The following is a 288358-nucleotide window of genomic DNA, read 5'->3' on the forward strand; positions in this document are numbered from 1 at the left end:
AATTCATTTCAATGTATGGCAAAAACAACTACAATATTGTAAAGTAATTAGCCTCCAACTAATAAAAATAAATGAAAAAAAAAAAGAAAAAAAATGTTTTGGACAAAAAAAATACTGCTACTCTTTTTGAAGGAGCTGGGTCGAAAGAGGAGGCTAGGGATGAATGCCACATCACTTGGGAGGAATACTATTAGCATCACGCTGCACTTCCCTGGACAGTCCCTCACAGCAAATAACTGTCCAGCCCAGCACTGTATGGCAAAAATGCCATTGTTGCAAAAACTTCATCTAGAGAACTGAAGGAACCTGGTGGAAAGATAAAAGGAGAACTGAAGGAACACAGTTGGAAATAAGTGAGTGTTTTTAGACTAGTAGGAAAAGCTACACAAAATGGTTTAAATCAATACTCAGCATGAAAAGGCAACAGAAACCCTCAGTCATTTCTTAGCATTAACTTTTAAATCATCTCCTTGTTACCATGAATGACCACAAGTTCTAAGGAACTTTGCTGACTTCAAACTTCAGCCTTAAGTTATTACAACAGTTTGCATATTCTTCAGGGACTACCTGTCATTCAGACAAGGAAGAAAAGAATTCAGTGTGTTTACTCCAACAAAGTAACTATCCTAGTCATTTTGCATATGCAATTCCAAGTGATTCTCACAATAATACTGTGAGGTAGATATTATCATGTATTTTTAAATGTGCGGACATTTTAGATAAGTAAAATGGAACTCAGAGGAAATAATTTCCTTTGGGTACAGATATATGATTGAAACTCCTGTCTGTCATGAATAACTCACATTGTAATTGAAAGTAATATTATACATAATGTATAGGGTATGACTATAGTTTGCAATTAATATTTATATGCCCTGCACTTAACACATGCCATTACAATATTCTGTGTGTTAGGTCTTATTATGATTTCCATTTTATATATAAGAAAATTGAAATTCAAAAATGTGAAATTAATTGTATAAGGATGTACAGTAATATGTGATGGTCTGTTAGATTCCAAAGTGCTTTTAACCACTACATTGTTAAATTAATTGATGTATGCATGTGAATGTAATTTATACTTTAGGAAGAAATATGAACACTCTTCAAAATTCAATCTGGAGGCAATTTAAAGAAATTATGTCTTTAGCACTGTAGATAATAAGAAGAGAGAGTAGTTTTCATATTTAATGTTAATATGTTTTAAACTTCTTACCAACAGGAAATATATGAATTCTTGTGGGATTTGTTTGTTCATAATGCAGCTTAAGCTTTTTAGAGATTCTCTAATCTGAAGTTGTGAAATCTCTTGGACTGAAAGCTTTCATTAACACAATTACTTTTATTAGCTAATCAAATAGAGTCATGCAAAACTACTTGGAATAACATATAAGTAATTTCTCTCAACTATCTAACTTTATTCCTCATAATAGAATCATGGAGTAACAGCCTTTCTTTGGAGGTTGTGACTGTCAGTATCTTCTCTAGACTTGAACTGTTTAGAGCAACAGCTTTCAAGTGTGGATTATTTGCATTTGACAGTAATTGTTCATGTTTTAGCAAAATTCTTTTGGGAGCAATAAGAAATTGCTTCTCTGATCTATTGGCAAGTAGAAATTTCCTTCAATTTACTTCCATCAGTACTTTTGAATCTTCAAAATTCTGTGCATAATTCTATGAACAAGAAAAATGTCAAATTTCATTTCAAGCACTCTATTATAGAGTACCAAAAAGATCAGTTTTTGCATTTCTGATGTACCATTGATTTACACAGCATACTGAGCACAGGTGAAAGATTTTTGTAGCTGTTTTAAAATTATTATATACATATTATCTAAAATTTAAACATTATGCATATATTACAGTGATATTTTAAAGATTTTAAAAATATTATATATATAATTCTTTTACTGAGGTCTAATTTACCCACCATAATATTCAGCCACTGTAAATGTTCAATTCAAAAATTTTTAGTAAGCTTACAGAGTTGTTCAATCATTAATACAATCTGTTCTAGAATATTTTTGTCACCTCACTTAGCCATTAATTTTCACTCCCACCTTCAGAAAATCACTGATCTTGTATCCGCTTCTATGGATTTGTTTTTTCTAAACATTTCATACAAATGAAATTATATACTATGTGTTTTTTTATGTTTGAATTATTTCACTAAGTGTAACATTTTCAAGGTTCAACCATGTTGTAGTAAGTTTCAGTACTTTATTTCTTTGTGTTTTTAGTCACTAAGTAGTTGTCCAATCTTTTGCGACCCTATGAACCGTAGCCCACCAAACTCCTCTGTTCATGGGGTTTTCCGGGCAAGAATACTAAAGTGGGTTGCCATTTCCTTCTTCATGGGCTCTTCCAGACCTAGGGATTAAACTTGAGACTCCTGCATTGCAGGCGGATTCTTTATTGCTAAGCCACCAGAGAAGCCCTCCATCTCTTTTCCCTCTATCTCTTTTTCTTTCTCTTCTGTGCTGTGTGGCTTATGGAGTCTTGATGCTACAGTAAGGGGTTGGGCCTGAACCTCCGAGGTGGGAGCCCCGACCAGATGTTGGACCACCAGAGAACTCCCAACCCCGTGGAACATTAATTAGTGAGAACTCTCCCACAGGCCTCCATCTCAACACTGAGCCCTGGCCCCACCCAAAGACTCAGTTCAGTTCAGTTCAGTTCAGTTCAGTCGCTCAGTCGTGTCTGACTCTTTGTGACCCCATGAATCGCAGCACGCCAGGCCTCCCTGTCCATCACCAACTCCCTAACCTATAGACACTCCAAAACACACTACTGGACATTGCACTGCCCTTCAGAGAGACAAGATCCAGCTCCACCCACCAGAACACAGGCACAAATCCTCCCAACCAGGAAACCTTCATAAGGCACTGGTCCAACTCCACAAATAAGAACTATGACCTTCTAGCCTGCAGAAAGGAGGCCTAAAATCAGACTTTATATGAAATGTGGGAATCGTCATTTCCTTTCTGTGAGAATTTTGCATAATGAAAAGGGGCAGTTCTAGTGTTAATATTATAAATGACAATAGATTAGTGTTTACTTTGAATATCAGAATTGATATGCTAACTTTTCATAATCTTAAAAGGGCTCATATTTCATTTGTCAAATAGATATGGTATATGGTTTCAGAAAAGATGCACGAGTGAGGATAAAATGTGACAGCATATAAACAAACATAAACACAATTATTTTAAAAAATGTATTTTTTTCTTCAATTATTAGCAGATTTTTATGCCTCCAGATTTTTTTGACATTTGCACATTAATTAAAAACAAACTTCAACATGACTTTAAAAAAATATATGGATTTTTAATCTAGGATATTAAAAGAGCTGAAATTGACAAAAGAAACCTAAACATATATAAAACTTAAAGAACAATTTACTTAGGGTTAAACAAAATTAAAAATTCAGCTTTCAATTCTACAGACAAATAATTCTTTTTAAAAATTCAATCATTCATAAAATCAAATAAGAATTTTGTTTTGAGGTACTTTGAAATTTAAAAATGAAATCCTGGTATTCATATATAGCACCTAAAATTTATAACTACTTTAGCATTCTCATTTTGGCCTAAACATTTTGTTTTAGCTAAAACATGTAACCAAATATAAGGACAGACAAATCTATTGTATTTGTTGTTATTTTTCCACCCAAGCAGCATCATGTTCAGGCTAAAATTGGTTCATTTAATTTAAAATATGATGTTTGGATAAAATCAACTGCATGTTTACTAAATCAACCATCAAAATTTTAGAGATAGATGAGTTAATTAGTTGAAGAAAAGGACTGATTTCTCACTTTCAATGAGAATAAATGTGTTTACTTTCCAGTAGCTCATTAACAAAGTTGGGAATTCAGAATATCTTCTCATTCAAGGGGAAAAAGCTTCCAATGAAATTTACTTCTTGGCTTTTGTAAATTTAAAAGGATGATATTAGGCAATGAAATTCATTTCATTCCCCACAGCATCATTTTATAAAAATGTATTTTCTGACAGAGAATGAGCAGACTTTCAAAATTTTGTAATTCATGCTGTAGACAGAAATGCTTCAATGAAAAGGCAACTAAACATTTTATGAGATAGACATATGAAGAAAAATGGTGATATCCCTTTTCTCTAATGCTACTCTGGAAATTGTGGCACAGGTTTTTATTATTTTTCTTCTTCTTCTCTGTTTCCTTCTCCTCCTCTTCCTTTTCTTCTTTTTCTTCTGTTGTTTTCACAAGCATTAGCTAAGATAAAACAGCAGTAGGCAAAAGACGTATTTTTATGTTTTATTACAAGATGAAAATTGCTGTATTATTTTATATGAAATATTTTGTACTTTAGTGTAAAGATAGTTAAGAAAATAAGAGATTGAAGCCTGGTCCAAGTGGCAACATAGAAGGCTCTTGAAATTACTTCCTTCACAAAAACACCAAATCTATAGCTACAAACAGAACAATTTCCTCTGAAAGAAATCCAGAAAACAGCTGAGTGACTTCTACATATCAAATGAGAATATACTCACTCTGATATGGGTGAGAAAAACTGAGACACACTCTGCCTATAAACCCTACTCCCAGAATAGCTATGTACAATCAGGAGGGAACTCTTAACTCCCAGCTTCTTCTTGAAGAGCAAGAGGTTTGGATCAAACATCTAGTGCCCCAACTTTTAAGAATTACACATGTGGAATAGATCCCCCAAAATACATTGCTCTGAAAACCAACAGGGCTTGCATACATAATAATCACAGTTCAGTTCAGTTCATTTCAGTCGCTCAGTCGTGTCCGACTCTTTGCGACCCCATGAACCGCAGCACGCCAGGCCTCCCTGTCCATCACCAACTTCCAGAGTTTACCCAAACTCATGTCCATCGAGTTGGTGATGCCATCCAACCATCTCATCCTCTGTCGTCCCCTTCTCCTCCTGCCCTCCATCTTTCCCAGCATCAGGGTCTTTTCAAATGAGTCAGCTCTTTGCATCAGGTGGCCAAAGTATTGGAGTTTCAGCTTCAACATCAGTCCTTCCAATGAACAGTCAGGACTGATCTCCTTTAGGATGGACTGGTTGGATCTCCTTGCAGTCCAAGGGACTCTCAAGGGTCTTCTCCAACACCACAGTTCAAAAGCATCCATTCTTTGGCACTCAGCTTTCTTTCTATTTTATTTTATTTAATTTTTTTTTTTTTGGAGAATTCAACATTTATTGAATATATTGTTGTGATACAAGATGGAGTTTCTGAATTCCCAATAAATAAATTTCACTTTGAACATTTGATCTGTTACTTTTTAGCACCAACAGGCTTGGTAACAGCCTGAAGTTAACCTAACAGAGGGCTGACAACCTTCCCCCACTGGCCCTTCAGTCTGCTTAATAAGTCCTTTGCTGCTTGTGTCATTCTTCCAGGGGATGGCTTACTGCCCTCCTTTCTGTACAATCTGGGCAAACCGACTGGTGATAGCAAGAGTAGTGTCAATGAAGCGGTCCACACAGCTAGACAGACAATTTTCAGTGCGAGAGTCTAAGCGATTCCCTGGCTTCTCCACACATTTATCCCAACATAGCTCCATGAAGTGATGCACCTGTGCAGCGAACTGCGCTTTCTGCTGTTCGGTCACCACCAGGCGTTGCAACTCGGCTTCGTCCACCTCACCCAGCTCTGCCATCTTCTGTGTCCAATTACTGACCTTCCGAAGAGTTGTCAGCTTTCTTTATAGTCCAACTCTCACATCCATACATGACCACTGGAAAAACCATAGCCTTGACTAGACAGACCTTTGTTGGCAAAGTAATGTCTCTGCTTTTTTTTTTTTCATTTATTTTTATTAGTTGGAGGCTAATTACTTTACAATTATTGTAGTGTTTTTTTGCTATACATTGACATGAATCAGCCATGGGTTTACATGTGTTCCCCATCCTGATCCCCCCTCCCACCTCTCTCCCCATCTCATCCCTCTGGGTCATCCCAGTGCACCAGCCCTGAGCACTTGTCTCATGCATCCAACCTGGGCTGGTGATCTGTTTCACACTTGATAATATACATGTTTCAATGCTATTCTCTCAGATCATCCCACCCTTGCCTTCTCCCACAGAGTCCAAAAGTCTGTTCTATACATCTGTGTCTCTTTTTCTGTCCTGCATGTGTCTCTGCTTTTTAATATGCTGTCTAGGTTGGTCATAACTTTCCTTTCAAGGAGTAAGCGTCTTTTAATTTCATGGCTGCAATCACCATCTGCAGTGATTTTGGAGCCCAGAAAAATAAAGTCAGCCACTGTTTCCACAAATGAAGAAACAATTCTTAGTGTGCTCACAAGGATTCCCTGTGACTATTCTTCAAGGTCTTAGCACAGAGGGTTCAAACAGAAACACCATCTCCTAGTCTTGCCTTGAAAAAGGCCTATTTGCATACTTCAAAAGCTGCTGCTTCAGGGTTACGACTGATTGAGACTTCTTAACCCAGGTATCAAAGTTTGTCACAAACTTTGAAAAGGTTACACTTTGTGTCTTTTCCTGTCTCAGTACTGCTCTGTCACCTTGAAGATTTGTGGCATCAGGTAAAACACTCTTGGCATTGATGTTGGCACTACCACGAAGGAGCACCATCAGAAATGGCAGATGTATAGTTTTATGTGACAACCTTGTAAATAAAAATAACAAACATTTGGTGAATGCTTACCGTTTTAGGTTATGCAGGGAGATCAAACCAGTCAATTCTAAAGGAAATCAATCCTGAATATTCACTGGAAGGACTGATGCTGAAGCTCCAATATTTTGGCCACCTGATGCAAAGAGATGACTCATTGGAAAAGAGTTGCAGATTCTGGGAAAGACTGAAGGCAGGAGGAGAAGGGGATGACAGAGGATGAGATGGTTGGATGGCATCACTGACTCAGTGGACATGAGTTTGAGCAAACTGGGAGATAGTGAAGGACAGGGAAGCCTGGCGTGCTGCAGTCCATGGGGTTGCAAAGAGTCAGACACAACTTAGCGACTGAAGAATATATATATATACTCAGATCTGTTAAGAAATAATAAAAACACCTTCCCTAATTAATAGTGGATTACCAAATAATAGCAATACTAAGAAGAAGATGTGCACTTAGTCATTCAGTCATGTCCAACTCTTTGCGACCCCATGGACTATAGCCTACCAGGCTTCTCTGTCCATGGGGATTCTCCAGGCAAGAATACTGGAGTGGGTTGCCATAACCTCCTCCAGGGATTTCCCAACCCAGGGATCGAACCCAGGTCTCCTGCATTGCAGGTGAATTCTTTACCTTCTGAGCCACCAGGGAAGACCACGAGAAGAAGATATTGACTACTAAATATTCAGCAGACATTTTATATGCATTACTTTATCTGATTTTATTTATTTTATTTATCTGATATTACTTTCTCTATCATCCTCATTTCCTTTCTTCCTTCTGTTTCTGTTCCAACAGATTCCCCTCTCCCCTCAGAACATCTTTCCATTGTGTACACAACACAATAAGCATGTTTTACCCTTTGTTCTTAAGCAGATGGCATCTTTCCCCTACTTAGCCCCATTTGCAGCTTTTGAAGTATGCAAATAGGCCTTTTTCAAGGCAAGACTAGGAGATGGTGTTTCTGTTTGCACCCTCTGTGCTAAGACCTTGAAGAATAGTCACAGGGAATCCTTGTGAGCACATTAAGAACAGTTTCTTCATTTGTTCCAGGCATAGAGAGGTTAAATTACTTGCTCTTTTATACAGTTAGGGAATAGTCAGGCTCATTTGACCCCAGGAATTAGGTTTCAGAGGTGTATACCCAATTATACTCCTGACTCTAAACTGCAGTAAATGGACATGTCAATCGATGGAAATTAGAGTAAATAGGATTGGGAAAGGTGTGGTCACTTAAAGCAGTCAGACTCATTTTAAATTTCCCGTGAGAAAAATTTTGTGGATTTTCAGAAGTAATTGGAGGATATATATTTTGAAGAAGAGTAGTTCCCTGCTTGACACATGCTTTATAATTTGTATACATGTAAAGTGAAGTCGCTCAGTCATGTCCGACTCTTTGCCACCCCATGGACTGTAGCCTACCAGGCTCCTCCGTCCATGGGATTTTCCAGGCAAGAACACTGGAATGGGTTGCCATTTCCTTCTCTAGATCTTCCCGACCCAGGGATTGAACCCAGGTCTCCAGCATTGTAGACAGGTGCTTTACCGTCTGAGCCAGAGAATCTCATCTCCATCTATAGGTTGTGGAGACCTGGGTTGGTTTGTATCAAAATGAATGGGTTTGGATAAGATGATTCCTAAATTTCCTATGTGAGCTAATTATTATTCTCCAATTCTCTGAACACTTAACCTGGCACCATAGACCTTTGGATGCAGTTGTTATCTTACTGTCTGATTGATGCAAATGAAAGAACAGATGATGTCCTGAAAACCAGATTCATCTTAGTTTCTAAAGTGATTTTCCTCCCAGTCTTATTGAGATATAATTGCTCTACAGAACCATGTAAATTTAAGGTGGACAGCACAATGATTTGACTTATATTTGCTGTGAAAAAATTTAGCTAACATTAGTTATTTCATATAGATACAGAAAAAAGAAAGTTTTTTTTTTTTTTCTTCTGACAAGAGCTCTTAGGATCTACTCTCCTAACAACTTTCTTTCTTTCTTTTCTTTTTTTTTGACTTATCCAAAATCACTTTCTCTTTTTTCATTTTTTAAAAAAATATTTATTTTAATTGGAGGCTAATTACTTTACAATATTGTAGTGGTTTTTGCCATACATTGACATGAAACAGCCATGGACCTACATGTATTCTCCATCCTGAAACCCCTCCCATCTCCCTCCCCGTCCCATCCCTCTGGATCATCCCAGTGCACCAGCCCTGAGCACCCTGTCTCATGCATCAAACCTGGACTGGCAATCTGTTTCACATATGATAATATACATGTTTCAATGCTATTCTCTCAGATCATCCCACCCTCGCCTTCTCCCACAGAGTCCAAAAGACTGTTCTATACATCTGTGTCTCTTTTGCTGTCTTGCATATAGGGTTATCGTTACCATCTTTCTAAATTCCATACATATGCATTAATATACTGTATTGGTGTTTTTCTTTCTGGCTTACTTCACTCTGTGTAATAGGCTCCAGTTTCATCCACCTCATTAGAACTGATTCAAATGTATTCTTTTTAATGGCTGAGTAATATTCCATGGTGTATATGTACCACAGCTTTCTTATCCATTCATCTGCTAATGGACATCTAGGTTGCTTCCATGTCCTGGCTATTATAAACAGTGCTGCAATGAACATTGGGGTACACGTGTCTCTTTCAATTCTGGTTTCTTTGGTGTGTATGCCCAGCAGTGAGATCGCTGGGTCGTATGGCAGTTCTATTTCCAGTTTTTTAAGGAATCTCCACACTGTTCTCCATAGTGGCTGTACTAGTTTGCATTCCCACCAACAGTGTAAGGGGGTTCCCTTTTCTCCACACCCTCTCCAGCATTTATTGCTTGTATACTTTTGGATAGCAGCCATCCTGACTGGCGTGTAATGGTAACTCATTGGGGTTTTGATTTGCATTTCTCTGACAATGAGTGATGTTGAGCATCTTTTCATGTGTTTGTTAGCCATCTGTATGTCTTCTTTGGAGAAATGTCTGTTTAGTTCTTTGACCCATTTTTTGATTGAGCTGTTTATTTTTCTGGAATAGAGCTGCAGGAGTTGCTTGTATATTCAAATATATCATGTAGCAGTGTTAACTGTAGTCATCATGGTATACTTTAAAAAAATATATTTATTTATTTATTTTTGGCTGTGCTGAGTCTTCATTGCTGTGCAGGCTTTTCTCTAGTTGCAATGAGAGGGGGCTATGCTCTAGTTATAGTGTGCAGGCTTTTTATTGCAGTGGCTTCTCTTATTGAGAATCATTAGCTTTAGCCATGCAGGCTTCAGTAGTTGAGCGCGTGGGTTCAGTAGTTGTAGTTTCCAGGCTCTAAAGCATAAGCTCAATAGTTGCAGTGCAGGGGCTTTTCATTGCTATGTCTTCTCCTGTTGCAGAGTAAGGCCTCTAGAGCACATTAGCTTTAATAGTTGTGGCATGTGGGCTCAGTAGTTGTGGTTCGCAGGCTCTAGGCACACACTCAGTAGTTGTGTTGTGGTGCATGGGCTTAGTTGCTCTGCAGCATGTGGGATCTTCCCGGATCAGGGATTGAACCCATATCTCCTGCATTGGCAGGCAGATTCTTTACCATTGAACCATCAGGGCAACCCTTCCAGTACTTGCTTATCCTATAATTGGAAATTTATACCTTTTGACCACTATCATCCAATTCCTGCAACTCCATGTATCCTCCATCTCTAGTAACCACAAATCTGATATCTTTTTCTATGAGAGTGTTCATTTGTTTTAGATTTCACATATAAGTGAAATCATACTGGGTTTGTCTTAGAATAAATGGTGTTTGGTTTTCGAGGATTCTCTTTTTGCATTTGGCGCCCCAAGACTGAGCAGAAGAGAATGTGTCACACAATATCATGCAATGGATATTTAAACATAATGCCTGGTTGTTGAGAGAATATGCTATGTGTTTCCAGAGAGTATGGGAAATCACTTTCATCAGAAAAAAAAGTGAAACTGTGCATTGAGTATTTGGCACAGTAATCAGGTTGTGATCTTTTGTTCTGGTTGATCCAAACAGCTGTGGAGGGAACTAGATTGGAACCTTGGAGAATGTACTTTCAGGCTGAATTACAGTTTACCGTCTGAGCCACCAGGGAAGTCCTAATGATACAGGGCAGAACTTGGCAAATCTAAGCCAAATGCAGGAGCTAAGAGACATTCAAAAAGAATATAATAGTATAACAAAATGATATTGAGTACTTTGCTATTTTCTATATACTTTGAGCTTTTGTATAAGATTGACACTTTCTCTAAGGTTGACAATGTCTCTTATTTAAATATATGGTGAAACACACCTATTATTAATCTGTATGGTCCTAGAGGAGGACTGTTGCTGAGTATACTTTTAAATTAGTGATTTAATTTCTTTCATGCTTATATGTACCTATAGGGTTTTTAAAAATATTGAAACCATTTTTGAAATATGTATTTTCTAGGAAATTGTTCATTTATTCTAAATTGTCAAATTTAGTAGTATAAGAGTGCACAGAGTTCTGCCTTATATTTAATCTGAAATCTATTTTTGCTTGCTGTCTTTTCCATTCTTAGTATTGCTTATTTATTTACTACATTTTGATATGTTTGTCCATTTTATTGTCTTTGCAAAGAACTAACCCTTGGTTTTTGTTTTGTTAAGTATATTTTGTTTAAGAAGTATCTGCTATACTTATCTTTATTTTATCTTTTCTTTTACTGATTTCTGCTTTTGTTGGTTCTTTCTGTAACTTCTTGAGTTAAACACTATAGCAGGTAAAGCTACCTTTCCACCAAAGGTTTCTTCTCTCCTTCTACAGTGTAGAGTTGTTGCTAATGTGTGTCTGCCCAACTAGGGACAACAGTAACCTGTCACTCATATGTAGTTTCCTCCAATGGAATGTCAGCAGAAATTAATCTTTTGGATCAAAAGGATTAATTATCAGGTGTAGGGTGCATTGGGCTTCCCTGGTGGCTCAGCAGTAAAGAATCTGTCTGCAATGCAGGAGACACAGGAGACCTGGGTTTGATCCCTGGGTTGGGAAGATCCCCTGGAGGAGGGCATGGCAACCCACTCCAGTATTCTTGCCTGGAGAATCCCATGGACAGAAGAGCCTGGCAGGCTACAGTCCATAGGGTCTCAAAGAGTCGGACATGACTGAAATGATTTAGTACGAATGGATGCATTATCGTGTATTCTTTGGTTAATAAAGTGTCTAGATATGGATTCTAAAATTTCAAATTTGTGCAAGCTTTAATTTTTAGGTACTTTTTTCTTCCTTGGTTTCTAATTATATTCCATGGTATTTAGAGAATATGGTCTGTATTATGTCAATAAGTTGTACCATGTTGAGATAGGTTTTTATCCCATATATGTTCAATTTTCATAATGTTCCATGTATGCTTGTATAGAAACTGTTTTCTAAATTTTATGTGTCAGATTCTGTGTATGGACATAGAAAAAAGCACTTTGTGTGTGGTATTCTAACATTATATATGCATACTAAATGTGTGTTAATTCTAACTTTTCTTATAATGTTATACAAATTTTCTCCTCTCGTTTTTTTTTTTTTTCCTCCTCTCAGTAATTTTTGCTTCACACTTGGGACTGTAATACACAGTCCAAATTTAATTTAATTTAATTATATTTAGAATTATAGGTAGAATTAAATTATAGATTGATGTTAATTTATTATCATCAGCCCCATTGCCTCAGTTTCTTTTAACTCTGTGTAAATGTCACCTTATCAGTGAGGTCTTCCTTACCACCACTCTATTTAAACCAGCATGTCTCCACCACACCCCCACAGTATTTCCTGTCTCCTTAACTAACATTTGCTATCAGCATCCTTTGTATTTCCTTATGAAAGGTTGCATGCAGCTGTGAGCCATGTGCTACACCAGGATTCATGACCTCTGGAGGAAAGGATCTATCCGCGACCAGAGACAAGGCTTAACCACTTGGAGCTTTTTGTGTAAAACAATTTTATTAAAGTATAAAAGAGATAGAGAAAGCTTCTGACATAGACATCAGAAGGGGGCAGAAAGAATGCCCCTTGCTAGTTTTTAGCAAGGCATTTTATGTCTGTTAATCAGATAAGAGAAACACCTCAAGGCTGAGGGAGTTTCACCAGGCCCCTCTCCCACAATATGCATTTTTGAGATAGAATGGCACAAGGTGTGTCATCCCCAGCCATAAAACAATTGACATGAATACTGGTTTGTTGAGCCATTATCAGCCCAAGGTTTGAGAAAAGAAAAAAAAAAAGTTAGTCTTAGCAGAACCGGTTTCATCAACAGAGAAGGAAAAAAAAGTCTGCCACTTGCAGTCTATTTCCTCCTGCCGCTTGGGGATCTCTGGCTTTCCACCCTGTTAACCTTCTCACTTATCCTATTTATTGTCTGTCTTCCCCCACTGGAATGTAAGTTCCAAGCAGACCTGTACTTCATCTATTTGGTTTACTTCTGCATCCCCGAAACCTAGAACAGTGCTGGGCACACAGGAGGAAATCAGTATACAGTTGATGGATGACCTCTGACATTCCTAGTTATTTCTGTTTCTTCTGAGCCCAACTATGTATTTAAGATAAGAATTTGTTATACTTAGCATTTCCGTATATTTGCAATGGAAAGCTTTTCAGTTAACTTCATTTAAAATATTGTCGATACAATAAGTTATCCTTTCATTCTTCAGCTCACTCTCATCTTCTCCCAGTAGTATCACTCCATTAAAATTGCTTTTACAAAGTGTAACCTGGAGAAGGGAATGGCTACCCACTCCAGTATTCTTGCCTGGAGAATTCCTTGGACAGAGGAGCCTGGCGGGCTACAGTCTATAGGGTTGCAAAGAGTCAGATACGACTTAAGCGACTAACACTTCCACTTTCACAACCATTGTCCTTCCAATGAACACTCAGGACTGATCTCCTTTAGGATGGACTGGTTGGATCTCCTTGTTGTCCAAGGGACTCTCAAGAGTCTTCTCCAACACCACAGTTCAAAAGCATCAATTCTTCGGCACTCAGCTTTCTTCACAGTCCAACTCTCACATCCATACATGACTACTGGAAAAACCATAGCCTTGACTAGACAGAACTTTGTTGGCAAAGTAATGTCTCTGCTTTTTAATATGCTGTCTAGGTTGGTCATAATTTTTCTTCTAAGGAGCAAGTGTCTTTTAATTTCATGGCTGCAGCCACCATCTGCAGTGATTTTGGAGCCCCCAAAAATAAAGTCTCTCACTGTTTCTCCATCTATTTGCCATGAAGTGATGGGACCAGATGCCATGATCTTAGTTTTCTGAATGTTGAGCTTTAAGCTAACTTTTTCACTCTCCTCTTTCACTTTCATCAAGAGGCTCTTTAGTTCCTCTTCACTTTCTGCCATAAGGGTGGTGTCATCTGCATATCTGACGGTTATTGATATTTCTCCCAGCAATCTTGATTCCAGCTTGTGCTTCATCCAGCCCAGTGTTTCTCATGATGTATTCTGCATATAAGTTAAATAAGCAGGGTGACAATATACAGCCTTGACATACTCCTTTTCCTATTTGGAACCAGTCTGTTGTTCCATGTCCAGTTCTAACTGTTGCTTCCTGACCTGTATATAGGTTTTTCAAGAGGCAGGTCAGGTGGTCTGGTATTCCCATCTCTTTCAGAATTTTCCACAGTTTATTGTGATCCACACAGTCAAAGGCTTTGGCATAGTCAATAAAGCAGAAATAGATGTTTTTCTGGAACTCTTGCTTTTTTGATGATCCAGTGGATGTTGGCAATTTGATCTCTGGTTCCTCTGCCTTTTCTAAAACCAGTTTGAACATCTGGAAGTTCATGGTTCACATATTGCTGGAGTCTTCCTTGGAGAACCTTGAGCATTACTTTACTAGCCTGTGAGATGAGAGCATTTGTGTAGTAGTTTGAGCCTTCTTTGGCATTGCCTTTCTTTGGGATTGGAATGAAAACTGACCTTTTCCAGTCTGTGGCCACTGCTGAGTTTTCTAAATTTGCTGGCATATTGAGTGCCTCACTTGCACAGCATCATCTTTCAGGATTTGAAATAGCTCAACTGGAATTCCATCACCTCCACTAGCTTTGTTCATAGTGATTCTTCCTAAGGCCCACTTGATTTCACATTCCAGGATGTCTGGCTCTAAGTGAGTGATCACACCATTGTGATTATCTGGGTCTTGAAGATCTTTTTTGTACAGTTCTTCTGTGTATTCTTGCCACCTCTTCTTAATATCTTCTGCTTCTGTTAGGTCCATACCATTTCTGTCCTTTATTGAGCCCATCTTTGCATGAAATGCTCCCTTGGTATCTCTAATTTTCTTGAAGAGATCTCTAGTCTTTCCCATTCTATTGTTTTCCTCTATTTCTTTGCATTGATCATGGAGGAAGGCTTTCTTATCTCTCCTTGCTATTCTTTGGAACTCTGCATTCAAATGGGTATATCTTTCCTTTTCTCCTTTGCTTTTTGCTTCTCTTCTTTTCACAGCTATTTTTAAGGCCTCCTCAGACAGCCATTTTGCTTTTTTGCATTTCTTTTTCTTGGGGATGGTCTTGATCCCTGTCTCCTGTACAATGTCATGAACCTCCATCCACAGTTCATCAGGCACTCTGTCTATCAGATCTAGTCCCTTAAATCTATTTCTCACTTCCACTGTATAATCGTAAGGGATTTGATTTAGGTCATACCTGAATGGTCTAGTTATTTTCCATAATTTCTTCAATTTAAGTCTGAATTTGGCAATAAGGAGTTTATGACCTGAACTACAGTCTCCTTCTAGTCTTGTTTTTGCTGACAGTGTAGAGCTTCTCCATCTTTGGCTGGGAAGAATATAATCAATCTGATTTTGGTGTTGGCCATCTGGTTATGTCCATGTGTAGAGTCTTCTCTTGTGTTGTTGGAAGAGGGTGTTTGTGTTCTCTTGCAAAACTCTATCAGCCTTTACCCTGCTTCATTCCGTACTCCAAGGCCAAATTTGCGTGTTACTCCAGGTGTTTCTTGACTACGTACTTTTGCATTCCAGTCCCCTTATAATGAAAAGGACATCTTTTTTGGGTGTTAGTTCTGAAAGGTCTTGTAGGTCTTCATAGAACCATTCAACTTCAGCTTCTTTCTTATATTAAAAAATCATAAACTTATCTTCGTCATTCTAAAGAAAACCACAGCCAATTATCTTTCAAGCGTTAGTGAGAATGATGTTATTAATACTGACTTTAACCTTGAGAAGAGGAACTTTTCAAGTGCTTAGCCCTATTGTTGTAGCCACGCGTTCCAGGAAACAAACTCACTCAGAAGGACAATGCAGATAGTGGAGTGCAGTTTATTACACTGGCGGGCCCAAGGCAGAGTCTCCTCTTAGCCAAGGACCCCAACCAGTTTTTGTGAAAACCTTATATACCCTAAGTGTATGTGCTCAAACCCACCTCCCCAAATTCTCTGAAACTAGTCTGAACAAAGGAAAAGAAAGATACAATCAAAGTTAACCCATGATTGTATGTCTTAAACCCGTGATTCATATGCCTTAGGCCTAGGTAGTTAACAGTGGACAATTATCAATAGGCCTGTGGTCATACCCCAATAAGCATAATAGAATTTATGATTCTATTTGGTTACACAGATAATTAGGGTATTCTTTTAGGTGACAGAGAGTCTAGGTATGAGCCCTGGGGCTCTTCCATCTGGGGGGTCTGGTTTTCCAGTTGGTATGTTGTTTCCATAGATACTGGGCATATAGCTCAAAGTCCACAGTCCAGCCCAAGATGGAGTCCTGCTTTCAAGATGGAGCCTGTTCTGTTTCCTCCTTCAATATGCTAAAAATTGTGTGAATAATCTTAACTGATTTCATTTGTCTTTTGAATTTAATGAGATTTTATGTTAATATTTGCAATCATCACTTAATGTGGTTTCTTCTACTCTTCCAGTAAGCATAAACTCAAGATGAGTTAAATAGCTTTATAAACATGAAAATAGCTTCGTAATAGTCAAAGCACTGGTTTATGTATTCTATCTGACAGGTGTACAATATAGTTCTTTCAGAATGCAATTGTGTAAAATCATGTAATTTGTCATGATTTAATCACATGATCACATATTTAAAACTTTTTATTTTGATGATGTTTTGTTAAATAAATAATCTGTTGCCAGAGATTCCGCATCTTAGAGAACTTTCTGCAATGTCAAGCAAATACTAGTTGATATTTGATGTTACGAATATTACTTCTTAGAAAAATATGGGCAAGTACCCATAGTCTTGACATCAAGATTACCACTATTGCCAACTAGAACTAGTTTTAGCTCCTCTCTTTTCTACTTTCCATATTCCTGAAATTAAAGAGTTGAGTGAGATGATCTACAAAGCCTTTTCCAACAGTTTCTGCTTTTACTTGCCACAAAAGTCCAATGGCTTTTATCATTACTTTTGTAAAGCTAATTCATATTTGGCAATGAATTTGACTATCATTCCTCACAGATTATATGTCCCAGATTTTCTCTTTCTTCAGTCATTCCTTGGTGGTCAAACTCCATGGGAACAGTATTATCACTGTGGCCTGAAAAGTCCTTTCAATTGCAAATTACAAATAATAACTTGACAGCAGAGAATGAAGCACTCTTTTCCTGAAGACCTTAGTTTTATGCATTTAAAAACCTTAAAGCATGATGCATCAGAAAGATGGAATGGTGTCATTAAGTAGGTATTGCACTCAATGTCAGGGGATTTAGTATTAGTTCTGCCACTGACTATTCTTGCCTCAATCAACTCAATAACTGACATTAAAATGGAAAATTCATTATTTAACTATTTTCAGTTCTGTAGTTCTCCATATTTATACACACAGAGGTTCCAATCTTTATGTGGGCAAAGTCAACAAAAAGTCAAAAAAGTTAAATTTAGTTCAGTTCAGTTCAGTCGCTCAGTCGTGTCCAACTCTCTGTGACCCCATGAACTGCAGCACTCCAGGCCTCCCTGTCCATCACCAACTGCCAGAGTCTACCCAAACCCATGTCCATTGAGTCGGTGATGCTATCCAACCATCTCATCCTCTGTTGTCCCCTTCTCCTGCCCTCAATCTTTCCCAGTATCAGGGTCTTTTCAAATGACTCAGCTCTTTGCATCAGGTGGCCAAAGTATTGGAAATTTAGTTAGAGACTTGGAAATTTTTAGACTTCCATGGCACCTATATCTCCAGCCTTCTGTAATTTTTGAGACACCGCCCCCCACCCCCCATGACACTTATGCTTATCTCATTTAATCCTCTGGCACTTTCAAGACATTTGGTATTTTTCTGTTTTGCCTAAGTCCCGTAATGACTCTATTCACTAGGAAAGACTTTTCATTTCAGATTTTTTATTGATTTTCATTCACTTAGGTCTTTTATTTTTGTTTTGATTTTATAATAAACTGGTTAGATCACTTTTGATTAGTATAATCCATAAATTTTATCTGAATCTGGCAAGCAAGTTTAGACCATCTGTGAACTGATTAGCTTTCAACATTCTGATTCTCTCACAGCTGCCTGTGACAGGGGCACAGCTATAATTATGATCAGCAATGAGGTTAAGGTAGAGAATTGTTACAGAAATCTTAGGCATTATGAGGATGCCTGATGAAGCTATTCCCTGCAGGAGCCTGAATATATAACATGTTAGGCAATGGAGTGATGAATGAATAGGATATATACATATGTAATTAAAAAAAATTTAAAAAATAGCAACACCTTTAAAGCCTACATCCAAATTACTAAGATGCTCACACTGGGAGAGGAAATATATTTTCACAGAGCAATACCTCTGCTTGGTGTAACTTCTAAAAAAGCTGTTTCAATTTTAAACTCAAGGAAATTACTACCACAGGACATTGCCCTTTCTTGCAATAAAAATGTATCAAGTTGTCATTACTGCCTTTAGTAAAATTCCAAATTGTTAAATTTTAGCTGGTAATTATTGAATTATTGTTTCCTTAATTCCAACTATCACTAAGTTATACAAGGTTTCTGTCTTTTAGAATTTGAAACATGTACGCAGGAAAAAAGCCACAGGGCAAGGTATACATTTATGTAAAACAAAAGGTTTCAGTGCCTCACTTTAGGGAAACAGCAACATATTCATAAGCATTTGATCTCTTAACAAAATCAGGAGGTGGTAATGCATGGCAGTGGTACTAGCTCTGATGGTGGGTTGCCTAGGTTCAAATTTTAGTTTCGTTGTTACTGGCAATGTGACCCTCACTAATTGCAAACTCCCTCCCCCATTCTCAGTTTTCCACTCTGTAAAATGGACATAGTAATTACTTAGTGGGATTGTTGGAAATAAATGAGATAAACACTTACAATGGACTTAGATGCTCTTGTGTTACAATTGGCTTGAGCCCATTGTTAAAATTCTTCATAGAACAAAATGCTTTCAAACAAGTACCATTGGTCTGCTTATTGGTGCATTATTTAATGCAGAAAAATTCGAGTAAGACAAAATAATTTAGGCAGACAGTATAAATAATCACACTTATGAAGTAAATACTTCTGTGATTTTAATTGAAAACACAATGTTTTACTGCAACCTTATTCTCTTTTGGGATGAAAAGATTTGACATTGTCACCTTTAAAATTAGAAATAAGTGTTGTTTTGGTTGTAGAGTGGGAGCAGGCAGAATTAAGAAACAAAGTTGAGCTCTGAATTCAAAAGAAGTGAAGGGAAGCAGAAAACTAATACTCAGAGTAGGGGCAAGTGAGGAAGGGTGATAAGTATGAAGACAAATTATAAGAGAATAATAATATGAAGTTAAAAAAAATCACTAAGAGGAAAATCTGGTTTTGAGTTTTATCTCAATCCGTTAAAAACCCATCTCCAGAGTATTTAGACTGTGGGAATTGCAAGTTTTGTGAATATAGCCAAATCTAGTTAATATTAATTCTATTTACACTACCATGACTGAACAAAGTCATTTTCTAATACATGATATAAATATGTCTGGTTTATACTAATTGGCAGAGAATTCTTTCCCTTGTATATATGTGTTCTGAAAGCACTTAGGTTAAATAATATATATTGTACAAATAGCAGTTCTTGTTTTAAGTCAAATGTTTAAATAAAAAGTGCATACACTTACATAGCTTTACATTTGAAGATACCCTCAATGGCAAAGCAATGTCACGGGTAGGCAGGAATAATGCTTTCAATTTGTAGCATTAAACCAACAATGGGAAAATGCCTCCAGTTGGTTGATTTCATTTTCAAGTTGTAGAAGATCAGACTACTTATAAGAAACTACTATTTAAAGTTTAAAAAAATCCCACTGTGAATAAATAGGTGTTGATGTTACCTCTTGATAGCATTACATGCAATATTGTGTCATAAAAATTCTCAAATGTATGGAGATTTCTAAGCAAGCAGAACAAACTGCCCCACAGAGAGTAAAGCAACAAAGGTATCCATATTCTGAAGCATTCACCTTCCCAAATGTTGACCCTTTTAGAAGTTTGATGTTCCTGGATTTAAAAATTGCAAGCTTATGTTGCCAGTGGAGAAGTTTAAAGCATAAAATAAATTTATGCTACATGATCATGAAAGTACACGTGTTTTAAATGTGCAAAGGAAGTGCTATAAAAGTCATGTGTTGTTTGTATTGGGGGCAATGGATAGCTGATAATCTTATAAATATATTGATTTATCACAGGTACTTTGACAGAATGAATGGTAGCCTAGGACTTTTCTTGTCATTTATTTTTATAAGACAATAGTTGAAAAATAGCTTTCCTCAGAGAACATGTTGACTAAATAAGACCATTAATGGAGACATACCACCATTTTCACCTCAACCACCATACTTAGCAACAGAATTATTTGAATTACAACTTTTAGACAGGCTTCCCAGGTGGCGCTAGTGGTAAAGAACCTGCCTGCCAATGCAGGAGAGACATAAGAGACATGGTTCAATCCCTGGGTCAGGAAGATTCCCTGGGGGAGGACGTGGCAACCCACTCCCAATATTCTTGCCTGGAGAATTCCATAGCCTGGCGGGCTATGGTCCATAGGGTTGCAGAGAGTCTGACACGACTAAAGTGAATTAGCATGTGTGCCACAATTTATCTGCCACAATATATGATTTGGAGTAATGGTTATTTCAAGTGTGAACCATATGTGTAAATTTTGCAAGTTAGCAGGTTGACCATAATTTGCCATTAGTTCAGTCAACAAGTATTTATTGAACAACTTCTATTTTTCTAGAAATTTACTGAGTTGTGAATTGTGGAAGAAAGAGTAGGAAAGAGAAAAAGAAACCTATGATTTGATTTTGGCCCTAAACAGCTTTCAACCTCCAAACAAATATATAAATATATGTAAAACCAAGTCTGGTAGGAAGAGTTCTAAGATGGCCCCCATCAGCTACCCCCCCTGCCCCTGTGTTACTCCCATGATTATGTTACATAGCAAAAGAGATTTTGAAGATGTAAATGAGTTTACATATTTTACATCCAGTCAATATAGCTGACTGTAAATAGGGCTACTATTCAGGTGGGCCTAACCTAATTACACGAATTTCTTTAAAGTGATGAGTTTTCTCTGCATAGTAGCAGAAATCAGGGATTTAAAGCACATGTAAGTTGATGGCACTGCTGCTTGCTTCAAGATGGAAGGATCCATATGGAAAGGACTTTAGAACAACTTCCAGTTGCTGAGAGTGACCCCCAGTTTATAGCCAATCAGAAAACAGGAACTTAGTCCTACATGCACAGGAATTGAATTATGGCAAGCACCTGAATGAGCTTGGAAGAGAAACCAGACCTTCATGCAAGAATGCAGCCCCAACTGACACCTTGATTTTTGCCATGTGGGGTCTTGAGTAGAGAACTTTGCCTAAAAGAAGGCCAGTGTGGCTACAGAACTGTGGACAAGGAGAGAAAAAATGGATCATGCCCTCAACCATTGTAAAATAGATTTTTTTTTTAAAGCAAAGGAGTAGCATAATGACATTTAAACAAAAATTCAGTTTGCTAGTATGCTAGTATGGATTGGATTGGGTGAGGGACAGAATCAAAAAAGTTAAATTACTTTGGAAACAATTGTAACAGACTAGGCAGTGGGTGGGAGTGGTTTGGACAAGGTGACAATTATTAGAGACCTATGGAAATTGTGTGATAATAAATTCATGTTAATTGATAAGTAGTAGAATATGCCTCAAAGAAAAGTATAAATAGTAACATGTTAGATACTATATTCTTGTAAGAATTTGAAGGTAGGTCTTTATGAGGAAACTGTTTGATGAGGGCCTAGAATAATTTGAATTTGATTTTAAAAACTAAGGTGAAGTCATAGTAGGCCAGTAGTGCTCAAATTTGGCAGCATATTAGATTACCTGGGTGGTGCTTTAAAGATGCTAATAGCAGGGTTTCTAATTGGTTTGGATGCTACTTAGGATTGTTAAAAAGTCTCAGGTGTTTGCAGTAGACAAAGTAAAGAAAATCAGCCTCACCAATGAGAATGCTTGCGTGCGTGCTCAGTCGTGTCTGCCTCTTTGCGGCCCCATGGACCGTAGCTCATCAGGCTCCTGGGTCTGTAGGATTGATTCTCTAGGCAGGAATACTGGAGTGGGTTGTCATTTCCTTTTCCAGGGGATCTTTCCCACCCAGAGATCGAACCAGCGTCTCTTTCATTGGCAGGCGGATTTTTTACCACTGAGCCCCCTGGGAAGCCCCCACCAACGAGGATGGGCGTGATCCAATTGATTGAGGGCCTGAGGAGAACAAAAAGATGGAGGGAGGAGGCATTTGCTTTCTCTGAGCTGAGACATTTCCTCCTGGCCTACTAGATCAGCACTCCTGCTTCTTGGGCTTTTGGACCCAGATTGTGAAATCAGCGCCCCAGTTCTCAGGGCTATGGATTCCGACTTAACTATGCCACCAGTTTTCCTGATTTTTCCAGCTTGCAGACGGCAGACCAGGGAACTTCTCAGCATCCATAACTACGTGAGTTAATTCCTATAATAAATTTTCTCTTAAACATATCTATATATATCCTACTGGTTCTGTTTCTCAGGAGAACTCCGATTAATTCAGGCACCAATGCTAGATTATAATTGCATGAAACAAGTAAGAACTTTTCTAATCCTGGAGGGGTCAGAGCTAGCGGATGAGGAGAAGGTAAGAACATGGGAAAATATAGAGGGTGCTAACCATGTCTCTTTTTCTCACTCCAGAATTCCCAGCTCGGTTAATTTTCTATTCCTGCTATAGTATTGCTGCCGGTGAATTAAGGTTTTTTTCTTCGTCGTGAAAGAGGTTAAGAAAGAAAAGTTTAGTTAAGCAAGGATCCACTCTCAGAGGGAGAGTGGGCAGACAGGTGAGGAGCTGCTGCCGCCCTTGGTTTCTTTGGCAAGCCAGCTCTGAGGGGTATACTGGGAAAGGAGGAGTGAATTTTTTTGTTTGTTTGTTTAATCCCAGCTCCAATTTCCCCAGAGGAGGGATTTTTGTCCTTATTTAGCTTAGATCAGAAGTGTCATGGCATCAGTGCATGATGGGTACTTCTTATCTGTAAGGCTATTTTTATGAGAGCATAATGAGCAACTGGTTACAATCTGAGGCAGGAGATTCCTTCCTTTCCCCACCTTTCTCTGTTTGCTACCAGGAGGACCTTTATCATCCAAGATGTGTGGTTTCCTGTCAGTCTGGAAGTTCCTGCTTTCCTTTGTCTGCCTATGGATCCCCGCTGTTTACAAGATGTGTGATTTCCTGTCATCTGGCCCCTGCCCCCCTTTCTCTGCTCCTACCTAGCTACCTGCCTGCTATAACAGTATCACAAACTTCAGGGCTTAAAACAAATTTATTATCTCACACTCTGTATATGGCTGAGATGGTTTCTCTGCTAAGGGGCTCAAAAGGCTGCGTAAGGGTCCGTGGTGCTGTATTCCTTCCTGGAGGCTCTAGGGGAGAATCCTCTAGGTTCATACTGGTTGAAAAGTGAGTTCATTTTCATTCATCTGTGGGACTAAGAGCCTCATTGCCTTGCTAGTTGTTAGCTGGTGGTTGTTCTCAGCTTCTTGAGGCCTTTGACATCCTCTTCACAGCAATGGAGAGAAGCCCTCTCAGCATTGAAATATCTTTGACTCTTCTATCTCCTGTCTTCTGAGGCATCTTTGTTACCGGTTATTGCAGTTTCATTTTCTAAGGGCCCCTGTGATTCCATTGGGCCCACTTGGACAATCTAGCCTAATCTTGCTATTTAAGGTCAATTGTAATTCTTAATTACAATTAAGACCTTAATTCTATCGGCAAGTCCCTTCACAGCAGGTGTTTTGAGTTGTGTTTAATTGAATAGCCAGAGGAGAAGAATCTTAGAACATCTTAAAAATTCTGTAAAACCCAATAGCCGAAGACTGAACAGAGCTCAATGTAAAAGGAAGTATAAAATGAATGGCAGATTTAAATGCCAAAAAATGAAATTATTTATTAGTATCTCAGATTAGCTGGAGAAGTTCTAATATCTGTCAGCTATTTCATCTAGGTTTGAGAAAATTAAGTCAACAAAGTTAAACAAGGTGGGCATTTTCTAAGTTTCTTTTCTGATTTTTGATCTCTTTCCAGTCTTCCTTAGAGAAATTACTTAGCCTCATGGCTTCAACAATCTCTGTATGAATTTCTTTTGTAAATACCATCTTTTTTTTGTGTGTGTGAGATATCCAAGTGTAGACATCTTAAAGTACAAATGTTTGGGGATTTATTATTTAAATAGCATATGGAAAATTTTGTAACTTTGTTTCATGAAGCTTGCCAGTCTAAGTCAGATTTTATAGAGATTTCGTTAAGGTTAAAAAATAATAAGCACTGGATTTGGGTTATGTACACATTCTGTTATAAATAGCTCAATAGTTTGAAAAAAGTCAGTTAAAACCTCAAACATGATAGTAATAATACTTTATTTGCATATTTTATGGGAATGTTTTAAAATCCAAATGAGATTAATGTATATCGAAGCAATTTGAAAAATATAAAGGACTATTCAAATGAGAAACGGGGATTTTTACCTGCACCAACAAAAAAAATTACTGGTTGAAAAAGATTTTAATTAAAATTTTTCAATGCAGATGAGTTCAAACAAATTGAATCATTGTTGTATATAAATTGCATTTTTGCAGTTGAGTGACATCTATTAATAGTGTTATTTATAGTTATGATAACTATTACATTTGCTTTGGATAATTCTTGTTTTTAAGAATCAGTTAATTCTTAAAATTAACTGATTCTTAAAATAGCATATTTTAAGATTCTTCTGAATTCTTCCGATTCTTCTGAATAGCATATAGATTTGAAGTTTAAGCAAAAAATAATTTTCATGGTAACACATGCAATGTCACTTCAGTGGTTTTTTGAACTATGCAAAATTTATCTTGATTAATTTTCCGATATTTTCAGTTCAGCAAACTATACATTGTAATCAAATATAAAAAAGGAATGTAAACCATGCATTTCTAATTAGTCTTTAGCACATCATATCAATATACAGTGTAAGCTCAAGAAATGAACAGACCTTTTCCAGTCTGTTTTTTCCCAAAAAGTTAAGTTGGTTTTATTTACTATGAAAATATAATGGGAATCATAAAACAATTTTAAAAACACGAATCTCTAAGCACAATAAATTTGTGTTGCCTATTCTTTTTAGAATGTCTATGGACATATTAACAGACTTAATGAAAAATCTATTATAATGGTTGACTGAGTAGTGGTCCCCAAAGATGTTCACATAAACACTAGAATCTGTGAATGTTGTAGTATATGGCAAACACTTTGCAAATATGATTAACTTTTCCCCATTTATATGGGGAAATTATTCTGGATTATCTGGGAAGAACTTAAATACAATAATCAATGTCCTTATAAAAAGGAAGCAAAGGGAAATTTGACTGATAGAAAAGAGGAAAACACAATGTGACCACCGAGACAGAGATAAGAATGATGTGGCCACAGGCCAAGAAATGCTGACAGTCATCAGAAGTTGTCATTTTTTTCAAAGGATCCTGAATAGGCAAAGCAATTTGAGAAATAATACAAAGCTGGAAGCTTCACACTTGCTGATTTCAAAGCATATTATACAGCTGAGATAATCACAAAGGTCTGACATTGAATAGACAGATGTTTACACCACTGGAACAGAATAGAGAGCCCAGAAATAAACTCTCACATATATGGTTAACGAGCCTTCAACAAAGACTACACAATGGTGAAAGGATAGTGTCTTCAACAGATGGTATTGGGGAAACAGATATTCATGTGCAAAAGAATGAAACTGGATGCTTATCTCACACTATATATAAAAATTCAAATGGATTAAAGACCTAAACATCAGACCTGAAAGTATCAAGTTTCTTTTCTGTATTCTTACTTGTCAGTGTGCTTTAAATAAATTTAATTATTTTATAGTCAGGTCTGCTTTAATTTGATGAAAGAAACAGATACTAGATTGACTTTTAAATATATTTCTATCACATCATGCCCTTTTCTTCTCTTAGAAGAAATTTTCCTTTTTACTAATTGCTAGGTGGAGCCTAATGCTATATATCACAACTTCAAATTTTAAGAATATTTCTTTTGTATGTTTTATTGAATTATAGGGCAGAGTCAGAAAGGCATAAATTGCAAGTGACTTACCATAATCTGAACATATCCAAATATCTATCATACAGGAGAAGTAAGATATTACCAGCACTGCAGAATTCCCTTTCATGACCCCTTCATTACCTGCCCTTCCTAAGGATAACCATTATTTTGACCTTTAATGTCATGATTAAGTTTCACAGTTTCTTGAACTTTATATAAGTTAAATCATACACTATATGCTCTTAGATATCTACCATATTTTGTTCAATATAGTGTGAAAATAAATTAGAGGACACATTTTAGTAAACTGAATCAAAGATCTATGTGAACTCTGCATGCCACTCCCCCCATGTCTGTTCTGAAGTGCTGTAGCTAGGAATGTGAAGCATAAATACAGCCTATTGAGAGAGAACTGTGGAGAGAGCACATTTTTTTGCATCACACATTCTGACATTTTTGAATTAGGGGGAAATTTCTGGATGAGGAGTTCTAATCGAAAGACATAGATCATGAGCAGTGGAGACTCCAATTGTCTTTTAATTATTGGACTACTCATAACAAAACTCAATAAATTCATTAGGAATGTTAGTCAAACATGAACAAAATATAGAAGAATACAGTCTTAAGCATTTTCAAGAGTCTATAATTTCAGGGACGGGTAGGTGTAGAAAAGCCAATCAATTTTTGCCCCTGGTTTTCAGTTCTTCAGAAACGTGTATATAAATTACAGAACTAGGTGATCAGAAATTTAAGATGGAAAAAATTTTAGCACTAAGTTTGAATGTTTACAACAAAGAAATAGAAACCAATTTTATTCAACAAAGCACCAAGTTTGTAACATGAGACATTTCTCATTTTTTGTCTGCAATGGACAAATTTTTAATCAGTAGTCTGAAACTACAAATAGAACAAAAAATATCTTTGGATTTCTACATGTTAATTCAGTACAAAAAAATGTTCAAGAAATGGTAAATAAGACTATTAATGTAACAAACTATAAATATATAGCTTCTTAAAAAATTATGTAAATAAATAATTATAGCAATGTATTGTTGGGTTTGTAATAAATATAGATTGTAATATGGAAAATAATAGTACATAAAGGGAAACAAGAAGAATTATATGTGTAACATTCCTATGTATCATGGGAATTAAGTTAGTATAAATCTGAAGCAGATTTTAATAAGATTTATATTAGGTAAGCCTCAGAGCAACCACTAAGAAAATAAGTTTTTAAAAAGGGAATATCATTAAAGGAATTAAAATGTTACACTAAAATATATTGATTTAATGCAAGAACAAGTCAACCACCTCTCTACCGAATCACTGGGTACCCTCACCCTTCGCAATGTTGGTGAAATCATTACACTTTGATTTCTGCCTCTATCTTCCTGCTTGCACTCCAGTTTTTCCTGGTATTTTAATAGCTTGTTCCAACAGACTTTCAAGCACAAGGTTGACTCTTTGGTTTACTAGGAAAGATGGGGGTAGACCATATACATTAGATTCTGTGGCCATAACCGAAGTACTGGCTGGAATCCAGTGAAGGAATTGATGTAATGCCTAGTAAAACAATGACAATAAACTCCCGACAATGTAGTTGTATGTCACTTCAGGTGAGAAACTATATCCATTTTATAAACTTGTCAAATGGTAGTTCTGATTCTCTTAAGTGGATAGCAGAAGTGATAAGACAGAACACACTCTTCCCATAGGAGAATAACACCCATTGAGAGAAGACCTAGAGATCTATTTCACTCATTATACTTATTCAGGGAAATCCTTTTTAAATCTTTACTATTTTCATGTATAGGCAATTATATTTACTATATCAGTGTTGAATACATGACACATGAAAATATATACATGTTGTTGTTCAGTCACTCAGTCATGTCCGACTCTTTGCAACCCCATGGACTGCAGCACGCCAGGCTTCCCTGTCCTTCACCATCTCCCAGAGCTTGCTCAAACTCATGTCCATTGAGTCGGTGATGCCATCCAACCATCTTGTCCTCTGTCACCCCCTTCTCCTGCCTTCAATCTTTCCCAGCATCAGGGTCTTTTTAATGAGTCGGCTTGTCGCATCAGGTGGCCAATGTATTGCAGCTTCACTTTCAGCATCAGTTCTTCCAATGAATATTCAGGACTGATTTCCTTTAGGAATTAGATTTCTCTCATAGCTCAGTTGGTAAAGAATTCACCTGCAATGCAGGAGACCCCGGTTCAATTCCTGGGTCAGGAAGATCCACTGGAGAAGGGATAGGCTACCCACTCCAGTATTCTTGGGCTTCCCTTGTAGCTCAGCTGGTAAAGAATCCACCTGCAGTGTGGGAGACCTGGGTTTGATCCCTGGGTTGGGAAGATCCCCTGGAGGAAGGATCCTTTAGGGACTGACTGGTTTGATCTCTTTGTGATCCTAGGGACTCTTAAGAGTCTTCTCCAATACCACAATTCAAAAGCATCAATTCTTAAGTGCTCCACTTTCTTTATACTCCAACTCTCACATCCATACATGACTACTGGAAAAACCGTAGCTTTATATACTAACTTTTGTCTTCAAAGTAATGTCTCTGCTTTTTAATATGCTGTCTAAATTTGTCATAGCTTTCCTTCCAAGGAGCAAGTGTCTTTTAATTTCATGGCTGCAGTCACCATCTGTGGTGATTTTGGAGCCCAAGAAAATAAAGTCTGTCACTGTTTCCATTGTTTCTCCATCTATTTGCCATGAAGTGATGGTGGTGTAGCCACGCGTTCTGGGAAACAAACTCACTCAGAAGGACAATGCAGATAGTGGAGTGCAGTTTATTACACCAGCAGGCCCAAGGCAGAGTCTCCTCTTAGCCAAGGACCCTGACCAGTTTTTGTGAAAACCTTATATACCCTAAGCATATGTGCCCAAACCCACCTCCCCAAATTCCCTGAAACTAGTCTGAACAAAGGAAAAAGAAAGATACATATGCCTGATTCATATGCCTTAAATGTAGGTAGTTAACAGTGGACAATTATCAATAGGCTTATGGTCATACCCTGATAAGCATAATAGAATGTATGATCCTATTCAGTTACACAGATAATTAGGGTATTCTTTTAGGCATGGAGAGCCCTGAGGCTCTTCCTTCTGGGGGCCTGGTTTTCCAGTTGGTATGTCATTTCCATAGATACTGGGCATATAGCTCAAAGTCCACAGTCCAGCCCAAGATGGAGTCCTGCTTTCAAGATAGAGCCTGTTCTGTTTCCTCCTTCAATGGGACCAGATGCCATCATCTTAGTTTTTTGAATGTTGAATTTTAAGCCAACTTTTTCATTCTCCTCTTTTACTTTCATCAAGAGGCTTTTCAATTCCTCTTCCATTTCTGACATAAACGTGGTACTATCTGCATATCTGAGGTTATTGATATTTCTCCTGGCAATCTTGATTCCAGCTTGTGCTTCATCCAGCCCGACATTTTGCATGATGTACTCTGCATCTAAGTTAAATAAGCAGGGTGACAATAGACAGCCTTGACGTACTCCTTTTCCTATTTGGAACCATTCTGTTGTTCAATGTCCAGTTCTAACTGTTGCTTCCTGATTTGATGTACTCCTTTCCCAATTTGGAACTGAAAGGTTGTTGCTGAACTACAAAAGATGCCAGGATTCTTGGCTGCCGGAGAAGAATTCAATCTGGGGCCAGAGACAAGGCTTGATCACTCAGAGCTTTTGTGTAATAAAGTTTTATTAAAGTATAAAAGAGATAGAGAAAGCTTCTGACATAGACATCAGAAGGGGGCAGAAAGAGTGCCCCCCTGCTAGTCTTTAGCTGGATGTTATATAGCTACTAGCAGTCTGCTAATTAAAGAAAGGAAATGTCTCAAAACTCAGAGAATGGCACCAGGCCCCTCACCCACAAGATGCATTTTGAGATAATCTTGGCACCAGGTGAGTCATCCTGGGCCATAAAACGATTGACATGAATCTTGAAGAAAGGCAGATTCCCATACAAATATATAGTTTCATTAACATAGATTAGGAGAACAATGTATGAGTATAACATACTGGTTTGTCAAGTAGGTTCTGAGCCTTTAGGCAGAACCAACTTGAAGACAGAGTCTGGGGTAAATACATAATACATTAACATAGCTTAAGACAAACATTTTCATAAGAAAAATGCCTTGGTTAGCTCAAGATTTGAGAAAAGTTAAGTTCAGGTGGAACCAGGTGTCATTATAGCAACACAGAATTTTAAGAGAAACCTCTTTTTAAATTTGTATAGAGAAGGGGAAAAAAATAACACTAGTTTGTTTCCTCCTGCCACTTAAGAGAGAGAGAAAAAATGTCTGACACTTGCAGCCTATTTCCTCCATTTGGAGACCCCTGGCCTTCCTGCCTGTTACCCTCTCAGAACCAGTCCCTTATTCCATGTCCAGTTCTAACTGTTGCTTCTTGACCTGCATACAGATTTCTCAGGAGACTGGTAAGGTGGTCTATTATTCTCATCTCTTTAAGAATGTTCAGGGGACGACAGAGGATGAGATGGTTGGACAGCATCAGTGACTCAGTGGACATGAGTTTGAGTAAACTCTGGGAGTTGGTGATGGACAGGGAGGCCTGGCATGCTGCAGTTCATGGGGTCACGGAGAGTTGGAAAGGACTGAGCAACTGAACTGAACAGTTTGTTGTGATCCACACAGTCACAAGTTTTAACATAGTTAGTGAAGTAGATGTTTTCCTGGAATTCTTTGCTTTTTCTATGATCCAATGGATGTTGCAATTTGATCTCTGATTCCTCTGCCTTTTCTAAATCCAGCTTGAACATCTGAAAGTTCTCAGTTCATGTACTGTTGAAGCCTAGCTTGGAGAATTTTGAGCATTACTTTGCTAGCATGTAAGATGAGTGCAATTGTGCAGTAGTCAGAGGAACTGGTTCATTGGAAAAGGCCCTGATGCTGGGAAAGATTGACAGTGGGAGGAGAAGGGGATGACAGAGGATGAGATGGTTGGATGGCATCACTGACTCTATGAACATGAGTTTGAGCAAGCTCCTGGAGTTGGTACAGGGAGGCGTGGTGTGATGCAGTCCATGGGGTCACAAAAAGTCAGACATGTTGAGTGAGTGAACTGAACTGTGCAGTAGTTTGAGCATTCTTTGGCATTGCCTTTTTTTGGGATTGGAATGAAAACTGATGTTTTCCAGTCCTGTGGCCACTGCTGAGTTTTCCAAATTTGCTGGCATATTGAGTGCAGCACTTTCACAGCATCATCTTTTAGGATTTGAAATAGCTCAGCTGGAATTCTATCACCTCCACTAGCTTTGTTTGTAGTGATGCTTCCTAAGGTCCACTTGACCTTTGCACTCCAGGATGTCTGGCTTTAGGTAAGTGATCACACCATCATGGTTGTCTGGGTCATTCAGATCTCTTTTCCTTCTAGTTCTTCTGTGTATTCTTGTCACCTCTTCTTAATATCTTCTGCTTCTGTTAGGTCCATACCGTTTCTGTCCTTTATTGAGCCCATCTTTGCATGAAATGTCCCCTTGGTATCTCTAATTTTCTTGAAGAGATCTCTAGTCTTTCCCATTCTATTGTTTTCCTCTATTTCTTTACATTGATCACTTAGGAAGGCTTTCTTATCTCTCCTTGCTATTCTTTGGAACTCTGCATTCAGATGGGTATATCTTTCCTTTTCTCCTTTGCCTTTCACTTCTCTTCTTTTCTCAGCTATTTGTAAGGCCTCCTCAGACAACCATTTTGCCTTTTTGCATTTCTTTTTCTTGGGGATGGTTTTGATCACCACCTCCTGTACAGTGTTATGAACCTCTGTCCATAGTTCTTCAGGCACTCTATCAGATCTAATCCCTTGAATCTATTTGTCACTTCCACTGTATAATTGTAAGGGATTTGATTTAGGTCATACCTGAATGGCCTAGCAGTTTTTTCTTGTTTCTTCAATTTAAGTCTGAATTTGGCAATAAGGAATCCTGATCTGAGCCACAGTCAGCTCTCGGTCTTGTTTTTGCTGACTGTATAGAGCTTCTCCATCTTCGTCTGCAAAGACTAACCAAACTGATTTTGGTATTGTCTGTCTGGTGATGTCCATGTGTAGTGTCCTCTCTTGTGTTGTTGGAAGAGGGTGTTTGCTATGACCAGTGCATTCTCTTGGCAAAACTCTATTAGCCTTTGCCCTGCTGAGTTTTGTATGTCAAGGCCAGATTTGCCTGTTACTCCAGCTATCTCTGGGCTTCCCACATAACTCAGTTGGTAAAGAATCTGCCTGCAGTGCAGGAGACCTGGATTCGATTCCTGGGTCGGGAAGATCCCTGGAGAAGGAAATGGCAACCCACTCCAGTATTCTTGCCTGGAGAATCCCATGGACAGAGGAGCCTGGCAGGCTACAGTCCATGGGGTCGCAAGAGTCAGACACAACTTAGCGACTAAACCACCACCACCAGATACTTCTTGACTTTCTACTTTTGCATTCCAGTCCCCTATGATGAAAAGGACATCTTTTTTTTGTGTGTGTTAGTTCTAGAAAGTTATGTAGGTCTTTAAAGAACCATTCAGTTCAGCTTCTTCAGCATTAGTGGTTGGGTCATAGACTTGGATTACTGTGATATTGAATGGTTTGCCTTGGAAATGAACAGAGATCATTCTGTCATCTTTGCAATTGCACTCAATACTACATTTTGGACTCTTGTTGACTATGAGGGCTACTCCATTTCTTCTAAAGGATTCTTGCCCACAGTAGTAGATATAATGATCATCTGAATTAAATTCTCCCATTCCAGTCCATTTTAGTTCACTGATTCCTAAAATGTTGATGTTCACTCTTGCCATCTCCTGCTTGACCAATTTACCTTGATTCATGGACCTAACATTCCAAGTTCCTATGTAATTTTCTTCTACAGCATTGGACTTTGCTTTCACCACCAGACACATCCACAACTGGGTGTTGTTTCCACTTTGGCTCAGCCTCTTCATTCCTTCTGGAGCTATTTCTCTGCTCTTCTTCAGTAGCATATTGGGCACCTACCAACCTGGGAAGTTCATCTTTCAGTGTCATATCTTTTTGCCTTTTCATACTGTTCATGGGGTTCTCAAGGCAAGAATGCTGAAGTGGTTTGCCATTCCCTTCTCCAGTGGACCACGTTTATCACAACTCTCCATCATGACCTGTCCATCTTGGGTGGCCCTACCCTACTATGTCATGGCTCATAGTTTCATTGTATTAGACAAGGCTGTGATATGTGTTATCAGTTTGGTTAGTTTTCTGTGATTGTAGTTTTCATGTTAATATTTATTCACAAGTTCCTGTTTGTAGTGGCCATTTTTTGTTCCCTCACCCTTCAATCTCCTCTCTCTGTTTAAGGAGTTGTCTGTCTTATGAATCTTGGTGGTTGACAAGCTAAGCCAACCTGATGCATATTCCTGGAATTTACAGTCAGAAACTAGTGACAGGAAGGATCAAAGAATGAGAAAATAAATAGTGATTGTAACAATAGCAACAATCTGTTTCCAGGGGCAGTAGCAAGAGTGGTACTCACACCAGTGCAAGTTTTGGTGGTCAGTGACAATGAGAAGGGTGTCCTCAGTACACAAGTCCCATGGTATAATAGACTTGGCCTGTGATTTCAGCCACATTTTTGTTTATATTCTAAGCTTGTTGCTTCAACATCTTTTTATTTTTTTAATGATCCTATGAACTACTCATTTTCTCTGGAAAATAATTTTTGAATTAAATCAGTGAGTCAGTTTCTATTGTTTTCTGCTCAGAACTCTAATTCATACAATGGTCATAAAATGTCAAGGCCTAGAGAGCAACTTGAATACATTTAATCTAGCCAGTCTGTTACATATGTGAAAATTGAGCTAATGATATAGCATTATATATTATACAGGCTTAAATGGGGCTTCATCTTAGAATGTACACTAGAAAGTCCAGAGAGGGAGATAATGATTTTACCTGAGGAGTTTTAAAAGTAATGGTGCTAAAAAGTCATTCCAGTTAATAACTCCAGATTGTTAAGAAAGCATAGAAGAATAATAACTTTTTGGGGGAAAATTTCATAGGAAAGATGGAAGTTTAAAATGCAATTTAATGGAAGAAAAGTAATAGATTTTATTTTTTTCTATTTTTATTTATTTATTTAGAAAGATGGTAATGATAACCCTGTATGTGAGACATCAAAAGAGACACAGATGTATAGAATAGTCTTTTGGACTCTGTGGGAGAGGGCAAGGGTGGGATGATTTGGGAGAATGGCATTGAAACATGTATATTATCATATGTGAAATGGATCGCCAGTCCAGGTTCGATGCATGATACAGGGTGCTCTGGGGCTGGTGCACTGGGATGACCCAGAGGGATGGGATGGGGAGGGAGGTGGGAAGGGGGTTCAGAATGGGGAACACATGTACACCCATGGTGGATTCATGTCAATGTATGGCAAAACCAATACAATATTGTAAAGTAAAAAATAAATAAATAAAAAATAAAATAAAATGCAATTTAATGGAAGAAAATAATAGATTTTGTTTTTTTTTTTTCTATTTTTATAGTCCATTCTCAATATCTTGGGTAAAGCATCTATGTTACTTAATGGTCAGTGGTCATCGCATGATGTCAGTTATTGGGTTGGCCAAAAAGGTCATTCGGGTTTCCCAAAAGGTGGACAAACTGTTGAAGGTGGACAAAGGTATAAGAAATAACATCATAGTAGTAAAAATTTTAACGTTTGAGTCTGATCAAAACAAATACTTTAAAATAACAAAAGAATTGATTTTGTGAGGAAAATTATGAGGCTTGAAAAACACACAAAAATCTCAGCCCTAAAAATAAACCTTAGGTCTTAAAGTAAGTTCCAAATGAATTGCAAATATTGTCTCATCTTTAATTTCTCATTGAGCATAAACCTAATAGAAAATCCCATATGGTTTAGCTTTTCTCCATCTGCTTCATTTAAACTATTTAAATATTTTAAATATAATGTTGATTTTGGGGATAGAGCTAATAACAGTTTTATAGATGATAGATATTTGGGGTTGCAAAGAGTCTGACACAACTGAGTGACTGAACTGAAGACTCAGAAATTATAACATTATTTATAAGAAATAAGGTTATAATATTTGTTCATACCATTTCTATTCACCAGTTCACTGTAGGTCCTAGTCAGTGAATTGAAGAAATAAAAGGCATACATTTTGGAAAGGAAAGGGGAAATTCTATATTTATTCATGGATGTCATAAACATTTTCATAGAAAATTCTGATTTATTACTCATGTTAATTCCAAGAAAAAGTGGATATAGGTATATGTATAACTGATTCCCTTTACCATACATCAGAAACTAACACAACATTGTAAATCAACTATATTCTCAGTTCAGTTCAGTCGCTCAGTCTTAGCAACTCTTAGCGACCCATGAACCGCAGCATGCCAGGCTTCCCTGTCCATCACCAACTGCCGGAGTCCACCCAAACCCATGTCCATTGAGTCAGTGATGCCATCCAACCATCTCATCCTCTGTCGTCCCCATCTCCTCCTGCCTTCAATCTTTCGCATCAGGGTCTTTTCAAACGAGTCAGCTCTTCGCATCAGATGGCCAAAGTATTGGAGTTTCAGCTTCAACATCAGTCCTTTCAATGAACACCCAGAACTGATTTCCTTTAGGATGGACTGGTTGGATCTCCTTGCAGTCCAAGGGACTCTCAAGAGTCTTCTCCAACACCACAGTTCAAAAGCATCAATTCTTTGGCACTCAGCTTTCTTTATAGTCCAACTCTCACATCCAAACATGACTACTGGAAAAACCATAGCCTTGACTAGATGGGCCTTTTGTTGGCAAAGTAATGTCTCTGCTTTTTAATATGCTGTCTAGGTTGGTCATAACTTTCCTTCCAAGGAGTAAGTGTCTTTTAATTTCATGGCTGCAATCACCATCTGCAGTGATTTTGGAGCCCCAAAAAATAAAGTCAGCCACTGTTTCCCCATCTATTTGCCATGAAGTGATGGGACCGGATGCCATGATCTTAGTTTTCTGAATGTTGAGCTTTAAGCCAACTTTTTCACTCTCCTCTTTCACTTTCATCAAGAGGCTCTTTAGTTCTTCATTTTTTGCCATAAGGATGGTGTCATCCGAATATCTGTGGTTATTGATATTTCTCTCAGCAATCTTGATTCCAGCTTATGCTTCATCCAGCCCAGCGTTTCTCATGATGCATTCTACATATAAGTTAAATAAGCAGGGTGACAATATATAGCTTTGACATACTCCTTTTCCTATTTGAAACCAGTCTGTTGTTCCATGTCCAGTTCTAACTGTTGCTTCCTGACCTGCATACAGCTTTCTCATGGGGCAAGTCAGGTGGTCTGGTATTCCTATCTCTTTCATAATTTTCCACAGTTTATTGTGATCCACACAGTTAAAGGCTTTGGCATAGTCAATAAAACAGTAATAGATGTTTTTCTGGAACTGTCTTGCTTTTTCGATGATCCAGCGGATGTTGGCAATTTGATCTCTGGTTTCTCTGCCTTTTCTAAAACCAGCTTGAACATCTGGAAGTTCACGGTTCACATATTGCTGAAGCCTGGCTTGGAGAATTTTAAGCATCACTTTGCTAGCATGTGAGATGAGTGCAATTGTGCAGTAGTTTGAGCATTCTTTGGCATTGCCTTTTTTTGGGATTGGAATGAAAACTGACCTTTTCCAGTCCTGTGGCCACTGCTGAGTTTTCCAAATTTGCTGGCATATTGAGTGCAGCACTTACACAGCATCATCTTTTAGCATTTGAAATAGCTCAACTGGAATTCTATCAACTCCACTAGCTTTGTTCGTAGTGATTCTTCTTCCCAAGGCCACTTGACTTCACATTCCAGGATATCTGGCTCTAGGTGAGTGATCACACCATTGTGGTTATCCGGGTCATTAAGATCTTTTTTATATAGTTCTTCTGTGTATTCTTGCCACCTCTTCTCAATATCTTCTGCTTCTGTTAGGTCCATATCATTTCTGTCCTCTGTTGTGCCCATCTTTGCATGAAATGTTCCCTTGGTGTCTCTAATTTTCTTGAAGAGATCTCTAGTGTTTCCTATTCTATTGTTTTCCTCTATTTCTTTGCATTGATCACTGAGGAAGGCTTTCTTATCTCTGCTTGCTATTCTTTGGAGCTCTGCATTCAAATGGGTATATCATTCCTTTTCTCCTTTGCTTTTTGTTTCTCTTCCTTTGAAAGGAAGCTATCTGTAAGGCCTCCTCAGACAGTCATTTTGCTTTTTTGCATTTCTTTTTCTTGGAAATGGTATTGATCCCGGTCTCCTGTACAATGTCAGGAACCTCCATAGTTCATCAGGCACTCTATCAGAACTATACTTCAGTAAAATATTTTTAAAAGTGAATGAATGTAGTTGCAGGATAGAAATCTAGAAAAGTGGAATTATGTTTATGTAAACTAATAAACAATTAGAGAATATACAGAATACATTTTCAACAACCTCAGAAGCATAGAATCGGGTTGAATTCAGCAAAGTATCAAAAAGACATGTATGGTGAAAATTATAAGACATTGATGAAATAAATGAAAGAAGATGTGAATGAAAAGAGAAATAAATGTTTATTAGATTGGAAAACTCAGCAAAGCTGAGGTGACAGTGTGCCTCAAATTGATCTATAGATTCAAGCAAAATCAAAATCAAGTCAAGCAAAAAATCAAGTCAAAAATCAATTGAATTTTCTTTTTTTTTTTTTTTTTTCTGTTGTTGCTTTGCTACTTCATATATGTGTTTAGATGCTCAGTTATGTCTGACTGTTTGTGACCCCATGGACTGTAGCCTGCCAGTCCCTTCTGTCCATGGAATTCTCCAGGCAAGAATACTGGAGTGGGTAGCCATTGCCTTCTCCAGGTGATCTTCCTGACCCAGGGATCGAACCCTGGTCTCTTGCATTGCAGGCAGATTCTTCACTGTTTGAGCCACCAGGAAGGTCCTTGCTACTTCATATAGAAAGGCAAGAAAGCTAGAATAGCAAAAACAATTTGACTTACTTGTCATTCACTGAGATACTAAAGACTTAAAAGACTTACTGTAAAGCTACAGTATAGAAGATGATATGGCATTGACATAAAATAGATATATAGCTCATTGTAATGGAAGAGTCAATAAATAATCCCAAACATACATAGTTAATTGATTTTTGAAAAGAAGTTCAGGTCATTCTGTAAAAAAAAAAAAAAAAAAAAAAATAGTTGTTGGAAGAACTGCATATGTGCGTAAGGATCTGGATGCACTTTACTCAATATTCACTCAGTAGCTTAAGTTAGACCATAAACTTGAGCATTTTGAGACTATAAACTTTATAGAAGATAGAAATAGTTGTGACTTTGGGGTAAGAAAAGCTCTATTATAACTGTTCTATAGGATGCAAAATGCACAAGCCAGAGACAATGATTAATACCTTGATCTTTATCAAATTTTATAACTTCTCTTTGAAGCGTAATTATTAAGGACATGAAAAGAGCAATCAAAGACTTTTGGAAAAACACATATCTGACAAAGAACTTTTATTTAGAATTTATGAAGAACCCTTACAATTCAGTAAGAAGAAGAAAAAAAACTTAAAAATGGGCAGAGGATCTGAACAAATACTTCACCAAAGAAGACATACAAATACTCAGAAAGTACATGAAATATGGTCTAATTCATTAGTCTGGAAAAGGCAAGTTAAAAATCACAATTGGATAACAGAATGCATTCAGTAGAATGATTAAAATTAAAAGACAGTGCCAAGTGTTAGGGAACATGTGGATCAACTGGAGCTTTCGTACATTGGATGGATGTTTAAAATGGTAGTATCACTTTGAAATGTGATCTTACAATTTCTTACAAAGAGATACATGCAATTATTATGTTACCTAGCCATACTGCTCCTAGCTATTCACCCATAGAAATAAAGACATATATTCCTACACATTTTTTTAAACAGATATTTATAGAAACTATTCATAATAGCTCAAAACTGAACTTAATCCAAATATTCATCAGTGGAGCAAACTCTCAAAAAGGAACAAGCTACTGATACACATGATGGCTTGTATACATAAGAAAGCATTATGTTGAGTAAAAAAAGCCTCAAATAAGACATTATTTACTTTATAATTTTACTTATAAGAAATTGTAAAGCAGGAACAACTAATCCAGAATGGTGGAAGGTAGATATCTAGTTATCTTTGACTGGAGTTTGGAAAGAGTGCAAGGGATCGTTTTAGAGTGAAAGAAATGTTTTATATTCAATTGTGCTAGTGGTTACATGGGTATCATTTTGTTGAAATTTTTTGAACTGTAGACTTAAAAAGGTGCATTTGGTGTAATATATCTCAATAGATTTTATTTAGAATGTTTAAAAATTGGTGTCATTAAGGTAAAGTAAGCTATAAACAAAACAAGTTGAAAATGCTAAAGCCAGTTCTGGTACTTAGCCATAGAAGCTAATGATGATTTTATATGTCATATACTACAATGGGCTATCTATGTATCTATTGTTGTTAGAAAGTGTCATCATTGAGACTGTAAAATCGGAAGACTTGATTTACCCTGGGGGTTTAGAGAAGACTTCCTAAGGAAGAGACATCTGTGATAAAATATGAATGATGAACAGAGGTTAACTGTATACAAATGGAATGAAGATGGTGCAGGTGAAGAATGTTCACAATTGTAAAAAGAGCATGCCCTGAAGCCTAGTGGTAAATAAAAGTCAACCCAAATGGGGCACAGACAACTGGCTGAAATCTGGTTGAGAGGAAAGAGGAGACATAGATAAGAAACAGGCCACGGAGGATTGTTTAGGATTTTAGTCTAATATTATAAGGTTATTAAAAGATTGTGAGTTGGAAATGTTCATGTGTGACATGGTCAGATTTGTATTTTCAAAAGATTGCTCTGACTGCTGTATTAGAGATTGATGGAGTGGGGCACAAAGAATGGATACAGGGAAAGTAGTATATATTGCTGTAATCCTCAAAAGAGATAATAATATATTAGATAAAAGTAAACAGATTTTAAAGATAGGAGGTAAAATCAAAGAAGTTTTGTTATATATTAGATATGGAGGAAGGTGCAAGGTTGCTTCCTACATTTTATTCTTATAGGACTAGACATATGATGATACCATTCACTGAAACACAAGGGAAAAAAGCAACTTGGTGGGAGAAAGTTCATGCATTCAGTTTTTATATATTATTAAAGTGGTTTTAAGAGAGCTAAATAGACTGGTGGGGTGCAGATATAAATTTAAATTTTGAGCAAATTGCACTTCCCATCTTTTCTCTTTGTTTCTAGCCCGTGACGATTTATTTCAGTTTTTGCAGGATATTCAGGTATTAAAAGGAAGGGGGGAAAAAGACAAAAAAAAAAAGTGTGATTTTTTTTTTTTCTCTTTGTTTCTAGTCGCCTTTCCATCTTTGAAAGATTTTTCTCCCTTTTTGAAAATCCAGGACATAAATGTTGTTTACTTAAGGCGATATGAGCAGTTTGATGGTGCATTTTCTTTAAAGGGCTATGCCACAATTCTGCATTTTGTCAGAAGCACATTATTTTATTTGTCAAAAGCTTATTTTCTCTCTGTTAGGAAAAGACAGGTAAAGGATTTCTCTCCTATATGCTCAACATGTGTGGCCTGTTGTGTTTTGTTTAGCTGTGTGGAGAGTTTGCAATGAGATTCTTTGAAACCATTGTTAATTGTACAATAAATTGGAGTAAAGGAGAGTCTATACCTCTGATCAGTGATATAATTGATGTAGGAAAACTTAAAATGGAGAATAAAGCAAAGAAAAAGTACTGAGACCTATACCAGATTTAGAAGCTCCTTTAAGCTTCCTTGGAACACCTGGTCTTTTAGTTTGAGGATAAGCACAGCGCATAATGTAAATTATCGTGGTGCATTTTGCAGAGTCGGTGCTGTGCTGTGGGAATAATGTCAACATGAAGGACATTGAGGTCAGAAATTAGCCTGGCTCAAGGACATTTTGCTACAAAAAAGATTTTTATTTGTAAAAAAATGAGCTGAGGGTTATTTGTAAACTCAATAATAATTTAGAGTCAACAAATATTTTCTGAGTATCTAGGAAGTGCTAACATGAGCTAGATACTGCCAGAGATATGAAACTAAACAGTTCATTATCTAATATGGATTTAAAAATGTAAAATAAAAATGAACCAAGACCAGCATGTCCTCTTGGAAACTGAGTTTGGTGTTAAAGTGACATTTTGTGCTGCTGGACTCAACAACTGTAGTTGGATTCACTGCTACTCTATCTACAGGATCCCCACCCCCCCATTCAAAAACCAAGATTCTGAGATACACTCAGGGTACCTAGAACATATCCAAAAGACACTTGTGAAAGCACAGTGGTGTTGTTCAGTCGCTCAGTCATGTCTGACTCTTTGTGACCCCATGGACTGCAGCATGCCAGGCTTCCCTGTCCTTCACTATCTTCCAGAGCTTGCTCAAACTCATGTCCATTGAGTTGGTGATGCCATCCAACCATTTTGTCCTCTGTTCCCTTCTCCTCCTGCCTTCAGTCTTTCCCAGCCTCAGAATCTTTTCTAATGAGTCGGCTCTTTGCATCAGGTATTGGAGCTTCAGCAGGAAGCACAGTAGCCTTGCTGTTTTATCTCAGAAAATGTGAGAGCACATTTTGCATTCTACTCTTCATTTATATGTGTTTATATATAAAATGTTTCCAATTAGTTAAGATAAAAAATTATTCACAAAAATGTTGTAAGTTTGTCCTGTGGCATCATGTATCTCCTAGTATAATTCAGGAAACTCTATGCATAATTTAGTTTGAAACATGTAATTCTTCAGTTAAACCTCAAATTATAGAGTAGACATGCTCACACACACACATAATCAGCTATACTTTGTTTTACAGCATACTATTTCCCTGTTATTTTTCATTATAGAATTTGAGATCACTTCATTTGAAATAACTGTAAAATCATAGCATATATCTTTAGCAGCCTAATAGAATAGAGAGGAACAATGAGCATGTTCATTGTATAGAGCTGTTTATGTTGTCAGTGGTAGCTACTTAAGAATGATCTGTTGCCTTGACTAGAAGTATGAACACATGAAAATATTCGCTAATCTGGTTCCTGGGTAAAGAATGTGAAACAACTTGCAAAAATTAAAAAAATATTTATGAAATGCAAACATTCTTATTGTTGTATATGATGGAAATAACAAAGTACTATTTCTTTGCTAATGACTTTGAAATAATGATGATATTTAATAGCCAACCCAGTTGAACTCACATGGAATTAATGTGAATACCCATCTGGTAGATGATGAATCACAATATTATATGGTTAAACCAATAAGGAAGTCCCCAAAACTCCTAATCAAAATAATCTGGGAACAATTACAAGAATACAGAACTTGAATGTGACTGTAATTTAAGCAACAGAAAACTGATCAACTTTATTATATACTATTTGGAAAAAAGACTGCATATAAAAGGGCATGAATTACCCTAGAAAAGTTATTCTAAAAAGTGGTTGACAACCTCCTGTCTGATTTCCAAGGAGTCCTAATGGGCCAAGAGATGATACATAATGAAATTTTGTTTTTCAGTTCTTATAGATCAATATCATGCAATTTCAAAAGCTTTATTTTTATATATGCTCTATATATTTTTATGTATTTTTTAAAGAATTCGATAATATGAGCTAGAATATCTGGACAAATTAGCATAGTACTAAAGTTGGGTATTTTAGTTAAGTATTGTGCTAAGATCTTAGAGTACATAAATATATCACATGGCCATTATGAAATGCTTGGCAATTGTGCAAAGCCTTCAGTGAAGTCCTTAAAAGTTTTAGGAAGGATGCTCCATTTCTCTGCATCAATCAGTGCTTTCTCATTTTAGTAATGGGGTTAAATTGCTATTATCATTAATTTTACATTTGTTTATCATTTTCTTCTTTGGTCATGGTTTTAATGTTATTGTCTTTCTAATTCCTTGTTATCACTGAAGTTACCTCCTCCCCTCCCCCCCAAAAAAAAATGAGAATGCATGCACCTTTGGATATGTTGGCCTAGGAGGACTTGATAAGTCAGCCTAGGGGGGCTGATTAAGAGTTGAAGTAACACTGGTCATAAGGACAGACAGGGGAGCCTAAAGAGCCAGTAAGTCAGCATTGTCCAGAGGTTAAATTTGCAGAGCATTGTTTATAGTCAGTAGAGAAATTCATTCTGTGTTGGAGCATGGATGATATACTGGACTTTGTTGTGGCCTATGTGAAGCAGTCCTCCATTTTACCAGGTTTCCCTGGTAGCTCAGTTGGTAAAAAAAAATCCACCTGCAATGCAGGAGACCCCAGTTTGATTCCTGGGTCGGGAAGATCCCCTGGAGAAGGGATAGGCTACCCACTCCAGTATTCTTGGGCTTCTCTTGGTGGCTCAGCTGGTAAAGAATCTGCCTGCAATGCAGGAGACTTGGGTTTGATCCCTGGGTTGGGAAGATCCCCTGGAGAAGGGAATGGCTACCCACTCCAGTATTCTGGCCTGGAGAATTCCATGGACTGTATAGTCCATGGGGTTGCAAAGAGTCGGACATGACTGAGCAACTTTCACTTTCACTTTGTTGTGATTCCATGTTTACTAAGTAACACCCTAATTACTCATTTAATTTCCTGGAGTTTTGAAATTCCAGGAAGGGGTATCCTGGTAGAGGCACAAGTATTACAGCAATTGGAAAAGATTGTCTATTGTTATAAATTGATAGTCTGCTTAATGAACATACTTTTCGTATGAATTTGACTACTAGTTTGACAGGGCTTCCCAAGTGGTGCTAGTGATAAAAAACCCACCTGCCAAAGCAGGAGATGCTAGAGATGCGAATTTGATCCCTGAGATCCCCTGGAGAAGGCATGGCAGCCCACTCCAGTATTCTTGCCTATAGAATCCCATGGACAGAGGAGCCTGGCTTGCTATAAAGTCTGTGGGGTTGCAAGAGTAGGACGTGACTGAAGTGAGTTAACATGTATGCACTGGTTTGACAAGGGTCAGATCCTAAACAGAAGTAAAGTCACTACAAATGGTGCCATTTGCCAAACAGTCATCTTAACAATTTCTGTTGATATCTGGACATATTGCCATCTATTATCAACTATTATCAACCTATAAGAATTTTCACTTACTATCAACCATGGTGAAATTATGAATGCTAATATAATTTTTTAAAATATTCTTATAAAAAGGAACTACCAGTGCAACAATCTTTCTTTGTATGTTCCCACTGATATCATTTAGTTTGCAAATTGTTCCTCAAAACTACTCCAGCCATTGATCTAAATCTACTCTAGAAATGCTAAATCCTGCCCTAAACACTAAACCGCCTGGAGTTTGTTCTGACTGCCTAATATAGTAGAGGTATCTGTTAAGGATTTCCTCTTTTTTTAATGTTTTCTCTTTCACCAAGAAGTCAGTTGAAAAAGTCAATGGTTCTTTCTGCTTTCTGGCAGCATTCACCAAAATACAATTCTAGCATTATTAGTATAAGTATTCTGATATTTCTTATGACTTAGCAGCAATATTTCATAACAAATCAATGTAGTCCCGAAGTTGTAAGAATTGACCACTCACCACAGGGTGACTGACTTCCAGTTTCAACTTTCTTATGATGGAGGCAGTTTCAGAATTTGAAAGTTGCTCACTCTCCATTTAACATTATAGCTAAGTAGAATTACAATCACCTTGAAATAAAGTCCTATCAGAGACAAGTTTTTTAATAGAGTACCTATCTTTTGGAATTATTGATCACATTGATTACATTCTCCTTAGGAATTCCTTCCATTTTGCATTTGTGGTCCTTCTTTTAGCAGTTTGGATAGCATTTTGGAAGATTAAATACAATAATAATAGAAGGGTTATTTTATAGAATGAGGTGGCATTTGTCCTGTTTTAGATTCATAAACCATAGCACCATTCATTTGTCATATTACCTATTTAAAAATGAACTCATTTCTTTACAGCTTTATGCCAAAGTTAAAATGTCAGCTACACATTAATATCTAAAAGTTTAAAATGAAATTTGGTGGTGGTGACAGGAATTCTAAAGATATTGGTTCTGCTCCGGTCATTCTTCAAATGTGTATTCCTTTAACTGCACTGAAAAAAACCATCTTCTAAGAGGATGGGGATTTAGTAATTCTAGTCTGTATGAAATTAGTTCACCACTCATGATTTATTACCTCAAATCTTTGTTTTCTACTCTTCTTTCACCTTTTATTCACACTGTAAGGCACTCTGGTCCTTTTCCAGGGCATGTTTTCTAAAAAAGTATTGAAATGTGTATAGTTTATTTAGGAAAGTGCTGTGTTCTCCCTTCTACTAATATCCTGAATGATTCATTTGAGGGCCTTCCAAGTTGACAAAAGAAACTGAAAGTTTTAAAAAAAGAGGATGTACAAGATTTGTCACAAAATTTGTACATCATTGAGAATAATCCTTTTTTTTTTTCTTCTTTTGGCTCTTCTCAGTGTGTATGTAAAGATTTGCACTAATTCATCAAACATTGGCTATCTTCTCTATTCATAGCACACAGTAAGGTGAACTAGATAGAAATAAGTTGCAAGGTGAAATAATAGTTTCAAGGTGAAATCTTCTTTTAAATAACAATTTGGTGAAGGCAGTAATTACTAAAAGAGTGTAGATATATGGAATGACATCAGATGGTGAGTAATAAAGGATATAGATGGCATTGAATTGGGCCTTGAAAGATGCGTGGACTTCAGATAGATGGAAAGATGATGGAGAGCATTTCAAATATGATTATATGAGCAATTATGCAGACAGAGGTGTAAGCACTCAATGGCCAGTGAGCACATCTGCCTGAATGCAGCAAGGAGTTCACTCTGGGAAGTAAAAAAAGAATAAAACTGGAGACAGAGACTGGATAATATAGAGGTATTTTTTAAATACAAAGATGAGGATGTCCTTACTAAGACTGGCTGGACCATGGGAGTTTTATGTCCTTAACAAGTGGGGAATGGAATTGGTGTTGCAACTTAAAATCTAGTAGAGCTTGTCTAAGAAAACCTGAGCCTCTACCTGCCTACTGAGCAGATTTGTGAAATCTTGGATACTGCCTTGGTTCTCTCATTTGATCTGTAATTTCTCTTGTTAGATTAGAGTTCTGTTGTTAATTATTGTCTCTTTGGCTGACCCCTTCCTTTTAGGTGGGCTTCCCTGATAGCTCAATTGGTAAAGAATCTGCCTGCAATGCAGGAGACCCCGGTTCGATTCCTGGGTCAGGAAGATCCCCTGGAGAAGGGATAGGCTACCCACTCCAGTATTCTGGCCTGGAGAATTCCATAGTCCACAGGGTTGCAAAGAGTCGGACATGACTGAGTGACTTTCACTTTCACTTTCCTTTTTATGGACTGTGTCTAGCATTTTGTGTTCCCAGACTAGTATATCATGTTCTAAACTTAGAACTATGGTAAGGAAACCCATCTGATTCTAAAAATCACCACTACTTTGAAATTACTGCTGCCATACCACAACCACTATATCAGATAATTCCTAAGTATCACTAATGCAGGTTACACCCAAGATTGCTTTGCCCCTTTTGTGTTGTAACTTTAGCATACTCCTCCCTCCAACGTCTATTTCCTCACAAAGCCTTATAGTCTGTTTCCTGCTCCTTCCTCTTCACTATGGGTTTGATGCTGTCCCAGTGTGTCTCACAACTGAAGCAAAACATGATCAAGTCCTCTGTCTTATAAAAACCTCTGGTTTAGAGACAACAGAACAAAGTCATAGAATGGCAGATCTGTGAAAAACCTTAGAGATAGGCCAGCAAGTCTAAACCCTTCATTTTACAGAGAAGGACATCTAAGACTCAGAAGAGTTTAATTGACTTGTCCACTTTCTGTTTATGTCTCCAGATGTTTTTAAAGAACAAATAAACAAAGGGGTTAGCAGAATATCCCTCTTATATGTCTTTGATACATGGAAGAAATTTGTCCCTATCTTCCACCAAAGGTGTTTCACATTTTTACCACTGTCCTCAACTACCTCCTTTCTAGCTGGTGATCATGTCTCCTACATCACAGAGAAAATATATGTGACTCAGTAAGTGTCAGAGGCCAATAAATGTCAGCTATGATTACTTCTCTTGTTTCTTCAGTCTTAGTAGCCAGGCCTTTGGATCTCTCAGATCTACATAATGTAAAACTCTTCAGTTCACTTCAGTTGAGAACTGAACTCTTTGAGAACCCATGGACTGTAGCACTCCAGGCTTCCCTGTAAATCACCAGTTCCTGGAGGCTGCTCAAACTGACTTTCATCGAGTTGGTGATGGCATCCAGTCATCTCATCCTCTGCTGTCCTATTCTCCTGCCCTCAATCTTCCCCAGCATCAGGGTCTTTCTAATGAGTCAGCTCTTTGCATCAGGTGGCCAAAGTATTGGAGTTTCAGCTTCAGCATCAGTCTTTCAAATGAATATTCAGGACTGATTTCCTTTAGGATGGACTGGTTGGATCTCCTTGCAGTCCAAGGGACTCTCAAGAGTCTTCTCCAACACCACAGTTCAAAAGCATCATTTCTTCAGTGCTCAGCTTTCTTTTTGGTCCAACTCCCACATCCATTGGAGAAAGAAATGGCAACCCACTCCAGTATTCTTGCCTGGAAAATCCCATGGGCAGAGGAGCCTGGTGGGCTGCTGTCTATGGGGTCGCACAGAGTCAGACACAACTGAAGCGACTTAGCAGCAGCAGCAGCCCACATCCAAACATGACTACTGGAAGAACCAACGCTTTGACTAGACAGACCTTTATCGGCAAAGTAATGTCTCTGCTTTTTAATATGCTGTCTAAATGTGTCATAGCTTTTCTTTCAAGGACCAAGTGTCTTTGAATTTCATGGCTGCAGTCACCACCTGCAGTGATTTTGGAGTCCAAGAAAATAAAGTCTGACTCTTTCCATTGTTTCCCCATCTATTTGCCATGAAATGATGGGGCCAGATGCCATGATCTTGGTTTTTTGAATGTTGAGTTTTAAGCCAACTTTTTCACTGTCCTCTTTCACTTTCATCAAGAGGCTCTTTAGTTCCTCTTCACTTTCTGCCATAAGGATGGTGTCATCTGCATATCTGAGTTTATTGATATTTCTCCTGGCAATCTTGATTCCAGCTTGTGCTTCATCCAGCCCAGCATTTCTCATGATGTACTCTGCATATAAGTTAAATAAGCAGGGTGACAAAATACAGCCTTGTCATACTCCTTTCCCAATTTGGAACTAGTCTGTTGTTCCATGTCCAGTTCTAACTGTTGCTTCTTGACTTGTATACAGATTTCTCAGGAGGCAGGTCATGTGGTCTGGTATTCCCATCTCTTTAAGAATGTTTCAGTTTGTTGTAATCTACATGTCAAAGGGTTTGGTGTAGTAAATAAAGCAGAAGTAGATGTTTTTCTAAAATTCTCTTGCTTTTTCTATGATCCAATGGATGTTGGCAATTTGATCTCTGGTTCCTCTGCCTTTTCTAAATCCAGTTTGAATATCTGGAAGTTCTCAGTTCACATACTATTTAAGCCTAGCTTGGAGAATTTTGAGGATCTCTTTGCTGGCATGTGAGATGAGAGCAATTGTGCAGTAGTTTGAACATTTTTTGGCATTGCCTTTCTTTGGGATTAGAAAGAAAACTGACCTTTTCCAGTCCTCTGGCCACTGCTGAGTTTTCCAAATTCACTGGCATATTGAGTGAAGCACTTTAACAGCATCATCTTTTAGGATTTGAAATAACTCAGCTGGAATTCCATCACCTCCACTAGCTTTGTTTGTAGTGATGCTTCCTAAGGTCCACTTGACTTTTCACATTCCAGGATGTCTGGCTCTAGGTGAGTGATCACACCACCATGGTTATCTGGGTCATTAAGATCTTTTTTGTATAGTTCTGTGTATTCTTGCCACCTCTTCTTAATGTCTTCTGCTTCTGTTAGGTCCATATCATTTCTGTCCTTTATTGTGCCCATCCTTGCATGAAATATTCCCTTGATATCTCCAATTTTCTTGAAGAGATCTCTAGTCTTTCCCATTCTATTGTTTTCTTTCTTTGCATTGTTCACTTAGGAAGGCTTTCTTATCTCTCCTTGCTATCCTTTGGAACTCTGCATTCAGATGGATGTATCTTTTCTCCTTTGCTTTTCATTTCTCTTCTTTTCTCAGCTATTTGTAAGGCCTCCTCAGACAATCATTTTGCCTTTTTGCATTTCTTTTTCTTGAGGATGGTTTTGATCACTGCCTCCTGTACATTGTCAGAAACCTCTGTTTATAGTTCTTCAGGTACTCTGTCTATCAGATCTAATCCCTTAAATCTATTTGTCACTTCCACTGTATAATCATAAGGAATTTGATTTAGATCATACCTGAATGGTCTAGTGGTTTTCCCTACTTTCTGCAATTTAAGTCTGAATTTTGCAATAAGGAGTTCATGATCTGAGCCACAGTCAGCTCTCTGTCTTGTTTTTGCTGACTGTATAGAGTTTCTCTAAAGCTGTGCCTATCCTTAAAATTGAGGAGAACACTTTCTTGTCACCAATCCATTTACGTCTTTTCTGGATTCTAGTCCTCATAGTTTCAGGGACCTCTACTCTTTTAATATATTTTAATATTTATTAAATGTAGCTACTCCATTTCCATTCTGGTCTTTTAGTATATATACATATACATATTCAAGCTGCTCTCATTTTTAAAAATTCCTATTATTCTGTCCCTTCTTCCCTTGGATGACAGCCTTCTAATAAGTATAGTCTAACATATCTGTTTTCATCTCTAATTTTTTCCATTACTTCTGTTTGGATTATATCTCCTGAACTCCACTGACTGTTCTTGCCAAGATTCCCGGTGGCTTCTTCATTGCTATGTTACAGTCCATGAAACTCTTCTCCCTTGACATTTTGATGTCAAATTCTACTACCTTTTGAAATGTTTCACTTTTTATCTCCTCTGTGATATGCCTTCCTGCCTCTCAATATAAATCTTACATGTTAGATTTGCCATATGCTATTTCAGTTCAGTTCAGTCACTCAGTCATGTCTGACTCTTTGCAACCCCATGGGCTGCAGCACATCAGGCCTCCCTGTCCATCACCAACTCCCAGAGCTTACTTCAAACTCATGTCCATTGAGTTGGTGATGCCATCCAACCATCTCATCCTCTGTCATCCCCTTCTCCTTCTGCTTTCAATCTTTCCTAGCATCAGAGTCTTTTCCAATGAGTCTGTTCTTTGTATCAGGTGGCCAAAGTATTGGAGTTTCAGCTTCAGCATCAGTCTTTCCAATGAATATTCAAGACTGATTTCCTTTAGGATGGACTGGTTGGATCTCCTTGCTGTCGAAGGGACTCTCAAGAGTCTTCTCCAACACCACACTTCAAAAGCATCATTTTTTTTTTGGTGCTCAGCTTTCTTTATAGTCCAACTCCCACATCCATACATGACTACTGGAAAAACCATAGCTTTGACTAGATGGATCTTTGTTGGCAAAGTAATATCTCTGCTTTTTAATATGCTGTCTAGGTTGACTATAGACTTAAATTTTCTTTTACTCTGTGCACTTTCTTTGGGTGATCTCATCAGTTACTATGGCTTCACATATCACAGTAAGTGGATGATTCCCACATGTTTCCTTTCATTGTGAAAATGTCACTTGGTCTTCAAAATTACCTATCATAACATCTACATGACTGGACTAAGTATATTGACTCAATATCTTAAAATTTTCCCTCCAAACCTTTTCATCATCACATGTTCCTTTTCTTATTATCTGCTACAATTCATCTATTTGCTGAAGACAAAAATCTAGAAGTTACCCCTAATTCTTGTCTATTAGTATACCTTTTATCCAATTACTCACCAGATTTCCTGTTTCTTCTACCATATTAATATAGTTTCTTTTTCTTTTCCCATTTTCACTGCCTTAGTTCTGTCCCGCATCATTTCATTCCTATATTATGAAGATATTTATTCAAAAAAAATGTTTACTGACAGTCTACTATGTGCCAGCCACTGTTTTAAGTGCTGGCAGTATAATAAACAGACTAATCCCCATTCTCATCAGACTTACTTTCTACTGGAAGACAATAAACAAGTGAATAAATAATTGAATTTTTGGCAAGTGTTATTAAGAAAGTAGGGGCTTCCCCAGTGGCTCAATGGTAAAGCATTACCTTGCTAATGCAGGAGACACAGGAGACGGGGGTTCAATCCCTGGGTTGGGACAATCCCCTGGAGAATGGAATGGCAGCACACTCCAGTATTCTTGCCTTGAGAATCACATGGACAGAGGATCCTGGTGGGCTACAGCCCATAGAGTTGCAAAGAGTTGCACATGACTGAAGCAACTTAGCATATACTCACATTAAGAAAGTAACGCAAGAGAATCAGGATTGGGTCAGCATGTGTGTGTGTATTTCAGACAGTTGTCAGGTGGGACACTTACTAGGAAATGTAATTTGAATGGAAATCTGAATGATGACAAGGAAGCAGTCAAGTGAATGGAGGAAGAACTCTCTTGAAAGAAACAAGTGTAACCCTGAATGAAGAATGATGTTAATGATTTCCACGTAGAACAAAAGGGTCACTGTGACAGAAGCTTAGTAGAGAAAAGTGAGAGGACATGAAGTTAGAAGCCCAGATAAGATCACATAGGCCCTTTTGGGCTGTGCTACTAAGCTTGTATTTCTAGTCTAGGTGTAATGGAAATACAAATCAAGGAATTTTTGTGATCTGATACATATTTTTGTTTCTGTGTAGGGAACAGACTAGTATAGAGGAGAAAATATAGATGTGGGGAGATTGGATAGGAAGCTAATGAAGGTGTCCAGGTGAAAGATGACTAGAATGATAGAAACTGGAATGGTAAGAAATAGACTTCAGATATATTTTAGAGTTGGAGCTGACAGAAGTTGCTGATGAAGAGATGAGGAAAAAAGAAATCAGAATGTTTCTTCATAACTGGCCTTTCTTCTTCCAGTTTTACCTCCTTAAAATCCATTCTCATAAATAGTGTCAGTGTTGTTTTTGTAATAGAATATTATGATAATGAAACTATCTGTGTGGTTATCAAACATCATGTGTGCTATTTGCCTCCAGGACATGTTTGGCCATGTCTGGAGACAGTTTATGGGCTTCCCTTGTGGTTCAGCTGGTAAAGAATCTGCCTGCAATGCGGGAGACCTGGGTTCAATCCCTGGATTGGGAAGATCCCCTGGAGAAGGGAATGGCTACCCACTCCAGTATTCTTGCCTGGAGAATTCCATGGACTATAGTCCATGGGCTGTTGCAACTTGGAAGAGGGGTTGTTACTGGAGGAGTGGGTAGAGAGAAGCCATGGATGCTGCTAAACATTTTTCAAAGCATAAATCAGCCCCCCACAACAAAGAATTATTTGGCTTAAAAGACCAAAAGTGATGAGGTTGATAAATCTTGCTCCACTCAATTAGTGCCACCTCTTCTGAAAAGCCTATCCCAGTTTAATATAGTAATAAAGGCTAACATTATTTGAACACATACTGTGCTTTCCTCTAGCATCAAGAGTACACATTAGTAAATCTGGAATTGTTATTACCCCCATAGGGAAACTGAGGCTTAGACTGATGGAAAATTTGCCTAAAAACACAATGGTAGACAATATTAGATAGAGCTGAGATTTGAACCCAGATGTATTTTTCTGAAAAGTTCTTAAAACTATACAATATTATCTCATTCCCAAGACTTAAGTGGAAGAATTCCTCCATGGTGAATGGTTTGATTTTAGAGCTGATTGCATTGTATTTTAACTGTTCGTTTGCCTGTCCCCGACCCTGTCCCAGACATTAAACAACATGTTCCTTGAGGGGAGGCATTATGCCTTTTGCCTATGTGTCCATGTTACTTAGAGCAGTGTCTGGCACACTATAAACCTTCAATAAATGTTTACTGAATGAATACTTACATTCTAGAAATGTGTGCACAGTTTATTATTTCCCCAGAGTGATTCCCCAGTTAAATTCACAGATTCATTTAACAAGTTTTACAGATGGGGATTAATCTCTAAGGGAGATATCAACTGGCGAAATTTACATTTGTAATCTCCATTGAGATTCTGTTGGTGGTAGGGTGGTGGGAGTAGAGGAGATACACAGTTGTTTTGCATTTTATAAGCTTTAAAGTGTGACTTCAGAGAACTGACAACTCCCTTTTTTTGTTGCAGAAATTTAGCAGCATTATATTTCCTAAATGGTTCTTTAAGAAAAAACTGACTTCCATCTTTGACCCAAGGTTCACTTAAATAAGAAAATACATGAAGGAGCAATTAGGACTAATTTCATGTTTTCAGAAGAATGATTTTGGCTTCATAAAATTAGAGACAGATATGGGAAGCTAGATATAGTTGATAGAAAACTACTATGCTAATCACAAGTATACAAAATTAAAGAATACTTTTGTGGGTTTATTTTAGAACTAGGTTTGTCGAATAGTGCACAACTGTGCTGATTAAATATGTCTGTTTTTCTAATCCTTGCCTAATTCTGTCCTGGCAGGTTCCAGAGATTGTTGATTTTAAGAAAGAAATGCAGAAGCTATTGTAACTTTTCTTCCTGGGCCATAGGCTCTCTGGACCCAGAGTATAATGCAGGTTGTCTTTCTTGGCTTGGTTACAGACAAAGACTGTATCCTTTGAACAAAGTTTGGGTAGACTCCTCTGAGGCCTCTTTATGACAAAGCTTCACCTTTGAACTTTGTCCTTGGCCTATTTATTTCAGTATTAGGAAAAACCCTGCTGGGTCAGTTTAATGAAATGCACCCAAGCTTGACAGAGCAAATTCCTCATTCTCCCATCCTCAATATGTTATCATACTGGTCAACTTTGAGCAAAAATCTTTTCTTGTCAGTTGAACCAAAATCCTCCTACCTCAGAGGCTTCCTCTCATTGATTTTCCGTCCACTGACTCCCCCCTACTCTTTGTCTATCAATTCCTACTTGCCCTTGTAGGAGGTGATCTCAATCTCTCTCCTCTGCTGTAAAAACCCCATCATAGTAGCCCCCCCCCCAATAAAAATCTGCCTTACCATTTTTAACATGTGTCATGAATAATTTTTTATTTAGCACTATGATACCCAATTTTGAGGATTTAGATGATTATGTGATCTTACTAAACAAGATTATAGATCCACAAATAAATAACCATTATTCTAGCTACCTAATGTAACTTTTCTAAATAGCTAGTAATAGTGATAACCTGGGATTTGTAAAGTAAGAAAACACTGCAGAGGAAGGAAAAGGGCAGATCTAGGACAGTAAGGAGAACTTTAGGGAGTGGCAGACAATTATGATCACAATCTCAGAGGTATAAACAACAATCATAGAGGAGAAAGTAAAGCCACTGTTGGAAATATCCAGGAAGAGGTGGCAGGGAAACAGTTTTGAAGGTTGAATTCAAGTAAGAAATTCCTAGGATAATTGGCAAAAAAAAGAAAAAATAGAAATGGGAAGGAACACGGGGTTTTGAGAATAAGGCAACAGAATTAGAGTGCAAATTTAGAGTGGTATCAATAAGTAGATTGACATGATCATGAATTCCTGAAGTAGTGGTTTAAAACACCCTTCTATTCACCCCGACCAGGAATAATACTGGCTCCAAAACCAAGAGAAAAAAGTGGCTAGTATCTGTCAGCTATAAATTTTAAAAGAATTTAGTGGGATGGGGAATACATGTAAATCCATGGCTAATTCATTTCAATGTATAACAAAAACTACTGTAATGATGTAAAGTAATTAGCCTCCAACTAATAAAAATAAATGGAAAAAAAAAATAAATAAAAAAAAGAAAAAAAAAGAAAAAAAAAAAAGGTAAAAGAATTTAGTGACAGAAAGCCCATTATATCGTTTTACACCCTTCTCTCCAAGGTACACAAAACAAATTGGATGACTGATCCCTTTACCCCGTGGGGTGACTCACTCTGGGGGATAAGAAGGTCTGGTGGCTTCCAGGTAGAAAGATTTTCGTTAGATCAATGCTTTATCTTCTGATTGATGTCCCTTAATACATTTTTCCTCTATGTAGAGCTCCAGATATCCTGTCCATTGGCTGTTCTCAGTGTCATAAGATCTTTCTTCTGACATAACTCCTAAGGTGTTAGGCCCATCGTATGTCTTCTTAGAATGATGTTTGGCATTTCCGAGGTTGCCTTCCTTTATGTACAGATGGCCAATATCCTATGTCCATTGACTGCATCTACAGGATGCTGGTCAGCATCACCAAAATCTCTTCCTGGTTGTGATGGTCTCCCAGCACCTTTCCAGGATAGCCAGTACCAATGCTTCTACTGAGCCCTCTAGTGGCAACTATCAAAATACTCAGATTTTTCAGGGGTTAGCTCACCTAAATTAACTCAGTACCCTTTGATTTAGCCCAGGCAATTAAATCTAAGCCAAAGCAGAGTGTAGACCTAGTGAACATTTCCTGGTCTCCCAATGAACCCTCAATGCCTTCAAATGTAGTTTTTCTGTGGTGTGACAGGGTAAAGTACATTATTTCTTCTCTCAAATTATCTAATAGATTTGATAACAGGCTCCAAAATATCTCCTGAAGACAAATGGTAGCTCTAGAAAAGATATCTCATTAACAGAAGCAAGTGACTTTAAAATGTCAGTTTTTTTTTTTTTTTTTTAAGTAAATCTGTGAGGTTATAAAGGTGTTAATTCAACTGAGGGGATCTTTTTCACAATAAATCAAATCATCATGTTGTATACTTTAAATATTTTGATTTTATCAACTATAGTAAAGCTGGAAAAAAGTCAGGTATTTATTAAAGCACTCTTTAGTAAAATGTCTCCAATAATAAGTCAGAAAGATCCTCCACATTTTCTATGAAATTTTTATTTAATATTTAAGTACAGTTGAGTTACAATGCTGTGTTTCAGGAGTACAGCAAAGTGATTCAGTAGTACATATATAGAACATATATAGAATATATATAGAAGATATATAGAAGATATCTATAGAAGATATATAGAATATATCTATTCTTTTTCAGATTCATTTCCCATATAAGTTATTATAGGATATTGAGTAGAGTTCCGTGTGCTATACAGTAGGTCCTTGTTCATTATCTATTTTATATATGTGCTGATGTGCTCAGTTGTGTCCGACTCTTTGTGACCCCATGGACTGTAGCCCACCAGGTTCCTCTGTCCATGGAATTTTCCAGGCAAGAATACTGGAGTGGGTTGCCATTTCCTTCTCCAATTTTATCTATAGTAAAGTGTATATGTTAAACCCAAACTCCTAATTTATCCCCCTCCCCTAGCCTTTCACCTTTGGCAACCATAAATTTGTTTTCAAAGTCTGTGAGTCTGTTTCATTTTGTAAATAAGTTCCTTTGTATCATTTTTTTAGATTCCACATGTAAGTGATATCATATGATATTTGTCTTTCTCTGACTTCACTTAGTATGATAATCTGTATGTCCATCCATATTGCTGCAAATGGAATTATTTTATTCTTTTTATGACTGAGTAATCTTCCACATCTTCAACAGCTACAGCCTTGTTTGTGATCACTGATGTTGAGAATGATAATTTGAGACTTTTTATGAGCTTCAATATTTAATGAAGTATTACTAAGCATGTTAAGGCAGAGGAGCTTCAGTGAGTTCAGCAGAGGCTTGCAGAAATTTTTCAGAGAGAGATTCAGAATGTGGTTGGTATGGTGGAAGCAGGAGCAATTACTCACAATTGGGGCCAGGCCTGGGGCAACTGGGAAGGCTCTGTGCAAGAACAGATAAGCAAGCTGAGTTTTGAAGTGTAAGTCATATTTTCGTGGGTGAAGGAAGTAGAGAGAACATTTGAGGTTGAGTGAATACCATGAGTAAAGTCACTGGAGGAGTGAAATTTCATGGTGAGTAATTTAATTTAGTTAGAACCTAAAAAACACATGAAGGGAAATATTATCTTAAAGGTATAAAGAAAAGTTGGGGCCAGATCACAGAGAATACCCATGGAATAGAGTAAAAAAATCTATCCAACATAACATTTTCAAAGAATTGAAATTGCCCTGATTTTAAGCCCCCACCCCTGCTGATAGGAAACTTGAACTTGGTCAAAGGCTATCTAAAGTCTTGTAAATATCAAGCCAATTCAATATGAAGCTTGCCTGTCAGTATATATCTTCTATTTCAAGGGATGTCTTTTTCTTCTCTTCCTTCTTAGGACAGTATCTGGATGCACAGGAAAGTCTATGTGTTCTTTTAGCATGGGGAAGAAAATGCAACTCTCCATTCTGTCTTCTGAGTCTTCTTTGACGTCTTAACGAAAATTCTCCTTATCATGTCCAGTCACTAGTGAGCCTTGGATGGTGCCTGCTGAAGTGTTACTTGTTAACATTTCCAGTCATGAAGTCTCTATCCTATGCATCTTCTTATCCAGACCCCACAACTTTGGCTTCTTCAGGAGTTCTGTAACCCTTCTCTAAGGTGTGTGGGGACTTCTGGATTTCCTGTATATGTCTACACCTCTATTAACACAATTCCATTGGGTTAGAGTAGAAGATAAATACCAGTTATTTTGAAAATAAAGTAAATAATACTTTATGGCTGAGGGGGAAGTTGATTTTTAGCCTCTTTGACTAGAGTAACTAAGATCATGGTGAAGCTTCCCAGGTGGCACTGGTGGTAAAGAACCCACCTACCAATGCAGGAGACATAAGAGATGTGGGTTTGATCCCTGGGTTGGGAAGATCCCCTGGAGAAGGAAATGGCAACCCACTCCAGTATTCTTGCCTAGAAAATCCCATGGACAGAGGAGCCTGGTAGGACTACAGTCCATAGCGGGGCAGAGAGTTGGACATGACTCAAGTGACTTAGCACAGGATGATGCTATTGGCCTGATCTAAGAAACACAGTTCAGGAGCAGGTAAAGGAGTGGAGAAAAGTGATATTGGATTGGACATGGTGTGATTTTTTTAGCCAGTCATGAGGAGTTACAGGGCAATTACTTGGAAATTAAATTGTGGCATTCAGGGGTAAGATTGGGGCTGGAGATAGAGTTATTAAAATTATAGAAGTAGGTCATGTTATGAGGCAGAGAATATGGGCCAAGCAGAACACGTGCATGCAAGCTCAGTTGTGTCTGATTCTTTGTGACCCCATGGACTATAGCCTGCTAGGTTCCTCTCTCCAGGCCAAGAATACTGGAGTGGGTTGCCATTTCCTCCTCCAGGGGATCTTCCCAACACAGGGATCAAATCCAAGTCTCTTGTGCTCCTGCATTGTAGTCAGACGTTTTACCACTGAGCCACCTGGGAATCCCAAGCAGAACACAGAACCAAGCAATAATAGAATTTTTAGAGATGCTTAATTTTTTAAAAATTTAATTTTTTTAACACCCAAAATGTTTTGTGAGAGATGCTTAAAGAATGGAAATAAGTTTAAAAGGATCCAGTTAAAGAGATTGAGGAAAAATTTAAATTAGAAGGAGAAACAGGAGATAAGGGTGCCACAGAGCTTAAAGAGGAGACAGATGGAAGAAGAAACCACAGAAGACTATTATTAATGGATATTACTGATCTTTGAGAGGGTTGGTTGTTTCATTGGCGTGACATCAAGATGTCAGTAAAATGGTTTTGAAGGATAGCTAGAGAGAGAGCTTCTCTGAAAGGATAACTGGAAAGGGAGAAATAAAGGGGAGTAAAGTTAAGGGAATTGCTTTTTGTTAGGGGCATAGACTTGATCTGCTTCAAAGTGCTTGTAGGTAGAGAGCAAGCTTGCATGGAATGTGAAAATTGAAGATAGAGGAGAGAAAAATGGACAGCTGATGATATGAGTTATCAGATAATATACTGGTAGGATGGGATAATAAGCTCTGGGGAAGAGGTTAGCTTTTTCAAGAAAGAGAGATCCTTTTATTTCTCTTTCTTTGAGACAAGAGCAGAAGAGTTTATTATCAGGAAGACATGGAAAGTTTTTCAACCATGGAAGAGCCATGTTATCTCAATCCTTAGTTAAGTATAATACATTTTAAAGTCTTTCTGCCTAGTCAAAGCTTTACAGTATTCAGTTTATTACCATAGAAGAGTAAGCATCTGAGTTGAGTACTTGGTAAGTGTATATATAGGAAATTTACAGATACATTCCTATTGAGAAAGACAGTTACTTATGTGTAGTCTTTTGACCTGTGTAGTTACATGTGAATATTCAGGCCTTTGGCCTGGAACATTTCTTTGCAAGGAGATAAAGAAGTCTTAACTGTAAGCTGGACATATCTCTTTATTTGGGAATATTTTTCCCCATTTCCTATTTAGGGCTTGATATGAATTTATTTGTTATCTTTAAGTACCTGTTGCATATGGTGCCTGGCCAGCCCACTGCTATATCTTTTAAGGGGAGGGACAGCATCCTTCCTTTTCAAGACGAAAGGAGTTTGTGTAAACCTATCTTTGGCTGTGGGGTTAGACCCACTGACCAGGGGAGACCAACACTCACTATTGAAGTTGATCTTGCTATGGCTCTTTATATAAGTGAAGCATTTTTCCATTCAGTGCCTATGTCATTCTTGTTTCTTGACCCTGACACCTACACACCATGCAATGAGTTGACATCCTGAGACTGCTGCTCCTGGTGGTGAGCAACAGGTGTCACTTGCTTGACAATTTCAACTTGGTCAGTCCTTTATAAATAAAGCAGATTATCAGCATTTGCTTTATGTGATAATAATTTCCTGAGAGCCAGGCACATTTTAGGACCTTGCTACAGTCTTCCTGGTCCAGATTTTTCTGCTGAAATTGCATTTCCCAAGATCAATTTCTTTTCTGGGTTACTCTTGTGATATGTGACATCTCTGAAATAATAGAAATGAATCTTTCCCTTTGAAAAGAGTAACGTGTGACTTGCACCAAGGCTTACGTGTAAGATACTGAAGTGCCCCAACGAAGTTCTAAATCAACATTGATAGTTTCCCTCATGCTGAAAAGTTACCTTTGCAGCCATTGAGAGGTTGTATGTGTGTTAGGGGTGTAAATAAAGCCAGGGTGGGGGGATGGGGAAGCATTACTGTCATCTGGGGCTGTGTATATCAAAAGATTTAACATGTTATTTTTTCCTGTATTTTCTAGGTTTTGTTGTTTGAATTCACAAATAGTCTCCATTTCTAGATTGGTCATTATTGTTAGACAATAGACTATGTAGATGTACATATATATTAATTCAGTTTCTCCTCAAATAATACTACAAGATAAGCATTATCTTCCTGAGGCAGACTGGTAAGGAATAGTCAAATTCTGAATGTAAATCTATGTGACTTCAAAGTTCATGCTCTTATCCATCCCATTCTTTCTAAGGCCTCATTAACCATCCGAATCACCTAGAAAGCTTTAGAAATGAAGATTCTCACATAAACCAAGTATGAAAACCTCTGTGCTCTATTAAGGAGGAAAGAAAGACCAACCATATACACCGTCCTTCTCCCACCTCCTGACTACCACACAACACTGCAATATTTTGCAACATCAAAGACATCAATAAAATCCTGTGGGTCATGGTTGAACACGTAGTCAAAAGAACAGTAATAACATTCTTGGACCCTGTTGTTCTAGTGGAATCCTAGCCAGATTTCTATTTGAACAGTTCTTTTTTCTACCATTTGTTATTGAGAAAATAAAGAGAGATCTTTCTGCTATATACACATATCAAGATGAGAGCACAAAAACAATAAGAAAATGAAGACCACTGTTTTAAGTAGGTTGAGAATCCTACTTAATAAGATATGATTAAGAATTTAAGTATGTCTGTGTTAAGACCTTGGATGGTGTTGTGGTGGCTAGAATACCATGGTTTTCATAGGTTCTGATAACTTTAGAGAGCCCAATTCATTCTGTGGAAACGGCATTTTCTCCTATTAAATTGTCCATGAAGCTATTCTGTGAAATAAACTGCAAGTTTCTATTCCAAAGTTAGTAATACTCTCTTAGCTCCATTGAGCTAAAATAATAAAATAGGTAGGTAGGTATAGATAAATATGTACATGGATGGATGATAAATCAGTTTTCAACAAAGCAAAGACAGCATTAATAACTTTTGAATAGAAAGTTGTAGTTTATATTTTATAGAATAATTATAGTGTGTCTATGATTTATATATTTTAAATAACCAGAAATTAAGTGGACATATAAATGGTGGTGTCCTCAGGCTACTATCATATTAAAATTAAGAACTGGACCTTGATTTGGCTTTATGTGTAGAGACAAAGAGCAATAGGATATGGCAAAGCACCTATTAAATGATTGATTTGTTCCCATTTTTTTCAAAGATTTGGATTATAACAGATATATAATTATATAACACTACCATTTGTACTTGACAAATCATTTAGAGACCATCACTTAAAATTTCTTGAGGGACTCTTTATTAAAGGGGTTTTTTTTTTTTCACCCACAGAGCAACATTGACATATCTCAGTCTATGATAGGTAAGAAAAGGAAATAAACAAATTGTGTATAAAAAAAGCTCTTGTTATCTCTAACATTGTAACAAAGAGTCATTCATTAATTACATATTTATTGAGATATTACTGTATTGCTGGTACTATTATAGGAACACTAGAGCCAATGCTTTTATTATTTTTTTAAAGTCTTTATTGAATTTGTTACAATATTGCTTCTGTTTTATGTTTTGTTTTTTTGGCTGCAAGGCATGTGGGATCTTAGCTCCCTGACCAGGGATTGAACCCACACCCCCTGCATTGGAAGGTGAAGTCTTAACCACTGGACCACCAGGGAAGTCCCAGAACTAGGGCTTTTAAATCACCTGGTGCCTAGTTACAATCTTTGCTGTACTCTTCAGTGGCATTTCCATTTTACCATTGTTGGGGTTATTCTACCCAAGCCTGACTTTACAGCTAATGCTGCGAGTCTGTTTTTTAATCTTTTTTCAAGCATGAACTCAGTTGCAGTTTGCCTGCATGAAGAGGAAAGAATTTTAAACCTTTCCTATAAGGTGTAGGAGAGAAATTAACAGAGACCTTCAGAGATAGAAGGTCACCGTGAGAAATCTTGTTGCCTTACAAAGTAAGGGGGAGAAAAAGGACATAAGCACTTTGTTTACTTTTATAAGCCATTTCTAAGGCAAGTATTGAATTTTGGGGCTGCTACACATACCTTCACAATTTGTTGTAGTTCTTTTGTCTGTTTCCTGAAAAAATAAGGAGGTTATGTTTTATTTGACAGGCCAGTGTTGTACTTTTTCTATATAAAATTGGAGGTAAATGCTAGTTATTGGTTTAATTTCTCCTAATTTTCCATTCTTTCTTGCTAGAAATTGTCAGACTTCTTGGATTGATCCTATAATTATTGTGTAGTTCTTTACCTTTTATTTCCTTTTCTCTAAGAAGGCAGTATAGTATTTGTATAAGCATTTACTCTGAAGCTAGACTGCCTGCATTCTATACCTATCTTCACTATTTACTAGGGTTTTACTTTGGACAAGTCACATATGCTCTCTGTGACTCATTTTTCTCATATGGGAAAGTAATAATGTCCATCTTATAGATTGTTTTGAAGAGAAAATGGATTAATACATGTAAAGTGCTCAAAACAGTGACTGACACATTATAAGAGCTGTATAGAATTTGCTATTATTATTGTAATTATTATTTTATCACTTGGAGTTTTCTGTTCTACTTTCTGTATATGTGTTCAATTTCTCTTTTCACTTCTTTTGATAAAATAAAAAGGATATTGTTTGATTTCTAAGATATTATTCTCATTCCTCTTTTTATATTGCACGCTTTTTTTTCATGGACATTAAATCTTCCGTCTGTCTAAGGTGTGAATTCAGTTCAGTTGTATGCGACTGACCCCATGGACTGCAGCATGCCTTGCCTCCCTGTCTCTTGTGACTGCTATTGCCCTCGTAGTCACAAGACAGCAGCAGCAGTTTCACATATCTCATGCAGATGTGACAATGTCCAGAGGGAGAAATGGGGCCATGCCATTGGTGTCTTCTGAGGAATAAGGGAATATTCCTCAGAAGCTCCCAACAAATCTTCACTTATGTCTCATTGGCCACAATTAGTGATTACCCTTAAACCAAACACTGGCAATGAGAATATAGGACCACATGGTTGTTCCTATGAATTGATCAAGGTTTATGCCTGAAGCTAAGCCTCTGAGTCATGTGGGGAAGGAGTGGAAACATAAATTGTGTCTTTGCAAGGGAAAAGAGGGAAGAGTGGATATTTGTATGCAACCAATTAGTACCTATAGCTTTGATGAGTATATCAGGAAAGAAAAAATTGATTTCCCCAATGATACTTTGTCTAGTAAGTATTCTGCTGTGTCTAATACAGGCTTATTGGCATTCAAATCAAATTTCTATTTCAACTAAAGGCTTGCTTATCACAGTTTTGCATGTAACCAGTTTCATAATTTGGGCCCAAATAAAAATGATACATCTCCCCAAATTAACTGCTTCCTTCCTCTTCAGGCATTATGTATGAGAGAAATTAAAATTGCATAAAAGAAATATAATCATATTTTACAATCAGAAGTGAATATCAGTTCAGTTTCTTGACTTCTACCAACACCCAAAGAGTATCCTAGTAAAAGTTCGTGAGTCCCCTTCCTGACTTCCTATCTTCCCGAGTCTTTAGAAAATGAATTATAATTCTTCAATTTGCCTTGTGTTCTTTAGTGAGCTAATTGCAACAGCACTTGATAATTAAGAGTGCTTAAAAATCAAACTGGAAGTTGTGATAAATAAGCCTATTGGCAATGAAGAGACAGCAAAATGGATTATCAGTTGCTCATAGGACTTCTTGAAATTTGAAGAGTCACATCCGTTTCTGCGATACTTCATATTTTTCCTTTCCTTGTGAGAGTGCTTTGTGTCCCTGTTGACTTGCAGATATGTAAATAAACCTTATCCAAGCATGCTTAGTTTCTGGGAAAGTTTTCAGGCAGATATACAGCAAAAAGTTATGGTATATTCACTTTCAGAGCCTGAAAAAATGTATTCTTAAGATTCATAAGCAAACTTTCAATTTTAGAGAGATACACTGAAAGCTTATGCTATGTTTCAGAGAGTTCTGAATTGGAAGGAGGTAAAAAAAAATGTTTCTAGTATGGAATGCACTGATGAGAATAAAAACTAATATCTCTTAAACAAGTTCAGTAAGACCTTGAATATTCTTTGAGTTTTCTACTTTTCCTTCATTCAAGTGTTCTAAAAATATTCATATAATTCAACACTAGAAGCACATAATCCAAAATACAATCTGTAGAGATATTCTTTGGCATAGATTCTTTTCAGCTTTAAAGATTAAAATGTTTTTTTTTTTATTAAATTTTTTTTTACCCACATGTCTGTGGTTATCAGTCATATTGACTTTACCATTTTAGATGGATTTGAATTAAAAGTCAGAGAAGTGATAAATAACTGTGGCATCAGAAGAACAACATAGTTATTTCTATAACTAAAATAAGTGAATCAACCAAATATATTCCTTCATATGTACTTGACATTCATCAACACTGTGTCAAACCTCCAAACCAACGGAAAATAGTTAATTCATTTTATCTCAAATACTACACACTTGACCCCATTTAAGTTCATTGACTAGAGCTTTGAATTTCACTACTTGTAGGAAATTTTAATTCTTTACTGTTGAAATTTATCACTTGAGATTATGATAGATGTTCAGTCCTAGATACATTAGTATAAGAAACTAAGCATATGCTGATTTATTATTCAGTTGTATGCACTGGAGAGCCGTATGCTTGTGTACAATCAGTTAACCAAAGCACATTTGCAAAGTGCTGTGTATCTAGTACAGTGTTAAGTGTGAAGCATGTTAGGGAAGAGTTAGAATACATGATCCCTATTGCTTATTCCAGGTTAGAGACATCTTTGAGAGAAGTGTAGTGTCTGGAATGAAATCAGTAGTTTGTTTCATCTACATGATGATTCACCTATACTAGGTTCATTTCTGGTAGTCATACTTGGAAATTCATCTAGGTGCTAGAACTGTGTATGTAGAATAAAGAGGACCTCAGAAGGTGAGAATTGTCATTGGCATGTATGGAAGAAAGATTGTACTTGTTTTGTGTGATAGAGAATAGAACTGGGACCAAAGAGTTGGTAGATGTTACACAGAAAATGAATTCACCTTATTTTAAGAACATTTTTTTCTTAACTGCATCTATTGTGGAGGATTGAGTTATTCATACTTCTCATTGATGGCACATTGACATCATTGCTGGTTGCAAGGCCCATACTTGTTTATTTTTACCTATTTCCATTTCTCAACCCCCCAAGTAATTGTTCTAATCTTTTAATGTTTAAGTCTGTGCTTATGCTCAGTCGTGTCTGACTCTTTGTGGCCCCATGGACTGTAGTCTGCCAGGCTCCTCTGTCCATGGAATTTTCTGGGCAAGAATACTGGAGTGGGTTGCCATTTCCTACTCCAGGGGATCTTCTCGACCCAGGGATCGACCTGCATCTCTTGCATCTCCTACATTGACAGGTGGATTCTTTACCACTGGTGCCAGCTGGGAAACCCAATGTTTAAGTGTACTTATAAAATGTGTTTTTTTTTTCTTCTGTTTTTGTTGTTTTGTCCTCATGTATTTTTAGTTTACATACATGGTATTGACATAAAGGTCTTCTATTTAAGGTTCTTTTTACCTATAGAACACCAAGTGATGCACATCCCAATCACCTTTAACAACATTGAAAATAATAAAACCCTTTTGTACTTACTTTTGTCAGAGCATATATTCTGGCTTACACAGTGTCTGTGTACTTAGTTTGACTAAGTAGTTCCAAATTGCCCTCAAGTATGGCTCCTTACATGAACAGTGTGTGACAGATCCTGGAGTGCAGGGGTTAGCAAACTTTTTCTGTAAAGGATCAGATAGTAAATAGTTTAGGCTTTTCAGGCCACATAAAGCATTTTTTAAAAATTGAGTTATAGTTGATTTGGAATACTTGAAATTATCCAAATAATTGTAGGAAATTTTAATTCTCTACCATTTGCTGAAATTTATCACTTGATATTATGATACATTGGTTTTATTTGATGTATTTTCAGTACAGCTAGTAAGCATCAGGTGTACAACATAGTGATTCACAATTTTTAAAGGTTATACTCCACTATAGTTAAAATGAAATACTGCTATATTCCTGTTCTGTACTGTCATGTGTTTATTTTATACATAAAAGTTTGTACTTCTTAATATGCTAACCCAATCTTGTGCCTCCCCCCTTCTCTATGCCCCCTGGTAACCACTAATTTGTTCTCTGTGAGTCTGTTTCCTTTTTGTTACATTAACTAGTCAATTTTGTTTTTTAGATTCCACATAAATGATATCATATAGTATGGTCTTTCTCTAACTGACTCATTTCACTAAACCTAACACACTCTATATTTTTCCATGTTGTTTCAAATGGCAAAATCTTATTCTTTTTTATGGCTGAGTGGTAGTCCATTGTATAAATGTACACATCTTCTTTATCCATTCATCTATTAATGGACACTTAGGTTGTTTCCATGTCTTGGCTATTGTAAATAAGTGCTATGAACATGAGAGTGCGTGTAACTTTTCAAAGTAGTGTTTTTGTTTCTTGGTTATACACCCAGGAGTGGAGCTGCTGGATCATATGGTAGTTCTATTTTTACTGTTTTAAGGAACCTTCATACTGATTTCCACAGTGGCTACATCATCTTACATTCCTACCAACAATATGCAAGGGTTCATATTCTCCACATCCTCTCCAACATTTGTGCTCTTTCATTAATAGCCATTCTGACAGGTGTGAGGCAATATCTCATGGTGGTTTTGATCTGCATTTCCCAGATGATTAGCAGTGTTGAGCATCTTGTCATATGCCTGCTGGCCATCTGTATGCCTTTGGAAAAAAGGTCTATCTGGGTCTTCTACCCAGTTTTCAATGAGGTTGTTCGTTTTATGTTGAGTTGTATGAACTGTTTATATATTTTGAATATTAACTCCTTATTGGTTATATCATTTGCAAATATCTTTTCCCAATCAGCAAATTATATTTTCATTGTGTTGATGGTTTCCTTTTCTATGCAAAAATCTTTAATTTTAATTAGGTCCATTTGTTTATTTTTGCTTTTGTTTCCTTTGCCTGAGGAGACAGATCCAAAAAAATATAGCTGTGATTTATGTCAGGCTATTTTGCCTGTGTTTTCTTCTTGGAATTTTACATTTTCAGGTCTTACATTTTGGTATCTAATCCACTTTGAGTTTATTTTTGTATACAGTATAATAAATGTTCTAATTTCATTCTTTTACATGTGGCTGTTCAGTTTTCCAACTGCACTTAATGAAGACACTGTCTTTTCTCCATCGTATATTCATATTTTTTTTTCTTAGATTAATTGACCATATAAGCATAGGCTTGGGCTTCCCTGGTGACTCAGACAGTAAAGAATCCGCCTGCAATGTGGGAGACCTGGGTTCAATCCCTGGGTTGGGAAGATCCCCTGGAGGAAGGCATGGCAACCCACTTCAGTATTCTTGCCTGGAGAATCCCTATGGACAGAGAAGTCTGGCAGGCTACAGTCCATGGGGTCGCAAAGAGTCAGGCATGACTGAGTGGCTAAGCACTAACATAAGCTAATTACTGAGCTCTTTACTCTGTTCCATTGATCAGTGTTTCTATTTTTGTGTCAGTAACATAATTAGCTCAGTTGATAAAGAATCTGCCTGCAGTGTAGGAGACCTGGGTTCGATCCCTGGGTTGGAAGATCCCCTGGAGAAGGAAATGGCAACCCACTCCAGTATCCTTGCCTGGGAAAATCTCATGGACAGAGGAGCCTGGTGAGCTGCAGTCCATGGGGTTGCAAAGAGTTGGGCATGACTAACTGACTAAGAGTAACATATTATTTGAATTATTGTAGCTTTGTAGTGTAGTCTGAAAACAGTGTGCATGATACCTCCAGCTTTGTTCTTTTTCAGTGTTTTGGCTCTTTGGGGTCTTCTGCATTTCCATACAAATTTTAAAACTATTGGTTCTAGTTCTATGAAAAATGCTACTAGTATTTTGATAAAGATTGCATCAAATCTACAGATTACTTTGGGTAGTGTGATCATATTAACAATATTCTTCCAATCCACACAGTATATCTTTTTATCTATTTGCATCATGTTCAATTTCTTTCATCATGTCTTATAGTTTTCCAAGTATAGGTTTTTTCTACCTCCTTAGGCAGATTTATTCCTAGGTATTTTATTATTTTGGTTTCAATGATAAATGGGATCTTTTCCTTAATTTGTCTTTTAGTTCATTGTTATTGTATATAGAATGCAACAGATTTCTGCATATTAATTTTATATCCTGCAACTTCACCAAAGTAGTTTTTGGATAGTGTTTTTAGAATTTTCTATGAATATATAGTATTATTAGTATTTTATATAGTATAATATATAGTATTATTTCATCAGCACACAGTGAGAATTTTACCTATTCCTTCCCAATTTGGGTTGCTTTTATTTCTTTTCTTGTCCAAATGCTGTAACTAGGACTTAACAATTCTTTTTTTTTTCTTTTTTTATTAACACCTGAAAGTGAAAGTGAAGTTGCTCTGTCGTGTCCGACTCTTTGCGACCCCATGGACTGTAGCCTACCAGGCTCCTCCCTCCATGGGATTCTCCAGCAAGAGTACTGGAGTGGGTTGCCATTTCCTTCTCCACTTACAATTCTATATTGAGTAAAAGTGGTGAAAATGGGCATCCTTGTCTTACTCCTGGTCTTAGAAGAAATGCTTTCAACTTTTAACCGTTGAGTATGATATTAATTGTGGACTTATCATGTATGACCTTTATTATAATATGTTGAAGTATGTTCCTTTTATACCCACCTTCTGGAAAGTTTTTGTTATAAATGGATGTTGAATTTTGTCAAAAGCTTTCTCTGCATCAGTTGAGATGGTCATATGGTTTTTATTCACTTTGTTAATGCAGTGTATCACATTTGTAGTTCTCTTTTATTCCTTCTTTTGTTTTCTTGTGATTCCATGACTATTTTTAGTCTTATGTTTGGATTCCTTTTTCTTTTGTGTTTGTATATCTATTATGTATTTTTGGTCTGTGGTTACCATGAGGTTTCTGTATAATAGTCTATGTATATATACATTATTTTTTAAGTTGCTAATCTCTTAATTTCAAATGCATTTTAACAAGCCTGCTTTTGTACTCTCCTTCATGATTACTGTTGACATCATATTTTTATATCTAATTGTGTTGTGTATTTCTTAACAGCTTATTGTAGGTATAGATAATTTTACTATTTTTAATTTTTTACTAAAATTTTACTAAATTTAATTTGTCTTTTAAACTTCTTACTAGCTTTGTGCATGGAAACTTTACTAATAACTTCACTGGTATATTTGCCTTTACTGAAGGGTTTTTTCCTTTCATAATTGTCATGTTTCTAGTAGTGGCTTTTTTTTTTTCCACTTAAAGAAGTCCCTTTAACATTTCTTGTAAAGCTGGTTTGTTGGTGTCAAAGTCTTGGCTTTTGTTTGTCTTAAAACTTATGCCCTCTCCATCAAATCTGAATAAAAACCTTACCTTGTAGAATACTCTTTTGCTGTAGTTTTTTTCCTTTTATCACTGTAAATATATTGTAAATATCACTGTAAATAGATTGTAAATCTTTTGGCTGCAGAATTTCTGCTGAAAAGTCAACTTATGGGAACCTTATGGGAGTTCCTTTGTATGTTATTTGTTCCTTTTTTTCTTGCTACCTTTAATAGTCTTTCTTTATCTTTAATTTATGCCATTTTAATTATAATGTGTCTTGGTATACTCCTCTTTGGATTCATCCTGTGTGGTATTCTGTACCTCCTGGACTTGGATGTCCAATTCTTTCCCCAGTTTAGGCAAGTTTTCAGCTATTATGTCTTCAAATATGTCCTCAGCCCCTTTGTCTCTCTCTTCTCCTTCTGGGACCCCTATAATAAGAATATTAACATACTTGATGTTGTCCCAGAAGTCTCTTAAACTGTCCTCATTTCTTTTCCTTCTTTTTTGTGTTCAGTGTCATTGATTTCGACTACTCTGTCTTCCAGCTCACAAATCCACTCTATCATGTAATCTATTGTTAATCCCTTCTAGTGTATTTTTCATTAAGTTATTGTATACATCTGTTTGGTTGTTCTTTATATTTTATAACTCTTTGTTAAACTTTCAATTTCTCCTTCTGTGCATCCATTCTTCTCCTGAGTTCTTTGACCACCTGTACAATAATTTTCCCGAGCTCTTTCTTGGGTAGACTGCCTATTTCCACTTCACTTATGTCCTGTTCTGGAGTTTTGTCCTTTGGACATGTTACTCTGTCACCTCATTTTGCCTAACTTGCTGCTTTTATTTCTTTACATTTCCTGAAACTGGAGAAGTGGCTTTTGTAGGAGACAACCTATGTGTTGCCTCTTTGAGGATTTCTAGGTCTTTTTGTTGTGGCATTGCAGACTACTGTGGGCAATCTGGTTGGCTTTTTTAGCTTCTAGTCCAGTTGGTTGCCAGGCCCTGCCTTGTGCAGAGGCTGCTGGTCACTGTTTAATGGGGCTGGGTCACCATACAGTTGGCTTCATAACCCTGGAGGACGTTGGGGCTAGTGCTGGATCACTGATGGATAGAGTCAGGGTCCAGGAGATCCTGGAGCTGGTGCCCACTCACTGGTAGATGAATCCAAGTCCTGGAGCTAGTGCCAGCCCATTAGTGGGCAGAGCCAGGTCCTGTGTTCTGGCTGCAGGATCCCAGAGCTGGTTCAGACCACTGGTGGGTGGGGTCAGTTCCTGACAGGTGGTTACGGGGTTCAGGCTGTTCTGAAGCTTGTTAGTCTGCTAGTGGTTGGGGCTAGGGCCCAGCAGGACCCAAGATATAAAGTTTCCGTTGCATGTATTTTTGTTCTTCTTGTTCTTTGCTGCTGCTGCTGCTAAGTCACTTCAGTTGTGTGCAACCCCATAGACTGCAGCCCATCAGGCTCCCCCATCCCTGGGATTCTCCAGGCAAGAACACTGGAGTGGGTTGCCGTTTCCTTCTCCAATGCATGAAAGTGAAAAGTGAAAGTGAAGTTGCTCAGTTGTGTCTGACTCTTAGCGACCCCATGGACTGCAGCCTACCAGGCTCCTCCGTCCATGGGATTCTCCAGGCAAGAGTACTGGAGTGGGGTGCCATTGCCTTCTCCCTGTTCTTTTCTATCACCCATCAAAAATTAAAAACCACTCTTGTTGATTGTTCGTAATTGGGCAAGGATTTCATTTGTCCCTCAGGCTATCCAGAGACCTAATCAACTCTCCCATCCCTGGCAACACATGGCAGATTATTCACTATTCTGACTTTGGTCAGTGTAATGGATGTAAACTGAGAACTTACCATTTTAATTTCACTTCTCTGATTATTAATCAGTTAGATAAACTCTTCAATTTTTTAATATTTTGATTTCCTCATCAGTATACTTCCTGTTTGAATAATTTGATGAGTTTCTGTTGTGATTTCTATAGTTTCCTTGCTTATGTTCAGTAGTTTCTTATATATTGGATATTAATAATTTTCAGGTTTAGGTGCTTTATCTTTTTCCAATGAGCTATCTGCTCATTAACACTATCCATACAGTCTTTCATTGAACATAAATACTTAATTTAGAGTATTTTAACAACTTTTTAATAGTCTGAAATATAAACCAATGGAAGGGACCACCATGAAAGATAGTGATTTTCTGAAAACTGAATTGTTTCTGAAAAGGCTGAATAGCCATTTGGCATCGATGTTATAGTGTAGTATTTCAAATATTGGATGTGTATGTTGACTAGATTATTAAGGCCTTTTCAACCCTAGGACTATTTGATACACATGAAGCAGTCTGAGAACAATATTTGGAAATAATAGGATTTGAGTGAGAGAGAGGATATTAAGTGATTCATTTAATCCATACTTCTCATTTTCCATGGTAAAACAAACAAACAAACAAAAAAACAGGTAGAATAGTGGAGGTGCTTGCTCAAATTCCCCATAGTTGATGGCAAGGGTGGATCAGAAATTCCTGCTTCATAGTCCACTGCTCTTTTCATTGCTGCTGCTGCTAGGTCGCTTCAGTCATGTCCGACTCTGTGCGACCCCATGGACGGCAGCCCACCAGGCTCTCTGGGATTCTCTAGGCAAGAACACTGGAGTGGGTTGCCATTTCCTTCTCCAATGCATGAAAGTACCTGAAGATAAATTCTAAATTGAATGATTCAACAGTAAACACTGTAGGTGGCTCCAGAGGTGGGAGGATGTCACAGAGGTAGAAAAAACTATGCAGAAAGGGATATCTACAAGTTTTCCTAGGACTGACTGGTTCATGGTAAATGATTTAAAAATGTATAATCTATTTAGTTGTCATTTATAGAAATTACTAAAGTCATTATCAAATTATGTGTCCTCCAAATTATAATCTTTCCCATATGCCCCCCCCCCCCCAACCACACAAACTATTCTCTCTCTTCTCTCTAGTATCAAATACTAAATACCACTGTGCCTTTCCAGTTCAGCTAGGACTGTGTAATGAACCAAAACATTGCTAAATCCTTGACATTATACCTTCTAGAGAGCTACTAGGCTGGGGTCCAGCTGTTGTTGCCTGATATGTATACATAAGAAAATCAGTCCCTCCCACAGTATTTGGTAACAAATCCTTTTAGCATCTGTGCCCCATTTCTATTCTAATGGAAAAGCTTGTGAGAAAAGACGGAGTTGTTTAAATGCTGTGCCACCCTAGGTAAAATCAGTTCATTTGTGTGCAGTCTTATTTAGATCCACCTCGGCACTGCTAAAGGGATAGTATCTTTAGACATAGTTTCTTTTCATTCCAAGGATTGCAGACTTTGGGAGTGTTATATATTGGTAGACCACAAAATAAGATATTGCTGTTTAGTCACAAAGTCATGTCTGCTCTTTGCAACCCATGGACTGAAACACCAGGGTCCTCTATGAGATTTCCCAGGCAAGAGGCAAGAATACTGGAGTGGGTAGCTGTTCCCTTCTCCAGGGGATCTTCCCGGCCCAGGGATTGAACCCGTGTCTCCTGCATTGTAGGCAGATTCTTTACCACTGAGCCACTAGGGAAGCCCCAAATAAGATGACAGGACCCTTATATAAGGCTGTATCAACTATGCCTAACAACGCTTACATTGTTCTAATGTTGATATTTTATGGCGTTAGAGACTTTTATATTGGTAGAGGATAAGGGGCAGGGGATTGATAGGCTGTCATTTATAGGCACACATACATATTAGTTTAGTTAAGATGCTCCAGATTTTTTTCCTCAATAAAAATATTCCCAGAGCTAGCATATTTCCTTTTTTGAGCATAGTGGGAGATTTCCAGTTTTCTCTGAGGCCTTTTCCAGTCTTGACAGCTAATAGAAGGGTACAAAGGCTACTTTCAAAATCTTTGCTCAGTTGTACTTCTTCCCTCTCATCTACCTCCCTGTGCAGTGTATCTCATACTCCTGTACAAAAGTATGTATTTGCTGCAACTTGAGTACCCTGACTGTCCTGACAAGATATCCAAAGGCTGGCAAAGTAGTGACAGAGAAGAGTTCTTTATACTGTGTATTGTCATTTCTTGGTGTTGTCTGCTTTTTAACTTAGGGACTGGCTGCCATGCTGTCGCTATTTCTATTCCCCATTTTCTTTCCCCACATAAAATACTATTCTGCATTAATAGCTGTCTCCCTCTGCTTCCCCTAGCACTATACCTGCTTCTGTTATAGTCTTTCTCTTTGCTTTTTAGCCTGGGGACACAATTTAAATACCCTGCTTATTTCTCTGCAAGAACATATTCCCTGCTTGAATGGAGAGGCGATGAGAAAAGGGAGGGTGGAAGAAGGAAAGGGTCTGTCTTCATTTTACCTTCCTCAGGCAGCAAATGGCCTATATGAGAAGTCCTGGTAGGAAAGCATTACAGATGTGTGCACTGTCATCTCCCTACAGTAGTTGAACAATTTTAATTCAGTTCCATTTCCCTTCCAGAAGCTCAATAAACTAATAAGTAGCCAGCAATCTTTGCAGTATGGTGAAGTTACACAAGCAAATGAACTCTTCAGGGTCACTCAGACCACTTCCGCTGCGGCACATGGTTGACCTAAAGCATCTCATTCTGCTCTCAAGGAGAGGGACACCAACCTGTCATAGTCCTCCATACTCTCCTTTAGGATTGGAACTCCCAGCTCTAGCTCATCACAGCATGGATGAAGCCTAGATAAAGATTGAGATGATGATCAGGGACACAATAACAGGTATTTCAAGAAAGGCAGAATAGGCTACCAAAGCATAACTTAATCACTTGCTAGTACTATAATAAATTAATATAAGATGTTAATTAGATGAGTAATAAAATATCAGTGGTGCTAAACATGACTCCTGCAGGTTACCCCTCTGTATACTTTTAAACTCTAACCTTAGGGGAAAACTAGAGAAGATAACACGTTTATTAAGGTACAGCATGTGTAATAACTAGAAATCCTGAATAAAACAGAAGAGATCCCTTTTACTTGTATTAAGATATTAAATTGGTATAAGAAACATAAAAAATATGGTCCTTCCCAACCAACCCTAGTAGGAATAAATACTATTTTTCCAGCAGTTCACAGTGCTTTTCTTATCAGTATCCAACTTGTGCAAAAAGTCTATGTCTCACTATTAGGCTTCCTCTCATCATAAGAACTTGCTTGCCTATACTGGCATGATTCTGCACACTCATTTATGAATATGAGAGCAGTTCTTCCCACATTGGAAAAGCTAAAAGTATTAGATGTAGTATCAGTTGACTATCAGGTAAGTTGACCCAGCTCTCAGTTTTAGAAGTCATTTATTACCCATGGGTCTTCTTCTCCCAGAGAAAAGTAATTTCTGTCTCTGAGGACAGTAAGGAGACAAATGGTATGAGGAGTCATTGTTGGGATTTCTTTTCATGAAGATATTAAATATAATCATGAACACCAGAGAAAGTAAATCAAACCTTGCTCTAGTATCTTTCTTCATGAAAGTAGTACAACACCCAGATCAGGATTTGTCAGTGGTAAAAATTGATGTTTCTGTTTGCCATTGGCTATTTCAGGGTATGAAGCATAGAGGTGGTGATTTTCTTCCCCTTTATGAATTCAAATGAAGTCTTAAAGTTCTATCCCTATCTATTTCAGTGGGCTAATGCTCTTTTTCGGATTCATTAACTCTAAGGTTGCCATTTTCAGTGACCACAGGCTGGAATTGGTCTAGAGATATTATCTTGAAATGTAGTACACATTGCTATCTGCTCATGGTGGATGAAAAGCCAATTGCAAATATTTTACTCAGCTAGGTCACTACGTGCCTTGGAAACTCATGGTTACAAAAAGCTAGATGACCTGTATCAGATGTTTGTCATTGTAATGTCATGCACATTAAGTATTTATTGGTCAGTTAGTGTGTATGTATGGATGTGAGAGTTGGACTATAAAGAAAGTTGGACGCCGAAAGAATTGATGCTTTTGAACTGTGGTGTTGGAGAAGACTCTTGAGAGTCCCTTGGACTGCAAGGAGATCCAACCAGTCCATCCTAAAGGAGATGAGTCCTGGGTGTTCATTGGAAGGACTGATGCTGAAGCTGAAACTCCAATACTTTGGCCACCTGATGCGAAGAGCTGACTCATTTGAAAAGACCCTGATGCTGAGAAAGATTGAGGGCAGGAGGAGAAGGGGATGACAGAGGATGAGATGGCTGGATGGCATCACTGACTCAATGGACATGGGTTTGGGTGGACTCTGGGAGTTGGTGATGGACAGGGAGGCCTGGCGTGCTGCGGTTCATGGGGTCGCAAAGAGTCGGACACGGCTGAGTGACTGAACTGAACTGAGTGTGTCTAGCATTGAAATCATGTTTTTGTTTGTTTGTTTGTTTTTTTTTAGCACATTTGATACAGCCAGAATAGATTACAAAGAAGTTTCTGTGCAGAATTATTTCTTTTAAAATGTTCCCTCCATTGGCCTGTTATTCTTCTATCGGATATTTTGATTTGGATTTAAAATGTTGTTTTTCAAATTCTCCGAAGGTATCAAGAAGCCCTGGCTATCACAGTTAGAGCAAGCATCTTAGTTGGAGTTGGTAGGAAACAAAAGCCAGAATTGGAATTGTGATCAACGTAGGAGAGAAAGTGTTGTAGTTGGACCAAGTTACACACTACATAGAAAGAGAGCAGAAGGAGAGGATGGCCACTGAGTAGCCTTCTTTCCCTCTTACTTTTGCTAATAACTTGCCTTTCCTGTGGGATAGGGAAGCTCCATGTAAATTGGTATAACATTGAGTTAAGGACTGTAAACTTACAGAAAGAAGCAGATTCAGTTACATTCAAGTTGAGGCAAAAAAGAAAAAAACACCACCAGATTTTACTGTCAAGCACTTGTTGTTTGATTTTCTATGCCACTGCTTTTCTCTTTTAACGTGGATGGTGTGAGAAAGTTCAGAATATAGTCAGTTCTTGAAATGTCACTTTGGAAAGACTATATGCCAAATAGTTCAGAGGCAGAATTAACAAAAATATCTATAATGCACTGATTGCACATTCTTAACTGATCTGTCCCTTTTCCTTTTCATTCCTTCAGGTAAGAATATGAATAAGTTAGAACACTGAAATTGCATGCAGATTTTAAAGACACCAATGCATAATTTAATAGCATCTCCTATTGTTTTTAAATACTAAGGCTCCACTACTAATTTTTTCATGGAGAAATCATTCCCATATTTGCCATTCACAGGGAAGGCACAAGGTAGCCTCCATTGCAGTGCTTTTCATGAGGAAATGAGGGAACATATTAAGGAGAAAAGTTCTCATGAGTTTTATTTGTACCAGTCTGTCTATCTGCCTGAACTCTCACAGTTGAAAACTCCATAAAAGATTGTGGAGAGAGAAAGCTATGAAATATAGAAATGATTTTTTTCAGTGTATACAATGTAGCCAGACTCTGAAAATTGGGAGTACTTGGAGTAGAGAGGGTCAGATAGCATATTCATGTGCTTTATGGTAGGCTTACAGTGTTGTCAAATATTTCATAACAGCATGTTACCACCTTCTAGGATGATGATGTCCTGGCTGTGACAGACCACTTCCCCTGTGTTAGTGTTGACCACTAACTAGTATTGTTTAAGTGTAAGGCTCCACCCACCCTAAGCCATTCAAAGTGGCTTGGAAATACAGATTAGCTGATATTTGAAAGTAGACTGGAATCATAACTTTCTTGTTTAAGAAAACTATGTCACCTTCTTGAAGGATTATTTTCACTTAAAAATTCTTTTTTTTTTCAATTTCTCTGTATAATTTAACATCATTATTCTTTTCTAATCTTGAAAGAACTAATCTTTATATGTAATGGTCATTACTTTGGGGTATTCCTTTGAAGGTACCTGTGTAATAATGATTGTACATTTTTAGATTTGTCGTCAAGGTTTGACATTTTAGAGCTATGTCAATTCTGATTTTATAATATATAGTACTCAGAAGAATGAACTCTCAGGAACACTATGCAGTTTGGATTATGAGACATTTACAGTCTTCCCTCAGTAGCATCTGTGAGTAGATTGCATCCAGGACCTCTGACAGATACCAAAGTCTGCAGATACTCAAGTTATATTAAATGACACAGTATTTGTATATGACCTGCACACATCCTCCTATATACTTTAAATCATTTCTAGATTACTTGCAGCATTTAATGCAGTGTACATGTTATATAAATAGTTGTAACTACAATGTAAGTGCTATGTAAGTATTTGCTGGCATGCAACAAATTCAAGTTTTGCTTTTTGGAACTTCCTGGAATTTTCTGAACATTAAAAAAATTGCTATTTAAATTTTTATTGGAGTGTAGTTGATTTAAAATGTTAGTTTCAGGTACACAGCACAGTGAATCAATTATACATATACATAAACATATATCCACTCGTTTAAGGTTCTTTTTTCTGAATATTTTTCTGTTGTGTTAGTCACTGAGTCATGTCCGACTCTTTCTGACCCATGAACTGTAGCCCACCAGACTCCTCTGTCCATGGAATTCTCCAGCCAAGAATACTGGAGTGGGTTGCCATTTCCTTCTCCAGGGGGTCTTCCCGACCCAGGGATCGAATCCAGGTCTCCTGCATTGCAGGCAGACTCTTTACTGACTGAGCCACCAGGGAAGTCCTTCTTGACCTGCAGTTAATTCTATGGATATAGAAATCACAGTTACAGAGGTCCATCTGTATATCCTATCTATTCTCAGAGTTTCTGTAAGAAAGTGCTTACTGTGCAGAAGCAACCAGAATAGCTTATAAGTGAGTACTTGAAAAGATCCCCAAGGTCTTTATCATTCATATTGTTGGATAACTGCCACCTTATTGTTGATAAGTAAAGGACAGTGTTCTTAGAGCAATGTTAGAAGTTTTCTTTACTTTAAAATTTAAGAGAACATTCTAGAAAATTAGTCATGAAACATGTATTTAGCTGTTACTACATGATGGAAACAAAAGATGGGTACACTTACATAATTAGGAGGGAAGATGTTTTTTAATTTGGAATGAAAACTACAAGTGGGAGAGATACCATACAGGGTATTTGTGCATCAGTGTTTGAAATGTAGAAAGGTTTTCATGAAGAATAGAAATTGGAAGGTCAGAATTAGGCTGTAAAAAGACTTGAATGTTGAACTAAGCAAAGTGTTTTATTCTGTAGGCTGTGGGGAGCCATAGAATACTGTCAGTAATTCATTTCCTTTTAGGAATGAAGCATTTCATCATTCCATTTACTATTATTTAATATGGAATGCAGACATTTATTTGGAAGTACAATATTAGGTTAACTATTAGCATGAGAACTCATGATGATACACAACATTAAATTCTCACTATATGAAACCACATACAAAGAATGAAATTGTTTCATGTTTCTTTATACTTGAGGATGGTAGTAAACATGTGATCTTGATCTTTAGAAGTTGATACTGCTCATTATCATTTACTAACTTTTATTAAATTCTAACAATGTGCCAAGGGAAGTGTAAAAAAAAATTTGGCAGGACAGTCCTTGGCATGTTTGATAACAATTGTATGTATTCTATGGTAAATTATAAAACTGTAAATGTCTTTGAGTTGTTTGTTCTTATTTTGGCTAGAATCATAAAAAGAACTTGTATCTGCGATTCAGAGCTTTTTGAGGGCAGAAACTATGACATATTTCTAGTACATAATTATGTGCCTGACACATACTGAAGGGCTCAAAATGAATGTACAGAATGAATAAATGAAGGAATGTATGAATGAATGGTATTCTGAACTTTTGTGATTCTCTCTAACGTGATTTCACCACCTTAGTCATCCACTGGCATTTATACATTGTTATCATTTAAAACAGCAGTCCCCAGTCTTTATGGCACTAGGGACTGGTTTTGTGAAAGACAGTTTTCCATGGACCAGGGGTGGTGGGGATGGTTTCAGGATGATTCAGGCACATTATGTTTATTGTGCACTTTGTTTCTATTACTATTACATCAGCTCCACTTCAGTCATCAGGTACTAGATCCCCAAGCCCCTGATTTAAGGCAATGCATGATCCTGGTATGGATCTTGATCAAGAAAGGGGACATTAGGAGGAAAATTGATGATACTGGAGTAATATCTTCAGATTAGACCATAGAATTGTATTCATTACTAGTTTTGTGACTTGGATCATTGTACTTTGATTACAAAAGATGTTAGCATTTACAAAATCTGGATAAGGGTACACAGGACTTATTTTTATTATTTTTTCAATGTTTGTTAAAGTCTCAAATTATTTCAAGATAATAGTTTAAACATTTAAAGCAAAAATTAAAAAGAATCCACTTTCGACCAGTCTTATTCCTCCTTACACCCTCATTATAATCATTTATACCTTGATCTCATGGTATTTTCCACATCTATAAGAACACTCTCTGATATCATTTACTTCCCTATCAGGCCTGCAAAAGCAAGTCAACCTTTAACTGAAATCTTTGCCTGGTTCCTAGAATTGACCAGATTTTGGACTTTTCACCAATACCATCATGCCAATCTGCAAACCTGAGTACCTGACTTCCACCTTCTGTTTTTAGAATGCTAAGAGCTATTAAGGAATTAACAAACTTCCGTGGTGAAATCTACCACTTACTACATTTAACTGAAGCTATTCTAAATGCTTTGTAACCCTTTTATGTATATTTTATTGGTTTTCAGCTACAGTCTACTTTTTCTACAATGCTCAAACACCCTTAATCCTGCCACATAGAGATAACGACAGTTAACCTTGTTCAGTTGCTCAGTCATGTCTGACTCTTTGTGACCCCATGGACTGCAGCATGCCAGGCTTCCCTGTCCTTCACCATTCCTGGAGCTTGCTCAAACTCATGTTCATCAAGTCGGTGATGCCATCCAACCATCTCATCCTCTGTCATCCCCCTTCTCCTCCCGCCTTCAATCTTTTCCAGCATCAGGGCTTTTCTAATGAGTCAGCTCTTCGCATCAGGTGGCCAAAGTATTGGAGCTTCAGCTTCAGCATCAGTCCTTCCAATGAATATTCAGGATTGATTTCCTTTAGGATGGACTGGTTTGATCTCCTTGCAGTCCAAGGGACTCTCAAGAGTCTTCTCCAACACCACAGTTCAAAAGCATCAATTCTTCAGTGCTCAGCCTTCTTTATGGTCCAACTCTCACATTCATACATGACTACTGGAAAAACCATAGCTTTGACTAGACGGACCTTTGTTGGCAAAGTAATGTCTCTGCTTGTTTAATATGCTGTCTAGGTTGGTCATAGCTTTTCTTCCAAAGAGTAAGCATCTTTTAATTTCATGGCTGCAGTCACCATCTGCAGTGATTTTGGAGCCCAAGAAAGTAAAGTCTGTCACTGTTTCCATTGTTTCCCCATCTATTTGCCATGAAGTGATGGGACCAGATGCCATGATCTTAGTTTTCTGAATGTTGAACTTTAAGCCAACTTTTTCACTCTCCTCTTTCACTTTCATCAAGAGGCTCTTTAGTTCCCCTTCACTTTCTGCCATAAGGGTGGTGTATTGTGTGTGGTGTATTGTATGTGTGTGTAATAGATTAATAGCAGAAACTTTCAAAATGAGTATAACATCAAACTTGATGTCTCTTTGTAGTTTAGTTTTCTCAATAATATAAATTGAGAATTTCTAATATTATCAAATATTACTGAGATGGTAATTTTAAATTATTATATTTCATGTCACAAATGGTGTTGCAGGGAATGTCTACATGTTTATGATACTTAATATAAATTCTCAGTAATGGAATAACTGGAATAAAGTTAAAAATGTTCATTTTTAAGATTTAATGATTTACTTTGCCAAATTCTTTAAATTTGGACAAATTTGCATTTTTGCCAGCAGTGTAAGAACACTCCTATTACAGAGAAAGTGCATTATTATTTTTTAATTTAACCTTCCCAAATTTAAAGAATGAACAACAATGATAATTAATATATTAAAAATTCATTCATTCCCTTGGTTGAAACTTTATTTCATATTCATTGGCTATTTGTCTTTCTATTTTACCTTTCCTTTCAACCTTTATTCTTTTTTGCATGAAATTGCCTTCTATGTCCATAGTTTACTTTGAGAGAGCTTAGATGTGGAATAAGATGAGCAATGTTCTAATACTTAATATGTTTCATATATATTTACTATGAAAGATAGTAACTTTTTGTCTACAATACATAAAGTATCTCTCCTAATATTTTAATTTGAGTTTATGATATTTCATATATAATTTTTAATGTTAGCATAGCTTTTAATATTTGATTTGTATCTCATATTTTTGTGTTTGAAATTAATATTTATGATTTGATATGACACACAAAGCATAATAGTATTTTTACAGATTTTTAAAAATATTTTTTCTCCACTGGTTAAAATGATACTATTGAATGAATTTTGATAGGTTTATAAACTTCTGTTTTCATGAATTTTTCCTCTTTAAGTCACATGCCATAGGCTCTGGTATAGACTATTTAATCAATTTTATTTTTTACATACTTTTAATATGTCATAGTGCAAATATCCACTCAGTAATTTTTAAAGCCTTTGACAAGTCTTACAAATGTAATCCTCCCTTGAAACATTTATAATTATTTTGAAAAGTTAAGGAAAAAATTCTTTTCATTAGTATGTTAACTTTGGAAAAGTTTCCATAGGTACGTTATAATACCATTCTCCTTCAGGAAAATGATGTCTTTCCATTAATTCTGTCTCATTTTATGCAACTCTGAATACAAAATTCAGAGTTTCTTCCACATAGGTTCTGTTAAGTTTTGTGCTAAAGATTTATTTTTTTTTATTTTGAATGTAGTTAATGATTTTGAGAAATTATCTCTATCCTTTAAATCTTTTTTTGGGTGGAGTTTGAATTTTCAATTGTATAAATTACTTTTCAGGCTTTTATCAAAGACATATGTGATGAATTATACTAATAGACTACCTCATATTGAAACTTCATGTTGAAATTTCATAGCATGCCTGGATTAAACCTGGTTTGGTATAATAAAATTTTAATTGTTTTTAAAAAATTTCCACACGTTAAAATTCACCCTTTTTAGTGATATAGTTCCTCTGATTTTTAGCAATCCACACATCCATGTAATCATTACCAAAATAAAAATATAGAATTTGGCTATCACACTAGAACATTTGCTCATATTTTTCAATCACCTTTCCCCACTCTCAACCTCTGACAAGTATTGATCTCTATCCTTCCTTGATAGTTTTGATTTTTCCAGAGTGACATATAAATGTAACCATACAGTATATAGCTTTACAGTCTGACACCTTTCACTTGAGCTTCCTTGTTGGCTTAGGCGGTAAAGAATCAGCCTGCAATGTGGGAGACCTGGGTTCAACCCCAGGGTTGGGAAGATTCTCTGAAGAAGGGAATGACTATCCTCTGGAGAAGGGAGATGGTACTCTACTTCAGTATTCTTGCCTGGAGAATTTCTTTCACTTGGCACATTTCATTTGAGATTCTGGCTGTTTCATGGAACCTTTCTGATTGGTTTAAATTATACAGATATACCACATTTTTTCTATTCATTAAGAGGGTAATGGACATTTGGGTAATGTCCTGATGTTTGAATTGTAAATAAAGCAACTAAAACATTTCTTATGCAGGTTTGTTTGGACTTACACTTTCATATCTGTTGCATAATACTTATAAATGAAATTGCTGACAAATGTGACAGGTAAATATTTGACTTATAAGGGATTGCCAAACTCCCAAAGTGGCTGTAATATTTTGCATTTTTCATAATAATGAACAAAAATTCCAGTTGCTTCACATCCTTGTCAATACTTTGTAATGTCAGAGTTTTTTAAAAATATATTCTAGTCATTCTTATGTTTTGGATGGCTTTATTGACTTACTGTTTTTGTGTTTTACATTTTTCTCTTTTTCTGTATATCTTATCATTTTAAGCTATGGAAGACATAAAAGTGAAAGTGAAGTCACTCAGTTGTGTCCGACTCTTTGCGACCCCGTGGACTGTAGCCCACCAGGCTCCTCCATCCATGGGATTCTCCAGGCAAGAATACTGGAGTGGGTTGCCATTTCCTTCTCCAGGGGATCTTCCTGACCCAGGGATCGAACCTGGGTCTCCCGCATTGCAGGCAGACACTTTAACCTCTGAGCCACCAGGGAAGCCTTAGTAGGTGATAAATTGTGAAAACCATGGACTCAGCTCTGTTCCTTGGAAGAGAGCTGTTTTTTTTCACAAACCATTGTTGTGACTGGATTCAAACTTCTAAACCTGTCTCATCTCTGATGGATACCAGATAAAATCATCATTTAGTTTGTCTTTAAGACTAGTTGTGCTAGAGCACTTGGGGCCTCCTGTACATAAGTATCCTTTTGTGTTTATCCAAGTTTGGGGCAGGTTTCATGCACTGATGGGGCTTCCCAGGTGGCACTAGTTGTAAAGAACCCACCTGCCAATGCAGGAGACATAAGACACATGGGTTTGATCCCTGGGTTGGGAAGATCCCCTGGAGAGGGCATGGCAACCCATTCCAATATTCTTGTCTGGAGAATCCCATGGACAGAGGAGCTTGGTGGGCTATAGTCCATAGGGTCGCAAAAGAGTCGGATACGACTGAAGTGAATTAGCACACATACACTGATGTGAGGACTCAGCCCTCTGTATTTTCCTTCTTCCCAGAATTAGTCACCTTAATTTTCCAGCTATTTTTCTATCACTAAACTCCTCATCTAACATCTTAACACAGTAAGAGTAAGGTTTTCTGCTACAACAAGCCACATGGTTCAGGAAGTATTGTTGCTGTTCAGTCACTAAGTCGTGTCCAACACATTGTGATGCCATGGACTGCAGCAAGCCAGGCTCCTCCATCCTCCACTATCTCCCTGGAGATTGCTCAAATTCATGTCCATTGAGTTGGTGGTGCTATCTAACCATCTCATCCTCTGCTGCCCCTTCTCCTTATGCCTTCAATCTTTCCCAGCATCAGGATTGTTCCCAATGAGCTGTCCCTTTGCATCACATGGCCAAAGTATTGCAGCTTCAGCTTCAGCATCAGTCCTTCCAATGAATATTCAGGACTGATTTCCTTTAGGATGGACTGGTTGGATCTCCTTGCAGTCCAAGGGACTCTTAAGAGTCTTCTCTAGCACCACAGTTCAAAAGCATCAATTCTTCAGTTCTCAGCCTTCTTTATGGTCCAACTCTCATGTCCATACATGACTACTGGAAAAACCATAGTTTTGACTATACAAACCTCTGTGGCAAAGAATGTCTCTCCTTTTTAATATGCTGTCTAGGTTTGTCATAGCTTTGCTATGAAGTGATGGGACCAGATGCCATGATCTTAATTTTCTGAATGTTGAGCTTTAAGACAACTTTTTCACTCTCCTCTTTCACTTTCATCAAGAGGCTTTTTAGTTCCTCTTCACTTTCTGCCATAAGGGTAGTGTCATCTGCATATCTGAGGTTGTTGACATTTCTCCTGGCAATCTTGATTCCAGCTTGTGATTCATCCAGCCTGGCATTTTGCATGATGTACTCTGCATATAAGTTAAATAAATAGGGTGACAATATACAACCTTGTCACACTCCTTTCCCAATGTGGAACCAGTCCATTGTTCTATGTCTGGTTCTAACTGTTAATTCTTGACCCACATACAGGCTTCTTGGGAGGCAGGTAAGATTGTCTAGTATTAACATCTTTTTAGGAATTTTCCAGTTTGTTATGATCCGCAAGTCATATGTTGACAATTTGATCACTGTCTACCTTGTACATCTGGAAATTCTTGGTTCACATGATTCTGAAGCCTAGCTTGAATGATTTTTGAACATTACCCTTGCTAGTGTGTGAAATGAGTGCAATTGTACAGTAGTTTTGAGAGCTCTTTGGCATTGCCTTTCTTTGGGATTGGAATGAAATTTGACATTTTCCAGTCCTGTGGCCACTGCTGAGTTTTCCAAATTTGCTGGCATACTGAGTGCAGCACTTTCAACAGCATCATCTTTTAGGATTTGAAATACCTCAGCTGGGATTCCATCCACTCCACTAGCTTTTTTCCTAGTAATGGTTCCTAAGGCCCACATGGAAGCGCCCTTAGACAAAAAGGTACAAAGACCCAAACAAGACTATGTGCAGTTTCTGTCTTTCAGTAGTTGAATTATGTTCAGTTTTTGCCTAGTTTTTTAAAAAATGTTTTATTAGTTTACTTTTGGCTGTGCTGGGTCTTCATTGCTGTGTGGTCTCATTTTCTCTAGTTGTGGTGAATGGAGCCTACTCTCTAGTTGTGGTGTGGGGCTTTTCATTGTGGTGGCTTCTCTTGTTGCAGAGCATGGGCTCTAGGGCATGCAGGTTTCAGTAGTTGCAGCTCCTGGGCTATAGAATACAGGCTCAGTAGTTGTGGTGCACAGGCGTAGTTGCTCCATGGTATGTGGCATCTTCCCAGACCAGGGATCCTATCCATGTCTCCTGCATTAGTAGGTAGATTCTTTACCACTGAATGGCCAGGGAAGCCCAGTTTCTGCCTTTCTGTTGCTTCCCACTGTATTTAAATAGTTGTATAAAATCGTTTTTAGTCTTGCTCCATATTTTTAAATTTTTGTATTCTATAGTGTTATTATGAATAAAGTGCTATGCCATTAATGGAAGCTAGGATTCTGTACATAGTTTTAAATTTCTTATACCTTTATTCCTAAGAAATTTTAATTGAATAGTTTTATATCTGTTGGTTTTTATCATCACTTATTCTGAATCCCAGGGACGGGGAAGCCTGGTGGGCTGCCGTCTATGGGGTCGCACAGAGTCGGACATGACTGAAGCGACTTAGTAGCAGCAGCATTCTGATACAGTTTAATTCTTTGATTCATTTCTTTAAATATTTTAGACACATGTTTCTGATATTAATATTTAAGTTGTTTCTGAATCTATTTCTTATATTTGTTTCACTCAAGGTGCCTTGTTTCTTTGTGTGTTCTATTATTTTTTACTATGAGCTCAAAACTGTCAGAACATTTGGGAAATTTTTGATACCTGGAAAAGGGAGTAGTCCATAATACCTACCATCTTTCCTTTTTGAGCACCTATGGAAGTTTATTCTTTCATTAATGAACTTATGTCATTTCACTGTACATTTGTTCTTTTACATATCTGTTTCAGTTAAGATTGAGGTTGCCTGTGCAGGACAGAAGACTCAAAATTAGCAGCTTAAACATTTGATCCTATTTCTATTGCCCAGATGAGGAAACCGAGGCTAAGAAAAGTTAAGAGGATGATGATAATTGAATGTAGAAGGTGCTAAAATAGATAAGTGCCATAGGAATACATCCTGCACTGGTAGGCAGATTCTTTCCCATATCTGTCACTTCCTGGAACTAATTAACATGAGAATACCTACCTCAAAAGAGGCTCAGAAATGCAGTTTTTATTCTGGAGGATGAGATGCTTACTAAAAATTGGTAGTATAGTATTAAATATGATGGACATAACCTATATTTGGAGAAAATTAATAATCCCTCTCACAATGCCTCACCTAAACTATTATATAATAGTTCTATTGATTGAAAGGACATCTTATTAATAATCTTATAGCTTAAAGAAGCAAGTATTCAATGCCTTCCATATAACTTGTGCTCAGTTACTTTTTGCTGAATGGATGACTGAAGATTGTTTTACAGGATCGAGTCCCTTAAGTTTTTCTGCCCCTGCTAGTATTTTTGTATGACTCTGCTTCAAATGAGTTGAGTTAACTTGTGAAACACTAAAACTCCCGCGGTAGGACTTGCCTGGTGGTCTAGTGGTAAACGTTCTGTGCTTCCACTGCTGGGGGCATGAGTTTGATCCCTGGTCAGGGAACTAAGATCCTGCATGCCATGTTATGTAGCCAAATTATAGTTACAAAATTAAAATTAAGAAATGAAGAGTAGGCTACAAAATATAAAAACCAACCCATCATATTGATGAACCCATGAATTGATATAATATGTTTGGCACATTTCTCTCAAGTCAGAGCTTTCTAAAATTGTTCTTCATGTATTGAGGGATTTGGAGGAGGAAAGAGAAATACAGAGGGGAGAGGTCAAGGATAGACAGCGAAATTGTAGGCAACTCCATCCTTGGAGGCTGAGTGGGTCTTCGGGACCTAGTATTTCCATTCCCTGGTTCAGAACATGCATAACAAGCTCTTCTAATCAAAGATTTATGGATTTACGTCAAAGATTTACATCATTGTTTCTTTCAGATTTTGGGAGTATCATTTCTTTTAGACCCTTTCAGCTAACAGAACAAAGAAATATTTGTATGTATACTCATGTGCCACCTCTTTAATTGTTCAATCCAGGCAGACATGTATAACAGTATCAGGATTGTTGACCTGTACCCTTCTGAGAAAGAACACTATCTCCTAGATTACAGTTCTTTTTTCTTTTGCTTTTAGTCTTGCAAACTCCGTTCCTTTTCCAAGTTACTTAAGTCAGGGGATCTTAATGAGATAGTTTCATACATTTGTAATGTAATTAGATTGTTTAGTCAAATTCTGCATTCCATTCTTGATGTCAAAATGTTTTTTTAATATGCATACATTGATTCACTTTTTGTGCTGTAAGGTTCTATGGGTTTTGACAAATATGTAGTATCATGTATTTACCATAACATCATACAGAATAGTTTCACTGCCCTAAAAAATCCTTTCTGCCTGGAGAAGGAAAGGCGACCCACTCCAGTATTCCTGCCTGGGAAATGCCATGGAACAGAGGAGCCTGGTGGGCTACAGTCCATGGTGTCAAAGAGTCAGACAGGACCTAGTGACTGAACACAGTCATTTCTAGGAACAGCATAACCACATAAAGCACATCAGTGGCTCCTAGTTTGTGGCCTCTGGTTTAATGTCTTTCTTGCCCTCTTGGCTCTCTGTTTCACAGGGACACATGTCCCTGGGTCTGTTCTGCTCACCACAGTGTCTGGATTCAACAAATGGAAAAATAAATATAGGAGATGGACCCGCCCTCCCAGTAGAGCACCAGGCTCAGAAAGAATACACTGACAAGGAGATGGCATTTTGTCACTCCCCACCTCTTTTTTGAATGCCCGCTGGAAATGTCGGCATTTCCCTTTAAACACTACTCCCAGTTGACCCCTACAGGCCTCCTTATCCTCTGCTCTGAAGTCATCACAGTGGCCAGATGGAGGCTGGCTGGGGTGCCCTCTATGATGTCATCAAAGGCCCAGCCATGCCTGGTCCTCAGTCTCCAAGTGCCAGGGCAGACCAGCACACCAGGAGTCACTTCCTCTCAGCTCACTATGCGGTCAGTCTGTAATATGATTCTTTCTCTGGCCTACATGTGTCTCCTTTTTGAGTGCCTATGTGTTTTATGTTCTGAGAGATGAAGCCATAGAGCTCCCGGGGAAGGTGCCCTGTGGAAGGCACTTTTGAATTTGGCAGAATCAACCAGAGCATGCCTGAGGCTGGCTTGGGAGCAAGTCAACACAGGCTTCTCTCCTCCTTGTGTTGTTGGTGATACTGAAGTTTCCAGGAAACAGTGACTAGAGTAAAGTTTGCATTCCTTGTGCCTGTCGGGGCTGTTTATTAGGCTCTATGGGAAAGAAAAAGAAAAAGGCTTCCCCCAACAAAAACTGTATGTTCAGTACCTTAACCCAGCTCGAGAGGGACCTTGTGAACTTTGTATCCAGGGTGTGGAATCTGAAACTCACCGCTGCCACCTGTTGTAACTGCAAACGTCCCAATCTCGAGGTTCCTGCAGACGCACACGATAACATTACAATATATGAGGTATGGGGCAAGGAAGACCCCGATCGAGTGGATTTGTGTGTCGAAGTGGAAGAGGCGTAGTTGTGTTGACAAACTGTATGCAAACTAATAAAAATATTCTGAAGCAAAAGAAAAAAGCCTGTGATATTTTTTATTTGCTCTATGATTTTACCTTTTCCAGAGTGTCGTGTAATTGGCATCATCCAGTGTATAACTTTTTCCAGACTACCTTATTTTACTTAATAGCATTCATTCAAGTTTCATCCATTTCTTTTTGTAATTTGATAGGTCACTTCTATTTATTCTTGAATAGTATTCTGTTATGTTGATGTATCATAGGTTTGTTTATCCACTCGTCTATTAAAGGACACTTTGATTCCTTTGTGTGTGTCTGTGTGAGAGAGAGTGTGAATTAAGCCATTATAAAATTTATGTGCATGTTTTTGCGTGGGCATTAGCTTCAAATCATTGGGTTAACTGTCTAGAAGAATAATTGCTAGATCATATGGTATGACTGTGTTTAGCTATGTAAGAAATTGCTTCTGAATTGACTGTACCATTTTGCATTGCCACTCAGGAACAAAGAATGAGAGTTCCTGTTGTTCCTCATCTTTGCAGTAATTGGTATTGTCACATTTTTGAGTTTGACCATTCCGATGAGTGTGTAATGGTATCACATTGTTTTAATTTCACCAGTCTACTTTAAATGATTATCTTATTTTCATATTTCCATTGTAGCATTTCCATTGTGTTTTATTACCATAGATTCTTCAGGTGCTTTATTTGCATTGTTTTATTACCATAAATTCCTCAGGTTTAGACAGATCTGCTGAGGTTTAAATAGATCTGCTGCTCATTGAAACTGCTACTGCTGTTTATACCATCACTGAATAGTTCAAATTTTACATAATCTCCTTCTCCTTCTGCCTCTGTAATTTAGCTTGCCCCTTGCAAAATCTAGATCACATAGGTCACATAGTTTCAGAAAGTGGGGACTTGCAATACTAGGAACTGGAGTTTATCTCACTCACCCTTGTCCTGCTCTTTGCAATTGCCCAGCCCCTGCAAACCTGCTTAATCATGCCTGTCCAGGTCAGGCATCCCCCTCCCCATCTTGACCACTGTTCCTGTGCACACAAAACCCCTTAGTTTAAACCAGCCTATTAACAGCTAGTGTTGCCCACTATAGTCTGTCTATAAAAACTCTGTAATCCCTTTGTTCAGGGCTCAGAGCTTGGAGTGTTAACTCCTCTGGGCCCGCCGGCATAATAAACCTGATTTCTCCAACTCTCTGAGTGTGGTGCTTGGTTTCTCGAGTACTGGTTTCTGCAACACTCTAATAATTTTTTCATGAAGATTTGATAACTTGAGATTGTGTATATTGGAAAATGTTTATCTTTAATTGAACAACACTGACCACATTTTCTTTTCCTAAGTATTGTTTTGTCCACGAATGTTTAGTGCCTCCACACAAAAGTTTGAGTTCAGCATGAACTTCTCCCCCCTTTTTTTTGTTTGTTTTGATTTTCTTATATACATACTAGATGTTAACCAAATCTGTATTTGTACCACTGGCAGTTGTACATTTACTCTGAAGTTTTACTTAGAAGCATCTATGTATTTTATCTGAATCTTGACTTTATTATGTGTCTTCTATGGTTTTGAAAAACTATATGCTCATTATTCTGTTGTTTTTATAGTCTGTGCCTCTTCTCCATCGAGATTCAAATGAATCCATTTATATAATGTTAGAAAGAAGGAACAATCATAAAATATGTTGATACAGTTGCTGAAGAAAATAAATTTTAAAAGGAACAATAACAGAATATTTGCTAGCAAAACTAATTTTCTCTGTGTATTTTGTAATTATGAATGTCCAAATGGTCCTGCATGTAGTCTATAAACAGACAAGATAAATTAGCAAGCAACTCAATCAAACAGTTTCCCCTGTAGCACAGTCTGTAAATAATCTGGCTGCAATGCAGGAGATGTGGGTTCAATCCCTCAGTTGGGAAGATCCCCTGGAGAAGGGAAAGGCAACACACTTCAGTATTCTTGCCTGGGAAATCCCAAGGACAGAGGAGCCAGGCAGGGTACAGTCCATGGGTTTGCAAGAGTCGGACATGACTTAGTGACTCAACCACCTACCACCAAAGAGAGGAAATAAGGCCATAAATTCCAACAACTATTTTCAAAGGGATGTTGGATATAATACTTTTATTAAACCTTTCCAATTATAAGAAACTCTTGCTTTTTTTCTTTCTTAATCATTTTTAATTTTATAATTTAAAATTTTTATAATTTTAATTATAAATTCACAGTAAGTTACAAAAAATATATAGGTAACTGCTGTCCATCTTTCCCTCCCTCTCCCAATGTTAACATCTATACACACCTATAGTACTTTCAACTGAAAGAAAAACACACAACCTAAAATTTGAGAGTTAAATTTTATTTGGGCAAGTTACTAAAGACTATATCCTGGGAGACCACTTCTCAGCTCTAAGGAGAGGGAAGGGAAGAGTCAGGATATATAGGAGGGTTTTTTTTGTTTTTTTTTAAATGGGAAAAAACATGGAAACATCCAAAGATTATTGCTAATCTTAAAGAAGGGGACGACAGAGGATGAGATGGCTAGATGGCATCACCAACTCTATGGACATGAGTTTGAGTAAGCTCTGGGAGTTGGTGATGGACAGGGAGGCCTGGCGTGCTGTGATTCATGGGGTTGCAAAGAGGCGGACATGACTGAATGACTGAACTGAACTGAATCTTAAAGAACAGACATCTCAAGTTAATAATTTTAGTGCTTCCTATATATGACAAGATGCAAGAATCTGAATTCATTGAAATTGTTCCTTAGATATAAATCTTCACTATCTAGAGCCATTATCCAAGGCATAGAATGCTTCCTGTTTTATGTTTGTTTTTTTCTGTCCTGAATTCCCCTCACAGTGTATTGATAGTGACTGACTGTGGTAACTAATGGCTTGATGCCTGTGGAATTGGAATGGCAGCAACACTCTGTGTTTACAGTAGAATATCAAAACGAGGAAACTGATACTGGTACAATCCTCATTTTTTTCAGATTTCATCAGTTATACATACACTGATGTACGTATGTATGTGCATACATGTATTCCCACAGCTCTCTGATATTTTGTCATATGTATAGCTTCACATAATCACTACCACAATCAAGTTACATATTTTATTATCACCACAAAACACCCTCATTCTACCTTTTTGTAGCTATATACCTCATCCTTAAATCATTGCAGCCACTAAACTATTCTTCATCTCTGTAATTGTTATTTCCCAAATCTTATAAAATAAGATCTTACTATATATTCTGAGATTATTATTATTTTATTTTTTTTTCATTCAGCATGATTCTCTTGAGGTTCATCCATTTGGTATATGTTGATGTACCAAAATTTATTTAACCATTCACCCATTGAAATGTATTTGGAGAGTTTCCAGGTTTTTACTGCTATGAATAAAGTTGAATATATGATTTTAACATTTCTTTTCCTTTGGAAGTAAAGTGCCACTTCCAACATGATCTTTGTGGCTTCAGACGTGAAATTTGCTGTCATTTTGAGTCAGTGTTCCTTTATAGGTAACATGTCATTTTTTTCTGATGTTTTGAGACTTCTTGTTTTTAGTTTTCAGAAGTCTAATTATGATGTCTCTTGGTATGTGTTCTTTAGGCTTATCCTATGTGTGTTTTGCTCAACTTCTAGAATCTAAAAGTATTTCACCAAATTTTGGTAATTTTCAGCCATTTTTCAAATATATTTCAACTCCATACTTTCTCTCTCCTTCTATGACTCCAATGATACAACTGTTAGATATTTCTTATTACCTCATATATCCCTGAAGCTCTATTCATTTTTAAAAGCCTGCTTTCTTCCTGTTACTCAGAATGTGTAAGCCCCATTAGTCCTCCAATTCACTGATTATATCTTCTACAATATCTACTCTACTATTGTGCTTGGCCAGTGAATTTTTTTAAAAAGAAATACAGCTATTTTATTTTTATGTTCTATAATTTCCAACTGGTTATTTTTTATGACCTCTATTTCTTTAGGCTTCCTATTTTTTATATTTGTTTCAACAGAATTTATAATTATTTATAGAAATGCATGTACAATGCCTGTTTAAAATCCCAGTCAATCTTAGCATCTCTTTCATCTCATTGTTGGTGTCAGTTATCATCTTTAGTAGTGTTTTTCATTGTTTTACATGATTAGTGATGCACAATTGTATCTTAGATATTTTATGTATAATGTTAGAAGTCTCTTGAGCCCATTTAAATCTCTTTCAGCAGGAAGTCATCCTACTTAGGCTTTGTATGTAGGACCATGCCTACTCCGGTGAGTTGTAGTTCCAACAATAATTTAATTTTCAGAACCTCTACATTTATTCTGATTGGCTTTCTATTTCTGGTTCCACTGGTGCTCCTGCCCCATTCCTGCGTGCTGCTGTGCTATGCTTAGTCACTCAGTCATGTCTGACTCTTTGTGACCCCATGGACTGTAGCCTGCCAGGCTCCTCTGTCCATGGGGATTCTCCAGGCAAGAATAACTGGAGTGGGTTGCCATGCCCTCCTCCAGGGGATCTTCCCAACCCAGGGATCGAACCCAGGTCTCCCGCATTGCAGGCGGATTCTTTACTGTCTGAGTATAGTAGACATTGCTATCATTACTACTGTAATTTTGTTTGAGCCTGCTGTTGCTCCATATGTGAAGTTATTGATGTCCATATTGGACCCTTCTGCTCCTACTGTTGCTCTTTGGATCTGGCCAATGCTGCCCTGGGTGTTTCACATGGATAACATTGATACTGCTGCTATGGTAGATTGGGCTGTGAACTGCCCTGAATGTAGGATATGGATGGATCTCTCTACTAGGTCTCTGCCGAGCTACCTGTTTTGGGTTCTTTGGCAACAGAAATCAGAATTTTCTTGTTGTCTTGTTTTTCTTCTGTGCTGATTGCTGTTCCAAATTGCAGCCCTCTCTAGAGCTCAGTTTACAATATGTGGGAAATAAAAAGTAAAACCTGTGAAACTCACTATCATGTCCTCAGGTTCTGAGATTTCTATACAGTTTGCCTTTTTCTTTCCAACTTTTAGGGTCCTTTTATGATTGTCTGTTGAATTATTTCCAGAGTATTTAGAGGGGAAGAATAGGGTAAAGTGAGTCTGTGTCATCTTTTCCTGGAACTGGAAGATCTATGCCTTTTTATGATGTTTAATGACAGGGGGATGAAGGCTTAAGTGTTTTGTAAGGTATATAACACTAACCTACTAGTAATCATGTTGAAACAAAATATTAAAAAATTAATTTCTGTGCTCCTTTCTCCCTTCAAATTTAATACTATAATTGTGAAGAGGATTAGAGATTTGACTTTTATCTCTTACTAAATGAGGTATCAATTATAAGCAATATGGAATCAAGCTCACTGGGTATATTAGCTCCCTCTCAAAGAGCTATACATCAGTTATCATTACTGTAAGAGAATGGGGCATTTCTTTTAATTTTGAGATTTTCTCATTCTTTTTTATAGAGAACCTTAATGATGTTTGCATTCTAGATTTTAATATTAAATTATGTGAAAAGAAAATATAATAATTCAGAAATTCCAGAAAAATTTGCCAGTGAATGCAGAGTGAACAATTATTTCAATGCCTAATGAGGTTTTTAACCCACTAAGTTTCTAATAAATTTTGCCTACCATTTTGATTAACATGAAACGATATAGGACTTAATTAAGCGTGGTATGTTTTGAAAGATTGTCGCTTCAGTAAGCTTTCATCTTAGCTCCAGACTTCCTTATCACTTATGATATAATAAGGCATATATCTGTATATATTTGTTCTTTGTTTCTGGTTTCCTACAGGGACCTACCACGTAAAACCCTTGGAATCTCCTGAGTGATAAAGGTGACAGGAACACCTTTTGTTATTCATAGCAAGCCCCATTCAACCCTGCCTGCGGTTATGCTAATGAAGTGACTCTTGTTGGGCCCCTAGATAGCTTTAGAATGGGGACTGTTTGCCAGAGAAACCAACGTTGTGATTAGAGGTTTGAAGTTTTCCACCCAAGTGCCTCCTTAGCGGTAAAGAATCCACTGGTCAATGCAGGAGACTCAGGTTCAATCCCTGGGTCTGAAAGACCCCTGGAGAAGGAAATGACTACCCACTCCAGTATTCTTGCCTGGGAAATCCCATGGACACAGGAGCCTGGTGGACTGCAGCCAGTGGGGTTGCAAGAGTCAGATATGACTGAGGACTAAACCACAACCACAACCACCACCTGACCCCTGGACTTCAGAGAGGGGACAAGAACTGATGGTTGAATTCAGTTTCCGATGGTCAATGATTTAAGCAATCTTGCTTGCATAATAGAACCTCTGCCTAAACCCCTAAATGATGGGATTCAGAGAGTTCCCAGGTTACTAAACATATCCTAATACTTGGAGGGTGGCACACCTCAACTCTGAATGACAGAATCTCCTGCTTTCAGGACCCTTGTGGATCTCTTCATCTAGCTGTTCGTTTCTATCCTTTCTAATATCTTTTATTGTAAGCTGATAATCGTAAGTAAAGTACTTTCCTGTGTTCTATAAGCCATTCTATCAATTTCTTTAACTTGATGAGAAGGTTGTGGAAAGCCCCAGCTTTATAGCTGTTAGGTCAGAAGTACAGGTGGTAACCCAGGACTATCAGCTGAATTTGGAGGAGTCTGATAGGACTGTACCCATAATCTGTGGGTTTTGCGCTTACTCCAGATAGTAACAGAATTAAATTGAATCACAGGACACCAGTTTGGTGTACAGAGAGTGGAGAATTGGTTGCCATGAGGGAAAAACTATTCATTTGGTGTCAGAAGTGGTGCTGGAAAACACTACAGGCCATAGACCCCCATGGTTTCCCTTAAATGGATGTAGATTCGAATTGCAGTTAGTGAAATATAGTAGAATAGTAAGAAGTGTTAAATAACTAGCTTTTATGTTATCTGGATTGTTTTGAATAGCATATGATCTTTTCTGGCCCTAAGACATCTTATTCAAATGGGAAGTCCACATTAAAAAAGAAAGAAAGAAAGAAAGAAAGAAACTTAAAGAATACATGCATTTTGAAAAGAATATATTCTAGGCTATGTTGTAAAGAGACTTCTCTCATGGGAAAAAATCATGTTTTATGCCTTTCTGTGTTCTAAGGCCTTAGCCCACTGCCCTCCACTATGAAGTGCTCAATAAATGTTTGCTCTTGATGATATAAATGAAATAATCATTCCTGCAAAGGACAACCTATACCCTCTGATATGGAACAAATATACCACCACTTTGAACTCTTTGCAGGAAGAATGCTTTTTACTTGACAATTACAAGTAGTAGCTATCTGAGTATTTGTTAACCTTTACCATGAAAATAGATTAAAACCCCCCAGAGTGTAATGAGTCCCTGTTCTACTTATTACAAATTTTCTTCATTTATATCATTACCTGAAATGACATTTAGCATCTTGCTCAGTTGGAATAATTTGATCTAATGCACATTATCTTTCTTATGAATGATGATGGTTCTAGGGAAAGATGAAAGCTCAGTTATAGCAACAGCATTTTTATCAAATGTGCACAATACTGCCAGAAATGTTGTAAACAATAATTTAAGGATAACGTTTTATCCATTTTGAACTACCATATTATTTTTTCCAGGCTCTTTTCACCTTGTTATCTCAAAAATGGTGTGCCTGTTTTTCTATATAATGAATATCTCGACTCTATTATCCATTTTTCTGACTTTTTAACTTTCCTGATAATACGATGCCTTATCTGCTATCTGAGCTGATGAGGTACAAGGTTGGCTATAAAGGAGGTAATGAAATTGAGGTCTGTCATGGGAATATGTCCAGTCATTATCACATCTTTAGTATTGTCTCTTGTCAAACCAGCTCCTTCTATTACATTCTGGATTCCATAATATGGTTTGATTATTTCTTCTAATGTTCTCTTTGAATTAAAACCCAGTTCTCTACATGCTTGATTCTAATTGGTTAACCACCAGATTTCTTGAATGGACCCTAATTGTGACAATATACTGGGCATTTGCAGCCACTACTTTCTATAAATTATTTGAAAAACACGTGCTTCACCTGGAGGAGGCATCCTCATTTCCTAGAGATCAGGTTCTAGAGATTTCCCAGGATTTTCAATGCTTGATTACCTTGGTTTTTCATTAACCATGTATCTTTTATATACAGCCAAGGAATGGTAATACCTCTAAAACCTAATGTAAGTAAATGGAAACATCTATTAACAGCCTAGATTTATCCTAGGAAATATGGAGTGCCTTCTCTCCATGTGATGGTTAGTTTAATGTGTCAACTTGACTTGATTATTGAACCCATATATTTGGTCAAACATTACTGTAGATGTTTCTTTGAAAGTATTTTAAAAAAGGGATTAACATACAAATCAGTAGACTTTGAGTAAAGCATATTCTCTTCCACTATGTTGGTAGACTTCATCCAATAAGTTGAAGGCCTTAATAACTAAAGCTCAGCCTCCCACAAAGAAGATGAAATTCTGCTACAGATTGATTTTAGACTCAAACTGCAACTCTTCTCTGGCCTATCCTATTCCAACCTTCTGGCCTATCCTGTGGATTTTGAACTTACCAACCTTAGTAATCAAAGGAGGCAATTCTTTAAAATAAATCTCCCTCTCTCTCTATTTGTGCATCTATCTAAGCTTTCTGAAATAATTGCTGAATTGTTGAGAAGGAAGAAACCACATTCTTTTATTTCCATTTCGATACTTCTAATGAAATGAATGATGATGAAACCATTTTTAAAACTTTATAATATGCCACTTTGCTTTTACAAGCACCAATCTTATGAGGTAAGGTATAATATCCCACTTTATAGATATAGAAAATGTATTTTAGTTGTTACATTATTTTTCTCATTGACACTCAGCTAGTGAATGCTGGATTCAGGTTTCAAACTCTGCTTTTTCTCAAAGCTCATGTTGTTCAATTTGACCCACTAATTGAACCCTGTATATTGCTATATACAATGATTAAATCACTTTGTCCCTTATACAGAGGTCTTGGAAAGTGATAGGGATTTTTTACCTAGAAACAGATTTTTGTTCATGTCATGAAAATTTCATCCTCTAAGGTTGGTCAAATTGTTACATATATATATTTCATGTAAAAATCATGGACTAATGCCTAACCATAGGAATTAGGCAAGCTTTGGCATGAGGTTTGCCTGAAATGGTCCTGGTTTTAGTACTGACAGCCTTATAGGCCAGGAAACCCATCGGTCCCTAGCAAACCTACAGAGTTGGTCACCTTAGGTTAATGAAAATAGTCCGACAGAAAATAGAACAGTCAATAGAGAAGAGGCTTCCTTTGCAGTAAATTAACTAAAATTTTATGTGTAATTTAAAACAAACCTTAGATACAAGTAAGTTACTTGTTTATTTCCTTAAAATTGGTCTATTAATATTTATTAAGATTTTGATGTCATATATGGCTCCTTGAATTTTTACTGCCCTGAATTTCAAATTTGTACAATTAAACATGTTTGCTATTATTAAATAACTGACAAGGAAAATCAACTTATCTCATATGTCTAATTTGTAATCAGTACATTCTTTTTTTCTGTAAAAGGTAAACTTTGTAACTTCTTTTAAAAAATGTACAGTCCAATGACCCTTGACCTTTCTAGAATTTTTAAAATCTCATTTTAATTTTAGCATTTAGGTTTCTCTGGGCTTGTTTACTATTTCCAGGTAATGGATTCCTTAAAAGCAAAATAGCATTAGGGGAGTCCAAAAGCATGAAATTCATTAGTCTGGTAAAGCATCAGACTATATACACAGGCATAACATCAGAACAGCTAGGTGAAAACTAAAACATTCAGTAAATAAATTGGTTGTTTTGGCAAAACACCAAGGAACAATGGATATTTTGGGTTTGAACATCTTCCCTCAGTTTAATCTGGCCAAAGACACAGAAAAAAATACATTTTAGGTAAATTGTGATTTTTATCGTAAAATTTCTTTACTATCACAACCTGAATTTCCTTAAAACTCTGGATATTATAACACAATGATGGGGGAATAAATTTGATCTGGAGGAAAGTGAAAATGAAGAAGAATAAAAATTTGCCTTGAAAAACTTTCTGAGTTCTTTCCATTTGTACTTGCACAACTCTTACCATATTGATTTATCCATGAGGAAGATCTCTGGATATGAGGAACTTTTTCTTTTTTGTCGAAGGCTTCCTTTTCCTGTGCTCTGCTGCCTCCTCCATGGTGTCCCTATGTTCCATCAAATACACTTATATGTAGTTTTTGTTGCTGTTCAGTCACTAAGTTGTGTCTGACTATTTACAACTCCATGGACTGTAGCACACTAGACTGCTTTGTCCTTCACCATTTGCTCAAATTCATATATCTTGAGTTGGTGATGCCTTCCAACTATCTCATCCTCTGTCCCCCCTTCTTTTGCCTTCAATCTTTCCCAGCATCAGGGTCTTTTCCAATGAGTCAGCTCTTCCCATCAGATGGCCAAAGTATTGGAGCTTCAGCTTCAGCATCAGTCCTTCCAATGAATATTCAGGACTGATTTCCTTTAGGATTGACTGGTTTGATCTCCTTGCAGTCCAAGGGACTCTCAAGAGTCTTCTCCAACACCACAGTTCAAAAGCATCAATTCTTTGGTGCTCAGTCTTCTTTATGGTCCAACTCTCACATCCATACATGACTACTGGAAAAACCATAGCTTTGACTATATGGACCTTTGTCAGCAAAGTGATGTCTCTGCTTTTTAATACACTGTCTAGGTTTGTCATAGCTTTTCTTCCAAGGAGCAAGTATCTTTTAATTTCATGGCTCCAGTCACTGTCCACATTGATTTTAGAGCCCAAGAAAATAAGATCTGTCCTGGCTTCCACTTTTCCCCCATCTATTTGCCAAGCAGTAATGGGACCAGGTGTCATTGTCTTAGTTTTTTTAATGTTGCGTTTTAAGCCAGCTTTTTCACTGTCTTCTTTCACCTTCATCAAGAGGCTCTTTCCTCTTCACTTTCTGACTCTGACGTATACTTACATACAGCCCCATAGCACCCCGAGACTCCTCTAATCCCAAAGTAACCCTTCCAGTGCCATGCCATATTATGCACCTTCCTCTGGCAAAGAGTTGTCAGCTCTATGTATTACAGCCAGTCCTATCTTCTAAACTATGCTAAACTCTTGAATTATCCTTTTGATGGTATTCTGTGCTCTGTCTGTGGATTATCACAAAAGAAGAGAATGCTTGAATATTTTGTAGGATTTGCTCAGGCCACAAAGCAGAGAGGATTCTAGGTAATGGAAACCACATACATAAGACAGTAGAAAGAACAGAGAAGGCTATCACTGGATCATAGACAGTGAGATGACAAGTGTCACAAGAAGAGTATGTAATTTTAATTGAAATCAGTGAGTAAAATGGACATTTCAAGAAATGTCTAATTTGGGAGATACTTAAGAGTCAAGGATCTTTTATTCATAGTTTTCCTTATCACATCTTTTGTGCCTATGAAAATAGAGAGCTCCATTCAAAACTTCTTTTATTCCCCAAAGAACTTTAAAAGACCCTTTCAATAAGTAACACTTTCTTTGGAGTGTGGATTTCTTCATCCATAAGGGCTATTGTTATATATTTTAAGGGCAGAAAATCCTGGAGGTTGTTTTTGAGCTTGCTTCCTTGAAAATACCTGGGTGCTGGAGATAGTGTATTTTGAAGGGAATAGTAAAGAGGAATTTTTTGTATATATTTCAGACCTCATTAAGAATCTAGATGCTACTTGAGCTGGTGTCAAGGATGCATGAAATTAAATTTAGGAAAGCTCAACTTTAAGAAATATGAATTTCTTCCTGCATCAAGTAGTTAGATGCTGGGTAGGAATTAAAAATGGGCATTTTCCCATGGAAACTAATGACACTGGTGAGAGTTTTTTCATAATTCTGTACATCAAATATGTACAGATGATTTAAGGAGCTGAGGTTAGATTCAAGGAATCTTATAAAAAGGAAAGTGGAATGTCTTTCATATGAGAAAACATCTAATGGGAATTTGTTACTTTCTGACTTAGGGGCAAATTCAGATTTTTAAGCATGTCTGCAAAAGTTATCCTCATAGAAACTATGTTTTCAACAGGGTGATAAAGCATATTTTTAAAACAGTATTCAACTAGGTATTTTAATTTAAAATAATAGAAAACTATATAGTATATTCTCTGAATAACCTGGAGTTTAAATACTTAAGTTTTCAAATCAAATTATATTTTATTGTTGAATTTAAAAATTTAGGTTTTAAAATAAAGATTATAGTGGTTTCCATATGTATTTTTATTCATATTTTATGTGATATATTAAACTATCTGAGGAAGATTATTATTCCATTTGATAAATATGTTGCAATGTGAGTTATAAAATGGAACAAATATCACCAGTACCTCCCAATATATTCTAAAATATGAAGTTGTTTTATGCAATGGGGATTGTATACAGAAGGTAAAACTATTTACTTTTTCCTATATTACAAAATATCTAAAGTTTAGATCAGACGGTCCTTTCATCAAATATTCTCTGCATTATAAAACAGTTTTTAAGTTGTTTGCACATCTCTTGTCATTTGACATTTTCAACAACCCTACAAAATAATTAGTATTGACATGGTTGATCACAGATGAGGAAATTCTGGAAGGAATTTCATTATCTAAAAGTATATGGAAGCAGACTAAGAGATAACCTTCAGATCTTGTCTGGTGAGCTCTCTGGATCTCACCTGATGAAACAACTTTTCTTTAAAAGTACAGAAAGAAACCAGAAAGTTGGTGACGGCTATTCTTACACTTTATAATATCCAGAGACAGTAATAACAAAAATATAACAGGGCAAGAACAAAGGCATATGTTTCCTAGGAATAAAGTTCTGTTGTGGAGAGAATCAAGGAAGGATAAGAAGGACAGAGAGAAGGAGTCCTGAGAGCAGTATAGTCAATTGGTGTGTGTCAAGAAACCAGGTGAAGTAGTAGAAAATTATTCCACTTCCAAATATCAGAATTGTACTAAGTGATTGCTGTTGAAAGTGAGTTTGGGATGGAAACTGTGCATATCAACCAACCACCAAAATTGATTTTGTAAAGTAATTTACCTATAAATCAAATGAGTAGAAGGCAGCCTTAAGGACATCTATGGTGGCTCAGATGGTAAAACGTCTGCCTACAATGTGGGAGACTTGGTTCAATCCCTGGGTCAGGAAGACCCTCTGGAGAAGGAAATGGCAACCCACTCCAGTACTCTTGCCTGAAAAATCCCATGGATGGAGGAGTGTGGTAGGCTACAGTCCATGGGGTCGCAAAGAGTCAGACATGACTGAGCGACTTCACTTTCTTTCTTTTCTTTATGGACTATCAAATGGATCCAAATAAAGCTTTACTTTAGGAAAGGAAAAGCAGAGATAAAATGTAATAACCACAACCACAAGCACTTCAGGTTTATGGGAAGAATATAGACAAAGAGAATGGGAACACAAACCTACAATTTCAAAGGAAGCATATATATTTTAAAAATAAATGGCCAACTAAATAATTATGAAGACATTTCTAAAGATGTTTAGCATTTTCAATAGATTGCAAGGAAGAATGTTCTTTTGAAAAAAGGTGTAGAAAATTATGGGAAGAAACAAGCTTAGATGTAAATGAAAGTGGCTGAAAAGGGAAGAATTGCAAGAAAACTATAGTGTAATGATCAAATTAACATCCACATCGAATTGAATAAAGAAATAATTAAGGCCATCAAAAATCATTTGTCCTATAAATGATCAGAATAAAACACTACCTCATACAACAGAAGAAAATGACAAAGACAAAAAAATAAAACAAGCTATAAGAAGATAATTACAGAGGAAAGGGAAAGATAATTGTGATATAATCTAAGAAGTGTTAGTATTCTTGAGGAAGAAGTAGAAACAGTACAAATAATGCCTTCATTTTTTAAAATACGAAATGAAAGAAATGTGTTTAAAGATTGAAGCTCTCACATTTTTTTTTTGCAAAATAAATGGAAGCTGAACTATGTTAATACACAGTCTTGGAAATTAATCACAAAGTAAAGAATATATCCTACGAGTATCCAAGAAAATGTCATAGTTTGCTATATTAAGAGCCATATATATGGTGACCTTAATGGATGCTGAAAACATTGATAAAATTCAATATCCATATTAATGTAAAAATTCTTAGCAATGCTACAAAATGCTATTGACAAAAATAAAGTATGAATATAGTTGTAAAAATCCTAAATAAAATATTAGATAATGGAATCTAGCATTATCTGTAAAGGACTAATGCAACATAACCAATATGGTTTATTCCAGGAGTTCAATAAGAATTCTAGGTAATGAAATCTATTAATAAAAATCTGAACAGAGATAGTCCTCATCTTTATCATGCAGAAGAGGTAGTTGATATAAGCCAACATTTATTCTTGAAAGAGAAAAAAACCTAGAAAACTAGGAATAGAAATTTTTCACAGTATATTAATATATGTCTCCAACTAACAGCCTGCATCATATATACTGTTGAAATTCTGATAATATAATCATAAGGTATTAGGCAAGTCTTCCTGCAAATATACTTAATATTTTTTATTATTATACCAATATTAATATATTAGAACATAAGTAGGAAAGTAAAATCATGGTTTTTGGAGTGAAGGAAACAAAAATATAATTATATGCAGATATGTTTAACTGAAAAACTCAGGGCAAAAATAACTGAAAAATAGGTATTGTACTGTTCCTGGAAATATATATACACATCAGTTTATAAAATTCAATAATCAGTACAAAAGTTAAAAATCATGTTTGCCATGATACATATGCAATATCTAGAAGTAAAAATATTTTATAGCATCTGTCTATATCTGTAGACATATATCTCTTAATACATACAGCTTTACTAAATAATTCAGTGGTGAATACAAAATCATATTTATAGATAAAATGATTCTGTATGGAAAATATATCCCTTCTCACCAAATTAATCTATGTAACTGGCTAAGCTGCTACTGCTAAATCGCTTCAGTCGTGTCCGACTCTGTGACCTCATAGACGGCAGCCCACCAGGCTCCCCCGTCCCTGGGATTCTCCAGGCAAGAACACTGGAGTGGGTTGCCATTTCCTTCTCCAGTGCATGAAAGTGAAAAGTGAAAGTGAAGTCGCTCAGTCGTGTCTGACTCCCAGCGACCCCATGGACTGCAGCCCACCAGGCTCCTCCGTCCGTGGGATTTTCCAGGCAAGAGTACTGGAGTGGGGTGCCATTGCCCTCTCCGAACGGGCTATAATTGCAGTCAAATTTCAATGGATGTTTTAATTGACAAAATTATTGTGATTCAAAAGGTCTGCATGATATAGTTCTCTCCTTCCTCTCCTACCTCATCTTGGCGTGCTCTCTAGGCACACTGCTTATTTGTCGCCTCAGGCCTTCATAAATTCTGTTTTTTCTGTCTGGAATATTCTCCTCTCAACTTTCTACATAGGGCTTTTATTCATTCTGCAGTTCACAACTTGAATCATACCTTTTCAATGAGAGATGTCTGTGATAGAAATATATATATACATACACACACATACATATACACACATATATGTATACACACACATATATATTGCAATTATCTGTATATAGATGGTTATTAAAGGCATGGGGTTGAATATTACTCAATGTTGTAGAGAAAGAAAGGAATGTAAGAGTATAAGCTCCTTGAAGGTAGGGCTTTTTTATTTTAATCACTTTCTCTTCAGTCCCTATAATAGTGCTTAGCATATGGAAGCATATTTCTTGAGTGCAGGAAAAAAGGGCTTAGGAAAAAAACTATAGTCAAAAGCATTGAAAGAAAGAGCAGAAGATGAGCCTATAATGGCTATTAGAAAATAGTGCCAAAATATATAGGAAGAAAACCATTCATGAATGATATCAGAGAAGCCCAGAGAAAGAATATTTAAAAAAAAATAAGATAATCCAAGCTAAATACTATTAAGATATCAAGATACAGACTCAGAAGCATCCATTAGGTTTAGTGGCACATAGGTCATTGTTATTCTCAGTAAAAGAATGTGATGTAATATAGGGGGCAGAAGCCAGACTGAAATGGGTATATAAATAGGAAGTAAGCAAATGAGGTTGAAGGACACAAATCATTCTGAAAGAAAATGTATAGTAGCTTAAGCAATAAGTGAACTGAGGATAGAGTAGAAGGTTATGTATGACAAAATAGGGAGGATCAGGGAAAGAGGATTCCAGTAGGGTTATAGAACATTGACAAAGTAGGACACTGTACAGTCTAAGCAAACTATTTAGGATTATGTATTAAAGAGAATGTTAGGAGAGAATGTTTTTTGTTTGTTTGAAAGGAATAAAGTTTTTAATGGAAAGAATATCTAACTCAGTAACAGATAACCTGGAGTTTAGTTCCAGACCACTAACCTAGGCCACTATTTTTCTAAATCTCAGTTTCTTCATCTGAAAACAATTGAATTTAATTCCTTTTAATAGCTATTTTAATTCTGAAGGTCTTTGGAGCTTATAGGGAGTGTTTCCTACAAGTGTTTAGGGCTTCCCAGGTGTCACTGCAGTTAAGAATGCACCTGCTGAAGCCAATGCAGGAGACACAAGAGATGTGAGTTCAATCCCTGGGTTGGGAAGATCCACTGGAGGAGGAAATGGCAACCCACTCCAGCGTTCTTTCCTTGGAAATCCCAACTTGACAGAGGAGTCTGTCAGGTTGCAGTCCATGGGTTCGAAAAGAGTCAGACATGATAAAGCACGTGTGCACACACGTTCATGGCTTGGTAATGTGGGTCACTGTACCAGAAGAGACCTAGGTTTGATACAATAATAAAGGGCTTTTGGTCACCTTAAGTAATGATCAGAAGGAACTGTAGCATGATTTGATGGGGTAAGATGTGAAGAAACCCAAATTTCTCGTATTCCACTATTAAATATTGGACACAAGTGGTGATGTGCTCTTATGGTTGATATCTCCCAATTTCTGTTTTGTAAAATTTATGTTCACTTGCAGAATATAGATTCATTTGTAAGAAATACTTAATAATAAGTAAGACAGTATGTTTGAAAATATTTAAGAAAGAGTTATAATAGTTTTTTGTAGTAATTACAAATTCCAAATTTCTGGTAACTAAAATATATATCATTACTATAAAATCATTACTATGGATTTGATATTATGGTTTTAGTCTTTTTATCATTTTCTTTAGAGTAAAAACTAAGAAATCATTGCAGTATATTTAAAGTTTACTTAAAATTATACAAGATAGAGACAAATTGCTTAATAATGTTACCAAAATTTTAATTGTAGAATTACAGTAAATATTTTTCCATGGGAATGGAGAGATTAATTTTGCTAAGAGAACTTGTAGGGTTTGCTTTATTAGTTAGCACAATGTTTATATTACAAATACTTTGCTAGATAATAAATAATGTGCCTTCTATTGTGGGTTCAAAGATATACTGACTTCATTGCATCTGAAAGTTAGTTGCAACTTATGAGGAAATACTAAAGAAATTACAAAACATTGTTTAACTACCTTCATATGGGCTTGATTATGTATATGGTTTTTATGGATTATTCAAATGGATTTTGAAGAAAAATTGATAATGTTACTGCTGCTAAGTTGCTTCAGTCGTGTCTGGCCCTGCGACCCCATAGACGGGAGCCCACCAGGCTCCGCCATCCCTGGGATTCTCCAGGCAAGAACACTGGAGTGGGTTGCATTTCCTTCTCCATAATGTTACTAAGATACCATTATTTATTTATTGTGTTAGCTTTTTTCTTTTTTTTAAACTTTTTATTTTGTATTGGAGTATAGCTGATTAACAATGTTGTGATAGTTTCAGGTGAACAGCAAAGGGACTCAGCCATACATACATGTATCCATTCTCCCCCAAACTCCCCTCCCATCCAGGCTGCCACATAACATTAAGCAGAGTTCCCTGTGCTATACAGTAGGTCCTTGTTGGTTATCCATTTTAAATATAGCAGTGTGTACATGTCAATCCCAAATTCCCTAACTATCCCTCCCCCCATCCTTCTCCCATGGTAACATAAGTTCATTCTCTGAGTCTGTTTCTGTTTTGTAAATAACTTCATTTGTATCATTTTTTAAAGATTCTGCATATAAGTGATATCATACAATATTTATCTTTAACTTCACTCAATCTCTAGGACGGACAATCTCTAGGTCCATCCATGTTGCAGCAAATGGCATTATTTCATTCTTTTTAATGACTGAATAATATTCCATTTTATATGTGTACCACATCTTTATCCATTCTTCTCTCCATAGACATTTAGGTTGCTCTCATGTCTTAGCTATTGTCAACAATGCTTCAATGAACATTGGGGTGCAATAGCTCAGTTTCATTCAATTTTTCACTATCTATGATTTGATATTCTTTACCCAGATTCTGTCTTCAGATATTCACTTATATTTGAAACTTACTTAGTCTTTGATTGGTGGCTTCCCTTGTAGCTCAGTTGGTAAAGAATCTGCCTGCAATGCAGGAGACCTGGGTTCGATTCCTGGGTTGGGAAGATTCCCTGGAGAAGGAAATGGCAACCCATTCCAGTATTCTTGCCTGGAGAATCCCATGGACAGAGGAACCTGGTGGGCTACAGTCCATGGGGTCGCAAGAGTCGGACACAACTTAGCAACTAAACCTAGTCTTTGATTAGAATTTATGTGACATAATAAAGTTTCTCTTCATGATGTGCTGAATGTAATATAGGCACCCAGAGTCATTAACTAAACTTGGTTATTTAGGGGACCTGATAATACTATGGGGATTTTAGGTTTTTGGTTTTTCTAGGTTTTGTGGTATTTTTATATTGGTTTCATCCGAATTTTATATGCATGTAGATTAGCAGACTCATGGTTTCTATAAGGATTTAGAATTGATAATCATGTTCCATATGATCATAAAATATTCTGATCTATTTGAGTAAAAAGTTCCAAAAACTTTAATTATTTTCTGTTTTTTTTTAAAATTATTTGTCTATAGACTCCTGTGTATAAGATAATTCTTAAAATAAGGATGTTCATTGCACTGGTTTAAATACTAGCTCAAATTGTTTAAAAAGAAAATCAAATAGAATTCTGTGTATTTTTACATATATTTTGATAAATTAGAATACAATGTGGTTGGTAAAAGGAATGAGGCATATATCTCTGTGTTGCTATTACATGATATAGTAAAGAGTTAAAAGAAGTATGACCAAAATAAACAAACACTGTGCTGTTATTCCCCATCTGAGCTCTGAGTCAGGCAAACTAAATACCCATCCCTCAGGCAGCCTCCAGACAGGGTAGAACATTGCAAATAATTAGTCTTCTCTGCTTCCTTTGCTTTAAGGGAGGGAATTATAAACTGGGCTCCTGCTTCCTACTGACTGTGTTTCTCTGTGCTGGGATAGAATAAGGCAAGGGCCAGTAAAAATGCCAGAAAGTTTCCCATCATCTTGAATATGGCTTTTACTTTTTAAAATTTGTTTTAAATTGAAATATAGTTGACTTACAGTATTATGTTAGTTTCAGATGTACAGCACACTAACTTGATATTTTTAGGTTACTTTCCATACCAAGTTGTTATAATAGTAACTATATTCCCTGTGCTTTACATTACATCTTTGTAACTTATTTTGTATCTAGTGGTTGGTTCTTCTTAATCCTCTTCATCTGTTTTGCCTCTCTGCCCTGCTAATCACTCATTTCTTCTCTGTATCTGTGAATCTGTTTCTTTTTTGTTACATTTGTTCATTTCCTTTGTTCTTTGGATTCTAGTATAAGTAAAAACATATAGAAAAACTTCACTTTTTCTTGATTGGGCATTTATTTTGTTGCAACTTATAGAACATTGACTATTTTCCAAAGCTTCTATAAGGTGATTTTAACCAACTTCTAGGGTTTTTTTTTTAATGCTTCCATGAGAGACTGAAGGCCTATAGCTTCCTAGTTCACTATCTTGCTAATGTAATACCTTTCTCCTTTAATATTTAAAGAGTTATTCTCTGATTCCCTTTTAATAATATACTTACAGCTTATACTTGATATACTTTAAAAGTATAAAATAAAGTGTTTGGTGAAGGTGATACAAATGCTGAAAATAGATACCAGGCTTGCTAATGTCAATACAATAAAAATAGAACATAAGGTAAAGATAGTATTCTATGCAGCATGAAAAAGTGGTTTGTTTCAGGTGGGAGAGGGGTAGAGAGGGACAGAAAGGGAATCAGGCAGTCCATAGTTAAAAAGGGATGTTTGACACTCTGTATTAATTCTTCCTGGAGACCAGCCCCACTCTTGAATTTTCTGTTGTTTCCTCACATGAATTAATCAATTCTAAATTTTTCTTAATCTATTTTAAGTTGGTTTGCAACTAGAGTCTTGGCTCTATATATTTAAGATAAACTAGTAATGTATGTGCAAATTCTATATAGAAAAAACAGCTTTTCTTAAACACATGTGAGTGGGCCTGAATAATGGACACACACAGATATGTTCCTGGATAGGAGATGCCAGTTCTTCCTAAATCTATAAATTCAATGCAATATCTCTCAATTTCTGGAGAAGTATATTTTCATCACATCTTTTACTAGGAAATCACTGGAAAAACATAACTTTGTTTTAAAATAAGCTCCAATCTGGTGTTAATTGTGTTGTGTTTGCCATATTTCTTATACACTTGGGATTTTAGAAAATATTATGATAAAAAGTATACATAATTCAACATCTTATCAAGTGACAAGCTTAGCATAAGCATTTTTTAATCTGTGGCTTATAGTATGACTTCATTGATTCATAGTTTACTATCTGTGAGTACATATAGATTTGTGTCTCTATAGTTTATTATCTGTTATTCTAGGTTGTAAGCATTATTTATGACTGCATTTTATACCGACTGAATTTTGGCTAGACTTCCACATGAATAATGGATATTTTAACTTATATGTATTTGCAGTTTCATAAGGCGTGATGTTGTTATGAAGAATTAGGATATTTCCAATGTGAAGAGAAAATGGACCTTTGCAAATTTGATTCAGCAGAATACTCTTCATATTTTATTGTATTTCTATTAGAAAAATGTGATTGGATAGAAAAGAAGCATGATCATTATCTCATGTCTGAGGCATTTCACAGTATGGGATCTGGCTGCCAGAGGATGCAATTCATGGCTACTCTTTGTATGAGAGCTGCTTCTGAGCAGCAAGCTATCCCTGGTAAGAACGTCATCAATCAAGATTGAAAAACTGCAGGGCTTCCTGACCGGCTTAGCTTCTACTTTTAGACTTTCAGGAGAATATGTTCGAGCCTTTATCAGAGTCAATTTTTTAGTCTTGGATGAATTACATAATCTATGTGGGTAAATATCAGGAGGAGTAAGGCAAAACAACATTCCTTCTCAGCATGCATCTGTTATTTCTGGATCACTGGTGACATTTTTATTGATTAAACATTCTCAAAATAAGCTGTGGAATTAGAATGCTATTAATTACTCTTTGAGAAGAAATCAATTTATATTATAAAATTGGGTGTTAAAGTGTTTGTCTGTTGAAACAGATAGATGTTAGAGAATTAATATGTAGGTCTCTTTAGGAATTTTCTGCTAATGGTTTAGACTTAGATTCACTCATCTTAGATCACAATCATCAAAATTCTTTGGTTTTCTGTCTTCATGTCACTCCTCTCAGGTGAGGAAAATGTACTAAATGTTTCAGCTGGAAGCTTATATCATAAGATCTGATAAAGCAAAGAATTCAGAGTTGACACCCAGAGATCAGTATTGTAGACAAGTGATTATATTATTTAATATAATCCTCTCATTATATTATTTATATTTTAATTTTATCTGACCAATATTTCTTTCTCCTCTGAATTACTTTTTACTTATCCATTGTATAAACTGAGATAGGTCACATCAAGTGACTATGAAGCTGTCCTGGATCCTCTCTGTGCTCAGGGATCAAAGAGATCAAAGCCTGGTATCCTCTTGGGGAGCCTAGTATCATGCTGTTTCTTTAGCTTTCCACACACTGTTTTGTTGTTATTCAATGCTCTATAATTTGTGCTATCATATAATAGTGAATGGGAGAATGATACTCCATGACACATGCATGCATTATAGAATAGCATAGAATTTTTACACTTTGATTCAGTTTAGTTGCATTTTCTACCCACATCTGGTTGTTTATGAAAATTAATTTTGCTTGAACACAATGCTTAGCTTGATACTTTGCCAACTTCTTGTTCTTATACAGTTATTATGTATTCAAACTAGAGGTTAGCTTTTCATCTATCACTTTAGTCACACTAATCTTAGAATCTCCCCTTTTGATAAGAAGGATTGCTAATTTCATGATGATGACAGGCTCTACAACCTGCAATCACAGTTCTTTCCACTCCATTTCAACACTGCTGTTAGAATTACTTATATTCTACAATACTATTGTTTAGCTTTTGAAGTTTTGAAACAAAATAACTAAATTGGGGTGTTTACCTTTGTTCAGTCTATAGCTTTTTGTCTCAGCAGTTTTGGACGGTTTTGATGACAGAATTCTAGTGTTCTGGATGTAGTGCTCTTTCTTCTGCAAGCCAAAAACCAGACTCTTTGATGATACACACTTTCATAACAACAAACGAGCCTATTCAAACTATGTTGCCTCATGCAATGCTTGCCTTCAATATTTACTTGAGTGATTGATTTAAGTGTGATTGTACGTTCATGAAATTGATATTGTGGAAAGCCTGGTTGCTGATGGACAACATTTGAGATTGGTTGCAGGCAAACATTCTCTGACTGTATCATCATTTCCTGTATTACTACCTGGCTGCTGGGCTAAGTCGATTACCACCTTCAAAGGTCAGCAGAAGCGATATTTCCCTTTCACAAATACCAAAATGTAGTGAATTACTCACAGCTGCCCCAGGACAAAGAGCAGGAATAACAAAAACCTGTACATATTATTTATTGATTGCTTCATTTGCTTGGGTTCTTGCCTCAGCCTAAATGCCTAAGTATATAACTTTTTTCTTTTATCTCATGCCTAGAAGAGAACTGTTGTGTTGTATAAATATCACTTAGTGGTGAAGAATATAGTTATTCCTCTGGAATGTGTTTGTAACAGACCAGTACACATTGTAATAAATTAGGTATGTCTTAGCCAAGTATTCCAATTATCTTGGGCTAAATCTAAAAAAAAAAATCAGGTGAGAGTTAGGAAATTAATTTCAAAAGCCATAAATTATTTCTTCTTTTTTTTTTGAGTTTTATGAAAAAATTACATTACAATGATTGTTTCCACTTCCCTGGTGTAGAAAAGTAGCTCAGGGAGTTTGAGAATTTAATGAGTCTGTAGTCAGCCATTCCTATTAGTTAATGTATATTCTTGTTTGTGAGGCAAGAGATAGATGGGCCCCCCAATGTAAAGCAATTGGAGATTCATTCCCTATGGACTGAAACTCCAAAATGAGAAAAGCAATTAAGGGAGGAGGCTGGGCCCTGCCCAGACCACATATTTCTCATTCCCAAAGTCAAGAGACCTCCCCAACCACACATGCACAGAGTGGTGCTAACTAATACCACCCTACCCAGATACCTTCGGTGGAATCCATCTAGGCTACTAGATGTGTGCACACATGTGGGAAGATCCAGAGACCTACCAAATATGGACTATGAACCAGGCAAATCAAAATGATTGGCTAAAGGAAAACTGGAAGAAATGCTTATATAAGTGATTTAAACTGCCCAGAAGGCACAACTCAGGGACTCTCCCTCTGAGTCTGCCTGTGTGTCTATCCACATGTACTGTACTCTTTTTCCTCTTAATAAATACTTTACTTGCTTCACTACTTTCTGTCTTTGTGGAAATTCTTTTCTGCAAAGCTGAAGGGCCAGGGCCCTTGTCACTGACCACTGGTCTAGTGGTTAGAATTTGGTGTTCTCACCCTCACGATACAGCTTCAATCTCTGGATGGGACCCCAAGCCCAGCTCCAAGTTGTTGTAGACCAAGGCCACCCGAGATCGTTTGCATTATTACAAAATGTGTAATTTAAATGTATACATTTAATGTTTAAGTAAGTGGTGCTTCATTATATATCATCTTCTTATATTTGCTACCTGGGATTATGTTTATGTGTCTGACCTGTTGTTCTAAATGATGCACAGTACTCCAGGGAATATCTCTACCATAATTTTACTCTAGCAATGATGAACTCTGATTCCTCCAATTCTCTGCCATTAATAACAATCTATCACAACTTAAGAGCATAAGTGATAATGTTTTTTAGGAATATACACTCAGTAATGAAATAGAGTCTTTGGAATACATCATTTATGACAACTTAACCCATAGAAACAAATTGGAAGTTAAAGTTTTGTCAAGGATCTGCTGCTATAAAACCCTGTCTTTTGATAGGGAATGGGGTAGGGGGGGCTTCCCAAGTGGCATTGTGCTATGTGCTGTGCTTAGGCATGCAGTTGTGTCCAACTCTGTGACCTCATGGACTGTAGCCCGCCAGGTTCCACTGTCCATGGGATTTCCCAGGCAAGAATACTGGAGTGGGTTTCCATGCCCTCCTCCAGGGAATCTTCCCAACCCAGGGATTGAACCCGGGTCTCCTGCATTGCAGGTGGATTCTTTACCATTTGAGCCACCAGGGAAGCCAAATATCTATGTGTACTTTTAATTTATTACTTCTAAGTTAGGTATCACATTTTTGGTGGACATTCATTACTTTGTTGACTCATTAAATAGTGAACATTCAGTTGCATCAAGCTCCCTAACACCACCGGTAACAAGACAAAGGATATACTAGTATGTCTTTTTATGAACCTATGTGACAATTTCTTTGTTATATACCCAGAAATCTAATTTCTGAGTCACAGGGTGTATATGTATATGCATATACATTTATATACATATTACATGTATGATTAAATAGTGCTAGATTGTTTTTTAAAATGTCTCCACCAGTGTACTCTCCCACTAGCAGTAATTTAGAATTTCAGTGTTCCTACATCTCTGCCAATATGTGCATATATTTGGCCTACTACATTTTTTCAGTCTAATAGTTATTAAGTTATATGCCAGTATCCTAATTGGCATTTCTTTGATTATTAATAACATTGAACATTACATAGTATTCTTGTTAGCCTTTTTGGAATTCATCCTCTCAATGTTCATAGCCTTTGCATTTTTATCTACTTATATTCCTGTCTTTTTATTGTTGAATTTTAGGAGAATCACATATATTCTAGATGTGAATCCCTTGGTACTTTTTAATATTGCAAATAAATTCTCCTGTTCTGCTATCTTACTATTTAACTTTTTTCATAGTTTCCTTCATTGAACAGAAATCAAATGATCAGTTTCATAAATTTGGCTCTATTGTACATGCTTCTGAATTGTATTGTAAAAAAGGCCTTCCCCAGGCCTAGAGAACAAAAATATTTTCTTACATTTACTATGAGTTAATGTACATTTTTCATCTTCAGTGAACCTGTAGTCTATCTTTTTAAGACTATTAATAGATATGGCTTAATATTCCTTACATAATCTCCTAAACTATTCATTTCCCCCCTTTTGATTGTGGTATTAATTTTGTCACATTATGTCATATTCATTTTCTTATGCATATGTGAATTATCTGTGATTTCCTTAATTTTGTTCCATTGTAGTATTGGTTTAGTATGTGTTCTTATACCAGTACTACTCTGTTTATTACAATGATTCTGCAGTCTATTTAATATATCAGAAGGCAAGATTTCTTTAATTTCTCATTTCTAAATTGATTTGCCTACTTATAAATCTTTATCTTTTATAAATCTATTTTTCTATATAAATTTTAGTAATTCTTATTGTTATTAAAACACAACTATGATTTTTGTTGGGATTATACTTTATAGATTAATTTAGCAAAAAATAATATTTTAATATTGAGTCATTTCATCCAGGAGCATGGTATGCTCTTCATTTTTTTAGATTATTTCAGACCTAGTATATCCTAATTCCTAGATATTTTATAAATTGTTACTGCTAATATGAACTATATCTTACATTTAATTATATTTAATTCATTAGCACTGATAAGTAATAAATGCTATTAATCTTTATAAGTTGTGCTTTGCCAAACTGATTTTCTTATTTCTAGTAGTTTGTATATTGATTCTATTGGTGATTCTGCTTAAATGATTGTAGCATCTGTAAGTAATGACAGTTTAATCTCTTCCCTCCTGTATTGGTTTTTATCTTACTGCATAACAAGTTTCTACAAATTTAGTAGCTCAAGAAAACATTTATTATCTCAGATTTGTGCATTAAATGTTCTGACACAGCCTAACTGGTTTTGCTGCTTCAAATTTCACAAGACTGAAATCAAGATGTTGACTGTGGTTGCAGTGTCATCTGAGGCTTAGTGTAGTCCTCCTAGCTCATGTGGAGCTTGGCAAAATTCATTTTCTTATTATTCTCTAGAGTTCATGGAAACTTGATTCTTTAAAAGCAGCAGGAGAGTCTCTGGCCTCTAGACATTTTGTTGAAGGGATTACTTGATTTGATCAGGACCACTCAGATCATCTCCTTTTGATTAATGCTGAATCAACTGATTGACCTTAATAACATATCAGAATCCCTTCAGCTTTGTCATACAGCGTAACTTAATTGGTGTAGTGATGTTTATTAGATTCACAGGTTCTATCCACACTCAAAAGGAGAGGGTTAAATAGGGCATAGGTCATTTCAGAATTATTTTTGCTCTCTGCCTACAATCTTTCCAACTTTAAATATTTCATACCTTTCTTTTTATTATTTTGGCTAGAACCTCCACTCCTATATTAAATACTGGTGCTGATGATATGGATTCTTTCCCCAATCTTAAGATAAATTAAACCATTCCCATCAAATAAAAATTTGTTCAAAACCACAGTGAGATATCATATCACCATTGTGTTGATCATTTCACAATATATACATATATCAAATCATTATGTTGTACACTTGAAACTAATATAATGTTATATGTCAATTATATCCCAGTGTTCAAGGTGTAGGATTTTGTTAAATAATGCTTACCAAGTAAGGGACAAATTTATCTATTTGAAGTTTGCTAGAAATTATTATCATAAGTTGATATTAGAATTTATTAAGTGCTTCTTCTGCAATGCTCAATAAACTTGTAGTCTTTCCTTTCTCCAGGGGATCTTTCCAACCCAGGGATGGAACCCAGGTCTCCCGCATTGCAGGTGGATTCTTGACCAGCTAAGCCATGAGGGAAGGGTACATTATCTCCAGTTACTATTATTGTTATATTATTATTATATATATTATATATACTATATATATATATAATATATGTTATTATACTATTATTGTTATATTATGACTATATTATTGTTGTATCTATTTCTTCAGTTTTCCTGAATTTTTCCACTATTTTTCTGTTCTGTAATCCATCCCAGGATCCCACATTGCATTTATTTTCTGTTTCTGCTTTGTTTCCTTTAACCTGTGACAGTTTATCAATCTTTCATTTTTTTCCATGACCTTGACACTTCTGAGGACTACTGGGTCAGTTATTTTAGAGAATATTTCTTATGCTTGATTGTTCTGATGTTTTCTCATGATTAGATAAGGTCCTTTTTCAAGCATGTTTCTGAAATGATGTTGACTTTCTCAGCAGATCATATTAAATGGTTCATTGAGTAAATAGTCTCATTACTATTGATGTTTAACTTGATTGTTTGGTTAAGTTAGTTCTTGATGGGTTTTGCTAGTGTAAAGTTATGATTTCCCCTTTTGTATCAATAATTAACAAAAGTCTGGAAGAGATACATTGAGACTACCAAAGCATCCTGTTTTCCTCAACTTTTTCCCACAGATTTTCACGTCCATTTCTGCAAAAATTACTACTGTAGTACCTGCCTATTGGTAATCTTTTTTTCTTCTGTATTTTTTAATTGATACTTTTCTGTAAGAATGAATTATCCTTCTAGTCCACTTAGTTATATCAATTCACAAAGAGTTTATTCTACTGGTTATAATTTAGCCCTGCCTTTATTGATTTTCTTGCTCAGTTGACTTCAGCTTTGGTCTTTAGGATTTCTGTGGGTCCTTTTGACAATAACTCATTTTTTGCAGCACTTTTAAATTTTTTGACACTATAAGATATTCAAGGATCAATATAGCTTTTCTTTCCCCAATGCTAGAATTAACATTTCTAAGGAGAAAATTTTATTTTCTTGCATTAACAAAATGTGATTTCTTAATCATTAACCCATAGCTGTATGAGAAACACTTACTAACTAGATTTCAGAATTCATGCACATTCTCTTATTTTTATCCTCACAGTATCTGGCCAAGATACTATTTTCCAGAGTTACTTAGATTAGTTCTCTTCTTCCTCATCCACTTCAGTGTTATTAACTTTTTTTTTTCATTTATTCTTATTAGTTGGAGGCTAATTACTTTACAATATTGTAGTGGTTTTTGTCATACATTGACACGAATCAGCCATGGATTTACATGTATTCCCCATCCCGATCCCCCCTCCCACCTCCCTCTCTACCCGATCCCTCTGGGTCTTCCCACTTATTTATTTTTAATAGAGATAGATTCTTTGTTTTTTAAACTAAAGGACAGAGGAGCCTGGCGTGCTGCAGTCCATGGGGTCACAAAGAGTGGGACACAACTTAGCAACTGAACAACAACAATATTCCATTTTATTTTTGTCTTCCATTCTAGTTGATTTGCAACTATTTTTTAGTATTAGAAGGTTATATGAAACATTAAGATTGAATGACATAAAACAGCTACATTCAGAGGAGCATCATACCCTCTGACTGCTTTCTACACTGTTGCCTTCCTCCTCTTATTTCTATCTTTTACCCTTTCAAGCCCAGTGGGTTTCCTGGGTGTCTCAGTGGTAAAGAGTCCACCTGCCAATGGAGGAGACCTGGGTTCAATCCCTGGGTTGGGAAGATCCCTGAAGAAGGAAATGGCAACCCACTCCAGTATTCTTGCCTGAAGAATCCCATGGACAGAGGAGCCTGGTGAGCTATAGTCCAGGGGATCACAAAGAGTCAGACATTACTTATCAACTAAACAACAACTCAACCCCAGCACATAATGCATCTCTTTAGTGTCTTTTAAAAATTCTTTCTGTATTTATTTATTTATTTATTTACAAATGTATAGATACATGTATATTTTATTACATACATTTTTTTTTTTCTTACTTAAAGGAAAATATTTTCCTCACAATTAGATGAGAATTGTGGAGTTTTAGAAGGGACACCACAGAGGTGAAGTTACCTCTTCATTCCATTGTATTAGGGAAAACATGATATCAATGTGATTTAGCACTGGTGAGGTGATGTTAACCTCAGTCATTTAGTTAAGAGTATCTGTCAGGTTTTTACTCTAAAATTATTAAATACTAGGTGTTCCCCTTTACATACTCTACTTTAAATAAACTTATATTTTATAGGAGTTTTAGGTTTACAGCCAAATTATGAAAATAGTATAGAGTTCCTATAGACTCCATATCCAGGTTCCTCTGTAATTACATCTTTCAGTACTGTGATATTTCTAGCACAATTAATGAGGCAATATTGATTAATTATTATTAAAAAGAAGCCCTTACTTTTATTTATATATCCTTAGTTTTTAGTAAATGCCCTTTCTGTCTTCCAGGATCACGTCCAGGATACCACAGTACATTTCATTTTCATGTCTCCTTAAGCTCTTCTTGATAGTGATAGTTGGTCAAAGTTTCCTTCCTTTTTTGTTATCTTGAATGTTTTGAGAAGTACTGGTCAGGAATTTTGTAGCTGATCCAATAATTAGGATGTGAATGATGTTTTTCTTATGATGGTACTGGGATTATGGGGTTTGGGGGAGAAAGGCTATAAAGGTAAAATTCCCATTTTCATCAGATCATATCAATAGTATATACTACAACATGACTTATGTCTCTGATGTTAATCTCAGCACCTAGCTGAATTATTTTTTTGTCATGTTTTCCAATGGAGTGTTAATCTTCATTCTCCTTTTTGGAAAGAAGTCACTGCATGCACTCTACACTTAGGAGAGACAGATTATGATCCATCTCCATGAGGGTGAAATAGCCACATAAATTACTTGGAATTCTTCTGCACAGGATATTTGTCTCTTCTCTTACATTCATTTATTTTAGTATGGAATCATGAATTTTTATAGTTTGAGTTACAAGTCCAATGATGTTTTATTAATTTTACTCAAATTATTCCAGATTTGGCCACTATTATATATTTTTAGTTGGTTCCTGTGTCCCTTTGGCATACACCATCAGTGTGTGTGTGTGTGTGTGTGTGAAGTGAAAGTTGATCAGTTGTGTCCAACTCTTTGTGACCCCATGGACTCCTCTGTCCATGGGATTCTCCAGGCAAGGATACTGGAGTGGGTTGCCATGCCCTCCTCCAGCGGATCTTCCCAACCCAGGATTGAACTCAGGTCTTCTGCATTGCAGGTGGATTCTTTACCTACCTGAGCCACCAGGGAAGCCCATGTGTGTGAAAGAGAGCAAATAAACAAAAGAGAGTGGGTGAGAGTGAGAAAGCAGTTACATTATTGCATATGTCCTATCCCAGCCCTATGATTAAATATTTTTCAAAGAGCCCTGTTTCCTTTTATTGGAGAATACTTTTATTGTATACTAGGTTTGCTCATTATTATGAGTCCAAGCAAGCTATCATTGCTTCTAGTCCACTTAGCAGACAGAGCGAGGAAATACATGTTTTTATACCAACCCATGCATATACACATACCTATAGATGCTTTCTATATGTAAATGTCTGGAATGGAACTATATTAAAGTTAAGCATGAGTTCATAAGGGTATCTTCAACTTCATCCCACTATCACATGAGTATGTCTAGCCTTTGCCCCTTGCTGGTCTATAACCAACAGAGAGGAATCTGATTTAACCATCTACTATTTTCTCAATTGTTCGGTTCCTGTGTATAAGGAGAGCAGTTTCAGAATAGTTAACCTGTTCCCCTCATATGAAACAACTTTATTAACTAGATTACAATGCTTATATACATTTTTTTCCTGTCTTTAGTTTTACTGACTCCGCTCATTTACTAAGTTACTTAGAATAGCACTTTCCCTTCACCCCCTTCAGTGAAGTTGTTCCATACATTTATGATAAAGTTAGATTCTTTTCTCACAGTCTGTTTGTTCCATCTTGGGATTTCCAACCTCTTAAAAGATTTTTCAAATTTATACATCAAAGTTTAATATTTTTTCTATAAGGCATTATGAGTTTCAAAAAGTGCATGATATCATGCATCAACAATTAAAGTTTATCTGCCCATAAAACAAAAATCATCTGTGATTCCTCTATTCAGACCTCCCCACACTGAACCCATGAAAACCACTGATCTGTGTACTATCTCTAGAATGTCATATAAATAGAGTAATGCAATATGTAGCCTTTTAAATACTTTTTTTTTAACTTAGTAATGTGGACTTAAGATTCATCCATGTGTTTGTGTAGCTTCATAGCTCATTTATTTTTATTGCTGAATAGTACTCCATTATACAGATACAGCGCAGCTTGTTCATTCATGTGTTGAAGGATATCTTGGCTGCTTCTGATTTTTAGAGATTTTAAATAAAGCTGCTAGGAAAATTTATGTGTAGGTTTTTGTGTGAACCTAAGTTTACAAATGACTTGAAACCTAGGATCATCATTGCTGGATTGTATAAAATGATGTTTAGCTTTGTAAGTAATTGGCAAATTTTCTTCCAAAGTGATTTTAGTGTATTTGATCTTTGGCAAAATAAAACAATACTTTGCTTCTAGTATGTTTTTCAAGGTTGACTCAATGAGTGAAGTTTCATTTCCTGATTTTGTAAATATCTACCGATGTTACTGTTCTCTTAATTTTTTATGGAATTGAGGTGATTTACACGATGTCTAATGTTGCCCTTTAGTGTCAGTCTAGCAAAGTCCAGGTTCTTTTTTTTTTCCCATTTATTTTTATTCATTGGAGGCTAATTACAATATTGTAGTGGTTTTTGCCATACATTGACATGAATCAGCCATGGATTTACATGTATTCCCCATCCCGATCCCCCCTCCCGCCTCCCTCTCCATCCCATCCCTCTGGGTCTTCCCAGTGCACCAGCCCGAGCACCCGTCTCATGCATCCTGCTACTTTTCTTTGTTTACTTTGATTGTGAGGGGTTGTTAATGCCATGAATCTTTGATTTTAAGTTTATCTTATATTTTTCACGACACTGACATTAAAATTTCCCTTTATTCTTGTTTTTCCCTTCATCATCCTGTTGCCATACTTCTTCCTTCCTTTTAGCCTTTATTCCAAGGGATTGTAAAACCCTTTAAATTTCACCTAGCTCTAAATTGCCTCTGGCCCTTTAAATCAAGTTTATTTAGGAACTTATTAATTATAGTTCAAACTCTGATCTGCCTGGATACTTTCCCACTGTATTTAAATTTAGGGTTGTATTCAACTTTTGGTACACATTGCAAATCACCCTTAGGCCTCTTTGCTACCCTCAGTACTAGAAAGTTACAGTCTTCCTAGCCTGCATTTGCTCCTCACAAAGTCCTGTGACTGTGGGCTGAGTATTATTGATTTTCCCTCTTTTTGCTCAAAGCCATTTTGCAGTTTTAGCGTTCTCAGTCTTGAAGTAATGCTGAGGTATAATTTTGCTATAAAATGTTCATAGCTCTGAAATTATTTCATATACTTTATAATTTGGGAAGTTGGTAACTATACACTCTCTTCAGTTTCCTGGAAATTCCAGCTTTCTCTCTTTTTAATGTCATTGCAGAATACTGAATTTTCCAGAGATAACTATAAGATGGGCTTCCCTGGTAGCTCAGCTGGTAAAGAATCCACCTGCAATGCAGGAGACCCAGTTTGATTCCTGGGTCGGGAAGATCCCCTGGAGAAGGGATAGGCTGCCCACTCCAGTATTCTTGGGCTTCCCTGGTGGCTGAAACAATAAATAATCTGCCTGCAATGTGGGAGATCCCAGTTGAATTCCTGGGTTAGGAAGGTCCCCTGGAGAAGGGATAGGCTACCCAAGTATTCTTGCCTGGAGAATTCTATGGACAGAGAAGCCTGGCAGGCTACAGTCTGTGGGGTTGCAAAGAGTTGGACAGGACTGAGTGACTTTCAATTATAAGATAAAGTGTGTAACATAGTAGGTATGAGTGGCAACCTTGGACTCAAGCCTGAATCATAGTTTTGGCTTCTCTTTTGGGCAAAATTGAACTTGTTTGAATCTATTTTATAATGCTATTGTGAGGATTAAGTATGAAAACAATATAAGAAGAGCCATGTGTAAAGTATGCTACATGTGGACAGCTATTGAGTATCACTGACTAAAAAGACAAGATAATAGTAATATCAGATATTGTCATTAAAAGTAAAATCTGTCAAAGCCGTTTCCTCTAGTAGATGTTCAATTGCAAAAATGTAGAATAGGTTAGTGAGATAAAATATTTATTATTATTTTTGCAACTCTAGGTTTTGGAATCAATATTTACATTAAAATTGATGAAGAAAAAAAATTCAGAACCTCTTCTTATTTGGTTAATATTCTAGGAATTCTATAATTTTTGCAAAGTGCTCATTTACTAATTTCCAATAAATAGATAAAATTATTCCTACATTTTTAATCCTAAAGTATATGAAATCCTGATTTTGCTCTACTAGTTTTTTTTTTTTTTTGGTACATTAATAAAACTAATAGGAATGTAAACTATTCCTGTCTCATGTTTCAACAAAATGTCATTTTAACTTTTGTATTAATTCTGAACAGAGTTTTCTGGCTATGCAATTTTTTTATATGAAGTATGTGCTGTGCTCTTTCTTAGTCGTGTCCAACTCTTTGCGACCCCATGGACTGTAGCACAACAGGCTCCTCTGTTCTTGGATTTCCCAGGCAAGAATACTGGAGTGCCATTTCCTCCTCCAGGGGATCTTCCTGACCCAGGGATCAAACCTGTGTCTCCTGCATTAGCAGGCAGATTCTTTACCACTAGTGCCACCTAGGAAGCCCAAAAGTGAAATATAGTTGATGTTTCAGTTCAGTTCAGTCACTCAGTCGTGTCCGACTCTTTGTGACCCCATGAACTTCAGCGTGCCAAGTTGATGTACAATGTTATACTATTGCAAATATAGTATGTAATGATTTAACATTTGCAAAAATATGAAGTGATCACCACAATAAGTCTAGTAATCAGTCTAGTTTCTGTCTCCATACAAGATAATTAAGATATTATTACCGTATTGCTTATGCTGTGTATCACACCGCAAGATTTGCTCATTATGTAACTGGAGATTTAAAACTTAATCACCTTAATTCATTTCATCAGCCCCTAACTCCTCCCCTCTGGCAGCCAATCACTTTTTTTCTCTGTATTTATGAGTCTGTTACCTTTGTTTTTTTTTTCTTTTATAGATGCTATATGTAAGCAACATCATGTGTTATTCGTCTTTCTCTGACTTATGTACTGTAATACCTTCTAGAAATATTTATCTTGTCACAAATGGAAATATTTCATTTTTTTATGAATAACATCACAATATACATGTATATTTACAAATATAAATACACACCCACCACACCTTCTTTATCCTTTCACCCATCATTTGACATGTTCCTTGCATTCCTTGACTACTGAAGATAATAAATAATGCTGTAATAAACATTGAAGTACATATATCTTCTAAAACTAGTTTTTTAATTCTTTGGATAAATACCCAGAAATGAATATGGTAGTTATATTCTTCATTTTTTGAGGAATCTCCATACTGTTTTCCATAGTGGGTATGCCAATTTGCAATCCCACCTACAGTGCATAAGAGTTTCCCATTTTCCACAACCTTGCCAACACTTACATGTTACTCTTGATGATAGCTATTCTGACAATTGTGAGGAGATATTTTATTATCATTATGTACATTATTACTAGTAATCGATCTGTTCAAACCTCAGATATGCAGATGACACCACCCGTATGGCAGAAAGTGAAGAAGAACTAAAGAGCCTCTTGATGAAAGTGAAAGAGAAGAGTGAAAAAGTTGGCTTAAAGCTCAACATTCAGAAAATGAAGATCATAGCATCCAGTCCCATCACTTCATGGCAAATAGATGGGGAAACAGTGGAAACAGTGGCAGACTTTATTTTTTTGAGCTCCAAAATCACTGCAGATGGTGACTGCAGCCATAAAATTAAGACACTTACTCCTTGGAAGGAAAGTTATGACCAACCTAGACAGCATATTAAAAAGCAGAGACATTACTTTGCCAACAAAGGTCCATATAGTCAAAGCTATGGTTTTTCCAGTAGTCATGTATGGATGTGAGAGTTGGACTATAAAGAAAGCTGAGTGCCAAAGAACTGATGCTTTTGAACTGTGGTGTTGGAGAAGACTCTTGAGAGTCTTGGACTGCAAGGAGATCAAACCAGTCCATCCTAAAGGAAATCAATCCTGAATATTCATTGGAAGGACTGATGCTGAAGCTGAAACTCCAATAATTTGGCCACCTGATGCAAAGAGCTGATTCATTTGAAAAGACCCTGATGATGGGAAAGATTGAGGGCAGGAGGAGAAGGGGAAAACAGAGGATGAGATGGTTGGATGGCATCACCGATTCAGTAGAGATGAGTTTAAGTAAACTCTGAGAATTGGTAATGGATAGGGAGGCCTGGCATGCTGTGGTCCATGGGGTCATGAAGAGTAGGACATGACTGAGCGACTGAACTTAACTGTTCTGTTTATATTTTCTATTTTTTCCTGATTCCCTCTTGGGACATTGTTTCAATGAACTTAACCGTTTCTTTCAGGTTGTGCTCTTAATTGGTGTGTTATTGTTCATGGTGATCTCTTATGATGCTTTGTATTTCTCAGGTGTTAGTTGTAATATCTTCTTTCATTTCTGATATTATTTATTTGAGCCCTCTCTTTTTTGCCTTGATGAGTTTGCCTGAAGGTTTATTTACTGTTTATTTTTTCAAAGAACCAGGTCTTTTATATTGATTTTAAGGCTCTATTTCATTTTATTCTGCTCTGAAATTAATGACTTTTATCCTACTCAGTCTGGTTTTCTTTGTTCTTATCTTTCTAGTTTCTTTAGGTGTTAAGTTAGGTTGTTTATTTGAGACTTTTTCCTCTTGTTTCCTGAGATAGACTTCCATCACTATAATCTTCCTTCTTAGAAATGCCGTTGCTAGTGTCTCATATATTCTAAATCACTGTGTTTCCATTTTCATTTATCTTCAGGTATATATATATATTTTTCATATTTTGACTTCTTCAATGATCTAATCATTGTTTAGTAGCATGTTGTTTCAGTTCAGTTCAGATCAGTTGCTCAGTCATGTCTGACTTTTTGCAACCTCATGGACTGCACCGGCTTCCCAGTCCACCACCAACTCCTGGAGTCCACCCAAGCCCATGTCCATCAAGTCGGTGATGCCATCCAAGCCTCCCATCCTCTGTCATCCTTCTCCTCCTGCCTTCAATCTTTCTGAGCATCAGGGTCTTTTCCAGTGAATCAGTTCTTTGCATCAGGTGGCCAAAGTATTGGAGTTTCAGCTTCAGCATCAGTCCTTCCAATGAATATTAAGGATTGATTTCCCATAGGATGGACTGGTTTGATCTCCTTGCAGTCCAAGGGACTCTCAAGAGTCTTCTCCAACACCACAGTTCAAAAGCATCAATTCTTTGGTGTTCAGCCTTCTTTATGGTCCAACTCTCACATCCATACATGACTACTGGAAAAACCATAGCTTTGACTATATGGACCTTTGTTGGCAAAGCAATGTCTCTGCTTTTTAATATGCTGTCTAGGTTGGTCATAACTTTTCTTCCAAGGAGAAAGCATCTTTTAATTTCATAGCTGCAGTCACCATCTGCAGTGATTTTGGAGCCCAAGAAAATTAAGTCTGTCATTGTTTCCATTGTTTCTCCATCTATTTGCCATGAGGTGATGGGACCAGATGCCACGATCTTTATTTTTTAAATGCTGAGTTTTAAACATATTGTTTAGCATTCCCAAATCTGTATTGTTTTGCATTTTTTCCTATAGTTGATTTCTAGTCTCATACCATTCTCAGAAAAGATGCTTTATGTGGTTTTATTCATCTTAAATTTATTGAAACATGATTTGTGAGCTAGCATGTAATCTATCCTGGAGAATATTCCATGTGCATATGAAAAGAATGTATATTCTGCTATGTTAGGATGAAATATTTCATATATATGTCTATATATAGAATTGGTATAGAATTCAAAGACTCAAGAGACAGTTTTCTATAACAGGTTAACCTGGGGTATCCTCTAATGCACATTAATGAAGTCTCCTTTATGTACAGTTGGGAAGGTCCCCTGGAGGAGGAAATGGCAACCCACTCCAGTATTTTTGCCTAGAGAATCCCATGGACAGAGGAGCCCAGTGGGCTACAGTCCATGGGGTCACAAAAAGTCAGACACAACTGAGCGACTAATACTACACACATACACACACACACACACACACACACACACAGAAATATAAATTTTAAATCCATCTGGTCTAATGTCTAATGAGTCTTTTAAGACAAATATTTTCTTATTAATTTTCTGTCAAGAAATCTATTCTTTGAAGTAAGTGAGCTGTTAAAGTTCTCTACTTTTATTGTGCTACTATCACTTTCTCCCTTTATGTTTGTTAATATTTGCTTTATGTGTGTTAGTTGCTTAGTCATGTCCAACTCTTTGCAACCCCATGTACTGTAGCCTGCCAGGCTCCTCTGTCCATGGGATTCTCCAGGCAAGAATACTGGAGTGGATTGCCATTTCCTTCTCCAGGGGATCTTCCCAACCCAGGGATTGAACCCGGGTCTCCTGCATTGCAGGCAGATTCTTTACCATCTGTGCCACCAGGAAAGACTGCTTTATGTATTTAGCTTCTATATTGGGCACATATGTATTTACATTTGTATCTTCTTCTTGAGATTGCCTTTTTATCATTATGTATGGTCTTTGTCTCTTGCTACAATCTTTGTTTTAAAGTCTCTTTTGTCTGATACAAGTATTTCTATCTCAGCTTTATTTTCACTTGAATGGACTACCTTTTTCCTTCTCCTTTCAGTCTGTGTGTCTTTGTAAATCTGAAGTGAGTCTCTTGTAGGCAACATATTATATGAGTTTTATTATTTTAATACATTCAGCCACTCTACTTTGATTGGAGAATTTAGTCCATTTACACTTAAAGTAATTATTGATAGGGATGTACTTATTGGCATTTTGTTAATTATTTTATGATTGTTTATGCATTTTTTTGTTCCTTTCTGTTTTTGTTCTTCTCCCTTGTGATTTGATGACTATTCTATATATAAATAATTATATATATGATTGTTTTAAGTTGATCTCATAAGTTTAAACTCATTCTGATACCTCTGCAGTTTTACTCTGCCCCCAATCCTTAATGTTTTTGACATCATGTTTTACTGTTTGTTGTGGATATAGATTATTATCCTTGTCTTTTAATCTTCCTAGTAGTTTTATAAGTGGTTGATCTTTTATTTACACTGTATATTTGCATTTACCAATGAGATTTTCCCATCATAATTTTCATATTTCTAGTGGTGTTATTCCCTTTCTGCTTAGTGAAGTACCTTTAACATTTCTTTTAAAGCCTGTTTAGTGCTTTAAACTCTGAACTCTTTTAGCTTTTTTCTTTTCTGTAAAACTCTCTCTCCATCCTTCAAATTGGAACAGTAGCCTTGCCAGTATAGTATTCTTGGTTGTAGGTTTTTCCTTTTCATCGCTTTGAATATATCATGCTACTTCCTTCTGGCCTGCAGAATTTCTGCTCTGAATTCAACCAAGAATACTATGGGAGTTTCTTTGCATGTAACTAGGTGCTTTCCTCTTGATGCTTTTCAGATTATTATTTATTTTTTTTTTCCATTTCCATTATAATACATGTTGATGTGAAACTCTTGGGGTTCATCTTATTTGGCATTCTGTGGGCTTCCTGGATGTGGATGTCTCTTTCCATTCCAAGATTAGTGAACTTTTCAGCTAGCATTTCTTCAAATAACTTCTTTGCCTCTTCTGCTCTCTCTTCTCTTTATTAGATCCTTATAATGTGAATATTTGTTAGATTTGATGTTGTTTGAGAGGTCTCATAAAATGTCTTTATTTAATTTTCCTTTCTTTTTTCCATTCAGCTTGGATGATTTCCACTATTGTCTTCCAGTTCACTGATCCATTCCTCTGTATCATTGAATCTACTGTTGATTCCATCTAGTGTATTTTTTAATTATTATATTTTTAAGCACTGTGGGTTGTTCTTAGTTTTCCCAGCTCTGTGTCACTGTGTTCATATATTCTACCAAGTTTGCTGAGCATCTTTATGAATGAGCATTACTTTGAATTCTTTATTGGGTAGATTGCTTACATCCACTTTGTTTAATTCTATTTTTGAGGTTTTTGTCTTATTCATTCATTTGAAACATATTCCTGTCTCCCCATTTTTCCTAAAACCCTATGTTTATTTCTCCACAGTAGGTAGGTTGATTACATTTCTCTCTTAGAGAGGTAGCCTTATGTAGGAAATGCCTTGTTTGGCCCACCATTGCACTCCTCTCTGGTCACCAGAACTATATGCTCTAGTTTGCCTCTTGTGTGTGCCCTTCTGTTTTAGTGGGGCTTATTACTGTGGACACAATGGTAGGTGGAGCTGCTCCCAGCCTGTTTGGTTCCAGGTCCTATATCTAGCAATGGTTGCTGACCTGCTGGTGGGTGAGGTTGGGTCCTGGCATGGCTGGCTTCATGACCCATGGGATCCTGGGTATGTTTCAGGCCTGCTGGTAGGCGGGGCCAGGGTCCAGCTAGGGATGTTCTGGGGCTGGTGCTGTATTGTTGGTGTCTAGAATCAAGTCTCATGGTTGCTGATTGCTCGGCTCCTTAGGGTACAGGACTGGTGTCGGTCCTTTGCTTAAATTACTATTTTTCCATATATTAGGGGAATAATTAAGGAATATTCTACAATTTTGCTTTTGGCTCACTGGTAATTTATCCATTAAATTTTTTTTTCTCTTACAAATCCAAGTTTTGTATTAATATTGTAGAACTTTAAATTCATCTAATAATGATTTCATAAATATTTGCTTTAGACAAAATTATAATACAGGTGCAGTTGAACAGTTTCTTGATAGAAAGCTACATGAAGAAAAAATGAAAAATTACCTTTAAACAGTCAACCTTATTCTTCAAATTTACATATATTTTGATCATTCCAAATAATATTTGAATTGAAAAATTCCTGATCTTTTGAGAATTTAAGTTTTGTGAATTATGGTTTTTCTAGGTTACTTGAAGAACAATTTTTTCTGTATATACACAGCTACTTAGTAACACACACTTTCATGAAAATACCAATTCTTAGTTTCTAAAAGGAAAAAAAGCAAATATCGATGTTTAGCTATACCTGAACCAAAATATTATTGTATAAATCAAAACATCAAAGGTTTTGAGACTTCCCTAATGGTCCAGCCTTTAAGACTCCACCCATGCCACTACAGAGGGCACAGTTTCAGTCCCTGGTCGTGTAACTAAGATCCTACATGCTGTGTGGTGTGGGACCCTGCCCCTCACCCAAAATAAAAAAATTTACAGCTCAAAACCATAATGCTTGACATATCTGGTGTGTTTCATGTAATAGGTGTTACTAAATAGTCATGATTCTAATTAAAGGCTTTGTTGATTACTTCTGTGAAGATATAACAAATGTGATGTGTTCTTTGAATGCAGCAAGAAGCAAGTAATTCTGTAAGATATTGCTAAGTAACTTGTTGCATCACAAGAGCAAATTGGCAGAACTCTGAAGAGAGTAAAATATTGTTCTGGTATTAGTAACTTCCCCCTTTGTGCCCACAGTCACTTTCAATTCATGCTATCAGTGACCTCATGATATCTGCTTTGTGCCAAAGTTCCTACCCTAAGCAAAACTCCCATAGGAGAAACCCACAGAAAAGCCTAAAAAAGGCACCTTTCAAATGAATGCATGTTTGATAATAAAATCATAACCATATTGGCAGACCCATTGGGTCAGATTTAGGACTGGTAGACAGGGTCCACAGAAAGAAGTTGTAATTCACTGCCCCTTAGGTAGAAGCTTGTTGTACCTATTTATAACTTTGTACTTTTCAAAGTTGTATTTTTTTCAATTAATTGGAGGTGTGGTAAAGTGAAAGGCCTGATCTGATTTGCTGTTAGGTTTTTTGTTGCCCTTTGAAACTGCCAAATTAAAGAACTGCCCTGTAGGTCCAGTGGTTAAGATTGCTTCTGTTGCAAGGGGCACAGGTTCTATCCCTGATTGGGGAACTAAGATCCCATATGACTTGCAGTGTGGCCATTTAAAAAAAAAAAAAAAAAAGCTAAATGATAGGAAAAAATTGAAAAGAAAACCTATGTACTGGGAAGCAGGTTGTGGGGAGCTACTGTCATGGAGGGTGAAAATTCAGATATTTAGGTTCAGAACTTTAGTACAGACTAGCAGTACATATTAAAATACATTTTTGAATATATTAATAAGAATTCTGTTTTATTATGTTTGCCAAAGAAAATACTCTCTCTTAACTCTGGGAACTATGTTAACAACTGCAATATTTAGCTAAATCTATGCCACTAACTGCCTCTAATAGAACTACTGCATAAAAGCAGAAACATACTCATTAAATATAGCTGAAAATCATATCATTAGCATGGATATCTCATGTATGAATTATTTTAATCCAAAGCAAAATAAAACCTTTTCTGCAAGCAATTTATAACGTGCAAAATTTTGTTGGTGCTTATTAACAAGAAATAAACCAATTTCAATTCATCTACTGACTTAAGGTCCCACTGATGAATTTGAGGTCTGAGCTTTCTAACAGCACCTTGCCTAAATTATATTTAAAACACCTATATTGAGATTTAAAAAAAGTCTGCATTCTTTGTCACCTGAACTTGTACTTTATGGGTAAACTGAATGTGTATTATAGACTGTCAACATTTTAGTTAAATGTATGATGTTTAAAAAGAGAAACTGGCTATGTTTTCTTTGTTTTTCATTTGTAATGTCCTGAACACTGAAGACATTTTTGAAAAAAATTGCTCAAGGTAAAACCAATTTTCTTTAGGCTATCTCTGAATGCCTTCACAACCAGACTCAGGCAATGGAGTTCTCTAAACCTTAACTCAAATATTCAATAATAGTTGATGTGAGTACAACAAAAATATATTTGAAAGCTAATAAAGAGTATAGTACATCTTCTAACTTGATTTTCCCTACATAAATATTTGAAGATATGAAGTAGCAGATCCTTATTGGCTATGTCTTCAATGTCTAATAAATATTTGGGGGCCAGGAGATCTTATTTTGGAATCCACATATTCTGGGTTTTAATTAATTAAATTCAAATGATATGTGGATTTAGAGACAATGATATCTCTATTTTCCTTAACATCTAACTAAAAATTACCATTTCATTTGGAAAGCAGGCAACAGATCACTGCAATATTGGCAATACATATTTGTCAACAATAAGAAAGAAAGTGAAGTCACTCAGTCATGTCCAACTCTTTGCGACCCCATGGACTGTAGCCTACCAGGCTCCTCTGTCCATGGAATTTTCCAGACAAGAGTACTGGAGTGGGTTGCCATTTCCTTCTCCAATGTCAGTAATAGACAGCACAGAAAATTTTGTGTCACATAAAAGTTGTTATAACTATAGTAAAATTAAATTAAACTCATATTATTTCAAAGTTTTCATCATTTTAGAGCTGATACTAAATCTTGTTATCCAGTGTATTAAAATGAAGCAAGTATATTACTGTAATATAAAAACATAAATATGTTTTGATAGCTATATTTCAATATAACATCTGTAAGTTGTAAATGAGTATTTACAAATTAAATATTCATTTAATTAAAGAAAGCTGAGTGCAAGAGGAGAAGGGGAAGATGGAGGATGAGATGGCTGGATGGCATCATCAACTCAATGGACATGAGTTTGAGCAAGCTCCGGGAGTTGGTGATGGACAGGGAAGCCTGGCGTGCTGCAGTCCATGGGACTGCAAAGAGTTGGACATGACTGAGTGACTGAACTATAACTAACTACATTAAACTTTCCTACTTCAAGTGGTTATTCTAAGGATATAGTGCTTAGAATCATACCTGACACAAAGTATTTGCTATTGTCACCTGCTTTTAGAGATCTTCATGATTCTACTGGAAATACAGAGCGTGTTCCCAAAACGTAACCACATAATATAGGATGTAATATAGCAAAAATGAACAATGAAAGTGATAGTTATTTTAAGAATCCAAAGAAAGTGATAAATTAGAGTTATATTTCTTAAGGATGGCTTCATGGAGGAAGGGATTGGCATTAGCTGGGTTTGATGGAGGAAATCCTATGGTGTCCTCAAACTTGTAAAGCTGGATTTATCATAGTGCTTGCATGCATAGGTGAGTATAAAATCTGGTATGGATTTTAGGACTACTTTGGGGTGCCATGAGGTGGTATAAAAGCATGAATTATTTCACTGATGGTCTCAATATTTGCCTATGTGATTCCTGCTGTTGCTCTCATGGAAAATTTATTTTGATCAAGAAAAGCAGTGTAGCAGCATATGGAAAGCATAGGTCCCTGAATCAGCTGGCCATAGTTTTAAATCCCACTTCTGCAGTTTGATGCAAATTGCTTAAATTTTTTACATTTTTTTGTATAAGATTCTGTTTACTTGCTCATTCAGCAAATATTTATTATTGGTCTATTTTGCACCAGGTACTATGCTAAGTTCTGAAGATTAACTAAATAAGACACATAGACCCACATGCAATTCAGTCTCTGAAAGAGAAAATTATAAAATTATACCTACCTCATAGGGTTGTATTGAAAATTAGAAGTGTTATAAATTCATGTTGTAAAATCATAAAATGTAAATACAACACTATATTTAAATTCTATGGCATCATGTCTAGCCTATAGTAGGTCCCCAATAAATGGTAACTGATACTATTGTTACAAACTCTTAAAGGTATTTTAAAGATTCTCAAGTGATCCTAATATAGAGACAGATCTAGAGCAGTGGTTCTCAAACTAAATTTCATATTAGAATTATTTTGGGGAGTTTATAAACTACTGATCATGGCCCCACCCCCAGAAATTGATTTACTTGAACTCAGGAGTGGCCTGGCTTTTGGCTTTTTAAAAATCTCCTCGGGTAATTGTATATTGCAGCCATGGTTGTGCACAACTGAGAAAATACCAAGTGTGCAAATCTGCCAAATATAATGCATTTGACTTTTCGTTTTCATTTTCTGCTTACATGTTCAATGATAGTATTTATTAGAAATTTTGACAAATGCAACTTGATAATGACAAGACTTCTCATATAACATAAAATGGGAGAAAAATAAGGAAGATGCACCTGTTCATTTAATTATGTGTAGAGTTACAGGGATAGAATACATGGAGACAGGTTTGATTAGCAGAGCTGGAGAACATCTGCCTGTTTACACTGTAACAGGAATTAAGGTGAGGGTGTTATGTTACTGTTGTCATCCTTGTTATTATCATTTCAGCACTGTTTATTGAGTTTTACAGCCAGAAATTAAGAAAGTGTGTGTGTATGTGTACACTTCTCATAACAATCCTATACCTAATTTAATATTATTTAGAGATGAGTAAAAAGATATTTATGATAAATAAATTGACCATGTTTATCAGCCTAGTTACTTTCAAAGTCTGGATTTAAAACCAGTTCTGCCTGACTTTAAAACATGCATGCTTAGCTACTTTATACTGTCTAATAAAGAAATGACACTTTACTTATATTTTAGAGTGCCTTTCCTTGTTATAATCAGAAATATTCTTTCATTCTCTTGTATGTCATCTGTCTTTGAAATTGTTGCTCTTCTAGTTTCCCAGTGTATTCTATGCTTTCATTGTGACACTTAGGCTGGCGTTCATCTCCAGTTTTATCTGATACTTAGTATCTGCTTTAATACTTAAACAAATGTAAATATGATTATTCTGTATTACAAATGGTGTTAATGGTGACATCCTTCAAAATGACTTATGCCAGCACACCCCTGAGGCTCATATATTGTGACTATCCAGAACTTTGTTGTTCAGGTGCTCAGTCATGTGCAACTCTTTGCAACTCCATGGACTGCAGCACGCCAGGCTTCCTTGCCCTTCACCATCTCCCATAGATTGCTCAAATTTACGTCCATTGAGTCTATGATTCCATCCAGCCATCTCATTCTCTGTCGCCCCTTCTCCTCTTACCCTCAATCTTTCCCAGCATCAGGGTCTTTTCCAGTGAGTTGACTCTTCACATCAGATGGCCAAAGTATTGGAGCTTCAGCATCAATCCTTCCAGTGAATATTCAGAGTTGATTTCCTTTAGGATTGACTGTTTCATCTCCTTGCCATCCAAGGGACTCTCAAGAGTCTTCTCCAGTACCACAGTTCAAAAGTATCTATTCTTCAGTGCTCAGCTTTCTTTATGGCCCAACGCTCACATCCATACATGATTACTGGAAAAGTCATAGTGTTGACTATATGGACCTTTGTTGATAAAGTGATGTCTCTGCTTTTTAATATGCTGTCTAGTTTGTCATAGCTTTTCTTCCAAGTAGCAAGTATCTTTTAATTTCATGGCTACAGTCACCATCCACAGTGATTTTGGAACCCAAGAAAATAGTCTGTCACTGTTTCTATTGTTTCCCCATCTATTTGTCATGAAGTGATGGGACTGGATGCTATGATCTTAGTTTTTTGAATGTTGAGTTTTAAGCCAGCTTTTTCACTCTCCTCTTTCACTTTCATCAAGAGGTTCTTTAGTTCCTCTTCGCTTTCTGCCATAAGGATGGTGTTATCTGCATATCTGAGGTTATTGATATTTCTCCTGGCAATCTTGATTCCAGTTTGAACTTCATCCAGACCAGCAAAACCATTTTTATAGGGTATTTCATAAAACACAGAGGATAAAATATTGCTTTAGATTCTTTAATGTATAATGAAGGCTTTGGGGATTTCTATTTACACTGAATTAAAGAAAGAGAACAGCAGTAGAATTGTAGCAAGATTTGCTTATCCTATCCCTCTCTACTTTGGTATCAGCTATTTTAATGGTTTCCAGTGACACAAAGGGGCTTCCCTGGTGGCTCAGTGGTAAAGAACCCGCCTGCCAACACAGGAGATGCAGGTTCTTGAAGACCCCTGGAAAAGGACATGGCAACCCACTCCAGTATTCTTGCCTAGGAAATCCCATGGACAGAGAAGCCTGGCGGGCTACAGTCCATGGGGTCAAAAAAGTCAGACACGACTCAGCGATTAAACAATATATGGGATATATGCACCTCTGAAAAGAAAAGCATCATGGGACTTCATCCCTAAAGAATGGAAGGAACATTTCTTAATACAGAATTTTTTCCCTCTTCCCTCTCCCCTCTCTTTCCTTCCTTTCTCTCTTTTTGCTACTGTATGATTCAATTTTTATTATGAGCAAGTCAGACAAAATTAATCTATGGTGATAGAAGTTAGAATAGTGATAACTTCTAAAGGTTATGTAGTAACTGGGAGGAACATGAAAGAAACTTCTAGGTGATAAAAATGTACTATATCTTGATTGAGGTTAAGTTTATATGAATAGCTTTACATGTATATGTAAAAGCTTAACATTATATGTATATACATATATATCAAGCTCTTTCTGAAGATGCATGTACATTATTGAATATAACCTTTACAGCAACAGAATAAAAATTTATAACTTAGATAATATCTATTTCTTTATTTCTTCTTGCCTATTTAATACAGATTTCTAAGTTGCTACAAACTTCCACAAAATAATGATTAATTTATACATCTTTTAAAAGGATCTAAATTTCTACCCATACTTGACATTTTCATATATGCTAAGATTTATTATTCACAACTGAAAAAAATATGGATAATATGGAATAAACTGAAAAAATGGAAAAAAATGTGTCAGGAATCTGACATAGAAATGAGTACTTACAAACATTGGCATGCTTATTTTGACATTCACTCAGTGATATCTATTAACATCAAGCACCCTGGAAATTTCAGTTTTGTAAATTTACCCCCATATGGTCATGTCCTTCATTAAACTAATACTTAAATTGATTAAAACTCATCTCTCTCATTTCTTATATTTTAAATATACAACATATTTTAAGTGGACCAAATGATGTCCTTAGCCAAATACCAAATAAAAAGGGCCATTATTAATCAGCCTCCTCTAGGTGCTCTGTCTCTACCCCTTGTTTGCCACAGCTCTAATTCTGGCTTCCTGAAGACCTTTTAATTCTTTCTCTCACCAGAGATTTTTACTGATTTTGTGTTATGCTCTCTAGTCCCTGATCCAAAATTACTTTTGCCCCAATGATTACATCCTCTCTTGCTTCTCAGAAAGAAATAACATGGTATAAGCCTACCACTCTTTTTCTGGAGAAAATTCAGGGAAAAAAAAACCCTCAGTTCATGTTAAAGAAATAGAGGGTTCAAATATTTTTCATCAACATCATTCACCCATCCAGACTGTGAAGAGGACAATAGTGGTATTTATTGGGAACAATAGAAATATAGAAAATATAATAGCTAATTTACAATGGAATAAATGCCAATAATCACTGGGAAATAAGATGAAAATGTGTTTGTATTCTGCATTATTAATGAAATTCTGATATTAATATTCCAGTGTATAGAAATCACTGCTTAGGTTAACCCTCTAGGATTTCAGATAGTATTGAGCAGGACCAAGATATTAATAAAATTCTTAGGAGTTAACTATCTATGTCTTAATTTGAATTGTAGCATACTGCATTCACTTTTCTGCTTAAAGAAAACCACATTCTTCCATCTGTGATTAGTGTCCCTCAATTTCATGTATTCAGTTCTGAAATTTTATGAGAGACATGAAGCTAGCCTAACTATACATTTTTCTTATTCTTAGAGGTCTCATGACTTAATTCTTCACACCCACAGCCTTGATGATAAGTGGTGTCTGCCTTAAGTGTGCTTCAATTCAGAAATTATATTAAAGTCAGAATATTTTTTTTTTACTAGCTGTGAACTTTAAAAAGAAATAGGTCTTTCTCCTCTACATATAGAAGTGTGTTTTATTAACATTTTGGCAATATAAACATGTATATTAGAAATATTTATCATCCTAGATTTGGTTCACTATAGCAAGCATTTATTGAATGTGTACAGAAGCCAGGTGAGACACTTTGCTATGAATGCATATTTTCTCTCTATGCACTGTGTTGTTAGTCTCTCTACTATGAACATCAGTATTGGCAATCACAGTTTTCTCAGCTATCTAATCACATTTAGAGAAGCAACCGCAGCTTCCTTCTAAATTTCTGGATAATTTTAATGTGCAAACTTTATTCAACAAATTGTCTCTTTATACACCTTCTAAAGGGTAGTATTCAAATTTAGTAGTATTCATTTATTATAGAAAAATATGCTTAGAGAAGATGTTAAAATTGTTAATAACCCCTCTTCAATTAGATGTCACAGTTTAGAATTCTATGAGCATACTTGTCAAATGATCTCTCTCTCCTTTTGAGGAGTGGTATGTGGAAACAGAAACCCAAAGAATACAAACAAACAGAACATGAATGTTTCAGTAAATTCTAGGGATGGAAAAATTTCTGTTCGTTATTGATTCCAATTCTATATACAATTGGTATTCTAGATAAATGATAGTAACTTCTTTTGCCAATTTAGGCTTTGAGATTTTTCCTAATCAAGCAGGGTAGGCTATTTAAATAGAAGTACACACATACACACACACACACACACACGCACACACACACACACCATAACAGCACAGGCCTTCAGAGTCACATTTTGATCCTATTCTTGGATCTGTAGTTTTCTAACTTCAAGTAACTTTGCTCAGTATCAGTTTTCTAATCTATAAAAATGGATACAAAATGCATCATTCAGTGGGTTAACATGAAAGGTAAACAAGACAAAAATATGTGTGTAGCAGAGTGAAAATATACAGTTCAAAAGTTGGTAACAGAATTTCTCTCCTGAAAGGAATCGTCTTTATTTAGAAAGAGTAAAGTACTTACTTAGGCTGGGTATTTTCTATTGATGGCACATAACTAGGTAAGGCTCACTAAGTCCCTCCTCTTCTTCAGGGTTTCTGAGATGGAAAGATATGGATACTCTCAGTATGTTGGAGTGATCTAGTTGAGGTGAGTATCCCAACAGCTGAGGGCCTCTCTCATGCTCTCAGTGGGGCTGGAGATCCAGGGTGCTCTCATTCCCCAGAGGCTATGTGGACCATGAGGCCCACTACCCTGTCTGTAGCCAAGTTCATTGTCATACCAGGAAATGAGCTTACAAGGTGGATGTTAAGGGCAATGCCAGCCTCAGCATCCAGGGAGGAAGAGTGGGTGTCACTGCTAAAATTAAAATAGAAAACTTGGTTTTCAGTATAGCCTAGAATGGTCTTTAGCGAGCCTTCCAGTGCCTGCTTTACCTCTTCTTGATACCATTGTATTTAGCAACTTTCTCCAGGCAGTGGGTCAGATCTACATCAGACACACTGGGATGGAGACATGGAAGGCCATGCCATTCAGAACTTCCCATTCAGCTCAGGACTGATCTTGCTCCAAAGCCTTGGCTGTGCCAGTGGAAGCAGGGATGATGTTCTGGGAAGTTCCTCATCTATCCCAGGACAGTTTCCCCTGGGGCACATCATGATCTTCTGGCTTGCAGTGATGGTATGAACTGTGGTCATGAGTCCCTCTACAGTGACACTGACCAGGTGTGTCAAGCAGGTGGTAGTGCACGTGGCATTTCTGACCATCTTGAGGGAGTTGTACTGCTTATGGTTTATGCCCATCACAAATATGGGAAATCAACAGAAGGGACAGTGATGATTAGCCTTTTGGCTAACCCTTCATTTGAGCCCCAACCTTCTCGAAGGTAGTGAGGACACCAGTGGACTCTATAACATACTCAGTACCAGTGGCACTCCATTTGATATTGACAGAATCTTGCTCCTAAAAAATGGAAGTGGGCTTTCCACTGATGGCAAGCTTCCTCTTCTCAGACTGGACTGTGCCACTGAACTTGCCATGGGTGGAATCATCACACTGGAACATATAAATCATGTAGTTGAGGTCAGTGAAGCAGTCATTGATGGTAATATTTACTTTACCATAGTTAAAAGCAACTCTGGTGAGCAAGTGCCCAATACAGCCAAATACATCTTGGGGAATTGGCTGGCATAGCACAAGCAAATATGGCTGGCTGTTGAATGGGAAGGAGCAGAGAGACTAAACTCTTCAGGTATGAAGATAAGGTCCTGAAACCAGGTTTAAGAAAAAGTACTCTTGCCTGGAAAATCCCATGGACGGAGGAGCCTGGTAGGCTTCAGTCCATGGGGTCACGAAGAGTTGGACACGACTGAGTGACTTCACTTTCACTTTTCACTTTCATGCATTGGAGAAGGAAATGGCAACCCACTCCAATGTTCTTGCCTGGAGAATCCCAGGGACAGGGGGAGCCTGGTGGGCTGCCATCTGTGGGGTCGCACAGAGTCAGACATGACTGAAGTGACTTACCAGCAGCAGCAGCAGCAATAGAAAATAATTAAAACTCTGCTTGATAAGTGGATAGACTTCCTGGGTCACGAGGAGAAAGGAAAGAGATAATCAATTGAAATTATGGAATTCTAAGCTATGGGGGCTTCCCAGGTGGCGCTAGTGGTAAAGAACCTGCCTGCCAATGCAGGAGACATAAGAGATGTGGGTTCAATCCCTGGGTCAGGAAGATCCCCTGGAGAAGGGCATGGCAACCCACCCCAGTATTCTTGCCTGGAGAATCCCATGAACAGAGGAGCCTGGTGGGCTACAGTCCATAGGGTTGCAAAGAGTTGGACATGACTAAAGTGACTTAGCAAGCAAGGTATGGAAAAGTGAAAGTGTATGGAGGAGTAGGTGGTTCTAAAACATTCAGTGTTAGGGTAGGCAAAGGCTCTTAAGAACATAAATAATTAATTTAAGTTCTTGCTGTTCTTGCCATATAAAATTCTTCTATCTGCTCGTGGTGGTGGTGGTTTAGTAGTTAAGTCGTGTCCGACTTGTGACTCCATGGGCTGTAGCCAGCCAGGCTCCTCTGCCCAGGGGATTCTCCAGGCAAGAATACTGGAGTGGGTTGCCATTTTCTTCTCCATCTACCTGCTCATATCTTTAGTAAAGTATGCTATACACAAAAATGCCTGTTGTAAATAATTATAAATGATTTAGTTCAGAGAAGAAGAAAATATTGGTATATTACAGAATAAGAGTCAGATGTCAGTAAAAGCAGGGCCTTAAAGTTAAAAGTTTAAAAAAAAAATAGTAAACCCCTAGAAGGACAGGAATCTTGGGGAGAATGTTCAGCTACAAGGAAGGAATAATATATGCTTAAATTAATTTATCTAAATGTAGGTAAATGTTGGATTGTACTCTAGGAATGATTGAACTAAAGTGAGAAAAAGAATTAATAGAGTTTAAAGTATCACCTTTCATTTTTCCATAATTGAAATTAGTTGGTCCCTCCTTCACCCTTCCAAAGGAAAATTCATATGCATGGCTACCACCTGTAGAACCTCAAGAAACCTCTAGTTTCTTGAAGGTAGAGGACATTCAATATTAATTGCTAGATTCCTATTGTTCATCAAGACCTAGCATGAAATAGTTAAATGAACTACAGTGACCTTTCAGTCTGAAAGCTGAATATGGTGCCCCAACAACATGAGAAGATAGAGAAAACCTGGAAATATAGTATAGACTTACTTTGCAGACATTGTGGGCTTGGTTCCAGAATGAATATTGCAATACAGCAAGTCCCCAGCACACATAAAATTTATGTTTATACTATACTGTAGTCTAATAAATGTGCAATAGCATTATGTCTAAAAAATATATATGCCTTAATTAAAGAAAATACACTATGTCCTTCCCAGTAGAGAAAGGAATGTAAATCAAGTACACACTATGTATTCACCACTTCAAATGCATCTCCTCAAAAGCATTATTTCCCTTCACAAATAATTACTGTCTCATAGGGTAGAAGAATGGAGAGGGGCACGGCAACCCACTCCAGTATTCTTGCCTGGAGAATCCCTATGGACAGAGGAGCACAGCAGGCTATAGTCCATAGGTTTGCACAGAGTCGGACGTGACTGAAGCGACTTAGCATGCATGTATGCAGAGTAGAAGAAAACGAATATTATAGTTTTGCTTTGCTGGCAATTTCCCTTTATATTAACAGTATTTTGAAAAAAATTATTATTTTAGAAATTTTTTGAATATTTACAGTTTCTACAAAAACAAAAAATCTTGCCTGTGTGTCAGAGATACGAAATTCAGCAGTGAAACGAGTACAAGATTATTATCAGCCAGATTCTTCTTTACCCTTCCTTAGGAAATCCTTATTTTCAAGACTGATTTAGTTATTGCAAAAATCCGTTTCTACTTTTTCACTCCGTGTAGAATTTTAAGTGTGTGTTTTTCTGTTTTGAGTAAAGCTAAATATTTACCTATCCCATGACTCAGCTACTCTATTTTTTGTTGTTTCAGTTGCTACGTCGTGTTGGACTATTTCTGACCCCATGGACAGTAGCCCGTCTGGCTTCTCTCTCCATGGGATTTCCCAGGCAAGAATACTGGAATGGATTGCTATTTCCTCCTCCAGGGGATCTTCCCTACCCAGGGATCAAACTCAGGTCTCCTGCATTGGCAGGCTGAGCCACTGGGAAGTCTGTTATTCCTATGTACATATAAATCTCAGAGAAAAGAGGACATATGTACACTAAAAACAAGTACTGACAGCTTCTTAACAGCTTTATTCATTGTAGGCCCAAACTGGAAATAATCTAATTGCCCATCAAAAGTATAATGTATAAATAAGTTGTGGTATACACTGTATAATATTAAATAGAAATGAAAATGAATAAAATACTTCATTAAATACTTTAATATTAAAAATATAACTTTGAGTGAAAGAAGCAGCACAAAAAATAACATTGCATAATATCATTTTTATGAAATTAAAAAGCCGGCAAGATTAATGTGTTGTAACTGAATTCAAAATAATGACTTCTTCTGGGGAGGGTGTCTATAATGGGGAGAGAGATATCTGGGGTTAGAAGGACATGAAGGAACCTGATAGAGTATAGTTATTGTTCTATACCATCACCAGTATATGTGTCATAGGACTGTACACTAATATTCCTGTACTTCACTCACTTTACAGATTTTACTCATTTCATTTTTTTTTCTATAAGATTTTACTCATTTCAAATTTTTAAAAAATTATGACATGAAACTCTGACTAGAAAACTCGGCAAATGTTGAAAGACTAGCAAATTTAAGACAAAGAAAAACTTGCCAAATTTGAAGCAAATATGGTGCCCATTTGTTAATTTCATTCATATGCTCATAACTTTGATTCTCTGACAACCTGTTTTATTGATATTATTATTGCTATTTTTATATGAAATAAGCACATTTCTACCAGTTTTCATTCCCTCATAGGAAACTTTGTGCACCAGAAATAATACTAGATTCTGGTCTAGATTTGAGTTTGAATACTTGTTCCTCCATGTACAAGCTGGTTGGCTTTTACACTATTTCAAAATTATAATTAAGTTAAATTATTCTCATTGTATAGAAGAGGAGAAAAAATTTCCTTTAATTAGAGTGCCTTAAGATGAATAGTATAAACATATTGATAGTTTTTTCCAGTCTTCTTTTCCTGTACATTATATTTTACCTAGCCATTATACTTTGCATTTAATGCTGTAATGGATTTCAATTTACATTTTCAGCATTATCACTTTGACATGTCACTCAGCAGCCATTGCAATTAATGTTTTTGCGTCATACACTTCTATAACTACCATTTCAAAATCATCACATGACCGCATTTTCTTTTTTTGCTTTTTGCAGAGAAGACCTTACTATATTCTGATTTTTTCTTTCTTATTTATATGTTTAATTTTATCTTTGACTCTCCCCATATGAATGTAATTTTCATGAGAGAGAATGCTTTGTGTGTCTACTTCAATGTATGATACAGGTATAAAAATTTTTTTTACCAATTTAATTTTTAATTACTTGCTAAAAAATAATCCATTGACTAGAAATATATTTATTCTTTCCTTTATTTGAAAGGAGTGTAAAAAACACTGTAGTCAACACCTTATAGCTCTCTATTTTACAATATTTCACAGAAGTGAATAGACATATCTATATCATAGGGCATGAATTTTGAAATAAACAATTCAGTTAACTTTTAAAAATTTCAGTGTCATTTGTGAAAAAATATAAAAATTTATAGCAATATCATCATCTGAGTTTGTTGAGACGTTTAAATGAGGTAATTGAAGGGAGGTGCCTTGTAAATTCTACAATAATATATTCCTGAAAGAACTATTATTATATCTTGAAAGTGCTTATGAGCATATATTCATTTTTTATATGTGATATTTATTATGTAATTGAACTGATACTGCAATATGGAAGAATCACTCAGGATACCATGCTTAAAGAAATCTTAACACTGCTGCTTAATAAAGTTATGGGTAGAGCAGGAGTCCATGTTACAAATTAGTGTATACTTCTTTATAAGAAGCACTAGAGTTTAAATACATGCTGTGTGTGAACAAAAGCCAAACTGGTAAGATAGCTGTGTGTAACTAGTGCTGGTATGCGTACTAAGTCCTATGGTTTATAGGAAAGAGTAATAGGATGTTACTGTTGGTTCCATAGGAACGAGTGGGTAGGACTGGAATGACATAGGAATAGGGAAATGTGATCATTTAAATTTTTGTTCACAGTGTCAGCTGAAAAATTATTTTTCAGTCTGAAGTACTGAGAATTAGAAGGTTTAAATTAAAAATAATAGACATATTGGAAACAAAGTTGCTATATACAGAAAAATAATAGATGTATGTGAGAAATGAAGAGGAAAGGTTGACAGGTTTTGGTAATCGTATCATTACATAAGGAATGAGCAAAATGAATGAGTTTCCAATCCTCATTTGAGATAATCATTATGTTCAAGGGAAATTGAGGAAGTAACTAGGTAACTGAAGGGCATTCATAGAAATGTTTGTTAGGCAATTTATATTAGGAAACTTGAGCTCTGAAGATAGGGTAGGTCAAATCTACATATCTAGAGAAGAGAATTGAAGGTATGAGATGGAATTCACCAGGGTAAGTAATTTAGAATAGTAATTCCATGGTTAGGAACTAATCCTTTAGTACATGCTCATATTTGGAGAAAACTTAAGGAAGTATAAAAACAACAGAGGTAAAGAAACAGTAATTTGAGAAGTAGCAGATGAAACTAAATAATGTAATATCTTGCAACCAAAAGAGTGAAAATAATCCAAAAGTAGTCTTAGACCAGTCAATCATCAGTGTTAAATGCTGCCGAAAATTTGAGAGTGCAAAAACTTGACTGGATTTGGTACGTATAACATTAATTACCTTCAACAAAACAGCTTTGGGGAATCATGGAGTTAGAAAAAAATAATTCTGAGAAATTAAGAAGTGGACCAGTTGTGGTTTAATGAACACACTTTCAGGATTTTTACAACTTCAGTATCAAACTCAATTTGATCAATTTACTGGAGGAAACTCAACTCTTAAGGATTACTAAATGAACTTCTAAGAGAGTGGTTTTTAAAAGCAAAGAGTAGCAATATATTTGTTAACACTAAGTAATAAAATTGCCAAGTGAAATAGAAGATTCCTATCGACTAATGTGTGTTATCTGTCCAGTGGGAAAATTAACTCAATATTAGAGAGTTTCTTGATGAGAGATCAGTGCAATATTTCAATAGAGAGTGTGTAAGTTAGAATTACTCACTGTGGAAATAAAACTCTAGATAATGCAGAAAGAATGAGAGAGAAAACACTCAGGCAGATGAGTTTAGGAGCTCTATTAATAGATTGGTTGTACTAAAATTTGATTAACTGAAAAGAGCCGTTTCTACCAGTGCCAAGTTAAAATAAAATTTAGAAAATAGATCCTTTGACAAAAGATTTTCCCAAGACAATAATTGATTATCACTTTAATACATACCAGGGTATTTGTGACAAACTTACATTCCTATAGTGTTATTTGTGTAGACATATTCACACAAGTACACAGTTATACTGATATACATATACACTCACATTCATTCATTCCCACAGAACAGCCATAGAAGAAAAGTCCTGAATCTTTGATCTGAATGCCTTTAGATTGCTATTCTCCATGACTTTTAGAAACTATTCAGCAGGATCAGGGCTTAACAAGGACATAATGAAGTAAACTTAAAATTAAAATTTTTACACCTATTTTTATATTCTGATTTGGGATATCTCACTACTGTCTCTTATTCTGAAACTCTCTCTTTAATTACATATGTACAGTAGTCAAGTTCTACTTGTAAATGTTTTCTTCCCTTATGTTTGATTTCCCAAGCATGAGTCCAGCAAGTATCAAGTTCATACAGATGTTAAGTTTCCTAAACATACTATATGAGGAGCAGATTATATTTGAAGAATCTGTATTCCCAGCTAAATTTACTCCATTTCATTCTACGTATACCATCATGCTTTTCTGAGTTTCTTTAGGCTTTGAGACTATATCTATCTATCTATTATTTTAGCCAGGAATGAAAACATATTTTTTTCTCTTTTCACTGGCAAACACAATGTTAACAATGTAAAGGAACTGAAAAATCTGCAGAAAAAATGTATTCATGATATTACAGAGTACGTTTCAGAGGCACACTTTAGGTTGCATATGACTTTACTTCCTTTCTCATTCCTTAACCTTCTATAGGGTGGATTCAAAACATAAGTGATAGGGTGTTCCCTGGTGGTCCAGTGATTAGGGGGCTTCCCAGGTGGTGCTAGTGGTAAAGAACCTGTTTGCAATGCAGGAGACATAAGAGACACGGGTTTGATCCCTGGGTTGGGAAGATCCCCTGGAGGAAGGCATGGCAAGCCACTCCAGTATTCTTGCCTGGAGAATCCCATGAACAGAGGAGTCTGGTGGGCTATGGTCCATAGGGTCGCAAAGAGTAGGACACGACTGAAACGATTGAGTACGCACACGCGCACCTACTCAGTGGTTAGGACTCTGCTCTTTCACTGCCGTGGCCTTGGGTTCAATCCTTGGTTTAGGAACTAAGATCCTGCAAGCTACATGGAGTGCTGCCCCCCCCCCCAAAAAAAAGCAAGAACAAACAACAACAACAAAACACATAAGTGATAGGAATTGTCTGAGGGAAATAGGAGGAAACTCCACTGGGAAGGCTGATGAGAACTATAGATTGCACCCACAATCTTCTTAGTACTCATATGTTCATGAGTGAATAGGTGAAGGATGGCTACTAATATAGCTCTGAAGATGAACTAACACCCGTTTTCCTGGTGGTTCAGATGGTAAAGAATCTACCTGCAATGTGGGAGACCCAGGTTCAATCCCTGGGTTGGAAAGATCCCCTGGAGAAGGGAATGGCTACCCACTCCAGTATTCTTGCCTGGAGAATCCCATGGACAGAGGAGCCTGGTGGGCTACAGTCCACGGGGTCGCAAAGAGTCAGACATGACTGAATGACTAACACTTTCACTTTCATGGACTAACAGATGAGCAGGTCTGTAGATGAACAAGTTCTGTTGTAGTCTCTAATCTCTCACTTATCAAGTTGCCAAAGACATCTTAAGATCTTGATTCAGAAAATCACCTTCACTCAGTTTCAAGCTGTCCTAATTCATCTTTGACTCAATCTGAGACAGATTCTGAGGTGTAACTTATGCTTCAGAGCTTTCCATGAGATCAGACTTAGTCTGGGACTACCTGGAATACCAATCCTACTTGACTTCTTTCCTTTCTTTTTACTGTTTCCATTTTCCCTTCTCTTACTGTTTTCTCCTAGGAACACCTTCTTAATAAATGAATCTCTTAATGTTCATTTTGGATACTATAAGCTAAGATATAACCATTTATTAGAGTCATCTGAGATGCCTCTTATGATTGTTGAATCTTGGCCCAATCCAAGGGGTGAAATCTGCATTTTTAACAAAAACAGTTGATAATGCTTATATACACAAAAAAATTTAAGAATCAATGGTCTGAGTCATAATTATTACCAAGTTATGGGCAATTCTAAACATAGTTTTCTAATGCAGACTTTGTTTCTCTAAATGATCCATGCCATTTTCCCTTGATACCTTTTTCATATCACCTCTCTGCAATATCCAGAATTACAAACATAAAATATTAAATACTTTCTTTGCAAAGTAAATCCCAGATGTTGATTGATTTGTACAGATTTGAGCCTTTGTAATGTGATATTTACTCTTGAATTATATAAAGTTATGAAAAATGCTATAAAAGATGACTAAATCTGATGATTGTGAATGTGCTTTCAGAATAAGGTTTAAATTCCCAAGCTTCCTTAATATTCAAGCTCTACAATGTAACATCAGGCTAACTACACTATCTTTGTATGTCAATCTAATTATCTATGTGTTACTTGGTGTTTTTTGAGAGAACTATTGATGATAATGACCTGAATTGTGTTTTTTATAAAATCTCTTCAACTATTACACATTGAGAAACAGCAGCACCCATAAATTTCTTCAATGATGCCTTCAAATGTAGAAGGGCCATGTATAAATTTTGAGAGGATAGCATAATTCATGGGACTACAAGGTGTGTGACTCTGGTGGTGTGCTGGATTCAATTTAGATGAAGGATCTTGACCTTCCACCAAGTAGGGACCATAGATCATTGTGTAGAGTGGATTACAAGGCACTTTAGTTGACATTAATTTACTAGCTCTTTTATTTCAATCGCTTAACCTTTATTTTTTGAGGGAGCTGGAATCCTTCATTCAAAAAGCTTTGAAATTTCATTTATAATCACTGTTTTATTATACTAATCCTGTTCTAGAGCCTTGATTTTTTTATCATATTTAAAATTTTTTTTTTAGTCTGTTGATGTGCTGAATTACATTGATTGAGTTTCAAATCTTCAACTAACCTTCTACATCTGGACTAAGCATCACCCGGTTATAGTGTATAATTTTTTTTTTTCATTTTTGGGTTCAATTTGCTATGTTTTTGGTGATTTTTTTAATATGTAAATAAGCTATGTGGTTGAATAGTTTTTCTTTCTTGCAATGTCTTTCTGATTTCATTGTTAGGGTTATTCCGGCCTTATAGGATGAGTTAGGAATGTTTTCTCAGCTTATATTTTCTGGAAAATATTGTAGAGAATGAATATCACTTTTTCTTCAAATGCTGATAAAAATTTCCAGTGAAACTGAGCCCAATGCTTTCTTTTTTGAAAGATTATGAACTATTGATTCAATTTTGTTAATACATTTAAGTCTATTCATATTATCTTCTCCTTGTGTGAGTTTTGATATTTTGTGTCTTTCAGGGAATTGAAAGACAATTCATCTAACTTATCAAATTTTTGGACAGAGTTATTCATACTATTACTTAGTTATTTGTTTAATGTCTGTGAGATCAGCAGTCATGGCCCCTCTTTTGGTTTAAACATTAACAATGTGTTTCTTCTTTTTTCCTTGGGTAGCCAGATAAGAGATTTATCCATTTTAAAACTGATCTTCTCAAAGAACCAACTTTTGATGTTAATTGGGTTTTTTCCTTTATTGATTTCCTGTTTTCATCTTCATTGATTTCTGCTCTGAATTTTGTTTCTTTTTATTGCTTTTGACTTAAGTCTTTTTTAGTCTACTGAAATGGAAACTCAGATTGTTGATTTTTGTTATATGCATTTTCTTTAGTCACGAAGTCATGTCTGACTCTTTAAGACCCTATGGACTGTAGCCCGCCAGGCTCCTCTGTCCATGGGATTTCTCATGCAAGTATACTGGAGTGAATTACCATTTCCATCTCCAGAGGATCATTCTGACCCAGGGATTTAACCTGAATCTACTGTATTGGCAGGCAGATTCTTTACCACCGAGCCACCAAGGAAGCCATTATATGCATTTGATGCTATAAATTTCCCTCTAAACTCTGCTTTCTCTGCATCCCACAAGTTTGGATGACTATATTTTAATGTTTTTTAGTTCAAAATATGATTAATTTTATCCTGAGACTTTTTCTTTGAGCCACATTTTATATATGTGTGTTATTTAATCTCCAAATATTTTAAGACTACCCAGCTCTTTCTGTTATTGATTTCTGTGTATATCTTTATCTTTTCTTAGATTCTTTTCCATTATAGGTTATTACAAGATACTGGATATAGTTCCCTGTGCTATACAGTAGGTCCTTTTGGTTTATCTATTTTATATTAGTAGGGTATATCTGTTAATCTCAAATTCCTAGTTTACTCTTCCCTCCCCTTTTTTCCTCTTTGGTACCATATATATTTTTTTCCCTATGTCTATTAAATTTTTTTTTGTTTTGTAAGTAAGTTCATTTCTATCATTTTTTAAGACTCCACATTAAATAGCATCATATAATATTTGTCTCTCTAACTTATTTCACATATGATAATCTCTAGGTCCATCCATGTTGCTCCAAATGGCATTATTTAATTCTTTTTTATGGCTTCATTGCACACACACACCCACACACACCACATCTTCTTTATCCATTCATCTGTCAGTGGATATTTAGGTTGCTTCCATGTCTTGGCTATTGTAAATAGTGCTGCTATGAACATTGGGGTGCATGTATCTTTTTGAATTAAAGTTTTCATCTTTTCTGTCTATATCCCCAGAAGTAGGTTTGCTGTGTCATATGGTAACTCTACTTTTAATTTTGTAAGGAAGCTCTATGCTGTTTGCCATAGTGGCTTCACACTAGCATTCACTCATAATTTTGTATTGTCTGTGGTTTTTGACAAGTAGATAATAATATCATTGCTCTAAAAACCACTGTGCTTTGCCTGTTCATCCTTCTCTCCCCTCTAACCTCTGATATATCTTTTATTGGCTCCATAGTTTTACCTTTTCCAGAACAACATGTAATTGGAATCATACAGTATGCAACTATTTCAATTTGGCTTCTTTCACTTTGTAATGTGTGTTAGAGAAGACTCTTGAGAGTCCTTGGACTGCAAGGACATTGAACCAGTTCATCCTAAAGGAGATCAGTCCTGAATGTTCATCGGAAGGACTGATGTTGAAGCTGAAACTCCAATACTTTGGCCACCTGATGCGAAGAGCTGACTCATTTGAAAAGACCCTGATGCTAGGAAAGATTGAAGGCAGGAGGAGAAGGGGATGACAGAGGATGAGATGGTTGGATGGCATCACCGACTCAATGGACATGAGTTTGGGTATAACTCTGGGAGTTGGTGATGGACAGGGAGGCCTGGTGTGCTGCAGTCCATGGGGTCGCAAAGAGTCGGACATGACTGAACAACTGAACTGAACTTAGTAATATGAATGTGAAGTTCCTCTCTGTCTTTTCATTGCTTAATAGCTCGATTTTTTAATGATGAATAATATCCCATTGTCTGGATGTACTACAGTTTATTCATCCATTTACCTGCTGAAGGACATATTCTTGTTTCCATGTGTTCTCACTTATACCTAAAGTTGCTATAAATACCCATTTGCAGGTATTTGTGTGGTCATAAGTTTTAAACTTATTTGGGTACATATCAAGGAATGTGATCACTGGATCAGATGGTAAGAATATGTTTAGTTTCATAAGAAACTGCCAAACTGTCTTCTGACATGACTGTACCATTTTGCGTTCTCATTAGTAATGAATGAGAATACCTGTTGCTCCATATCCTTACCGGCATTTGGTGTAGCCAGTGTTGCAGACTTTTGCCACTCGAATAGATGTTTAGTGGTACTCCTTCACTTTGAACAAAACTTTTATTGGATATAGAATTCCAGCTTGTTTTCCTTTTTTAACACTTTAAATGTTTTAGTCCACTTTCTTCTTGCTTTTGTGCTTTCTGATGAGAAGCTTGCTGTAATTATTAGCCTTTTTCCTATATAAGCAAGGTGGGTTCCCCTCTCCCCCACCAGTTGGGCTTCTTTTAAGTTTTCTCCCCTTCTCCCCACTCCCACAGTTTTACTATGATATGCCTACATGTAGCAGTTTGGGTGTTTATTCTGCTTAGTGTTCTCTGCACTTTCTAGCTCTGTGGATTTGTTTATGTTGTTATTTCTGAAAAGTTTTATGCCTGTCTCCTTCTGGTGTTCCATATATGCATATGTTTGATATTGCTCATTCGATGCTTTCCATTAGATATTGTCCTGCAGGTCCTACATATTCCACACTGTATTTTTTCTTTATTTTTGTCCCTTTGCAATTCAGTATGGGAAATTTCTATTGACTAACCATTAAGTTCACTGATTCTTTCCTTATCTTGTCCAATCTACTTAAGAGCTTGTCATAGGCATTCTTCATTTCTGTTAGCAATGTCTTTGATATCTAGCATTTCTTTTAAATTCTGTCTTAGAGTTCCCATCTCTCTGCATTACTCATCTGTTTTTGCATGTTGTGTTTTCTCTAATAGATCCCTTAACATATTTATCATAGTTATTTTAATGCCTAGTCTTATAATTCCAAAATCCTTGTCATATCTGAGTGTGATTCCGACCCTTGTTTTGCTGCTTCAGACTGTTTTTTCCTGCTTTTTCACATGTTATGGACTATTATTTTGAAGGTTAGACATATTGTATTGGCTAATAAGAACTGAGGTAAGTAGGCCACTTGTGTAAGAATTGAAAATATTTACTATAGTTTTAGTTGGGAGAGACTCCCAGTTCCTCTAGTGTCCTTATTTTTGTCTGCTCTCTCTTAACTTTGGAATCCCCTAAGTTGTCCTCTTATTTATAAAATAAAAATATGTGTCTTATGGGTCTTTTCAGCTGTAATCAACTGTTATTGTACTGGTGCTATGCTGTCAAGATGCAGAGGCCTGTATAATCTTCCTATTTAAATCTCATTCTTTTACTGGGCCTATGCTTTGGCCTGTTATCCTCACAAATGTCTTTTTGTTTGTTTTTCTTATATATCTTCCCTTTTTCTCAATTCCCCCTTGGGTGAATTGGGAAGATTAAAGGAGGCTAAAGTGAGAAGAATGCTACTGTCCTAGGGACCTGGGATAAGGCTCTGATAAAATCATAACAACTGAAAAGTAGGCCTTTCTTATGAACATTTTGGGAATATTTCAAAATGATTAATTTTCTCATCTCCCTGGTAGACCATGAAATTTTTGTTTGCTTTTCACGCTGGTGGTAAAGACCACAAAAGTGTGGGGACCTCCCTAAGATTGTGAATCATAGGAGTTTCTTACTTTCACTTTAGCCCACACTCGGCCTCCAACAATTTGTGAAATTCATCATTGACATACCGCTACCAATTTAGTGGTTTCTGTTCCATTTAAGGAGATCTCAGCTGTGACTCACTGAATTTTCTTGTCTCTCCAGATTTCAGGATAGTGATTTGCTCTGTGTCTGTTGTTATCTATGGGTTCAAGAAAAAATGATTTTAACTTTGTTCAGCTTTTCTCTTGTTGTGAGGATAGTAGTGATTACTTCTAGCTCATTGTCACACAATGTAAATGTAAAGATCTTTACATTTAGGACATGAAACTGTGAGTCTTTGCTCTTTGTAGTTGAGTTTATACTTTGATTTGGTTCTAGCCTTCACTATTTGAAGGATGTGAGAGCTGATGTAATTTGTATTATTAACTTTCTCTTCTAAATGGAAAATGTCTTAATTCATGAACACTCATACCATAAAATATGTTTTAGCTGTATATAACAGAAAAACCTAACATAACAGAAATTTAAACATGATAGGAGTCATTTCCCTCTTGTGTTAAAAGAATTCTGGAGACAGAAAGCCCATAACTGATGCAGAGATTCCTTAGGGACACAGAGATTCAATTTTTTTCTTTCTCCTATATTTGCTTTAACATGTAATATCCAGCTGAGAATGGTTGATGGATGTCCAGCTATTAAGTATCCTGACAAGAGTGTTCAGGAAAAATGAGGATATGTGTCTTCCTCTCTTTTATAAACTATCAAAATAGTCTTACTCTCTAACTTTCATGTTGCCTGTGGAAAATAATTTTTCAAAAAATGGCAAAGAATAAACTTCTTAGGGAGCTATCCACTTCCATATTCCTCAGAATTTATAGATTGACAGAAAGTCTATGACCAAACCTACGTGTAAGGGAATATGAGAAAGATTTTTTTCTGGGTGCTTCGGTACCCGAACTAAAACAATGGTAGTTATTAAGTAAGGAAAGAGAATGTATATCGAGTGGATAAATAATAGACCCTATTTACAAGACCCCAAATCAGTAGTACTTGAAAGCTAATATCAATATGACTTTTTAGAACTATGTCTCTAAAACAAAAAAGATTTTAAAGGTGTAAACATCTAGTTGACTTTGTTTATATTGACTAGTGGGATAAAAACACAGGCAAAACAAATCACTGCTTAAAACAAATTTCTGATAGGTTTTGCTTTGAATTTATGGAGATGGAATAAATATGTTTCTATGATGGTTCATTTTCACACAATGGCTTAATTATTAGGCAAAAACTGATCAGCAAAATGGTTGGGTTTTTGTAGGAAGAGAAGAAAAGTTACAGTGGGCTGCTGGCTTCCTTATGGGGGATGTTTGGGTTGGCAGAGACTAAGGAAATAGGGAAGCCATTGCTGCTTGGACTTTATACTTTTCATGTTTGTTCAACTATAGCAACTACAAAAATATTTTTTCTTAACAAAGGGGGTCAAGAATACTACTAGACAGTTATTATCCAATTATTAATTATTAAATTCAAATGCATCAGAGGTCTCTGCTTCATTAATAGGTTTATTGCTCCCCAAATGGCCAATTCCTCTACAATTTGTTCAGGGTTAACTATATAACACATTTCTAAAAGAAGAATTAACTCACTATTTTCATAATCTGAATGTTTTTTTCCTCATTCTCTATGTGATGCCACTTTAAATAAAACTGTGTAGTTATGAGGATTCAACTTATGCTACATTTTGTTTGGGACAAGTAATTAGGCTTATAACATCAGGCTAGTTAATAGGGAATTCTCCAGTTTCCATATTTGAATTGTAGTTCTTTGAAACTGAAGAAAAAAAGGGAGAAAACTTCCCAGAATGTTGAAAATTCCTCCTTAAAAATAGTCAGGAGTTAAATAATGGCAATTTCTGTGGTTGAGAAAGCAAAAGAAATAGCTTATTATTTAAGTGGATAAAGTACTGGTATTGCCATATTCAAAGTATTGACAAATTATTCTATGTACAATATGAGAGGTGTATAACAAAATAAGATGTAAAGAAATTGATAATTTCTTTGAAATCATAAAAGATTAGCTCAATCAATTCTTTGTACATCACTGTGATGTTTGGGATTTACTGTGATGTCCCTGAGGTCCTGTAACTAGATATAAGGTGCCTTCTCTGTCATTATATAATATAAATTGTGTTCAATGTTGCCTTACAGTGAAATGTCATTTTGTTGAAAAAGGGTAATCCATATAATGTATATATGGTAATTGTCAGTTAAATAGAAGAGCAAATGAAGTGAATCATCCAATTAACCATTTAGACAAGTGAAGATGTATCTGGGTCAGAAAGGTACTTAGGGTACTCAGCTTACTCTCAGAAATCACTTGGGGGCAGTTTGCTCACTATGTTGTGAATGAGCACTTAATACTTTTAGTGTCCCCTTAGATGATACCTGAGCTATCGCAGAAAAGTGTTGTTTCTCTATTTCTTGATTAGAATGACTAAAGGCTATAAGGAGTCATTTGCCCTAAATTTGCAGAGTATCTGACTATCATCTTTATTAGGGTAAGATAAAAAACAAAGTGTGTATTTTAGTTTCTCTCATTATATTGTTCTGCCATCTTAAGCATCTCTTATCCCCTGTACTGTAAGGGGAAATGGTTTACTCTTTTAAAATATAGCTAGGATTAAAATAGAGTCAAACAATATCCTTTTCTATTTAACTATTATCCTAACTTCCAAAACTAAATAAATAAATAGCAAACCAAACTTGGTATATGAGATTGGATGCTTATGAAAAATCAATGAAACAAAGTGGCAAAAAAACCCCATAAATATTTTAGGGAGTTATCCCTTTACATTTTCCCTAGAATTTATAGGTTGCCAAAAGTAATTATTTTATGATTGAGTTAGAGAAAATTATTTATGTTTTTTTTTTTTTTTTACCAATCAAAAGCACATCTCTCAGATTCCTAGTACTTTTAAAAAATATGTATATATGTTATTCTAAAATCCAATTCAAGTACTATGGGATCCTTTAGGTATCTGGCTATTATGAACTGAATGCTTGTGTCCCCTTAAAATTTGTATGTTGATGTCTGAACCTTCACTGTGATGGTGTTAGGAGGTGGGGCCTCTAGGAAGTAATTATGTTTAAATAATGTCATAAGGCTGTGGTTCTCATGATAGGATTAGTTCTCTTATAAGAAGAGACTAGAGCATTCACTTACTTCCACACACATTCATTTTCATATTCATTCATTCATTAATTCATGTCCTCTTTCTCTCTCTTTCTTCCTCACCCACCGCTATGTGAGGAGCTTGCATGCATGCTAAGTCACTTCAGTCATGTCTGACTCTGCGACCCTATGGACTGTAGCCCACCAGGCTCCTCTGTCCATGGGATTCTCCAGGCAAGAATATTGGAGTGGGTTGCCATGCCCTCCTCCAGGGGATCTTCCTGACCCAGGGATGGAATCCACTGTCTCTTAAGTCTCCTGCATTGGCAAGTAGATTCTTTACCACTAGGCCTACCTGAGAAGCCTCTATGTGAGGAGATGGCAGTCTAAAACCCAGGAAGAAGTTTTCTCAACAGGAACTGAATTGGCCAGCACCTTGGTTTTAGACTTCCCAGACCCCAGAGCTGTAAGAAATACATGTCTATTGTTTAAGTCACCCAGTTTACTGTATTTTATTATAGGGACCCAAAGTAGGCAAACCTCCTGTTACTGAATATTTTTGCCTTCTACAATGTTACACTTGCTATATTGGAAGGAAAAGTTTTCTTGTATCTGATATATTTTTCTCAGAATGAATTTATTGAAAGTAAATGTCTTTCTGTGAAGTTATTCATATTGTCTTAGCCTGGGCTTCCTCTAAATAGAACCTAGAACAAAGGCTTGCATGAGGTGCTTTTTGTTTTGTTTTGAAAGTAATCTGAGTTTTGCAGGATTGATTGAGTGCCTGTGGAGAAAGACATCTAGGACAGAGTAAAAGCAGTACTTGGTAGCCTAATGCTGAGGCCCATGGAAACTTCTGAAGCATCATATAGCATGCATGTGTAGAGTTTCTATGGCAGGGTAAATGGCAAAAGCACTTACTCATTGACTCTCATCCTCTTTTGTTTGAGGGTTGTTCCCTGGAGAGTTAATTTCCTCACACTTCTTGATAACACATACACGGTTGCTAAGGGTGCTCTCATAGGTGACCCATGCTGTATCATCAGAGAAGTCCTAGGGCCATAAATGAGAGAAACATGGGAGCTTCTTGAGGTAGTTGGTGAGAAGTAGGATAAAACCTGCACAAAACCATCCTTGATAGGCATGGCTGGATTCTGAGTTAATGGTGAGATTGTATGAGGTGAAACAGCAAGAAGTACAAAATATTATTATGCTCTCCATTAAGTACAATTATTCTTGACGTTGGTGGGTAGTCACAATATCTATACAAGTTTTGATACAGGATTATAGAAGATAGATGATTATAGAAGAAGCTACATTCTACTTGTTACTGATTCTGAGGGTATAGTTAATATCCATCCCCTCCTCATAACATTCCAGATTTCTCTCATGCATGAACAACATTTCAGCAAGTTTAACTTTCTTGTCTGGGAGTGGTGGCAGTCAAGAAATTTATCCCAAGAGGTTTCTGAGATGTTAGCTTTTTCATCTTCTTTAGATCATGTTTGCTATAATTGCCTGTTATTTTTCATGTTTACATTAATCACCATATAAAGAAATGAATCACATTCTACACTTCTATCAAAAGTGAATAAGAGGATACATTTCCCAAACTCATCAATAATAGGAATTGTCAGTAAAAATAGAATTGCCAATATCATAAATAAAATTTTGTGTGAACTCCAGGTGATAGTGAAGTTCAGGGAAGCCTGGTGTGCTTTAGTCCATAGGGTCACAAAGAGTCAGACATAACTGAGTGACTGAACAATAGATTAAAAACTAGGATCTTGTTGCTTTATTTTTGTTATTTGATTTCTAGGGAATTAAGCATATTTTTGTACAGTTCTTGTCCTTTTGCATTTAAAAAATTCTGATGACCATATTCTTTTCTTTTCCCTATAATATCACTCTGTGGTACATTTATTTAATTTGTATATTGATGTTTAAGAGCTTGGAAATAACTAGTAAATAAACTCTAAGCCCCCAAATGTGAAAGACCCTTGGTAAACAGACTTGGGACAATGCCAGTTTACTACTGCTGCTGCTGCTGCTAAGTCGCTTCAGTCGTGTCCGACTCTGTGCGACCCCATAGACGGCAGCCCACCAGGCTCTGCCGTCCCTGGGATTCTCCAGGCAAGAACACTGGAGTGGGTTGCCATTTCCTTCTCCAATGCATGAAAGTGAAAAGTGAAAGTGAAGTCGCTCAGTTGTGTCCAACTCTTCGCGACCCCATGGACTACAGCCTACCAGGCTCCTCCATCCATGGGATTTTCCAGGCAAGAGTACTGGAGTGGGTTGCCATTGCCTTCTCCGAGTTTACTACTAGTGGCTTTCAAATTGTACTGTGTAGGTTGTTAGTTATTTCCCTGGGACAGTCATAAAATACACTGTTATAACAAAGAACTCTGAACCATTAAACTTTAAAACATAGGATTATGGTGAGAAGAGCACTCTTTCTATAAAAACTAAAATAAGTGCATTTTTAAAGTGTCTACTATATTAATATTTCTGGAGTATACTGTCATTAATTACTTGAAAGTATTTTCTGATTCTGCTTAGATAATAGAATAAAAATATTTGAGACATGTTCATGCATATTACTCTTAATTTTCCTCACTAGTTATCACCAAGGTAGGATACCATTTGCGTTTGCAAGTCAGGTTTATCAGTCATTTTCAGCACTATTTACATTATGTAGGCTTCCTTAAAATCCATGTCATGGAACCAATTTCATTTTCTGCTCAAGAGCACTGTTTAATTTACATTCAATGTGTTCTGTTGTTTGGGATTTAGGATCTTTCAGAAAATAGTTTCAACAGAACACTTCCTGAGGCAGGAATTCTAAATTGCAGAATATCATTGAAGAAATTTGACAAGTGCCTGTTTATTAATTAAGCCGAGTATGTAAATTATCTTTTGAGTAGAAGTTACAGAAAGGCAAATTTTGGTTCAAAACAAAAAGAGTAGTTTTAACTGTTTAAAACTGGAAAATACTACTTCAAAAGACAGTGAGTTCTCAATCACTATCAGTGTTCAATGTCCAGAGATTCAGTTGTTGTAGAGAGAGATCATGCTTGCCTAAACTTATGTCTGTAGAAGGACAGAGGGATGGTTAGGAAGTTTGGGATGGACATGTACACACTGCTATATTTAAAATGGATAACCAGCAAATCTATTGTATAGAACATGGAATTCTGCTCAATGTACTGTGGCAGCCTGGATGGGAGGGGAGTTTGGGGAAATAGATACATGTATATGGTATGGCTTACTCACTTCACTGTTCCCCTGAAAATAACACAACATTGTTAATTGACTATGTTGTCATTCAGTTGTGCAAATTCATGTCTGACTCTTTGTAACCTCATGGTCTGTAGCACACCAGTTTCCTCTGTCCTCCACTACATTCTGGAGTTTGCTCAAATTCACATCCATTGGGTTGGTGATGCTATCTAACTATCTCATCCTCTGCCGCCCCCTTCTCCTTTTGCCTTTAATCTTTCCCAGCATCAGGGTCTTTTCCAATGAGTCAACTCTTCACATCAAGTGGCCAAAGTACTGGAGCCTTAGCTTCAGCAACTGTCTTTGATTTCCTTCAGGATTGACTGGTTTGATCTCCTTGCTGTCCAAGGACTCTCAAGAGTCTTCTCCAGCACCACAATTTGAAAGCATCAATTATTTGGCACTCAGCCTTCTTTATAGTCCAACTCTCACTTTTCCACATAACTATGGGAAAACCCATAGCTTTCCTAGACAGACTTTTGTAGGCAAAGTGATGTCTCTGCTTTTTAATATGCTGTCTAGGTTTGTCATAGCTTTTCTTCCAAGGAGCAAGTGTCTTTTAATTTCATGGCTGCAGTCACAGTCTGCAGTGATTTTGGAGCCCAAGAAAAGAAAATCTGTCAGTGCTTCACTTTTTCTGTCTGCCACTGAAATGATGGGACCAGATGCCATGATTTTAGCTTTTTTAATGTTGAGTTTCAAGCCAGTTTTTTGCTCTCTTTCACCCTCATCAAGAGGCTCTTTATTTCCTTTTCACTTTCTGCTATTATTTTACAGTGGTATCATCTGCATATCTGAGGCTGTTGATATTTCTCCTGATAGTCTTGGTTCCTGCTTGTGCTTCATTCAGCCTGGCATTTCACGTAATGTACTCTGCAGAGAAGTTAAATAAGCAAGGTGACAATATGCAGCATTGTTATACTCCTTTCCCAGTTTGGAACCAGTCCACCGTTCTATGTTTATTTCTAACTGTTGCTTCCTGACGCACATACAAATTTCTCAGGAGGCAGGTAAGGTGTGGTCTGGTATTCCCATCTCTTTAAGAATTTTCTACAGTTTTTTGTGATCCACACAGTCAAAGGCTTTAGTGCAGTCAATGAAGCAGAAGTAGATATTTTTCTGGAACTCCCTTGCTTTCTCCATGATCCAATGAATGTTGGCAATTTGATCTCTGGTTCCTCTGCCTCTTTGAAACCCAGTTTGTACATCTGGAAGTTCTCAGTTCACATACTACTGAAGCCTAGCTTGAAGGATTTTGAACATAATTTTGCTAGCATGTGAAATGAGCACAATTGTATGGTAGGTAGTTTGAACATTCTTTGGCATTGTCCTTCTTTGGGATTGGAATGAAAACTGACCTTTTCCATTCCCGAGGCCATCACAGGGTTTTCCAAATTTCCTAACATACGGAGTGCAGCACTTTAATAGCATCATCTTTTAGGATTTTAAACAGCTCAGCTGGAATTTTGTCACCTCCACTAGCTTTGTTCATAGTAATACTTCCTAAGGCCCACTTGACTTCACACTCCAGGATGTCTGGCTCTAGGTGAGTGACCACACCATCATGGTTATCCAGATCATTAAGACCTTTCTTGTATAGTTCTTCTGTGTATTCTTGCTACCTCTTCTTAATCTCTTCTGCTTCTGTTAGGTCCTTACCATTTCTGTTCTTTATTGTGCCCATCCTTTTATAAAACTTTCCCTTCATATCTCCAAATTTCTTGAATAAGTCTCTAGTCTTACCTATTCTATTATTTTCCTCTTTCTTTGCAATATTCATTTAAGAAGGCTTTCTTATCTCTCCTCAGGTTTGTGCATTCAGTTGGATATTTCTTTCCCTTTCTCCCTTCCCTTTCATTTCTCTTCCTTTAGCTGTTTGTAAAACCTCCTCAGACAACCACTTTGCCTTCTTGCATTTCTTTTTCTTTGGGATGGTTTTGGTCACTGCCTCCTGTATAGTGTTACAAACCTCTGTCCATAGTTCTTCAGGCACTCTGTCTACCAGATCTAATCCCTTGAATCTATTTGTCACCTCCACTGTATAATCATAAGGGATTTGATTTAGGTCATACCTGAATGGCCTAGTAGTTTTCCCTACTTTCTTCAATTTAAGCCTGAATTTGCAATAAGGAGTTCATGGTCTGAGCCACAGTCAGCTCTAAGTCTTGTTTTTGCTGACTGTATAGAGCTTCTCCATCTTTGACTGTAAAGAACATTATCAATCTATTTCAGTATTGACCATCTGGTGATATCCATGTGTAGAGTGGTCTCTGGAGTTGTTGGAAAAGGCTGTTTGCTATAACCAGCATGTTCTTTTGATAAATCTCTGTTGGCCTTTGCCCTGCTTCATTTTGTCCTGCAAGGCCAAACTTGCCTGTTATTCTGGGTACCTCTTCAGTTCCTACTTTGCATTCCAGTCCCCTGTGATGAAAAGGACATTTTTTTTTTGGGGGGGTGGGCTTTCTAGAAGATGTTGTAGGTCTTCATAGAACCAGTTGCCTTCAGCTTCTTCTGCATCAGTGGTTGAGGAATAGTCTTAGATTTCTGTGATTTTGAATGATTTGCCTTGGAAACCAATTGACATCATTTTTGAGGTTGCATCCAGGTATTGCACTTTGGACTCTTTTGTTGAATTTTGAGGGCTAACGCATTTGTTCTAAAGGATTCCTACCCACAGTAGTAGATACAATGGTCATCTGAATTAAATTTACCCATTCCTGTTGATTTCAATTCACTGATTCCTAAGAATTTGATGTTTAATCTTGCCGTACAAGATTGAACAATATTGCACAGGAATATTCCAGGTTCCTATGGAATATTGTTCTTTATAGCATTGATCTTCACTTTCCCACCAGACACATGCACAACTGAGCATCATTTCTGCTTTGCTTTCTGGAGTTATTAGTAATTGCCCTCTGCTCTTCCCCAACAGTATACTGGACACCTTCCAACCTGGTGGGCTCATCTTCCGGTATATATCTTTTTGCCTTTCCATACCCTCCATAGAGTTCTCTAGACAAGAATACTTGAGTGGGTTGCCATTTCCTCTTCCAATGGACCACATTTTGTCAGAACTCTTTGCTATTACTCGTCCATCTTGGGTGGCCCTGCATGGCATAGCTCATAGCTTCATTGAGTTACACAAGCCCCTTTGCCATGACAAGGCTGTGATCCATGAAGGGGCAATTGACTATACCCCAGTACAAAATAAAAAATAAATGAAAAAAAGAAACAACCCTAAAATAGGCCTAGGCCCACAAGTTTCTCACATGCTTAAAATGGGAAGACCCAGAGGCATAGGGTGGAGAACGAGGTGGGAGGGGGGACCGGGATGGGGAATACATGTAAATCCATGGCTAATTCATTTCAATGTATGACAAAAACCACTGTAATGATGTAAAGTAATTAGCCTCTAACTAATAAAAATAAATGAAAAAAAAAAAAGAAGCGTTTGCTAAATAAAATTAAAAAAAAATGAAGGCTTGTCGGTGGGGCTGTGCAGTTGGTTCTGCTCACCATTGTTACTTAAGGATTCTGGTCGATGGAGGCTTCATCTTGGCATGAACTTCCATTATCATTAGAGCATGGGAATGGGAAAATGGTGAATCACATAATATCTTTTAAATCTTCCCCAGTAAGTGACACTCCATTTGATTGTCAAATAAAGCACATCACCTAACTTCAGCACAGGCTGAGAGTGCCTTCCTACCATGTTGCTATAGAGAAAACTAGATTTATTAGCAGCACTAGAAGCAAACACAGTTTCCAAATATCTTTATTTTTGGAAGGATTTTGCTTCTAGATACCAGAAAGCCAACATAAGAATATAGACAGAGACTTGACATCTCTGCATTTGGTATTTCTATGAGAAGATTTAATGGAAGCAGACAAGTGAGTATAAACAAAAAATTAATGAATGTTGTCTGTATGCCAAATACCATATCTGGAGGAACAGTGCTTCCTTCAAAAAGGAACAGAGAGAAAAGAACCATATATAGAAATTTTGAAAAAATGAATATTATAGAACAAGTTAAATAGAAGACTCAGATATGAACTACTAGCAAATCCAGTTATAATATTTCAAAGAATACTTTATCTTTTTTTTTTGCGGTAGAAGAAATCATGAATCTGATATAATAGCAGAGTATAAAATGCTAGAACATACTGATGTGAAAAAGAACAGGTGAGTCAGAGTAATGGACAGGAATGGAACATTGGCCACCTTGAAGAGAATCATTCAACATATTTCTATAATATGGTCTGTCTACTTTTTTTTGTATTATCACCCTTCAAGTCCAAGTCACCACAGTCCCTAGTTTGAACTATTTCAATCATCTCCTATTTGGTTGCCCTGCTATCTCTTTTACTATCTCCAACTAATCTTATTTCCAAAATGCAAACATACTGATATTTTATTTTTTTTTTTTTTGATATTTTAAAATATAATGATCATTTTTTTCACTCCTTTCTTAGCACACTTCAAGGCTTCCAACTGCATTGCAAAACACAGACACACACACACATTCTTTACCATAGCCTCAGTTCAGTTCAGTCGCTCAGTCATGTCCGACTCTTTGCGACCCCATGAATCGCAGCATGCCAGGCCTCCCTGTCCATCACCAACTCCCGGAGTTTACTCAAATTCATGCCCATTGAGTCGGTGATGCCATCCAGCCATCTCATCCTCTGTCGTCCCCTTCTCCTCCTGCCCTCAATCCCTCCCAGCATCAGGGTCTTTTCAAATGAGTCAGCTCTTCACATCAGGTGGCCAAAGTATTGGAGTTTCAGCTTCAGCATCAGTCCTTCCAATGAACACCCAGGACTGATTTCCTTTAGGATGGACTGGTTGGATCTCCTTGCAGTCCAAGGGACTCTCAAGAGTCTTCTCCAACACCACAGTTCAAAAGAATCAATTTTTCGGTGCTCAGCTTTCTTCACCATCCAACTCTCATATCAATACATGGTTACTGAAAAAGCCATAGCCTTGACTAGATGGACCTTTGTTGGCAAAGTAAGGTCTCTGCTTTTTAATATGGAGTCATGGGGTGTTAGTTGACAATCTTAATGGCTTAGCAACCTAATGCCTTTAGGCACAAATTGGGATGACCGGTGCCTCTATCCCATTGTATATGGACCTGCCAAATTGTCTGTGGGTTAGTGTTCCCTCTCTGACACTAGAGAGATTACTTATATCCTATGGCTCATTAATTACTCCCTCCTACTTCTATATCCCATGCAAACCATTCTCTTGTTAACAATTCCTTCTTCATACTTGTAAAATGATTAGATTATTTCTTGCTTGCTTGCATCAACCATGTAGCACATTTGCCCCCCTCTGAAACTACAACCTTGATTGGACCTCGGGGTTCCCCAAGCCTCTGCAATTGCAGACTGAATCTTTGAGTAGGGTACATGTCATTTGCTCTCTGTAGATTTCAATTAGTTTCACTCTGAGATAAATTCACTTAGGGATAGGAATCATCCATGTAACTTTATGCTGACTCATTCTAATTGAAGAGGATGGTATCACTACCACAGCTTGTTTAAGTGGCAAACAAAATGGTCACTAGCTAGTGGGCAGGAAAGCATTGACCTAGCATCTTCTTCATATGCTCAGTCTGGCTGTTGGATTACCTCACACAGAGTACAAGAAGTCCCTGATTGGGAAATTCTCAACAAGTGGCTTCTAGAAGTAGGAGGTGAACTGAACTTCATAGCCCACAGGTAACTGTCTGTTCTTAGAGGCTATGAAATCTGGGGAAGAAGGTAATGTTGCTGCAGAAGGAAAGTCTTCTGCATAAAATAAAGTGTGTGTGTGCTAAGTTGCTTCAGTCGTGTCTGAATGCTTGTGAGCCAGTGTACTCTAGCCCACCAGGTTCCTGTGTCCGTGGAATTTCCAGGCAAGAATACTGGAGTATGTTGCCATTTCCTCTCCAGGGGATCTTCCTGACCCAGGGATCAAACTCGCATCTATTGGCTCCTGCATTGGCAGGCAGGATCTTTACCACTAGTGCCACCTGGAAAGTCTGCATAACATAAAGGGACATTTTATATGTCAAAAGTACATGTACATAAAAATTAATGATAAATTGTGGTTGTCAATGTTTAGTTGCTAAATCATGTCCACCTCTTTGTGACCCCATGGACTGTAGCCCACCAGGTTCTTATATCCTTGGGATTTCCCAGGCAAGAATACTGAAGTGGGTTGACATTTCTTTCTCAGTGGATCTTCCTGACCCAGGGATTGAACCCATGTCTCCTACTTGGTAGGCAGATTCTTCACCACGGAGATACCTGGGAAGTCTGTGATAAATTGTGGAACTAAGATAAAGAAAGATTGGTGGTTAAGTCAATTGAATGCTCCTATCAGCATACCAGGACCACACTGGAGTCAGTAAGGAAAGAGACTGGAGGCCATTGGGTTAGTCCTTTATGACAGAATTGGTGGTGCTAGATCAGGATACCTGCAGGTAATGCCAGAATCACTTAAATTTCAAATAGAGCTACCTGTTAGAGACTCTCAAATAATCCCAACACTTGTGGGAATTTCTCAGCACAGGGGAACTATGTGCATTCAGGTCTCCTTGTTGTGAGAACATATGCAGTAAGGTGGATGTATAGCAAGCTATTGATAAAGCAGACTCCTTGCAAATACAAATAAGAATTGCCACAGTGGTTAGTGAGGCGCTGATAAGTGAAAATATCTGTTTGCTAGTGCTTTAAGCTAAGGATAATAAGGTCCTAGTTGGGTCTAGGTACTGTTAAACCACAATTTTCTAGGACAAACTACAGCGATGCTTCAAGTTCTGAGTGGCCTTGCTGGATGCTAGGAAATACTGATTAACTAGTATTACATCAAGGAATCCATTATGGGAACATACTCTAGCATGAAGAATCAGGGAACAAACAGCAGATCATTACCAGAATACACCAATTATCACTGCATATCCTTAACATCTTTAGGGATTTTTCCTTTTCAGCCTAGCCCTGCTTTTGTTCAGTAGCATTGGGAATCCATACACAGAGTGGAGCTATGCCAAAAACACAGTACAAACAATCGCACCCTCATTTCATGGGTTTTATGGACAGATGGTGTTGATGTATGTGTGCTGTATGCTTACTTGTGTCCAACTCTTTGTGACCCCATGGTCTGTAGCCCCCAGGCTCCTCCATTTATGGAAATTCTCCAGGGACGAATGCTGGAGTGGATTGCCATGCCCTGCTCCAGGAGAACTTCCCAACCCAGGGATTGAACCAAGATCTCCCACATTGCAAGAAGATTCTTTACTGTCTGAGCCAACAGGGAAGCCCGTTGATGTATATACCCCAGGATCTTAAACATGAGATGGTTCAGAAAATTGTCTGCCATTAACTACTCTTTAAGATCCTCAACTAGTTAAGGGGTCCCCAGAGGTTATCTATAGGGGTAGAGCTTAGCATCAAGGGGCAGAGGTCCTAGATCATGCTGAGGCCTCTAGAGTCAGAAACTACTGAAGTGCCTGATCCTCAGTCTTCAGTGAGATTAGTCAGCCATGTCCCCTCTATCAGGAAGCAAGGACATGCTTCAGATATAGTCATTATGATGTAACACATTCTCCAACTCTCACTAAATAGTTATGAGAGGTCATCATCCCAGAGCATTTTGACTTGGACATAAGGCATGCTGAACCTGAAGTAGGTTTGAAGCAAAAGGGAGGCAGCTAGGGCTTGGCTAAAAACATGCACCAACCTGAAGGGCTAATTCTCAAAGAAGTGTACCCAAAGTTCCAAGCAGAGAACTTGGAGGTCAATACCATCAAGTCTGTCAATAGCAAAAGTTTCAGGTGGTTGGGCAAGCAGAAGCATTTAAATAGTAATAAAATAAATTATCATATGAAATGATGGCAGAATTGTGTTTCCATGACAGTTGGTTTATTTTAAGGTATAACCTAGTCAACAGGTGGATCAGGATTCAGCTTCTAGTAGAAAATGGTGGTAGGATATGGAAATGCAACTGGGACTTCAGCCAAGAGTCCTAAAAAAAAACCAAAAAACAAAACAGGGAACTAGCATACAGACCCATGAGAGTGAGGGTGAGAGGCTTGGGGCCAAGTGTAGGCATAAAGACTAGGGCCACAAAACTCAACCCTGGTGTCTATTACCCATTGGTGAGGATGAAGTTTTCCAATGCATTGCCAGGGTGGTTTCCATTGGGTCCGAATGAGCAGACTTTTTCCTTCAGGCTTTCAGTACTCTTGGAAAGTTAGTCCCAGGTGCAGAAAGTGCATGGAAGTTGTTTTCATCATTGTTGGATCAGGTCTGGTGATGGGTCAGCAAATGAAAAAGATCTGGTTGTTGAAATTCTCAGAAGCATGAATTTCTGACTGTCTGTCAAGTGGTATCAGTTCCCCACCTGTATTTTAAACGTTAATGCAGGCTATCAAACAGTAAGGCTGGAGGTGAGAGAATATGTTAACAATGTGACTTGCCTGGGTTCCTCTTACTGATGAGTTGGGTTGCTTATCTTTGCTGGGGCTTGAGAACTTTCGGCAAGGCAATCAGTTGTGAACTGGCCACTGTGGCTGCAGTAGAGGCATGGCTGAACTTTTTGCAGGCGGGCTCTTTTGATTGGAATGACAGGTGTCTCGCTTCCTTGCAGCTGTGTAGGGTCTTCGTTGGATGCTGGCTGTGTGTGGTTGGAGAAGCTTGGCAGAAGATCTGGCTGGTCACTACATTTCTTGCCGAACTGAATACACTGAGTCATGACATGTTTTGGGAGATTGCCCATCAGATCTGGGTCACTAACTTCATCCTGAATGGAGTCAGCTAGTTCTTCTTGGAAATGATCACTCTGACTGGATTCATCATATCTTAGATTCTCAGGAAGGAGCTGAAAAGTTGTGTCATCCTGCTGAGAAACGTTGTCTTCTTTGTCAACCTTAGTATTCACCAGGGGGTTCATTTTCTCTTCTGTGGGCTCACCAAATGACTGCTGGAACTCAAGAAGAAAGTTCTCATACTACTTCAACAGCAATAGGGTAGGAGGTGATTCTGAGTAACTCTCTATTGCATCTTCTGGAATAAAATGGGACTAGGCAGAATTGAGTACCAGAACTGGATACCAGTGGCAGACAGTGGTTTTGCTCTGTGATCAGAGGGACAGCGTCATGAGCAAGTAGCCAAAGCTGTTAGCTATTAGGTCACAAAGGTATGTTGAGAGTTCAGAAATGCTCAAAACTGTTATCCACTGTTCAATGTTGCCTCTTCTTTAGGAAAATGCCAATATTATCCCCATTTAGAAGAAATAAATTACCTGAAGACACACAGAAGATTTGGAATTAAGAAGATAAAGGAAACAGATATAGTAGATTACTTTCATCATTCCTTTGATAATATAGGGGCATTTTGCCCTCAGACTAAGCCTTTGGTTCTAAATTTTCCTTCTTTATAAGAGAATCAAACAAGTTTACAACCCAAACTGATCATAGAAATCATCCAGACTACATTCATAATTTCACAGAGAAGAAAAACAGACTCAGAGAGGTAAAAATATTTATCCAAGGACACACAACCAGCTAATATCAGAGATGTCATGTTCATCAGGACTGCTGTCCAAAACAGCACTTCCTCTGGGACTCCAAATGAAGTCATGCTTACATTACTTTGGCATAATGACAGTTGTTGGCCCTGGTCATGCCAAAAACTCTCAGGGAACCAGTAGCTTTGGCATCTCTAGGGAGGTTGTTGGAAATATAGACCCTAAGACCCCATCCCAGACCTACTGGATGAGTATTCCATTTTAACAAGATTCTCTAGGTGATTTGAGTATTCACTGAAGTTTGAGAAGGGCTGCTCTAGAGAACAGTCAGTCAGAAATGGAATACTTACTGGTTGAACTTGATCCTCAGTGCTCCAACCATAGTCTGCAGTTCTGAGGGGATCTGGTTGCTGTACTGGTTGTTAATTTTTTCTGGCTTTCTAGTCTGTCTCTGAGGTCACATGGTTGCCATGGAGATGATTAAGACATCACAGGCAAGGTGAAGAGGTGAGATTGAGAACCTAGGCAACAAGAACAAAATATTCTTAAAGTATAAAGTTCACAATGTTAGTCTTCCCTGCATTGATAACAAGAGTTAAGAAACCAGGAGACACTTAAAACATACCCCAATCATTTGTATATTGGTTGAACTTTTCTGATACATATTGAATTCCCTTTATTGTCCTTTCCTTGTGCCATGTAGCATTTAAATTGTCCCTTTGTGGGCAAAAGATGTGTATCACTGAATGCAAGATTTGATTCCCTAGGTTTTATGTGATGGCACCTTGTCTCTAGACCTGTGGAAGATATTATTGGAAGAATTAATTAGTTAAACAATCCTGGCAGAAACTTGGGCTGGAAACTTACCCAAATCATCAGTTGGATGATTTGATTGAAGACTTGTTTGCCACTCAATTTTCTCTTTCATGTATTAAGAATGACTATTTTGTCTACCTAAAAGGGGTGTTATGATGAAACAATGACTGTTGTTGTTAATGAAACAACAATGGTGTTGTTAATGAAACAATAGATAGGTGCTCTGAGTAGCAACAAAAAAATGAGTGATTTGCTTCCAAGTTTGTTCCAATGTATGTGTACAATGATAATGGTGAAGATCTTCCCTCATTGCATAATACTGAAGTAGGAAGAAACTGTCATACATCCTTTCTTCTTTTCCATATCTCACCTACCTATTTTCTTATTTACCTTTGAGAGATCTTTCACTTTCCATGGCCATCCATGAGTTTATTACTGCCTACCCAGCTAGGTATCAACAAATATAAGATGTTAATTAATTATCGAAGGTTAATGATTTACCTTTATCAAAGCATTCCATTTTTTGTGTGTGTGTGCAGTTTTATTCTGGTGAGGGTACAGTGGTAGCTCATTGTGGTTTTCCTTTATATTTATCTGATTATTAGTGAAGTTAAGACTTTTTTCATGTTATTGGCTATTTTTTGTAATGTCTATTCAAGCCTCATGTCTAGTATTCTGTTGATTTATTTGTGTCTCTTTCTTTTTGAACTCGGTTGTTGTTGCTTAGTTCCTAAGACATGTCTGACTCTTGTGTAAACCTTATCAATTCTAGATACAATTCTCTTATGAGTTATACGAAATGAAAATATCTTCTTCCACTGTAGGGTTTTCATTTTTCATTTCCTTAAAGATGTTTTTTGATGAGCAGAGTTTTAAAATTTTAGTATAACTCATTTAATCAGCCTTTCCCTTAACAGTTGATTGGTTTCTTCTGTATTTTCTTTAAGAAGTCTTTGCCTACCTCAAGATTATGAAAATGTTTTTTTCTAAGTTATCTTCTAAAGCCTTTCTTATTTTTAAACTCAGCTTTATAAAATGCTTGGAGTTGCTATGTGAATATGGTGTAGAGTACAAGTTAAAGTTCATTTTTGTTCTATATAAATATCCAGCTGACCCAAGATTATTCACTAAAAAGAGAGTCCATTTTTCATTGCTCTGGGGTGCCACCTTTGTGATGCATCAAGAAAAAAATTATCTCTTGGAACTCCAGTTATATATTTTAAAAATATTCTGTATATCTTTTATGGTGTTTTCTGTAATTTCTGCCCACTGTGTTTGTGTCCTTCATTTATTTTCTTCTGAGTTATCTTCTGCCTTATTATTTCTCTCTTCAACTGTGTCTAATCTGCTATTAAACTTACTCATTGGGATTATTTCTGTTATTATATTTTTTATTGCTACATTCCATTCGGTTCTCCTTTACATTTTCAACTTCCCTGACCAAATTCTCTATCTTGTTATACAAATCCTTTCACATATTAGCTATTTAACAACCATAAGGCATTCCATTTTTTCTCTCAAATTTAATGTGTATAAGAATCCTCTTGATCCCAGTCTATAGCAACTTTTTTTTCATTTATTTTTATTAGTTGGAAGCTAATTACTTTACAATATTGTAGTGGGTTTTGTCATACATTGACATGAATCAGCCACGGATTTACATGTATTTCCCATCCCGATCCCCCCCCCCACCTCCCTCTCTACCGATCCCTCTGGGTCTTCCCAGTGCACCAGCCCTGAGCACTTGTCTCATGCATCCAACCTGGGCTGGTGATCTGTTTCACCCTTGATAATATACATGTTTTGATGCTATTCTCTCGAAACATCCCACCCTTGCCTTCTCCCACAGAGTCAAAAGTCTGTTCTGTACATCTGTGTCTCTTTTTCTGTTTTGCATATAGGGTTATCATTACCATCTTTCTAAATTCCATATATATGTGTTAGTATACTGTAATGGTATTTATCGTTTTGGCTTACTTCGCTCTGTATAATGGGCTCCATTTTCATCCATCTCATTGGAACTGATTCAAACGAATTGTTTTTAATGTCTGAGTAATATTTTATGGTGTATATGTACTACAGCTGCCTTATCCATTTGTCTGCTGATGGCATCTAGGTTGCTTCGATGTCCTGGCTATTATAAACAGTGCTGCGATGAACATTGGGGTGCATGTGTCTCTTTCAGATCTGGTTTCCTCAGTGTGTATGCCCAGAAGTGGGATTGCTTAGCCAGAAACTTTGGTAGAATTCTGACTGAAAAAGCAAGAACTTATCCAGTCTGATAAAGCAGGCACAGTGTATGTCCAGGTTTCTTGAGGAATTTTCTACAACTATTAGAAACACAAATGAAATCTCCAAGTTCTGGAAGGCATTGACTTCTTATGTGCTTCTTTTATAGACTGTTGTCCAGAAGGTGCATTTCAACCAGTCACTGTGTGAATACCAGTTACTGGAGGCCTATCTCTACTGAGTGGACTTGGGAGGAGTAATGTCATCAGTTAGGCTGGTCATGAAGGGTGTGACTTAAGAGAGTTTCTCTCCTCTCTAAGAGATCAGTTCTGCCAGTAGCAAAATACTGCTTTGAAGACTAGCCCTGCCACTTACTAGCTATGTGTGAATTTAGGGCAGACTAGTTCGCTGCTCTAATATTGCATAGGAAACTGGAATGTTAGGTCCATGAATCAAGACAAATTGGAAGTGCTCAAACAGGAGATGGCAATAGTGAATGCCGACATTCTAGGAATCAGTGAACTAAAATGGACTGGAATGGGTGAATTTAACTCAGATGACCATTATCTCTACTACTGTGGGCAGGAATCCCTTAGAGAAATGGAGTAGCCATCATGGTCAACAAAAGAGTCCGAAATGCAATCTCAAAAATGACAGAATGATCTCTGTTCATTTCCAAGGCAAACCATTCAATATCACGGTAATCCAAGCCTATGCCTCAACCAGTAACGCTGAAGAAGCTGAAGTTGAACAGTTCTATGAAGACCTACAAGACCTTTTAGAACTAACACCCAAAAAAGATGTCATTTTCATTATAGGGGACTGGAATGTTAAAGTAGGAAGTCAAGAAACACCTGGAGTAACAGGCAAATTTGTCCTTGGAGTATGGAATGAAGCAGGGCAAAGGCTAATAGAGTTCTGCCAAGATAACGCACTGGTCACAGCAAGCACCCTCTTCCAGCAACACAAGGGAAGACTCTGCACATGGACATCACCAGATGGCCAACACTGAAATCAGATTGATTATATTCTTTGCAGCCAAAGATGGAAAAACTCTAACAGTGAACAAAAACAAGACCGGGAGCTGACTGTGGCTCAGATCTTGAACTCCTTATTGCCATATTCAGAGTTAAACTGAAGAGAGTAGGGATAACCACTAGGCCATTCAGGTATGACCTAAATCAAATCCCTTATGACTATACAGTGGAAGTGAGAAATAGATTTAAGGGACTAGATCTGATAGACAGAGAGCCTGATGAACTATGGACAGAGGTTCATGACATTGTACAGAAGACAGGGATCAAGACCATCCCCATGGAAAAGAAATGCAAAAAGGCAAAATGGTTGTCTGAAGAGGCCTTGCAAATTGCTGTGAAAAGAAGAGAAGCAAAAAGCAAAGGAGAAAAGGAAAGGTATTCCCATTTGAATGCAGATTTCCAAAGAATAGCCAGGAGAGATAAGAAAGCCTTCCTCAGTGATCAATGCAAAGAAATAGAGGATAACAACAGAATGGGAAAGACTAGAGATCTGTTCAAGAAAATTAGAGATACCAAGGGAATATTTCATGCAACGATGGGCTCAATAAAGGACAGAAGTGGTATGAACCTAACCGAAGCAGAAGATATTAAGAAGAGATGGCAAGAATACACAGAAGAACTGTAGAAAAAAATCTTCATGACCCAGATAATCACAATGGTGTGATCACTGACCTAGAGCCAGACATCCTGGAATGTGAAGTCAAGTGGGCCTTAGAAAGCATCACTAAGAACAAAGCTAGTGGAGGTGATGCAATTCCAGTTGAGCTATTTGAAATCCTGAAAGATGATGCTGTGAAAGTGCTGCACTCAATATGCCAGCAAATTTGGAAAACTCAGCAGTGGCCACAGGACTGGAAAAGGTCCATTTTCATTCCAATCCCTAAGAAAGGCAATCCCAAAGAATGCTCAAACTACCACACAATTGCACTCATCTCACACACTAGTAAAGTAATGCTCAAAATTCTCCAAGCCAGGCTTCAGCAATATGTGAACCGAGAACTTCCAGATGTTCAAGCTGGTTTTAGGAAAGGCAGAGGAACCAGAGATCGAATTGCCAATATCTGCTGGATCATCAAAAAAGCAAGAGTTACAGAAAAACATCTATTTCTGCTTTATTGACTATGCCAAAGCCTTCGACTGTGTGGATCTCAATAAAGTGTGGAACATTTTGAAGGAGATGGGAATACCAGACCATCTGACTTGCCTCTTGAGAAACCTGTATTCTGATCAGGAAGCAACAATTAGAACTGGGCATGGAACAACAGACTGGTTCCAAATAGGAAAAGGAGTACCTCAAGGCCGTCTATTGTCACCCTGCTTATTTAACTTATAGGCGGAGTACATCATGAGAAATGCTGGGCTGGAGGAAACACAAGCTGGAATCAAGATTGCCAGGGGAAATATCAATAACCTCAGATATGCAGATGACACCACTCTTATGGCAGAAAGTGAAGAGGAATTAAAAGCCTCTTGATGAAGGTGAAAGAGGAGAGTGAAAAAAGTTGGCTTGAAGCTCAACATTCAGAAAACTAAGATCATGGCATCTGGTCCCATCACCTCATTGAAAATATATGGGGAAACAGCGGAAACAGTGTCAGACTTTATTTTTTTGGGCTCCAAAATCACTGCAGATGGTGATTGCAGCCATGAAATTAAAAGCCATGTAAATCCATGGCTAATTCATTTCAATGTATGACAAAAACTACTGCAATGATGTAAAGTTATTAGCCTCCAACTAATAAAAATAAATGAAAAAAAAAAAAAAAAAACATGGGGGTTAGCTTCTGCATCAGTCTTGGTGACGATTTGGCCCTGAAAGCAAAGACCACAAAAGCAAAAATAAACATGTTGGGGCTACTTCAAACTAACAAGCTTTTGCTTAGCAAATGAAATCATCCACAAAATGAGAAGGAAACCTGCCAAATGCGAGAAAATTTTTGCAAATCATATACCTGATAAGAGGCTGATATCCAAAACGTATGAAGGATTCACACAATTCAGTAGCAAAAAAAAAAAAAAATTAATTGCTTGTATTTTTGTGTCTTATAATATACATGGTACATTTGTGTGTATATGTATATGATTTATTCATAAATAAATCTCCATATAATGAAAAAAAAATTAAAAGACGCTTACTCCTTGGAAGGAAAGTTATAACCAACCTAGACAGCATAATGAGAAGCAGAGACATTACTTTGCCAACAAAGGTCTGTCTGGTCAAGGCTATGGTTTTTCCAGTGGTCATGTATGAATGTGAGAGTTGGACTGTGAAGAAAGCTGAGCGCTGAAGAATTGATGCTTTTGAACTGTGGTGTTGGAGAAGACTCTTGAGAGTCCCTTGGACTGCAAGGAGATCCAACCAGTCCATCCTGAAGGAGATCAGTCCTGGGTGTTCATTGGAAGGACTGATGCTGAAGCTGAAACTCCAGTATTTTGGCCACCTCATGCGAAGAGTTGACTCATTGGAAAAGTCCCTGATGCTGGGAGGGATTGGGAGGCAGGAGGAGAAGGGGACGACAGAAGATGAGATGGCTGGATGGCATCACTGACTCAATGGACATGAGTTTGAGTAAACTCCGGGAGTTTGTGATGGACAGGGAGGCCTGGCGTGCTGTGATTCATGGGGTCGCAAAGAGTTGGACACGACTGAATGACTGAACTGAACTGAACTGGGTGTAATTCTCTGTACTATACAGTAATTCCTCGATGCTTGGCTATTTTATGTATAGTAATTTGTATCTGTTAACCTCATATTCATAATTTATCCCTTACCCCTGCTCCCTTTCCCCTTTGATAACCATAAATTTTTTTTCTGTATCTGAAGTCTGTTTGTGTTTTGTATATAGATTCATTTATATTATTTTTTAGATTCCAAATGTAACTAATATCATATAATTGTCTTTTTCTGTCTGACTTACTCAGTATGATCTTCTCTAGGTCCATCCATGTTACTGAATAAATTATTTTATTCTTTTTGTTTTTATGACTGAGTAATATTCCATTGTATGTATATAGCACATCTTCATAAGCCAATCATCTATTGGTGGGCAGTGGGGTTGATTCCATGTCTTAGCTATCATAAATAATGCTACTATGAGAATTGGGTTGTGTGTATCTCACCAAGTTAGAGTTTTCATCTTTTCTGGATATATGGATCATGGTAGCTCAAATTTTAGTTTTTTTAAATCACCAGATTGTTTTCCATAATGGCTATACCAATTTATTTTCCTATCATCACTGTAGGAGGGTTCACTTTTTCCATACTCTGTTCAGAATTTATTATCTAAAGACATTTTGATGATGGCCATTCTGATCAGTGTGAGTTGATACGTCATTGTGGTTTTGATTTGTATTTCTCTAATAATTAGCAATATTGAACATCTTTTCATGTGCCTGTATGTCTTCTTTGGAGAAATGTCCATTTCAATTTTCTGTGCATATTTGGATTGGGTTATTCAGGGATTTTTTTGATATTGAGTTGTATGAGCTGTTTGTGTGTTTGTAGGAGTGCCTTCCTACCATGTTGCTATAGAGAAAACTAGATTTATTAGCAGCACTAGAAGCAAACACAGTTTCCAAATATCTTTATTTTTGGAAGGATTTTGCTTCTAGATACCAGAAAGCCAACATAAGAATATAGACAGAGACTTGACATCTCTGCATTTGGTATCTCTATGAGAAGATTTAATGGAAGCAGACAAGTGAGTATAAACAAAAAATTAATGAATGTTGTCTGTATGCCAAATACCATATCTGGAGGAACAGTGCTTCCTTCAAAAAGGAACAGAGAGAAAAGAACCATATATAGAAATTTTGAAAAAATGAATATTATAGAACAAGTTAAATAGAAGACTCAGATATGAACTACTAGCAAATCCAGTTATAATATTTCAAAGAATACTTTATCTTTTTTTTTCAGTAGAAGAAATCATGAATCTGATATAATAGCAGAGTATAAAATGCTAGAACATACTGATGTGAAAAAGAACAGGTGAGTCAGAGTAATGGACAGGAATGGAACATTGGCCACCTTGAAGAGAATCATTCAACATATTTCTATAATATGGTCTGTCTACTTTTTTTTGTATTATCACCCTTCAAGTCCAAGTCACCACAGTCCCTAGTTTGAACTATTTCAATCATCTCCTATTTGGTTGCCCTGCTATCTCTTTTACTATCTCCAACTAATCTTATTTCCAAAATGCAAACATACTGATATTTTATTTTATTTTTTTTTTATATTTTAAAATATAATGATCATTTTTTTCACTCCTTTCTTAGCACACTTCAAGGTTTCCAATTGCATTGCAAAACACAGACACACACACACATTCTTTACCATAGCCTCAGTTCAGTTCAGTCGCTCAGTCATGTCCGACTCTTTGCGACCCCATGAATCGCAGCACGCCAGGCCTCCCTGTCCATCACCAACTCCCAGAGTTTACTCAAATTCATGCCCATCGAGTCGGCAATGCCATCTAGCCATCTCATCCTCTGGTCGTCCTCTTCTCCTCCTGCCCTCAATCCCTCCCAGCATCAGGGTCTTTTCAAATGAGTCAGCTCTTCACATCAGGTGGCCAAAGTATTGGAGTTTCAGCTTCAGCATCAGTCCTTCCAATGAACACCCAGGACAGATTTCCTTTAGGATGGACTGGTTGGATCTCCTTGCAGTCCAAGGGACTCTCAAGAGTCTTCTCCAACACCACAGTTCAAAAGCATCAATTTTTCGGTGCTCAGCTTTCTTCACAGTCTAACTCTCACATCCATACATGACCACTGGAAAATCCATAGCCTTGATCAGACAGACCTTTGTTGGCAAAATAATGTCTCTGCTTTTTAATATGCTATCTAGGTTGGTCATAACTTCCCTTCCAAGGAGTAAGTGTCTTTTAGTTTCATGGCTGCAGTAACCATCTGCAGTGATTTTGGAGCCCCCAAAAATAAAGTCAGCCACTGTTTCCACTGTCTCCCCATCTATTTCCCATGAGGTGATGGAACCAGATGCCATGATCTTAGTTTTCTGAATGTTGAGTTTTAAGCCAACTTTTTCACTCTCCTCTTTCACGTTCATCAAGAGTCTTTTTAGTTCCTCTTCCCTTTCTGCCATAAGGGTAGTGTCATCTGCATGTCTGAGGTTATTGATATTTCTCCCGGCAATCTTAATTCCAGTTTGTGCTTCTTCCAGCCCAGCGTTTCTCATGATGCACTCTGCATATAACCTACAAGGGACTAAAGACTTGCCTTTATTACTTCTCTAACCCGATCTCATGCCAGTGGGAGGTATACTGATTCCACCAAGCCAAAGAATGGGGGTTTAAAAGAGAGGAATATGTGTTCTCTGGAGAAGATATCATGGAGATGAAGGTGCTCATACCTGATTCATGTCTGAAAAATACAAAGCAGGAAGAGTAGATGTGACTTGTAGGGCATGTGTGTGTGCTCAGTTGTGTCCGACTCTGTGTGACCCCGTGGACTGGGGCCTGCCAGGCTCCTCTGTCCATGGAATTCTCCAGGCAAGAATACTGGGAGTGGGTAGCCATTCCCTTCTCCAGGGGATCTGCCTGACCCAGGAATTGAACCCATGTCTCCTGGATTGGCAGCAGATTCTGCACCACCAACTTGTAGGATTTTAAAACAAAAATACACAACCGTTTGGAATTAACTGACACTTTTGGAGACTGGTTTCTGTAAGTAGGTGTGCATTTCTCATGTTTCCCATGAGGTAAGTGTGGATCCCTCAGAGGCAGCTCAGCTTGGCTTATTCTGTAAAATACCTGTAGGGGCAAAGTGACTCAAGATGTAAAGTACTATGTGTTTTTCCTTTCTCTGGCTTCTTTTGCAATTAAGAAAAAAATCTTTGGGCTTCAGCGGGTTTTCTCTGCTGCACCTACATCTTGTTCCTTTTGCATTTATCTTGCTTGAGATAACACATTCTGAATCTGTAAGTTGGTATTGTGTCTCAATCTTGGAAAATTCTTAGGAATTGCCTCTGTAAGTATTGCTTCTGCCTTGTTTCCTTTTTTTCCTTTTTTAAGTGTCATCTTTTTTCCCCCAAATATTTACTTTAGTTTATGTAGCTACACTGGGTCTTAGTTGCAGCACAAGGGCTCTCTGGCAGTGGCACATGGGCTCAGTAGCCCTGCAGCATGTGGAACCTTCACTCCCCAACCAGGGATCAAATCTTCATCTCCTGCATTACAAGACAGATTCTTAACCACTGGACCACTAAGAAAGTCCCTTCTGGCTCATTTTCTGATTGTTCTCCTTGTGATACCAATTACATGCATTTTAGAATTATTCCCTTGTCTCATTTGTTTCTTGTGCTCTTTTCTATTATTATTGTATCTCTCAGTGCTTCAGTATATTTTCTCCTCAGTCTTCACACATATTTTGTTTCTTCTCTCTTCATCTCTAATTTGATATCAGATTTATCTGTTGATTCTTATTTTTACTTACTAAAATTTCTCTTTCTAGAATCCTTATATTTCAGCTCCTAGCTCTCTGCTCAATTCTTCCCCTTGCCACTAAATTTCTTCAATTATTGATCAATGCTTATTTTATAGTTCATGTCCAAAAGCTACAGTGTCCAGGTTTTGCATGTTAGTTTATATAGTTGATTTTCCCTAGTTTTTAGTCAATTTTGCTACTTTTTGCATAATTTGCATAATTTTTTGCTTTAAATTGAGTGCTGACTAATGTGTATGACAAAGTAGTTGGGATTATTTGAAGCTCTTGAAATTGGTGATATTCTAGGGGCAATTTAATATTGCTTCTGGCATGCAGTTAAGCTAAAGGCAGATTATTTTATAACAATGAGGGATTTATCTGATTTAAAGTTAGTTTTGGCTTTTGTGAGGGGCTGGTCTATTTCATGTTCATCCTTACTCTTAGTATATAAACATTCAGGGTCCCAACTTAAAGCCTCAAATGTTTACCCGGGTTCCTCCTCCTTGTCAGGTTTCAAATTCCATTTTTTCCTCCAGGTCTGAGATATTGCAAATAAATCTCTTACCTTTTCAATCTCTCACCCCCTGCATGTGAATGGACAAATCCTTTGAGATGAAAAGTGATGCCAACTCAATTTCATCTTGGTTTCCCTTGTGTTAGAGATCTTGTCTTCACAAGTGCATATAATCTTGGCAGATTTCACTGCAATCATACAAATGCTATTTCACAAGTTCTCCAGATTTTATAGTTTTCTCAGGGGTATTATTGGTCTAAAGCCAAGTAGCCCATTGTTGCATGAAGAGGTACAATTGCTATAAATATTCTATATCTAATAGTCTACTTGTTTTTATAATTAAAACTTATCTTTGCCATAGACTGAATATGTTTCTCCCTCCACATCCAGATTTTATACATTTGTTTATATAGTTGGTTTTTTCTTAATTTTTCATCAGTTTTGTTACATTTTGCATGCTTTGTTATTTTAATTGAGTTCTGAAACTCTTCCATAAGAGTATTATGAGGTGGAGCCTTTGGAAGGTATGTATTGTTTTTCAAAAGGAATGGGATTTGTAACCTTTTAAGGCAGAACCCTGAGAGCTCCTTGCCCCTTCTGCCCTGTGAAAACAAAACAAAATGATGGCTATCCTTGAACCAAGAAGTAGGTCCTTACCAGACACTGAATTTTCAGATGATGTGATCTTGGAATTCCCAGCCTCTAGGAATGTGATAAATTGCTTTTGTTTGTAAGCCACACAGTCTACAGTACTCTGTTAGAGCATCCTGGGGCTTCCCTCGTGGGTCAGCAGTGAAACATCCAACTGCAATAGGGGAGACAGAAGATGCAAATTTGATCTCTGGATTAGGAAGATCCCCCCGGAGAAGGAAATGGCAACCCACTCCAATATTTTTGCCTGGGAAATCCCATGGACAGAGGAGCCTGGAGGGCTACAGTCCATGGGGTTGCAAAGAGTCAGACACCACCGAGTGACTGAGAATAAGCATAGGCAGCCTGAATGGACTAAGACAGTCTTGGTACTAACTATACGTATCTGTATAACATGTTCAAGAAAAACAATTCATTTTAATATTTGAAGGTATGCAAACACTTTAGCATATAAATTTCCACTCATAATAATTGCCATAATTACCAATTGTAGATTAATGTTACCCCAGATATCCTTAGAAATCTGTGCTGTAGGCACAAACTTTAATTTGTTTTAGCTGCTCTACTGTGAATAACACATCTTACTCATAAATTGCGGCCACTGAAAGTAATACTATTTTTTTTTCTTCCACTCTGAAAATCATTTCAAATTGCTTTGGGAGTTTGTGCTTTCATAAATTAATATATCTTGCTTGGCTATCAATTTAAATATCCCGGGGTTATTTATTTAGTGGTTGATTTATTGATACATGTAATCATTCAAATGTTTATTGATCATCAACTTTGTATTATGTGTATTGCTAGGAAGCTGTGTATACAGTAGAGAGTGACACAGGTGAAGAATTAAAATGCAATAAAGTTAAAACCATAATTGAGAAGTGTGCGTATTCTGAAAGGAGGAAAAAGAAAGAGACATACTCTGCGTGGGAAAGTCAATGAAGGATTCAGAGTATTGCTAGCCCTTGAGCCTTGAAAACCATTAGTTTTTGAGTTGGATGAGTCCCATGAAATCTCATAGTTACTAAGTTGTGCCATGAGAGATCTTGAAAGGATTGTTAGCAGTTTAGCATGTGAAAAGGGCCCAAAGCTGGAGAGAGATTAACACTGAAGAATTCCAATCAGTTAGGCATGACTGGGACATGAGGGTTGTATAGTGATGGAGGCAGTGAGCAGAAAATTGTGTGAAATAAGACCAGAGAGAAAAGCATGATAATGATGGGTCTTAAGCACTATGGTAACAGTTAAGTTCACTTAAGTTCAGTTCAGTCGCTCAGTCATGTCTGACCCTGCGACCCCATGAATGGCAGCACCCCAGGCCTCCCTGTCCATCACCAACTCAGGAAGTTTACTCAAACTCATGTCCATCGAGTCGGTGATGTCATCCAGCCATCTCATCCTCTGTCGTCCCCTTCTCCTCCTGCCCCCAATCCCTCCCAGCATCAGGGTCTTCTCCAGTGAGTCAACTCTTCGCATGAGGTGGCCAAAGTATTGGAGTTTCAGCTTCAGCATCAGTCCTTCCAATGAACACCCAGGACTGATCTCCTTCAGGATGGACTGGTTGGATCTCTGTGCAGTCCAAGGGACTCTCAAGAGTCTTCTCCAACACTACAGTTCAAAGGCATCAATTCTTCAGTGCTCAGCTTTCTTCACAGTCCAACTCTCACATCCATACATGACCACTGGAAAAACCATAGCCTTGACTAGACAGACCTTTGTTGGGAAAGTAATGTCTCTGCTTTTTAATATGCTATCTAGGTTGGTCATAACTTTCCTTCCAAGGAGTAAGCATCTTTTAATTTCAAGGCTGCAATCACCGTCTGCAGTGATTTTGAAGCCCCCCAAAATAAAGACTGACACTGTTTCCACCGTTTCTCCATCTATTTGCCATGAAGTGATTGGTCCAGATGCCATGATCTTAGTTTTCTGAATGTTGAGCTTTAAGTCAACTTTTTCACTCTCTTCTTTCACTTTCATCAAGAGGCTTTTTAGTTCCTCTTCACTTTCTGCCATAAGGGTAGTGTCATCTGCATATCTGAGGCTATTGATATTTCTCCTGGCAATCTTGATTCCAGCTTGTGCTTCCTCCAGCCCAGCGTTTCTCATGATGTACTCTGCATATAAGTTAAAAAAGCCCGGTGACAATCTACAGCCTTGATGTACTCCTTTTCCTATTTGGAACCAGTCTGTTGTTCCATGTCCAGTTCTAACTGCTGCTTCTTGACCTGCATTTAGGTTTCTCAAGAGGGAGGTAAGGTGGTCTGGTATTCCCATCTCTTTTAGAATTTTCCACAGTTTATTGTTATCCACACAGTCAAAGGCTTTGATATAGTCAATAAAGCAGAAATATATGTTTTTCTGGAACTCTCTTGCTTTTTTGATGATCAGCAGATGTTGCAATTTGTTCTCTGCTTCCTCTGCCTTTTCTACAACCAGCTTGAACATCTGGAAGTTCTCGGTTCACGTATTGCTGAAGCCTGGCTTGGAGATTTTGAGCATTACTTTACTAGTGTGTACCGCTGCTGCTGTTGCTAAGTCGCATCAGTCGTGTCCGACTCTGTGAGACCTGATAGACAGCAGCCCATGATGTTCCTCTGTCCCCGGGATTTTCCAGGCAAGAACACTGGAGTGGGTTGCCATTTCCTTCTACTAGCGTGTGAGATGAGTGCAACTGTGTGGTAGTTTGAGTATTCTTTGGCATTGCCTTTCTTTGGGATTGGCATGATAACTGACCTTTTCCAGTCCTGTCACTACTGCTGAGTTTTCCAAATTTGCTGGCATATTGAGCGCAGCACTTTCACAGCATCATCTTTCAGGATTTGAAATAGCTCAACTGGAATTGCATCACCTCCACTAGCTTTGTTCGTAGTGATGTTTTCTAAGGCCCACTTGACTTCACAGTCCAGGATGTCTGGCTCTAGGTGAGTGATCCCACCACCATAAGTGATTATCTGGGTCGTGAAGATCTTTTTTGTACAGTTCTTTTGTGTATTCTTGCCATCACTTCTTAGCATGTTCTGCTTCTTTAGGTCCATAGCATTTCTGTCCTTCATCGAACCCATCTTTGCCTGAAATGTCCCCTTGGTATCTCTAATTTTCTTGAAGAGGTCTCTAGTCTTTCCCATTCTGTAACAACTTTGGCCTTTTTTTGTAGAAGTGGATAATCATTAAAATATTTTAAACTAAGGAGTAACATTACATTTATATTGTGTACGCGGGTGCTCAGTTGTTTCAGTCCTGTCTGACTCTTTGCAACCCTGTGGACTGTAGCCCACCAGGCTCCTTTGTCTATGGATTCTCCAGGCAAATAAATGGAGTGGCTTGCCATGCCCTCTTCCAGGGGATCTTCCTGACCCAGAGACTGAACCCATGTCTCCTGTGGCTCCTGCATTGGTAAGCAGATTCTTTACTGCTGAGCCACCAAGGAACCCCATATTTACATTATAGAAAGATGATTCTGTTTGTATCATAGAGAATAACTTGACAAGGGGCAAGACTTGGAGTGATGGAAGCCATGAATCCAGGAGACTATTGCAGAGATCTAAGGGAGAGCCAGAAAGGAGGAGTGGGGAGGGGACTTGATGAGTTCAGTGCTATTTTTGTTCCATGTTACCTCTGTTTGTGTCCATACATTGTTTTCTTTTCTCATTCATAACCATAATCCCTTTCCAATAATTTATTTCATTATTTTCAATATTTAATTGGCAACCTTTGACTCTTTCAAAGTAATTCCCATCATGACACTTCAAATACCTAACTTGACTGAAAGAAGGTTTTTGTTTCTGTTTTGTTAACTTTTAAATATTTTTAAATACTAAGTTTAGATAATAATCATTCATGTTGAACAGCACAGATTTTCTAAAGAGTTTTTTGAAGTGGATGCCTCACACATGTATTTGAACTATGGTGATGCTTAACTGTATCAATATATTTTAAGGTCGTGCAATATGAACACAATTAATTTTTCTCTCTTTCAGACACACATATATTTCACACCAAGGACATTCCAATGTCATCTTACAATATGAACCAGAGAAATTATTTAATGAAAAATCAGATTTTACTCAGAAGGGAAATAATAAATGACCCAAAGAGGGCAAAAAAAGCTCCCATTTAAAAAAAAATGTCATTTATCAACTCATTAATTATATTAATAACTTACATTTGCAAGAGACTTTACAATTTTAAATGATTTCACATTCATTTCCCAGTTTGAATTAAAGGATAAACTGTTAAAGAATTTAGTTAATAATATGACAGATTTTAACATGGAGTTAATTGCCATTATTTTCAGAATTCTTTATTTAATTGTCAGGGAGACACTTGATGGATACCTACTATGTGTTCATGATTATTTTAAATGTACTAGCAAACAGTAATGTATTTGTACAAAGTCTTTTCCCTAAATTATCGAACAATTCTATTTTCCCACTAGGAAGGACAGACAGTTGAATAAATGTGTCATTTAATATGAGCAAGGACAATAGTGTGAATATCTAGAGACACACTGTTTATTAAGCTTTGAACTTTGAATCTAGAAAAAAGTCTGAATTTATATTATAGCCTTTCATTTCTAAGCAATGCCTTAAAAAAATAATAATCCACAATTTTAAAGGGACTTCTTTGATTGTAGTGTACAATTTTGCCAAGAGAGTCTTATTATATTACATTATATATGATAGTGTATTTTCTTTCTAAACTAATAACACTAAGCATTATGCTTAGTGGAAATACTAAATTTTATATTACAGACAGAGCTTGTTCTGTTCAGGAACTAATTAACCAGGTATGATTTTCTTATGAACTTTTATTGCCTCATTTCTGGCCATATTCTGATCTCCTACTATTTCTACTCCATACATATATAATAGAGAAAAATTTTAAGTTTGTTGTATTGCATGCCTTCTTATTTATTTTTTTTTTTTTGTATGTTCTTACTCTAAACAATGTATATTCCAGTGAGGGTTGAAAGGATTTGTGAGCATCTGGGTCCTCATCTGCTGCAACCTGTGTAAATCTGCATTAATCTTCAAATTCTTTCCCTGTTTCTTGAAAAACAGTGACAAAGTTAATCAGTCACAAAGTTAATTAGAATTTAGTTCTAATGAAATGTTTCATCATCTTCAGGAATTCTCTGTACTGCTGGAAGATGCAGTTTAGAAAGCATGTCTGCATTGATGCTTATTGAACTCATTGAAAAATGGGGGGGTTTATTTTCAATTTAATCATTTTTAAGTTCCAACTTTGAAGTATGATATGACTTGAATTATGTAACATAAGAATATACGCTGAAGTTCTAATCTTCGGTACCTGTGACTTTATTTGCAAATAGGGTCTTTGCATATATAATCAAGTAAAGATTAGTTCATTTAGGATGGGCCCTATCAGTATGGTATGACTGGTGTCTTTATAAGAAGAGGAGAGAAACAGGAATAGACCTACAGGGAGAGTGCTGTATGCTGAGAGAGAGAGCAATGAGGGTAAAGACAAGGATTGCCAGTCACCAGCAGAAGGCAAGGAAGGACTATACCCAGAGTACCACAGGGAACATGGCCCTCTTGACACCTTAATTTCAGGCATACAGACTCCAGAAGGGTAAACGGGTAATTTCTGTTGTTTTAAGTCATCTGGTTTGTTTACTTTGTTACAGTAGCCACAGGAAACTAACACAGAGTGTAAGCACATTATTTTCTTCAAGAGGATAAAGAGCATACAGGCATGCAACTCCAAGATTATAGAGTTGGATGGGTACTTAATACAGGTCAGTAACTCTGTGCTTCTAAGACATGGTCTGGTTCAAGTAACGGAGTGATTGTTGTTTTCTAATTAACTGAAAGGAAGTGAATGCTCCTTTGTTTCCTGACTCACTTTTTTAAAGTAAACTTTTCATTTTAAGATAATTGTAGATTCACATCAATCGGATTATTTGGATACTACTATATTTCCCTGGACTTCATAAAGGAAGCTATTAAAGAGTTAAACAAAAAGAATGTATGATCTCATTGTGTGGGACTCTTCAATGTAAAATAAAAATTAAAGAGGGGTGAATATTTTCATAAATGAGATTATGACTGGTTATGAATAATAATATGAGGGGAAAAAAAGAGCACCCAAAGAAATCACTGAAGCTAGAAATAGAGCCTTCTGTTGAACATATACTTGGAAAGTGCTGTGATACCAAAGCGGATTATGAGAAAAGTGTTTAGGCGGTTGATGGCTAAAATGAACTGAATTAGGGGAAGAGGATATAATCTTGATGGGAGACAAGAAGGAGTAGAGCTTATTTTTAAAGCTCTCTTCTACTCTTTCAACATTAGACCTCATTGAAGAAAATTTTAAAATGTCATTAAAAGAAATTGAAAGAAACATGTGTTTATAAGGTGAGAAAAGAGAGAGAGAGAGAGAGAGAGAGAGACAGAGAGAGAGACAGAGACAGAGAGAGAGAAAGAAAGAAAGAAAGACATGGGGACCCAAGCTCTGATGGAGCAAAGGTGCTTTAATCAACATGGTGTGGGCATATATACTGTCTTACAAGGTAGTTATTCTCAGCAAAGATAAAGATTAAAATTCCAGATTTACAAAACATAAGGTGATCCTTATCAAAGAGAGAGTCATAAACAATCACTTTTAAGGTATGGTTCATAAAAAGGAAGAGGGTACTTATCACCGTATTGAAAAACTAACGAAGGACATACCTGGATTTCTCAGCCCTTCAAGATATGCTTCTCCTCTTAATTCCTGAATTAATAAGGACCAGAGGATTCCTGACAGATCCAAAACAGCACACAGGAAGCCTCTTGTTAAATGCTTCCTGGCAAACCTAGAACATAAAAAGAATTCATAACAATGTTTAAAACACTGAAATTTGAGTTGACATAAGAAAGATGGTAGAGTGAAAAGCTCCAGGCTCTTGTTCTCGTACAGAAATAACTGGAAAAAACAAACAAACAAACAAAAACCCACTAAGTACTGGCTAAGATAACTTCATGTGTGTGTGCTATGCTCAGTTGTGTCTGACTCTTGTGACTCTGTGGACTGTAGCCCAAGAAGCTCCTCTGTGCATGGAATTTTCCAGGCAAGAATACTGGAGTGTGTTGCCATTTCCTACTTAAGGGGATCTTTCTGACCCAGGGATTGATCACCCATTTCCTACCTTGGCATGTGGATTCTTTACCACTGCACCACCTGGGAATCCCTAAATAACTTCATAGGAGTCCTGAAAAATAAATAATTATCAGGTATATGATTTCATATGATATCAGATAAATGATTTGCAAATGTTTTTTTTTTTCTATAAGTTGTCTTTCCACTATCATAATGCACAAAAACTTTGAATTTTAATGTAGTTGGTCTATTTTTTTTTAAATTACATTTGCTTTAAGTGTCCTATCTAAGAAATTATTGCCTAATCCAAGGTCACACCTGTGTTTTCTTCTAAGAAGCTTATAAATTTAGCTCTTACCTTTAAATCTTCGAACTAGTTTAAATTAGTTTTTGTGTATGGTATAAGGCAGAGAGGTTCAACTTCCTTTGTTTGCATGTGGATACCTAGCTGCCCTGGCACCATTGTTAGAAAGACCATTCCTTATCCAAAGAGTTATCTTAATACTTCTGTCAAAAATCAGTTGATCATAAGTATCAACTTCTAGGCAATAAATTATTTTCCATTGTTCTTTATTTCTATCATAATGCTCATAAAACAATCAATTACTATAACTTTGTTGAAAGTTTTGAAATCAGGAATGCTTCCAATTTTGTTTTGCCTTTTGAAGATTTCCTTTGCTATTCTGAACATCTTGCATTTTCATAGCACATTTAGAAACAGCATGTCAATTTCTGCAAAATGACAGCTCTTATACTGATAGGGATTGCATTCAACCTATAGAAAACTTTGAAGATTAATGTCATTTTCACAATATTAAGTGTTCCAATTTTTAAACACAGGATGTTTTGCCACTTATTTAGGTTTTTAAAATTTCCTTCACTGATGCCTTTTAGTTTTTGTAACACATGTCTCACATTTCTTTGTTCAGATATATTCCTTTTGCATAGTAGTATAAATGGATTTTTTGGTTAATTTCCTGACAGTTAATTGCTACTGTAGGAATACAATTGATTTAAGTATACTGATCTTGAACCTGATATCTTACTGATGTTATTTATAAGGTCTATTTTTTTGTGGTTTCCCTAGGATTTTCTTTATACATGACCATGTCATTGGTATTATATGGGTGGGCGTGTGTGTGTGTGTGTGTGTATAGTTTTACTTCTTCCTTTCTAATTCAGATACTTTTTCTTTATTTTTTTTATCACCTAATTGCTCTGGATAGAACCTCAAGTACACTGTAGACTAAAATGGCAAGAACAAATATCTTTGACTTGTTCCTAATCATAAAGTTTAGTATTGTCTTTCAGCAAAAACTATGATGTTAAATATGTATTTTTTATAGATGCCCTTTCCAGTTTTAGGTAGTTCTTTTCAATAGTGGAAGAGTTAGACTTGTCAAATTACTTTTTTCCTGCATCTATTGATTTTATTTTATTTTTTCTTTTTCTATGAATATGTTGTATACAGGGGCTGATTTTCATATATTGAACCAAATTTGCATTCCTAAGTTATATTCCATTTAGTCATAATGTACAATCCTTTTAATATGCTACTAGATTTAGGTTGCTAGTATTTTCTTGATGATTTTTACATCTAAATTCATAAGGACATCAGCTTATAGTTTTCTTGTGATGTCTTTATCTAGTTTTGATATCAAGGTGATATTGGCCTCATAGAATGGGCTAAGTATTCCTTCTTGATTGATTTCTTATTGATCCTTGGGAAAAGTTTGTAAAAGATCAGTGTTAGTTTTTTTTAAAGTTTTGTAGTATTAGTCAAGGAGGCCATCTGGTTCTGGGTTACTTTTTTTTTTTTTTTTTTGTGGGGGAGGCAAGAAATTTTTTGATAGATAATTTAATCTTTTAGTTCATATAGGTATATGTAAATTTACTTTCAGTAGTTTTGTATTTCTAGGGGTTTGTCCATTTCATTTAACCTGGGCAATTTGTTGGTATATTGTTATTCATAGTATTTCTGTATAATTTATTAATTCTGTGTGGTTGGTAGTAAAATCCATGCTTTCATTCTTGATTCTAATAATCTCAGTCTTCTGCCTCTCTCTTTTTCTTGGTCAATCTTAGCTAAAAGTTTATTAAATTTGTTGATCTTTTCAAAGAACCATGTTTTCAGTTGTTGGATTTCTTTATTATTTTTCTCTTTTTTCTTAGTTCAGTTCAGTCACTTAGTCATGTCCAACTCTTTGTGACCCATGAACTGAAGCACGCCAGGCCTCCCTGTCCATCACCAATTGCTGGAGTCTACCCAGACCCATGTCCATTGAGTCGGTGATGCCATCCAACCATCTCATCCTCTGTCGTCCCCTTCTCCTCCTGCCCTCAATCTTTCCCAGCATCAGGGTCTTTTCAAAAGAGTCAGCTCTTTGCATCAGGTGGCCAAAGTATTGGAGTTTCAGCTTCAACATCAGTCCTTCCAATGAACACCCAGGACTGATTTCCTTTAGGATGGACTGGTTTGATCTCCTTGCAGTCCAAGGGACTCTCAAGAATCTTCTCCAACACCACAGTGTCAAAAGCATCAATTCTTTGGTGCTCAGCTTTCTTTATAGTCCAACTCTCACATCCATATATGACTACTGGAAAAACCATAGCCTTGACTAGATGGACCTTTGTTGACAAAATAATGTCTCTGCTTTTCAACATGCTGTCTAGTTTGGTCATAACTTTCCTTGCAAGGAGTAAGCGTCTTTTAATTTCATGGCTGCAATCACCATCTGCAGTGATTTTGAAGCCCCCAAAAATAAAGTCAGCCACTGTTTCCACTTTTTTCCCATCTATTTGCCATGAAGTGATGAGACTGGATGCCATGATCTTAGTTTTCTGAATGTTGATCTTTAAGCCAACTTTTTCACTCTCCTCTTTCACTTTCATCAAGAGGTTCTTTAGTTCTTCACTTTCTGCCATAAGGGTGGTGTCATCTGCATATCTGAGGTTATTGATATTCTCCTGGCAATCTTGATTCCAGCTTGTGCTTCCTCTAGTCCAGCGTTTCTCATGATGTACTCTGCATTAAGTTAAATAAGCAGGGTGAAAATATACAGACTTGACATACTCCTTTTCCTACTGGGACTAGTCTGTTGTTCCATGTCCAGTTCTAACTATTGCTTCCTGACTTGTATACAGGTTTCCCAAGAGGCAGATCAGGTGGTCTGAAATTCCCATCTCCTTCAGAGTTTTCCACAGTTTATTGTGATCCACACAGTCAAAGGCTTTGGTGTAGTGAATAAAACAGAAATAGATGTTTTTCTGAAAATCTCTTGATTTTTTGATGATCCAGCGAATGTTGGCAATTTGATCTCTGGTTCCTCTGCCTTTTCTAAAACCAGCTTGAACATCTGGAAGTTCATGGTTCACGTATTGCTGAAGCCTGGCTTGGAGAATTTTGAGCATTACTTTACTAGCGTGTGAGATGAGTGCAATTGTGTGGTAGTTTGAGCATTCTTTGGCATTGCCTTTCTTTGGGATTGGAATGAAAACTGATCTTTCTTATTTACTTCCACTCCAATATCTGCTTTTTGTTTAGTTAGCTCTTTATTTTCTAGTGTCTTAGGTTGGGAAGTTAGTGGGAAGTTAGGTTATTGATTTGAGATCTTTCTTCTCTTTTTTTATAGTGGTTGTTTTCAGCTATAAAGTTTCCTCTAAGCATTGCTGTATCTGCTGTATTCCATATATTTTGTGTTCGTACTCGTTTTTATTTATATAAAAATATTTTCTGTTTTCCCTTGTGATTTGAATTCAACCTATTGGTTATGTGGGGGGTATGTTGTTTAATTTCTGCATATTTGTGAATTTACCAAATGTCCTTTGTTTTGATTCCTAATTTCTTTCCATTTTAATCAGAGAATAATTTGTATGGTTTGTTATTTTTAACTTTATTGAAAATTATTTTGTGGTTTCACATATGGTCCCTTCTTGTGAATGTTTCATGTGTTCATGAGAATAATGTGTATATTACTGTTTTTAGTTGAAGTGTTCTCTAGAAGTATATTAGGCTTCCCTGGTGGCTCAGATGGTAAAAAAAAAAAAAAAAAAATCTGCCTGCAATGCAGGAGACATGGGTTCAATCCCTGGCTTGGGAAGATCCCCTGGAGAAGGGAATGGCAACCCACTCCAGTATTCTTGCCTAGAGAATCCCCATGGATAGAGGAGCTTGGCAGGCTACAGTCAATGGAGCCACATAGTCAGACATGACTGAGCGACTAGGCACAGATAGAAGCATATTAAGCCTATTGCTTTATAGCCTTATTCAAATCTTTTCCCTCATTGCTCTTCTATCTATCATCCTTTCATTTCATGTTGATTTGGATTACTAACTAAGGTCATTTGCTTTCAGCAACCCTAGGGACCATAGCCTTCCAGGCTTCTCTGTCCATGGGATTCTCCAGGCAAGAATACTGGAGTGAGTTGCCATGCTCTTCTCCAGGGGATCTTTTTGACCCAGGGATCAACCTGGCATCTCTTATGTCTCCTGTTTTGGCAGGCAAGTTCTTTACCACTAGTGCCATCTAGGAAGCCCATATCAAGCAAAACTATGCTTCAAAAAATAAAAGGAATTTAAAATATTCACAGAGAAATTATTGCTAACAGACCTGCTCTACAAAAATGCTAACGAACATTCTTTAGGATGAAAGCCAGTGACCTCAGTCAGTAATTTAAATCAGTATAGACTTCATGGTTTACAATCACTTGTTTTTCTTAGTTTGGTAAATATATCATCCCCACTGCCTCTGTTTTCTGTTTTGTTTTTTTTTTTTCTGATTAGAAAACTGTTGTTAATTTTATTTTGGATACCTTGAATATGATAAATCACTTCTCTTGCTGCTTTGAAGATTCTATCCATCTTTGACACTTAGCTGTAATGTATTTCTTCATAGGTATCTGGGTTTATTCTACTTGAGTTTATTGGGTGAGTTTACTAATTTAAAAAAATCAAATTTAGGAATATTTTTGCCATGGTTTGTTCAAATAGACTTTCTGATTATTTTATTCTTTCTGTCTTTTCTGGGTATAACATTGTGTATATCTGGTTGTTTTTTAATAGTGCTCTGGAGGCATCTAAGCCTTTGTTCATTTTTATTCATTACTTTCCTTTCTGTTTCTCAGGCTGGATACTCCCAATTAACCTTTCTTTAACTTTGCTTATTCTTGTATTCTGCCTGCTCTAATCTACCTTTTAACCCCTCTAGAGAATTTTTCACAACCCAAGAATTTATGGTTTTTTTTTTTATTTTTTATAATAGATGTTAATCAATAGTCTCAATTTGGTTAGACATCATTGTATTTTCTACTATTTGCTAGTAGACATGATTATGATTTCCTTTCGTTCTTTGGACATAGTTTAAAACATCTGACTTAGAGTCTTTGTCTAGTCAGTACAATCTCTGGGCATTCTCAGGGAGAGTTTGTATTAATGCATTTTTTTCCTGTAGGTGGGCCATACTTCCTTTTTCTTTGCTCATCTCATAATTTTTTGCTTAAAGTTGAATTTTTTGAAAGATATATCAAAGTAACTTTGGTAGTCAGATATCCTCCCTACCTAGGGATTGTTGTTATTGCTGGTTTGTTGGTGATGTTGGTGTTCAGTTACATTTCTAAAATAATTCCATAAAGTCTTGTGTGTGAGCTCTTCCATTTCTGCTCAATTAATTTAGGAGTTATGTGGGACCAATAATTTTCCCAGTCTATTTCAAAGAGCTCTTTGTGCTTGTTCAGGCCCACATTCAACACTCAACCAGGTAATTGAAAACTCCAATTTATTGTATTCCTTCAAAATTCATATTTTGCTTTCTGCTGGTATAAAGTCTCATAGCCAGAGGTGAAAGCTTAAGACATTTTCTTATCTTTCCTGGCATGCATACAGCCCTAGACATAATTTCAGTTCAGTTCAGTTGTTCAGTCGTGTCTGACTCTTTGCGACCCCATGAATCGCAGCATGCCAGGCCTCCCTGTCCATCACCAACTCCCGGAGTTTACTCAAACTCATGTCCATCGAGTCAGTGATGCCATCCAGCCATCTCATCCTCTGTCGTCCCCTTCTCCTCCTGCCCCCAATCCCTCCCAGCATCAGGGTCTTTTCCAATGAGTCAACTCTTTGCATGAGGTAGCCAAAGTATTGGAGTTTCAGCTTCAGCATCAGTCCTTCCAAAGAAGATTCAGGACTGATTTCCTTTAGGATGGACTGGTTGGATCTCCTTGCAGTCCAAGGGACTCTCAAGAGTCTTCTCCAACACCACAATTCAAAAGCATCAATTTTTCAGTGCTCAGCTTTCTTCACAGTCCAACTCTCACATCCATACATGACCACTGGAAAAACCATAGCCTTGACTAGACGGACCTTTGTTGGCAAAGTAATGTCTCTGCTTTTTAATATACTATCTAGGTTGGTCATAACTTTCCTTCTAAGGAGTAAGCATCTTTTAATTTCATAGCTCTGTATCTGAACATCTACATTCCCAGAAATGGGCCTGAAATTTACAAAACTTCCTTGTACATCTTAATTCATAGATTTTTAAGCTTTCTGGATAGGCTACCTCAGACAGCTACCAAGTTAATTTCCTCCAATTTTCATTTCTGTTTTTGGATATATGTCCCCAGGAAAAAGTCTTTTCATGCTGGGAAAGTTCCATGTCTGGTTTAAAACAAACGAAAAAAAACAACCAGCTTTGTAAGTGGGGCCTTCCAGGGAACCACCAGACAGGTTGAATACTGACAGTTCTCTGAGAATGAAGTTTTGAGGGACTCCAGCTCTATTGTGCCCCCTTTTGGCTGTTCATTTTCAAACCCACTGTAGAGCTAGAGGGGAGGGAAAAATGTTAATAAGGCAAGTTAAAATCCACAAAGCTTATTCTTCTTACTGAAACTCTGCTTTCTTGTTTTTTTTCTTGAATAGACTTTCTTCAGATTCTTGCATGATTTTGGTGAATTTCCATAGCTCTAATAAAAGCTGATTCTGTTTTTGTATATTTTTTCATTTCTCTCATGATAAAGAGAATTTTCAGAGGTTCTTTCTGTACAATTATTGCTGATCATCTTTTGTCTGTTTTTGTAAGTAATTTTTGCATATAATCACATCTGTGCTTATTCATTTATGTATTCTTTGTGTATTATTTTATATTAAAGTGGCAGAACTGAGCAGTCATGAGAGAGATTGTATGGTTTACAAAATCTAAAGTATTTGCTTTTTCCAGCCCTTTACAGAAAAAGTTTGCTAATCTGTTATAGAAGATATTTTAAAATTGTGTATAGGTTTAGATGAAATCAGTTGTTCTTAATCTGGATTCCAATTAGAAGTGTAACACTGGCTGAAAATTCATATATGATGGCACTAGCAAGTCTGATTCCATTGGTGTGGGGTACAACTGGCAAGTCTGTGTTTTTAAAAAATGCTTAAATATTCTAATGAAGAAAATCCTCTAAGTAATCTTTAGTGTCCTTTCTAAATGTATGATTCTAGATGTTAGACTTCAGATACCAAAGCCTAGTGACAGTAAATGGAGAAAATAGTAATATGTTTATTAAAGAGCATTTTGTTTTTCTCCTATTGTGAACAGAAGTTCTGTTTTGTTTAATGATTCATCTCTTGTTTGTTATGGTCATTAGCCCTTGGAGAAGAATTAATGGGCCTTAAAGCCTGCATTTTTACAAGCATGTATGAATTGGTTTTTACTAATATAGTCTCTTAGGGGCCCAGGCTTACTTGATTTTCTTACTTGACTGATAAATCACAAGAAGCCTGAGAGCCTTATTTAAGCTTATAAACTATTTTCTTTATACAGTAGAATTATAAGGAAGTTTCTAATTGGTAAAATTTTCAGTGGAGGCTCTTTTTATAAGTCCATCCCATGTTTATGGCATATACATAATGCTTCATTTAAGGAAAGGGTAATGAGTGACAGACCTATTTATGAAGATAGACCACTTAAGTTTATCTATTCTTCCATCTGAAACCCTTGTCCAGTGCCCCTTGTTCTTAAATGTTTTTACTAGAAAGGTAGACTGATACTAGAACATTATTTCTCTAATTCCACCCCTTAGAACAGATGATCGAATTAGTTAAATATATTCTAGAAACCTCCAGGATTGACTCTTCCAGTTACTTTTTTTTTTTTTTTTAAGCTTCAGGAATAAAAATTTCTGTGTGAATGGTTTGGAGGCTTTTAATGAATTTTGATTCCCTCAGTTCACAATTGCCAAAGAATAAAACTGCATTAAGCATATGCAGAGGTTAATTTTTACTCAACAAAAGATAAAGAAATAAAGAAAAATACATGAAACTTTACCTCCCTTGGAAGGATGCTTAAGCAAGCTGTGATATCAAAGGTACCTTTTCTCTGGCTAACAATAAAAATTACTACCAAGATTTGTGGGCTAATTCCTATGTAATTCAGCAAATGCCATAGACTGAGTCATTTAAATAACAGAACTTTATTTTCTCACATTTCTAAAGGCTGAAAGTCGAAGCTCAAGTTGCCTACTGGGTAACTTTTAAGAAAACTTTGGTTTTCTTAGAAGCCTACCTCAGTGGCTAGCAGATGACTCCCCTCTTACTGCATTTAGTCATGTATCCTTCTGTTACTGGTGTCCCCTCCTATTCTTAAGGACTCTAGTCATATTGGTTTCTGTTGTTGTTGCTTAATCAGTAAGTCAGGTCCAACTGTTTTGTGACTCCATGGACTGTATCCTGCCAGGTTCCTCTGTCCATGGGATTTCCCAGGCAAGAATCCTGGGGTGGGTTGCCATTTCCTTCTCCAGGGGATCTTTCTGACCCAGGGATCAAACCCGTGTCTCCTGCATTGGCAGGCAGATTTTTTACCACTGAGTCATCAAGGAAGCCCGGCTTATTGCATTTAGGCTCATCCTAATGGCCTCATTTTAACTTAAAGCTTTATAGACTTTATTTCCAAATACAGTTACATTCTGAGGCACTGGCAAGTGGGACTGCAATGTATGAATTTTGGTGAAATACAATGCAGCCCATCACATGGATGATGGCATAGTAAATTATAATTTATGCTATGTGTATTTATCTGAGCATGGGGGTCTTCCTTAAAAAATTTGGAAAATGTAGAAAAAGAGAAATGGGGACATATAGAAATGATGGAAAAAGTAGAATTAATATTTACAAAAAGAGTAAAAATCCACTTCCTGTAGGAACAGCAATAGGGACAGTGTTGTAGATTAAATCTATTACAGCTAATAGATTACATCAGCTAAGTAATGCTTTAGCAAAATTCCACAAGCTATGTGTAGATTTTTCCCATCATTATTTACTTCAAATTATATATTCACTTCTACCTTGTTTCTCTATGAACAAGAGAAACATGAACTAATTATATGAAAAGTGTTTTCTTTTCATTTCCAAACATATGGGATTTTAATTACCTTTCCACTGCTGATTCTGGATTATAATACACTGGCTAGCTATTTTACATATGATAATATACATGTTTCAATGCTATTCTCTCAAATCATCCCACCCTCACCTTCTCCCACAGAGTCCAAAAGTCTCTTCTTTATATTTGTGTCTCTTTTGCTGTCTTGCATATAGGGTCATTGTTACCATCTTTCTAAATTCCATATATATGTGTTAATATACTGTATTGGTGTTTTTCTTTCTGACTTACTTCACTCTGAATGACAGGCTCCAGTTTCATCCACCTCATTGGAACTGACTCAAATGTATTCTTTTTAATGGCTGAGTAATATTCCCTTGTGTATATGTACCACAGCTTTGTTATCCATTCGTCTGCTGATGGACATCTAGGTTGCTTCCATGTCCTGCCTATTGTAAACAACATTGCAGTGAACTTTGGGGTACACGTGTCTCTTTCAATTCTGGTTTCCTCGGTGTGTATGCCCAGCAGTGGGATTGCTGTGTCGTATGGCAGTTCTATTTCCAGATTTTAAAGGAATCTTCACACTGTTCTCCATAGTGGCTATACTAGTTTGCATTTCCACCAACAGTGTAAGAGGGTTCCCTTTTCTCCACACCCTCTCTAGCATTTATTGTTTGTAGACTTTTTGATAGCAGCCATTCTGACTGGCGTGAGATGGTACCTCATTGTGGTTTTGATTTGCATTTCTCTGATAATGAGTGATGTTGAACATCTTTTCATGTGTTTGTTAGCCATCTGTATGTCTTCTTTTGAGAAATGACTGTTTAGTTCTTTGACCCATTTGTTCATTGGGTCACTTATTTTTCTGGAATTGAGCTGCAGGAGTTGCTTGTATATTTTTGAGATTAATTCTTTGTCAGTTGCTTCATTTGCTATTATTTTCTCCCATTCTGAAGGCTGTCTTTTCACCTTGCTTATAGTTTCCTTCATTGTGCAAAAGCTTTTAAGTTTAATTAGGTCCCATTTGTTTATTTTTGCTTTTATTTCCATTACTCTGGGAAGTGGGTCATAGAGGATCCTGCTATGATTAACGTCAGAGTACTTTGTCTATGTTTTCCTCTAGGAGTTTTATAGTTTCTGGTCTTACATTTAGATCTTTAATCCATTTTGAGTTTATTTTTGTGGATGGTGTTAGACAGTGTTCTAGTTTCATTCTTTTACAAGTGGTTGACCAGTTTTCCCAGCACCACTCGTTAAAGAGATTGTCTTTTCTCCACTGTATATTCTAGCCTCCTTTATCTAAGATAAGGTGTCCATAGGTGCATGGATTTATCTCTGGGCTTTCTATTTTGTTCCACTGATCTATGTTTCTGTCTTTGTGCCAGTATCATATTGTCTTGATGATTGTAGCTTTGTCATATAGCCTGAAGTCAGGCTGGTTGATTCCTCCAGTTCCATTTTTCTTTCTCAACATTGCTTTGGCTATTCGAGGCTTTTTGTATTTCCATACAAATTGTGAAATTATTTGTTCTAGTTCTGTGAAAAATACCATTGGTAGTTTGATAGGGATTGCATTGAATCTATAGATTGCTTTGGGTAGTATACTCATTTTCACTATATTGATTCTTCTGATCCATGAACATGGTATATTTCTCCATTTATTTGTGTCCTCTTTGATTTCTTTCATCAGTGTTTTATAGTTTTCTATATATAGGTCTTTTGTTTCTTTAGGTAGATTTATTCTTAAGTATTTTATTCTTTTCATTGCAATGGTGAATGGAATTGTTTCCTTAATTTCTCTATTTTCTCATTGTTAGTGTATAGGGATGCAAGGGCTTTCTGTGTGTTAATTTTATATCCTGCAACTTTACTATATTCATTGACTAGTTATATTTCTTATTTTCCAATCTGATTTCCTTTTATTTATTTATTTATTTATTTTTTCTTCTCTGATTGCTATGGCTAGGACTTCCAAAACTATGTGAATAGTAGTGGTGAGAGTGAGCACCCTTGTCTTGTTCCTGACTTTCTCTGCATCTATTGAGATAATCATATGCTTTTTATGTTTCAATTTGTTATTGTGGTGTATCACATTGATTGATTTGTGAATATGAAGAATCCTTGCATCCCTGGGATAAAATGTCCACTTGGTCATAATGTATGATCTTTTTAATATGTTGTTGGATTCTGTTTGCTAGAATTTTGTAAAGCATTTTTGTGTCTATGTTCATCAGTGATGTTTGCCTGTAGTTTTCTTTTTTGGTTGCATCTTTGTCTGGTTGTGGTATTAGGATGATGTTGGCCTCATTAGAATGAATTTGGCAGTTTACCTTCCCCTGCAATTTTCTGGAAGAGTTTTAGCAGGATAGGTGTTAGCTCTTCTCTAAATTTTTGGTAGAATTCAGCTCTGAAGCCATCTGGTCTTGGGCTTTTGTTTGTTACAATATTTCTGATTACAGTTTCTACTAACCCTGTGGTGCTTCATTTCTTATTTTTCTAGCTAAAAGTGTAGAGATAGGTTATTTATTGGATTTTTCCCTGTTTCTTGAGGTAGGCTTGTATTGCTATGAACCATTCCCTTAGCATTGCTTTTACTGAATCCCATAGGTTTTGGGTTGTTGTGTTTTGACTTTTATTTGTTCTAGGCATATTTTTATTTCTTTTTTATTACTTCTGTGATTTGTTGATTATTCAGAAGTGTGTTGTTTAGCCTCCATATGTTTGTGTTTTTAATAGTTTTTTTTTTTTTCCTGTAGTTGATATCTAATCTTACCACATTGTGATCAGAAAAGATGCTTGAGATGATTTCAATTTTTTTTAATTTACCAAGGCTAGATTTATGGCCCAGGATGTGATCTATCCTGGAGAAGGTTCCGTGTGCACTTGAGAAAAAGGTGAAATTCATTGTTTTAGGGTGAAATGTCCTATAGATAACAATTAGGTCTAACTGGTCCATTGTATCATTTAAAGTTTGTGTTTCTTTGCTAATTTTCTATTTTGTTGATCTATCCATAGGTGTGAGTGGGGTATTAACGTCTCCCACTACTATTGTGTTATTGTAAATTTCCCATTTCATACTTGTTAGCGTTTGTCTTACATATTGCGATGCTCCTATGTTGGGTGCATCAGTCAGTCCTTCAGTTGTGTTCGACTCTTTGCGACCCCAAGAATTGCAGCACACCAGATCTCCCTGTCCATCACCAACTCATGGAGTTTACTAAAACTCATGTCCATCGAGTCAGTGATGCCATCCAGCCATCTCATCTTCTGTTGTCCCCTTCTCCTCCTGCCCCTAATCCTTCCCAGCATCAGGGTCTTTTCCAGTGAGTCAGCTCTTCACATGAGGTGGCCAAAGTACTGGAGTTTCAGCTTCAGCATCAGTCCTTCCAATGAACACCCAGGACTGATCTCCTTTAGGATGGACTGGTTGGATCTCCTTGCAGTCCAAGGGACTCTCAGAGTCTTCTCCAGGACCACAGTTCAAAAGCATCAATTTTTCGGTGCTCAGCTTTCTTCACAGTCTGACTCTCACATCCATACATGACCACTGCAAAAACCGTAGCCTTTACCAGGCAGACCTTTGTTGGCAAAGTATGTCTCTGCTTTTTAATATGCTATCTAGGTTGGTCATTACTTTCCTTCCAAGGAGTAAGCATCTTTTAATTTCATGGCTGCACTCACCATCTGCAGTGATTTTGGAGCTCCCCCAAAATAAAGTCTGACACTGTTTCCACTGTTTCCCCATATATTTGCCATGAAGTGATGGGACCGGATGCCATGATGTTAGTTTTCTGAATGTTGATCTTTAAGCCAACTTTTTCACTCTTCTCTTTCATTTTCATCAAGAGGCTCTTTAGTTCCTCTTCCCTTTCTGCCATAAGGTGGTGTCATCTGCATATCTGAGGTTACTGGTATTTCTCCCTGCAATCTTGATTCCAGCTTGTGCTTCTTCCAGCCCAGCGTTTCTCATGATGTACTCTGCATATAAGTTAAATAATCAGGGTGACAATATACAGCCTTGACGTACTCCTTTTCCTATTTGGGTGCATATATATTTATAATTGTTATATGTTCTTCTTGGATTTATCCTTTGATCATTATGTAGTTTCATTCTATGTTTTCACAGCCTTTATTTCAAAGTCTATTTTATCTAATATGACTATTGCTACTGCTGCTTTCTTTTGGTTTCCATTTGCATGAAATAGCTTTTTCCACACCTTCACTTTCAGCCTGTATGTGTCCCTCGTTTTGAGGTGGGTCTCCTGTAGACAGCATATATAGGGGTCTTGTTTTTGTATCCATTTCGCCGGACTTTGTCTTTTGGTTGTAGCATTCAACCCATTTACATTTAAGGTGATTATAAAGTATGATCCCATTGCCATTTACTTTGTTGTTTTGGGTTTGAGTTTATACACCTTTTCTGTGTTTCCTGTCTAGAGAAGATCCTTTAGCATTTGTTGAAGAGCTGGTTTGGTGGTGCTGAATTCTCTCAGCTTTTGCTTGTCTGTAAATATTTTGATTTCTCCTTCATATTTGAATGAGATCCTTGCTGGGTATAGTAATCTGGTTTGTAGGTTTTTCTCTTTCAGCACTTTAAGTATGTGATGCCATTCTCTTCTGGCTTGAAGTGTTTCTATTGAAAGATAAGCTCTTATCATTATGGGAATCTCCTAGTAAGTTATTTGCTGTTTTTCCCTTGCTGCTCTTAATATGTGTTCTTTGTGTTTGATCTTTGTTAATTTGATTAATATGTGTCTTGAGGTGTTTTGCCTTGGCTTTATCTTGTTTGGGACTCTCTGGGTTTCTTGGACTTGGGTGGCTATTTCCTTCCCCATTTTCGGGAAGTTTTCAACTATTATCTAATCAAGTATTTTCTCATTGTCTTTCTTTTTGTCTTCTTCTTCTAGGACTCCTATGATTTGAATGTTCAGGCATTTAACATTGTCTCAGAGGTCTCCGATGTTGTCCTCATTTCTCTTAATTCTTTTTTCTATTTTCCACTCTACTTCATTTATTTCATCTACTCCATCTTCCACCTCACTTATCCTATCTTCTGCCTTAGTTATTCTACTGTTGCTTCCCTCCATACTGCTTTTGGTCTCAGTTATTGCATTATTCATTATTGATTGACTTTTTTATTTCTTCTAGGTCCTTGTTAAACATTTCTTGCATCTTCTCAATCCTTGTCTCCAGACTATTTATCTGTAACTCCATTTTGTTTTCAAGATTTTGGATCATTTTTACTATCATTATTCTGAATTCTTTTTCAGGTAGACTCCCTATCTCCTCTTCTTTTGTTTGGTTTGGTGGGCATTTATTGTGTTCTTTTTCCTTTGAATTTTCTCTGCCTTTTCATCTTATTTAAAAATAAAGTCTTTTTTTTATTTTTGCAATGTAATAGTAGGTTTTAAAAAGGAAAATGAAAGGAGTAATTAAGAACTTAAAAATTAAAAAAAATGAGAGTAGTAAAATATATCTAGTAATTTCTCTGGAGCTGTTGTGGGCAGTGTGGTGTCAGTTCAGTTTCAGATAGTTCCTTGTTGCAGCTTATACCTCTTCTCTAGGTCTATAGGTCCCTTGCAAGGTAGTCAATGTTAACTACAGGGTTTTAATCTATTATACCTGTCACGTCCATAGCAGTTCCCTCTTTGTTTATTCTGGCTTCCTCTGGTTTTAAGTCTCTTCAGTATCTAACTTCAGCCCTGACACAAGAGGGTGAAGGAGGTCACTTATTTAGGCTGACTTGTTCAGTCGTGCTGTGGGGAGGGAGGAACCCTGCAAACAAATATCACTGGTGTGTGGGGGGAGTGCTCGCAGTGTCTGTATCACACTAGGTTTGCCCCCAATCACTGTTTGTGTGCTTTCCCAGTCTACACTGTTGAGGCTCCATGTTGCTCTGCAGGGGAACTGCCTAAAGCAGGCCCTGGGTTGCATGCACTTCCCAGATCTAAGCCACTCAGGTTCAGGTTCTCAGGTACTCCACAAAGGCACAGACTCAGTTGGGCCTGCATTTTGTGCCCTTCCCAGGTCCAAGCAGTTCCTGCGATCAGGGGCTTGGCGAACACATTCTACCCAGGTAGGGCAGTGTGTCTTATCACCTCCCTGGTCCTTGTAGCTCAGTTTCCCAGGTGTGCATCAGGAGAACCGTCTCAGGTGTGCCATATGTCTCCTCTGGGGAGTTGATGTCTGGCTGTGACCTTTCTGGAGGATGTCAACTGTCCAGGATCCCAGGAAGACTTGGTTAGCAACTGGGAGCCTGCTCGCAGTTTGGTAGAGCATGCTGTCTCTGAAGCTGAGTTTGCACCTGGCCTTCCAGCTCTGGATGTTGCCCGCCTGCCTTCCTGCCTCTGGCTGGGGATGGCCTGGTTCACAGCTGGCTAGCTCACCTCTGGTATTCACTCAGTCCTTTGTTCTGTGAGTGGCCCGGCAGTGCCTTAGGTTAGAGCTTTTCGCGGGAAAGTTCTCTCTCTCTTTTTTTCTCTCTCTCTGGCTATCCCACAGTTTGGGTTGCTATCTCAGGTTAGCTCTCTCAGATTGCCCTCAGGGCATTCAGGCCTGGTGCTTACTTAAGTGATGCAGGGTGCGACTCCCTGTTTAGTCCCTGCTTTCTGATGGCATATGTGAGCATCTGGGCTACTTCTCCACTGGGAGTTGTGGTTAGGCATGTAATCTGTGGGTTTTATTTATTTATTTTTTCCTCCTGGTTATGTTGCCCTCTGAGATTCCAAAACTCCCCACAGACCCGCTGGTGAGAGGGTTTCCTGGTGTTTGGAAACTTCTCCTCTTTTATGACTCCCTCCCTGGGATGGGTCTCTGTCCCTAACTCTTTTGTCTCTCTTTTTATCTTTTATATTTTGCCCTGCCTCCTTTAGAAGACATTGGGCTGCCTTTCTGGGTGCCTGATGTCCTCTGCCAGCATTCAGAAGTTGTTTGGTTGTATTTGCTCAGCGTTCAAATGTTCTTTCAATGAATTCATGGGGGAGAAATTGGTCTCCCCATCCTATTCCTCCACCATCTTAGGACCACCCCTTGTGCTTGGGTTTTCGATAGATGATCTAATTATCTGCATGTTACCATTTTCATGATTAAATAATTACCATTATTTTGCAATTTTTTTAATTTAACATTTTCATACTTGTCTAACCTCCTTATGCATCAATGAAAACCAGATTATTTTATCCCTCATTCTACCCCTATCAGCTTATATTTTTTCTGGTATTTTAGTTCTTCCTCGTTAAATATCCACCCAACTGGTTTTTAGAATACTTGGTAGTGGGCTTCTCTGATGGCCTAGATGGTAATGAATCTGCCTGCAATGCAAAAGACCTGGGTATGATCCCTGGGTTTGGAAGATCCCCTGGAGAAAAAAATGGCAACCCATTCCAGTATTTTTGCCTGGAGAATTCCATGGGCAGAGGAGCCTAGCAGGCTACAATCCATGGGGTTGCAAAGAGTCAGACATGACTGAGAGACTAACACTTTCACTTTCAAGCTGGTTATTAACAATAGTGGTTAATAGTGGTTTTACAGTTAGTGCTAGCTTAGATTAACAAACACATTTAATGATTTCTTTATCAGTTCTTCTTACGTTTAACTGTTCCTTTCTGAGTTCAACATCTTTTTTCGTGAAGTTAAAACATTAGTAGTTTTGGAATGATGATTTGAGTTGTTGTTGTTCATTCACTAATTCGTGTCTGATTCTTTGTGACCCCAAAGATTGCAGCATGCCAAGCTTCCCTGTCCTTCAGTTATCTCTTCGAATTTGTTCAAACTCGTCCATTGAGTCCATAATGCCATCATCCAACATCTCATCCTCTCTTGTCCTCTTCTCCTCCTGTGGTCAATCTTTTCCAGCATCAGGAACTTTTCCAATGAGATGGCTTATCCCATCAGGTGGCCAAAGTACTGGAGCTTCAGCTTTAAGCTTCAGTCTTTCCAATGAATATTCATGGTTGATTTCTTTAGGATTGATTGGTGTGATCTCTTGCTATCCAACAGACTCTCAAGAGGCTTCTCCAGCACCAGAATTTGAAAGCATCAATTCTTTAGTACTCAGCCTTCTTTATGGTCCAACTCTCATATCCATACATGAGTATTGGAAAAACCATAGCTTTGATACCTAATTTTATTACTGTATTTCTATTTTTTTTTTTAACTCACCCTTTCTCATTCCTCTGCTGATAGTCTGGCTCTAGCAATGGACTGAGCTGCTACAGTACCATGACTCAAACAATAGACTGGGAAGGAGCAACAGGACAGGAACACAGAACTGATTCTCATAAAGAGAACTTTAAATATTTAAGATTAATATGTTATTGCCTGTAATGGAATAAATAGACAGCATGCAAGAACAAATCTATAATGCAGGCAGTGACATAAAATCTAAGGGAGAATCCTAAGGAAATATCATAAATCAAAAATACTGTAACAAATGAATAATGCTTTTTTTGAGGTCATCAGTGGAATGGAAACAGCTGAGGAAATAGTATGCTTTAAGGCATGTCAATAGAAATTTCCTTAACTGAAATGCAATTAAAAAAATAACTGACAAAGATAGCAGAGTAAAAGCTCCTGTGCTCCTTCAAAGGCAGCAAAGTTACAACTAGCTGTTGAACAACCATCAACAGGAGGGTGCTGGAACCCATCAAAAAATATTCACCACATTCAAAGATAAAGAAGAAGCTTCAGTGAGATCGTAGGAGGAGCACAATCACGATAAAATCAAATCCCATACCTGCCAGGTGGGTGACCCACAAACTGGAGAACAATAATACCAAAGAAGTTCTCCCACTGTTGTGAAGGTTCTGAACCCCACGTCAGGCTTCCCAGCCTGGGGATCTGACAAAGGACTAGGAATCCCCAGGGAATCTGACCTTGAAGGCCAGTGGGATTTGATTACAAGACTTTCACAGGACTAGGAGAAAGAGATACTCCAGTCTTCAATGGGACAAACAAAATCTTGCATGCACCAAAACCCAGGAGACTGAATCAAAACTACACGCTGGTGTTGGAAGGTTTCCTGTGGAGATGTCTGTCAGCAGGGGCTCATCACGGGGAAGGGGACACTGGCAGCAGCAGTCCTGGAAGGTCCACCTTGGTGTAAGCCCTCTTGGAAGGCTACCTACCATAGAATCTCTAGATCCCTGTGCTGTGTTGCCTCAGGCCAAACAACTCAGAGGGAGGGAGTGCAGTGCCACTGGTCAGGAGATAATTGGATTAAACCTTTATTGATCAAGGCCCTGCCAACCAGAGCAAGACCCAGTTTTTCCCACTGCCAGTCCCTCCCATCAGGAAGCTTACACAAGCCTCTTAGCCTCTCCATCAGAAGGCAGACAGAAGAAGCAAGAAGAACCACAAACAAAAACCACATTACAGAAAGTTAATCAGGATGAAAAAGCAGAAAGTTATGTCCCAGATGAAGGGACAAGATAAAATCCCAGAAAAACAACTAAATGAAGTGGAGATAGGCAACCTTCCAGAAAAAGAATTCAGAATAATGATAGTGAAGATGATCCAGGATCTTGGGAAAACAATGGAGAAGGTGCAAGAAATGTTTACCAAAGACCTAGAAGAACTAAAGAACTAGCAAACAGAGATGAATAATACACTAAAAGAAATCAATAGCAGAATAACTGAAGCAGAAGCACAGATCAATGACTTGGAGGACAGAAGTGGAAAGCACTGCCATAGAACAGAATATTGAAAGAAAGAATGAAAATAAATGAAGACAGCTTACGAAACCTCTGGGAGGACATTAAATGCACCAACGTTTTGCATTATAGGACTCCTAGAAGAAGAAGAGAGAGAGAAAGGACCTGAGAAAATATTTGAGGACATAACAGCTGAAAAATTCCCTAACATGGAAAGGAAATAGTCAACCAAGTCCAGGAAGCACAGAGTCCCAGGCAGGATAAACCCAAGGAGGAACACACCAAGACACATAGTAATCAAACTGACAAAAATTAAAGACAAAGATAAAATATTAAAAGCAACAAGGAAAAAACAACAAATAACATACAATCCATAAATAACCCATCAGGTTATCAGCTGATTTCTCAACAGAAACTCTACAAGCCAGAAGGGAATGGCATGATATATTTAAAATGATGAAAGGGAAGAACCTACAACCAAGAATACTCTACCCAGCAAGACTCTCATTCAGATTTGATGGAGAAATCAAAAGCTTTCCAGACAAGCAAAAGTTAAGAGAATTCAGCACCACCAAACCAGCTTTACAACAAATGCTAAAGGAACTTCTCTAGGCAGGAAACAAGAGAAGGAAAAGACCTACAGAAAATAAACCCAAAACAATTAAGAAAATGGTAATAGACCATGTATGAGTGATATGTCACTTTCATCTTGTCTGAGTCTTTGGAACCCTATGGGCCATATCCTGCCAGGCTCCTCTGCCCATGGGATTTTCCAGGCAAGAATACTGGAGTGGATTGCCATGCCTTCCTCCCAGGGATCTTCCTGACCCAGGGACTGAACCTGCATCTCTTATGTCTCCTACATTGGCAGGTGGGTCCTTTACCACTAGTGCCACCGGAGAAGCAATAGGATCATACATATTGATAATTACTTTAAATGTAAATGGATTAAATGCACAAATCAAAAGACATAAACTGGCTGAGTGGATAAAAATATGTACATGTATGCATTTCTACTTACTGCAACACTGTGCTTGATCCCCCAAATTATATTTTACGTTGCTAGGTTAATCATTTTCCCTTATGGCTTGAAAGTATAATTTTCTTTTATTTTTTGTCTGGCTATTGATTGTGAAAACTGATAAACATCTTTTACTATTGTGATTATGTAACTATTACTATTACTTAATACCATTGTATCATGATTGGTCAACAGAAAAATAATAGAATTCTATATCACCAAAACTACCATTTAATAGAAAAACCTGTAATCACTTTTAAAATCCAGATGCATATCAGAATTATCTTGGAATTTTTTTGAAAAATACAAATGCCAAACATGTATTGCTTTTTTTTTAGCTCCAAAGCTCCACATATGTTTTTAATGAGCAGCCATGTTTAAATACAACTGGACTATGATGATCTTTTACTTTTATCAGTTTGTTTCACTTTTTACATTTAGTGCTCCCATTTCATTCTATGTTTTCCAATTTCTCCATCTGTTCCTTTTTTGATTGTCTTTCTCAAGCACTTATGAAGTATAATAGAAAAGCTTTCACATACATATATATAAATAATATGTATATTTATTTCAGAAAACATGGATTTTTGCCTAAGAAAAAATTTGACATTTAGATTCCACTTGCTTGACTTAGTATGAATAGATATGCAACAAGCAACAAAGGTTTACTGTATAGCACAGGGAGCTATAGTCAGTAATATAATATAATAATTACAGTGATATAATATTACTGTAATATTGTAATAATACCTGTAATAAGCTATAATGCAAAATAATTTCAAAAATAACATATATAACTGAATCACCTTGCTGTGCACATGGAACATTGTAAGTCAACTGTAGTTCAATAAAATATATGTATGTTTGTGTGTGTGTGTGTGTATATATGAAAATAATTCAAGAAAGTGCTGGCCACTGTGCTGGAAATGAATAGCAGAGTGTTCACAGTTGCCCCTTTGCCTTTCTGGTCCCTGTAAACCTCCACCTAAAAATAGGAATGACTCAGAAGCCAAAAAGCAAAACAAAACAGAGTGACTACATGGAATGGTACCAAAGACCCTCTCCCAGAGACTCTAAGCTAATGGCATATTGGATTTGTGACTATTTCTCAGAAAATATATTAATCTTCTATTATTGAACATAGGGGACAGAAAAAAGGGTTGACAGAATATCCAAGACACGTGGGACAATTTTAAATGTCCAAAATCGGAGGAGAATGTCAAATGTCAAATTTGGGATGTCAAAATTGGAGGAGACACAGGGCAGGTTCAGGTTGGAGGTCCTCACAGTTATGGCGAACTCGTCTGGTATCTCAGACTGGCTCGTGAATCCTGAGCTTAAGTTGGACAGATAGGGGATTTCCGTGTCATTTTCAGACCAGGGGTGCAACAGATTTCATCCTCACAGGCCTAGGCGGCCATAGAAATGGCGCTGGTTAGGTAGATTATCCGCGGTAACGCTGCCGCACTTGCCTTTGATGCTGCGCAGCCTCAAGTTGCCGGGTCCTGGCTTGCTGTGCTGTCTTTGTCAGGTCTGGCTCCGCCTCTCGGCATTATCTCCTGTGAAGCTGGTACTGCAGTTGGTCATCGGGTAGCAGCCGCTTACTTGCCAGGGAGATGGGGAGATGCTGTACTTGGCGGCTTGGGACACCAACTGAGCCTGCATCACCACAGTCCATACCTCCCAGTGGGGTTTCAGGTCTTCTACGAACTCGTCCAATTTAACCATTGCTACTCTGAAAACAGGGTGAGACTTTTGATGGAAGCTCTCAAGTTCAGACTCCCATCTGTTGAGCTGTTTTTGCAGATCGATTAATTGAACTTCTTCAGTTCCCCAGGATCCGGGGTCCACCTCTTCCTTCTTCCTCCTCCTGCCTCCCCAGCTCCATCCCCTTGTCTTCCTTGGAGTCAATGGCTGTCCTGGCTCCTCTGGGTAGGGCTGGGCTGTCTCTTATCAGGAAGTGCTTGAGACCACTTGGTGTGTGGTCTCAGGGTGAAAAAGCAGAAAGAATGTGCTGAATCTGGTGTATAGTTTGAAAGGACAGCAATAACCCGGGCAGAAACAAGGTAAGCAAAGTGTCGGGAAAGGAAGATGGAGGGACATAAAGGAACAAAATTACTGTTGAATTTCACAAAGTGTAGTAAGATATTTGGATTTTATTATTAATTTTAAGGGAAACCAAATTGTATGTAATTATTTTATATTGTTAGGTTAATCATTTTCCCATTATGTCCTGCAGGTGGAATTATCTTTATGGTCTGGCTCTTGATTGTTGACACTGATAAACATCTTTTACTATTATGATTTTGTAACTGTTACTCACTTAATACCATTGTAACATGACATGGTCAACAGAAGAATAATATAATTATATATCACCAAAACTACCATTTAATAAGAAATCCTGTAATCTCTTTTTAAAATCAGATGCAAAAAAAACACAACTCAGAATTATCTCACTTGTGGGTGAAAGAGACAAGATATTTATTCACCAACTCTTGCCTCCTTTGGGCACTGGAGGAATTACCTTGTAACTTTTTATTAAACTCCCCCTAAAAATTTTTTGTAACATTTTTTTCCCTCCAATTTCAGTTATTCTTATTTCATCTTTAGAAATACCCAGGGGTCTTGAATTATTTCACTGTTATCTCTTTCACACTTACAACCTTTTCTTTGTCTCTTTTTACTATATTTTGACAATTTCTCAAGGTTGTATTTTTATGATGTGATCAGTTTTGAGGCATGTAAATTTTGCCATTTGCTGCTTGTGATGTTGATTTTAAAAAAATTCTCTGTTCTGCAACTTCAAAAATTTTTTTATTTATTATTTATGTGACTGTGTCTGGTCTTTCCTGTGGCTCACAGGATCTTTTTTGCAGTGCACAGGCTCTCTAGTTGTGGTATGGACTCTAGAGCATGTGAGCTTTGTTGACCTGGGCATGTGGGATCTTAGTTTCCCTACCAGGGATCAAACCCATATCCCTTGCATTGGAAGGCAGATTCTTAACCATTGGACCTCCAGGGAAGTCCTTATAATATTGATTTTAATTCTGCTATTGCATTTGTTTCTTTCAAAGTTATAAAGATCTGACCCAATCAATCATAAATTAAAAATGGAAGTATTGGTTCATGTCAAATGATGTAATTAGTTCTTTTCCTCCTTGATCTCATTCAAACATCCAGATCTTATCTTCTGTTATTAGTTCTATGTCTCATTCTCTCTTTCTGCAGATAGGCTTGTGCCATGTTGCTTGGAATGCTGTTTACTGATAAATTCAGGTGAACATTAACCCAACTTTGTAAACCCAATGCAAAAGAGTACTTTGCACATGGATCTGTACATAATTTGTAGAACTAACCACAGAACTGAACCCAAGTGAATATGTTATATGATTGGCCCTAATGAGGCAGCTACTGTAGAATTGGTAAAGAGCTGTTTCCCAAAAGAAACAGGAAAGTTATTACAAGAAGAAGGCAATGTTGAAATGTGCTGTGCAGAAAAGAAAAATAAGTTACCACTCTTCATTACACCTTGGGTTATACTTTGCATGATGTAGCTTGCCACTGCCAGACCACCCATTTTTTTCAAATCTTATCATATTTATTGGTAAATTGTAGTCTTAGAGTATATAAGTGGTATTCCATGGATGAGAATTTTACATGTTAAAATTATGGGAACTTGAGTGTTTATTAAACTGTACATACCCTACATATACACCTTTTTATTTGTCATTGTTTTTATTGATGTGAAGTTTAGTTTGGGTAATTTGTTCCTTTTTATCCATTAAGTTGTTTGTTTGCTTGTAAACAAGTTTTTAGTGTTCTGCATATATTTGGGTAAAAGTCCTTTGTCAGTATGTGATTTGAAAAATTTTTTTCTCTATCCTTAGCTTATCTTTATATTCTGTTTATAGTCTTTTACACAACCAAACTTTAATTCAAGTCCAATTTGTCATTTTTTTGTTTAATGCATCATGCTCCTAATGTCAAACTTAAGAAATATTTGCTCCTAATGTCAAACTTAAGTCAAGGTCAGGAAGATTTCCTCCTTTTTTTCTTCTAAAAGCTGTTTTGAGTTAATTTTTGTGTAAAGGGTAAAGTATACATCATAATCATAATTATAATTATTACTATTATTTGCATTTGAATGAACAGCCTATCCTTTCTTCACTGAATTGCTTTTGTATCTTTGGCAGAAATCAGTAGGCCATATATATATGTTTATGTCTAGACTTTATATTTTATGGCATTGATCTGTGTGTCTAATCTTTCACTAAAATCACAGTGTCTTAATTCATTAATTAGTATTTTCTGTGACTCTGGATATATGCTAATATTCCGTTTTATCTATTGGCTTTTGTCTCTAATTTTTTTAACTGATTACATTATGCATTTTAATAGGCATTCTCACAATCTACTTAGAGTATATAAAGTGCTTATAACTATGTAGGTCCCTTTAATCTCTCCCTTTTGTGTTACAAATCTTATGTATATCTGTGTATGTTAAAGTGTTCCCCAGAAAATTTATAAGTTTTTATTCAAGTCATATATATTGTAAAAGACCTTAAGAGGAGAAAGATCTTTTGTTTTACTTACCCAGATATTTACTGTACCTGTTCAGTCAGTTCACTTCAGTTGCTCAGTTGTGTCCGACTCTTTGCGACCCATGAACCGCAGCACGCCAGGCCTCCCTGTCCATCACCAACTCCTGGAGTCCACCCAAACCCATGTCCATTGAGTTGGTGATGCCATCCAACCATCTCATCCTCTGTCGTCCCCTTCTCCTCCTGCCCTCAATCTTTCCCAGCATCAGGGTCTTTTCCAATGAGTTGGCTCTTTGCATCAGGTGGCCAAAGTATTGGAGCTTCAGCTTCAGCATCAGTCCTTCCAATGAATATTCAGGACTGATTTCCTTTAGGATGGACTGGTTGGATCTCCTTGCAGTCCAAGGGGCTCTCAAGAGTCTTCTCCAACACCACAGTTCAAAAGCATCAATTCTTTGGCACTCAGCTTTCTTTATAGTCCAACTCTCACATCCATACATGACCACTGGAAAAACCATAGCCTTGACTAGATGGACCTTTGTGGACAAAATAATGTCTCTGCTTTTCAATATGCTGTCTAGTTTGGTCATAATTTTCCTTCCAAGGAGTAAGCGTCTTTTAATTTCATGGCTGCAATCACCATCTGCAGTGATTTTGGAGCCCAGAAAATTAAGTCAGCCATTGTTTCACTGTTTCCCCATCTATTTCCCATGAGGTGATGGGACCAGATGCCATGATTTTAGTTTTCTGAATGTTGAGCTTTAAGAAAACTTTTTCACTCTTTTTTTAACTTTCATCAAGAGGCTTTTTAGTTCTACTTCACTTTCTGCCATAATGCTGGTGTCATCTGCATATCTGAGGTTATTGATATTTCTCCCAGCAATCTTGATTCCAGCTTGTGCTTCTTCCAGCCCAGCGTTTCTCATGATCTACTCTGCATATAAGTTAAATAATCAGGGTGACAATATACAGCCTTGATGTACTCATTTTCCTATTTGCAATCAGTCTGTTGTTCCATGTCCAGTTCTAACTGTTGCTTCCTGACCTGCATACAGGTTTCTCAAGAGGCGGGTCAGGTGGTCTGGTATTCCCATCTCTTTAGAATTTTCCACAGTTTATTGTGATCCACACAGTCAAAGGTTTTGGCATAATCAATAAAGCAGAAATGGATTTTTTTCTGGAACTCGCTTGCCTTTTTGATGATGCAGCGGATGTTGGCAATTTATCTCTGGTTCCTCTGCCTTTTCTAAAACCAGCTTGAACATCTGGAACTTCACAGTTCATGTATTGCTGAAGCCTGGCTTGGAGAATTTTGAGCATTGCTTTACTGGTATGTAAGATGAGTGCAAATGTGCAGTAGTTCGAGCATTCTTTGGCATTGCATTTCTTAGGGATTGGAATGAAAACTGACCTTTTCCAGTCCTGTGGCCACTGTTGAGTTTTCCAAATTTGCTGGCATATTGAATGCAGCACTTTCACAGCATCATCTTTCAGGATTTGAAATAGCTCAACTGGAATTCCATCACCTCCACTAGCTTTGTTCATAGTAATGCTTCCTAAGGCCCACTTGACTTCACATTCCAGGATGTCTGGCTCTAGGTGAGTGATCACACCATCGTGATTATCTTGCTTACTCTTCCTTTAATGCTGATGCTCTAACCTTCTTGCATTATTTCCTTTAGCCTGAAAAAGCTCCTTTATACTCTTTTATGGTAGGTATAGCATTCTTGAATTCTTAGTTTCTCTTAATCAGAAAATGCCTTTATTTGCATTCATTCCTGAAGTTTAGTAACCCTGGTTATACAATTCTGCATTGGCGGTTCTTTTTCTTTTAGTGTTTTATAGATATTCCAGTGTCTTATAATTTCTATTGTTTCTGATGAGGAATGTGCAATTGTTTCATTTGTTGTTTTCTTACATATAAGGAATAAATTTTTTCTTTATCTTTGGTTTTCAGTTTATGATATGTCTGAACATGATTTTCTCTAAGTTTATCTAGTTGTGATTCACATAAGTTTACAAATGTTAATTTATATATTTTAGTAAATCTTGGGAGTTTACATCATTGAGTTTTTGAATATTGTTTTCCACACTAATCTCATTCTCCTGTATTTCAGGCACACCAGTAGCATGAGCAATAGACATTTTGATATCATTTTGTTGATGTTCTGTTCAATTTTTTGTTGTGTTTTTCCTCTCTGTTCTTCAGTTTGCACAGTTTCTTTTGATGTAATTTCAAGTTCACTGACTCTTTCCTTTGTCATCTCCATTCTGTTATTGAACATTTCAGTACAATTTTTAATTTAAATACTATCTTTTGAAAGTAAAAATTTCTATTTGTTTTTGTTGATATAGTTTATTTATTTATATTTTTGCTGAGAATTTACTTTCTTTTTGTATTGAGTATTCACTTTTAGTTAATTATACAAAATGATAACAACTGCTTTAAAGTTTTTGTTTGATAATTCTTACCTCTGTATTATGTCAGACCTGACATCTGTTGATTGTCTTTTCTTTTGAGATTTTTGTCTGATTTTCATGTTTGTTGGTATGCTGGATAATTTTGCTTTGTATCCTGGACAATTGGAATATTATGATCAAGCTTTTATTCCTATTAGAATCCTTTGGAAAATCCTGATTTGCATTATTTTTTCTATTGGTCTCGCTGCTCTTTTTGTTGTTATAGTAGGCATCAATCTGGTAAGGTTCAGACTCCAGTTGTTTCTTTCCTTTCAAGACCAGGAAGGTAGTTTGAAAGCCAGCTCCTCTTTCAGAGCCATTTTCAGTACTGTTTCAAGTGTGCTCTTTGTATATGCCACTCATGATTTAGTCTGGACCTTGGACAACTTTTATATGGTAGCTTAGTTTTCAAATGCTCTGATATCTTTTTTGGGTTTATTCCATTTGTGGACTTAAAAAAATTTACAACCAAAAAGTTGACAGTTATGTTTTATTCAGTGAGAATTTTTACAACTTTAAGTCCAAGAGGTAGCCTTTCAAGTAACCCTGAGAGAATTTCTCCAAGGAGGCAAGGTGGGAAGCAAGGCTGTATAGAAGTATTGCATCAAAGGGCAGGTAGTCTGAATGTCAAAAGATCTTGTGGATTAGAGGAAAACCAGATATCCCAAGTTAAGGAATTCAGTGCTTTTCTATGTATGGGAAGATGCAAGAGTCTGGGCTCACTGAAATCATTCCGTTGATGAGCACCACAGCTATCTAGGGCCTGTATCCTGTTTTCACATCCTGAGTTGCCTCAGGGCTAACCACCTATGGTGGCTGTATTCACTGATGACTGTGACATCCTTTGTTTACTGATATGGCAGGAAATATTCCATTTCTCACATGCATGCACAGCTTTCAGGGGCAGCCCTGATCTTTAGTTGTTTTACACTCAGAAACAGTGATTCCTTTATCTTCCCTATTGGAGATTTTGCCCCACAATCTTCAGCTATGAGGGGCCCATTTTCCCATTCTTATGGCCAGAAAGATGGAATTTTCTAAAAATTTTAACTTATCATGATGCAGTGCAGGTCCAAGCCACTTGGGCTACACTTAGGGTGAAGTGGCAAGAGAAAAGAGCTATGTAGATTATGTTAACTACAATTGGCACTTGCCATCTACCTCTACAAGGATTAAATCATGTGCTGCTGCAGCTGCTGACCTTCAACACCCCCTGAAAGGAGTTCAGGGTGGAGAGCAGAAATGAGGCACTCTGTGTTGGAGAGAAAAACCGGCAGAACAGATCTTGAAATTGATATTTTTAGAAGCCAATTTTATGAGCCCAATTCTTGTATCTCCTCATATCTAGAAAAGCACTAAAACCCTTCATGGTGCCGACTACTGTGACTAGCAAAAGCTTCAGGAGATTACTAGAAACTTTATAGAAAAATATATGCTTGATTGTGTCACGCGAGTGTATGCTCCTCGGTTCTTTGTCTCGTCACAACAAAAATTTGGAGTGACGGACATTAAAGCCCCTTGGCGGGTCACAGCTCTCGGAGGACAGACCGTGTTATAGCTCTCAGGTCTCGAATGGACCGTGTTATAGCTCTTAAATAAATCAGTGTTACAGCTCTATTTATTTAGATAATAGCAGGAAAATCCATCTTTGAGGCATGAGGGCATGTTGATCCAAAGACCGAAGAGAAGATCGCCCCATCGCGCGGGGGAGAGGGAGGGAGCAAAAAGGGGAGAAGAGGGCTTTGGCTCCTCTTTTTATATGTTTCTGTCCCTGGGCCTGTCTTATGTAAATTGGGCCGGCCAGGAGTGTTGTTGGTTTTACCTGAGGTTCTCACTCCGGTCCTCAGACCTTCCTTTGTTCTATTTTCGCGGGCTTTCCCTTCCAGGTCTTTTAGCCACCGCCATTTTGGACTCTTTTTCCCTATTCTAACTACCTAACAATTGCATGTGTTCCCCCTTCATCAAAATCACATATATACTGATCTTTCCTCCCTGCCTCTTTGGAGCAGTCTCTCAGAGCTATCTGAGGTACTGTCTCCCAGCTGCAATCCTCTTGCCCCAAATAAAACTTAGCTTGTGACTCTCACATTGTTCATTGCTTTAAGTCAACAGTTATGAGGTTCCCCCTACTATTTGCTTAACTTTGCCCAGTTCCTCTATTCAGAGAGATGGTTTGTTTCTCCTGGTCTTCGGTAATCATAGATTAGTCTGTATGCCTCATATGGGACTGGTTTAAGGCATGAATGACAGGGAAAAAAAAATAAAGGAAAATGGATATTTTTCTGGCTGTAAAAGATAAACTTTTCTTGGAGTATTTGCTAAGTGAAAGTTGCTCAGTTATGCCTGACTTTTTGTTAGAGGAAGCACACTGAATGAAACCTCCCATGCTGGCTAGTCACCATAGTAACCATTTGCATGTTTTGGTTTACAACAGGAGGTCCTGTAAGGAACACAGAACTAATAAGCCACCACCAACTGGAAGAGTTCAGTTCAGTTCAGTTGCCTGACTCTTTGTGACCCCGTGAATCGCAGCACACCAGGCCTCCCTGTCCATCACCAACTCTCGGAGTTTACTCAAACTCACGTCCATTGAGTCGGTGATGCCATCCAACCATCTCATCTTCTGTCATCCCCTTCTCCTCCTGCCCCCAATCCCTCCCAGCATCAGGGTCTTTTCCAATGAGTCAACTCTTCACATCAGGTGGCCGAAGTATTGGAGTTTCAGCTTCAGCATCAGTCCTTCCAATGAACACCCAGGACTGATCTCCTTTAGGATGGACTGGTTGGATCTCCTTGCTGTCCAAGGGACTCTTAAGAGTCTTCTCCAACACCACAGTTCAAAAGCATCAATTTTTTGGCACTCAGCTTTCTTCGCAGTCCAACTCTCACATCCATACATGACCACTGGAAAAACCATAGCCTTGACTAGATGGACCTTTGTTGGCAAAGTAATGTCTCTGCTTTTTAATATGCTATTTAGGTTGGTCATAACTTTCCTTCCAAGGAGTAAGCGTCTTTTAATTTCATGGCTGCAATCACCATCTGCAGTGATTTTGGAGCCCAGAAAAATAAAGTCAGCCATTGTTTGCACTGTTTCCCCATCTATTTGCCATGAGGTGATGGGACCAGATGCCATGATCTTAGTTTTCTGAATGTTGAAATTTAAGCCAACTTTTTCACTCTCCTCTTTCACTTTCATCAAGAGGCTCTTTAGTTCCTCTTCACTTTCTGCCATAAGGGTGGTGTCATCTGCATATCTGAGGTTACTGATATTTCTTCCTGCAATCTTGATTCCAGCCTGTGCTTCTTCCAGCCCAGCGTTTCTCATGATGTACTCTGCATATAAGTTAAATAAGCAGGGTGACAATATACAGCCTTGATGTATTCCTTTTCCTATTTGGAACTAGTCTGTTATTCCATGTCCAGTTCTAACTGTTGCTTCCTGACCTGCATATAGGTTTCTCAAGAGGCAGGTCAGGTGGTCTGGTATGCCTATCTCTTCCAGAATTTTCCACAGTTTATTGTGATCCACACAATCAAAGGCTTTGGGATAATCAATAAAGCAGAAATGGAATTTTTTCTGGAACTCTCTTGCTTTTTTGATGATGCAGCAGATGTTGGCAATTTGGTTTCTGGTTCCTGCCTTTTCTAAAACCATCTTGAACATCTGGAAGTTCACGGTTCATGTATTGTTGAAGCCTGGCTTGGAGAATTTTGAGCATTACTTTACTAGCGTGTGAGATGAGTGCAAAATTGTGTGGTAATTTGAGTATTCTTTGGCATTGCCATTCTTTGGGATTGGAATGAAAATTGACCTTTTCCAGTCCTATAGCCACAGTTGAGTTTTCCAAATTCGCTGACATATTGAGTGCAGCATTTTCACAGCATTATTTAAGATTTGAAATAGCTCATCTGGAATTCCATCAACTCCACTAGCTTTGTTCGTAGTGATGCTTTCTAAGGCCCACTTAACTTCACATTCCAGGATGTCTGGCTCTTGGTGAGTGATCACACAATCGTGATTATTTGGGTCGTGAAGATCTTTTTTGTACAGTTCTTCTGTGTAATCCTGCCACCTCTTCTTAATATCTTCTGCTTGTGTTAGGTCCATAAAATTTCTGTCCTTTATTGAGCCTATCTTTTCATTAGATGTTCCCTTGGTATCTCTAATTTTCTCGAAGAGATCTCTAGTCTTTCCCATTCTGTTGTTTTTTCTCTATTTATTTGCATTGATCTCTGAGGAAGGCTTTCTTATCTCTCCTTTCTATTCTTTATCACAGTAATCCAAGCCTATGTCCCAACCAGTAATTCTGAAGTTAAATGGTTTTATCCAGATCTACAAGACCTTTTAGAACTAACACCCAAAAAAGATGTCCTTTTCATTATAGGGGACTAGAATGCAAAAGTAGGAAGTCAAGAAACACCTGGAGTAACAGGCAAATTTGGTCTTGGAGTATGGAATGAAGCAGGGCAAAGGCTAATAGAGTTTTGCCAAGAGAACGCACTGGTCGTAGCAAACACCCTCTTCCAACAACATAAGAGAAAACTCTACACATGGACATTACCTAATGGTCAACAGTGAAATCAGATTGATTATATTCTTTGCAGCCAAAGATGAAAAAGCTCTATACAGTCAGCAAAAACAAGACCAGGAGCTGACTGTGGCTCAGATCATGAACTCCTTATTGCCAAATTCAGACTTAAATTGAAGAAAGTAGGGAAAACCACTAGACCATTCAGGTATGACCTAAATCAAATCCCTTATGATTATACAGTGGAAGTGAGAAATAGATTTAAGGGACTAGATCTGATAGACAGAGTGCCTGATAAACTATGGATGGAGGTTTGTGACATTGTACAGGAGACAGGGATTAAGACCATCCCCATGGAAAAGAAATGCAAAAAAGCAAAATGGCTGTCTGAGGAGGCCTTACAAATAGCTGTGCAAGAGTTCAGGAAAGGTCAAAAGGAGACACCACATGTCTGACCACCTCCCAGAATCCTTCTCGCTGGCATCCATCTTGGCTGAACAAGGTGTGCACCACCAGGAAGGGCTCTGAGTCAGAATGATTGGCTAAAGACAACCCAGAAACTAATCCCATCACCATAAAACCCAAGACTGTGAGTCATTTGGCAGAGCTGTTCTCCTGGGTTCCCTTTCCCTACTGCTCTCCACCCGGGTGCCCTTTCCCAATAAAATCTCTTGTTTTGTCAGCATGTGTGTCTCTTCAGACAATTCATTATTAAGTGTTAGACAAGAGCCCAGTTTCGGGCCCTGGAAGGGATCCCCCTTTCTGCAACATTTTTGTGACCCCAATTACTATATAGTCCATGGAATTCTCCAGGCCAGAATTCTGGAATAGGTAGCCTACCTACCCCATCTCCAGTGAATCTTCCTGACCCAGGAATCCAACCCAGGTCTCTTGCATCGCAGGCAGATTCTTTACCAACTGATCTATCAGGAAAGTCCTGGAGTATTTGCTAACCTGCTTGCTATTCAGTTACTGATTTGACCTGCATGGAAGCTAAAGCCTGAAGATAAAGGAAGAAAAACAAAAAAACACTTCCTCCATAGTGGTCTTTTTAGAGTTCTCAGGGAGTTGGGAGGGGTTTTTGTTTTTTTGTATTTTGTTTAGTTTTTAGATGTAACCACTGTAATGTAGTAGACATTGTGGCTAAAACCAGTGTCATATATCAATATTCAGTGCTAAATTTACTTTGTAGATTAACTCTACAAAGAACAACATGAAACAACAGCAAATGACCTGACCATTTCCCCAAATTAATATTTCGTGAATGAAATTTAATTATCTTTGCCATCAGCAAATTAGTAAAAACCATCCAACTCCACTTTCCATTCTTCTTTCTACTTTTCCTTTAGAATAAGAGGTCAGACCTCACTTTATTGCAGCTTGAATACAAAGAAAATAAGAATCTTTTGTATTAAGATAAATCACAGTCAACAAATCTAGACAGAGAAAGAACAATGTTCTGATAATGTGTTTTCAAAGTTAGCAGTGACTTTTCAGCTGTCAGGTTGTCATCAATTTTAAAAAAGAAAAATAGTGTTCTAAACCATTGTTTATGCAGTGTGTATCCTCAGTGATGTGCTGGACTACAGGCAATTTCTTTTAAGCCAGAGACTTCCTAATGGAAAAGATACATATCAGGCATAGTGAAATTTCAGAGAATCAAAATAACTAGTAATCTGATTTTCAGAATATAACTACATGTGTTTTTCTTAGCAAGTAATTTCTGAAACTGGCCACATCATCAAAGCTGTGTGCTTTTGGTTTTTGAGAACCATCAGAGATTAATAAAATTTTTCTTTAATATCTGTGAAAGTAAGCTCCATAATAAGCCTGGATTTTTTTAATTAAAATTCACAGAATTTGTTCTTCAGGGAATTAGAAATACACAATTGTACATTAATCTAAATTGACTTACCAGAATTTACTCTTTCCAATTGGGTTGACTCTTTTGATATTTTTTTAATTTAACTTTTAAAATATCCTGTATCTTTGAACTTAAGGAAGTCGGATAAATATTTGTTCATGTTTTTAAGGTGCTTCAAAATTATGCCATAAGTTCTACTTATTGGCAACATTTGTTCTATCTTGTATCTTGTTGCAGATTTATTCATTCAAAACATTATTGCCCATGTACTGTGTGTCATATGAGAGTATAGTCAAGGATATAAAAGCCACAACCAAGAACATAAAATGTAGATGTACGGCATCCACTTTTCAGGAAAGCACACACACACACACACACACACACACACACACACACAAAAGACTAATACTCCAGAAGGTGTCAGACAGCTAAGCTTTGAATCAAGCCAATTAAACAATACACAATTAGTGGTAGACTTTCCCATAGACAGAATAAACATCCTTCTTACTAGCAATGTCTAAATTTCTCTGAAAAAATTATATTTTAATATAGTGAAAGTGAAGTCGCTCAGTTGTGTCCCAACTCTTTGCGACCCCGTGGACTGTAGCCTACCAGGCTCCTCCATCCATGGGATTCTCCAGGCAAGAATACTGGAGTGGGTTGCCATTTCCTTCTCCAGGGGATCTTCTCAACCCAGGGATTGAACCCAGGTCTCCCACATTGGAGGCAGATGCTTTAACCTCTGAGCCACCAGGGGAGCCCATTTTATTTCTCACATGTCTATGAGTATATAGCAGATGTGAATATGGACTGGGATATGACATTATAAATATCAGAGTAAGGTTTTGTCTGGTCCTTGCATATTGTTTATATCACAGTTCAGTTTTTGAAAAATCTGTCATTTTTCTTTGGATCCGCTCTGAGCATGATCAGTTTAGAAGTGAGGGAAGATGAAGGACTTTAACAAATCTGAGATCGAAAGCTTATCTGAGTCTTTCTAATTAATGTTTACTGAGCTATAATTGATGTATAACATTATATTAGTTGCAGGTGTACAACAGGATGATTCAAGATTTATATATACTGAGAAATGATCACCATAATCACTTTAGTTAATATCCTTCACTTCATTTTTGATGCTATACAGATAGAAACATTTTATGAAAACCCATCTCATAATGGACTCAAACTGTGTTGTTCTAGTTTGCCATCTCAGATCTCACTGACCACAGAATATTATAGAAGAAAACATTAGTGTTCAGAAGGAAAGTGACTTAGCCTAAGACTAACTGGTTTAATTAGCTAACAAAAGAAAGGTTGTATCCTATGTCACATAAAGCCCTATCCATACATTGACATGAATCAGCCATGGATTTACATCCATTTACACCCATCCCGATCCCCCCTCTCACCTCTCTCTCCACTGGATCCCTCTGGATATTGTAAAGTAATTAGCCTCCAACTAATAAAAATAAATGGGGAAAAAAAGGGGCCCTATCCATTGCGTTTACACAAACCCTAAAAGATTTTCCTGTCTTTGTTACTATATTTTGAATAATACTTACCTAAATATAAATAAAATGAAAATATTTAACCTCAGGTTAAATGCAAATACATTTAAAGTTGTATTTGTATCCCTCAATTATAACAAAAATCATATAAACTGGAAAGAAAGGCATACTCCATTGAAAGAAATAGCAAAACAGAACTGACATTCTCAGAATAACTCATGTAAAATGAAACATTCTAAATAACTCACCTGGAAATCAATCAGTTTCCAGTTCATTCCAGAAGTTAAATTTCTTTCTGAACAATTATTTTACATAGACAGATACTGTATATAATAGTACTGACTGAAATGTTTATTATAGTTCAAAGTTGATAGATATGATATACAGTTTGGGCTGCTTCTAAGTAAGATTGCACATTTGAACACTGCTGTACATAACCTTTCTCATTGACTTTAATGAGGTTACTTTATAGGCTTTTCATTTCTTGACATGCGGAATCACTTTTGACTAATTAAAACATAACCGCAAGGTATAGACCTTGAAATGAAACCTACTATAAAGATAATTGCTTAGTGTAAAATATTTGGACATGATAAAATAAATACCTTAGTATCCTGCCTTTTGTTTCAACCATGGGAATATTATGGCCCTAAAACAAATCCAAAATGAAGTTATGGAAGATGTGTTTTTCCCATCTTCAGTCTTCTCTGCTTTCCTCTTCTCTGGCATTAGCTCTTATTCTAATTCACTGACTTCATTTATTCATTCATTCTTTAATTTATGAATATTTATTGAGATTGCTTCTAGTTGCCAGGGATACGCAGATTTGCAAAGTATGCTAATGTAACTCAGAATCTAGTCAGAGAGTAAGACATAAAAGTAAATAAAAGCTGTAAGTTATTAAGTGTTAAAAATGTGCATATGGTATTAGTGGACACTAAAGAAGGAGTAACTATCTCTAATTGTTATGATCAGGAAAGATTTCACAGATGAAGCCATGTTTAAGCTAAATCCACATGGATTAACGTTTTCCAGACTCAGGAAGTGGGTCTTGTATTACAGATAGCAAAATTTTATGATTAAGGGAAGCTATTGAAGGCATGAACTTGGTTTCATCCATCTTTGTATACGCAGTACCTAGCTTAGTGTCTGACATGTTATAGCAATCCATAAATGCTTGTTATAAAAATATATTGTGTATGGGAATTATAAACAGTTTACTTTGATTGGAATATAAGATTAATGTGAAAGAGTGGTGAGAATGACTCTAGTAAGATTGGTTAGTGATAGATCACAAAAGAACTCTTGAGTTAAGGAGTTTGACCTTTATATAATGGTCAAACAAAAGTCAGAATCAGATTATAGTATAGTGTTGACTGACTTGAACAAAGCAACAATGGGACTAAAAAAATCAAATGAGCATTATCTAGAAATAGTTGTGCCTGCATGCTTAGTCTCTCAGTTGTGTCTGACTCTTTGCGACCCATGGATTGTAGCCTGCCAGGCTTCTCTGTCCATGGGATTTTCCAGGCAAGAATACTGGAGTGGGTTGCCATTCCCTTCTGCAGGCACACAAGTAGTCCTAGTAAGAGACAATGTGGCTTGAGGAAGAGGAGAAGAATTTGAGAGTAGAAATATAAAGGACAAAATGGATGAGGGCAAATTTAGTGGTAGAAGGACCAGTTAGAAATCTATTACAATAGTCCATAAAGAAGATACTAAATGCCTGAATTAAGACTATGACAGGACTAAAAAGAGAGAGATTTTTAAAAGAACTTAAAGGTATAGTATATAGATCGTGTTGTCTGAGAATTATTGTATTAGAAAGAAGTCAGATGACAGTCCTTCTGACTTGAGTACATGGTTGGATCATGACTTCATTTACCTAGTATGAGAGACAAATAAGTTTTGAGTGGAGCTATGAAAATAAATCCTTTTTGGAAGATAATTGATTTGAAATCTCATGGAATAGTGAAACTGGCAATTAAGTGATTTGGAGCTTAGAAAGAGGAGGCCTTTAGGGCAAGGGAGGTAGACATTTTCTGTTTTTCCACTTCTCAAATTTGTTCCCTGCCCAGATCTTTTTCCAGGAGGCCAAGTTTATGGAAAGATTTCTTAGCTCCATCTCATCCCTGGAATTAGACATTGAGAGGAGTCAGTAGGTGATAAGAGGGTAGATAGAGAAGTGTTTGGGGGTATCCTGTAAGGTCATGGCCTGGCCCTAGTCCTTTGTTAAAGTCCATTCCAGCCTCTCCTTACAGTGACCTCTACTGTAAGCTCTGGATTTTGCTAATTGTGGTTCCCCCCCTTTCCTTTCTGGTCTGGAAGCTGTGAGAGTTTTCTTCTGTTGCACCATATCTAGTTGGTTACCTTTAGCCCTTGCCCACATCTGTGTAAATAATTTCTTTGTTAAAGTTTCCTTACTTTCTGGTTTGACTATGGCTATTCTCTGTTGAAACTCTGCTTTATATTATTAGCAATACAAGATTTTTGTTGTTATTGTTATAAAACTGTACTAGTAAACTGGGAAATGAAGATCTATTAGAAAGTCAATATATTATAGGAATATAATATACCTGAAATAAGTCAACAAATGATTACAAAATTGTGATCAATGAGCCAGAGGACTAACTTAGTCCTTTCAGGCTGCTATAATAAAATATCACATACTAGGTGGCTTATAAACAAGAGAAATGTATTTCTCATAGTTCTGGAGGCTGGGAAGTCCAAGATTAAGGGCACTTGCATATTTGGTGTCTGGTGAGAGCCTGCTTCCTGGTTCATAGACAGCGATCTACTTACTATGTCCTTTCAAGGAGGAATGTTGTAAAGAGCTCTTGGAGGCCTCTTTTATTAGGGCATTAATCCCTCATGAGGGCTCCACTCTCATGACCTAATCAACTCCCAAAGATTCCCCCACTTCATACACAATCACACTGGGGATTAGATCTCAACATATGAATTTTGGAGGATCACAAAAATTCAGACTGTACCAAGGACTCTTGATAAAAAAAGGCATATGATTATAGCTGAGCTAAATGGCTAGAAATCTAAATAAGCAAGTTATTTAGAAGAAATTATTCTTTATATAGGAAGAAAATTTGAAGGCACAAGATAACATTCAATTTAAAATGAAAAATATATGGGCACTCATAACATTAAAAATAAAATATTTTCCATCTCTACCACTACAATAACCTGCAGTGTTATCACCCCACCCACTACCAGTCCATGTCTGGAACCATCTCATTGGTAAATCACTGACCAAATACAGTTTTCCACTAAAAGGAATGAAGAAAGTTGCTGATTCTATATTTTGAGTAATGGAAAAACAAATATAGTCTTGAATTTCTTTTTATTCCAGAAAGCAAGTAATTTAAGTGTCTAGGGCAGTGCTGAATGGGCAACAGATCCAGATTAAAATGCCTTGAACTGTCTGGTTTGTGATCATTTGAGCACAAAAATGAAGATAATATAAATAATTGAATCAAATGGAATCTTTGAAAATATTGAATCTATAAGAGTCTAAAAATTTAATAGAAAGAATACAAAAAGTCAATATAAACAAAATTAAAGAAGGCTGAAAGTAACAATGTATTGGCTGTTTTGTTTAATACATACCTTTTATATCGATGAGATGGAACTGAGAGTACAAGGCAGTTGGATTCTCAAGACGGATTCCTGGAGGAGAGAGTACTATAAAGAGAATTCCAGAGATCTGCATAAAATCCCTTTCAGATTATGTACTCAGTGGCTTGGTCGTGTCTGACTCTTTGTGACCCCATGGACTGTAACCCACCAGGTTCCTCTGTCCATGGGATTCTCCAGGCAAGAATACTGGAATGGGTTGCCATTTCCTTTTCCAGGGAATCTTCCCGAAGGCATCAAACCCACATCTTTTGCATCTCCTGCGTTGGCAGGTGGGAGAAGGCAGTGGCACCCCACTCCAGTACTCTTGCCTGGAAAATCCCATGGACAGAGGAGCCTGGTAGGCTGCAGTCCATGAGGTTGCTAAGAGTTGGACACGACTGAAGACTTCACTTTCACTTTTCACTTTCATGCATTGGAGAAGGAAATGACAACCCACTCCAGTGTTCTTGCCTGGAGAATCCCAGGGACGGCGGAGCCTGGTGGGCTGCTGTCTATGGGGTCGCACAGAGTCGGACACGACTGAAGTGACTGAGCAGCAATAGCAGCATTGGCAGGTAGATTATTTACCATTAGCACCACCTGGGAAACCCCCTTTCGGGTTGACTGCTGATGATCATAGATTATGAGGAAACGACCTAAGGCTGTGGAAGAAATACCATAAAGTAGTAGCAGCAACACTCCCTGGGGAAATCACACAAGGCTGGATATAACCAGAGCTGTTTTCAACCTCATAATTCACAAAGCCTTGGGTAGACCACTCAGTTGGATTTTGACTCTGCAGTGGGACAAATTATCCCTAGACTAATTGCTGCTCTCTGCTTTTCAAACCTTATGAATAACATTCAAAAGGATCAAAATGATTCCAAGTAACTACCTCTAAGAATAAGGCTCATGAATATCCATTGGAATTCAAAATATACGGCATCCAATAAGGTAAAATTTATAATATCTTGCATCCAATGGAAAGGTATAAGGCATACAAAGAAGCAGGAAAATATGACCCAAACTGAGGAGGAAAATCAAAGCCCAGGTTGCAGAGACTGTAACTTTACATTTTATTATGGGCATATAATGCTGGTATTAGTTTTTCTTCTTTGGTGAAATCTTACTGAGATTTTCTTTGTTACCTGATATATGGCCAATTTTGAAGGTGTACTTTGGGCATTTGAGAAAAATATTTACTCCCTATTATTATACATATTTACTATTATGTTTTTTAAGTCTTTTATAGTCTTAGCTATTTCTCTGTATTGATCTCTCTTTGGGTTACATGTTAAAGATCTCTGTTACTACCATGTAGCTTTTTTCCCCCAGGCATTTCTTTCTTTTACTATTTAGGAAGGTGTATCTTTAATCTAGCATCTTTTATAGTGCCCTACACCTGCTTTTTGGAGAAGGCAATGGCACTCCACTCCAAGTACTCTTGCCTGGAAAACTCCATGGACGGAGGAGCCTGGTAGGCTGCGGTCCATGGGGTCACTAAGAGTCGGACACGACTGAGCGACTTCACTTTCACTTTTCACTTTCATGCATTGGAGAAGGAAATGGCAACCCACTCCAGTGTTCTTGCCTGGAGAATCCCAGGGACGGCAGAGCCTGGTGGGCTGCCATCTATGGGGTCGCACAGAGTCGGACACGACTGAAGCGACTTAGCAGCAGCAGCATACCTTCTTTTAAAATTTGGCTTCTCACATTTTTAAATCATCTTTCAACAAGATCATTTGATTCCCATTTATGCAACAATCAATGAGATTTATCTGTTTTCATTTATCAATCCCTTCTCTTCCCATTTTCAGATGTGTTATTTCTACTTTGAACATGCATCCCTTACATACTAGTTGTCCTTGCTTGTTTCCATATTTTAGTCTCAGTTCTATCATTGAAAATATTCAATATTCACCATTAGTTGTTTTGCCTATATATCCCCAGTCATATCTTGATTGGATAAAGCTAGTCTAATACTAGAATTCATCTGAAAAGAAACATAAGTGTAGCATCATCTAAATACTGCATTTGAATTTAGATTGAAGCATTTTCTCTATCTTTTAATATTGAATGATGGTATGGTAAGATAGAAAATCTTTGGCTATAATATATTTCTTTGGGATTTTATTTCTTTGAGTTTTTGTTTGTTTGTTTTAAATAGTGCTCCACTATTGCTTCACATCTAGATGTTGTAAAGACTGATGTCAACTTGATTTCTTTCCTTTGTAAATGACTAGCTTCTCCCCACCCTCTGAAGACCTCAGAATGCACTCTTTATATATATGGTTTAATAGTTTTATTAGGACGTTCTGGTGTAGACAGCTCAGGCATCACAGTAAGTCCTTTAAGCATTTAGATTCATATCTGCTATCAGTCGAAAAGTTTTCTTTGATTATAGTTTTGAATATATTATATTTCATTGTTTTGTTTTCTTCTTTAAGACCCCAGAATATAAATATGCTATGCTTTCTTTATTTGCTTTTTTTTTCTTTTTTTTTTTTTCCATTTATTTTCATTAGTTGGAGGCTAATTACTTTACAATATTGTAGTGGTTTTTGTCATACATTGACATGAATCAGCCATGGGTTTACATGTATTCCCCATCCCGATTCCCCACGGCCCCCCCCCCCCCCCCCACACCCACACCCACCCACACACACACACACACCTCCCTCTCCACCCGATTCCTCTGGGTCTTTATTTGCTTTATCAGTCCACAGGTACTATTCTTATCTCTTCGTTGTTATGTTTTCATTTTCTAGGCTGCTTTTTCGCCCATCTTTATTGAGGTAAAATTTATATAAAATACATTTAAAATAAATTGCTCCATTTTGTGGTATACAGTTTTATACAATCATATAATGACTAATGACGATAATCAAAATGTAGAATATTACCATCATACCATGAGGTTGCATTATTCCTGCTTTGTATTAAATTTCATCCCTAAAATCACAAGCTTAGTTGCTAATATGCTTTCTGATGTTATATTTTTGCCTTCTATAGAATTGCATGTAAATAGATATATATTTCCCACTCAAGAATGTTTCTGAGATTTACCTCATGTTGTTAATGTATCAGTAGTTCTTTCCTTCTTATTGTTGAGGAGAAATCAATAGTACAGACTTACTGTATTGAAAAAAAAAAGTCTATCTGTTGGTGGACATGGAAGTTGTTTCAAATATTTGAATATTATGAATAGTGCAGCTGAGAATAATGAAGTCTTAATTCATATATAAGTGTTTTGTGAATATATTTATTTATTTCACTTGAATAAATACCTAGGAGTGAGATTGCTGAGTTATACAGTAAATACGCTTTTAATTTCATAAAGAAGTACTGTTTTCAGTGCTGTTTTCAAACTGTTTTCCAGTGAGATTTTACCATTTTGAGATTCCACCAACAGTTCCTTTACATCTTTGACAACACTGAGTTTTGTCAGTTTTTTCAATTTTAGCCATTATTGTTGGTGTACAGTATTTTAATATTGTATTGCTTTCAATTTCTGTTTCCCTGATCCCTAGTCGTGGCATCTGTATTTTCTCTTGTCCATTTTTATATCTTCTTGAGTGAAGTGTCCATTAACATCTTTTGCTGATTTTAATTGATTTATCTCCTTAATATTTTCTTTATATATTCCATTTAATGCTTTTTGAGAGATAAAACTGATATGTTGGCAAATATTTCCTCCCAGTCTGTTGCTTGCATTTTCATATTCTTCCATTGTATCTTTTAAAGAACAAAAATGTTTATTTTCTAAAAAGACATACTGAGCTTGTGTTTTGTGACCTTGCTAAACTAAATTATTAGTTCTAATAGCTCTCTTGGAGCTTCCTTAAGATTTTATTCACATGAATATATCATGTGTATTGCTCTGGGATTTCTATGTAAACAATTGTGGCTTTTGTGAAAAGAAATAATTTTACTCTTTCTTGCTAATGTCTTTTCTTTTTCTTACTTTATTCCATTTAATGGGACCCTTAATGTGATGCTGAATAGCAGTGCCTAGAGTGAACATCTCTGCCTTGTTTCCCGTCTTAAAGAAAGAGCAATCATTAAGTACAAAAGCTGCTGGTAATTTTTATATAAATTTTGTCAGTGTGAGGATGTTTCTTTGTAGTTTATTGAGAGTTTTTACCTTTAGTGGCTGTTGGATGTACAGTGCTTTTCCTACATCTACTGAAATTATTGTATGCTTGCTTGTCTTTTATCAATATGGTGATTTGCATTGACTGATTTTTTTAGATAATAAAGTTTGAAGCCCTAGGTTCAAACCCATTGGAGTTACTGGACGTGGTTTCACAGTATTTTCCCAAAAAATTTTGTATCTATGTTCATTGGCATGCTGATTTTTAGTTTCCATTTTTGGTGATGTGTGTGTGTGTATTTAGTATTAATGAGATATATTATCTTCTCAAGCAAGTTGGTACATATTTATTTTCTTCTGTATCCTGTAAATGTTTGTGTAGGATTGCTAATGTTTCTCTTAAAATGTTTGATATCATACAGTAATGAAGCTGCCTGGGGCTGAAGTTTCTTTGAAGGAAGCGTTTTGACTATGAATTAAATTTCTTTAATTTGTATATGGCAATACATTATTTTATTTCTTTCTTGTGTGAATTTTGGTAATTTGTGTTTTTCAAGGAGTTGACAGTTTATGTAAATTGTCAAATTTCTTGGCAGGAAAGCTTTCTATAATATCCCTACATCCTTTTAAAGTTTGTAATTGTCTATAGTTATTTTCACACTTTAATTTCTTGTACTAGTAATTAGTATATTCTCTTTTTGTCTTGATCAAGTTTATTGATCTTTTCTGAGAACCCGCTTTTTGTTTCATTTATTTCCTCTAAGTTTTATTTATTTTCTGTCCAGTTGATATCTGCCCTTATCATTATTATTTCCTTCCTTCTAATTATTTTGACTTGATTTTGTTCTTCTTTGTCTAGTTTGTATATATAAATCTTTAGATCATTAGTTTTTGATCTTTTTTTGCTTCTAATATTTGCATTTAAAGCAATAACTATATTCCTCTAAGTACCTCCTTTGAAGCATCTCATAAATTTCCATGTCATATATTTATTACATTTAGTTTGATGTATTTCCTAATTCTCATTTTGGTTTCTTCTTTCACCCAGGGTTATTTAGTAGTGTGTTTTTTAATTTCCAAAAATTTGGACTTTTCATAATATATATCTTATTGTTATTGATTTCTACTTTAATTCCACTGTGGTCAAAAAGCATATTTTTACTATGTCAGCTATTTTAAATTTGTTTATATTGGCTTTATGTCATTAGATTGATATTGACATTGTATGCATATAAAATATGTATTTTGTAGTTGTTGGCTATAGTTAAAATCAGTTGATAGTGTTCTTCATATCTTCTATGTCTTTGCTGATTTCATCTAGTTGTTCTACTGATTTCTGAGAGAGTAGTGTTAGTACGTGTTGGAAAAGCAGCCATCTTGTGACCTGTCACGACTACCACCACCTGAGTGCCCAATCTGCTAGCTCCAGAGAACAATACTGAGTCTTCAATATGGTGCCATTCCTCTGAGTGATAAGCCAGCAACCTTGTGGCAGGTTGATTGCAGTGGATTGCTTCCATTATAGAAGGGGCAGCTTTTTCTTCTTCTTGTGTTGGGGAAGCAGCCATTTCATGACCTGCCAACCCTCTCTGGTTTTGCCCTGGGCCTGAAACATTCCCCTATGTGGAAGATGGATGACCAATTGTTGCTAGGCCCCAGATCCTTCCTCCTTGTTAGGAACAACATTTCCTCTCTACTGGGTATAAAATGAACTTCCTTATATTGCTTAAGTGTGTGTATTTCATGGTACCTGGCCAGCCCACTCCCATTAGAAGAGAATGGAGATCTTCGCTGGGTGTGCCCTGTGTTGGGAGGAACCAACTGCCCATGGAAGATCAGCACACACTACAGGCACTGATCTGTGACTCTTCTCCCTTTTGTGAGTAAAGTGTTTTTCCAACCAGTGCCTTGGTATTGAATCTTCCTTGGTGAATCTGAAACCATAGAAGATGCAGTAGGGTCTGTGGAGTCCTACTTCTGGGTGCTGGCATTATTATGATTTTTGCTGTCCTCCATATAGGGGGAAATCCTTACTTGGGATTGTCAGCTGGATCTTCTTACTCTTGACAATATCTCCTACCATGATTGTGGCATTGTCTCTTTCTCTCTCTCTAGTTCTATCAGTTTTTGTAAACTTTGTAAACTCTATAACTCTGTTATTAGGCAGATGCATATTCATAAATTAAGTCATAGGGATGAGTCATCCCCTTAATCCTTATGAAATATCCCATTTTAGTTTTTATAATACTTATTTTCATATATCTATTTTATATTAAATTGTTGTCCAGTGTTTTTATGCCTACTTCTCACATGATATGTATTTTAGACCCATTTACTTTCATCTGATCTATATTTTTATATATGAGATGTGTCTTTTGTATATAGCATGCAGTCGAGTCTTGCTTTTTCATGTATTCTTAGATCTGTCTTTTAAATTTTAGTGTTTGGTTCATTAAAGTTTAGTTATTTAATACTGGTTCATCCTTATCATTGTAACATTTGTGTTTGATTTATCCTTTTTGCTTTTTAACTCTTTTCCTATTTTTCCCTATCTTTTTTTTTTATATTATTTTTCAAAATCTTGGTATTCCATTTAAATTTTTTCATTGGCTTGCTCTCTCTCTTTTTTAAACTTTATTTTTTCAGTGATTCCTCTAGGGATTTATTTTAATCTTATTACTTTGGGTGTATGGCTAGGCTAGATGTTCACCAATAGAGTGAAACCAGAAAGAGTTTTACAGTTTGCTATGCTTACAGGTCCCTGAGAAGAACATAGCCCACTACTCATGACCAATCAGGAAGTAGTTGAGGCAGAGAGAGAGGGAAACTCTGGGAAAATACGTTTATTATTTTTGTGGGAAGGAAAGGTGAGACAGGACAATCAGGTTTAAGATTGGCTGACACTGAAATGTATATATTACCATATGTAAAATAGATAAGCAGTGCAAATTTTATGATGTATGAAGCAGGGCACCCAAAGTCAGTGCTCTGTGACAACCTGGAGGGATAGACTGGGGAGGGAAATGGGATGGGGAATCAGGATGGAGGGGACACATGTGTGCTTATAGCCAATTCATGTTGATGTATGGCAAAATCCATCACAATGTTTTAAAGTAATTATCTTCCCGTTAAAATTTTTAAAAAGCTGCAAAAAAATCAAAACATTACATTAAAAAAAAAAAAGATTGGCAAGTTGAAATCATTTCCCTTGTTTCTGAGGTATAGAGGTTGTCCCCAGTTATCTGGTGTCTAGGCCTGGGGTAATTAGTGCAGGTACATAGTGATCTGTAGTGTGAGACTGGTAAGGGAGGTAGCTGAAAGTTTGAACTTGATTGATTGCTTAAGAAGAGGAGATGACCTGCCTCTAACCAGGAACTCAAAACTAGGCTAATATATTTAGCATTTTAAAAGTATATTGCATGATTATAGCTACATTCTTAACATTTCACAGTCACTTAGAGTTAATGTTGCATGACTTTCTATAAAATGTAGAAACCTTACAACCACAAAGGTCAACTAATCTTCCCATCTTTTATATTTTAATTATTATTAATAAATGTGTTATATTACCATAGATTATATACCCTAAGAGATGTTATCAAGTTTGGTTTAAACTGTCATATGTGTCTTGGAGGAATTTAAAGATAAACATATCTTTTTTTATTTACCATTCCCACTGATTTTCATTCCTTTCTGAGGATCCAAGTTTCCACTTGGTATCAATATCCTTCTGCCTGAATAACTTCCTTTACTATTCCTGTAATGGAGGGCTGATGGTAACACATTCCTTGGTTCTTCTTTTATTTGAAAGTGTCTTTATTTTCCCTTCATTATTGAAGGATATTTTCAATGGAAAAAGAAAATATGGTTGACAGGTTTATTTTTTCATGTAGTAATTTAAATAAGTTCTTTTGTTCTCTTCTAGTCTCCATACTTTCTGATGAGTAGCTAACTATTAAATGAATCTTGGTTCTTTTGTACATATTACACCATTTCCCTTTTGCTACTTCTCAGATTTTCTTTATTTCAACTTTCAGTTGTTAGATTATAAAATGCCCAGACAGGGACTACTTAAATGTTTATTCTGATTGGAGTTTCTTGAGCATCCAGATTCTGTAGATATACATGTTTCATCAAATTTAGAAATGCTATAGACATTTTTGTTCAAATTTATTTTCTTCCCTTTTTTCCTCTTCTCCTTCAGAGATCTCCATTATATATGCTTTAGTCAAATTGTTATTAACCACCAGGTCTCTGAGAATCTGTTCATTTAAAAAGAACTTTCTTTTTTAGAGTAGTGTTAGGCTCACAGCAAAACTGACTGGAAAGCACAGAATGTTGACCTAACAATTATTCACAACCTAAAAGTTGACTGTTATGTTTTATTAGGTGGGTATTTTTAGGACTTCAAACCTGGTGAGTGTTTACCTGTGTATTCTCCCTTTTCCTTTAAGTCCCTCCAGGGGCACAGGTCCTGACTCAATAACTTTTCTTCTCTTCCTAGCTGGTTACATGTACATCTTTCTTACAGCCTTGGTTATACAAGAGTCCTTCCGTCAATTTCCAGTCAGTTTTCAGTAAGAATTGCTCCATATGCAGGTGTATTTTTGATATGTTCCATCTTGATCCATCTCCCCAATGTAAACCATGAATTTTGGGTGATAATAATGTGTCATTGTAGTCGCTGATTGTAACAAATGTAACATTCTGTTTGGGGATGTTAACTGGTATATTTTTTATTTTTTGTATATTATGATATTTTGAAATCTTAAAAACCTTTCTCTGGGGGAGAGAATGCCATCCCACAGCATGAGTGTAGTGGTTCTTGAACAGCCACAACTAAGGAGAAAACCCACTGGATCTGGGATGCAGATCTGGTGCCACAGTGGGGAGTGAGTGTGGTGCAGCAGCAGCTACTGTGGGCATTTACTCAAGCGTCGCATCAGAAGCAGCCCGTATCTCTGACGGCAGCTGTTCCACTACAGCTGGCTTCCTAATACATGCTGAGAGTTCACGCAAGACCCACCTGCTCCGAGGTGCGGCTCTGCAGCAGGGCTCCAGCAATGGAGGCTGGAGGCAGTGATCAGCTATTAGGGACAAAGGGGACTTGCACCCTAGGCTGCATCTGAGCTGAAGGAGGGAAACAGTTGTGGCCGCCTGTGTAGGCAGCGTGTCAGAGATAGCTTGGACCTCTGTCTGTGGCTAACATGAACCAAGAGGGCTTAGTAATATGCGTGCAAGCATACTGGAGTGAGTTGCCATGTCCTTCTACAGGGCATCTTCCTGACCCAGGGATCGAAGCCATGTCTCTTACATCTCCTGCACTGGCAGGTGGGTGCTTTACCACTAGCGCCACCTGGGAAGCCCTCTCCTCTGTAAGGCTCCTTAAGAGGGAAGGTGACATTTTTCCATAGTGGCTATACCAGTTTACATTCCCACCAACAGTGTAGGAAGGTTCCCTTTTCTCCACACCCACTCCAGCATTTATTATTTTCGAATGTTTTGATGAGGGTCATTCTGACTGGTGTGAGACCATACCTCATTGTTTTGATTACATTTCTCTAATAATTAGTGCTGTTAGTCATGTTTTCATATGTCTATTGGCTATCTGTATGTCTTTGATTGTTAAATTGTAAGACTTTGTATTTTTTATAATAGCCCTTTGTATGTCTTCCCAGTGTGATATATGGTTTCATTCTCTTGTGTTTATTTTTTAAAGTGCTTTCTGGGAATTCCTTGGTGATACAGTGGTTAGAACTCTGCTTTCTCAATGCTGAGGGCCCACTTTCAATCTTTGATCAGAGAACTAAGATCCCACAAGCCACGTGGCCAAAAAAAAAAAAAAAAAATTTACAAAGTCATTTACAACTGTTCTGCAGATTATCTAATTTCTATTGATGTATCTTCAAGTTTATAGATTCTTTTGTCACTGCCATTCTGTTTTAAGTTGATCCAGGGAATATGATTTTAAATCTCTTAGTTTTTGACTCCACATTTTCCATTTTAAAAACATTTCTATTTATTTGATAAGGTTTACTATGTTTTTTGTTATTTGTGAGTATGCAGCTTTATACTATTGAGGAACCCAATGATCTTACAAAGGTCACTTAGCCTAGTAAAACAAAATACTCATCAGAGAAAATAAAAGAGTACAGAGTGTTCAGGGCTTAACGTTCATAATATCTTGGATAGAAATCAAATTCATATGTGGTAAGGAGACAGGAAAATGTGATTCCTTTTTAAAAGAAGATAATCCCCAAGATCAATGATGAAATTAATAAACAAATATTTTGAAGCAGCTATAATTATCCTCCTCTCAGATATAATCCCTCAGTCCTGATTCTTTGTAAGATCACTGTGTTCAAACTGAAAACTTTCTTACATAGCAAATGAGTTCATATATTAGTTCATATAATAGTTCTTATTATTCTTTTTAGTCTGAGTATACTCTGCACATGTGTGGTTGCAGCATCAGCCAGAGTTATTAGGAGATAAAAAGATATACTCTCTGGATATTTGCTTTCTAGGTTCACTGATCTCTCTTTCCAATGTTATGATTGAGTTACTTCAAACTCAATCTCCTTATTCCCAGAAAGGTCAGAAAACCTTGTGTTTTCTCTATAGAGCACCAACTAAACAGGAAATTCAATCTGTACATCTACCTTTATGAGTTCAGGGACCCTCTAGCAAAATATTTCTGCTTTTTTCACTTCCCTGTGACTTTTATTTGGGTCCATGGTTTATAGTTTTTATTGGAGAAGTTGTTACCCAATCATTATCATGTACTTCATCATTTTTCTTTCTTTCTTTCTTTCTTTTTTTTTTTTTTTTAGTAGATATTTATTTAAATCCATTCTACCTTGGACACCTTGTATAATACATTTTATTTCTTATCCATTTTTCTTCAATTTCACTCCTGAGTTGGATCACTTCTCATTTCTTTTTGTTTGTATGTTTGTTTGCAACTGAGGTTTTGAATTTCTAATTATAGGTTTTATTTCATATATGAAATTTACTTTTTTTGAATGTTAAATTCATATTAGAATACTCATTGGGGTTTCCCTGGTGACTGAGAGGGTAAAGAATCCACCTGCAATGCAGGAGACCCGGGTTCAGTCTCTGGATTGGGAAGATCCCTTGGAGAAAGAAATGGCTACCCACTCCAGTATTCTTGCCTGGGAAATCCCATGATCAGAGGAGCCTGGCAGGCTACAGCCCGTGGGATAGTTTTTAGTGCTTCATGTTTTATCTTGTTTTTGTTTATGTTTCTAGAGTTTTTACTAGCTGGAATAATCGATTATTACTTTCTTCTTTTTAAAATAGTTTCTTACTGATACATTTGTGTTTTCTCTTTGAAATGTCTTAATTCTTCAGGACCAGCAATATTTGATGTGTTTAAGGCCATTTACATGTTAGGTTTCTAATTTTAAATGAAGCACTTTCTAGAAAAATCAACGGCATATTTGTATGCAGGTGTAAGGGCTTGATTTTGTCATTTACTTTTGTTTCTCTAGGATCCTTATATTACCCTCACCTTTACATTTCCCCCCCCTTCTTCTCCCTGTTTCATTTTTTTTCTCTCCTACGAAGCATCCAAAGGATGCATCCCTCTTGCAAGTTGCATCTTTTTTCTTGCAGAAGTGATGTTTTCCCAAGACTGCCACTTTTGGTTCTGCACATTTCTGTGACCATTTCTTGAAATTCACCACCATCCAATTACCTGAAATATCGGTTTTCAGATCTTATTGTTTCCTCTCTCATAAAGGAACTTTCTTTTTCCAGAGGTTATATTTTTCTGATTTTACTTCTGCTCTCTTCATTCCCAGCTCCTTTCTCCTATTCTCCATATGGTCTGTCTGATATTCTGTTGTACCCTGCCTTGGGCCCTGAATATGGTTGACTGGTTTAGAATGCTTAGTTCATAGTCACAAGTATTTTCAAAATTATTACTGTTCACTTGTTAAGTCGTGTTCAACTCTTCGTGACCCCATGGACTGCAGCATGCCAGAGTTTCCTGTCCTTCACTGTCTCATGGAGTTTGCTCAAACTCATGTCTGTGAGTCAGTGATACCAAAAATTGTACTAGTTTCTAAACCTTAACTAAATTGTAGACAGGGGATATGGAGAATTTAGTTTATTCCTCTTGTTTATCTGTATGTTTTTCTGATGGTAATATAAAGATTCAGATTTTGGTATCTGAATTTATCCTATGGGAAACCGAAAATTCCTCAACTACTGCTTTTTGATAATATGTGAAAAGACAGTAGTGTGCTTATGAAAATATATTAATCCTGATATTTTTCATTTTGTTAAAATGATATTTATCACCACATCATAGTGATTATCACTATGATTTGGTGATGTGAGAATATTTTACTGCCCTACATTAAGGCAGAATTGTTAACACTACTCCAATGTGATCAAACTCTCATTGCAATGTACTTATCAAAATGGAAAAATTCTTAAAGTTCTAATTATTGTCTCTGTCATTTCCAGGTTGAAGAGAATAATATTTCTAAACATTATGCTTATTATTGTGCTCTTTTTATAGGATAATTAAAACACAAGATTTATATAGCAAGCCCATTTGGTAATTGCCATCATGTTTCATGACAAATCTGTTAAATTTCAATTATGTGGAACTTACATATTGAGAAGGAAATAATCTATTTTTTGTTAGTGCTAGGCCTTTTATTCTGCCATCTGTGCTCAGCAAATCATAACAACTGGAGAGGGTCTCTGAGCTCTTCTTAAAATATTCCACTGCAAAGTCCATGTTCTTTATAACTGCCTTTACCATCAGCTTGTTCACTTTAGAACATTTACAACAGTTTTGCTTAACATATGATAATTTATTCAGTATTTGTCTGCTTGGTCTCTCCTGAAGTTTCTCACTAACTGAGAAAACAGTATAAACTAATTAAGAACCTAGATAACAAAAGCCATGTTTAATTAACTCTGTGGAAATCATTTTAAAGATTCCCTTAAAATGGTTGTGACCAAGTTGAAATGTATATTTGTTCTGCTTTTTACAACAAAATTAATCTGTATGCCTTCTCTGAGGCCATGTTTTAGCTTCCCATCTTGAAAGTCCTTGCTATATTGTCAGTGCACAATAAAAGTCCAATAGTATAGCAGTAATAGAAAAACAGGTGAAATATTGAAACAGGGCACTGTAGTCTACTTTCTCATTAGGTTATATAGCAAAAAATAGACTTATTCATTTATTGGGAAAACATTTATTGGTCATCTAATAATGTGTCAAGTGTTTCAAGGACCTATAAATACACAGAGGAATGACAGACTCTACTATCTAGTAGGAAGAGAAAGATGTAAAACCCCAAATGATCCTATTGTAGTGTCAGGTTAAGAGGGATACAAACCGTGCTATGGGGGCACAAAGGAACCCATCCTAGGGGTTAGCACAAGCCTCAGTGAGCTGAATAACCCCTCCACTAGGTGTCTTTTTTGTGCAGGACAACTTTCTTCACTAGATGTGGTGGCTGTAGAACCAGACCTGATGTTCAACAAATGCTATGGGATTATAAAACAATTCCATCAACATTACATTTTCCTGTACTTGGAGAATATTTGACTTAATATGGAAATGGTTAGGGAAATTAAGCTATCTTTAGAGAGAATTGCATTGTCTTGTGCCTGCTCTAGCATGAGACAAAGGAAGACTCCTAAGTCTTAAGCAAGTGTGAGAGAGGCTTCAGGGTACTGATGAGAGAATTTGAAAAGTGTTTATGAAGTTTATGAGACATAAGACTGTTACTTGCCTGAGAAAGCAAACGGTAAAAGACTAAGTGGTGCCACTTGCCTGAGGCCATAAAATAAATAAAAAGGCTCCATTCATAGCAGGTTGAGCTTCCTCTGAAAGTGAGGTAAAGGTACATGTTTTTAAGAAGTAACTGTGCATCTCTTTGTAAAGAAAATCAGCCTGGTGATTCTTAGAAGTGACAATGCTGGACTGATCTGACTCCAATATTGCAATGAAACTCAAAGCTCATCAGATAAAGCAGAATAGTTTAAGAAATCAGTTTAAAAGAGAGGCATATTCTCATTAAAAGATCTACATTGAGAGGTCCCTTTTATGGAATTTCCAAAAAGAACCCCACAAGTGAAAAACAAATAATATTCCATCTCTGTGTTCAGATGACCACAGTGCCAGTTTAACATTTTTTTTAAACTTTATATTTATTCCTCACTAAAACTTTGTAGAAAACAGAAGTCTCAGAAAGTGACCAAGGAAGAGATAAACTAGAAAATAGAGTAGTTCTGTATTATGTCCGTTTTCCCCAATTCCAGGTTTCTGGTTTGGGTCAGGCCCTACCTGGGAGAAGGGAGAAAATTTAAATTAGAACATAGAGTTTTAACTATGACACTGGACGGAACTAAAATAATATAACTATTATGTTGGATTAGACTCTTGATGTTAAAACTCAAAACTCTTGATGTTAAAATTTGCTTATGAGCCAAAAGGAGCAAAAAGCCTCTGGAACATATTTGAGTATCCAACAAGGATTGGAAAAAGAGAAACAATGCCAGACTAAGTTTTAAAGGGCAATAGAAAATGTGATAAAGTTAGTTTCTTCTTACAACCTATGGATTGAGTCTTGGTTATTCAATAAACTAGCCAAGAAAAAAGTCAGAACACATGGTCTGACAAAATGGTATCTAAGTATTATGTGTTTGTGTTTTAATTTGTGAACTATTTTTTATGAAAAGTCTTACATTAAAATATAAATTTTGATTTTTGTATTTTTCTTTTGAAATATATGTAGTTTTAAATGCATTTTAATATTCATAATAATGCATAGTCATCAAAAGTTTTTTTGATTCACAGAAAGAGAAAGGAGAGATAGCCACAATCCAACCCCTTTTTATATTTTGATATGTGTCCTTTCAGTTATCTTAGATATGTTTTCTTCACTTGTTTCCAATGTATTTATACGCATACTAGAGAAAAAGTTTTTCCTGATTTTTTTTCCACTGAAATTTGAAATAAAAAGCATTTTCAATGTTACTGCCATTTCTTTGAACCAACACATTTTCCTTTACTATGGTTTATGCTTGATACATTAAGATGCATAGATCCTAATTACACAGTTCATTGAATTTTGATAATACTCATTCATATAACCACCAACCAAAACAAGATAAAGAACATTTCCATTTCCTTGAAAGTTCCCTTGTGCCCCTTTAAAATTTCCTACTGATGAGTAACCATTGTTTGAAATTTCCCACTATAAATTGGTTTTGTTCATACAAATGGAATCATACAGTTTGTATTCCATTTTTTCTGTTTTTTTTATGCTTAACATATTTTCAAGATTAATCCATGTTGTTGTTTGCTGTTGTTGTTTAGTCACTAAGTTGTGTGCAACTCCATGGACTGTAGCCTACCAGGCTCTTCTGTCCATGGGATTTCCCAGACAAGGATATTGGAATGGGTTGCCATTTCCTTTTCCAGGGGATCTTCCCGACCCAGGAATGGAACCTGCATCTTCTCCTTCTCTGTGTTGCAGGCAGATTCTTTACCACTGAGCCATCTGGGAAGCCTGTTGTGTGTATTGGTAGTTAATTTCTTTTTGTTGCTGAATAGTATTCCAATGTGTGAATACTTCATAATTTGTTTATCCATTTCCCTGTTGATTGACAGTTGGATTGTTTCTATTTTTTGGCTATTAAGAACAAGGCTACTCTGAATGTCATTGTAGAAATCCTTTTTCATTTGTAAGTGTTTTCATTTCAAGAGAAATGAAATAGAATTATAGAGGCAAAGGTAGTTAATGATTTAAATTTCTTAGAAACTGCCAATATTTTATCCCAAAATACTTTGGTGTTTTTAATATCACTAGCAAGATTTGAGAGTTCCTTACTGATAAACTCTACATCTTAGTGATAGTTTTATATTATTGCTTTTCTCAGTCTTTTTATCTTAAACCTTTCATCTCAAAATAATTATAAACTCACATTAAGTTGCAAAAAGAATAAATACAATGCTATGAAACTTTCACCCAGCTTTCCCAAATGGTAATAATATCTTACACAATGCAGTGTAATATCAAAATTATAAATTAACATTTTTGTAGTGCTGTTAAGTAAACTATGGATCTTATTCAATTTCCCTAGTTTTATAGGCACTCACTTGAATGTGCATGTGTGTGTACATGTGTATATAAAGTTCTATGCTGTCATATCCCATGTATAAAGACAAGATACAAAAGTGTTCCATAACCACAGGGGAACTCCTCCGTGTTACACTTTATTAATAGAACCCTTCTACCCACCCCAGCATTATGCTTTAGCAACCACTGATCTGGGGGCTTTCCTCATAGCTCAGTTGGTAAAGAATCTGCCTGTAATGCAGGAGACCCCAGTTTGATTCCTGGGTTGGGAAGATCCACTGGAGAAGGGATAGGCTATCCACTCCAGTATTCTTGGGCTTCCTTTGTGGCTCAGCTGGTAAAGAATCATCTGCAATGCAGGAGACCTGGGTTCCATCCCTGGGTTGGGAAGATCCCCTGGAGAAGGGAAAGGATAACCACTAATCTGCTCTCAATCTCTATAATTTTGCCATTTAAAATATATAAATTGTGACCTTTTGGGATTGGGTTTCTCACTAAGCATAAATGCCCTTGAAATGCATTTAATTTGTTGTATGTGTCAACAGTTCATTTTATTTTATTGATGAATATTATTCCATAATATGGATATGACAGTTTAATTATTGAAGGGTAGCAGAATATGCTATTCTGAATTATGCCATTTTGGCATAAGGATTATTTTGTGCTAAAACTACTTGAAATACAGCAGATGCAAGAAGAGCACTCTAATCTACATTTTTCTTCCTGAAAACAGGAGATAAAAATTCCCCTGTGAAAGATGCCCTTCCTACACCGAGTTAAATGAAGCACCCTTCGATGGTGATAAAGCCCCAGAAATTCTGTAAAACCAGACCTTGTTAAAATATTTATTATCTACCTTTAGCCTCTCCACATAGTTTAGTTACTTTTCCCAGATTGCATCTCTTTGTTTAACTCACTATAAAAGCACATAAATTTTGCCATTTCTTTGGGTCTTCATTCTTTTTGAAGGCTTCTGTGTCACATAAAATTTCCATTAATTTGTATACTTTTCTCCTGTTAATCTTTTTTTTTTTAATGTCAATTTAGTTCTCAGACCTAGCCAAAAAACCATATACCTCCCCTATATGATTCAAACTGTTGAAGGAAATCTGGGCTGGTTCCAGTTTTTGTGTCATAAATAGACATGTGAAATTACACATATAGATTTCTGTGTGAATGAGAGTTTAACTTTCATTTCCCAGGAATAAATGCCCAAGATTGCAATTAGTAATTTGTGTGATGACTGTATATTTAGTTTTATAAGAAACCAGCAAACAATTTTTCAGCTTGGCTGTACCATTTTACTTTCCCACCAGCAAGAAATGCATGGTTGGTTCTCTACATCCTCGCCAGCATTTACTATTATCTTTTTTTTTTTTTTTTAATTTTGCCTGCCAGGCTCCTCTGTCCATGGGGATTCTCCAGGCAAGAATATTGGAGTGGGTTGCCATGCCCTGGGATTCAACCCAGGGATCAAGCCCTGGTCTCCCAAACTGCAGGCGGCTTCTTTATTGTCTGAGCCATCTTAGCTATTTTAATAGGTTCTGTTGAACATTTTTTCATATCCTTATTTGCCATCCATACATATTCTTCAGTTTGAAGTCTTTTTACATCTTTTGAAAATTATCTAATTGGATCTTTTTGGTTTTATTGCTGAATTTTTTAAAAAACTTTTTATTTTATATTAGAAGTGCAGCCAATTACTATGTTGTGATAGTTTCAGATTCACAGCCAAGTGACCCAGACAACTGATGAGTTATGGTAGGTGTGTATTCAAATTTTTAAGAAACTACCAAATTATTTTCCAGTGTTTGTAGCATTTTGCACTCCTACCAATATTGTAATAGGGTTCTAGTTGCTCTACATTCTTACAGACTCATAGTAAAGCTTTTAAATATAAGCCATTCAAATTTGAGTATAATATTTCCTCCTTATGGTTTTAGTTTGTATTTCTTAAATGGCTAATTACATTAAATACCTTTTCATTAATTTATTTGCCATTTGTACATCTTCTTTGATGAAGTATCTGTTAAAATACTTCTATTTTTAACTAGATTGTCCTTTTATAACTGAGTTGACTTTTTTTGTATTTGAAGATGCATGTCCTTTGTCAGATATAGTTTGCAAATATTTCTCCTAATCTAAATTTTTTTTTGTTTCTTTTGAAGAATAAAGGGTTTTTTCCCCCAATTTTTAAAATGTTCAATTTATTGATCTTTTAAATTATGTGAGGCTTTCTGTTTTTATCTTTTCTATTTTATTTTTATCTGTTTATATCTTAAGATGTCCTATATTTATATTTATGATGCAATTCAAATGAATTTTTGTATGTGATATGAGGTAAAAATGGTAGGCCATAAGGGTTTCCAATTATTTGTTCTGTTGTTATTTTGTGGTTGTTTCAGAGTTTAGTGTGTCCTTCTTTAATGTATTATGATCTTCAAGTCATATTTTATTGTTTCATGTTTAGTATAAGAACCTTACAATAGTAGATTTCCGTTTTCTCCTTGTGGCTTTTGAGCAATTGTCATACATTTTACATCTTTGATCTTATAACCCCCATAATACATTGTAATTGTTTTGCTTAAAATAATCAGTTAGATATTTAAAGCAAAACATTTTTTTATATATACTCACATATTTATCATTTTCATGCTTTTCATTACTTCTATTGGGTTGGCTAAAAGTTCGTTCAGGTTTTTGTACGATGTTACAGAAAAACCGAAACGAAATTTTTGGCCAATCCAATACTATTTGCAAATTTGGATTTCTATCTGGTTTCAGTTTCCTTTTGCCTCAAGGACCTCTTTTATTGGTTCCTATAATTTAGATCTGCTGGTGATGAAATCTTTCAACTTTTGTATATCTGACAAAGATTTTTCTTTATAAGTTTTGAAAGATATTTTCACTCATGATAAATTCCAGTTTTTCAGGACTTTAAAAACATATTTTAGTACATTAAACATAATGCTCTATAACCTTCTACTTTGCCTTTGCCCAAAGAGAAGTTTGCTGCCATTATATATTTCTCTTGTTTAGGTGAAATCATTTTCCTGTAATCTTAGAAAAGGAAGATATATACTTTCCTAGTTTCTCAAATTCTAAGATTCCCTTCTTTGTTGTCTTCATGAAGTGTTACAATAATGTGGCTTTTCTTCACTGCTAATATCTAAATATTTGTTCCTTCCCCCCAGTTCACGTGTTTGAAATCCTAGCCTCAAGGGTGATGGCATTAGTTAGGTGGATCCCTTGTGTGGTGATTAGTGTATGAGAGCAGAATCCTCATGAATGGAACTGGTACCCTTTAGAGGATCAACTAAGTTCCCTAGCCAATTCTGCCATTTGAGGATATGACAGAAGTCTGCACCCGGGAAGAGAGTCCTCACCATATTATGCTGATACTCTGATCTGGGGCTTAAAGCCTCCATAACTGTGAGAAATTGACTTCTGTTGTGGGTTTTGTTGTTGTTGTTGTTAGGTTTTTTTTTTTTTTTAAGTAGCAGGCTGAATGGACTCACACACTATGATTATGCCTTATCTGCTCCTTGCCCCCATATTGATTTCAAATTCAGTTTACTTTTCCCTGAAGTTTCAATGGCCTGTTCATATTAATGCTACATTAAACTCTCAGTAGTTTCTTCTCCAAGTGGGAGAAATGGATATTTGGTTGTTTTATTTTTACTTCATAGGACAAGAGAATATCTTTCATCTTCAGACCTTTATTATGTACTCATGCAAGGAGAATTGAAACAGAGGTTAAAGTATAATGTAGAATAAGTCTTTGAGTCTGATATCTTACATGTTGGAATGTGCAATATTTATACAATTTGTAGAGTTTGAGGTTTCCCTTTTATACCATAAAAAGAAAAATCAAGAACTATTTACTTGCCTGATGTGTAATGTAACTAGGAGTAAGATCTAGATTCTTATTTCCAAATTTGAAGTGATTTCCATCATGTGAAACAAAAAAGGACAACTACTTTCAATACCTGCCTCGCTCTCTCCTCGCCCTGCCCCAGAGTATATTTTGAGCACAACATCATGTGTGCCCCTCTTTTTTGAGTCTGTAGTTCTTCCTATTTTATACATTTTAGTTTCTGTTAATATCTCCATATATTGATCATTTTCCTATCTAAGACAGAATCAGTTTACCCCCTGAGGTAGCTCTATCAGTTCATAGAGTCTTAAAATACTATGTGTTTTATTTTCTAGATCTCATTATTGGAAACATGGGCAATCACAAAAACATTTCTATCAATAGCAATAGAAATATAGAAGATAATTGCTGAAATTATATTAGAAATCTAGTCTGAATTTCTCATTTAACTGATGAATAAAGCCAGGTCAAGCATGTGTTACCAGTCATCTGAACCAGATGTTGGTCTGCCTCATGCTTAGCCTGTGGCTCTTTCAGCTACATTTGGTCCCCTCCCCTCCACCTACAATACGGGAGACCTGAGTTCGATCCCTGGGTTGGGAAGAACCCCTGGAGGAGGGCATGGCAACCCACTTCAGTACTCTTGCCTGGAAAATCCCATGGATGGAGGAGCCTGGTAGGCTGCTGTCCATGGGTCGCTGAGAGTCGGACACGACTGAGCGACTTCACATTCACTTTTCACTTTCATGCATTGGAGAAGAAAATGGCAACCCACTGCAGTATTCTTGCCTGGAAAATCCCATGGATGGAGGAACCTGGTGGGCTGCCGTCTATGGGGTCGCACAGAGTCAGACACGACTGAATCAACTTAGCAGCAGCAGCAGCAGCCATCCAAAATTCAATAGAAATTTAATCTTCTCACAGCCTATTTACCACTGATTTCACCTTTAAAACAAACAATTCTTATATGATTGCACTAAGATTTACATTTGTTAGGATGCAAAGTAAATGGCAATAAATTATGTTTTACATGTGGAGAGTTAATTATTACTGTATTATAATATAAAATTAAAAGATGATTATACTTCTGAGATGAATATAGATTTAATCTAACTTCTCAAATGAGTTTATGCTTATAAGTATTGATAATTTTCATAAATATGAAAAAGCAAATGATTATTCAGTTGCAAGAGCAGAGAAATTAACTGTCAGTTTTCAGACTCATTCTCCACCATGAAAACTCTGGAAGTAAATTTAAAAATCAGAACATATAATTCAAATATATTGGCTGGTAGGTGCTATCAACCAGAGAACCAACTTATGATTGTCACATTTAAATTGCAAGTTTATTCCCACTGGATACTCTCTAGTAACTGGTTATTTGCACATCTGTTGATAGATAACCACTCAATCATCATTTGGGGCACTAGTTTACCAGATGGTGTATAATCCTGATATAAGATAAATTTTCAAAGGACATATTAGAATTAGAATTTAGAAAGCTGCCATTTGTTTTAGTTTAGTGTTTTGGCATTTAACATAGTCTCGTTTTGTGAAAACCAGATTGTAGCTATTTTGTCACTCTGCTTGCCTGACAGGTGTCAAATAACTGCATCAGCAAATAACTGTTTAGAAGTTCCTTGATGATGGTGATAAATTATGTTGGAAATTTCAAAGGATAACTGAAACAATAATATGATATCATTTTGTTGGAAAGGATTTTGAAAGGTAATTTATATTCATTCCCTAGCCTTGAACTAAGCCTCAGTCACCTTAATCCATTCCTAAATTTGTTTTTAGTCGCCTAGAAGTGGACATTTTTGTTTCCCTCTAGAGATAATTCTAATATATACAGGATTTAAAAAAGAGATAACCTCAAGGCAAACGAAAACAATGATTATTTGGTTCTTTTTTTCATTAAGTCATGTCTGACTCTGTGCAACCCCATGGACTATAGCCTGCCAGGCTCTTCCATCCATGGAATTCTCCAGGCAGTAATGCTGGAGTGGGTAGCCATTCCCTTTTCCAGGGGATCTTCCTGACCCAGGGATCAAACCCAGATCTCCTGCATTGCAGGCAGCTTCTTTACCATCTGAGCTACCAGGGAAGCCCCTTAAAAGTAAATAATAATACTTAAAACTTGAGCAGCAATTTAAATTTGACAAAGTGATTACTAACAATATTAACATTATTCCCAGTTTATAGAGAAGAGGGTCAGTAATTTGCGCTTTATCCAACTCATAGTAAAGCAGCAATATATATATTATATATACATATGTGTATGGTGTGTGTGTGTGTGTACATATATATATGTATGCATGCATGCATGCATGCATGCTGGTACCTAGTTTTGAGCTGTAGAGAATATAATCTATTTAACGTTTCTAGCATTTTAACCCAGGTCTTTTGTCTCACATCTCATTCTCTTTCATTTAACCACTAAAAATTCTTAGTGGTTCTTGTTTCTTGTTTCTAGAATTCTTGTTTCTCTGAGAATATCTACTCCAAAGGATCTAAATAATTTCTGCGACTACATCTATGTGAGTCTACAGACCCTAAGCCATATCATATCCTGAAAAACTGGTTTGAATGGCCATCCTCCATGGTCACACATCACACTTTATGTACTCTAACTTAGTTAGTTTAGTTGCTCAGTTGTGTCCAATTTTTTGCGACTTCATGGACTGAAGCACTGCAGGCTTCCTTGTCCATCACCAACTCCCGGAGCTTGGTCAAATTCACATCCATTGAGTCAGTGATGCCATCTAGCCATATTATCCCCTGTCATCCCCTTCTCCTCCTGCATTCAATCTTTCCTAGCATCAGTGTCTTTCTCCAATGAGTCAGTTCTTGACATCAGGTGGCCAAAGTATTGGAGTTTCAGCTTCAGCATCAGTCCTTCCAATGAATATTCAGGACTGATTTCCTTTAGATTGGACTGGTTTGATCTCACAGTCCAAGGGACTCTCGAGTCTTCTCCAACACTACAGTTCAAAAGCATCAATTCTAACTTACCTTTAAAGGTATTCTAACTTACCTTTAATTATTTTCTGGCATTTGCTCTAATATTTGCTGTTTGTCCAACTACAACATAAGCACCTTTTGTTTCCCTTGTTCATCCCATAGCTCTAATACCTGATGTTATTCCTGGTACATAGCAGATGCTATATTTTGAAATCTGTGCTAGCTTTCAATAATGGTGTTAGGTTGGATGCTTCTAAAGAGTTTATATGTCTAACCTCTCTCAACAGTGGTTATAGGACTTAATTGATACTGACTTCCTAATAAATGAATGATCTATTCTGTTTTTGCTGCTGCTAAGTCACTTCAGTTGTGTCTGACTCTATGCAACCCCACAGACAGTAGCCCACCAGGCTCCTCTGTCCCTGGGGTTCTCCAGGCAAGAACACTGGAATAGGTTGCCATTTCCATTCTGATTCTACTTCTACCTTAAGTCAATATGTGGAAAAGCAGATGGAGGGGATGAATATCATTGCCCTGTCAGTTGTTCAGATGTTCATTCAATATTCAGGCATTTTAAATTTAGGGTCTAATTATTTGTGAAATCTAAGTCAACAATTAAGTGTTCTGATGGTTCATGAGTTTTAGTAACCTGGCAAAACAGAGGGAAGATCCCCTGTAGGAGGGCACAGCAACCCACTGCAGTATTCTTGCCTGAAGAATCCCATGGACAGAGGAGCCTGGCAGGCTATAGTCCATGGGGTTGCAAAGAGTTGGACATGACTGAAGCAATTTAGCATGCATGCATGAATGCCATAACAGAAGGCTAACTACTCTCTTATAGGGCCACTATTCCACTATAACCAAAGCTAACTGTTCAGAAGAATTTGGGAAGCCCAAGGCTACAGCAGATTCTGAGTAAAAATCAGTCCTCATCATTGAATACATAGCTCTTTATACCTGCTTAAGTGTTGAATGGCTAATTAATTACTATAGATAAGGTCTACAGACTGTAATTAGGGTGTATCTCTGAAATTATGAGAGAAAGTCAGATAAACATGATCTTTCAAACCTTTCACTTATTGAGATCAATGTGAAATAGATTAGACTGGTCATATGTAGACGTCCTCTAACAGATGAACTGTAAATGTTATTTTGACTAGAGTTTCTCCCAGAACTTGATCTTAGACATTATCCCTCTGTTTCACTAAGAGGAGTAACATGTAAATGTCCATTAAGCTTGATAGTGTTATAAAAATTTGCGGGTGGAGCTGTCTGCAGAGCTTAGGAAAAGAAATTCCAGAGTGATTGAATTAGTGTCTATTCAGTCTTTTCCCGGAGAATGAGAGGCTATATTTAACAGATGTGATTTTTCTTTTCACAAACCCACAGAAAGTGTTCCTTTTAGTGAAATAGGGGACATTTTTTGGGCTTTCCACAATATGAATTAATATTCATATTAATATGAATATTATGGATATGGATAATAATATGGATATTAACATTAATATCCAAAGATATTCTTCACCTCCTTCACTCATTAAAAGACCTGCCATTTACTTGTGTACTTGGTGACAAAAGAAGAGTATACCATAGACAACAGTGATTACTAGGGAATTCATGTCTGCATTATCTTTTCTTAAATGTACCAATTCCATTTTAAGGTTTTGGTACGTGAGACTAAGGAAAGAGATGTCAATAGTCCTTCTCTCTACCAGTTTACATATTCATGTAAAACAGTTTCAATAATAGTATTCTTGGATAGTTTTATCTCAGGTAGCTATAGAGTTTTTCATTTTCATCCCACTTTGAAAACAATGCTTTGAAAAGGCACATGAAAAGAAACTATTTGCTATTGATTTTTAAAAAAAAAACACCTTTTATAGAAACATCCCTTTCTTGTGTTCATGTATTCTCTTTCTTGCTCAAACCTCAATTTTTTCCTCATAGAAGGAACTATGATCTGCTGTCCCTTCTGCTTATTAATTTATAATGTATCCAATGAGTCTCTAGATACACAATACAAAGATTAAAACAAAAGTTCATCCAAAAAAAAATGTGTTTCCTGACTCTCTGAACCTTATTTTATGGTCCATGTGTGGGTACTCGCATGTCTTTTTGTTTGCTGCTATTGTAGAGATTTTCAGTAGCAAGAATAAAAATTCTACCTGAAATATTTTATTCTTCAAAACCACATAGATACCATTTAAATAACAAAAAATACATGTACAATATTTTCTGTTGAAAAATTACTCAAAATGCACATTGTGTATTTTGTGGAACTTGATTTGTATGAAGCTGTCTTTACAAATGGACAAAAGCTACCGTGTGGTCAAATTTGAGGGAATCAGTCTCTCCAGAATGTACACACACACATTTGTTATAATGCTTAACATTATACCCTTAGAATCTTTGGATTTTAAACACATTTCTGTCTTTTAGTTTCTCTTATTTAAATACAAATACATCTGGTTAGAGGAACTTAAACTCCAACATCTCTCATTTATAACTTGTTTTCAAAGTTTCATGTACCCATATATGTGAGCACATTTGTTCAATGAAATATTGGTGTAAGCCTTAGCCATTCAGTAAAACGTTGGAGCAAGAAAAAGCTTTAAGTCAGTTCAGTCACTCAGTCATGTCCAACTCTCTGCTCCTCATGGATTGCAGCACGCTAGGCTTCCCTGTCCATCACCAACTCCCAGAGCTTGCTCAAACTCATGTCCATTGAGTTGGTGATGCCATCCAGCCATCTCATCCTCTGTCATCCCCTTCTCCTCCTGACTTCAATCTTTCCCAGCATCAGGGTCTTTTCCAATGAGTCAGTTCTTCACATCAGGTGGCCAAAGTACTGGAGCTTCAGCTTCAGCATCAGTTCTTCCAATGAATATTCAGGACCGATTTCCTTTAGGTAGGATTGACTGGTTTGATCTCCCTACTGTCCAAGGAACTCAATAGTCTTCTCCAACACCACAGTTCAAAGGCATCAATTCTTTGATGCTCAGCTTTCTTTATGGTCCATCCATACATGACTACTGGAAAAACCATAGCTTTGACTAGACGAACCTTTGTTGGCAAAGTAACGTCTTTGCTTTTTAATATGCTGTCTAGGTTGGTCATAGGTTTTCTTCCAAAGAGCAAGCGTCTTAATTTCATGGCTGCAGTCACCATCTGCAGTGATTTTGGAGTCCAAGAAAGTAAAGTCTCTCACTGTTTCCATTGTTTCCCCATCTATTTGCCATGAAGTGATGGGACCAAATGCCATCATCTTAGTTTTTTGAATGTTGAGTTTCAATCCAGATTTTTACTCTACTCTTTCACTTTCATCAAGAGGCTCTTTAGTTCCTCTTCACTTTCAGCCATAAGGGTGGTGTCATCTGCATATCTGAGGTTATTGATATTTCTCCAGCAGTCTTGATTCCAGCTTGTGCTTCATCCAGCCTGGCATTTCGCATGATGTACTCTGAATATAAGTTAAATAAGCAGAGTGACAATATGCAGCCTTGACATACTCCTTTCCCAATTTGAACCAGTCCATTGTTCCATGTCCAGTTCTAACTGTTGCTTATTGACCTGCATACAGATTTCTCGGGAGTATGGTAAGATGGTGTGGTATTCCCATCTCTTGAAGAATTTTCCATAGTTTGTTATGATCCACAGTCAAAGGCTTTAGCATAGTCAATAAAGTAGATAGATGTTTTTCTGGAATTCTCTTGCTTTTTCTATGATCCAATGGATGTTGGCAATTTGATCTCTGGTTCCTTTGCCTTTTCTAAACCCAGCTTGAACATCTGGAAGTTCTCAGTTCATGTACTGTTGAAGCCTAGCTTGAAGAATTTTGAGCATTACTTTGCTAGCATGTGAGATGTGTGCAGTTGTGTTGTAGTTTGAACATTCTTTTTTTTTTTTCTATAAGTAAGAAAAGTTTATTTAAAGAAAAATAAGAAACTGATCCAATAAAATTATTGAAGGAAATTTACTATAGTCATGTGAAATTTGAAAAATTTTTGGTTGAAAATGCTATAACTACTCTTTTTTTTTTTTTGACTGTTCACTGTTATTTTATTTTATTTTATTTTTCCATTTATTTTTATTAGTTGGAGGCTAATTACTTTACAACATTGCAGTGATTTTTGTCATACATTGAAATGAATTAGCCATGGATTTACATGTATTCCCCATCCTGGTTCCCCCTCCCACCTCCCTCTCCACCCCATCTCTCTGGGTCTTCCCAGTGCACCAGGCCCGAGCACTTGTCTCATGTATCCAACCTGGGCTGGTGATCTGTTTCACCCTAGATATACATGTTTTGATGCTGTTCTAGTTTGAACATTCTTTGGCATTGCCTTTCTTTGGGTTGGAATGAAAACTGACCTTTCCCAGTCCTGTGGCCACTGGTGAGTTTTCCAAATTTCCTCGCATATTGCATGCAGAAGAAGCTTTAAAGATTCTCCAATGCAAATCCTTCACATTATAGAGGAGGAACTAGCAAAGGAGTGGTTTGTGTCCCAGCTCAGTGTTTTTTCCTCTATCCCAAACTTGTCTTATTATTTTGCTATAGAATAATGTTGATACAAATTTGCTAATATGACAGGAAAGTATACGGCCCTTCCTCTTGTTAATGTAAGACATATGCTCTGACATAAACCTGGTCCTCTAGACTTCTAAAAGCACAGGATAGGCAGGAGTAGTCAGGCAAGATACACACCTTATTACACAAGTGGAAAGAAAATAAATGCTTTACTGATAATACACATTGAAAAGTCATTTACACTCAAAAATAGTGTTCAATGCAAAATGTTAGGTGTCAGGCACAGGTGTGGTAAGCATTTTCTTGCAATATCTCATTATTAGTCTTTCCCATTTCCCCCAAGCATTGCTGCAGTACAATTGTAAAATAAAATTGAATATATTTAAAGTATATGACATGATAATCTGAAAGATGTTCATAAAATGATTACCACAGTCAAATTAACACATCTATCACCTCACATTCTTACCTTTTTTGTGTATGGTCAGACTAAGATCTCATCTTTTTGCCAATTTCAACCAAGTATTACACTATTATTAACTACAGTGACCATGGATACTCAGAACCTATCCATATTATAAATGAAAGTTTGTACCCTTTCACAAATGTATGTCCATTTCTCCCATTCCCTCAGCTCCTGGCAACCACTGTTCTACTCTATTTCTGTGAGTTCAATTATTATTATTATATTTTTTTAAGATTCCACATATAAGTGAGCTCATAGAGTATTTGTCTTTCTCTGTCTGGCTTATTTCACTTAGTATAATGTCTTTCAGTTTCATCCATGTTGTCCTAAACAGCAGGATATCCTTCTTTTTTGTGAGTGAAAAATATTCCATTGTATGTTCTTATCTTCTATGTTGGGGTAAGGGTGACACAAGCATAATGAAACTGTTCCTCTTACCCTCTTCAGTGTATCCAGTCTCAGGTTTTTATTTAACAGTGTGCTAAGACCTCGGCATTGGGTTCTGGGACTCCCATTAAGACACTCTCATCTATGGGCGATTGTCAAAATTGATTTTCTGCGGGGACTCAATATAGAAAAATATTTTGCTGTCTTTCTAATATCATTCCACCTCAGTTTCTCCCATTATATCTGAAATGCCACTATCAGAAAAAAAGTTATTTTTTTGTATCTCCAGAAGTTCTGAGTTTAAGAAAACACTCCTTTTTTAAAAGTATTAACTTGTCAAATTACTTCCCAGTGGTCTAATTAGTTGATAGCAGGCCCCAGAGGCTTGGACAACCAGTGAAGTAAAGTTGTATGGAGAAATGAAACAGTGAGTAGAGCATGAGGCACTGTGTTAAGGAATTCAGGGTTACAATTAGGCAGCTTTAGGGCTGCATAATTTGGGTGTGGAAGTGAGAAAAATGCACTGAAAACTCTTCACATTTTGCTAAGAACAGGCTATGATTTTGTCAAAAGTTCCGGATGGAAACAAAGCAGTGGTGCAAGCTGAGGCTGGCTGGCATTTATTAGGTGTTTTCTTTTTGAAGGGCTCTGTGGTAGGCCCCATGGGGTGCCAGCTCTATCACAGTGTTTGATACTTGCAGGTAAACAATACAAGTTTCTCGAATTTTAAGGATAAAGAATTTTACAACTTCTCAACTAAAGTGATTCCCTACATAAAGTAGCTCCAGTCTTCAAAGATAGTTTCTCTCTCTCTTCAAACATGTCCTGTAATTTCTGTTTATAAAGGTACCAAAGTCTGCTCAAGCTCAGAAATAAAGAAAATGAAAGATGTAATATTCAGAGTCCTTAAATAGGACCAATTCTCCTGGTTTATTATTCTTCCAGGCAAGTAGTTGCACATCATTGAGAAACTAATGGTGCAACACAAAGAGGAGGTTTCAACCCACTGAAAGTCTATTATATCGTTCTCCCATAATACAGTACCCTGAGGCTTTCAAATGTAATCTTACTACAAATTATGCTAAATTCTGGCTACACACTGGACAGTTCTTTGAATCGACAGCTTCAAAAAAAGTAAAGTGACCTAAAGTCAATAATATCTTGTGTGTTTTTTCTTTCTTTTCTATACATTTCACCTTTCCTTCACCTGCTATGTCTTCAGCTCAGATTTTGACTATAATCCAGAACTTGATATACTGTCACACCACTGTGATGAGAAAATGAGGAACTTGTTCTCATGAGAATGTTTCCCATATTGAAGTTGTCTGTTGTAATCCTGGAATGTAAAACCAATGCCTCCTTTCTCTTGTGAAACTCTTTGGCTCCAGGCTGTGGGCTAAACCCAATCGTCCCACTTTTTCAATAAATATTTGTTGGGAACTAAGGAAATCTAACATTTAATCATTTAATACATTTGATCATTAATTATTTAATACAAATTATCTATACATACCAATAGGGGTTTCCTTGTTCTGGAAGTCTTGTGTCTAAAACTTGAGAGGAGTTCGGGATCTCTCATCCAGGTAAGGACTGTTATAAAAATCTATTTTATGATTTAAAGAGTGTAGTGTGGTAGTCAAGTACTCAGACTGTAGAGCCAGACTGCCTGTTTCAGATATTTGTTCCACTTCTTGCAGACTGACGATGTGGTACTTTTAATTTAACAACTCTATGTCTTTGTTTCCTTATTTGGAAAACTGAGATAGTACCTCTTGCATGTGATTTTTGTGAGTTAAACAATACATATAACATACTCGTAACTCAAATTATTGATGTTATTTATTATTACTATGGTTTTTAATTTTACTAGGTGTCAAGCCCTTTGCTAGGAGCTGAAAATACAGAGTTGAAAATATTTTCAAGTAGCGGAGGCAGTTATCATATCATGTGATCAGTGAGGTAACTTGCCAGCTCTCAGAGGAATCTATATATATGTGTGTATATATATATATATATATATATATATATATGTATATTCTTTTTCAGATTGTCTTACCTTATAGAGTATTTAATATAGTTCCCTGTGTTATATAATATGTGTTTGTTGGTTATCTATCTGTTTTATATATAGTAGTGTGTATATGTTAATTCCAACCTCCTAATTTGGACTTTACCATGAATGCAGTGGGAAATTTTGATGGGTTTTAAGAAGTAGAACGACTGGATCATATTCTCATTTTAAAATGATTATTTGACTTCCATATGGTTAAGATATTGAGAATAAGCAGAATTGTTAAGTGGCTATTATAGTGGTAATGGGATGGAGATTAATGGAAGGAATACATAGGTATTAAAGAGATAGAGTCAGAGGTACTTATTGATTGAATCTTAGAGTGAGAAAGGAGGACTCAAGGATTGTAATGGTTATGATACATCTTTAGTATGGAGACAAAGGACATTTCAAGTTTTAAATTGAAAATTTTTTCCATACTCCAGTATAGGAAACAGAGGGTGAGGAACATATTTGGGAGTAATAGGTAATAAAAGCTATTGACTTTTGTTTTAGATATTTTTGGTGTGAAGTGCCTATGCAGCTACTAAGTGAAAATGTCTTGGGGAAATGGATGTGGAACTTAGGTGAGAAGTCATGGTATAGCCCATGTTTTAATCAGATCACTTGGCTACCCTTTGAACCCAGTCATATTGGATAGGTTTTTTTAAAGTGCCCTGAAGTGGATTTGATCTTGTGGTGCTCTGAGATCTTTATAGATTTTTATCTGAACAATTTTCCCATTCTCCTCTGAATGTAGTTCAGTCTAAATCAACTACTGGCCAGACATACCACCTAGTTAGCAGTTGTGCTTAGGTCTTCTGGAAACTGTGTATCTTTCTTGGTTTCTAATTTTCATTCTACTTGTGGCCTTTGCCAAAGCCATTAACCTCCTTGTCCTCCAACATATCTGTTTCTAATGAAGGAATGATAATAATTTTGACATCTTACCCTTCCTTAACAGAAGAGTTTGGTAAGCAGTGATAAGTTTTCCAGTTCATCACTTCTATCTGTCAGCCGTTAAATACTCATTTAAAAATGTTCAGGCTCCTTGGAGTCAGTGTTAGAAACAAGGATGCTTGTTTCTAATATCCATAGAAACTTCTATCTCTTCAAAGGAGACAATTAAGCAACTCAGTTGGGACAGTAACCAGTCATGTTGTTAGTTATCAAGAAAGTTTCATTGGGCCTTTACTTCACTCTTCCACAGAATAAAAATAATGGACACTGATATTTTATTTTGCATATGAGCGCAGAGCCATGGCTCCCGACCAACAAGAGATTTGTAGTGAGGAAGACAAATGAAACATTAAGACATATGACATATTCATAGTGAAATGAGGTTCATCACCAGGGGACCAGATAGAGAAACTCCAAGTAAATTAATCGAGTGTTCTAGACTATAGCAATAACTCCAAGCTCTATAACTATTATAAAATCTACATTTAGAGAGTATTGTGTGGTAGTTAAGTGCCCAGGTTGTGGATCCAGATTGCACTTACACACACACACACACACAGAAACAAACACAGACACACACCCACATATATAAAAAATGAGGTGCAAAGAATACCGCATTAAATTCTGGTCCTTATTTATTTATTAAGTTATTGACAGTCTATTAGGTTATGAGTATGTATTGATGAATAAAACAGCCATGGCACCTGAGTTTATGGAGCTTATATTCTGGTAAGAGAGACAAAAAATAAATAATAAAATAATTGCATAATTAAAGCCAATAAGTTCTATAAAGGAAATTTATACATATTGAGTTGGCCAACCCACACAAGTGATGGAGTATAGTGAGGATCCTGCATTAGATATGACAAGTGGGAAGATAGGTCTGAGGTGTTAGCATTTAAGGTGAAGGAAGTAATAACCCACTCATACAAGCAACAGAGGGAAGCATATTCTAGAAGGAAAAGATGAGCATGAGCATGTATGAAAGCTCTGAAGTTGGGAAAAGCCTGTTGTTCTCAATGACCTGAAAGGAGGCCTGTATGGCTACAGAGAAGTGAAAGGTGGGGACAGTGGCCCACATTGCATTGTAGAAAGAGTTAAGGTAGGTAGAAACTATTTAAGGCCTTTTTGGCCATCGGTTTTAATTTGGATTTTATCCTAAGGGCAAAGAAAAGCCATGAAAGGGTTTAATCAATAAGGCAATTTACATTTTTGATAGACCTCTATGGCTTTCACATGCAGTGATGATTAGAGGGGTCAGGAGAAGTACAAAGACCATTTAGGAGACTCTAGCAGTGGCCTCTGAGACACATGATGGTGGCCAAAATAATATTGGTGGAAGTGGAGATAAAGAAAAATGGCTATATATGATATATATTTAGAAATTATAACTAATAGTGCTTACTAATGGATTATATATGTGAAGTAGTGGAGAGTAAAATATCCAGCCTGACTCTTAAGAGTTCTCACTTGAAAAACAAGTAGATTTTACTGGCATTTACTGACATGGGAAAGACTGAGACAGAAAATGTAGGTGTAGATGCCCACGAAAAATCCAAGGAGAGATGTCAAGCAAGCAGAATGAATATAAACCTGGAAATTGTAAGGATAAGGCGAGATGAATATGGTGATTTGTGGCCATAAGGTTGACTGAGAGCTCCCAAAGAAAGAGTATAGAGATGCCAGAACTGAGCACTATAACACTCCAACCTTCAGTAGTCAGGAAGAGAGGGGAAGACTAGCAAAGGGACTTAAAACAGCCTATCTCCAGACTTTCCCTAATCTGTCTTTATTTGGTTTTAATCACTGCCACACCATCTTTGTTCTGGCCACTAGGAAGACTCTACTGAAACAAAAGGGTGAGATTTTAAAAGATATGAGTTATCTTAGAGATTCCTTTTTTTCACATCTTACTTCTGTTGTTTACACATGCTCTGAAACAGTCTATGAAACAGGAATGTATATTATCTAGGGTGAAACAGATCACCAGCCCAGGTTGGATACATGAGACAAGTGCTCGGGCCTGGTGCACTGGGAAGACCCAGAGGGATCGGTGGAGAGGGAGGTGGGAGGGGGGACTGGGATGGGGAATACATGTAAATCCATGGCTAATTCATTTCAATGTATGACAAAAACTACTGTAATGATGTAAAGTAATTAGCCTCCAACTAATAAAAATAAATGGAAAAAAAATAAAAAATAAAAATAAAAACAAAAAAAAATAGATGAAAATACTCTGCATTAGCTTCACTACTCTCTAGATGTTGCACTTCTGTTACTATGTGAGAGTTTTCTCCACAAAGGTCATGGAATTTTTTAGGGACATGGTATCTGTCTGGTAAGTCTTTACTTAACATATAACTGCATGTAGGATAAGAGATTCATCAAGATTCATCAATTCTGACAGATTACAGAGCAGTCCCCTTTCAGACAGATTTGGCAGACTGAGAAAAGTATAAATTAAAGTGATAAGGAAAATTTACTGCAAATTTTTCCATCATTCCATTGCAATTTCTCTAGAAGTTAAAACATCAGAAGGACAGGGCTGAGTGCTTTTTGTTATTCTTGAGGTTAGTTTTCTTAAAATGGATTAGGGTGACAGGAGATTAACATTCCAATTCAATCAGCAATTTATGGATTTCCATTCACCTAAATACCTAAAAACATTAACACAGATTTGTTGTACAGGTTGGAAATTGTCTCCAGAATTAGCCCATCACTTGAGATATGTCATTACCAATTAGCCTTTTTGCTTTTTTTCTTTAATTTTTCAAGCTTTTATTATTTCTTAATGCAATGTGCTGCCTGTGAGTTAGTATCTACTTGCTAAAACAGAACCAGAAAACCTTTGTTTGCATATTTCTGGTAGTGTTAGTTCAACCCCTGATTTTTATTGAAAAATAAAGGGCTTGATTTGGCAATAGGTTAAAACTGCCTTTCTAGAAGAATATTCTGTGGATGAGTATAGCCAGTCTCAGGGAGTAACAAGTTTTCTCTTCCCCACTTCCTGCACCTCAGGAAACTTTCAGTCAAGCTAGGAGACCTTCCCAGGAAGAGAAGGCAATTCAGGGCTGTTAGAGTGTTGTGGGCTCCAGGAGAGTCTTCAGGCTGGCCTTCAAGGTCCATTTCAAGCAGCTCAGTCTTTTCTGTAATCAGGTTGACCTTTCTCTCAGTGAGTCACATCACTTACTCATTCATTTATTTTTTCAAAGAACTTGTAATGAGTACCTTCTTGATGCTGAATGAGGTGCTGGACCATGGGTCTCCATCTTCAAGCATAGCAGAATGGGTGATTGTCCTCATATAGCTTCTTGCTGCTTTCTGCACTTGCCACTTGGTCAGATTCCATAGCACCATGAGATACTAGTTTTTTGGTTTGGAAGAAGGACCAGGGAAACAAAAGGAAAAAGGTTTAAATATTCATTTATATTATAAATCTGTGGGCCTCACAATGCCCCACACAGCTCTGGGTAGAGGTTATATGTTCAGTCAAAATGTTCATAGAGTGCAATATAAATGCTGGGGCTTATAAAGATCCTGGTGATCATCTTAGACAACCCTTTCATGTAATAAATGAGGACACTGACAAAGACAGAGTAGAAAACAACTCTGTTCCACTATTGTATAGAAGGCTGGGGTCACAGCCAACCTCCAGGACTCTGTCTCATGCACCAACTTGGCACAAAAACAAAGAAATCTTGTTCTGAGTAGAAATGACCTGAGAGTCAACAGATATATTTTGGGGGGAAGGATAAATTGAGAAAATTTTACTTAAAGAAAAAAAGAATACCAAAGAGTAACTTAGAAGAGTAACGAGTAATTTTTGAAGAGTAACTTCAAAATTGTTTATGAACACATTTTTTTTTTTTTTTAAGGCCTTGATCAGGTATTCCTGCTGGAGGCTCCAATGTGAATTGAACACACTTAAGTACAGCCAGAATGGCCTGAATTAGACATGGGGAAGAATGGTAGAACGATTGAGGGCAAGAGGAGAAGAGGGTGACAGAGGATGAATGTTTGGATGGCATCACTGACTCAATGCACATGAGTTTGAGCAAACTCAGGGAGATAATGAAGGACAGGGAAGCCTGGTGTGCTGCAGTGCATGGGGTCACAAAGAGTCGGACAAGACTTAGTGACTGAACAACAACAAACAATGAGGAATGATAAGTGAATTCCATCCTGCACACCTGACATGGGTCCTTGAAGCCTCTACTGACTATGTTTCCAACAGGAGAGAAAACCATTTTCCCCCAGTTTAGGTGCAATGGTGACTGGGCTGATGACTGTTCAAGGTTCCTTCATAGGATTATGTTACTGTGTGGTCAGTGGTAACAATCTCACATGCTATGCAAGTTGCTGGAATGTCTCCTAACTGAGGACAGTGGCTTCAGGTCTCTCTGTGGTCCACTGCTCAGCTCCTCTCTTCAGGCTTCTGCATCTCCTTCTGTAGCCTTTACTCTTAACATAGGATTTTTTTTTTCTTTTTATTTCTGTTTTCATTTATTTTTATTAGTTGGAGGCTAATCACTTCACAACATTTCAGTGGGTTTTGTCATACATTGACATGAATCAGCCATGGAGTTACATGTATTCCCCATCCTGATCCCCCCTCCCACCTCCCTCTCCACCCGATTCCTCTGGGTCTTCCCAGTGCACCAGGCCCGAGCACTTGTCTCATGCATCCCACCTGGGCTGGTGATCTGTTTCACTATAGATAATATACATGCTGTTCTTTCGAAACATCCTACCCTCGCCTTCTCCCACAGAGTCCAAAAGTCTGTTCTGTACATCTGTGTCTCTTTTTCTGTTTTGCATATAGGGTTATCATTACCATCTTTCTAAATTCCATATATATGTGTTAGTATACTGTAATGGTCTTTATCTTTCTGGCTTACTTCACTCTGTATAATGGGCTCCAGTTTCATCCATCTCATTAGAACTGATTCAAATGAATTCTTTTTAATGGCTGAGTAATATTCCATGGTGTATATGTACCACAGCTTCCTTATCCATTCATCTGCTGATGGGCATCTAGGTTGCTTCCATGTCCTGGCTATTATAAACAGTGCTGCGATGAACATTGGGGTGCACGTGTTTCTTTCAGATCTGGTTTTCTCAGTGTGTATGCCCAGAAGTGGGATTGCTGGGTCATATGGCAGTTCTATTTCCAGTTTTTTAAGAAATCTCCACACTGTTTTCCATACTGGCTGTACTAGTTTGCATTCCCACCAACAGTGTAAGAGGGTTCCCTTTTCTCCACACCCTCTCCAGCATTTATTGCTTGTAGACTTTTGTGTAGCAGCCATCCTGACTGGCGTGTAATGGTACCTCATTGTGGTTTTGATTTGCATTTCTCTGATAATGAGTGATGTTGAGCATCTTTTCATGTGTTTGTTAGCCATCTGTATGTCTTCTTTGGAGAAATGTCTGTTTAGTTCTTTGGCCCATTTTTTGATTGGGTCATTTATTTTTCTGGAATTGAGCTGCAGGAGTTGCTTGTATATTTTTGAGATTAATCCTTTGTTGCTTCATTTGCTATTATTTTCTCCCATTCTGAAGGCTGTCTTTTCACCTTGCTTATAGTTTCCTTTGTTGTGCAAAAGCTTTTAAGTTTAATTAGGTCCCATTTGTCTATTTTTGCTTTCATTTCCAATACTCTGGGAGGTGGGTCATAGAGGATCTTGCGGATTTATGTCAGAGAGGGTTTTGCCTATGTTCTCCTCTAGGAGTTTTATAGTTTCTGGTCTTACATTTAGATCTTTAATCCATTTTGAGTTTATTTTTGTGGATGGTGTTAGAAAGTGTTCTAGTTTCATTCTTTTACAAGTGGTTGGCCAGTTTTCCCAGCAACACTTGTTAAAGAGGTTGTCTTTTTTCCATTGTGTATCCTTGCCTCCTTTGTCAAAGATAAGGTGTCCATAGGTATGTGGATTTATCTCTGGGCTTTCTATTCTGTTCCAATGATCTATATTTCTGTCTTTGTGCCAGTACCGTACTGCCTTGATGACTGTGGCTTTGTAGTATAGTCTGAAGTCAGCCAGGTTGATTCCTCTACTTCCATTCTTCTTTCTCAAGATTGCTTTGGCTATTCGAGGTTTTTTGTATTCCCATACAAATTGTGAAATAGTTTGTTCTAGTTCTGTGAAGAATACCGTTGGTAGCTTGATAGGGATTGCATTGAATCTATAGATTGCTTTGGGTAGAATAGCCATTTTGACAATATTGATTCTTCCAATTCATGAACATGGTATATTTCTCCATCTGTTTGTGTCCTCTTTGATTTCTTTCATCAGTGTTTTATAGTTTTCTATGTATAGGTCTTTTGTTTCTTTAGGTAGATATACTCCCAAGTATTTTATTTTTTTGTTGCAATGGTGAATGGTATTTTTTCCTTAATTTCTCTTTCTCTTTTCTCATTGTTAGTGTATAGGAATGCAAGGGATTTCTGTGTGTTAATTTTATATCCTGCCACTTTACTATATTCATTGATTAGCTCTAGTAATTTTCTGGTAGCATCTTTAGGGTTTTCTCTGTAGAGGATCATGTCATCTGCAAACAGCAAGAGTTTCACTTCTTCTTTTCCTATCTGGATTCCTTTTACTTCTTTTTCTGCTCTGATTGCTGTGGCCAAAACTTCCAACACTATGTTGAATAGTAGTGGTGAGAGTGGGCACCCTTGTCTTGTTCCTGATTTCAGGGAAATTGCTTTCAATTTTTCACCATTGAGAGTGATGCTTGCTGTGGGTTTGTCATATATAACTTTTATTATGTTCCTTCTAGTCCTGCTTTCTGGAGAGTTTTAATCATAAATAAGTGTTGAATTTTGTCAAAGGCTTTCTCTGCATCTATTGAGATAATCATATGTTTTTATCTTTCAATTTGTTAATATGGTGTATTACATTGATTGATTTGTGGATATTAAAGAATCCTTGCATTCCTGGGATAAAGCCCACTTGGTCATGGTGTATGATTTTTTTAATATGTTGTTGAATTCTGTTTGCTACAATTTTGTTGAGGATTTTTGCATCTATGTTCAGCAGTGATATTGGCCTGTAGTTTTCTTTTTTTGTGGCATCTTTGTCTGGTTTGGAATTAGGGTGATGGTGGCCTCATAGAATGAATTTGGAAGTTTACCTTCTTCTGCAATTTTCTGGAAGAGTTTGAGTAAGATAGGTGTTAGCTCTTCTCTAAATTTTGATAGAATTCAGTTGTGAAGCCGTCTGGTCCTGGGCTCTTGTTTGCTTTAAGATTTCTGAGTACAGTTTCGATTTCCTTCCTTGTGATGGGTCTGTTAAGATCTTCTATTTCTTCCTGGTTCAGTTTTGGAAAGTTATACTTTTCTAAGAATTTGTCCATTTCTTCCAACTTGTCCATTTTATTGGCATAGAGCTGCTGGTAGTAGTCTCTTATGATCCTTTGTATTTCAGTGTTGTCTGTTGTGATCTCTCCATTTTCATTTCTAATTTTGTTAATTTGGTTCTTCTCTCTTTGCTTCTTAATGAGTCTTGCTAATGGTTTGTCAATTTTGTTTATTTTTTCAAAAAACCAGCTTTTAGCTTTGTTGATTTTTGCTTTGGTCTCTTTAGTTTCTTTTGCATTTATTTCTGCCCTAATTTTTAAGATTTCTTTCCTTCTACTAACCCTGGGTTTCATCATTTCTTCCTTCTCTAATTGCTTTAGATTTAGAGTTAGGTTATTTATTTGGCTTTTTTCTTGTTTCTTGATGTAAGCCTGTAGTGCTATGAACCTTCCCCTTAGCATTGCTTTTACAAATTCCCATAGGTTTTGGGTTGTTGTGTTTTCATATTCATTCATTTCTATGCATATTTTGATTTCTTTTTTGATTTCTTCTATGATTTGTTGGTTATTCAGAAGCGTGTTATTTAGCCTCCATATGTTTGAATTTTTAACAATTTTTTCCCTGTAATTGAGATCTAATCTTACTGCACTGTGGTCAGAAAAGATGACTGGAATGATTTCAATTTTTTTGAATTTTCCAAGACCAGATTTATGGCCCAGGATGTGATCTATTCTGGAGAAGGTTCCGTGTGCACTTGAGAAAAAGGTGAAGTTGATTGTTTTGGGGTGAAATGTCCTATAGATATCAATTAGGTCTAGCTGGTCCATTGTGTCATTTAAGGTTTGTGTTTCCTTGTTAATTTTCTGTTTAGTTGATCTATCCATAGTTGTGAGTGGGGTATTAAAGTCTCCCACTATTATTGTGTTACTATTAATTTCCTCTTTCATACTCGTTAGTGTTTGCCGTACATATTGCAGTGCTCCTATGTTGGGTGCATATATATTTATAATTGTTATATCTTCTTCTTGGATTGATCCTTTGATCATTATGTAGTGTCCTTCTTTGTCTCTTTTCACATCCTTTATTTGAAAGTCTATTTTATCTGATATGAGTATTGCGACTCCTGCTTTCTTTTGGTCTCTGTTTGCGTGAAATATTTTTTTCCAGCCCTTCACTTTTAGTCTGTATGTGTCTCTTGTTTTGAGGTGGGTCTCTTGTAGACAGCATATATAGGGGTCTTGGTTTTGTATCCATTCAACCAATCTTTGTCTTTTGGTTGGGGCATTCAACCCATTTGCATTTAAGGTAATTATTGATAGGTGTGGTCCCATTGCCATTTACTTTGTTGTTTTGGGTTCACGTTTATACAACCTTTCTGCACTTCCTGTCTAGAGAAGATCCTTTAGCATTTGTTGAAGAGCTGGTTTGGTGGTGCTGAATTCTCTCAGCTTTTGCTTGTCTGTAAAGCTTTTGAATTCTCCTTCATATCTGAATGAGATCCTTGCTGGGTACAGTAATCTGGGTTGTAGGTTATTCTCTTTCATTACTTTAAGTATGTCCTGCCATTCCCTTCTGGCCTGGAGGGTTTCTATTGATAGATCAGCAGTTATCCTTATGGAATCCCTTTTTGTGTTATCTTTAACATGGGATTTTAAAGTATGTCTGAAAAAGATGTTCTTTAAATAACTTATGCCATACTATGTGTTTATGTTGGAAGAATATTTTTTATATTGTACTTTGTCCCACGAGGTGAATACATTGCAAATAATAAAATTTTACTCATTACCCGATAAATATTTGTTAGTAGCCAGGCAAGTAATGGGTTACCTCCTCCCTCAAACACAGTTATCTACTTTACACAACTATTTCACTGATTACCAGTAATCAAGATGGGAGGATATGTAAGCTTGAAAAGCTGAAGTTCATTTCCACCATATGTGAGTCTTTAACAAAAATTCCCTAAACTTTCTGTGATATTGTACATGAATGTTGACACAGAAGTTTCTAAAGCACCAGAAAAAGTCTCTGGTTGCAAGGTTTCCTTGGTGTCTGTCACCTCTTAACAATGCAAATACAGTTAGGGACTTCTTGTGTGCATATTTATTTATTTTTCTATGTCTTAACTACAGATCAAACTTAAGGCAATGGCTACAAGGATAAGAGTTAATAGTAACAAGATTTAGGTTTTTAAGAGGAACAGAAAACGCATCTAAGTTATTTTTGTATTCCTGATACCTAGCATGGTACATATGCACCAAAATTTCTCAGTACTTGACTGAATGAGGAAATGATAGTGATGGGTTAATTTGCATTTTATTTCTTGATTCAAACTATGAGCATATGAAAGAACTTGCTGAGCAAATTGCCGGCAGTCTCTAATCCTACCTTCACCATCTCCAAAGCATACAATAATTTGCACAGATTTTTTTTTTTCCGTATGATGAAACTAATTACTTTTACTATTTTAAAAAATACAGACTGGTTTCCAAGGGTGTGTTACTGAAAAAGGTCAGTATTTGAATTATGGTCACAGAATTCTTTGATCCTGAATGCTACCTACTTTAAATTTTACTTATACTCTTACTGGGAAAATTCTCTATCCTGGGTTCCTACCTTTTGCTTCCCTCTAGAAACAGAGAATTGATCAGAAAGGAGATAGTTCTCTGTTATCCTACAGGAACTGGATCCTAGTGGGGCCATTTCTCCCTGCTGGTGCTATAGCCTTAGTTGTGTTATATAGCAGCTTCTGAGTCGGCCACCATACCCAAACTGCTAAAGCAAGATTCATGGTTTTATCTGTGCAAGGGAGAAGAAACCTTTCTGGTCAACTATAGAGGACCTAGCTTCTAATAGCCCACAGTTCTTTGGTACCCTGGTAGCTCACCTTCCTATTTTAGGTTTACAGCACCCTCTGTTGGAAAGTGTCTGCCAAATGCAGAAACTGTGCAATAGCACTGACCTTTCTCAACCAATCCTGAAATTGTAGTACCCAGAAGTTTTCTTGTTGCTGCTACTGCTGCTGCTGCTGTTTTGTGTATGTGTGTGTTTAATGAAGGTAATCCCCTGAATTTTGAAGACCTATGTCTATAGTGTGGCTCAGGGCTCTGGAAGCCTTCTACTTTCTCTTGTGCAACGTTCTTAATCTGGAAGGTTCAGAGACATGATAAATACACTACTAAAATGCCCATCACATTTTCTTCCTGGGTACATGGAGGACTCTTGCAAAAGAGACTCCTGGTGAATTGCATGAATATCTCAGAATTCTTGAGTTATCTACAGATAGGAGGCTTATATCTTGCTATATCAACCAAAAGTATAAAATGTCCCTTCTTACCAATCTGCACAGCCAAGGCTTGATGTACATATACGAAATTTTGTAAGAAATTCATTAACTGGGGAATTCCCTGGCAGTCCAGTGGTTGGGACTCAGCACTTTCATTGCAGGGGCCCAGGTTCAGTTCCTGGTTGGGAAACTAGGATCCTGCAGGCCACATGGCATAGACACCACACACACACACACACACACACACACACACACACAGACACACACAGACACACACACACAGAAAATCATTAATCTCTCAAAGATTAAAAATTATATATAGTATGTAAATATGGTGAAATAAAATATATCCTGCAGACCACATGGCATAGACACCACACACACACACACAGACACACACAGACACACACACACACACAAAATCATTAATCTCTCAAAGATTAAAAATTATATATAGTATGTGAATATGATGAAAGAAAATATTTCAGTTCCAAGCCACAGATTCTTTACCACCTGAACCACCAGGGAAGCCCATGCCTAGGCCAACCTGGGCCAAAACTCACAGCTTAATATCACTTGTTCCTTAGATTCCGTAAGGCAACTTCCTGGTCTCTAGATGTGCCTGTAAAAGAGCTCTTAAGCCCATTGTTCAGTATAGTGGGGAATGTAAGGTGTTGTACAAGTTATAATGACAAAGACTATATATACACCATATATATATATATAGGTATATATAACTATATGTTTTATTAAATAATAACTGCATATAGGTGTTTCAGGCAAATATTCTAAAAGGTTCCATTTTAATTTAAAATGTTCAATATTCATGCAAATTGTCTTAAAAACACTATCCATCCTGCCACATTTTAAAGAGAAAATCCATACTGAGAAATAGGGTTATTCAGATCATATTATAGCCTAATTTTTGAGACATTGGGCAAAATAGAGCCCATTCGATGTCCATTATTGTGGTAGGAGTTCTGTCTTTTGAAATAGGAAATATTTCTCTCACTGTTTACTTGGATCTCATTGATACTATTTTTGTTAATTCCATAATACTTGATGGTTTTAGATGAAATCATTTTGATGCTCTCTCACATTGTGTGTCAGACATGCCCTCCGTTCATAGAATAGAATATGATACAGTCAATATAAAGTTTATGAAAAACAAACTAAAATGTGCAAGATGATTTTTTTTCCCTAAAACATAATTTGTTTCCTGAGGCCTCATTCTCTCCTAGGTTGAACACTTTATCTCTGATGATTCAAATTGTTGTTGTTTAGTTGCTCAGTTGTATCCAACTTTGCAACCCTATGGACTGCAACACAGTAGGCTTCTCTGTTTTTCACCATCTCCCAGAGTTTTCTCAAATTCATGCCATGATTCAAATTAAAGTCAGTGAATATAAGCTTTATTCAGTCAAGCTATGTTTTTTCCTTATTTTTCCACAGTGTTAAATGAAAGCTCCAAGAGTTCATGTAATGTCACAGCATGTTGGGAAATGAGTATGTTTCTTGGTTCTTGGCAAATATTCCTTCTAGCATCTGTTGACATCTATATACTATTCAGTTAATTGTCCATTCTTGGCACTATATCCTCCTAATTCTCTCAGCTTTAGATTTGTCATCCCTTTACTACCACACTCTCTACTCATGGGGAATAGGAAATGTGTGTATAATCTCCCATCCCTCCCTTGGGCCTCTGGAAATCACTGGAACAATTTCAGGCCTTCTGTTCTAAACAAAAGCTATGGCAAGCAGTGTATTAACAAGCAGAGACATCACTTTGCCTGACAAAGGTCTGTATAGTCAAAGCTATGGTTTTTCCAGTAGTCATGTATGGATGTGAGAGTTAGACCATAAAGAAGGCTGAGTACCAAAGAATTGATGCTTTTGAACTGTGGTGTTGGAGAAGACTCTTAAGAGTCCTTTGGACTGCAAGGAGATCAAACCAGTCAGTCCTAAAGGAAATCAACCCTAAATATTCATTGAAAAGTAATTAGCCTCCAACTAATAAAAATAAATGAAAAAAAAAAAAAGAAAGAAAAGACTGATGCTGAAGCTGAAGCTCCAAAACTTTGGCCACCTGATGTGAAGAGCTGACTCATTAGAAAAGACCCTAATGCTGGGAAAGATTGAAGGCAAAAGAAGAGGGTGGCAGAGGATGAGATGGTTAGATAGTATCACTGACTCAATGGACATGAATTTGAGCAAACTCCAGATATACTAGAGGCAGAGGAGCCTGGTGTGTGTGCTGTAGTCCATGAAGTCACAAATAGTCGGATGTGACTTAGCAACTATACAACTACAATAATCCTAAACCCACCATATCACTATTTCTAAGGTACTGCTGTTTAATCATGGTGACATCACAGAATTCTTCAAGGTCTGTGGCCTGCTTGGGTTTCGTCTGTAGTGTAAAACATCAAAACTCTTCTCTCACATCCCTGAAACTATCTGCAATTTCTATTCTCCCCACCCTAAGGACACAGTTATTTTCTTGGGGAAAATAATTTTCAGAATCACTTTTCAGAGGTACTGTAGAGTTTCATTATCTTGCTTCTCTTCCATATGTTTAGTATCTTCTTCTAGTTTAGAGGCTCTTTTCTTTCCTTTGGTATCAGAGAATTTGCTTGTGTATCATTATACATTCTTTCAAATCAATTTTTTATGACTTTGACTTCTGATATTCAATGCCTGGGCTTTTGGAAGTCAAAAATAGTGTCCTATCTAAGAAATTTCTATGCCACTAGTTCCAAAATAGATTTTAAATTGATTTTTCCCCCCACACTTCTGCTATAGCCTTTATGTCCCAAGGCAATAAATGTCAAATTCTTATTTGAAATGGAGAACCTCAAGGTAAGCGAACATTCTAGAAAGTTAGAAAACAAATTGGTTAATTTTTCCAAATGTTATATTGTAGCAATACTATTTCTAAATAGTGCTAAGATCAACATTTGGGGAAATGCCCTGGAATTGCCAGCTGGATTATAGAGAAACCAAAATATTTCCTTTCAGTCTCAACAACTGTTATAATTATACACTTTCTCCAAACCATTTCCCTGTCAACAACATTACTTTTCTCCTCTGTGTGTTTGTAGGGAAGAGACCTACTCCAGAAAGAGTGGAGCCAAAAGTGATGAAAACTTGCCCCTCTCAAGAAGTCAGCAGGTTGCTTTTAGTTTATGAATGAGAAGAAAAATAGAATGAATGCTTTCAATTCTAACCTTAGAAACTCAAAGCCTTGAGCAGGGAAAGTCTTTTTCAACATAACAGAACAACTAAATTTCTCTTCTGGTTACAATTTGTTGGTTGAGATACAAAGGACATAGAAAACTCACCCAGACATATAGGATTTCTTCTAAAGCTTTGGGTTTACTGCTTTCTTTCATTTCTTTCCTTGACCTTAAGTCTTTTCTGTTACTCAAAGTTCCCTCTGTATCCTAAGTTAAACACACCTTGGCATGATAGAGTACTAGGATGTCACCAATGACAAAAGGAATCTTTTTTGGTAATAAGCAGCACAAGGATCCATTCCTCACTTAATTGAATGATGCCCATCGAGTGGCCACATTGTTTCATGATGGTGATCTCTCTGCTCCCAGGCATGCCTATCCTCTTATTCTGAGCCTTGCTGACTATTATCACTGCTGTCTCTTAGGCTGATAGAAATAAAAATCATTATTACCTGCATCTCAGTAGGTGTGGTATATTGTTTATTTTTAATTCTGAATCTACCATCCTCATGAAGTCTCCTATGCCATACAAAGGAGGAGCTGGGAAACACATTTCCCATAAGTCGCTTTCCATTTGTTTATGTTTAAAATTTATTAATGCCAGAAATATAAGTTTTAGAAAGCAGAAGCCGCTACAGGCAGACAATTGGGCAGACATGAGGTCTGAAGAAACTTGCTTCTTAAGAATCTCTGACTTCCAGTCTCTCCCTCCTTGAGATGAAGAGAATCTCCTCCAAAAGTATTCATATGCTTTGAGCTAGTCCCAGTGGAGGTTGAAACTCTTGTCTTTTGTAGAAACTTAGGCAAGAAGATATCGAAGCATTGCATTTATTCCTCTGTATTCAGGTGGTTTGGCATCCACAGGACTTCGTATTTCCCAGTGGAGCATTTAGTACTAACCTCCCCCGTGTCGTTTTCTTTTCTTCTTTTCCTAACCTCTCCCATGTCCTTTTCTCTAGGTAGAACCTCAGTTGAACAGTAGGTTCAATAGCATGCAGGTTATTCATTTGCTTTTACTATTTTCAGAAATTGAAAATTCTGAAGAGGAAGTTGTGAGTTCCAGAATTATTAACAAAAGTAAAATAGTTGTTAAAATACATGTCTCAAGAACTTTTCTTCATAAAAGCTTAATTCTTATATCTCTTCACTCATGCCTGTCTCAGAGATAGGATTTGAAAGGATTGTTTCAAAGACTTAATTAATCTTAAAATCTTTTTTAAGGTCATTAATACATAAGTGATCAATCAAAACTTTGCTGAAATGTCCACTTGCCTTCTGATACTCTCCAGTATTTGTCATACTTGAAGAGACATGATTGATAAAAATTATACCTGAGACTTGGCTGAAATATTGGCAATGCTCACTTCCAAACATATTACTATTCTTAAACTACTGTCTTTAATATTTAGTAAGGCTACTTTTAAAGTTTTTTGGAGGCTACTTTGCATAAGAAATGTGACATTTAATGGAATTACAGAAGCAAATGGAGTGAATTGGGGGGTCTCTACCCTCTTGTGCTATAATGGTACCAAGTCAACATGTCTCAGTCCTTTTGGTACAAAGGGGTAAATTTTGCCTACAAGGCAAACTAAACGAATTATTAGAAATATATGGGTATAGAAATTGGTATTTGGTGTACCAGATAGACTCCATCTGTCAGGACCAATAAAACACCTGGTGAGTCATTTCAAATAAGCACATTATACGTTTGTTTTGACCACTGGGACATCAATGGCATAGACAATAATCAGAAACTTTACTAAAAGTATTACCAAGTAACATACCTCTATGATTCCTTCATATAAAGATGAACAGAAATGACCAAATTCATAGTATATGATTATGTCAAGGCATACAGGAACTTCAGACTTCAAATTGATTCTCGTTTGATCTATAATTACCTTTGTGTGTGTGTGTGTGTGTGTGTGTGTGTGTGTGTGTGTGTTGTGCAGTCATGTCCGATACCTGTTTCACATATTGATGAACCTTTACTAATTTCCCATTTTTCTATTTCAAACTGCATTACATATGAGCCAGTCAGTTAATGTCATGTTTCTGTCAATAACCCAATACAAATAGGAAAGCAGTCACCCCTATGTAAATTCCAAAATAAGTATTAAATGAGGGACAAAACATCAAATGAATCTTTAGATCATAGCTTAGTAAGTTACTGTAAGAGTTGGGTAATCAGAACACCACTAAAAATCTACAAGAGATTCTTACATAAGAACTTTCAAGGAAACTCCTAATGACTACTTTCCTATACTTATTATTGTGAGGGAAATAATGATCCATGTTTTTGAAATCCAATCGCACTTAATATGGTCAGAAAGTTCTATTTATCCTGTTATTCCCTTTTTGACTTTTTAGTGATCTCATTGCTTCTACCAGCCCTTAGGGGATACCAGCTGTGTTTCAGGGCCCATAAAGAATGTGATTAGAGAGACAAGATATGTGAAAGATAATTATAGATGAAGGCAATTCAAACTACAAAATAGCTACAGGAAATAAAACATTTGGCTAAGATGAATTTGGGAAAATGTAAAATGACACAATTATCTCCTGCTAAGCTCTATCCCTATGTAAGAAGAAATAAAAATTAGATCCCCCCAAAAGGGGGGATTCTTTAGAGAAGTGATCTCTAACCTTTTCAGCATCAGGGACTGGTTTCGTGGAAGAAAATTATTTCCATGAACCTGGGTGGGGGTGGGATGGTTTTAGGAATTTTCAAGCACATTACATTTCAGTTCAGTTCAGTTGCTCAGTCATGTACAACTCTTTGTGACCCCATGGACTGCAGCACGCCAGGCTTCCCCATCCATCACCAACTCCCGGAGCTTACTCAAATTCATGTTCCATTGAGTCAGTGATGCCATCCAACCATCTCATCCTCTGTCGTCCCCTTCTCCTCCTGCCTTCAATCTTTCCAGCATCAAGGTTTTTCAAATGAGTCAGTTCTTCCCATCAGGTGGGCAAAGTATTGGAGTTTCAGCTTCAGCATCAATTCTTCCAATGAAGAATATTCAGGACTGATTTCGTTTTGGATGGACTGGTTGGATCTCCTTGCAGTCCAAGGGACTCTCAAAAGTCTTCCCCAACATCACAGTTTAAAAGCATTCCAAGGGACTCTCAAGAGTCTTCTCCAACATCACAGTTTAAAAGCATCAATTCTTTGGTGCTCAGCTTTCTTCACAGTCCAACTCTCGCATCCATACATGACTACTGGAAAAACCATAGTTTTGACTAGACAGACATTTGTTAGCAAAGTAATGTCTCTGCTTTATAGTATGCTCTCTAGGTTGATCATAGGTCTTCCAAGGAGCAAGCGTCTTTTAATTTCTTTGTTTCAGTCACCATTTGCAATGATTTTGGAGCCCAGGAAAGATAAAGTCTCTCACTGTTTCCATTGTTTCCTCATCTATTTGCCATGAGGTGATGGGACTGGATGTCATGATCTTAGTTTTCTGAATGCTGAGCTTTAAGCCAGGTTTTTCACTCTCCTCTTTCATTTTTATCAAGAGGCTGTTTAGTTCTTCTTCACTTTATGCTATCAGAGTGGTGTCATCTGCATATCCAAGGTTATTGATATTTCTCCTGGCAATCTTGATTCCAGCTTGTGCTTCATCCAACCCAGCATTTCACATGATGTACTCTGCATATAAGTTAAATAAGCAGGGTGACAATATACAGCCTTGATGTACTCCTTTCCCAATTTGGAACCAGTCTGCTGTTCCATGTCCAGTTCTAACTGTTGCTTCTTGATCTGCATACAGATTTCTCAGGAGGCAGGTAAGGTAGTCTGGTATTCCCATCTCTTGAAGAATTTTCCAGTTTGTTGTGATCCACACAGTCAAAGGCTTTGGTGTAGTCAATAAAGCAGAAGTAGATGTTTTTCTGATGATGTTTTTTTGATGATCCAACAGATGTTGGCAATTTGATCTCTGGTTCCTCTGCCTTTTCTAAATCCAGCTTGAACATCTGGAAGTTCTCAGTTCACGTACTGTTGAAGCCTGGCTTGGAGAATTTTGAGCATTACTTTGCTAGTGTGTGAGATGAGTGCAATTGTGCAGTAGTTTGAACATTCTTTGGCATTGCCTTTCTTTGGGATTGGAATGAAAACTGACCTTTTCCAGTCCTGTGGCCACTGCTGAGTTTTCCAAATTTGCTGGCATAATGAGTGCAGCACTTTCACAGCATCTTTTAGGACTTGAAACAGCTCAACTGGAATTCCATCACGTCCACTCGCTTTGTTCATAGTGATGCTTCCTATCGCCCACTTGACTTTGCATTCCAGAATGTCTGACTCTAAGTGAATGATCACACCATCATGGTTATCTGGGTCATGAAGATCTTGTTTTGTATAGTTCTTCTGTATATTCTTGTCCACCTCTTAATATCTTCTGCTTCTGTTAGGTCCATACCATTTCTGTCCTTTATTGTGCCCATCTTTGCATGAAATGTTCCCCTGGTATCTCTAATTTTCTTGAAGAGATCTCTAGTCTTTCAGATTATATTTATTGCACTTTATTTCTATTATTGTTACATTAGCTCCACCTCAGATCATCAAGCATTAGATCTTGGAGTTTGGGGACCCCTGCTTTAAAGAAATATCTTAAAACATGTTTTCTAAGTCACATGCAGAGATTGAAATTCACAAAGAGGAATCATGATCACTCAACTTTCTCTGTCTTAACTTTCATTCACAAAGTTATATGAAGATAGGTGGAATTGTGCAACTATTAACCAGACTGATAATTATTGGTGTGCTTAATGACAAGCAAAGAGAATACTTGCTTCAAATCAGAGCTGCCCTCTTGAGAATAAAAAAATGATTTGAAGGCAAACATAACTCCATGATTACACTTAAGGGTGTGTGTGTTTGTGTTAGTGACTTCAGTTGTGTCCAACTCTTTACAACCCTGTGAACTGTAGCCCACCAGGCTCCTCTGTCCATGGAATTCTCCAGGCAAAAATACTGGAGTGGGGTAGCCATGCTATTGTCAAGGAAACCATGAAGGCAAACCAAGGTGTTGTATAAATGCCACCTCTTCGTGGTGTTGCTCATTTGTTTGTCAGAAAGCTCTTTCGTGTGTTCAATAAATTTAATTAAGAAAAACAAATGTTTTAAATCTTATATGCCTGAAAATATTTTTTAGCCAGTATTCTTGGAACAAAATAGTATGCAAAGTTGGCAGCAGCATGGCAGCAAATTCAAAAGTTCAGAAGTGCTCTTAATGGAAATGTTTTTCCAGCTGAGATTTCTTGACAAGCCTATTTTGGCTTGTCAATACAAGTGTATTGCCTATAGAAAGTGATAGAGTTGTTGTGATTAGCATGTACCAATATATATTTCTTAATGTCATTTAATTTCATTTTAACATTTAACATCGTTTGCTTCCTTTCTTCTGTTTCCAAATAAAACAGATCTAAAACAAGGGAAATTAGCTAGATGTCGTCTATTGCACAGTTTGTTTATGCTCATTAGCAATTTAAATTAGGTCGACACTCACATATTCTTTCAATAGTCCAAGCAAATTGGTACTAGGTGCTGAAATAGCCATGGTCCTATACAAAATTCATTTTAATAAGTGAAGTAGGTTTAGATGGTGACACACAATAAGCATTTAGTAAATAATTTGAAATCAGTGAATCTGTTATTAAGACTTTCATAATTAAAACAACTCTTTACAAATTCTAAATCTGCCCTTCTGTATCCATGATTCTACCAATCTCTCTTTTTTTTTTCTTTTGATCTACTGAGATTTATGAAGAAACGTGTTTGTGCTTAGTTGCTCAGTCATGTTCAACTCTTTGCGACCCCATGGACTATAGCCTGCCAGGCTTCTCTGTCCATGGAGATTCTCCAGGCAAGAATACTAGAGTGGGTTGCCATGCCCTTCTCCAGGAGATCTTCCCAACCCAGGGGCGAACACAGGTATCCCACATTTTGGGCAGATTTTTTACCATCTGAGCTGGGGAAGAGTCATATGAAAACCCAAAACAGCTTTCTATTCTTTCTTTAGGAAGGCAGTCATCAGAAATGTCAAAAATGTTATTTGATTTATACATTATGCCAAAACAACCCCAACAGCCTAGATTCAGAAGTGCTCCCCAAAACTTTAGTTGCACATAACATTTTTTCCCATCTTAGAGAAGAAAGATCGTTGCTGGTTGGTATTGATTCGTTTAACACTAAGACCTAAAAACCAAACATAATTGTAAAATATCTTCTCCATCATTTCAACAAAGTATAAAGAAATAGCTTCAAAAATACAGTTCATGAACACATTTAGAAACTCTATAAAAGAAGCAAATACTTATAAAGACATTTTTTGGAATTATAATTTTTTTGTCTGCAGAAAAAGATAAACTATATTTCAAACATAGTCACTTTTAAAATGATCAAGTTCCCACCTGTGTGCTTGGCTATCTGGTTGTGTGAGCATGAATTCTGGCTTAATTTACAATCAAACCAAAACATAATAATGAGGACAAATGGATTATACTTCTAGGATTCCTCTCCCTTAAGGATTCAACTGTTTTTTCATTGCTTCACTCCATTAATCCTCACAGCATTCATCCAAATTCAGCAGAAGGTATGAACATCATCCTTGTTCATAAACAGAGAAATTGACCTGCCAAAAGATTAAGTGATTTGTTTGCAATCAGACAATGATTGTCAGAAGTGGAGTGAGGCAAAGAAACCTGGTGTAATGGAAAAAAGCATGGATGGGAAACAAAAAGGAAAGTAGAAGATTTGATATGCTAGTCTACCCATTAGGCTCAATTGGTGTTCTAAATACCATCCAAAGTGCAGAAAGAGAAAAACGCAACATTTGATTGAGAAGCAGAGTAAAAGCATGATCTCAAGATTAATGAATATCCAGAACTGAAGACAACAATTTCTCACCACAATATATATGATGGCAATAAGCTTCCTGGACAGCTGTAAACTGCAAATACAGATTCCTAATGCTTCATTTTTGATGTCTCTTGAAAAATTGCTAAATATTCTAAGGTGGTTTGTAACTCCATTATCATGTAGACAACATGCTCTCATAGATGAACCAAGGTACTTCATACCCTAAAGGCCCCAAAGTGTATGTTTCCAGATGCTTTTTCTTGCATTCCCTACCCTACTTAATGGCTTCACTCATGTCCTAGTCAACTTAGGTAGACAACACAGGACTTATAGCACTTTGGAGTTAGAAAAAACAGCTTAAAATTTACTTAGTCCTCTGTCTCTTTTTTTAATAAGAATTAATTTTTAGAGCATTTTTAGTTTCATAGCAAAATTGTGGACAAGGTACAGACACTTTCCATATAACCCCTTCCTGCAGACTTGTGTATCGTCTCTCATTATGACCATCTCCTGCCAGAGTGGTACCTTTGTCACTGTTGATGATCTACATCAGCACATCATAATCACCTCAAATCTGTAGTTTACATTAAAGTTCACTATTGGTGTACATTTTATGGGTTTGGCAAATGTATAATGACATGTATCCATCATTATGGTATCATACAGAGTATTTTCACTGCCCTAAAAATACTCTGTGCTCTGCCTGTTTCTTTCTCCCACCTCTGTCCCCTTTCAACTACTGATCATTTTACTGTCTCCATAATTTTGTCTTTTCCAGAAGGTCATATAGTTAGAATAACACAGTATGCAGCCTCTTCAAGTTAGCTTTTTTGACTTAGTAATATGCATTTAAACTTCCTTCATGTCTTTTCGTGGCTTGAAGCTTGTTTCTTTCTAGGCTGAATAATATTCCATTGTTTATATGTGTGCTCAGTTGCTAATTCCTGTCTGACTTTTTGCGACCCCATGGATTGTAGCCTGCCAGGCTCCTCTGTTCCATGGGATTTCCCAGGCAAGAATACTGGAATGGGTTGCCATTTCCTCCTCCAAGGAATCTTCCCAAACCAGCACCTCCTGCTTGGTAGGTGGATTCTTTACCAATGAGCCACCTGGGAAGCCTATTACATTGTCTAGATGCACACAGTTTATCCATTCACCTAATGAAAGACATCTTTGTTGCTTCCAAGTTTGTCAGGAATAAAACTGGTATAAACATCTATGCATAGGTTTTTTTGTGGACATACATTTTCAGTTCCTTTGGGTAAATACCAAGAAACATGTTTAGTTTTGTAAGAAATTGCCTAAGTGTTCTCCAAAACAGTTATATCAATTTTATTCCACCTGCAATGAACAAGAGTTCCTGTTGCTCCACATCCTCACTACCATTTGGTGTTGTCATTGTTTTGGATTTTGGCAATTGTAATAGGTGTATAATAGTATCTCTTTGTTGTTTAAAATTTTGCATTCCCTTGATGGCATATGGTATGGAGCATATTTTCATATGCTTACTTGTCATCCATATATCTTCTTTGGTGAGGTGTCTGTTAAGGTCTTTGGCCCATTTTTAAGTTGTTTTCTTATTGTTTAGTTTTATGAGTTCTTTGTGTATTTTGGGTAATAGTCTTTTGTCAGTCGTATGTTTTACAAATATTTTCTCTCAGTATGTGGCCTGTCTTCTCATTTTCTTGGCATTATCTTTTGCAGAATTAAAAAAAGTTTTAAAGTTTAATACAGCCTAGCTTAATTTTTTCATGGATTGTGCCTTTGGTGTCTATCTGAAAAGTTAACACCTTACCCAATGTCATCTAGTTTTTCTGTGGTGTCTTCTAGGGGTCTTATAATTTTGTGTTTTACATTTAGAGTAATTCATTTTAACTTAATTTTTCTAGAGGGCACAAAGTCCATGCCAGATTCGTTGTTTTTTTTTTTTTTTTTTTTTGGCCTCTGAACGTCCAGTTTTTTCAGCACTATTTGTTGAAAACACTATCTGTTCTCTACTGTGTGCCTTTACTCCTCTGTTAAGTATCAGTTAACTATGTTTATGTGGTTGTATTTTGGGAGCTCTCTGTTCTGTTCCATAGTTCTCTTTGTCTCTTCTTTCACCAATACCACATTGCCTTGATTGCTGGACCTATATTTATAGTAAATTTTGAAGCTTAATAGTGTTAGTCCTCTAGTTTTGTTCTCTTCTTTCACTATTATGTTGGCTGTTGTGAGTCTTTTGCTTCTGCATATAAACTTTAGTATCAGTTTGTCAATAACCACAAAATAACTTGCTGAAATTTTGATTGAGATTGCCTTAAATGTATAGATCAGGTTGGGGAAAATTGGTATGTTGATGATCTTGAGATTTCTGATCTGTTAACATGGAATCTCTCTCCATTTATTTAGTTCTTTTTAAATTTTGCTGATCAAAATTTTACAGGTTTCCTCACATATGTCTTGTACATATTTTGTTAGATTTATTCCTAGTATTTTAGTTTTTGGAGTCCTAATGTAGAAGGTATTGTGATTTAGCTTGGTATTATTTAAAGTGTGTTCTGCAAAACATTGTCAGTCAAATATTCTTAAAAAAGTGTTTCATGGTCAAAGAAGTTTGATAAACACTGAATTTTCAACTCTTTTTATAGGTTCATAGTACACATAAACACAGTAAGTGTTTTGAAATGTTACTCTGTAAACAGTTTCATTTGTTAAGTCATTCTTTTCCAAACACATTTGACTGTCAAACCATTATTGTACATGTATATCATACACACACACACACACACACACACACACACATTAAACATCTGTGGAACATATTTGAGAAGTCATATCAAGTTTAACCCATTTATTTTACATTTTACAGAATTTAGAGGGGAGGAAATAATGTGTCCAAGGTCACATGGCTAATAGGAACACAGTCAAGATGTGAAGTAAGGTCTCCAGAAGCCTAGCACAATGTTCTTTTCATTGTATCATTCTGTCTCTGATGCTTTCCGCATTTTCAACATAAAACCCTGGTATGATGTTTTATCTACTGTATCAGAAAAATACCTTCTGGAAAAATTCTCTTTTCTTCCAAGCTTAATATCACTTCATTACCTCTATAGTTATCAAACTTGATATATTATCGAATCACTGGAGACGGTTCTTCAAAGATTCCTGGGCTCCAGATGTATAAAATCAAAATCTCTATGGGTGGGAGTCAGGAATCTACATTACTATACACGGTAATATTGATTGGTATTTAGGTGGGAAGACCTAGCTCTTTAGAACAGAATTTAGCAGGTCCACCATCTTCCTTGGATATCTTTGAAAAAGTAGGTTATGAGGGCCTTGCTCTTAGGGATTCTAATTCTGTCATCTGGTATATAACCTGAAAATTGGAATTTTAGCAAGCACTTTCCCCTTTCCCCAGGTAATTCTGGTGTAGATGATTCTGGAATCACAACTCTTGCTTGGATTTCCACGTTCTTCTCTCTCCATCTCTTTTTACATACCGTTTGGAACTTATTTTTAGAAAATATGGATATGGTGTTGTGTCTCTGCTCAAAAATCACTAGATAAATGATAAACTTGTTAACAAGACATGCAAGTCTTATCTCACCAGAGTGATCCTAATCTCCCAAATAGAAATTGTACATTCTAATTCTAAAAAGTTTTTTGCTGTTTCTACACATGTCTTGCTTTAACCTCTGAAAGGTTACCAACTACTGTATGATTATGTTCACTACCTGCTGTTTGAAAGTCCCTTGACTATCATAACATTCGATCTTCTGATCATCCTCCTAACAATATGAATGATATGCTTCTAAGGAACCTTTCTCCAGTTCCCTAGAGTTCATGAACAATAACACCATAATTTCCTAGCAATGACAAGGCTCTATCATGTTTTTTTAAGTCCCTGTGTGTGTGTGTGTATGTTTAAGACTTTGCTTCTCAAGAAAATATTTCAGCTTAATTATGAGGTAGCAAATGTACTCTCTAAAGCATCAAACTTCACTTTTCATACTTTTTTTTTTTTTGCAGCCACTCTCTTCCATAAGTGCCACTTCCTCTCTTCTTTTAATTGACATGATAAATGCATTCATGCAAAAGTGTCACATCTTATAGGGAAAGGTACCTTGTACATGGCACATACATGCTCATGACAGGCATAAATAGAATCTGCAGATAGATAACTATGCCATGCCTACTAGAATTAGAATTTTAAGCTTCAATGAGTGACAATGTTTTGGTGTCAGTGGCCTTCTTGGGACAATAAATTCATGGTGGGGGGGGGGTCACCTCTGCATTTATGCATGATGATCCTTATTCCCAGATCTTTGTCTATGAAGCTGATAAATATATCATTTCAAATGAGCCAATTTAGCTTTAATTTTGAACATTTAAATAGAACACAATATTCCAAAGTTTGTAACTTGCTCTTACCAATATTAGGAGGAGAAAAATGCTTGAATACTGCTACATTTATTTTCTAAATACAAAACTTTAACCTTTATCCTTTGAAATAATGAGTTTTGAAGCAATTTTTCTTGATGCCACCAAGACCCTTATTGCTTGAAAAGCAATTGAGCTCTCTTTAGCTAGAATAGTCAAGGAAGATAGAATTGGATCACTTTCCATGTGTTGTATGAAAATACAGGAGTTAGTAAACATGATATAGCAAAATTAGGAAGGAATTCCCCCAGTTTACTCACTGTGCCATGTTACTCCATCACAAAATAAGCCTTCCATATGCTGGTCAGAAATTAGTTATTCTCACAGACTATATGCCACATATAAAACAGTATTCATACAAAAATGTTAAAGCTCATTCATTGACCACTCCAAAAGCAGTAATAGTGACTATGGGTGTGAGCAGAGCTTTGCTTATGATGAGACAAGGATTCTCCCATATAGATGATAATTGTTAGTTTTATTCAGTTCAGCAAATTTTTGTTGTGCGCCTCTATGTGAAAGGAGCAATGATGGATATAAAGAATACAAAGATAAATATCACTTCTTGGTCTTGAGCAGGAGGTGAGGGAAAGAGTCCAAGAAATAAATAAGTTCACCCTATAAGAAATTTGCAATGGGGGCTATGAGTCAAGCAAAAGAGACAGGTAGTCCAAGCTGGAGATTCAGAGATAAGCTGACTCAAGAAGGGTGAGCTGGGGATAATCAAGTGAAGAAAGATGTTAATGGAATTCCAGGCAGAGACTAGGTGCAACATAAGCAACAGTTTAGTAGTCTGGAGAAGAATGTAAGATTGTATGGGCTTCTCTGGTGGCTCAGATGGTAAAGAATCCACCTGCAATGCAGGAGACCTGGGTTCAATCCCTGGGTTGGGAAGATCCCTTGGAGGAGGGCATGGCAACCCACTCCAGTATTCTTGCCTGGAGAATCCCCATGGACAGAGGAGCCTGGCAGGTTACAGTCCATGGGGTCACAAAGAGTCAGACATGACTGAGCGACTAAGCACAACACAGCACATAAGTGAGTACAGAGAGCTAAAAGAAAACCCCACGATCACTGATTGTGAAGTATGAGTGAAAGATGAATGAAACAGTAATCCATGTCTGGGTGTTAAATCCTATATCATGAAAGAATGCTCTCATATCAGTAAATTCATCTTTTCCCAACCTTATCTTCTGCCTTTCCTTGATCCTAGTACCATCATGATCTAGTACCATATATATTTTCTCAGCTTCTAGTACATGTTGGCTTGGTCCTTCAGCTCCTTTGGGACTATAGTACTTTTTCTTCCTTAATAGGCATGTAACTTCCCCACCCATTTTTTTTTTTTTTTGTAAACTGACATTAGGTTTTGATCTAATGGCCAAGAGGGGAGATTGAAATAAATCCTGATACAGGCACAAATTGACTTTCAAGGCAGAGGCCTGTGCATAAGCAAAGAGGAATGATAACCTCTAATATGTAGGGAATGGCCTGCTTCAAGGAAACCTCAGATTTCAAGCTTTTTAGTGGATCAATAAATACAAATGACAGCATCCCTTTGTATCAGTGTTCCATTCTTCCTCAACAGGGCTCTGACTTTGGCAAGCTGACATTCCAGGAACAGGTATTCCATCTTCTCAGCTCCTCTGTTACTCTTAAATTAAGTACTGGATATAATAGCTTTTTCTGGCTTCTAACCTCAGGAGATAGCATTTTGTTTGGACGCTTCCAGAGAGTCACTGTGACTTTCACACTTCACCTTCCATCAGTGTCAATTTACCCTTAGTCTCTCCTTGTTTCCCTTCCATGTATGAATGGTACTCAGTGAAAAACATTTGACTGCATTCTTATTATGACTACTACTTTAACCAAACCTTTCAAAAACCTGATATATTGCACCATCTAACCTTTCTTATCCATATCCCATCTTACTTTACCACCTGCTAAAGTTTCAAAAAACACACATGCCAAGGATTATCAGTGCTTCACTTGCACCAGTGATGAGGACCCTAGAAGCTAGCTGATCAGCATGATATCTAAGTGCAAAATCTCATTTTAGATTCTGCATCCTTTGACTATTTCTGGATCCATCCCTCTTTGATAGTGTTACCTAGGAAACAGACCCTGAGGTGGAGATTTGCATTGAGGAAGTTTACTGGGGAGTGATCTTGGGATCAACACCTGTGGGAAGTGAAGAAAGAATTGTGCAGAGGAAAGGGGTGATGTATGAGGTGGTTTCAGCCAAACCTTTTGCTAATCTCACTGAGAAAGATGGAACTGAGTAGAAAATAGGTCTTCCTATTTTTTTTTTTTTTTTCCCAGTCATTTGGAGGAAGAAGCAAATTGTCAGGTAGGGAAGTAAAATTTGTATGGTGAGTCTTAAGCAACAGCAATGGAAAAACATAGTCCTTTAAGGCACCTTCTTTTTTTCTTTTTCTATACTTAAAGGAACTCCTATATAATTGAGGACTTTTCTAGTTAACAGTGATTACCATGGCCACATAAAGGCATTCTGAAAGCTTGATCTGAGCATACCCTTTGGGAGATGGGTATCTTAGATTTTAGAAAGAAAGCTCTTCCTTCCTACTGTTCCCAGGTGTTTATTCATCTTTTATAAAATAAAAGTGTGGTTTCAGCTGTGTAATAGAAAAGAATATTTCTCTATCTATAATTTGTTCATGTAGATAGAGGGGAAACAATCTCTCCCCCACTAACCATCACAGCCTTGTGGCCTGCACAGTCATGGGAAGATGGATTAGTAACCCCTCCAAGAGGAAGCTGAGTCTAGGGAAACAAAAGCTAGGTCAATAGGTCTAACCACTTTTTCTATATGCAGGCTCTCATTATCATCTTGGAGACCTAGATTTTAAGTTATTAAGGACATTGGCTGATTTCTTATCATCCTTGACAGGTGCAGAATTTATGTCTTATCAGGACCACTGATAAAGGCATTGCTGTCTTGCATATCACCATCTTCAGCAGTCCTTATGGGGCTTCAAGGAGTTTCATAATGAATACTAATCATAACAATTTGCATTTATTTTTCTCCAAGTACTTTCAGAATCTTAACAGAAAGCAGTGTAAGTAGTTCTGGAATGTAAACCTGAAATATAAGCTGAGCTCTCCCATTGTATGAGTCTGAGCAAACATTAATAACAATGATCCTCCAAATTGTACAGCTGCTTTAGCTTATTTGTAAGGTCTCTTTTAGGCTTCTCTGGATACTCAGTGGTAAAGAATCTTCCTGCCAATATGAAGATCCACTGGAGAAGGAAATGGCAGCTCACCCGAATATTATTGCCTGAGGAATCCCACGGACAGAGGATCCTGGTGGGCTACAATCCATGGAGTTGCAGAGTCAGACATGATTTAGTGACTAAACAACAACAACAAAGGTCTCTTTCAGCAGTGACATCATTTGATGATCTTCATTAATTTGATAGATGCTACAAACCAATAATACAGGTGAGGCAGGCCTAATTAACCTCGTTTAACAGTTGAAGATACTGAGGCCTAGGTAGTCTAAGTGATTTCCCTAAAGTTGCAAAACTAATTTAGAATGAGTTTTGAATTGGAAATTGGGCTCTTTCTACTATTTAAGGTAGTAGAATGTGGCAAAGACGATCTTGGCTAACAGAGGGAATGTAGGGTACAAAACTTTTTTGTGACCCAGGAGATTAAGCCTGCTCTAAAGGATCTTGACAGTCTTATTGTTGTTCAGTCACTCAGTCATGTCTGTCTCTTTGTGACCCCATGGACTGCAGCACACAGGCTTCCCTGTCCTTCACCATCTCCTGGAATTTGCTCAAACTCATGTTTATTGAGTCAGTGATGCCATCCAACTATCTTGTCCTCTGTCATTCCCTTCTGCTGCCTTCAGTCTTTCCCAGGATCAGTCTTTTCTAATGAGTTGAATCTTCACATCAGTTGGCCAAAATATTGGGACTTCAGCTTCAACATCAGTCCCTCCAATGAATATTCAGGATTGATTTTGTTTTGGATTGACTGGTTTGTCCTCCTTGCTGTCCAAGGGACTCTCAAGAGTCTTCTCCAACACCACAGTTCAAAAGCATCAATTCTTCAGTGCTCAGCTTTCTTTATGGTCCAACTGTCACATCCATACACGACTACTGGAAAAAACATAGCTTTGACTAGATGGACCTTTGTTGGCAAAGTAGTGTCTCTGGTTTTTAATGTGCTGCCTAGGTTTGTCATAGCTTTTCTTCCAAGGAGCAAGCATCTTTTAATTTCATGGCTGTAGTCACCATCCACAGTGATTTTGGAGCTCAAGAAAATAGTCTGTCACTGTTTCCATTGTTTCCCTGTCTATTTGCCATGAAGTGATGCACCAGATGTCATGCTGATCGTATTTTGAATGTTGAGTTTTAAGACAGTTTTTTCACAGTCCTCTTTCACTTTCATCAAGAGACTCTTTATTTCCTCTTCACTTTCTGTCATGAGGGTGGTGTCATCTGCATATCTGAGGTTATTGATATTTCTCCTGGCAGTCTTGATTCCAGCTTATGCTTCATCCAGCCTGGCATTTCACATGATATACTCTGTATATAAGTTAAATAAACAGGGTGACAATATAGTCTTGATGTAATCATTTTCTGATTTGGAACCAATTTGCTGTTCCATGTCCAATTCTAACTGCTGCTTCTTGACCTGCATACAGGTTTTTCAGGAGGCAGGTAAGGTGGTCTGGTATTCCCATCTCTTGAAGAATTTTCCACAGTTTGTTGTGATCCACACAGTCAAATGCTTTAGCATAGTCAATGAAGCAGATTTTTTTTTTTAATTCTTGCTTTTTCTATGATCCAAAGGATGTTGGCAATTTGATCTCTGGTTCTTCTGCCTTTTCTAAATCCAGCTTGTATATCTGGAAGTTCTTGGTTCACGTACTGTTGAAGCCTAGCTTGGAGAATTTTGAGCTTTACTTTGCTAGCATGTGAAATGAGTGCAATTGTGTAGTAGTTTGAACATTCTTTGTCATTGCCTTTCTTTGGGATTGGAATGAAAACTAACATTTTCCAGTCCTATGGCCACTGCTGAGTTTTCCAAATTTACTGGCATATTGAGTGTAGCACTTTCACAGCATCATCTTTTAGGATTTGAAATAGCTCAGCTGGAATTCCATCACCTCCACTAGCTTTTTTCATAGTGATGCTTCCTAAGGCCCTCTTGACTAGGTACTCCAAGAGTCTGTTTCCCTGGGGTTCTCAGTTCCTTTGCTGGACCCCCAGGTTGGGAAATTTATTGTGGGCCCTACAACTTTTGCAAAATACTAGAACTTCTTTGCTATATTTTTTTTTTCCAATTCATTGGCCATCTTCTTGGCAGCT

General features: G+C 36.9%; 2 pseudogenes; both read right to left on the reverse strand.

Annotated features, from left to right (window-relative positions):
- Positions 1-5204: 5204 nt before the first annotated feature.
- LOC110129119 (mitochondrial import inner membrane translocase subunit Tim8 B pseudogene) lies at positions 5205-5671 on the reverse strand (annotated as a pseudogene).
- A 133428-nt stretch (positions 5672-139099) lies between these two features.
- LOC110129120 (glyceraldehyde-3-phosphate dehydrogenase pseudogene) lies at positions 139100-139958 on the reverse strand (annotated as a pseudogene).
- Positions 139959-288358: the final 148400 nt, after the last annotated feature.

The sequence above is a fragment of the Odocoileus virginianus genome, unplaced genomic scaffold (assembly GCF_023699985.2).
Source record: "Odocoileus virginianus isolate 20LAN1187 ecotype Illinois unplaced genomic scaffold, Ovbor_1.2 Unplaced_Scaffold_1, whole genome shotgun sequence".
Lineage (NCBI taxonomy): Eukaryota > Metazoa > Chordata > Mammalia > Artiodactyla > Cervidae > Odocoileus > Odocoileus virginianus.